This window comes from Callithrix jacchus, chromosome 8 (assembly GCF_049354715.1).
Source record: "Callithrix jacchus isolate 240 chromosome 8, calJac240_pri, whole genome shotgun sequence".
Lineage (NCBI taxonomy): Eukaryota > Metazoa > Chordata > Mammalia > Primates > Cebidae > Callithrix > Callithrix jacchus.
This window is the reverse complement of record NC_133509.1, coordinates 99,349,040-99,569,664: the sequence shown is the minus strand read 5'-3', so window position 1 is coordinate 99,569,664 and position 220,625 is coordinate 99,349,040. Positions and strand designations below refer to the sequence as shown.

At 47.8% G+C, this 220,625-nt stretch overlaps 2 protein-coding genes across 15 annotated transcripts; one reads left to right on the top strand and one right to left on the bottom strand.

Annotated features, from left to right (window-relative positions):
- The first annotated feature begins 17,551 nt into the window (after nt 1-17,551).
- Nucleotides 17,552-154,958, top strand: SPTB (spectrin beta, erythrocytic). 5 transcript variants are annotated; one of them, XM_078335109.1, is made up of 37 exons: nt 17,552-17,779; nt 57,564-57,638; nt 74,560-74,758; nt 94,840-94,991; nt 96,569-96,742; nt 98,038-98,129; nt 98,512-98,592; nt 98,951-99,066; nt 99,469-99,581; nt 100,399-100,586; nt 102,517-102,634; nt 103,927-104,085; nt 105,002-105,304; nt 106,001-106,151; nt 106,748-107,618; nt 108,879-109,016; nt 113,553-114,309; nt 114,779-114,981; nt 115,094-115,184; nt 116,350-116,496; nt 118,396-118,659; nt 120,825-121,031; nt 121,507-121,596; nt 125,809-126,087; nt 126,698-126,828; nt 127,766-127,970; nt 128,232-128,606; nt 130,029-130,273; nt 131,426-131,564; nt 132,035-132,119; nt 133,579-133,775; nt 134,094-134,143; nt 134,600-134,675; nt 148,188-148,444; nt 151,118-151,291; nt 151,578-151,620; nt 151,799-154,958. In XM_078335109.1, exons 3-37 carry the CDS (start codon nt 74,611-74,613, stop codon nt 151,964-151,966), a joined length of 6,987 nt encoding a protein of 2,328 aa, XP_078191235.1. In that variant the 5' UTR covers nt 17,552-17,779; nt 57,564-57,638; nt 74,560-74,610; the 3' UTR covers nt 151,967-154,958. The 5 variants fall into 5 exon arrangements, with proteins under 5 accessions (XP_078191235.1, XP_078191234.1, XP_078191233.1 ...); XM_078335108.1 differs by lacking the exon at nt 57,564-57,638 and adding an exon at nt 49,344-49,475; XM_078335107.1 differs by lacking the exon at nt 57,564-57,638.
- Nucleotides 154,959-157,133: 2,175 nt separating this feature from the next.
- PLEKHG3 (pleckstrin homology and RhoGEF domain containing G3) lies at nt 157,134-199,047 on the bottom strand. 10 transcript variants are annotated; one of them, XM_035260723.3, is made up of 20 exons: nt 198,796-199,047; nt 193,601-193,643; nt 173,921-174,310; nt 172,837-172,934; nt 171,626-171,695; nt 171,252-171,298; nt 170,992-171,142; nt 170,763-170,894; nt 170,411-170,593; nt 170,131-170,223; nt 169,757-169,843; nt 169,473-169,506; nt 169,035-169,133; nt 165,381-165,470; nt 164,860-164,898; nt 164,401-164,420; nt 163,656-164,009; nt 163,029-163,142; nt 159,046-160,465; nt 157,134-158,532 (listed from the first exon to the last, which is right to left on the bottom strand). In XM_035260723.3, exons 3-20 carry the CDS (start codon nt 174,269-174,271, stop codon nt 157,805-157,807), a joined length of 4,110 nt encoding a protein of 1,369 aa, XP_035116614.1. In that variant the 5' UTR covers nt 174,272-174,310; nt 193,601-193,643; nt 198,796-199,047; the 3' UTR covers nt 157,134-157,804. The 10 variants fall into 10 exon arrangements, with proteins under 10 accessions (XP_035116614.1, XP_078191239.1, XP_035116613.1 ...); XM_078335113.1 differs by lacking the exon at nt 165,381-165,470; XM_035260722.3 differs by lacking the exon at nt 193,601-193,643 and having other exon boundaries at nt 198,796-199,024.
- Between the last annotated feature and the right edge of the window lie 21,578 nt (nt 199,048-220,625).

Sequence of the window (220,625 nt, the reverse complement as noted above, 5' to 3'; positions counted from 1 at the left end):
ATGTATTAAAAGGAAAAGGAAGACAAAGGAAAAGAACTAGTTTCAAAACTATTGGAAATGCATAGGAGAGAAATGATGAGTCTTAGCTAAGTAGTGGCAGTGGAAAAGGGATAGGAAGAGAGACTTCAGAGAATTTGCAAAGGCAGGATTGGTAAGAGTTTGGTAACTGGCCAACTATGCAAGGAGAGGGAGCCGTCAAGAATGACTCAAGATTTCCAACGTAACTGAGAAAACGGTGGTATCATTGATGAATGTGCGGAAGTTGAGAAGAGGGAGGACTTAACTGTTTGAGCGGAAAGACAAGCTCTGCTCCAGATATGATGAGTTTCAGACATCCACTTGGAAATATCCAGTAGGAAATATCCAGTAGAATTCCTAAATCCGAATCTCTAGCCAATATCTCCTGAGACAGCAGATCATAGCTAGAGATGTAGATTTAAGAATTCTGTGGAGCATTGAATAATTGAATCAAAAAGTGTTTTCCATCAAGATCATAAGTAGCAGGCAGCTCAAGATGATCACTTGGGTTGCAATTATGTTTGTAGAGTAGATAGGACTATAGCTTGGAAAGAGAACAGAAGAGAGCCCAGAGGTGGAAGGAAAAAAGATGGTGTGTGATACATTGAGATGACCAAAGGAAAAGAAAATTTCAAGCTGGAGAGGTTGTTCTACAGGGCCAAATGCCGGAAAGAGGTCAAGGAAGATGAAAATTGAGAAAATTAATAGTTTTGGTGGTGAGGATGACACTGTGGACTTTAGAGGGTATTATTTTATTGTAACTATGTAGATGTGCTCCATGTTTTAAGGTTTGAGGGATGAATATGTGGCAAGTCAGTAGGTAATGAATGAAGGCTGATTTTGTGAAAAATTTGACAGTAAAAGAAGAGAAAAATGGGATGAAAGTTCAAGAAATGGCCACTATTAAGAAAGAATTTTTTTTTTCTTTTTCCCGAGACTGGGTCTCTCTCTGTCACACAGGCTGGAGTGCAGTGGCACCATCAAAGCTCACTGCAGCCTCAACCTCTTGGGCTCCAGCGATCCTCCCACCTCAGCCTCCCATGTAGCTGGGACTACAGTTATATGCCACCATGCCCAGCTAATTAAAAACATTTTTTTTAGAGACAGAGTCTTGTCATGTTGCTCAGGCTGGTCTTAAACTCCTGGGTTCAAGTGATCCTCCTGCCTCAGCCTTCCAACGTGCTGGGATTTCAGGTGTGAGCCACTACTCTTGGCCAAGGAAGGATTTTAAAAATATATATATATGATAAGGAATTTATGTTATGTGTTGAACTATAGATAGCCCTTTATTTGTTTAGAATAAATTCTGATTTTTCAAATTGCTCACAGTCCTTTTTTCCTCTGAATTCTATGCAAGAAATTTACTACAGCAAGGGAGGAAGAAATACAGATAGGACTAGATCTGATAAAGGATTCAATAGTTACTTATCAAAAGATTAAAATGAACTTAATCTCTTTCGTGTAGCTGGACCCCCTTTCTATTCAGGCAGAAATTTAGGTTAGAAGAAGTTATCTCTAAAATGCTGAAGAGGAATTTTTGCTTGCTTGTTTTGTGTTTCTTTTTAGAGATAGGGTCTTGCTCTATCACCCAGGCTGAGTGCAGCGGTATCATCACAGCTCACTGCAGCCTCAAACTCCTGGCTCAGCGTCCCACAGTGCTGGGATTACAGACATGATGAGCCACTGTACCTGATCTGTTTGTTTTTTCGAGAGTTTTCTAAAGCCCCCAGTGCACTCCCCAGTTAAAAAGCCTTCAGTGGCCTACAGATCCCCCAGTCTGACATCCTCCTGCTTTCCATTTTCCTAGCCAACATCGTTCAGGCCCCAATTACTTCTCCCCTTGATGACTATAATAGCCTGTCTCCTGTCTCTCTTTACTCCAGCCATCCTACATGCTGCTGCTAGCTTAATTTTCCTAAAGCACAGTTCTGATCCTATCTGTGCCTTGCTTAAAAGCCTTCAACGAATTACCATTGTCAACTGAATTAGGTACAGGCTTGTCTCCCTGACTGTTAAAACCAGCTGCAATGTGACTGTGGTTCACCTCTTCTGTCTTAATTTCTATACTTTACATAGATATAAACTGATCTACAGGCATAAAAAATAATGGCTCACCTGGTCATTTTATCTGGAGTGGCCACATGACATTTTCATATTAAAAAACAATAGGCAATTCACACACAAAAGGGGAAAAGGTGTGAGGGTCATTTTTTTTTTTTTTGAGACAGGATCTCTTCTGTCACTCAGGCTACAATGCAGTAGCATGATCATGGCTTACTTGGCTTATTGCAGCCTCAACTTTCCAGGATCAAGTGATCCTCCCACCTCAGCCTCTTGAGTATCTGGGACTACAGGCATGCACCACCATGCCTGGCTAATTTTTTTTTTTTTTTTTTGGTAGAGACAGGGTTTCAATACGTTGTCTCAAACTCCTGGACTCAAGCAATCCTTCTGCCTCAGCCTCCCAAAGTGCTAGGATTACAGGCATGAGCCACCATGCCTGGCCTTCATTTTTCATTTCCTGTTAAATGTGATCTTGCTGTCTGAACCCTCTCCCCAGATATTTTCTTTGTAATTTTTTTATGGCGTTTGCCAAACGCTGCCTTATTTTAGAGTCATTTGTTTGCTTCTCCTGTCTCCACTTCACTAAAGTGAATGCAGCCTGAGGACAAACACCATATGGTCCTCATCTCTGATCCCTGCCCTACGTGGGGGCATTCAATCATTTTTCCAAAATTCCCTGACTATATTGAAAAGAGCCTGTGGGTTGCCCTCAAATTACTCTGCCATTGCTTAGCATGTCTCAAGATATTCTTACCCTTTCCTATCAAGATGTATGCCTTTTTGTTTTTTTAACACATATATGTCCTTTATATGGCTATACAAACATTATGTTGCATTATAGGTAGCTAGAAAACAGGCACTTTCTACTGTTTAATCTAGTTTATGGAATGCTCAATTCAAGATATGCAAATATAAACTCTTACTAAATGTTTCATAATAATAATTTAAATCATAAATCTACTTACAGAAGATTATTTTATAAATCAAAAGTTCTTAAACCAGGATGGAACTATATATAAAATTAAGTATCCATGTATAAATGTCAATTTTTCTCTGGAGAGAGGGTGCGTAGCTTTCATCACATACAGGGGTTTATTACCCAGAAAGAGTAAGAACCATTCTTATGAATCACTACATCTCCAGAAACATTTTTACTTTGTCCCAACTCATTACTTGAAAACAAATTTTTTAAAGTATCAGCAGTTGTTTCATAGACAACAGAACCAGTCATAGAATCATTTAGTATAGTTCCTGACGCTACTTCCAAACCTCTACCTTGTCCCCACTTACGCTACCAGTCTTGCCTTTAGCGTAATTGAAGAACCAAATGATGAGATCACACACATGATATATAAAGACCTCACCATCTGCCACATACCTCTTCATGCCTTCTTTTGGAGGTCACTGCTGTTTTAACAGGAGGTTTTTATCCAGATTCCCACTATCAAAATTCTTAAATGAACCAACCCTTCTTTCTCATGCCAGCACTTCTGGCCAATCCCACAGTTTTAGAGTTTGTTTTAGGAGAAATAAAATCTCTTCTAACAGGGCCAATTTCAGATGCTAGATCCATTAGCTTTTCCTGATAAAACTTTAGAAAAAGGGAGTGGGCAGTAAACTTCTGGCTCACTATTAAAAACATGCTTCTTGGTCAGTTTTCTACAAAAGCTGTCTTTCTTTCTTCCTCTCTCATTGAGTATTAATGATTTTTCTGTATCTTTCTCCTTTCTGTCTTATTCCCTTTGGCATTCACTCTTCCCCAGTGACTTAATTTAGTTAATGTTCTAATTAGTGCAACTTCCACTTCAGCAGATTTCCTAGGCTTTCACATCAGTGTTTTTCCATATGATAAACTCCATTAACAAGTCTCTGAACATTCAAGAAAAAGGAAGCAGTTGTTTAATGCAATAGTCTCTACCTCATTTGCCCCTGTCTACTCGCCCAACTTTCTTGGCTATCCTGGAGCTTCCTCAGCAGGTAATTCCATCAACAGAGAATTAGGACTGAGCTTTTGTAGTAGGTATTGTTCCTGTCATCATTGTAAGTTAAAAAAATATATATATATGTATACGTGTGTGTGTACACACACACACACACACACACACACACACACACACACAAGATAAATACCATCCCTTACAATGGCTTTGTTTTTTTGAGACAAGAGTCTCACTCTGTCACCCAGTCTGGAGTGCAGTGGCGTGATCTTGGCTCACTGCAACCTCCACCTCCCAGGTTCAAGTGATTCTCCTGCCTAAGCTTCCCAAGTAGTTGGGACTACAGGCACATGACACCACACCTGGCTGATTTCTTTTGTACTTTTAGTAGAGACAGAGTTTCACCATGTTGGCCAGGCTGGTCTTGAACTCCTGCCCTGAGATGATCCATCTGCCTTAGCCTCCCAAAATGCTGGGATTACAGACGTGAGCCACCACAGTCAGCTAGAATGCTTTTTAAAATGCTGTGGTTTTTGTTTTTCTTTTCTTTATTTTTAGATGAAGTCTTACTCTGTTGCCCAGGCCGGAGTGCCATGGCATGATATCGGCTCACTGCAACCTCCACCTCCCAGGTTCAAGCAATTCTCCTGCTTCAGCCTCCTGAGTAGACGGGATGACAGGTACATGGTCCCACACCCAGCTAATTTTTGTATTTTTAGTAGAGACGGGATTTCACCATGTTGGCCAGACTGGTCTCGAACTCCTGACGTCTGGTGATCTGCCCACCTTGGCTTCCCAAAGTTCTGGGATTATAGGCACAAACCACCGCCCCCGATATTTGTTCTGATATACTCATCTTTTTCTTCCAATCTCCAAGGAGTCCCCAGATCTGGACTATGAAATCAAATAACTGAGTGAACCACAACAGATTATTCAATAAGATGTTCTGAGCAACCGTTCTTAACTTTAGCTGCACATTGAAATCAACTGGGGAGCTTAAAAAATTAATAATTGGGTCTCATCCCCAGAGATTCTGATTTACTGGTATAGGATGCAGGATAGGCAGTGGGGATTTCTAAAAGCTAATATAGCAGTAGACAAAGTTGAGAATCCACACTCTAACGTAATCAGTACAACGAACACAATCAGTTTCAATCAATGAAACTGAAACAGTGTCATAATACTATTATAAGACAGCAGAGGGCAGAGTTGGCTTACATTTATATAGAGATTAAACCATTTTACATAGGAAATAGCAAGTAGTTAATAATGTAATTTTAACTTTGTACTTTGTGGTTGTCTTTTGCCGTAAAGTTTTCCTTCATTGTTAAAGCAAAATTACTTTTTGTACATTGGAATTTACTGGGAAGCCCCTGAGGGGTGGCTGATCGATAAGGTCATGTAAAATTTATTGTCCAAACCATTACATTTCTGAGACCGCAAGAGAGTCCTATTAATGATTATGCCAGGACAACAGGTGCAAGCCTGTTTTGGGCAAACTGGAATGAACATATGGTCACCATGTCTTATGTGGGATCCAGGAGATGAGCTAGAATCTGTAACATAGCTTTATTCATTAAAGCAACCAGTAGACTATGTACTTATGTTGTGTACTTATGCTTATTAAAATCTTCAGCATTATTTTTGCATATGCCCCATCTATCATTTTTCAGTATTGTACTAGGGCTTATGGGCAATAGAAGAGAACTTTTTAAAGGATCAAGCATCATACGATCTAGTTGGAAAGAGAAGACTGATACAAAACTTTGTTCTGGTAAATAAATCACAAGAACCCCTTCAGAAATCCTTTCAGCAAGCAGAATATGACAAGTAAAATAAATAATGAATTAGTGAGAGATAAACTGTAAATTATGTACATGCTGTTCTTGACCTGTTGTGGCTCCACTTAGAGTTTCTGGTCATGGTTCTTGCATGCCTCTAGCACCTCCAGTAGGCAGAGACTCGCTGACTTCCTGAGCTTCTCTGGGTCTGAACCTTAGAAATTCTCTTCATTGGGCTGGGCATGGTGGCTCATGCCTGTAATCCCTGCACTTTGGGAGGCTGAGGCGGGTGGATCACGAAGTCGAGACTTAGAGACCAGCCTGACCAACATAGTAAAACCCTGTCTCTACTAAAAATAAAAAAATTAGTTGGGCATGGTGGCATGCGCCTATAGTCCCAGCTACTCAGGAGGCTGAGGCAGGAAAATCACTTGAACCCAGGAGGCGGAGGTTGCAATGAGCCAAGACCAAGTCAAGACCATTGCACTCCAGCCTGGTGGACAGAGTGTGACTCTGTCTCAAAACAACAACAGCAAAATAAATTCTCTTCCTTGTGAGCATGGCTTCTCTATTCTCATAGCCATGCATTCTCATATTCTCTATTCTCTGTTCTCATAGCCTCTCGATGCCCTCTCTAGCTCCTTAGATAAACTCTAAGCCATTGATCCCCAAATTGAGTCAAGGAATTTGAGTATAAAAGGTATGATACAATTGGTGGAAAACAAATAATATATAGCACTAATAATCATTTAAGTCAGAAACAGAAAGATCCCTCAAGTAGGAAAGTTTAGACCCTGTTTGGATGTATGGATCTCCCATCCCACATGGAGAGCCCCCACACTTTCTGACTGCTGACAACCACAGTGCTGACCTGGATTTATGATCATCCACCAGATTTTTTTTCCTACCAATTTTCAACTTCAAAATTGTTATTTACCATTTTGCATTTTTTTTTTTTTTTGAGACTGAGTCTTTCTCCTTTGTCCAGGCCGAAGTGCAGTGGCACAGTCTCGGCTCTGTTTAACCTCCGCATCCTGGGTTCGAGTGATTCTCCAGCCTCAGCCAGGATTACAGGTGCACACCACCACGTCTGGCTAATTTTTGTATTTTTAGTAGAGATGGGGTTTCACCATGTTGGACAGTCTGACCTTGAACTCCTGACCTCAAGTGATCCACCTGCCTTGGCCTCCCAAAGTGCTGGGATTACAGGTGTGAGCCACTGCACCTGGACCACCATTTTGCACTTAAGAAGCTTATTCTCAGCTGTGTGCAGTGCCTCACACCTGTAGTCCTAGCTGCTTGGGAGGTTGAGGTGGGAGGATTCCTTGAGCTCAAGAGATTGAGACCAGCCTGGGTAACATAGCAAGACTCTCTCAAGGGGGAAAAAAAAGCTTATTATTTTTCTTTTGCTGACTTATCTTGTATGAATTCCTATTTGATATTTAACCTATTTTATAATTTGTTCCGATTTTTTTCATGTTTATTTGAATAGTATAATTATCAAGGTTAATTGGGCAACCTTAGGAAACTCAAGTAATTAAAGCACAGTAGTAAAGAAAACAAAGTTATAAGATCAGTCCTGTCATAAAATATTCGGGTTTGCTATGGTTTGATTGGTTCCCCAAAGTTCATATGTTGGAGACTTAATTTCCAGTGCTGACAGGTGGGATCTTCCCCTGCCCCCCCCAACCCCAACCAAGACAGAGTCTTACTCTGTTGTCCAAGCAGGAATGCAGTGGTGTGATCTTGGCTCACTGCAGCCTCAGCCTCCTGGGCTCAGGTGATCCTCCCAACTTAGCCTCTTGAGTAGCTGGGACTACAGGCATGTAGCACCATGCCCAGCCAATTTAAAAATTTTTTTTTGTAGAGACTGGGTTTTGCCATTTTCCCTAGGCTGGTTTTGAATTCCTGAGCTCAAATGATCCGTCCAGATAGGTGAGATCTTGAGGCAGTTATTAGGTCATGAGGCTTCTGCTCCCATAAATGCATTCATGTTATTATCTTAAGAGGGCATTCATTATCAGGAGAGTGGGTTTCATAAGATCAGCCCCTCTTGCCCTCACCTTTGTTCACTCTCTTGCTCTTCCACCTTTCTTTCTTTTCCATCATGGGATGATGCAGCAGGAAAGCCTTCGCCATGTGCCAGTGCCATTACCTTGGACTTCCCAGCCTCCAGAACCATGAGCCAAATAAATTCTGTTTATTATAAATTACCCAGTCCATGGTATTCTGTTATAGCAGCGCAAAATAAACTAAAGATTGTTTCTTTCCACAGCCTCAGGTTCCATCCAGGCAGTGTGATGGCTTGACAGGTCTTCCCATTGCTCCTGGGATGGACTGGTAAGGGGCTGAGCATGGGTCAGGCAACTCCTCTCCCACACTGGCAATGGGATCCCTGAATGAGCAAAACAGATCAGCTGTGCCAGTTTTGCATAAAAGGAACAGTTTTTTTTAAACCTTCATGGCATAGTTACTTCATTATCTGAGTTGTTGATAAGAATATTATTCAGACCTTGTTTTCCTTTAGTTCACTTCTGTTTTGTTCTTGCCCTCACCATCCTCTCTATCAAAGCTTGTTCACAGGTAAGGATCTCATATCTGCTATTTACATTTTAGTATATTTCTTTATAACTTTGTTATTTATTGTAAAATATTCTATGCTTACAAAACACCCAAGCCTCATGGAAAAAGAAGAAGGAAGAATTACTCTAAATCCCACCATCTAGAAATCACTTAGATATAAAATGTTTTATTTCTTAATCAAATAGAAATTATTTAGAGCCTACTTAAAAAAATCAACAGTATATCATGATATCTTTCCCTATCAGTAAGTATAAAACCATATCACTTAAATGGCTAAATAGAATTTATGTGTGTGTGTGTGTGTGTGTTCACACCATAAATGGTTTAACCAATCCCATTTTGATGAACATTTAAGTGATTTCCAATTTTTCATTATTATAATGATCATCTACTATGTTCTTAGCATATGTGTAAAATATAGAAAGCTAAAGCTAAAAGAATCCTTAGAGACTAGCTAGTTCAATGCCATCATTTCACAGAAGAGAAACTGAGGCATAGAGAGATTAAGAGGAAGTAGAATCTAGGTCTTTTGCCTTTACATCTTCTGATCTTTCTGGTTTACCCACTACTATCTTTAAAAAAATATTACTTGGCTATTAAAATGTCACTAAGTGGGACTGATTTTTTTTTCTTATGCCAATAGCCAAAAGATATCCTACCTTAAAAGCCAACTCCTCCCAAGGTCTTTGCATTTTAAGATTTTTTTTTTTTTTTTTTTTTTTTTTTGAGATGGAGTTTCGCTCTTGTTACCCAGGCTGGAGTGCAATGGTGCAATCTCGGCTCACCGCAACCTCCGCCTCCTGGGTTCAGGCAATTCTCCTGCCTCAGCCTCCTGAGTAGCTGGGATTACAGGCATGCACCACCACGCCCAGCTAATTTTTTTGTATCTTTAATAGAGACGGGGTTTCACCATGTTGACCAGGATGGTCTCGATCTCTTGACCTTCTGATCCACCCACCTCAGCCTCCCAAAGTGCTGGGATTGCAGGCTTGAGCCACCGCGCCCAGCCAAGTTTTGTTTTTAAGGCTGGGCACGGTGGCTCACACCTGTAATCCCAGCACTTTGGGAGGCTGAGGTGGGCAGATCCTGAGGTCAGGAGTTCGAGACCAGCCTGACCAACATGCTGAAACCCCGTCTCTACTAAAAATACAAAAAAAAATTAGCCGGATGTGGTGGCAGGTGCCTGTAATCCCAGCTACTTGGGCAGCTGAGGCAGGAGAATCACTTGACCCTGGGAGACAGAGGTTGCAGTGAGCCAAGATCCCACCATTGCACTCCAGCCGGGGTAACAAGAGCAAAACTTTGTCTAAAAAAAAAATTGTTTTTAGTTATGAAATAAGTTAGATTCCTGTATAGTCTTTGGAATGAAGGCAAGATAGGGATATGCTGAGTATTTAAAATCATATGGGGCTGGTGCCTACTTGTTTATTTCTGGCAGTATTTAGTAGGGGAGAAGGGTGAGGGTTGAGAAATAGAGTTAGGCAGCAACTGGGGTCAGTGATGAAAAACAAATGCCCACTCACAGTTTGGAACTCCTCCCAGAAGATGGTCTACAACTTTCCTTTGGTTCAGTTTCTGCTATGGAAGGTCAAGAGCTGGGCACCTAAGTATATTTTGATTATTAAGATGGTGATGGAATAGAACAAGCAGCACAGAATTGTTACTTTGTACATGCTCAGCATAATGTGGGGCTAAATTCTTGACTTAATTCATGACTTAAAATATTAGGTTATAGTATGAATCATCTACATTAAATATCATGGAATTTGTTAATTTAAAAATCATGAGATACTGCTCCTTGGATAAACAATGCTTTAATAAGCAAGAGATTTGATTTCTATGTGATATTTGTAAAACTACTTAAACTCGTTCTTAATTTCTTTATATAGTAGTAAGGATAATTATAGCAATTTACTTCATGAAATTGGATAAAAATTGATATAAGGCAGTATGAGAAATACTCTTTTAAAAATAGAATTTTTCATACAAAAAAGAAAATGAGAAAAATTATATTTCTGAGAAGACCCAGTTATATTCTGTATGTATACTGTAAAATACATCATGTTTGAGTTGAATCATAGTTTCCGATAGACCTTAAAGCATTGAAGAAATATCCAAACAGAAATTGAGCAGCTGTAGAAATATCCCATAGAAAAGAAAATGAGATGAATTTGCAGAAGTAATGGAGTCTTTTATTACAATGTCTTTCCAAACTTTATTGGAAATTTCCCAAAGGTCTTGGTTAATATTATGAACAAATATTTGTGAATTTGGAAACTGCTCACTAACAAAAGCAATTAACAAGACCATTTATGCTGGTAATAATTATCATATAAACACAAAATTGTTTAATTAGTTAAACTGTTAGAACTCCAGCTGTCATTCCATATTAAAAAATTTGATTTTTTAAAAAATTATATTTTCTACCCTTGATTTGAGTTCCTGGCTTGATAAATATTAACAAAGAAAGAGAACAAAGTTTTCAGGGTTAGTTACTCTCAATTATCTACTTGCAGACTACCCACTCTGTGAAGTACTCAAGGTAGAGTGTTAATATCAAAACAACATTAACTCACTTCTCATAATGCTTTTGGATTTATCTTCCTACGTTCTCAATCCTGTGTGCCCAAGGCTTTGGCATATTGGAGTATGGGAGTTGAAGCAGGACCATTGCCCAGCGACCAGGTCTGAAAATGATCACTAAGAGGGTGGAGCAGACAGAGACAAAAGCTAACTGAATCATCATTATTGTGTTTGCTATCCCTGGTTATAAAGACACCGGAAGATGGCAGACCCTTGCCTCCATAGATGAGCTCAGTGGTAGCTGTGAGCATAAAACCTATTCAGTTGACTCCATTTCTCACCCATAGACAATAAGTTAGGTATGGATGACTCAGGGTAGCTGAGGTCCTGGTGAATTTTGGGCACAAATATTGCCAGTTATGTTTCAGGTAATGTATGTGAATACATTTAAATAACCTTATTCGAACATAAGGTTCCTTATTCAGGAAAGTGAATCTCCTGAAAAAAATCACAAATATGCATTTTTAAGCCAAATAGAAATGACTTTCTAAATTACCTACTTCTTTGGCTGATCTCCAAGACTGCAACCTCTTTTAATTTCCATTATGTGTTCCTTCATTTATTTACTCATTTGCTCATTGGGCCTTTATTGAGTACCTCTTATGTGTCAGATACTATGCTAAGTGATGGGAATCTGAAAACTATATCCTGAAAGCAATGAGGAGTTACTGGCTGATTTAAAGAAGCAGAGTGACAGAACCAACTTTCCTTTTTAGAAAGTATATTTTGGCTAATATGTGGAAGCAGAATTGAAGGAGAGGGTAATTGGAGAACGGATGAACAGGTAAGAGGCTCCAGAAGCAATTCATTGTGAGAGAAGATGAGGCCTGTGTAATGGACTGAATTGTATCCCCCCAAATTCACATGTTGAAGTCCTAAATCTCAATATCTCATAAAGTGACTGTATTTGGAGATAAGCCTTTACTGAGGTAGTGAAAGTAAAACTGAGGTCATATGGATGGGCCCTAACCAAATATAACTCATGTCCTCATAAGAAAAGGAGATTAGGACGTAGATGCACATATCGTGGAGACTATGTGAAGACAGAGGGAAAAGACAGCCCTCTACAAGCCAAGGAGAGAGGCTTCAGGAGAGATCAACCCTGCCAAAACCTTGATCTTGGACTTTTAGATTCTAGTACTGCAAGAAAATTAATTTCTGTGTTTAAGCCACCCAGTGTGTGGTACTTTGTCATGGGAGCCATAGCAAATGAATACAGCTGTGGAACAAGGCAACTGCTATAGGACATTAGCACCTACAGGCCCCAGTTCATCAGATACACCAGTGTAAGCCTGCCATTACGCCTATTCGAGATCATATGAGGCAACAGAAAACCTAATCCTGTGAGGCAGGGAAAGATCAGGAAGTGCAATACCAGGAAAGATGCTCATTCATTCCCAAGCCTGGTTAATGCTTCCATGGACTAGCAGATGACAGGATGCAGATCTTGCTTTGCTTTTTCCTGTTATTGGTGGAAGGGAATTTGAAATTGGTGTCATCTGCTCTTTCAGAGGGTGGTTCGTCTGATATTTGCAAACTTGCTGCAGATTTTCAGGTTCCTTCTGTAACCATTCTGTGTGAAGCATCTGAAGGGCAAGTTTGGTCCCTAGTCCTCAGCTCCTCCGTATTATAAACGGCAGGCTTTTCCAATTGGTCCTGCTGCTTCTTTGTCTTTGAAAGTTGTGGGGGATGTGATGCCCCTAGATGTTTCCAGAAATGAAATGGAAATTTCACCTTAATTTTATAAAATGCATCTCTTAGCAAAAGGGTAAAGAAGAAGGGAAATAATGATTTTTGAACTATGGGCACTATTCTGGTGATTTCTGTACATTATCTTGAGTCCTTGAATCCTCCATTGTTGTTGGCAGGGATTTGAGTTGAGTGGAACTTCAGGTTTGTTTGGTTTGGTATTTACGTTTTTCAGTAGCTTTCCTACATATATATTCATTTATGAATTGAATTCAAGTGGTTTATTTATTTCACACATATAACTTTGGTTATGTGATTCAGTTATTTATTTATTTATTTTGAGATAGGGTCTTGCTCTGTCGCCCAGGCTGGAGTAAGTGGCATAATCATAGCTTACTGCAGCTTCAAACTCCTAGGCTCAGGGGATCCTCCCACCTCAGTCTCTCAAAGTGCTGGGATTACAGGGATGAGCCATCACACCTAGCTCAAAATATTTTTAGGATCAATTTAATTCAAGGCCAAGCAAGTTAGTCTAGCTTATTATAGTTCTTGGTTTATGACTTATTTTTATTCAATGTCTTGGGTTTTATAAATAAAATCATAAACTTTAAAACTGTTCATAAAACTGTGAACTATATTTAAGAATCATCTGGCTGGCAACTCAGTTGGATTTTATAATCTGAAATTTTATGTTTTTCTTCAACTCTGAGAATTTCTATTCTACTTTCCATTATTAACCTCTTCTACTCTCTTTTCTTTCCTTTTGTAACTTCTATGAAGCAAATACTGGACCTTGGGGGACTTTGCCTACATGGTTTTCAACCTTTTTCACATATTTTCCATCTCCTTTGTCTTTTGCCTGGTGTTTGGGGAAAATTTCTTTGGCTTCTGTTTCCACTTATTTGTTCTTCAAGTGGGTCTGTTCTGCTTCTGAACTAATGAATTTTCAATATCAGAAGTGACTTTTTAAATTTCTAAGATTTCTCACCAATTATTTGTCACAGATGCAATATCCTTTCAAGCCTTTGCTGATTAAAATTAAATTCATTTAACATTTATCTTGTTCCCTTTATTAACTTAGTTTCCTCTGATATTATTTCCTTCTATTAGTTGAGTTTGATGCTTCTCTTTCATGGTATTGGTTCCCTTCTCCTCATAAGATATTTGGTGGTGGTCCCATCCCATCATCTCTTAATGTGGGAGTGGGCTTGCCTTCTCTTTCTGTTTATCATACCTGTCTTCAGGAGCTATGAAGAAGGGTCATGACACGCTATCCCAAGACAGTGAGTGGTTTCTGTCATTTCTTGGGGTCACTAGGTACCTGAGTTCTGCCTCTCGGGTCCAGGATCACCACTAACATTTTTATCCCGCAGAGAAACACCTGATATTTAATGTGAGCAGGACAGCGGAAGCTCCTAAGTGAGTTACTCTGTTTCAGGGCCCCTCCTCTTCTCGTGTCCTCTCTTGCCTGCAACTTCCCTAAACTATTGCTTCTCCTGAATCTGTTTTGATTTCTTCTGATTCTGTTTCTCTGTGAATCAGATCTTGCGTCTTTTCTGTATCTCTGGATTTCTTGAACATTGTTGGAACATTTATCTGCCTTTTCCTTATTTCCCTGTGCTGTTAGATGCCTCTTTCAGACATATCTTTTAATGAAATGTGTGGTAGAAGGGAAGCTAAATGCATGTACTCAATCCACCATCTCCATCCAATCTTTACTTTTTAATTTATTTATCCTCTCTACTTATTATCAAATACAAGCTCATTGTGAAAAACTCAAGACTACAGAAATGGAAAGTAAAAGTTCCCTCTTAGGCTAGGTGACACTAACATGAGTCCCAGCTTGTATCTTCTTGGCTTCACCTGTTGGTTTCAGCTAGAGCTGGGGAGACAGTTCTATGAAGTCTTATCCCCTTGCTTTCCCTCACCCCCACCCCACTCTCTGGCTGTCAACATCTATTCTCAAATGCATACCTTCTCTTCTGGCCTCAGAACTCTTCCAAATCTGCAGATTGCCTGTGTGGAGCTTGCTGGGTAGCTCAGAAGTGTAGATTTTCAACATGGGTGGGAGACCAGTGTGGGCAGTCCCTTATCCCACCAGGATGAAGACCTATCTCCCATCCTTCATGTAGACAATTCTAAGAGGCATTCTGTACTCCTCTGAGGAGGTCCCTTCAAATTTGATCCCTGTTGTCCACAATGATAACCTTGATTTCATTCTCTCTTCTCCTTCTTCTTTTTCTTTTCTTTTCTTTTTCATTTTGAGAATACAGTCTCACTCTATCACCCAGGTGGGAGTGAAGTGGCACGATCTCGGCTCACTGCAGCCTGCGCCTCCCAGGTTTAAGTGATTCTCCTGCCTCAGCCTCCTGAGTAGCTGGGATTACAGGTGCGCACCACTACACCCAGCTAATTTTTGTATTTTTAGTAGAGATGGGGTTTCACCATGTTGGCTTTGCTGATCTTGATCTCCTTGGCCTCCCAAAGTGCTGAGATTACAGGCATGAGCCACCACATTCGATCTTTCTCCCTTCTTTTATTCTCCCAATTTCTCATTCCTGGTCGCAGGGATCTGTCCCCTTTTCCCTCTTATTTGACAATGCCATTTTCCTCACTGTAAGCCTGGGTACTTCTAAATTTCCTCTCTCCCTCAGTTCTGATTTATCATTTCTCTGTAACTCTATTAGCTGTAAAGCATTTGGGGATGCTGTCAGGATAACATGCTCTGTAGCAAATGAGGTTGTATTGAATTATTTAGCTTTCAGCTAAAGTGGAGATAACTAAAGCAGCTGAGCTGGTTTGTAAAATGTTGAGGTAATCTGTCTGCTGATTTGGAGCTTTTATCATATTAATTTTTTCTTATGGTTGAAAATTATAAATTTTAAGGCTACCAAGAAAAATATGTATGCACCTATTCAGCTCAGTGCCACAGACCTATAGCTAAGGAATTATCTGTTTTGTGTAGTATATAATTACGTAGCTGCAGAACCATGATTCTAGAGAACCATGAATTTATCTAATAAGTTTGTTCATACAAGGTTTTTAAAAAAACCATAAACACGTAATTTCCCTCCGTTTTTCTATCAAAAATAGATCAAGGATTTCTGCTTGAGATATATAACAGTCTCAGCTTTTGAAGTTGGCCTGCTTTTCTTGAGCTTTCCTTGTCAAAATTTGACTTTTAAATGTTTTTATTTCACAAAAAAGAACTTTCTGTTTCTAACTCAGTAATAGACAAATGCATTCTTAAATGTTGTCAACCAAGAGGAGGAGGGGGATCACTGTTAATCTATGGATGACCATGTATGTTTTTGTATTTTATTTCCCATATTACTAGTGTCTCTTGGAAAATTGAGCTGTAATAAGGGTCCAGCCAAGTGGAGGGTGGAGTGGAGAATTTTGTGGCTTTGTAATACCTGGGCTATTTGTCCCACTCGGTACATCTCAGTGTCTAAAGGCCCACTCTCAAGAAGTGGCACTGCAGGGCCGGGTGCCGTGGCTCACGCCTGTAATCCTAGCACTTTGGGAGGCCGAGGTGGGTGGATGACCTGAGGTCAGGAGTTCAAGACCAGCCTGGCCATCATGGTGAAACCCCATCTAAAAAAAGAAAAAAGAAAGAAAGAAAAAAAAAAAAGGAAGTGGGACTGCAGCAGGAAGCGAAGTATCTTTGCATATGTTCAATATATAAACTAAACTCGAACATCTGGCAATTAAACACCCCTTTCCTGGGTGAATTCCTGAAAACAGCACAATTATACTCCCAAGCAAATAACTCAGGAGTAATACTGTTCCCTTGTTAAGAACACCAGGCAGCATCAGTAAAAGTTAAAACTTCTTTCTGCATCTATGCGCTTTTAATCTCGATGGTAATTTCCGTAATACCTGAGATTGCCTGTGTTGATAGCTGGTGAGAAATCATCCCAGGCACCGCAGGTGGAGAAAAGAGATGAAAGCTACCACAAGACGTACAGGTAAACCTTACTGAACAATGACCTTGTATCGTTAGAAAGTCAAGAAAATAGACTGCCTTGCAAGCTGCCCATGTTCTGTGAGTCTGTCTCCGGGGGCTCCTCGGAGATGCCTTTTCTCTTTGACACCATCGGTTCTAGTATTTCCTCTGGCCTGCTGCGCTGTACCTCATCCAGGCTTGCAGTGAGGCACCCCCACTCGCCCAGACACCCCGGCCGGCCAGGAGGTGCCAGTGGGCAGGTGTGGCAGCCTGCCTGTTGAGTACAGTCCCTGCAATGTGAGAGCGCCTTGGAACTGCGGGCTGCGCGCCGCCAGCTTTGCCTGGTTCGTCCTAACTACACTAGGTCTGCGGGCAGAAACGGCTACACCGAGCTCGGACTGGGGGTGGGGGCTTAGGGCCAAGTGCCCGCCCCCTGCCCTCCCAGCGTCTGCTCTCACAGCCAGAGGGAAAAAGCCCGCCCGGGAGCGCGCTTTCTAATGCACCAGCCCCCGGGAACAATCTGTTCCTCCCAAACCCGCGACGGCGGGGGAGCAGCGTCCGGATGCCCGCCGCGCCCACCCTACGGCCTAAGAGTGTCTTTTCGTGTATTTAAAAAACCCAACTGTGTGCAGTGGGGATGCAGGGCGGGAAAGGCTGGAGGGCTGGTTTTCGCCACTAGGCTCGCCGCTCGGGGCGCACGAATTAGGCCCGAGCTACGGAGTCCAACCCTTTTCTCGCCGCAGGGGGCTCGGGGAGGCGCGGGGTTAAGGGAGGTGAGCGACGATGGAGGCTCCCCGGGCTCAGCGGCGGGCGGGGAGGCAGAGGCGGGATCCAGGAGTCGGGCTAAGGCCCGGCAGGTGCCCCCCGGCGCGGAGGCTGATTGGCAGGTGCGGGAGTGGGTGGAGAAGGCGGGGGCTGGGCCTGGCGCTGCGGGAGGCTGCGGCCCCGCCTCCCCGCCCCCGCCGCGGGACTATCTGGTCCCGGCAGCAGCGATGTCCCCCAGCAGGAATGTCCCTCCTCAGATAATGTTATTTATATCTCTGGGCGGGTCCGCGGCTCGGCAGCACCAGGCGCCCGGCGGCCGCTGTGCCAGGAGCCCCGCGCTGCCCTCCTCCCCCTGCGCCGCCGCCGCCGCCCCCGGGCTCGAGGTGGCCGCCACTTCAGTCCCAGCGCAGGTGAGTCCTAGGAGGGCCTGGCGACAGAGGGAACTGGGTGCGGGTGCGCAGGGCTGGGACGCGCGGCGTCAGCGCAGAGGAGCGCTGGGCCCGGGGGGCTCGTGTACCAGGCGTGAGGTGGGAGGGGTGCGGGGCCCGGGAGGCCCGGCAGCTGCGGCAAAGATCACCCCGGGACACGGGAACGCGCGCAGGCTTCCGAGGCACTTGGTGCTAGCTTTGGAGAGCCGGATCCCGGAGAGTCCGTCACCCCAGGGCGCAGGGATAGAGTGATGGGGTTCGGGTTCTCGTTCGCCTCCTCCAGGACCCCAGCCTGGGAGCGAAGGGGATTTTGCGCCTCTAGCCTGTCCGACCGCCGCGCTGCTGTCTGCCTTTTTCTGTCTGGCTTTCTCAGCTCTGGGGCCGCTCATATCCCTTTTCTGGGGAACTTGGCTGAGCGCTTCCCAGGCCGCCCAGCGCCCAGGCAGAAGGGACAGGTCAGGGCAGCGGAGGGGGCTGGGCCTCAGGGCGCTGGGAACCACGCGGAGAGTGACCCCGTGTAGACCGAGGGAGGAAAGATCCTAGCCCCAGGCGGTACTTCAAGGACCTCCAGCCTTCCTCTCCTAAAGAGTTAGTTCCTCTCCTCCTCTAAGCTTCTCCAGCCTTCTCTACCTTCACCCTCCTCTCCAGTTTCCCCTCTTCCTCTAACCTGGTCTTGAGAAATAGCAGAAAGTGGGAGAAATAACAGAAGCTGTGAAACAATTCCCAACTCCCACCAACTCATCCATACTTCCCAGGCTGGGAAAGCAGCTGCGGGGCTGGAGTACTGTTTCCCTGACAACGAGCTTCAGGTAGGGCCTTGAGTTATAGCCTATTAATATCCAAACCACTGTTTTCAATGAGCAATTAGAGTTGCCAGGAGTAAGGAAAATGAAAAGAAGCCACTGTTTTTGTAAATTTAAATTTTAGATACATCAGATTGGGGGACGGAGAGAATATAGTGACAGTCTTTTTGTACTGAGAATTTCTATGGGGAGAGACTAGGCTGTCACCTCCAGGTAGGAGGCAGTCATGCAAAACCCCTGCCTGGAGATAGTCACGATCCGATCCGTATTTCAGTTTCTAAGGAAAGAGATTCAGGCGGCTCCCTAATGAGAGGAGTCTGCAAATCAAAGATTTTAGGCACCGCTCAACTGTCCACTGTCCTATCCTTAGCTTCACAGATGGCTCTGAATTTTATTCTAGAATTCCCTCTTCGCCCACCCCTTCCCCCACTATAAACCAAGGCAGGTCATTTCTTATTTCAGCATTCAACTTTTATTCTTTTGCTCTGAGTCCTAGGTTCCAAATGCCATTGAAAACACTTTTTTTTCTAAGTGCAAAATTATCGTTAATGTATGCTGAATGTCCAGCACCTAACACGGCTAGCCTGTGCTTGCCTGGAGGCTTGGTGGCTAGCCAGGAAAGGGAATGTTAAACTTACATTGAAGAAGAGCCCGCCTTGAAACCAACCAACTCCTGGTGGAGTTATTAAAGGTGGATCATTTATAGAGAATTTTATCAAAAACTCTAAAGAACCATTGAAAGACATAAACCCTCATGAAAATGTGGAATTTAGATCCCTTAGCTGTTGCTCTTAGCTTTATCAGTGTCCCAGTGGCAAGGACTGGGGATGAGCCAGTCCTATTAATCTTGAGTTCTGGGAAGACTCAGAGTCCTCTCATGGAATGGTAAGCACCCAAAAACTCCCAGGCATCCAGGATGGGCCTTGTAGCACAGGCATATCAAGTTCTCCTGAGCGGCTTGCCCAGAAGAGAGTTGGGATACCACCTTTGGCTCTGATCAATGCTTCTTCCAAGTGTTCTGAAGGTGTCCTATAGCAGAATACCTGCTAGATGATTAGTTTTGGGGGTGAAGGTATGGCAGGAGCAAGACTCCCACCTGGGATCAATTCGGCAAACTGAAAATGATATCTTAGGCAAGCAAGGTGTGAATGAAAGTTTCGAGCTAAAGTCAAAGTCGGACAGGTCTGCCACAGCTCTGGAAACAGACTGTTTTTGGTCAATGAAAATAATAATAGCTTTTATTTATTCTGTCTTTTATGTTGTTGTACCCAGTACCTGGCTGGTAGTGGACCCTCAGTTATTAATCTTTTTTGAATGAATGAGGAAACCAACAAATGAATGCTCAGCATTTTCTTTATATTATCCAATTTAATTGTCATGGTAACTCTATACGGTAGCTCATAGTATCAGCATTTTACAAGTAAGGAAACAGGTTCAGGAAGATTAAATAAGTTGTAAGATTAAATAAATATTACAGAGCTAATGAGAGATGGGTTCAAGATTCAAACTCAGTTTGTTTGGTTCTACCCTCTTTTTAAGGTTAGACACTCAGCGGGAAATATAGAGTACAAGTTGGAAAGATTTGACTTTAGCATTGTCTTCTAGCTTCACAGTCTTCATTGCCAGGACCTCAGGTAATGGTTCTGCTTATATCAGAGAAGCTAAAAAATATTGAAGACAATTTTGGGCATTTATTTTCTCAGAGGTTTTTAGCCTTGCCCATTATTTTCAGGTTGTTGTTTCAAGGACAAAACTATAATTTTGGCAGGAGTCAAAGCATGGATTTTTTTTTTAAAGAACAGATTTTCCTTTCAGTCCTGGAAGTGGCCAGGAGGGCTTGATGATACATAGGGACAGTGTGATAGGACAGAGGATGACTATAAAAAATTCATAAGGCAAACACTATTGGAAAGGGAAGGGATTTTGGAGGTCACTGAACTCTGCCTTCCATGTACATAGTTACTTGCTTAAAGGTGAGACCTAACTGAATATATCTGATCATTGATGTGTAGCTATGGCACCCATACTTCTTACCACTTGAGCTCATTTCTTTCTTGTCTTGCTTTCCAGGTCAGTATGCTTTATTTCCTGAAGTTCTGCCTAGTCAAACTACTGAGATTTTATTTGCTTTGGAGGAGATTATGAGAGGATGTGTTTTAATATCCAGTGCGTTCATTTTAGTGAAATCTTAAAGAAAAGGTATTGAGGATAAGCAGGAGAGAAGGCATTCTCAAGCATTAAATTCTACATTGTTCTATAATCTTCCCCATTGCTTGTAAGGTATACGAACCTATACGTTTTAAAACAATAGTTATGCACATCACAATCTAGAGACAAGAAATCTTAAGTAATTATGTCCATTTTTGGGGGGCATGGGAAAGGACTTTAGAGAACTACTGAGACTGTCAGATACATGTTTTAACCTAAACCCCATCACCAAATTGCTCTTGAAGAGCAGCGCTTTAAATTTCAAAATCAAACACAAAATTTTACTCTCTGCTCAAGACCTGAAAAGGTAGGAAACATGATCAGTGGGAGATTTAAAGTAGAGATGGGATTTCATCATGTTGGTCAGGCTGGTCTTAAGTGTTCTGGACAACATGGTGATGAAACCCCATCTTTACTAAAAATATAAAAATTAGCCAGGTGTGGTGGCGGGCACCTGTAATCTCAGCTACTTGGGAGGCTGAGGCAGGAGAATCACTTGAACCTGGGAGGCAGAGGTTGTAATGAGCCAAGATCACAACACTGCACTCTAGCCTGAGCAACAAGAGTGAAGCTTTGTCTAAAGTGAGACTCCATCTCAAAAAGAAAAAAAAAAGTGAGATAGAATAGCCAGGTATAGTGGCTTGTGCCTATAATCCCAGCTACTTGGAAGGCTAAGGGAAGAGGATTGCTTGAGCCCAGGAGTTGAAGAGGCTGCAGTGAACTATGATTGTGTCACTGTACTCCATCATGGACAACAGAATGAGACCTTATCTCTAATTCATGAATTAATTAAAAAGTGATTTAAAATACACTTCTTTGTTATGGAATTTTAAAATTACGGAATTAAAAAAAAATAACTTAAGACCTGCAGATTAACATTTATCAACGAACTTGGGAGGATCAAGAGTGAAAATAACTGCTCTGTGGGCTGATGAGAAATTCAATTATATAATGAGGACTGGCAGGGAAGTTCATGGATACTGGGTTCTGAAACCATATGGATATTACAAGCCAAAAATGACTGTAGGAAAAAGAATTTTATCTTTAAAGTAGCTTGTGTTGACTCAGTTGGTTTTAACAGACAGATCGTAAGTTATTCCTTTGTTTTAAATAAGAAATCTGAGGAGGAAGAGTAGATGCAGTGGCCTGTGTGCCAGAATCATGTGGCATTTGCTGGGTTTATCACAGAGATGCTTCCTTCCTCTGACAACCCCAATAGGTGAAGGTCACCTGATTTGGAGATGGGGATGGTGATTGAGGAAGAGCGTAGGAGGCAGTCAGGAGAATTCACTGTCAGATCTGGCTCCACTCACGATTGCCAACTCCCCTTGGCAAATATTTAGAAAATGCCATAGCGTGTTTCCCTTCATTGCTGCACATATTTCTTAATTCACAGCCAAGTGATCCAAATTCTTCCATTTTCAGCCAGCCTCAGTTGAATATCAAACCACCAAGGGATCCCTTGCCTTTACAGCTCACGTAGTCTTAGAGGTGGTCATAGACAGAAAATGCTTCCCTAATGAATTTTCTGGCTAGCTTATCAAATTCCCAAACCACACTTCATTCTTCTCTTTCCTTTTCCTGGTTGCAGGAAATATTACAAAACCATCTTTTTCCTACCTCAGCAAGCCCTTCTCAGGCTTTGCCATGTTTTATGTCTATACCATACCTGTGCAGACCTGGCTGAACGTAGAATTATAAGACCAATTAAAACTCAGACACATATCATGTTAGCAGTGGGGGAAAAAGTGGGCTTCCTTTCTGTCATTTGAATATTATAAACTTAGCAAGTGAAAAGGCACAGGGCTAGAAAAAAATAGGCTTTGCCTTGAACCAGGCTCAGATCATCTGGGATATTTATGAAAAGAATAACAGGGCACCTTGGCAGCTAAAGAACAATAATTGCTTTGAATTATAGTCAGTTTAGGAGTTTCCACCATTGTGAAAAGGAGAAGAAACTTGAATAATTCTGAAAATGAATACGTTGAAAATAATTTCCATTTGTACCAGACTTAAATATGGGCTGTCTCATTTGAGAATTCATAGCAATTCAAATAAAGCACACTTTAAAGGCAAAAATTACAATGACCAGAAAGAAGTCTGTAACCTTATTCTGTCCCTCTTCCAAGTCCCAGCCTGTTTCTAGAAGAACCCTAGGAGTGGTCAATCAGCTTCACCTTCCAGCATATTTCCCCAAGAGTGGAAAAGTAAGAAAAGGCCTTTCATAATACTGACTTCAATTCTTAAGTCAGAGAGAGTTAGCGCTAGAAAGGCCTGAGAAAGAATTGAGATGTATTCAAAAAGAGCAGACATTGGGTGTCTACCATTTGTCTTACACTGTTACGTACTGAAGACACACAAAGAGATCAGATGGAGAATCACTGATCTGGTGTGAAAATGGACTTGCAAACAAGCAGTGATTCGACAGGTTGCCTGAGAGAACACACAGGAGGAAACATCTAATTCAGGTTGAGGAATCCCAGAAGACCTTGGAAAGTGCCTAGGATTTCCCTAATGGAAGAAGGGAGGATGAGGGGGCCTGGGAGTGGAGGTCTAGTCAGTTGCCCAGCACAGATAATAGAGTATGATTAGATTAGGGGATGAAGCATAGTTCCACGTGGTGGGAGTGTGACCAGAAAGGTGGTTGGGGTTCAGTCTGTGAAGAAGTTTGAGCCACTGGAAGTTTTTAAGTCATAAACGGGTGTGATGAAATCTCCGTTGACAAAGCTCACCAGTGGCGATGAAGAGAAAGTGAATTAGAGGCCAGCCAGTGCAAGATGATGATCACAGATGACTATATTCCACTCAATTTTAAGCATGCATTTGTCTACACATCATCTTATTACGTGAAGGGAAGATCTGATTATTCCTGGTTTCCAGTTACGAAACAGGATTCAAAGTGTACATTTATATACTCAAGGTCCCTCTAGTAGCTTATTCCAAAACCTGACTTTGACCCAGTTGCCTAGTTCTGAGGCTGGGGCTGTTTCCAGATCTTCACAGTGGAGTAATCGAATATTCTGGACCTTCTGGTTGAGACTGCATTTGCTTTCTTTCCTCAGCAGAATATTCCACCTATGTTCATTGGTTCTGGAGAGAAGGAGGAAGACACTTGTTAACGGTACTTCCCTTTACCATAGCCACAGAACCTCAAGAATGGCCCTCCAGAGTATGCACAGATGATGTTCCAAAGCATGAATTAATAGATTCTCAGTAGCATGCCATAGATAAATGAAGGGTTCATGTGCCTGTTAATTGATGTTTTGGCTTTTTCATTCCCTTACCCCAAATTTACTGGTCATTATTGTGTTTATGCCTCATTTTGGACTTCAAAATCCAAAATGGATTTTGTCTGGTGATCTTGAGGGCCTTGATTTGTACTTATGTCAGTCTTCAACAAATATTTACTGAGCTCTCATTTAATTTGCCAGACATACTCTAGGATCAGGGGATGTAACAGTGAATGTGGCAAACATGTCTGATGTCATAGAATGCACATTGTAGTTGGGGGAGAGAGGAACTAAATGACAAAGAATAGACAAAAAATAGTAATTTTAGGTGCGAAAAAGAAAAAAGCAACATGAAAGGAAAGAAGGGTGGTTCTACTATTTCAAGTAGGGTGGTTGGGAAAGCACTATCTGATGGGGTTTCGTTTGAGCTAAAACCCAAATGAAGATGAGGGAGGGGCATGGGATGTTTGGGAGAAGAGATTCAGGTTGAGTGATAGTCTGTTCTCACACTGAGACATACCAGAGACTGGGTAATTTATAAAGGAAAGAGGTTTAATTGACTCAGAGTTCAGCATGGCTGGGGATGCCTCACAATCATGGCAGAAGGCAAAGGAGGAGTAAAGGCACGTCTTACAGGGTGGTGGCAGGCAAGAGAGTGTGTGCAGGGGAACTGTCCTTTATAAAACCATCAGATCTTGTGAGATTATTCACCATCACAAGAACAGAACAGGAAAAACCCATCCCCGTGATTCAGTTACCTCCCACTGAGTCCCTCCCATGACATGTGGGGATTATGGGAGCTACAATTCAAGATGAGATTTGGGTTGGGAAGGCCCCAAGGTAGGGACACTGCTGTGTCCAAGCAGTGGCAAAGAGACCAGTGTAGCCTGAGTGCAGGGGGTTAGGGGAAGAGCTGACCACAGTGCTGGAGAGAAAACAGGGTCTTGATGTTGCAGGCCTTGTGGCCATGTAAGGACTTTGGGTTTTAGCCCAACGGTCATAGGAAATCACTGGTAGTTGTAGGCAACAGAGCAACTTGCTCAGATTTGTGTCTCAAGAGGATCTCTCTGGCTGCCCTAAGGAGGATGGTTGTGGGGCACAAGAGTGGAGACAGGGAGTCCTATAAAAGCTACTGCAGTGGTCCAGGGCAGAGAGGACAGATCAGGGTGATGGTGCTGGTGAGATGCAGTTGGGTTCTGAGTATATTTTGAAGGTAGGGATGTTGAGATTTGGATACAGAGGATGAGAGAAAAAGACTAAGATGATTCCATTGTTTTGGCCTGAACAACTGGATAAACAAAAAGGTCATTTACTGAGGTGGTGATGTATTTTATCAAATGTGCTGTGGGCTATTTTATTTCTGTTTTTGTCGAGCTGTTGACTTGGAATAGTCTCTGGCAGACTTTTCATTTAAATACATCAAACAGGAGTTGTTTTTATTTTGGGGTGATTCATGACCTCTGTTTGAAGTGAAGCCTTAGATGTGTGGTGTACTTTGTACTGTTACTTTAAGGTCAGCCCCACAACGTTTATACTATGTGATGGAGATTAAGATATGGGAGAAACAAGATTGAAATATATTTCACTTTATTTTTAGAAATGTTTTGAATTGGCTGGTTAAACCCCAAATATTTTTTTTGACACTTCCTGGTTGTCGTATTTTTAAAACTTTTTAAATCATAAAATAAATTCATGTACATGGTTAAAACATATATCTACATTACACAAGGGTATACAGTGAAGAGTAAAAGTCTGCCTCTATCTCCAGTCCTATTTCTAAGAAGTTACTACTGTCAACAGTTTTGTGTATGCTTTCAGAAAAATTCCATTCATGTACAAGCATTTGGCCTGATATATTTTAAAGTCATAAGCTAGGAGCACCATGTGTTTGGTTTTAGACTTAGTAGGCTTTGTAGTCGCCTTGGTAGCCCTCAGGTTAAGTGGCCTGGAGTCCACCTTCTAGCAACTAAGGTTCTCCCTCTCCAAACCAACCCACACTGAACCACTGTATTCATCATATAACATCCCTTCTCAAAAGCCACCAGGGGTTCTTCTCTGGGTAGAGGTAGAAACCCAAACTCATAAAGTTGGATTTTAAGAGCCATTGTAATCTGGCTCCATTCACTTTTTTCTACTCTTTTACCACTTTCCCTCACAGACCCTCTACTTAAACTAAGTTCGTCTGCTTCTGCTTACTAAGTCCTGAATATTTTTCCCAAATTTGGAGTAGTTTCCTTCAGAATCTAGGTTCAAGGCTGTGAATCCTTCCTGGAACACTCTACTCTCACTTCTTCAAGCTTGTTAAATTAGGGCTAGATACATGTACCCTATTTGAACGTAATCATAAATTCTTTTATTATTATTAACTTTCCTGTATCCATGTATTATTTGCTCAGCTAGACAGTAAGCTCTTAAGGACAAGAACTAATTTATGAATTACAGTCGCAACTCTTACATAAAGCCCTGCTTTCTGCATGTGGAAGTCCCATTAGTAATTTTTGGAATGTGCACATTGACAATCATCCCTCGATGGGATGGTGCTGCTACACAGGGATTATATTAAAAATTGCCAGATTATGGCTGCCAACAAAGCTACCTTTTTAGTGGGTTACAAAAATGTTGACTCCCGGGGAACAGTAACTGGACACCACTCTTTTGGACAAAGAACTTTTGGGAATGCCTGGTCCCATGCTTTCTTCCTTCTTCAGATGGCATTGCATGTAGTTGTCAGAAACAATGTGTTTTCATATGCCAGTAAATTACGAATAGTTATTTAATTGACTTGGCAATAATGCAATTTTTAAAAATTTATTTCTTAAAATTTTGATAAAATATATGCAACATAAAATGTACCATTTTAACCATTTTTACGTGTACATACAGTTCAGTGGCATAAGCACATTCACCATCATCCCTCCCCATCATCATGAAAAAGGTGGACTTTTTTCATCTTCCAAAACTCAAGCACTGTGTCCCTTAAACACTAACTCCCCATTCTCTCTCTCTTCATCTGTCTGTGGACACTTGGATTGCTTCTATCTTGCCTATTGTGAATAATGCTGCTGTGAACACGAGTGGGCAGATATCTCCTTAAGACCTTGCTTTCACTTCTTTTGAACATATACTTAGATGTGAAAATGCTGGATCACATGGTAATTCTATTTGTAATCTTTTAAGGAGCCTGTCCATGCAATTTTAATATTTCTCCTTGGTATTTAACATCTTCAAAGGGAAGGGCAAAAATTTATTAACAACCTCACCTTTGGGGCCAAACTGAACTTGAGAAGTGTTTATTTCAGAACACTGTCTTTGGGTGATAGTTCGTCATCAAAATTCTTGAATTTGTTCATTTATTAGTTTGCCTATTTTTAGATTGTAGACTTTTAGAGGACAGGCAGGAGATGTTTAATTTGCTTTATAGAGATGTAGCCCAAGCTCAGATGGGGAAGGGTATGAATATTATGTAATGTTTTATTTCAGCTAAAAAATCTCCTTGAGCTGGATGACAAGAGTCTGGGTTGCTTCCAGTTCCTTTTCTCTTGCTGTTTGCCCTTGGGCACATAACTTCCTCTTTCTCTGACTTTTTTTTTCTGGGTTTTGTGTGTGTGTGCTGGTATCTTAATATTTATTATTATCCTTAACATTTTCCTTGTGAAGTCCTCTGTAAAGCTTACATATTGCCTCCTCTTCGTAGCATTGCCTGACAGCCGCTCTTCCTTACCAGGTCCTGGGGTAGCACTGATTGCTTTCTCCTTTGTATTTTTACAGCTCCTTTCTCATCCCTTTCTTACAGGTGGATCTTCTTGTTTTGTAATTGTCAACTTGCCTTCTACACTATTAGTTCAAGCTTCTTGCAATGGGGAACTGAGTCTCACTCTTTAAAAAAAAAAAAAAAATCCAGCACCTAGAGACATGCTTTATACACAGAGGGGAGTGGCTCAAAAATATTTGTTGATTAAAAGATTAGACTGGGTATGGTGGCTCACGCCTGTAATCCCAGCACTTAAGGAGGCTGAGGTAGGCGGATTGCTTGAGCCCAGGAATTTGAGACCAGCCTGGGCAACATAGCAAGACTTGTCTTTACAAAAAAATAAAAAAAAATAAGCTGGGCACAGTAGCACATGCCTGTAGTTCCAGCTACTCAGGAGGCTAAGGTGGGAGAATCACCTGAGCCTGGGAAGTTGAGGCTGTAGTGAGCTGTGATTGTGCCACTGCACTCCAGCCTGGGTGACAGAGTGAGACCTTATCTCCAACAAAAAAAATTTTTTTTTAATCTGGCCAGGCACAGTGGGTTCTACCTATAGTCCTAGCTGCTTAGGAGGCTGAGGCTGGAGGGCTGTTTAAGCCCAGGAGTTCAAGGCTGCAGTGAGCTATGATCATGCCACTGAACTCCAGCCTGGGCTACTGAATGAGACCCCATCTAAAAATAAATATATTAATTAAAAATAAAACAAAATTTAAAAATCATGTGGTCAGTTAGCTCAGTTGGTTAGGGTGTGGAGCTCATAAAAAATTAAAGAATGAATGTTTGAAATTGCATGTAACTAAGTTCATATAATTTTAACTTGGATATGAGGCATTATTATGCTAATGAATTTATTATAACAATGAGTCAACATTTATTGAGAAAGTTGTGTGCTAAGCACTATGCTGAGAGTTTTCATGTGTGTTTATGGTTTACAGTCAGACTTGGAGAAGTTAACTTACCCATGAATACCCACTGAGTAAGGTAACAGCTGGACTTGAACCCATGTGTGTTTATTATAGAGTGCTTGCTTTGAACCACTGTTGAGGAGGCCAATACTATGTGACTCTTAATTCTCAGCATTTTTTTTAAATCCTGCAACTTTAATGGTGTGAAATTAGAGAGGTAATTAGTTGTATGCCTTTATATGCTGCTTTATATTTGCAATGATTTAACCTAATAGACTTGAATCCCTTTATTAGCTTTTAATAAATAATTAATGTTCTGAATCCTACTTCCAATGTAGTTATTTGACATCTAAGTATGGAGATGCTAATTAGTACTGCACAATATACCCACTCTCATAAGGCAGCTGTACCAAAATTGCTTTAGAGAAGGTCTGAATTACTGTCTTTTTTGGTTTTTTGTTTTATTTTGAGACAAAGTCTCACTTTGTTGCCCAGGCTGGAGTGCAATGGCTCGATCTTGGCTCACTGCAACCTCTGCCACCCTGGCTCAAGCTATTCTCCTGTCTCAGCCTCCCAAGTAGCTGGAATTATAGGCTCCTGCCACTGTACTCAGCTAGTTTTTGTATTTTTAGTAGAGACCGGGTTTCACCATCTTGGCCAGGCTGGTCTTGAACTCCTGACCTCACATGACCCACCCGCCTCGGCCTCCCAAAGTGCTAGGATTACAGGCATAAGCCACTGTGCCCAGCCAAGAGGTCTGAATTATTGCCAAATGCCATAGCTTCCTTCCAGACCCAAGGTTTCCAACTTCTCCACAACATTTGACCACTCTTCCGTTGAACCTCTGCCCTCTCTGAGCTTTTGTGGCCTGGGCCCTCCTTTTTATCTCCTAGCTTGTTTACCACTGCTTCTGCATTTCTTGTTATTGTTCTTTCCTTTCTGCCAGCTTTTAATTGTTGGGATTGCCGATAGGTCTAAATCCTTATCTCTAGTCTGACCTCCTCCTTAGTCCCAGATCAGCTTCACAGCAGTCTGCTGGCTGTCTTCATTTACTTCTATCAAGATATCTCAAGCTCATCATGTCATCCTGGGACTTCTCAGTTCCCTTCCTCATCCCAACCTTGCTTTTCTGCCTTTTTTAATGACTAGGTTCATGTTGTCACCATCCCCCCCAAGTAAGAACCTCAGCACCATTTTTGGTCTTTTCTTCCCCCAATATTTCCACATCTACTTGACTACTCATTTTTCCTCTAAAATTTTCAAATTAGTTCCTTTCTTTTAATTTCTACTGTCACTATTCTTTTTTTTTGTTTTGTTTTGTTGTTTTTTTTTTTGAGATGGAGTCTTTCCATGTTGCCCAGGTTGGAATGCAATGGGGCAATCTTGGCTTACTGCAACCTCTGCCTCCCAGGTTCAAGTGGTTCTCGTGCCTCAGCCTCCCGAGTAGCTGGGATTATAGGTACCTGCCACCATGCCCAGCTAATTTTTGTATTTTTAGTAGAGATGGGGATTCACCATGTTGGCCAGGCCAATCTCAAACTCCTGACCTCAGCTGATCTGCCAGCCTCAACCTCCCAAAGTGCTAGGATTACAGGCATGAGCCTCTGCACCCAGCACAGCCATGAACTCCTACACATATATGCCTTAAGACCCCCATCAGCTGTAACCCCTCTTTGAAGCTCTCCTGAAACCTCTTTCCTTCTTCTGTGACCCCAGAAGACACACATTCTTTTCTCTTTTGCTGTCCACACTGTAGTCTGGCTGGTCCCGGACAGGCCTGACTCACCTCTAGATTATGAGTTCCTTGAGGAAGAGACAGTGTCTGATGTCCCTGGGGACACTGGTGCCCAATTCAGGTCCTGGCTTATGTGCAGTGCTCAAGAAACAAGTTGAATTGGGTGATGGGGAAGGTTTCAAGAATATTCATCACTGTAAAGAATCCAGAAATTAATGACCTAGAGAAGATTATGAAGAGGGGCTAATGGAAGATGCTATGGATGGGATGGAGGTAAGGAGGGAAGAGGATTGCTTTAGACCTGAGTGGAGGCTGTCTTCCACCTCTGTATTCTCCAACTGCCTCCCATTTATCAGAGGAACAAGTAATGGCTGATTTTAACTTACATCATCAGATATGTCTGTTGCTAGAAAAATTTAGTTATTCATCCAGAATACAGTCACTCCCACCTCATTTTTCAGTGAATGTTTGAAGCTGACCCTCAGAATGCAGCTATGAAAGGCTCTTTGAGTGGGCGTTTCAGATCCATAGACACAAGATTTGTTTTATAACAATAAAGAGTTAAGAAAAACACTTCAAAAAAAAAGAAAAAGACTGTAAATTCCTTTATAGAGGTTTTATTTTTTCTGGGTACAGTTAATCTGTTTATTTGTTTGTTCTTAAAGCATGTCAAAGCAGGAACTACCTTGTAATGCATTACAGTATTTATTGGTTGGTTTGTTCTGCCCTCATTTATGCCTTACCCGGACAAAAAGTGAGCCTCACCAATGGCTGAACTCACCCGAATTCTGCTTGCTCAGGCCTCTGAGCATGTTTTGTTTCTTTCAACAAAACTCTCTGTCATGGATGCACTCCCACTGCAATCCAGCCGCTCTCTTCTCCTGCCTCGTCCTGCACCCAGTCACCGATGGGAGCTGGTATTTAACTTCCAGAGGCGGTGAGTGGAGCTACGAGGCCTCTAAGTATGTGGTGGGGTCTGAGATGAGCTGATAGGCAGAAGGCCCTCATAGGCCTTGGCAAGATGTGTCCAGGACAAAGAAGGGCAGGGGACAAAGTTAGGCCTTGTGAGGGGGGCCTGAGGGCAGTGAGACAGAGGAAGGGACTCGGGCCAAGGCAACCGAAGACCCCATTGAGCTATGAGGGGTATTCTGAGGCCAGCGATACGCAGACAGCAGTCAGCAAACTCCATGGAGAGCTGACAGTGAGGGTGGGATAAACGACTAGCAGTTTCTAGAAGCTCTGGAATGTCAGTGATCATCATCCCATCTCGAGGATTACTAGGCGCCATAGTAAAGGTCACCAGTAGGCTACTAGTTAATGGCCTTGCTGCATGCTCTTCAAGTGAACAGTCTTATTCATTTCGTAGATGTTTTCCTTTGTGGTGTTTTAGCCACGCCATGGTCTCTGCTTTTCTCATTTAATATCCAGGCTGCTGCTTGTAGGGTCAGTAAAGCAGGCTCTGCCCTTCTTTGCAAGGTGAGTGTGTGCATTCTGTAACCACTTTCTGGAACTGTTGGAAAATCTTGATGCCCAAATGTTCAACCTAAAGTTGCCACAGGAGGGTTCTTCACTGTGTGAAGTGATGGGAGGAATGAAGGTGTTAACAGGCATGAAGTAAGATGGTAGATTCAAAGCAGCTGCTCTGGGAGAGGAAGTCAGTACCCTCTGCAAGGCAGAGACCTGTACCTGTTAGGACAAACTGGGTCATTTGCGTTTCAAAGCTGTACGAAGTCACTTTGCCCAGGAGACTGAGAGTACTCCATGGATCCAGGCTAGCCTGGGCTTCTTACCATAGTTGCTGATGAGCCCAGCAGTAGAGCTGGTACTCAGTACGGCGTCCTCAATGTAGCAACTCCATTGGCAGCCTCGGTTGAGCTGCTCTCACTGCATCTGACCCAGAAAACGCTCAAAAAATGACTGCAGTGAAACGCGTCTTCAAGGTGAAGCTTTCAGTCCAGGTGGGGGAGGGATGTGGAGTTGATCCCAAGGGTTCAATACTTCTAAATATGCTGGGAGTGAGCTTTGTTTATACTCTGTCCCAGAGGAAGTCACTTTACATCTCACCCTGCTTCTACCAGCATAGAGTGCCTTCTGCTTGTTTTGCATAAGCTGTGTGCCTCCTCTGCAGAAGAGGCACAGAATGAATTGGGAGCTATAAAACTCCTGGCAGTCATAATTCTTTGCCAACAGCAGAGTCTGGTGAGCAATGTATTTGGTTGGCAAGTGATTGTTACAGTCTATACTTCGTTTCTCTGTCTGTAAGACAGTAGAAATGCTTTCTCACCAAAATGTGAAGGGGGTCAAAGTGAAATCATATATACATTGTCCTTTTTCTGAGACCTGATGCTTAAAGCATCAAGACTCATCAAAGAGAGATGTTTTATGGATAAAATCTACTCCAAGCATCTTGCAGACATCATCTAATGGAAATTGTCCCTGAAGAGCATCTTGTTCAGCTCCCTTATTTTACCAGTAAAGGAGATCCAGAGGGGAGTGACTGGCATGAACTTGCATAGTTAGTGCAGGACTCCTGAGTGAAACCCAGGTGTCCTCATCCATGGCCTAGACCTTCTTCCCTGCCTGTATCTCTTCCTCCTTCTCCTTCTCCATCTTCTGTAACTTTTTAAAAACCAGTTTTTAGAAATTATAACATGAGCATGGTTATTTTTACCCAGGGTAAAAATAATTCAAACAGTACCAAAGAGTCTAAATGGCACTCCTAGACTCATTACTGCAGAAGAGGCACAGGTAACAACTATGAACAATTTCTTGTCTATCCCCTAGAGATTTTCCAGGCACATATAGACATATACATAATAGTTATAGATATGTAAGTGTTTGTGTAGGTATATATGTGTATGTATATATACATATATACATGTGTGTATATATACACATATATATACGTATACATGTATATGTTATGGTCATTTAGTTTTTCATACTACATTGTAACTTGTCCTTTTGACTTAATGATGAAACACCTCACCTTGGACATCTTTCCATATCAGGACATAGAGATTGACTTCTTTCATTTTTCTGTTTTTGAGATGGAGTCTTGCTCTTTGCCCATGCTGAAGAGCAGTGAGGCAATCATAGTTCGCCGCATCCCTGAACTCCTGGGCTCAAGTTTTTCTGCCTCAGCGTCCCATGTAGCTAGGACTACAGGCATGTACTACTGCACCTGGCCTTTTTTTTTTTTTTTTTTTTTTTTTTTTTTTTTTTTTTAAGAGATGAAGTCTCACTATGTTGCCCAGGCTGGTCTTGAACTCCTGGGCTCAAGTGATCCTCCCACCTTGGCCTCCCAAAGTGTTGGGATGACAGGCGTGAGCCACCATGCCTGGCCTGACCTCTTTCATTCTTATCAGCTGTGTAATATCTTATGCTCCTTCTTTCTCTTCATGATGAGTTTCAGAATTATATTTAGTACAGTGGAATTTGAGTCCTGAATTCATGATGCCAAAGTAAGAATTTCTATTTTACATGAGCCTCCAGGAAGGGGAATGACTTCTGACAAGGTCACATGGCCCAGATCATTGAGAAATCTGAGACTCTACTTCTATTTGCTTATGGTGTGTACTTATGGATCCCTGTCATATGCTAGCTGCCATGCTAGGGCTTCGAATACCTTCACTCATGTAATTCTCACAATTGTCTGTTCAGTGTGATATTGTAATTGCCATTTTACTGATGAGGAAGTGAAGACTAGTCAAGCTGAGTTTGCTTGGGTTCACATAGTCAATTAAGTGCCTGACTTCAGACTTGTACCCAGATCTACTTGACCCAAAAGCTGATGCTATTCTCACTGTCTGAAATCCAGGACACTAGGGAGAATGGTTATGGTGAATTTGAAACCAGGAATTTTTTATGGCTTTCAAGTTTGGTTGGTTGAGACCTAGAGTCCTCTATGTGCACAGCAATAACATGGGGGACCATGTAGCAGTGGAGCAGAGACAGAAATGATGCAGCGAGGTGGGGACAAGAAGTGGCTGCTCCTCAGGACATGCTATTGTCTGTTATATGCTAGGCTGTGTGGAAAACACAGAGGTCATTGGCTAAGGCACAATTCTCTGCTCTGGTGAGGGTTGTAGCATGACACAAAGGGGAGCGAGGTAGGTGCTGTTGTGGGGCTGGCTGCAGAATGCCCCAGGGTCTACACAAGCTTGTTCAGTCCACGGCCTGTGGGCTGCATGCAACTCAGGGCAGCTTTGAATGCAGCCCAGCACAAATTTATAAACTTTAAAAAAATATTATGAAAATTTTTTTGCAATTTTTTATTTTAGCTCATCAGCTATCATTAGTGTTAGGTATATTTTATGTGTAGAGCAAGATAATTCTTCCAGTCCGGCCCAGGAAAGCCAAAAGATTGGACATCTCTGGTCTACAGGAAGCCAAGATTTTTTTGGACTGGGGACCCAGATCTTGGGGGACCATCAACACTTTCTAACAGGGAGTGACATACAATCAGCTACATTTTAGGACACCCTGCAGAAATATAACAAAGGACTCAAGAGGGTCTAAACCAAGGCAGTAGGAATGGAAGGGAGGAAGTGAATTCCAAGAGATTCTGAGAAGCCAGAGTATCTGTACTTTCTATGTGAGGTAGGATCCATTGTCAATATTTTCAGGCCCTGCCACATAAAGGACCAAAGATATTTAAATTTACCAATATCTCACATTAAATATCATGGGATTTTTTGTTGTTGTCATTTGTTTTAGGTTTTTGTTTGTTTGTTTGTTTGGTGACAGAGTCCCCCTCCCAGACTTCTCCCAAGTACAGGCATGCCACCATGCCACACTAACTTTTTTTTTTTTTTTTTTGAGATGGAGTTTCACTCTTGTTGCCCAGGCTGGAGTGCAATGGCACAATCTCAGCTAACTGCAACCTCTCCCTCCTGAGTAACTGGGATTACAGGTGCCCACCACCATGCCCAGCTAATTTTTTATATTTTTAGTAGAGGTGGGGTTTCACCATGTTGGCCAGGCTGATCTTGAACTCCTGACCTCAGGAGATCCACCCACCTCAGCTTCCCAAAGTGCTGGGATTACAGGCGTAAGCCACTGGACCTGGCCCTCCTGACTAATTTTTAATTTTTTTTTTTTTTAGAGATGGTGTCTCACTATGTTACCCAGGCTAATAACACATTTTTGTTCTCAGAAATATTTGAAAGAATTTTAGAATTATTCCTAATTTCGATTTTATGGTCTTCATTTTGTACTTATAAGATAGTTTTTTTCAAGTCTGAAAGCATTTTTGCAGGTTCTTAAAAAGCTCATAGGTGTGTAGTGCCCACTGGCACTTAAGGGAAGGGAGAGGGCCGCTGATTGTGGCTGGAGTTTTCTAGCTCAGGTATCTGGGAAGCTGCTGTTGCTAATTTACTGAGATTAAAGTCTTAAAAGAAAGAGGCACTCTGGGAGTAGGGAGGAGGTGCAAAGAAGGAATTCAGTGTTAACTGTGTTCAGTGGGAAGTAGCAGCAGCGTGTTCTGTGGAGCTGCTGTAGCAAGTTGAGCCCAGGAGGGGCCGGGCTGAGGGTGTCAATTTGACAGCTCTCAGCATAGAAAGGGGAGAGGATCACATGAGAGAAGAAGAGAGAGGCCTTAACTTTGAGTAAAGCCTACCTTTAAGGGGTGGGTGGAGGAAGAGAATCTAGGAAACGTGATTGCAACATGACAGCACACTGAGGATGAAGGGCCAGGAGAATCCAAGGCTGTGGAAATCCAGCTTTGAGAAAAGGATGGTTAATCATATCTAACGCAGGGGAGGGATCACATCAGAAAGGAGTGAGCAAAGGCTGTTAGCCTTGGGAGAGGCTCAAGTGACCCTCAAGAAAGCAATTTTCATGGAGGGATGAAACTTGATGATCAGGAAGGAACTGCAGAAGGAAGCCATGGCAAGGAGGAGAAGGCAGTGAATGCAGATTGCTTTGCTGAGAACTTGACGGAAAGAGGATGGTTTGAGAGAGAGGTCAAGGAAAGTTTGTGCAGTGAATAACATGCTTTTAGGCCACGGGGGTGGGGATCCCTTGGGAAGAGGGGATGCTGAGGCAGCTAGGGATAGAGAAAGGGTTAGTAGATGCTGGAAGTCTCTGGGAGGCTGGAAAGCATCAAGTGGGTTGGGGAGCGGCCAGTGCAGCCAAACATGTGCCCTGCCATAGATGCACGGTGTCATTTCGAGAACAGTAGCCGAGCCCTGTCACATTCGAAGAACCATGATAGGTGGCACTGTGACATTCCATACTTATATGAGGCTGGAACTTGGCTGTATGCTCTTAAGAGCAGGGACATTTTTTTTCTCCTTTATTTCTTCTAAAAAAAAGAATAAATAAATAAATAACAGGATACATGCACAAAACATGCAGATTTGTTACATAGGTGTATGTGTGCAATAGTGGTTTGCTGCACCTATTGACCTGTCCTCTAAGTTCCCTTCCCTCACCCCCCACCTCCCAATAGGCCCTAGTGTGTGTTATTTCCCCTCTCTGTCCATGTGTTCTCAATGTTCAATTCCTACTTATGAGTGAGAACATGCAGTGTTTGGTTTTTTGTTCTTGTGTTAGTTTGCTGAGGATGATGGCTTCTAGCTTCATCCATGTTCCTGCAAAGGACATAATCTCATTCTTTTTATAGCTGTATAGTATTCCATGGTATATATGTACCACATTTTCATGGGCATTTGGGTTGGTTTCATGTCTTTACTATTGTAAATAGTGCTGCAATAAACATACATGTGCACGTGTCTTTATAGAAGAATGATTTATATTCCTTTGTGTATATGCTCAGTGACGGCATTGCTGGGTCAAATGGTATTTCTGGTTCTTCTCGATCCTTGAGGAATCTCCATACTGTCTTCCACAATGGTTGAACTAATTTACGTTCCCACCAACATTGTAAAAGCATTCCTGTTTCTTCAGGGCAGGGACTTTTTGTTCATTGCTTGTTATTTGTGGATAGTGCAGTGCCTGGCACAGAGGGCGTGTTTGTCAACAGACCAATGGACTTTTTGAACCTGTCCTACAATGTATTCTACTGTGGGATATATGACATATGGGTGAGAACATAAGTCATACACATATGAGTTTTGAAGTGTAGTTATAAAAAAAACAGTCCTGACTTCCACACCTGTGCGCCTAGGTGGATGCTCCTCTCCTTTTCTCAGGGCCATGCCCTCTCAGGTCCTGTTTCTCTTGGAAATGTGGACGAGTGAGTTTTTACTGGGACTCCTTCTGTGCTTCTCAGTGCCCCATTCTGGGGCACCAGGATGTTCTGTAGAAGCAGGGAAAGAATATATGATGATCCTTTAGGGGAAACAAAGGGGCTCATTCAATGAGTGAGTGAAAGATGAGTCTCCTGGTTGATGGTGATAAGAGGATCTTGTTTCCCGAAAGCTCTCTGGGTGTGAATACACTTTTTTTTTTTGCCTGGTTCATGTCACTGGGGGATGTCCTCTTGCCCAGTGAATAGGAGGACTCTTTGCTAAGAAGTCCAGCTCCTGCCATCCCAAACTATTTTTGGGAAGGTCAGAAATTCAAGGATCAGGCCATATTTGCTTAATTCTCTTAGATTCTAGGGGTATAAAGTATTTCATTCAGTCAGAAACATCTGACTTCAAGTTTTAGGCAATTTTACCTTTTCTCACTGAGATGAGGTGGGACACTTAACTTTTTATTCATAGTCTTTTAAGAAACACTTAAATTTTTTTATTTCTGATCACAAATGTAATATAAAGTTTCACTAATGTAAAATAGTACATAAATACAGACTATAGAAAATGAAAGTTTTCCACCATCCCCCTTGCTTAGCCCTTAGATAATCATTGACCATAATTTGATGCATATTCCTCCATATTCTTTTATACATATACTAATAAAATATGATTGCTATATATATACACACACACACATATGTTTTGAGACAGTCTCTTTCTGTCACCTAGGCTAGAGTGCAGTAGCATGATCATAGCTCACTGCAGCTCAATCTCTTGGGCTCCAGTGATCCACTTACCTCAGCCCCTCAAATAACTAAGATCACAGGTATGTACTACCACACCTGTCTAACTTTTGTATTTGTAGAGATGGGGTTTCTTATGTTGTCCAGGCTGGTCTCAAACTCCTAAGCTCAAGCAAGCTGCTCACCTTGGCCTCCCCAAGTGCTGGCATTACAGGTGTGAGCCATCACAGCTGGCCAATTGCCATTTATTTTTACAGAAAATGTTTTATAGTTTACATGCTATTTAACAGTTTACATTGTTTTACTTAGCAATACATAAAGATCATCTTTTCTCTTATGCATACCTATAGGTTTACCTCATTCAAAATTGTTCCACTGTATTTCATGATATGGAAGAACCATACTTTCTTTAGCCAATTTTATTTTATTTATTCATTTTTTCTTCTGAGATGCAGTCTCACTATCTCGCCCAGGTTAGAGTACAGTGGTGCAGTCTTGGCTCACTGCAACCTCCACCTCCCAGGTTCAAATGATTCTTGTGCCTCAGCCTCCCAAGTAGCTGGGACTATAGGTGTGTGCCACCATGTCTGGCTAAGTTTTTGTATTTTTAGTAGAGACAGGGTTTTGCTGTTGGCCAGGCTGGTCTCGAACTCCTGACCTCAAGTGCTCCCCCAACCCTGACCTCCCAAAGTGCTGGGATTACAGGTGTGAGCCACAGCACCCTGAGTACTTAACCAATTGTAAAATAATGCCCAATTACATTGTTTCTGTTTTTAATTTTGCTTTTGCTCTACCCAGTAATATGGAGCTATTTCTAAACTACTAGAGGTGGTTAGTCTGTTTAAGCTAATGGGGCTCATAAAATCAGGCCATTTTTGCTGGGGAAATGGAAGGCTAAGCCCCAAGAACCCCCTGGTGCTCTTCTGACATTCTCTCCGAACAGGCAGACAGACCTTTCCTGTAGCCCAGGACATCACCTGCCCCTTCTCCCAGGCAGGGTCCAGGCACCAGCCTTTTGTTGGGATGCATACTTAGATCAAATGCCACTGTCATTTGTTTGGCTTTCCCCTCTTCTTTCCTCTTTTCCTGTCTTCCTTCCTTCCTTCCTTCCTTCCCTGCCTCCCTGCTTTCTCTTACTTGGTGTCCAGTTGCAGCTTCTGCTCTCTCCTCTCTTATTCCAGTCACCTGTGGGTGTCCAGGCTCTGCTCACTTCCCTTCCCCGCAGCAAGGCCTCCTAGTGCTCCTGACTGTGATCTCATTTATACCTGCTTGAATTTCCAGTTTTTCTGGATGGTGCCTTTCTTAGTATCTGCTGCCTTCTCCTATCATCTCTGCAAAATATATTAAATCTATTGCTTTCCCAAGTACTTGTCCTGCCCTTTAAAGGATTTCAATAAGAATCAAGCTTAACATGGCTGCTACCACAGCCTCTTTACTATGTCGCCTAGCACTTACCTGCACCCTCTGTTTACTGTACCATAAGTAGTAAATTTCCGTTCCTTGCGAGGTGACTTCATTTGTAGTAGAAACTCCTGCTGTGTGGTGTGGCAGAGAGTATATGCTTTGGCTACGATCTGACCTGGCTTCAAATCCAGGTTCTAACACTCACTAGCTGTGTGGCCACAGCAGGTAATTTAATCTTTCTGATCTTCATTTTCCTCCTTAGTAAAGTAGGGAAGAATAAATAATACCCACCTTGAAGATAGGATTGTACTATGCTGTGGATAAAAATGTGTGTCAGATGCCTGGCACATGATGGGTGAACAAAAATGCTAGCTACTGTTGTCATTATAGCTCAGTTTCTCTAGCAAATCTGTTGTTTAGCAGATCTCTTTATGTGTTATAAGGGATCAAATAATTGATGTATCCAAGGTCCTATTAGAGATGCATTTCATAATGATGTAAAATTTTGAGCATAAACATCTTTGCCAGCAGTTCCCATATTTCTAGCAATAGTAAATAGAGTAATTAATGAAACAACAATTTAGAACAATAACTTGGATATTTCCTTGAAGTCCCTTGTGCTAGAAATAATTTATATTTTTCAGAGAATAGTTGTTCTCATTCATCCCAGATGATTTCCAGAATCAGGATTTTTGTTTTGTTTTTGAGACAGTGTCTTGCTCTGTTGCCCAAGCTGGAGTGCAGTGGCATGATTATGGCTCACGGCAGTCCCAACTTCATGGACTCAAGTGATCCTCCCACTTCAGCCGAGTAGCTGGGACTACAGATGCATACCGCCATGCACGGCTAATTTTTAAACATTTTGTAGGGATCGGGTTTCACCATATTGCCCAGGCTGGTCTCAAACTCCTGGGATCAAGTGATTTTCCAGCCTCAGCCTCCCAAAGTATTGGGATTACAGGTGTGAGCCCCTGTGTCCGGCCCGGGGTTGTTTTTTCTCTCCTAGATCCAGCAGTTGTGTTGGACGATGCTCTTTGTGGTTTCATTATTGCCACAGATATGCACTAAAAACCTTCTAAGCCAAGGCTTGAGTAGTTCATTTGAGGGTTTGCTAGAGATTAATATGGCAGTGGTTCTCTGGTACCCTCACTATCACATCTGTGTACCATGGTTACATGCTGCATTTTGGGGTTTCATGCTCAGCATTCTGGGGTTACTCGGTTTGGAGTCCAGTCTTTCTTCAGTGGTTTCTGTTGCTAATCTCTCAAAGGGTTTCACAGGACCATATGAATACATGGTAAGAAAACTAAAGCATAGACTCAAATTTTCTTTGAGTCTCAGAGGAAAACTAATAACTTTGTTCCCTTCCCACAGAGGCAGTGGACTTGTCCAGGGTCTCACAGCATGTCGGTAGCAGCTGCCACTTGGGTTTTCTCTGGAGCCATCCTTCCCTGTGGCCTCTAACAGCAGCTCTCCCACACTCAGGGCTGAGTTGCCCTCCTCCGAAACGCATCAGGAAACAAATTCTTGAGAACTCCCACCTTTCTCCCTTGAGGGGTTCTGTGCTCCATAAACCTTGGGAACCTTTCATTGCCCCAGGGAGGGTACGTTCTGCCTGGGAGGCGTTAGTGAACAAGGCATTTGATTTGCAAAGTTTGTCTGGCTAATCCATTTGGGGCAGGTTGGGTAGTATCTCTTCCTTTTCATATGGAAAAAGACTTGGTAAGGAAGAGAAATGACTTACTCAGAGCATCCCAAAGTTGTTGATAGGACTGAATTTCCCTTCTAAACCTTGACACTCTTGCTTCCTTGCTGAACTTGTCTAAGCCTCTTTGGGGCATGCTGCTGATGGCTGGGGGCAGGTGAGCTGTGCTGAGAAGTAGGATAGTCTCATTGAAGAAAAGGAACTTGGCAGTGGGCTCCTCTCTCCCCACAGCTGGATGCTCTCTCTTGGGTGGCAGCTGTGAAGAGTCCTGGTGAGGGAGGTTCAGGAAGGACTCTTGGCCTTTATCATGAGTGTTGGGAAGCTCCTTTCTCGGGAGGTGAGCTGCCTTGTAAAACTGAAGTGAGATTCCTGGAGAGACAGCCATCTGGGCCTTATTGTGCTCTGTCTGCTTAAGCCAGCAGGAGCTGCAGAACCCAGCATTAGCGCGTTGCTTTCTTTTCCGAAACCTCCATTTTTTCTTAACGTCGTTTTCTCCCATTTCTTCCCTCCCCTGAACCAGGCAAGGAGGCTTGGGGCCAGCTGGGCTGTGTGTGTCCTTGCCATCTGCCAGGCCTCACTCCTCGGGCTGGAGCCTGGGCTTCGGCCAGTGCTTCCGCAGCTCTGCCCTGCAGCCCAACCCTGCGAGCCTCTCAGTGGCACTGAGCAGGTGTCCTACCAGGGTGCCTGGTGCCATGATGCCAGCCTCCTGCTCCAGCCCTACGGGAAGGGATGGAGGCTCGAGAGAGGCTCCTCTAAGGCAATCTGGAGAAGGAGCAGACCATGTGCCTGGAAGCGCCTCCCCTGCTGGTGCTCTCAGGCACTCTGGCTCCAGCCTTCCAGTTTCTTTCTCTGTTGTATTTTTATTTTTCATGGATTTTATGGTTTCAATAGCAGCAAGAGGAGCTGAATGGAAAATCCAAATCTGGAAGCCACTTAAGAAGAAGATCCACATTCCTCTCAGGCAATTATGTTGTGTTTTTCGGGAGGCCAAGATAGGAGGTTTGCTTCAGCCTAGGGGTTTAAGACCAGCCTGGTCAGTGTAGTGAGCAAGACCCTGTCTTATGAAAATATTTTAAATAATAATTAAAAAATTATGTTGTGTTAGAACACAAGAGATGATGTGTATTTGGTATCTTGTGATGGAAATATTTTATCTAATATGATCTCTCTTTTTTCATTTCCCCAAGCTATAAAGAATAACTTCTTAGAGTGTCATTTTCCTATTTCATTTATAATAGTGTTTAGAGTGCATTCTCTTCTAGGAATGGGTCAGGATCTCTAGGCTGGCGTCCTCTGCTGATCCACCCTGTGGTGAGAGGAATAGTTCCTACTAGACATTTTTTCTTCCCATGGACACCTTGTTGACTGTGTCTCCTTCCCTTTCCTTCTGGTTTTGCTTTTCTAAGCTTTGCTGCTTTTTGTTTTATCTTTCCCTCCTCACTGGTTGGGAGGCCCTTTGCCTGGTGAGTGGTGCATTGGGCACCCTTCTCTTCTAGGGAGCCAAATGGTTCCAGGTGTCTCTGCTGCATTTGACTACAGAGTAGTTGTGAAAGGCACTTGCTTTCTGGCGAGTTGCCGTAAATTAAGGGCAACGGCCCCAGGATGATCTCATTCAGGCGCCACTTCCTGAAAGGGGTGATCATGGAGCCTAGCCCATCAGAGGGGCATCAGCAGCCCTTCCCAGCCAGGCTCTCTGTGCACAGAGAACTCATTTGTAGGAGAGTTTCTGGGGTGAGGTAGCACTACTATTTTGGTCACCAGGAAATAATACCAAGTTTCTCAGTTTTCCCTTCAATGAACGGCAAGGCCTTGGAGGCCTTGGCCTGTTGGCATCCTGGAGGATGGAATGGGGTGTAATCCAAGGAGCTTTCCCCCTACCCTTGTGGTTTTCTGGGCCAGTCTGGCCCAGCAAATGGAAATCCTATACGACCAGCTGAGACATAACTAATATAGGGAGTCCAGAGTTGGACCATCTAGTGGAGAGAGAGCTATCTCCAGTCAAGAGTCCAGAAAACTATTGACTGTTTTTGCCCAGTGATAAGTATTTTTTAAAAATGTTTAATAAATATCTCTTGAGCCATACCAATGATGAGTGTTAAATTTTACTAAGCTCCTGCTATGTATGAGATCCTAGGCCAGTAGACACAAGAAATGTTCCCAAACACTTCAGGGCCTGGCACAGATCATCCGAATCTTCAATCCTTCCCTCTCTTTTGCTATTTCACTCTTGCCTATAGACAAGTTTCGGTTTTTCCCACTGAACAAAACTGTCCCTTGGCCCTGTATGCCTGTCTTCTCACCCTCAAAGACCTATACTCTCTCCCATCAAACATTTTGAAGGAATGGGCTACACTCATTGTTGTACTCTGATTTATTCCACTCCCTGCTGCCATGGGTTCTTGTCACCATGCTCTACTGAAACTTTTCTCCCTGTGGTCACCAGCTGTGAAGAACTGAGGCTCTCTGGGATATGGGACACTGTTGTCTGTTCCTTGCTTCTGGAAATTTCATCCCCCAGGGATTCCTGATATGCTTATTTCCTAACTTGCTTTCTTTGATGACTTCCTGGGCGTATCCTGAGGAAGGGGTTCTCCAGGGTTCACCCTCAGCTCCCATTCTGGACAACCTAAACCCTCTTTGGGGACAATCTTGGCTACTTTTGGTGTTCCTGATACCACCTGTTTGCTGCTGATGACTCTAAATACCTCTGGCTTCCGGCCATTCATTTCCACAGGTTCAGGACTTGGGTACCCAGCCTCAGGTTAGGCATTTCCACCCAGACATCCCATGGGATGTCCAAGACTCCTACTGCTGGCCTTACACGTTTTCTTTCCCCATTCTTTGCCTGTCTCTTATTTGTCCCATAGGTATCCATCTAAAGGCCACTTCCTCGGGGAAGCCTCCCCACATCCCCCAGGCTAGTGGAAACCTCTCTGTTAATACTTGCCTAGTACCTATACGTCTCCTCTGCAGCACTCTGCAATGTGTACATTATAATTATTTGTAACAGTTCACTGGCTGTTTGTCTCCTTGCTAGACTGAAAGCACCACAAGAGCAGAAAGCCTGTCTATTTTGCTTCATTATTGCGTCACAACACCTAACATTATGGCTAGCACAGGGTAAGGGCTTGCTATGTATTTTTGACCCATTGAACTCATCCTTTATCCCTGCTAAACTTTCTTCTTGTCTTGTAATCACTACCTTGGTTGATAGGACCATCATCCACTTGAGAAATCATTCTTGGCTCTTCCCTTTCTGTCCCTTGTTATTTTCACTCACCTACCAGTGTCCTAAATAGTTTTGTAACCTGATCGCTCCTCACCAAAGTCCTGGGTCTTGCCCACACCATCTCCTGTCTCAATTACTGCAGTGACATCCTAATCATTTCAGTGCCTGTAATCTTGTCCCTTCCCCTTTGAATCCATCCCTCCATACACCTGCCAAAGGGATCTTTCTAGAAGGCAAGCTTAGCCATACTGTTCCATTTAGCACCTTTCACTGACTCCTCACTGCTCAGGTTCCCCTTGTCCGGTCCCAGCCTTATCTCTTGCCCCTCTCTGAGCTAGCAGCAGTTTCCCGGGAACTCCAGGCTGTTTGCTCCATCCTTCTATGCCTCCACATATGCCTTCCTCTTACTTGCCTGTGGTGCCTGCCTCCACTTCTCCATCGTCTCCAAGTGTGCCCGAATAACTCCTGTTTCTCCTAAAGACTCAGCTCTGATCCCCACTCATTCTCCACCCTTGCAGAAGGCCTTCTGGGAGTCTACTCTGCTCCCATAGAACCCATAGGTACTTCCCTTTCCTTGTTCTCACCTAGCCTGTTTTTACAACTTTTCAAATACTCAACTGCAAGCTACTGGGGTACTTTTTTTATATTTTAAAAACTTATTTTAAGTTCTGGGGCACATATGCAGGATGTATAGGTTTGTTACATAGGTAAACACCTGCCCTGGTGATTTGCTGCACATATCAATCAACCCATCACCTAGGTATTAAGTCCAGCATGCATTAACTATTTTTCCTGAAGCTCTCCCTCCTGCCAACACCCACAATGGGCCCTAGTGTGTGTTGTTCCCCTCCTTGTGTCCCTGTATTCTCGTTGTTCAGCTCCTACTTACAAGTACTTACAAAACCACACGGTGTTTGGTTTTCTGTTCCTGTGTTAGTTTGCTGAGGATAATGGCTTCCAGCTCCATCTATGTCCCTGCAAGGGACATAATCTCATTCCTTTTTATGGCCACATAGTATTCCATGGTGTATACGTATCACATTTTCTTTATCCAGCAGGTTTGTATCATCTTTGTAACCCTCATGCCTAGCAAAGGGCCTGGCACACAGCTCATTCACTCTTTCTCTTTTAAGGTTCAGGTTCCCTTTTAAGGGAAAGAGTGAATGAGCCCAAATAATAAGATTGAGGGACAAACTTATGCTGCTGCTACTACTACTATTACTACTACTGCTACTGATACTAACTCTTTCTGGGTGCCAGACATTGTTCTGGGTATTTTCCATGCATGAAATCTTTAATACTCACAATTCCATAAAGTAGATAATGTTAGTATCCTTGTTTCATAGTTGAAGAAACCAAGGCACAAAGAGGCTATTTTGTCCAAGATTCCACAGCCACTAAGTGGCAGAGCTGGAATTTCAACCCAGGCAGTCTGCTCATAGCCCTGCCTCTTAATCTTTGTACTGCATTTCCACTAGCAGAAATAACATACATGAACATTTTAAAACTATGCATCTGTTTTTTTCTTTGTGTTGCTCTCTGGGTCTGTAGTGTTCTCTGTCCTTGGCAAGTAAAAAGAATCTAAAAGTGGCTAACAGGGCAAGCAGTGGGTCTCTCTGGACATTTCTATGTCTTCTGGGCTGTTACCTGTGAAGTTGTGTCAGGTGCATAAAGAATGTGACATGTAGGTAGGCAGAAAGAAGACTTGGATTGATGCCAACTTAGTCCTTCTATTTCTCTAATGTCTCAAAGACCGCATATAATGAGCTGGTCCTTCAATTGTCACCCTGTCAAATGAGAATGGGAGCATCTCAAACTCTAGCTATGACTGGTACTTCAGAAGAACAGAGTTTGACAGAATGAAAAGGAAGGGGAAGAGAGAGCAGGAAGCATTGTAGAATCATTGGGAAAGGAGATCACAAAGAAAGGAAGGCTGGAGTCACCATAAATCACACCACTTACTGCACGATTTTCACAATGACAACGCAAATTATGCAAAGGAAATAGGAAGTGTTGGCATTCTACTTATTTCACTTCTCCCAAGAATTGAACTCTTCATTGCTGGGGGACAGGGAGGTAGGGGACTTGTGCCTTAGCCCAGGCCACGATGACAGCACAGGTCTGGGCTCTGAAAGAAGCCAGGGTTTGTGAGGGGATGGAAACTTGAGGATGTTGGCCAATAGGTCTGTATGGATATAATGGGAGGAAAGGAACTATCAGAAAAAGTGAGCTTTTTAAAAAAAACGAGTCTGAGGTTGAATCAACTACAGTGGTTCTGAAATCCTTCTGGAGAGTCCCATGGTGGGGTTCTAAAGAAGCCATCCACAGGTGGGTGTGGACAGGCTCTGGGGAGGCCCTTATCCTGCCACTGTTTTGGAAGGCACTCATTCACCTACCTGATGTCCCCTGTCCTGTGTTCCAGCTGTGATGTGCCAAGTAAGGCATCTGATACTTAGTAGGCATTCAAACAGTCAGTTCTCCTTATCCTCTTCACAGGCAAAAAGGAGGAGTCAGTAAGCTTTGTCTATAAAGGGCTGGGCAGTGACTATTATCAGCTTTGTGGCTGCACCTGGTGGTCTCTGTCACATATTATAGTTTGTTTTACAGTCCTTAAAAATGTAGATTGTAGCCGTGCAGAACATACTGGGGGCTATCCTTTGACCTTTCCTGGTCTAGAGTAATAATCCTGCAGCTTCAGGCTCTGCCACATGTGGCATGAGTGTTCCAAAGACCCCAGGATATTTTGAACTTTGTCTTTGAAGAGTACAGCTCATGTGACATAGATGGGTTAATACTCTAGACCAGGGGTCTGCAGATGAGAGCCCTCAGGTACTCCTTGCTATTGTTTAAGGTGAGTAGAGTGTTAGTAGCCACATAGCCCCTCTTACAGCCTCCTGATTACAGAGATAACAAAGGTGACTTTTGGCAGATTAAAACAAAAAATGTCCTTACTTTACTCTGAGGGTGACTTCATACTAGGAATGGCCCTAATCTCAGTGAGTGAGATAAAAATTCCTGCCATTGGAGTTGGAGAAACGACCTGAAATGAGGAAGATCCTATTCAGGAGGTAAAATGTAAAATTCTGCTCTAAAAGAGGAGATGCGCAAATACTGTTTTGTCTGAGTTGAGTTAGGATCAAGTGTCCAAGTTTTAGTAAAACAGGGCCCTAATATCCAATTATATTGTTGCCATTGTCCCTATTTTTTTTTTCAGAGGGACTAGGTTAATTTAAACATTGCTATGACACATTTGCTACCTATAGTTTTTTAGACACAGTGTTCAGAACTAATAGAGTAACAGGGCTAACCCACCTTTCACCTAGGCCCCCACTCAGTCAATGGGGAAACTTTGGCTTGTGTTGTTTCCCTTTTCATGTCGTTTTCAGGTCCTTGGTTCCTTATTTGAAGCCAGTTGAGTATATGTGTTTTCAAATTCAAAATGTTTTCGATTTGGAAACATTATACAGTGTTTGGGATAGCATCCCATAATCAAACATGTTATTAATTTTGCAGCAAAACTTATGAATATTTACACAAAGGAGGATAAATAAAGGCTGTAACTTAACCTACTTAACCTATTTAGAGCATATTTTACTGCCAAATGAATTATTTAAAAAACCTTTCAGAACTTTTGGAATTTCAGAATTGTTGCCGTTAAGGGATTATGATCCAGATGATATCTCTGAACTTAGACTGGAAGGAAGCTCTGTGAGTGTAGGGGGTGTATCCTCCTCAATGCTTAGCATAGCACATGTACATAGTAGGTGCTCATTGAAAGTCCATTAATTTTTATTAATATAAATATGATTATATAAGTCAAGAGTATTATGTGACTATTAGACAACTAACCCTTATTTATCTTTCCATTGTTCTCATAATGTATTTTTAAAATGTTGGAATTCCCCTATAAGCTATCATTAAACCAAAAGCTACCTCGATGGAGCATAAATTGCAAAGTAGTAAATAAGGTAAAAGCTCTTGGATTTTCTGTGTGTTATTGGGTGAATGAGTGATAAACTAGATAACTTGTGGAGCTATCTTGCAGTTTTGTAATTTAGCAATGTAATGTGCACAATAATTAACTTAACAATATTGATGAAAATTGAATATCAGAGAAGGTTTATTGTACCCCATACCAATTATTTATCTCATCCATGAGCTGAAAATGACTAAGTGACATAATAGCAATATTGAAAATGGTACCATCAATAGGAGGGAAACGATGAGGTCATCCTCTGAGAACATTTGGCCAGCTCTCTACCCAGTCCTGAGTCTCATTTGTGAACTCCTATTAGAGACAAACAAGGGAATTAGGAGTGAGTGTTAATGAGAGCAAAGAAAATTAATGTGATTTTTAAAAATGGGCTCCACAATAAAAAGCAAAAGAGATTTGGATTATGACACTAGAAAGCAAGAAGAGTGGGAGTGTCTTCTCTAAGTGTATGCCTCTAACCAGATTTCTACCATTGTAGAAGGTAAAATGGGGGAAACCATCATGTGGTGGTGTTTCTTAAAAAGTAGATTTAAATGGCAGGAAATGAATGAAAGCAAAACATAAAACTTCTAAATGTGATGATGGTGAGTCGCTAGAAGAGATGATCAAAGTGGGCCATGGACTCCTCTATTCTCAGGAGACACTGAAGAGCAGCTTTATATGTTTGATCAGTATAAATATGAGGATACAGATGAGAAGGATGAAGGCATTCACAGGTGAAGGATGGATGCATGCAATCACCAGGCCATGGATGGTGGAGGAAGCAGAGGTATGTAGCACCTCCCTTTGTCTTACCCTGGAGGGGGTTTGTGGTGGGGGCCCATGGAACATTGAGGAAATAAGGCATGCTTCTTGAGAGCTGGTCTGTGCTGGCTGACACAACAGCAAAGGGTGGCATGCTGTGTTAGGCATGAACTCTGCAATGAGTTTCAAGTGGTTTATTTAGAATCTGGCTGGAAAAGGAAGGGAATATAACAGGTCAGCATTTCCCACCAGCTGGCTGGTGTCTCATGGTAGTCAGTGCTCTCATCTCAGACTTTCTGGAGTCCTGCTTGCTGTTCTGGCTTAGGAGTGTGGTGGTTGCTCCCTGGATTGTTTCTTCTGAGTTGATGTTCTGTAAAGCCAATGTGGCCTGAAAGGAGCTAGCACCAACCTGGGAAGGTACCCGAAGGATAGGTAAATAGGCATTTCCCAGTCATCTACCCTTCCCCCAACTCTCACTGGACACAGGTTGGAAAATTCTTCCCTAGATGCCCACATCAGGATCCTCTTAGCCTGAGACATAATATGCCACTTGGAAGAGGGCTGTCTGCTGATTTGTTCTGCCCATTCTTCTTCATGAGGATGGAGCACATGTTCTCACATGGCCAGGATTTTGGCCTTTGATGTGTTTTAGGAAAGAAAATCATAGCCAAGTTGGGCTCTCTTCACTGGCCTTTGGGGTCACTGTTTCTGTTTTAATTTTCTGGAGCTTTGAGGATTAGGTCCCGGACCAAGAACTGACTGGGCCTGAGGCTTCTAAGCCGGAGAACAACTGGAGAAACCACACCCAAGGTGGTGCTACATATAGACAAGTGGCTTTTATGACTGTTGAGAAACATGATGATGGGCACACTGGGTGGGTGACTGGCTCCTGATAGCTTAGTGGGCTGGCTGTGGACCCTCAAGCTTGATGTGGTGTTGCTGGTGAGTGCCTTCCCTCCCCCCATGAACTGCTCCTCTGCCCTGAGGCTGTGGAAGGAGCTCCTGATGTTCTCTCTCACCTTAACAGCTAAACTGTAGAGCAGATTGGAATCTGATCATTCAGTTGACTTCTTCTGCTGTTAGCTCCAAGAATGCAAAGGATCAGTGGGACAAAGGTCCTTTCCGACATATATTTAGACCCAATTTAAACAAGCCATGAGTGCATATGGTCCAGACAGTACCTGAATATACTCAGTTATGTCATCACCCAATGACCAGTAACTCATTGTTCTTACTATAATGAGACCATGAATTCCTTGAAGGCAGGAGTCACTGTCTTTGCTCACAGTATGCTGCCATGAGTCCTGCAGGTGCTCAATAAATATTAATTGAATTAGTCAGCTGCCACAACAAAGGTGCATACATTTATCCACCTTGTGCTGTCATCCAGGTACAGATACTGATGACCTATGCATTCTGCTGCCCTTTCAGGAGCCTGGGTGCTCTCTCTCTGTATCTGTGCAGGCTTTCTGCAGCTGTGTGCTGTCTTGGCCTCTTTAGCTGAGCACATTCTGCAAAGTGCGAGGCTCTGTTAGCCTTTACATGCAGCCTATATAATATATAACCCAGCTTTGGGGTCTTTACAATCCCCCCGCCCCTCCCACTCCTCCTGATGTTTTCTGACCCTTTCAGAGGGTTTAAGGTGAATGAGTCCACTCCCCTTCTGGGGCAGGGTTTTTAAGTATCGTGTAGTCTTTCTTCTGTTGTTGAGATCGGGCTTCTCTGTGTAGGGAGAAGGGAATTCCAGTCATCCTGATGCATTATAATCAAGTTACTCACTACAAGTCAGGAGTAGCAGTTCTCTGCTTTCATCCTGATCACAGGGGTGATACAGGAACGTAGCATCTAGTGTTTCACTGGGTGCATTAGGCTGCGGTTGCAACAGTGCTTCACACTGGTGGTTTTCAATCTTTTAAGGACTGTGAAGTCATTACAAATTTCATCTGAACTCCACAGTCTACCTACTTTATGCATAAAATGTAGAGTGGGATTTTTTTTTTTTTTTTGAAAATCGGTATTGGCCTGAAATGCCTGACCATGAAATATATTTAATAAATAACTCACACACATTAAAAATTAACATGATGAAATTTTAAAAGAGTAAAAAATAATTTGACTCAATAATGAAGACAGTAGATGAGCCCATGGCAGAGCTCATTTCACAAAGTTGAGGAAACACAGGAAAACTTCTGATCCCTGACAGGATCATTTCCTATTGTCAAAGGCGGGTACAGCTTGGCAGCTCTGTACGTTGAGTGATCCTGCTGTTCCCTAATATTAGTGTCACAACCTTTTGCTTTTTATCTCTAGAGTCCTATAGTTTGGTAAAACTTTAAGTTTGAGACTTCAACCCAGTGCTCAGAAGATATTTGTGGGACGAATTCATCACTCCTACTCCAGTTTGGTTCTCTTTCACTAATTGATAAGGATGAGGAGACTGGCAGGTCTTTTCGTCAAAGAGCTAAGACTATAAGTTATAAATAGGCTTATAGTTTCCAAAGACACACAGCCACTTGCGCTACACAGCCAGTATCTGTTCTGTATTCATGAGCTTTACATCTGTGTTTGTAACGTTTATACCAATGGGCATACACAGAACTATCAATCTTTTGGCGGGCTAAGCAGCTACTTCTGTTCAAAGGAAAAAAACTTGCTAAGTGGCTATTTTCTGATAAGGATATCCACATGCAGTGGGTGTAGCAAACTGTGTGGGGCACAAGAGAGATAATGACGGGGACAGGCTAGTTCTGCCATGCCCAGATAGTGAGGATAGGAGGAGCTGATTCTCTATAGCTGGCCTAGTCTGGTTTGGTTATGGATTAGGTTGAATCTTTCATTTCTCAGTGGTTTGCTTGTTTTTCATGTCTGTCTGTCTCTTTAACAAGGGAGTACTGTATACAGTGAGAGTAACAGCTCAAAGACTTGGGACTCTGGGTCCTATTTCTGGTCGGGTTAATGATATGAAATGCTCAGAGGTTTTAGGAAGATCATCTTCCTCTCCATCTCCAAAGTTTCATTCTGTGGTCACAAAGGGAATGGGGGGCAGACATCTTTCCAAACACCGAGATCAGATGGAATTCCTGGTATGTAATTCGGATGTATTTTGGAAATGTTGGGCTACTTTTAGTAGAAATGGGATAGGGAGTTGGGGAGAATAGTGAATCTGACTTACAAAGAGAGGTGTTTATGGGAAGTCACAGCCTCTTCTTCATGTTACTTTTCAATTAAAGCCCTGCTAAATGTTAATATGAATTGCTGGACTGTTTTACAAGTTGAAATTTATCATTAGAGACAATTAATTCTAGTTCTGCTGTCAGAGCAGCGTCAGGCAGGTGTAGGCCACATTTCACCCTTTGATTCTCACAGTTATGTAACTTTGGCAAGTAACTTAACTTCTGTGAGCTTCAATGTCTTCATTTATAAAATGGAGAAAGTGAGAATCACTCATAGGAGAGGACTGATAATGGAAGGAGGTATGTATGTCAGGCACTTAGTATGGTTCCTCACATGTTCTAGCTACTCACTAAACATGGTTGTCTTTGTTGTTGGGGGTGATGGTATTCTACAAATGTCTGTTGTTAGAGATATAAATTCCTATTGTGTGTTGGGACCTGGTCCCTTCACATATACGTGGATAATTCACAACCGAGGACATGCATTTGCTGGCAGTCAGGGGTAACTATAATAATAAAGACTGGTCCCTTCACATATACATGGATAATTCACAACTGAGGACATGCATTTGCTGGTAGTCAGGGGCAACTATAATAATAAAGACTGGTCCCTTCACATATACATGGATAATTCACAACTGAGGACATGCATTTGCTGGTAGTCAGGGGTAACTATAATAATAAAGACTGGTCCCTTCACATATACATGGATAATTCACAACTGAGGACATGCATTTGCTGGTAGTCAGGGGTAACTATAATAAAGACTGGTCCCTTCACATATACATGGATAATTCACAACTGAGGACATGCATTTGCTGGTAGTCAGGGGTAACTATAATAATAAAGACTAGTCCCTTCACATATACATGGATAATTCACAACCGAGGACATGCATTTGCTGGTAGTCAGGGGCAACTATAATAATAAAGACTGGTCCCTTCACATATACATGGATAATTCACAACTGAGGACATGCATTTGCTGGTAGTCAGGGGTAACTATAATAATAAAGACTGGTCCCTTCACATATACATGGATAATTCACAACTGAGGACATGCATTTGCTGGTAGTCAGGGGTAACTATAATAATAAAGACTGGTCCCTTCACATATACATGGATAATTCACAACTGAGGACATGCATTTGCTGGCAGTCAGGGGTAACTATAATAATAAAGACTGGTCCCTTCACATATACATGGATAATTCACAACTGAGGACATGCATTTGCTGGTAGTCAGGGGTAACTATAATAATAAAGACTGGTCCCTTCACATATACATGGATAATTCACAACTGAGGACATGCATTTGCTGGTAGTCAGGGGTAACTATAATAATAAAGACTGGTCCCTTCACATATACATGGATAATTCACAACCAAGGACATGCATTTGCTGGTAGTCAGGGGTAACTATAATAATAAAGACTGGTCCCTTCACATATACATGGATAATTCACAACTGAGGACATGCATTTGCTGGCAGTCAGGGATAACTATAATAAAGACAGGCTGGGCTTTCTAGCTCATCATTGTTTTTTTCTCCATGACTCCTGCCAAGTACTCTTGGAGATCATGGCCATCACATTCTTCATGAGGATTCTCCACCCAGCCTGGATGTACCATTTTGAGGATGGGTAGGTCCATTCTTGTTGGAGCTCAACTGCAGCCTTTTTTGTTAGGATTTGCTAGAGACCTGGCATATGTCACTTTTATAATTAAAAACAATTTAATAAAACACATTAGGGTAGCTGAAAGGAATGATCCCAATGTAACAATGGTCCTGTCTGAATGGTCCTGGCTAACGCACAGCTCTGTGCTGGGATGGGAGGCTGGTGGTGGTGATGGTGTTAGAGTCTGGTCAGGAGAATGGGTAAATTTTGCATTGAGCACAGAATGGTTCAGGGGAAGGTGTGTAGGCTAATGCTCAGAGCAGGTGGTGACTATTGCTATGCTCTAAGCCTGCTGACTGAGCCTGGTGAGCGGTGCTGCTGAGGTGGGCAGGCAGCATTCCACCTGTGCATACCCACTCTTCTCTCCCAGCCCTGCTCCTCAGGTTGGTTTGACAGCTGATGGCCTTTATCCAAAGAAGGCAGCTACTGGAGCAAGTCTGAAGCCTGTCCTAGCTCTTAACAAAATGTCACATCATGCCTTTTTTCCTAGCACCAGAGATTAAGGGTTATGATGGAAGCAAGGGAGCTGCGACAGGGCTGTGACCAAGTGGAAATGAGAGAGAAAGAGTTTACTGCTTTGCTTATGTGAAGAATGGTGGCAAACATTCAAACATTGGCTAGGGGTTATTTTTTTCCCTCATTGAAGTAAAAACATCTTTTCCCCTTTTTTAGAGGGAAAAGAGGGGGCAACAACATGACAGATCCTTTTTTTTTTTGTTTGAGACAGAGTCTTGCTCTGTCGCTGGAGTACAGTGGCGCAATCTCGGCTCACTGCAACCTTCACCTCCCCAGTTCAAGCAATTCCCCTGCCTCAACCTCCCGAGTAGCTGGGATTACAAGAGTGCTCCAGCACAACTGGCTAATTTTTTTGTATTTTTAGTAGAGACAGGGTTTCACCATGTTGGCCACACTGGTCACGAACACCTGACCTCAGGTAGTTGGCCCGCTTCGGCCTCCCAGAGTGCTGGGATTACAGTAGGTGCCTGGCCTGCTGACAGATCTTGAGTAGTAACTGTGTAACCACTCTGCATCCTGCCCTGAGCTTCTCTTCTGTCCATGTGTCTCAGGCATCACAGTACAAATGTGGCTGCCTCTTCATGTCTTCTCCTGGCCCTGTAAAAACCTTGAGAAGCACAAAATATACACTGTTTGTTTTCATCAATCTGTCATCCAGTATTTACAGAATCTACACAGATGCCCAAAAAGGGTAAGATGGCTAGTACCCATGTAAACTGTGTCTGATGATAAAACATGTCTACTTCTATATGTGTCCCCTACCCTCCCTTTTTTTTTGAGATAGGGTCTTATTCTGTCACTGAGGCTGGAGTGCAGTGGTATGATCACAGCTCACTGCAGCCTCAACCCGAGGCTCAAGTGATCCTCCCACCTCAGCCTCTCAAGCAGCTGGGACTATAGGTGTGTGCCACCATGCCTGGCTATTTTTTTAATTTTTTTATAGAGACAGAGTCTCTCTATGTTGTCCAGGCTGGTCTCAAACTCCTGGGTTCAAGTGATCCTCCTGCCTTGGCCTCCCAAAGTGTTGGTATTACAGACAGAAGCCACCACATCCAAGCTTATATGTCCCCATTTTTAAGTGCCACAAGCAGAGAGGGTTGTAGTTGCTGTTTTATACCTGGAGAAACTAAGGCACAAAGGGGGCTAACAATGTATCCTTTTGGGCTGTGGAAACAACAGCAGCCTTAGAGCAATGTTTGTAGACCACACAGATTCAGAGCATGTACTCCATGCCTGACATTCTATTAAGGACTTTAAATACATTATCTCATTTGATCCAAACAGCAGTGCTGTGAGGTGATGACTATTATTAACTCCATTTTATAGACGAAGAAATAGAGGCTTACAGACTAAGTAAATGGCCTAGGGCCTCCCAGCTACCAAGTGGCTAAGCCCAGAGACATCCCCAGGCATTCTAACTCCAGATGTACCTAACCACTTCGCCGCACTGCCTGGTTCACTTCCCCAGACTGAAGTCACCTTAGTGTACTATTTCTGACATGAAATCCCCTGCCTGCTACCCTCTGGTTCTTTCTGGGAACTGGCTCCAACCCTTGCTGAATGGAGGAGTATTGGTACTATGTACTATGAAATGAGGTGGGGCCAACGTTTTAGAGTTGCTTGCAGACTATTTTAGCAATGACCACTCACTTCTCGGCACCTTTCAAATGACCTGTGCTGGTTTATGTGTCCACCACCATGGCCCCACACCCGCGCCTTCCTAGGAACAGCAGGCACTTGGCAGCCCTCCAGCCCCTTGTTCCAGGCAAGCTGTTTGGAATCAGGCCACTCTAAGAGAGGAATGTGGTGGCAGTTCCTTCGCAAGCAGCTTAGCACGACCATGGGTGAGACACTGATATGCCGTTCAGTGGAACTTCTGAGTAGCCCAATTACAGTGCCCAGAACTGGGGGTGCCCTTGTCCCGGGTACTTCCAGATGATAACATTTGCCGCGCTCTTTAACAGACAGGAGCAGAGTGTTATCTAACTGTGACACCTTCTGCAAGAAACCCTCTTCTAGTACCACACGCTGGAGTTTCCCTTCTGCAAATAGGTAAACGTGTGCTATGTTAAAGAAAGACCCTAAAAAAAGAGAGAGAGAAGTGGGGCTTCAGAGGGCAGTTGGGAGAATTGAATGTAGACGTTTCCCTTTTGACTCTGCCACCGGTCTGTCCTGGGAACGTTACTCACAATGCTTTCGTATCTCCTCTATGTCTGTGTCCATTTGGCGGGGAAAGTACTTGGTGATCCCCACAAGAAATGTGGATCTGACACAGGCTAGAGACCCAGTGCGTTCTGTGTTTTGAAATCTCAGGGCGTGGATTAGCTATGACCCTGAAGAGCATCCTGGGCCTCCAGTGCAGATTGTCTTTCTTTCCTGTTGCCTTTCTTGATGCTCTTGTTGCCGGGTGTTGAGCTGGATGTGGAAGAATTCATCTCAGATGATTTAAAAACTGTTTATAACCTCCCCACTCCTTTGATCTCCACATTCCTCCCTGCAGAGGGCTTGGGTCAGGCTGGGTTGACAAGGCAGTGATCACAGGAGCTAAGGGCAAGGGCTCTGATCCTGACTGCCTGTGTTTGAATCCTGGATCCATCATTTACAGGCTGATGCTCTGGGGCAAGTCCCTGAACCCTCTAAGCCTCAGTTTCCTGACCTATAAAATGGGGATAAGGAGGGTGGCTTGCACTCAGGGTTGTTCTGAGGAGTCAGTGTAATAGGATTTTATAAACCCCATTACATTCATAGGTGGAGAAATTTACTTTCTATTAACGGGGTGAGAAAACTGGAACACAGAGAAAAGCAGTTTTTCCAGCTATGCCGGTAAGGAATGTTTAAATTACCTTCCTGACTGTAAGCTCCTTGAGGATAAGGAACACAGATATAGCATCCCTTCAGGAAATATTTGGTTAATTAAATTGATGTTCATAATGGTACTGTCTTGTATGGCAATAGCAGCAAGTTGTGCAGGCTCTATACATCTCTCTGTACCGCGGTATCCTCCCTAGAGAACGGCTCTGCTCTATTGCTGATCTCGCTTCTGTGTAGCCTGACATGTTGCTCATGTTGACAGACTCCAGAAGTAAGGAGCTCAGTTAAGTGTGTGTCATATGCGAAGGGATGGTGAAGAAAGGGCTCTGTGGGTCACAGCTCAGCCAGGTGAGGTGTGTGAATAGGTGCTCTTCTTCAGGTAGCAGGAGGCTTCTTAGAATAGCCTCACAGTTCTTTTTGGGAACTGGTCCACTGCAGAATGAGTGTAGCTTTAATAATTCACTCCACAAATTCTGAGGTTGCATCTTACATGATTTCGGGTTACGTATATGACCATGCATTTGTGGCAGTCCTTGTAACTTTCAAGACTTTTGCTTTTTTAGTATTTATAAAAGATGCTTTGAGACCTTTAAGCCATGAATCTAAACAAATGTCACAAAACGTCTTTACTCTCTTGGCTTTTGCTTTTTTTTTTTTTTTTTTTTTTTTTTTGAGACAGAGTCTCAGTCATCAGGCTGGAGTACAGTGACACGATCTCAGCTCACTGTAACCTCTGCCTCCTGGGTTCAAGTGATTCTCTTGCCTCAGCCTCCCAAGTAGCTGGGACCATAGGTGTGCACCACCATGCCTGGCTAATTTTTGTATTTTTGGTAGAGACAGGTTTCACCATGTTAGCCAGGCTGGTCTTGAACTCCTGACCTCAGGTGATCCACCTGCCTTGGCCTTTCAAAGTGCTGGGATTACAGGCGTGAGCCCCTGCGCCCTGCCCAACTTTTGCTTTCATAAGCAGAAAAGGCTCAAATAAGGATGTTAGCCTTGTGGGGTATTCTCAGTGGCCAGGAGAGAGGTGAGAAGTAGCTGATTCACTTGGAGGGATCCCAAGGTGGAAATGGACCATTAGCAGTCTGAAAAGGACCATCTTCTGAAAAGGCAGAGCTTTCCTTCTGAATGGGTACATCATGGAGCAGAGCATAACAAACTCTCAGAAGACCTGAGTTCAAGCATTGGCTCTGCCAAGCAGGGAACTTGATCTCTAAGTCTTAGTTTGTTTAACTGAAACTGAAATTAATAGTACCTTTCCCACCTGTCTCAGAGGGTCATAGGAGGATCAAAGAGAAATTGCAGGAGATAACTTTCTGATAGACATTGTTTACATAGGCAATAAAGATCATCATTCCCTGTTTTCATCACCCAACTTAGTCGCCGTCTCTCCCATGAAGGCTTCTTTAATTTCTCTAGCTGAAGTATTCTCTGCCTCTGAAATTCTGTGGTTCTTATTTATGCCTTTCTCTTGACACTTGCATACCTCTACCTTGTTGTATCATTATTTATACCATGTGTTAGGCAACCTGAGGGAAGAATTCATAAACCTCCATTATAGAACCTTGCTCAAGAAAACTCTTGAATTATTTTAAAATAAATTATAATAATTATTCTACATTTTTCTCATTAGAGCAGTTCATGGCAGTGGAACTCCATAAATATTTACTTTTAATCTTTTCATGTATGTTCATTTATATTTTTAGTTTTAATATATTGCTTTTAGGTCTATTGAAGCATAATTTACATACAGTAAGAGTCACGATTTTTAATGTAAATTTCTGTAGGTTTTGACAAATATATGTAGTTATATCACCACCACCAAAATGACCTCCAAAATTCCCTTATGCTCCTTTCTGTCAACCCATTTCCCCAACCCTCCAATCCTAACCCCTGGCAACCAGTGATTTGTTCCCCGTCCCTATAGTTTTGCCTTTTCCAGGATAGCACATAGAGTTATCAGACAGTGAGCAGCCTGTTGAGTCCAGCTTCTTTGGCTTGGCAGAATTCCTTTGTGATACATTCATGTTGTGTGTATATCAGTTCTTTCCTTTTTATCACTGAGTAGTAGTCTGTTTTGTGGAAGCCTCTTTTTTTTTTTTTGAGACGGAGTTTCGCTCTGTCACCCAGGTTGGAGTGCACTGGCACAGTCTCGGCTCACTGCAACCTCCACCTCCCGGGTTCAAGAAATTCTCCTGCCCAAGTCTCCTGAGTGGTTGGGATTACAGGGGCCCACCACCACCACAGGATAATTGTTGTATTTTTAGTAGAGTTGGGGGGGGTTCCACCATTTTGGTCAGGCTGGTCTCAAACTCCTGACCTCAGGTGATCCACCTGCCTCAGCCTCCCAAGTTCTGGGATTACAGATGCGAGTCACCACACCCAACCCTAAATATTTGCATAGAGGCTTTTGTGTGAACATATTTTCATTTCTCTCAGGTAAATACCTAAGAATGGGATTGCTGACTCATATGGTAAATATGGTATGTTTAATTTTATAAGAAACTGCAGAACAGTTTTTTTTAAAAAGCCATTCTAATATATATAGAGCAATGTCTAATTGTGGTTTTAATTTGTATTACCCTAATGACAAATGAATTTGAGCACATTTGCTATTGTATTTCTTTTTTTGGTAAAGCATCTGCACAAATCTTTTGCTCATTTTAAATTGAGATTTTTTTTTTATTGATGAGTTTTGAGTTTTTATATATTCTGAATACAACTACTTTATCAGATACATGATTTGAAAACATTCCTCTTAGTCTGTGGCTTGTATTTTCACTCTCTTAACAATGTCCTCTAAAGAGCAGACATTTCTAATTTTGGTCATCAAATTGATCAAATATTCCTTTTATAATACCTGATCTTTTATGGATCAGGTATTATATTTGGTGTTGTTTCCAAAATATTTTGCTTTACCCAATATCAGAAAGATTTTCTTCTGATTTTTTTCAATAATTTTATGGTTGTAGGTTTTATATTTAGATCAATAATCCATTTTGAATTAATTTGTGTATGTGGTATTAGGTATGGTCAAGGTTTACTTTTTTTGCATGTGGATGTCCAGTTGTTCCAGTGGAATTTGTTAAAAAGACTATCCATTCTCCATCAAGTTGTTTTTGTACCTCTGTTGGAAATTAATTGGCCATATATGTCAATCTACCCTGGACTCTATTCCATTGATATATATGTCTGTCCTTTTGCCATACTTTTCTATCTTGATGACTATAGCTTGTGGTAAGTCTTGAAATCAGGTAATGTAAGCCCTCCAGTTTTGTTCGTCTTTCAAAATGGCTTTGTCTATTCTATTTTCTTTGCCTTTCCATAGAAATTTTAAAAATCAGCTTGTTGATTTCTCAAAAAGAGTTTTCCTGGGATTTTGACTGGCATTGCATTGAATTTATAGACCACTTTAGAGAGAATTGACATCTTAACATTATTGATTTTTCCAATTCCTAGGCATGGTGTATTTCCCAATTTATTTAGATCTTTGGTTTCTTTCTTTGATGTTTTTAGCTTTCAACCTATAGTTCTTGCCAATATTCTCTTATAATTATAGCTAAGTACGTAATAGATTTTCGGGTGCTGTTGTTGAGTAAATATTTGCATTCATGAATAGATAAAAGTGTCAACCTATTTAGAGTGCTTGTCTTCATTCTGTAATTAAATACAAGATGCTAGAATAGGGTTGGAAAATTTGTCACATCTCTTGGTTATGGAGAGGCCAGCAGTGAGGCTAAGAGTTCTGAGCCTCCAGGAGACAGGAAATCTGGGCTTCATTCTGACACCGTCTCCAGTAAATTCTATAACCTGGGTCAGCTGCTTCTCCCTACCAAGGGTCTGCCTCCTAGCACAAGTTGTACACTGAGAAGTCTGCATCTTTCAGGGATTCTCTGGGAAGAGCTCATTTTCTCTGTAGCTGCAATAGACAGTTGACTTTCTTGCATTATTTGAAGGTGCTAAATAGCCTGTCTGACCAGCCGTTTCTCACCTGTTGGCCTGGGTTGGCTTCTAAATTTTCTCTTCCAAAAGACGCTCCTTCTTTGGGTAATGTATTATATTTCCATAGGCCTTTATTCAGATGTGTTCTTGGGAGAGATACCCTGGCCCCTTAGGAAGGTAGATAGTTACATCTGTTCCATCCAATTAACATGTACTAATTGAGTACCTAACATGTGCAAGGTACTTTTAGACCTCCAGGGTGAAAATGACATCCTTCCCTTCAAGGAATTACAACAAAAGAAAATCAGATTGTCAAAGTCAATTTTGTTTTGAAGTGGGATGGCTGCTAGGTCTGAAGGAGTGCTGCTTGGGTCATTCAACTTGGAGGTTAGGAGGGCATGGATGCTTGAGGCAGGGATGAAGGGGAAAGAGGGTCACAGAAGGGGCAATGGGGAAATGACAATAAACTCCACTGACTGTAATCTTTTTTTGTTGTTTTGCCATGACAGCATATTGAGCAAACCCATAAGCTCAATACCAAGAGATACTGTATATTATTTGTAAATAACACCCTGAGGCAATCTGTATACAGTTTATACATTATTTTCATATAACTTCATTTAATCTGTGCAGCCGCTTTATGTGGTAGGTGGTGAGTGTATTAATTAGGGCACCCTAACTGTTCCAATAAAGAGCTCCAAAATGAAATTTTATTTTTTGCTCACATCATAGTTTAGTAAATCAGTATATATCAAGGGGGAGGCTTTGCTCCCCACAGTCATCCAGGAAATTCAGTTCCTTCAGCCTTATGGCTCCATCCTCTAAGTTCTGGAGTTCAGAGCAAAGAGTAAGAATGATGGGGACGATGTTATGGCTAAGACCTTGAAGAGGTGCACATCATTTCTGCTCTTTCGACCTCATGGCCTCACTCAACCACAAGGGCAACTGGAAGGTGTCTCCAAGCTGTGCGTGCAGAAAGCAGAATTTGGATATTTGTAGGCCCCACCAGTCTCTGCTATAGTAGCACAGGATGTTTCCTTCCTTTTACAGGTAGGGAAACTGAGGTACAGAAACTGAGGTTAAGTGAGCTATAGAAGAACCCCGTCTCTATTAAAAATACAGAAATTAGCTGGACAAGGTGGGTAGTGCCAGTAATCCCAACTACTCAGGAGGCTGAGGCAGAATTGTTTGAACCTAGGAGGTGGATGTTGCCGTGAGCCGAGATCATACCACTGCACTCCAGCCTGGGTGACAGAGTGAGACTCTGTCTCAAAAAAAAGAGAAAGGACTCTGCAAGGCCTGAAGAAGCTGGACTTAATTTTGTTCAATACCAAAGCTGCCTCTTGCAGGCACCTTCCCAAATGTTCCCAGAGGACAGCCCCACTGAGTCAGGCTAGGCATGCCGGCCAGGGATGAGAAATCCTCTAGCCAGTACCTGTTCCCTCAGGAGTCCTTGTGGGCCTAAGCAACTTTGAAAAGATGAATTTAAACTTAATTCTTTTGAAAGCTCTAACATGAATGAATAAGTAAATTGGCACCCATAACTTATATATTATTTATAGGTTAGACTTTTAAAATAGCTCTTTTTGTTTGTGAGGCAGAGATGTATGGATGAAAACCATTCTAAGACTGACATTTCTGTGACACAGAAAGAAACTATAAAAGACTTCTCAACTAAGTAAGATAGGGCTTCCCTGTCTAGAAGAGTTCTGAGTGTGAAGCTGCTACTTTTATCACTTTTTTGGGTGAGGAAATTGAGGTGTGGGTTGAGTCAAAGCTGCTATAGGGATTTCAAGATTTGTAGAGATTCAGGCCAGGCACAGTGGCTCATGCCTGTAATCCTAGCACTTTGGGAGGCCAAGGTGGGTGTATTGCTTAAATCAGGAGTTTGAGACCAGCCTGACCAACATGGTGAAACATTGCCTCTACAGAAATTAGCTGAGTATAGTGGCACATACCTGGAGTCCCAGATACTTGGGAGGCTGTGGTGGGATAATTGTTTGAGCCTGGGAGGCTGAGATTGCAGTGAGTGGAGATCATGCTACTGCGTTCCAGCCTGGGCAACAGGATTGAAATCCTATCTCAAAAAAAAAAAAAAAAAAAGATCTGTAGAGTTCCTAGGAACTTTGGCCCTGTTGCCACTGCCCGTCCCTTTTGCCACACAGCCTAGCAGGAAAGGAAGAGGTGATTGATAATGTGTGGTTGAGCTGGGCACAGTGGATCATGCCTATAATCCCAGCACTTTGGGAGGCTGAGGCAGGTGGATCATCTGAGGTCAGGAGTTTGAGACCATGCTGATCAATATAGTGGAACCCCATCTCTACTAAAAAAAAATACAAAAATACAAAATTAACTGGGCATGGTGGTATACAGCTGTAGTCCCAGCTACTTGGAAGGCTGAGACAGCAGAATTGCTTGAACCTGGGAGGCAGAGGTTGCAGTGAGCCGAGATCATGTCACGGCACTCCAGCCTAGATGACAGAGTGAGACTCTGTCTCAAAGGAGAAACAAAAACACACACACACAAAAACAATGTGTGGTTGAGGCAGGAGGAGTGACAGGGACAATGTCAGGGCATTGATGATGATTTCGCAGTGCTACTGTAACGTGCTATGCTTCCAACCTTCTCTCCACCTTGACCTCCAAATAGTTCTCCACCTGGTGTGTCCTCCATGGGAACTGCTTTTATCCTCTTAAGGAGCAGCACTCTGCATTTCTCAGTTCTCATTCATTTATTCAACAAATGGTTTTTAGCTCATTTCATGTACCTGGCATTATGCTGGGCTGTTGGGATAAAAAGAATGAATATGGATGGTCCCTGACCTCAGGTAGCTCACAGTCTGGGAGAGACAGAGAACTAGATTATGATACTACAGTGTGGCAAGTGCATTGATAAAGATAAGCACAAGTGTGATGGGAACACAAAAGAAGGACCCCACCTCTGCCTGCTGCAGGGGATGGTGGTAGAGGTGGGAGGTTACTTTCTTTCTTCCTTTTTTGTTTGTTTTTGAGGTGGAATCTCACTCTGTCACCCAGGCTGGAGTACAATGGTATAATCTCAGCTCACTGCAGCCTCTGCCTCCCAGGTTCAAGCGATTCTTCCACCTCTGCCTTTCCAAGTAGCTGGGACTACAGGCGTACGCCACCATGCCCAGCTAATTTTTGTATTTTTAGTAGAGCCAGCGTTTCACCATGTTGGCCAGCTGGTCTGGAACTCCTGACCTCGGGTGATCCACCTGCCTTAGCCTCCCAAAGTGCTGGGATTAAGGCATGAGCCACCGCACCCAGCAGCAGTGGAAGGTTTCTTGAAGGAAATGGAGGCTGGGCTGAGTTCTGACAGAGAAGAAGTGATTCTGTAAAGGAGGGAGGATTTTTCAGGCTTAAGAAACAGCATGTGCAAGTAACATGTCCAGAGAGATCCAGGTACCTGAATGGAGTTCCTTATGGCTGGATGTAGGATTGGAGAAGTTGGGGGAGGGGAAGGGTTAGATGGAAATAGTGATCAGAGAAGAACTAAATCATGAAGGGCTTTGTCTGTGATTTATTATGAATTTAAAACTCCCTTCTGAGATAGAGAAGAGCTATTAAAGTATCTAAGTGATGTCATCTCTGTAATCTAGTCTGGTCTTTCTGACTAGTGTAGAAAATGGGCTAGTGTGGTAGGCCAAAGAGCAAACATAGATTCACAGACCAGCAGAAACCACTAGACTTGAGATGGCAGTGGCCAGAAGTGTGGGGAGCAGTGGAGATGGAGAAGAACAGAGATCAGAGAGATAGCAAAGGGGCTGGTGTGATGAGAGGGAAGGAGGGCATGGAGCATGATCTGAGGTTTTGGCTTGGGCCACTGGGATGTTGACAGACAGGAAGCATGGCAGGAAAAATGGGGAAAGGATGAGGATAGATTCCACTGGGTGAATGGGTGGAAGACCCAGCAATGGGTAGAAGACCCACTGGTGAGAGGCTTGTGGGTTTTCTAGGTGGATGTTCTGAAGGCAGTTGGATGCGATGGGTTCAGAAGATTTGAAAGTCATTAGCATAAGATGGTAATTCAGGTCATGGAGTGAAGGAGATAGCCTAGGAACAGTGTGTAGATAGAGGAAGAAGTGGAGGGGCCTAGGAGAGAACTCCAAGGAGCATCACTATTTAAGAGGCAGGCCAAGGAGGAAGGGCCAGAAAGTTAAGAAGGAACAAAGAACGTGTCCTGGTATCTGTGACTTTTGGCAATAATAGTTTCATGGAGTGAGGGAGAAAGCCAGATTTCAGTGAGTTGAGGAGTGACTTGAGTATGGGATGAAGAAGGCATCGTGAATATAGATACATACACTGTATCTATTTTTACATTAGGAGTGGAGGGCTGAAGTCATCCTACTTCTCAGTTCATGATCATTTTCTAGGCAAGCCTCTTCTCTATGGTTGGTTGGTTGATTGACTTTCTTTTATTTTCATTTTCCTTTTCCATTCCCTTCACTCCACCTAAAGACAACCATTTTCATGTGTTCAAGAGTTTTCCTTTAGTTTGCAAATGTCCTTGTATGGGTATTGGCTATGTGCACATATTTTTAAATTATGTAAATAATGTTATATATCTCATTTTGTTTCTTATGTATTTTGTTCAGCACTATGTTTCTAAGATCCTCCAGCATTGCCATTTGTCCTCCACGTGTTCATTCACTGCATTTTACCTGTTCCTGCCCCAGTGGTGGGCACAAGTTTGTTTCCACATCCCGCTATCAGTGCCTCAGTAAGCATTCTCCCATATGTCCCCTTCTAGACCTGTTTGAGTAGAGTCACACTTAGCCTGCCTGAGTCCAGAATGGCTGGGCCAGTCCACACTTCCACCAGCAGTGCACAAGGCTGCCCCTGTCCATATCAGCATTACATGCAGTATGCTTCAGCTTGCTAATATTTGCCTGTGGGGTCTCCTTGTTCTAATCTGCATTTCTCAGGCCACTAATGAACTTTAGTATCTCTCTTCTTAGGGTTTTAGCTTTTTAGATTTCCTCTTCTGTGAATTACCCATTCATGTCCTTGGCAACTTTGTCAATAATGTTGGCTCTGAAAGAAAGGAGAGAGAAGATGGCAAGGAGGAGTTTTGTTAAGGATAAGAAAGACTTGTGCATGTTAAAATGAAGGTGGAAAAGAGAAAAAGCTAGCGACTCATGTTTCTCCCAGGATTTGAGGGCAGCAGAAAGGAATACAAAGATCTGGCCTCCCTTGCCAGTGGCAGTAAGGTTGGTGGGGAGGAAGTGAGACTGAAGAGGGGGAGTGGGTGCCTGGGTCACCACCAGCTCTCCCTGAGCCCATCTTTCCTGCTCCATTTACTTGAGGGGGAAAAGAGACAGCAGGGGATCCATGGGGTTGGACAGGAAGGAAAAGGCAACCTCACTCAGATTCTGAGAATGTGCTGAACATGTATTTCTAAATGTTTGAAAATTGTATTTGCTTTAAATTTGAAGAGGATGGGAGAAGTAGCTAAATATCAGTGTATGGGATGCGGCATAAATAAAGTCGTTGAGGCACATGACACCATGGTGGGGACAGGGGACATGTGAACCCTCCTGACTAGAGCAGAGTTTGCATAAAGGAGAGTGTGAGCTCAGCACCAAACAGTGTGGGGCTTTGGATTGGGCTGTTATGCTGAAAGCTTGCAGAGTAGGGGTGTGTCGGCATGAGGGGTTGTGCAGGAGGGATTGTGAAGGGGCTGAGCATGGACAGAGATGGACCATGTGGGAAAGGATGAGGGCCTGAGTGAAGTAGAGCTCTAAAACATAAAGAAATGATGAATGAAAGACCCTTTCAGAGGCTTAATGACTGGCCTTGGTGATGAATAAATATTGAATAAGTTGCTCAATACATGTACATGGGATAACTGAGTGAGTGGGTCAGGGAATATGGTGGAATAGACGGGTTTTAAAAAGGCTCCAGAGTTTGAGATTAGGTCTGTAGCAGGAGGATAATATTTACTACTATGTCCCAGGCCCAGTACTAGGCACTGGAGTACAGTAATTAAAAAGAGAGACATGGCTGTTGCCTATAAGGAGCCTGTATATGGTCTAGGCATTGAGAGGAAAAGAAAAAAAAAGAGGAAACCGACAGATACATTAATAATTACAATTATGATAAGTGCTATAGAGTTAAGCAGAGTGTCAGGGAGACTGAGGCTAACAGAGCGGGGAGCTACATTAGATAGGGTGGCCAGAGAGGACTTCCACAAGGAAGCAATGTCTGAGAAGAGACCTGATGAATGAGAAGGAGCCAGACATGCAGAGATGCTCCAGGAAGTGTCCCGGGTAGAGGGCACAGCATGCACAAGAGCCCTGAGCAGGGTAGGACATTTCAAGTTTGAAGAACTGACAGGTTACCTGCAGCGAGTATAGGGAGATGAGCTTGGAGAAACTGGGAAGGACGTTAGGACCATGGGAAGGGGTTCATTTTATTCTAGGTTCCAGTTGTGCCTAGGGCATATGACTGTATTTTACAAATTTCATTTATTATTAACTGTCAAAATGTTATCAAAGTTTTTATCATATAAAATTTCAGGCATGTGTAAAAGTAGAGAGATTAGAATCATGAACCCCCATAAGTAGATCACTCCAAGTCAATAACCAGCAAGTGGTTTCCCACTTGTTTCATCTGCTTCCTATTTTGCTGATGCACATTTAAGCAAATCCCAGACATCATGTCATGTCCCCCACTGCATTTTTGAACATTGCACAAAAAAAAATACTTTCTTACATAACCATAATGCCATGATCACATCTAACACAATTGACTAATTCCTAGGTACCAATCAATATTGAGTCTATAATTCAGATATCCCTGATTGCCTCAAAAATGTGTTTTGGTACTATTTTTTAAAATTCAAGATCCAAACAAGGTGCATTATATTTGATTATTACATCTCCTGAGTCTCTTTTGATCTATAGCAGTCCTCACTCCCTGCCTCTTTTTTGTCTGTTTTAATGCCTCTGACTTGTTGAAGAAGCTGAGTCAGTTGTCTATAGAATGCCCTACATTCTGGGTTTGTTTCTTTGCTTCCTCATGTTGTTATTTAACTTGATTTCCTATCATTCCTATAAATGGGAAGTTAGCTCTAAAGCCTAATTATTAATAAATTCAGGTTCAACTTTTTTGGCAAGACTGTCAAAGGTTATGATGTCCTTCATGTTGCACTGTGTCAGGAGGCACACGGTGCCTAATTGTCCTGTTCTTGGTGATACTAAGATTCATCAGTGAGTTCAGGTGTTGAAAACTTGATCCCTCCATTGTAAAGTTCACCCATCAACCCATTAACTGATGGGTTTTTAAAATCTTTTCTGAATCAGTTGTTACATTAGAAATATCATTTTGATGATGATGTCAATCTATTCTTGACTATTTCCAATGTTGAGACCTCACTACAACGTTGAGACCTCACTACCTTCTGCAGTTTTTATCGCAGAAGAGAAAATTGCTATAGATATTCTCGAAAAGTCCTCATGGAAGAAGAGAAAATGGGCATCCAACTTTTCAACTCAACTGCCGTAAAATATTGCTTATTCGGGAGAAGAGGCCAGTGGCTATTGTGAAAGAAGTGAGTTGGGAGAGATAAGAGGAGGTAGCACTGGGTCACAATTTTCTGTAAATGTAGATATTGAGCCCAAGAATCCCAATAGAGGATAATGTTTGAAAACTATTAGGTTGTTACAAAAGTAATTGTGGTTTTTACCATTGAAAGTAATTGCAAAAACCACAATTACTTTTGTACCAACCTAATATGCATATAAGAGTATCATCTCTCCCTTCTCCTTTAATGGTTCCCAATAGACATTTGCTTCTGTGCAGGATGTGAAGTGCTGATAGATACTGTTGTTACGATAAGTTTGTTGGGTCAGTCCCTACATCAGAGCTGAGCAGCACCTGTTCCCCAATCAAATCCTGTAAGAACTATCAGAGCCATGATCCCACCTACCCCTACTCCTGTTCCAGCAGCTGCAGCATAACTGGAGCCAGTTCTTGGTAGGAGATTTTTCCATGATGAGGGTGAACAAGTTGTGACACGTAAAGCCCCTATCAGGTGACAGAAACTGGAGTAGAAGTGTCTGGTAAAGGCCTCACCAAATAGCAGTGGACTAGAATGACTAGGATATTGAAGATGCATGGAGATTCCCTGATAGTAAAAACCTTGGGTAGTAATCTTGGGACTTTAAGCACTGCAAACCACAGTTCATCAGTGATAGACTAATAGCTAGCCTTGGTTGGTTGGGATAGGAACTGCAGTGTGAAAAAGTAGAATGTGCTCTGGGGAGGGGAAGTGGCTTGGTCCAGGAACTGCTGGCAGTGTCCATCTGCTGGAAAGGCCACCCATAGGTGGCATGCTTATCTGGTCCACATGGTTACCCCATGGTACTGAAACTCCCTGATTCTGCTCTCCTGGTAGCCCCGTGCTCAGTCTTAGCCATATTGAGACTGAGCTGTAATTTATAGGTGGAGATGTCTGGTAGGCAGATGGAGGTGCCAGACTAGAGCTGGCGAGTAGGGAGGAGGTTCAGGTGCAGGCAGATTTAGAGTAAGTACTCTATACTGAATGTCTTGTTTCTTCTCATTCTAGTGAGTGTGTGCACGTGTGTTTTTGTGTAGTTGACTATTCTTTATGGTGCCTGTGAATATGCAATGTGGTTATGATCAGAGGGAGAGGAGGGATGTTCCTTTTTTGGTGATACATTGGCAGGAAAATTACCAGAGAAGCTTCAGGGTTTAATGTCCTGACCGGGTTGCCACAATACCAAATTATGTTAAAAGCAGGTTTGAGGTGGCATAAGAGGGCAGGACAAACTAGAAAGCAGGTGAGGGAGTCAAACCTTACAGCCAGAGAGAATAACAAGAGAGTGGAAGGAGCAATACTGTTTAAGGAAGACAGTGTCCTTGCTATTGCAATAGGCTGCTCCTCAGCCCTGCATTGCCCTGTATTCCCCCCGTTTCCCACTTTGGAAGTATATCTTTGTGCTTTGTTGCTTCTCATTTTTGTAGGCTCAGGGAAGAGGAGAGGATTCCGTTTGCTTTGTTAGAGGACTAGAGGATGGAGAAAAGAGAAGAGCCGCCTCTTCTGCACTGGCTTTAGGGAGGGCTGACATGGGTCCTAGCTTGGGCTCCATCAGCACACTCCAAGCTGGGAGAGGAGCTGCCACCACTGCTTTCTCAGTTCTTAACCAATCCAGGGAGTAACTGGACATAGCACACGAGGTTGAGGCTCCAAGCCTAGCATCTGACCTCAGAGGTGGATGTGAAGGTTGGAGCTGTGGGTACATCAGTTGTAGCGTGAAATGCATGCGTAAGTACACGTTCTTTGTGTGAGTTGAGTGCTCTGTGTGATCCTATGAGCTTTTCAGTGCTGAGCTGTGGGCAAGTCTGGCGTCACGTCCTACTCAAAATATAGCCTGGGGTCAAGGGGTGGCAGAAGGTAGGTAAGGATGACTCTGGACTCTGCATTTGGAGCTGCTGGACGAGCAGGTGGATGGATGGATGGGGCAAGTGGAGCTCCCTGGGCACATAGTCACACAGTCACACAGATAAGAGAAGGCTCACCTATACTTGATGAGGGTCAGGTGGGTTTAGAGAAGGAATTTTGGGGAACCTGTGGGTAAGTTGGGGAATGAATGGAACAAGGAACTTCTTATGCCTTTTTCCCTGGGTTTACTGATGGACCTGATGTGGAATTTAAGGTCTAATTTTAGCCATGTATTTGCGGTCCTCTGTGACTCATGGAAGGCCACTCTAGATGTGCAGATGACTTATATCTTTGAAAATGAGACCAGATCATCTCATCTCCAAATTCCCCCCAGGTAGCCACTTAAATGTCATTTCCATGGCTCCACATTCGATTAGGTGTCCCCGCCATGAGCCCCATCATAGGCTGCTTTTTTAAGTCATGGTGGTTTCTTTATAGCCAGGCTTTTGAGGGGCCATGGTAACAGTATGGAAAAAGATGTGGTGACACTGAGGATGGGTTGTCTGGTTTTGGACAGACGTATCTTCGTGTCTGTTTTTTGTTAACTATCTGTAGCTTTCCTGCTTTCCTATTTATTTCCTTTCTGCCTCTCACATCTGATTCCCTGAGAGCTTCCAATCTCCATGCAGCGGCCAGTCCCATGACCCGCTTGACTCTGATGGAATGCCATCTGGGAAGGGGCTGGAATGGGCATGTCAGGGGAAGAGGGGCACAAGGAAAGGGGCCTCACTTTCATTTCTGAATCATCTTTCCTTGGTGTTTGTTTTCAAGGACCTGACTCTTTCCAAAACAAAAATAAAAAAACTCCAGCTGTATATTTAGACACACACATACATCTCTTCCCATTCCTGGCAGAGCTGCTGCCCGGCTGCTGCCTTCTCTGAGCCGTGGCTGCAGGAGAGATGGCGTTTTTAAGCAGGATGAATTGCTGTCGAGCTGCCGCTCTCCTGCACACAGGGCCATCAATCTTGTCTTGAACGCTGGGCCTGCTGGTTGGCCTCCTCAGGCTCATCTTTCTGGGGCAGACTTATTTACGGAGCCACTGCAAAGGTAATCTCACTCTCCAGCTCCACGGCCTGGGCCTCTCTCAGCCACTCTTAAAAATAGCCCAGGACGAATGAGGAGAGCCAGGGTCCAGTTACTTCCTGCACTCAGGGTCTGATCTCACCTCACCTCCTGCGTCTGGCAGCTCAGCCCTTCTCAGGGGCTGCTGGACAGGCTTGTGGCCCTACAGGAGGTGGTCAGCCTATCAGTCCTCTGTCTCAGAGACCAAGTCAGTGGTAGTTTCCCTTAAGGGAAGTAGGGAAAGGCGTGGGTCCGGGGGTCCGGGGTCCGGGGGGATCCTTCTCAGCTATGGTTGTCCAGCCAGTTGGGTGTGAAATCTCAGCCATGGAAGCAGCAAGTCCATCTGCAGAAGTGGACAGGCTGTTCAGAGGGACAAGGGTGGCCTTGGGCACAGACCTGGCATATGGTGGGGCATACTATGTTCAGGGCGATGACTGGTTTTTCCCACCTTGCACCTTCCCTTCTCTTGAGTGGCAAACATTTTTGTCAAGCTGTGGTGGCTGGGAAATGCCCTCTGTCCCTATGCATTGTGTCCTTTCCCCACCTGCCTTCCCGAAACCTGTCTGACCGAGGGGGATGAACCAGGCTCCAGTTTGGCCTTTGGTTCCAGCTGCTGCAGCCATTATCTGGATGACCTTGGGGAGGCCTCCTCCTGCAGCAGGCCTTGGTTTTCTCCCAAGGCAATTAGGGCAGGTAATCCTGGCTCCTGTCTCACCTCAAAAGGATGTGGTGGGATTGATTCATCAGGTTGGGGAAAATGCAGTCTGAATTGAGTCTGTATCTGAAAAGTAAGGCTGTAGCCCTGCTGCCATTACGCTTGGGCTGGTGAATGTGCTTCAGTGCTTCCGCAAGTGTGTGCCTGGTGGGTGTATGTGTGTGTGCTGGTGTGTGTCAGCGTGTTGGAGGTGAGCCTGTATGTGTGGTGTGGGTGCACACACCCACAGAGGGAGTGCTCTCCCTCACAGCTCACTGGCTGTCTACACCCATCACAGGTCTGCTTCATAGCCTCCCCACCTCCCACTTCACTCTCTTGGCTGTGAAGGCTCTGGGTCCCCTGTTTTCTTACACAGTTGATCTTGGAGTCCCTTAAGCTCCCCAGAAAGAGGACTGAATGGCAGGTACAGATGAAGAAAGCTACTAGTTTTCCTAAGGCTCAGAACATTGAAGACTGAGCCTGGCCCCCCCAGCTTCCTCCTCACTTTTCTCCCCTGACCCCACCCCTGCCTTCATAAGGTTCCCAAAACTTGCTATGTTCTTTCTTACTTTCAGGACTTTGCACCTGCTTTGGTTGAACTTTCGTCCCTTTGCTTGGACGCTTGTCCCTTCCCACCTTTGGTCCCTCCAACCTTCCTTTAGGAATAAGCTTCGACTCCCACTCCCTGACACCAGCCCCTGCCAAATCCCCACCTTAGCCAGCCATGACACACATCACACCTTCTTGTAGTTGCTTGTTTAATTTTGTGTCTCCACCACCAGAATCCAGGCCCTATGAGGACACGACCTTCCTGTCTTACTTGCCTTTGCCTAGTATAGTGCCTGCCATCTAGTTGGAGCTTAGTACATATTTGAATTAATTGTGAATGAATGAATGCATGAGTGAGCAGGAATGGCGGGTGAGGGAGGACCCAGTGCTCCTGATGCTCTGGTTCATTGCATGGACTTGCAGTGGACGGTTCATTTATCTGTGGGATGCCCCGACTGCCGGTTGCTTGATAGGACAGAAGGTTCCTCTGGGCTGCTTGGCCTGTCCTGGGATTCAACAGGAGACCTCATCTGAGCACCTGGTCACGCTTCAAAAAAGCTCTAAAATGCAAGGTCAGCTTTCTGAATACCAGCAGCTGGGAAGGAACTCAGAGGGCTCTCGGGAAGCCTCTGTGAGGAGCGAAGTCTCCCCAGGGCAGCTATCCCAGTCTGGTGGTGTCAGTGGTGACTTAACTCTCATCCATTTCTCCCCATGGTTCCTATTTGGGTCAGACTCAGCTGACTTCCATCTTCTCCCCTCCCCTGGCCTGTCCCCATCTCCCCCACCAGGTTAGGTCTTGACCCAGTCCGCAGGGTGAGGGTTGCTCTCCCCAGCAAGTGCCCCACAGCCTCTGGCTCATAGGGGAGCTTCCTCTCTCCTGGGGTGCCCCCCGCAGCAGGGTGGCGGGTCTGGAGGAAGTGGCTGGCTGCGACTGACGTCTCCACCTGCTGGCCGTCCTGACCCTTGCTACACGCAGCTCTCTGTCCCCACTGCCGCCGCTGGTACTGTTGCTGCTGCTGCTGCAATATTTTGTGACAAACGACCCAGAGACCCTGGTAGGAAAGCATGCCCAGGCAGATGACACAGTGTGCTGCTCCCGCCAGGATCTACTCACATTGGATGCTCTGAATAAGTTTCCCCTGAGAAAAAGTCCGAGGAGGTAGGGAGCTAACCCTGACTGTGTTGCTGTCCCCCAGGGACCCTTCCATGAAGACTGAGGCAGGCGGAACTGCTGAGAGCCTGCTGACATGACATCGGCCACAGAGTTTGAAAACGTGGGCAACCAGCCACCGTACAGCCGGATCAATGCCCGCTGGGATGCCCCAGACGACGAGCTGGATAATGACAACAGCTCAGCCAGGCTCTTTGAGAGGTCCCGGATCAAGGCCTTGGCAGGTACCGTTTGGGGCTGCAGGGGTTGGAGGGCATTCCCACAATCACAGGCTTCACATCCTCCCTACCTAGTGTGAATCCCCTGTGTGCGTTGGGTGAGCCCTGGCATGGCAGTCATGGAGACGTGTTTGCCGGGCTCAGGGAGGAGGGGTCCCCTTGGGAGGGAGCACAAGCTCAGGCAGCCTCTGCCCCCAAGGGCCTCTGAGAAGCAAGGAGGTGCTGGAGCTGGGACCAGGTGGGGCCTGCCCTCTGCCTCTGTCCTGAGTAACCTGTGGCAAAGTGAGAAGTACAAGAAAGTCTGGGCCGGGCGCGGTGGCTCAAGCCTGTAATCCCAGCACTTTGGGAGGCCGAGGCGGGTGGATCACGAGGTCAAGAGATCGAGACCATCCTGGTCAACATGGTGAAACCCCGTCTCTACTAAAAATTACAAAAAATTAGCTGGGCATGGTGGCGCGGGCCTGTAATCCCAGCTACTCAGGAGGCTGAGGCAGGAGAATTGCCTGAACCCAGGGGGCGGAGGTTGCGGTGAGCCGAGATTGCGCCATTGCATTCCAGCCTGGGTAACAAGAGCGAAACTCCGTCTCAAAAAAAAAAAAAAAAAAGAAAGTCTGGCAAAGCAGTGTCTGAGGGCTGGACAGCTGGGTGCAGGTGCATGGGGCCTCCTGGTGCATCCCGATTTCCTGCCTGGGCCTGGAGAGAGGAACTATCATCGTCCTCTCTGTGGTCCCAAAAGGAGTGATTGGATAGGAAATTGAGAGCAAATAACATCCTCCCCACTGCCTCAGGAAGGATTTTCTTTATGAAACCTTTCATCCTTAAACTGGAATTAGATTTTTGCTTAGCAGGTTCATAATAGATCTCCCCGCTCTCACTCTCTGTCTCTGCCTCCTGTGCGTGTGTGTGTGTGTGTGTGTGTGTGTGTCTCAAGAATCAGACCTCAGCCAGCAGGGGGAGGAGAAGCCATTTCTACTAGAGATTTAAGATATTCTCCACCTTACTCTCTCTCTCTCTTTTGCCGTGTGTGTGTGTGTGTGTGTGTGTGTGTGTGTGTGTGAGAGAGAGAGAGAGACAGAGAGAAAGAGAGAGCATGAGAGAGGGAGGGTGGGGGTGGAGAATATCTTAAATCTCTAGTAGAAATGGTTTCTCCTCCCCCTGCTGGCTGATATCTGATTCTTGGGATTGTTTTTTTCCAACTCCTGTGACTATTGCCTCCCTGAACTTGACCCAGGGTAACTATATTCCAACCCTAAGTCCTTGGCCAGTAAGAGAGTTTGAGTTACATGGGATTGTGTGTATGTGTTGGTGTGGATTCCTTCACTTGACCCACCAGTCAGCAGCCCACACTGGACCTGTTTCCCCATCACTGACTGTTCCCATCTTCCGCCTCCTAACAAGAGCACAACCTTCCCCATAAATACTTTCTGGAGTGATTCTCCCACTGCCCCCATACCTTATGGCCCAAATTGAAGGTCGAAGTAATCCTCTTTCACCCTCCCTCCCTCCCTCTCCTCAGCTTCCAGATCCCACAGTCCCCGGCTGACCTTGAAGCCTGAGTAGGACCCTGGGCCCCTCTGGGACCTTAAAGACCTCTCACCTTGGGAGTGAAAGGGGCTTCTTATCCCAGGAAAGGAATGCTGCATTGTGTCATCTCGCTGGTCATGACAAGGAATCCACTTGGGTCTCAGGCATCACCCCTGGTGTCCTTGATCTTTACAAGAAACTCTTCTTCCCTCATCTCCTTCTTACCCTCCTTGACCCTACAAAATTTTTCCTTGGTTTCCCTTGGGGACAGACTGTAGCAGTGACCCATTGCTTTTGTGTGTGTTAATTTAAGCCCCTTTAAATAATCAAACTTGGAACCATTGGCTTTGTCTGTCTGATTTTACCTTCTTTATATCTTTGTGCTGCCTGAATCTAGCTGCAATGACCCTGGTAATCCAGGTGGAGGGAGAGGGGTACCATATTCTGTAAGATTTGCCAAAGCAAGGTAAGAGTGGGGACTAGCCTTTGTGCAGAGATCCTTTTATCTTTTTTTTTTTAGATGGAGTCTCGCCCTGTTGCCCAGGCTGGAGTGCAATGGCGTGATCTTGGCTCACTGCAACCTCCATCTCCCAGGTTCAAGCGATTCTCTTGCTTTGAGTAGCTGGGATTACAGGCATGTGCCACCATGCCCAGCCAATTTTTTTGTATCTTTAGTAGAGCTGGGGTTTCACCATGTTGGCCAGGCTGGTGTGGAACTCCTGACCTTACGATCTACCCTCCTTGGCCTCCCAAAGTGCTGAGATTACAGGCAAGAGCCACCACGCCCAGCCCTTTTATCTTTTTTCAGAAACCAAGGTAGATTCTCTTTTAACAGTTACTTTTTGTACTCCTACTATGTTTAAAGCTAAACCCCTGGCCAAACATGAAAGGGGAAAGGGGAACCACAGAGATGAATTTAATATAATATCTGTCTCTCAGGAGTTTATAATCTATTAAGGAATAATGAACTATGTTCACAATTAATTAGCATGCATAGAATTAGAGAAGAACTGTAGGAAGGGCACATAAACAGCAATGAGAGAGTCAAAGAAGAGATGCAGGGAGAATCAGGGTACAGTTCATGGAGGAGGCAGTCCTTGAGCTGGGAACTGAAGGGTGTATGTGATTCTGGCAGGCAGAAGGGCCCTGGATTTCTCCAGTTGGCCTGTGTATGTTGCTGCCAGGTCTTATGAGCTGCTTGGGAAGTTGGTGGAGATAGGTTAAAGAGGCAAGCACAAGGCCAGGCACAGTGGCTCATGGCTATAATCCCAGCATTTTGGGATGCTGAGGTGAGTGGATGGCTTGAGGCCGGGAGTTCAAGACCAGCCTGTCCAACATGGCGAAACCCCGTCTCTACTAAAATACAAAAAAATAGCCAGGGGTGGTGGCATGTGCCTGTAATCCCAGCTACTCAAGAGGCTAAGGCATGAGAATCACTTGAACCTGGGAGGCAGAGGTTGCAGTGACTCAAGATTACACCGCTGCACTCCAGCCTGCGTAACAGAGCAAGACTCTGTGCTTAGTGGTCAATCTTGGTAGATCAGGAAAGAGCCTTTGATGACCTTGGCTGTGCCTAGTTGAGCCTACTCCTCACCAGGAGCATGCATCAGACTCACCAGAGAATCTGAGTGCCCCCAGGGAGAGGGAAAGCCACAGCACATAGAGTTGCATGTAGAGTTGCACGCCTGGGCCTTAATGATTCAAAACATCTGGCTAACAAGTAAACATGTTAGTTTGAGGCCCTCTCAAGATTTTCAAAACCAATCTAAGTGGTTTACTGGCTTCCTTCTCTTGAGAAGCCACTCCGAGTGACCTGGGCTTGAGCTAAAGCTTTGGAAAGGTCTAAATCGAGCAGCCAGATGTGCCCATCCTGCTAGGTAGGCAGAATGGAGGAAGGGAATGTGTCAACTTTCCTAGTCTCAATGTCTTGACTTTTTTTTCCCTTCAGTACTGTTGCTGGGACCACCTTAGCAGTTTAGGCAGGGGTCAGCCTTTCAAAAGAGGCATTAGTGAGCAGGAGCTCTCAGCCACTCTCCCATTCACAGGAATATTAAGGCAAGGAGGGCATTCAGCCCTGAGTTGCTTATAAGATAGCAGTGATCTGCTTCATAGGTATATGTGGCAAGGCTGGGGAGATTGGCTTGGCATCCTCTTCTGAAATCGATGGACCTGGGGTAGAGAGGAACATGTCACAAGCTCCAGATTCAAGTACTGATTCCGCCTCTAATGCCACCGCAATGGAGGATCACTGACTCCTTTCCCATTTTTATAAAAATGGGAATGGTAGTACTTTCTCAAGGTTGTTGTGAAGAGCAAATAAGATAGTTTATTAAAGTTTTTATTAATAATAAAATGCTGGGTGAATGTTAGATAATGTTAGTACTAGGAAAATCTCCCATAGGTGTTTTCTGACCTTTCTCTTTTCCCAACTTCAGACATTCAAGATCATGAGCTTGGTCTTTTTCCTTGCCTGATGTACCTTGGCCTGTTCCAGAACTTGTTTCTTTCTTCTTAACCCTCACCCTCCTTTGCCTTGGAAGTCTGAGTTGGAAGAAAAAGCCAACCAATGAAACCAGGCTAATGCTTGTGCTTGAGGCTCTGGGCCTTTCCCCTTCCCCTAGACCTGATGCCCATGAGATGAAGCCCTGTGCCATACAGGTCTCTCTCTCCATAAGGCCACCCAGTCCAGGACCCTTGCTGTGTCTCTGCCATCTGGCTGGGTGACATGTGAGGCCCAAGAAACCAAAGGATGATGAGTCTCATCAAATGCTTTTCCAGATGAGACAGTTTCTCTAGGTCTATCTCCATTTAATGACCTGCGGTTGGAAGACCTGAATTTGGGTGACTGGATGTGATCTTTTCTGCCTCTTAAGTAAACTTTCTCTCAACTCCAAAGGAAATACTCTCTATTCTGCCTTTCATACTACTACCAGGTCTTCCTTCCTGAACCTAAAGAAACAAGCCATCTGGCTATTCTGTCCTAGTACGTAAAAACCTGACCTCTCTCCAGAATGAATGACTTTCTGTATGAAACTGGGAGTCAGCCTAACTGAAATGAAAAGGAAGATGGGTAGGAAAATGTTGCAGAAGTCTCCTTTAAGGGGGTGGATTTGACCTTGGCAATGCCAAGGGGAGGGCTGGGATCCCAGCAGGAATATTTGCCCTATAGATCCCTGAGCAGAATTTAGCATTTTAACATCAGTCTCTAAGCTGGCTGCCTGACACGAGGTTAAGTAGCAGGTAGCCCTGAGGCTTCTTCCTGGACTGGAGACCATGCTTCTCTCTTTTGATGACTGCCTCTGGCACCTCCCTACTTTCTGGACCTGTTTTGAGGGATTACAGAAAGAGTAGCAGCTGAAAAGCCCATGTTCCTATCCTTCCAAATGGTTCCAGCCTTCATGTTTCAATAGGAAGTCTCCCCCCACCGTCTCCTAGAGTCCCCCTAATTGTCCACAAATGTCATTTCTTCTCCTTCCTTTTTCCATACTGGGAGCTTCCAGATGAGCCTTCATGGCCATCTGGATGAAGAATGAAGCACTGCAGGCTGCAGGGAACTTACCAGTCAGAATGCCCACCCTCTGTCTCCCTCTCCTCACCCCAGAGGAGACATTTGCCTGCCTGCACACTCCTCTCCTCCCCTGCACCTAGGTACAGACTCCAGTGACTCTGGTGAGGATGCTGCGTCAGGGCAGACGTGGCCCAGCTGGAAGAGCAGAGAGCGGAGGAACACTGTAGAAAGATGCCCCAAAAGAGAAACCCTGTGCAGCAGCCTCACTCCCCTCTTCTCTCTTCCCTGCCCTCCCTCCCTCCACTCCCCTGCCTTACCCATGCACACAGTTTGGCATCTGGCATGCTGGGTGAATGTTAGATAATGTTAGTACTAGGAAAATCTCCCATAGGTGTTTTCTGACCTTTCTCTTTTCCCAACTTCAGACATTCAAGATCATGAGCTTGGTCTTTTTCCTTGCCTGATGTACCTTGGCCTGTTCCAGAACTTGTTTCTTTCTTCTTAACCCTCACCCTCCTTTGCCTTGGAAGTCTGAGTTGGAAGAAAAAGCCAACCAATGAAACCAGGCTAATGCTTGTGCTTGAGGCTCTGGGCCTTTCCCCTTCCCCTAGACCTGATGCCCATGAGATGAAGCCCTGTGCCATACAGGTCTCTCTCTCCATAAGGCCACCCAGTCCAGGACCCTTGCTGTGTCTCTGCCATCTGGCTGGGTGACATGTGAGGCCCAAGAAACCAAAGGATGATGAGTCTCATCAAATGCTTTTCCAGATGAGACAGTTTCTCTAGGTCTATCTCCATTTAATGACCTGCGGTTGGAAGACCTGAATTTGGGAAGACCCCTGCCCGCTGTGTGATTTACAGCTCCTCGGCTCGCAGAGGCATCTTCCAGTGCAGGGAGCAGTCCAGAGCCTCCTGGAAGGGCCTGGACTTCTCAGGAGGCTCCGGACTGCTCCCTGCACTGAAGAGACAGCTTCATGTTCTTTGGCCTGTTGAGCAATCACCAAGGGATTGACTAAACAGGGCCTCTCATTTTAAAACCAGGTGCACAGAATTGTGTTCCCCTCTCAGGTTTTGCCTTTACATTCAAATCCAAGTGGTGCTACAAGCTGGAAATGACCTTCCTTTCTACATTGTCTCTTTGTAGCTTTCTTCCTGGAAGTGAGATGAGGCTGAGGGGTGAGGTTGATTGAGGACAATTCCGAGCCTGCTGCGGGGCAGCAGGTACACTACAGCCTGCGACCCTGAACTCTGAAGCACAGAGTTGCTGCCACTCAACCTTCACTGTCTTCTGGACCCACTGTGTGCAGGCGCCGAGGTTAAGTTCTGTGGCTGGCAGACGTTCCTCAGGTGCTCCTGTCCCTGCCCACCTCCTTGGCTGCCAGGAACTCCCTGGGTAGGGTGGTACAGGCCTCTTCCTAACTCTGCTGATGAAAGGCCCTGAGAGTGTCCTCAGGACATGTTTGGCCTCTCCCTTGGGCCCCTTTCCCCTCGTGTACAGGAAGATGCTGATCTCAGATGCCCTGGTTGCCTAGGAGGGCTTTGTGTCCAGATGATGAGTGATTTCTCAGGGAGCAGGGCCTCACCCCAGTGGATGGGCATCCATAGCTTCTCTGTTAAGTTGAGAGATTCAGGTGCAGCTGCTGGAGGGCAAGGCACCAGCTGTCCATGGTCCCCATGTCTGTCTCCAGGTACCTGTAACCAGCAAAGATGGTAGTCTCATTAATGGGAGGTTTTTAATGATTTTTCTTCTCAGATTTAAAAACATAAAATGGAGTTTTATTTAGAGACTATATATGGGGACAATATACTATCCACAGAAATATCTATAATTGTCAGCAATCATTTTAATGTCAGAGAGAAAAATATTGGATCAGCAGCTTTCTCTGGAAGGTCAGCCATGGCGAGATTGTCCCCCTGCACCCAGGCAGGACGCTGTGTAGATAAACCTGCCAGTTACCTGTGCAGATAAACCTGCAAGAGATGCCAGCATGCCACCTGCACTGTGTGGCCCAGAACAGGTTTCCCCTGCCCAGGACATGACACTTTCCATTGTCCCTTGCTACTCTTGATAAAAGCTATTCATCCTCTCTCGGAACTCTTTACAGAACCATGCCTGCTTCCCTTCTATGGGTGACTGCTATCTATCATTGTGAAGATGCTTTATCAAATATTAATACATGGAGGTTAATAATAAGACTCTATTCTCTCCCCGGGCAGTGCAGTCTGAGTGAGCCATGTTAATAGCCTCCTCCATCTTTGGGATGGGACATTTCTGTGGGCTTTGTTCCCAAGGGCAGTCTGTGACACCAGGCCTTGACTGTGCTTATGGCTCTCAGGAGCAGCCAGCACCCACTCTCCCTGCCCCACAGGTCCCCCGCCTGCTGCTTGGCTGAGGAGGTGCCAAGGGTGTTGTTTTCAGAGCATCTGTAGCAATTTTCCATTTTCCCTTTATATCATGTCACTGAGAGAAAGTGACAAGGAGGCTAGTAGCAGCCGAGTCTCCAGGAGCATTTTGCCTCCAAACCCTTTGGCCTTCAGACTCGGAAAAGTAGATCAACCAGAGAATCTCATTTTACAGTCTAGTGAGACAGAGGTAGATCAAATAATCCCACACATGTCTGTGTGCATAGACACACGTGCACGGCAAATTATGACAAATGCTATGAAGATTTGCTGGGAATTGTAAAGTTTGTAACATAAGCTGCAGCTCAGCTCAGGGAATAAGCATGTTTGAGTCAGAGCGCAGGGTGGGTGGTAGTGATGCGGGGCAGGCAGGGGCCACCTCACAGGCCCGATAGGCCACTGGTGTTGCCAGGGTCCTGGCAGGAAACAGAATAAAACTCAAAAAGGGCAGCTGTGGAGTTTAATAAGGGAATTCTTTGCAAAACAGTGGTGGGGTTGAAGGGTCCGAGAGAGGGGGCATTAGCTGTGGGCCTCAGGTCAGGAGCTAAGCCTTCAGTAGACGGCGGAGGGCAGGAGTTGCTGCCAGCCCATCTAAGTACTTTCAGCAGGGAAACGACAGGTTTGATTTGGGTTTTTAGGACTACTAAGGATCGCCCTCTGTAGGAAGAACAGGTTGTGGGGAGGCTGTGCAGAAGTCTCATAAAGATAAGACAGTTTGAGCTCATAGTTGAGGAGAAAATGGTCTACCTGGCACTATTATTCTTCTGTCTTCCTGCCACTGTCACTAGGAGACCTTGATCAAGTCACTCTTCTGCTCCTTGGGGCCTTGTTATCCCTACCTGGAATACCAGGGTCTTGAACTAGATGATGCCCAAGTCACTTCCAGCTCTGACACTCTGAGCAGAAGCCACCAATGGAGTGGTGTTGACAATGTGCCTCTTTACCCTGAACCATGTAGCTTTGGTTCCTAGATGGGGAAGGGAACAGATCCTTTTCAGCAATTCAGTGCTTTTCCAGAAACTCTCTCTGTTCACTAAAGACATCACTTAGGCTGAGGCCAAGTCCTGGACCATCTTGAATCTTGCAGCCCATGTTCTCAGTGAGCGGAATCTCTCTGTGCAGCCACCACCTGCATGCAAGACAACAATGCCTGATATTTGTCCAGCTGCTTTGTGTTCTAGGTGCTTTTGTTCAGGTCATTTCCATGACCCTTCACCCACTCTGTGAAATAGGCAGGATATAGCTGTTGTCATCCCCCTAGAGATGAGGAAGGTTGTGGGGAAGCTGTCCAGGAAGTGGCCAAGACAGGACTAGGAGCTCAGGGTTTTAAAGTCATTGTAACGCTGCTTGGGCTGCAGCCCTCGGGCCCTTGTGAATGTTCTTCATTGCTATGTTATGTGCTCCTTCATGCCCTACCAGAAATGACCCTTCCCATTTTTCCTTCCAACACCAGCCTTTTGAGCCTCCTTAATCAAAATCTTGAACTCATGTCTGCTTCTGTCTTACCTCCTCCAAATACTGTCACCTGCCAGGGCCAGCTGATCCCTGGCTGTGGTGTTTTCCAAATCAGCTCCTGTCATTTCATTACCATAGTTAACACGTCAGTGGGGCCACATCCCCTCAAGCAGAGACTTCTGCAGCTGCCCCTGAGCTGCTTTTCCCAGCTCCTGCCTCTCCCCTGTCCAATCCCATTTACACACGGCAGTTAGAATATTTGTCCTTCAGCATACTTTTGGGAGGTGCTGCTTTACTTAGGAACCTCTGGACCATAATGTTCACATTCCCTAAACTGTCCTGCAGCTGCCTTGCTCTGGATAAATTCACTGCTTCCCACCCTGAAACCTGCACACATGTACACACATGCATACACACATACACACTTGCCAGTTTCCACCTGAGGGGCTTTGGATATGACCTACTTTTTCCTCCCTGCCATTCTAAAACCATTATCATCTTCCAACTCCAGATGATAATGGTTTTAGCGTTCTTCAAAAATAAAAAAAAAAACTTTTTGATTTAAACTGATCTATGATAACTCGTTTTCTTTTGCAATAATATATAGAGATCCTATTTTATTTAAAAATGCAATAGAAGGCAGTGCAGTGGCTCATGCCTGTAATCCCTGCACTTTGGAAGGCCAAAGAGGATGGTCAGGAGTTCAAGACCAGCATGGCCAACATGGCAAAACCCTGTCTCTACTAAAAGTACAAAAAATTAGCTGGTGTGGTGGCACAATATCTGTGATCCCAGCTACTTGGGAGGCTGGTGCACAAGATTTGAACCTGGGAGGCAAAGGTTGCCGTGAGCTGAGATCGTGCCACTGTACTTCAGCCTGACAGAGGGAGACTCTGCTTCAAATAAATAAATAAATAAAGTATAAGGTGATTACTTTGATATCTTTTAAACATTTTTATTAACAAGAATATATTTAATATAGAAAAGATGAGAAAAAGAAAACCAGAGATTTTGTTGAAGTCTCATATGGACATTTTAATGTCTATAGATGTATGACTATAGATCTGTGTATGTTTATATATATATATTTTGAGATGGAGTTTCACTCTTGTTGCCCAGGCTGGAGTGCAATGGTGTAATCTCAGCTCACTGCAACCTCCACCTCCCAGGGTTTCAAGCGATTGTCCTGCCTTGGCCTTCCAAGTAGCTGCGATTACAGGCATGCGCCACTATGCCCAGCTAATTTTATAGTTTTAGTAGAGATAGGGTTTCTCCATGTTGGTCATGCTGGTCTCAAACTCCTGACCTCAGGTGACTCACCTGCCTCACCCTCCCAAAGTGCTGGGATTACAGGCGAGCCACCATGCCAGGCCAGGACTGTGTATATATTAAATGTTACCTGTAGTATTATAATCTTAGAACCTCTTTCATGTAACAATATACTGTGAATATCTTTTCGTGTCAGCAAACATGCAAATTATCATTTTAATGGCTATATTGTCTCCCTTTGCATTACTCTACCCCAAGCTCAGCCTCCCAAGTAGCTGGGATTATAGGCGTGCACTACCGCCCCTGGCTTCTGACCACTTTGAAATCATTCTTATGGGCTTTATTTTTATATTTGCATTTTAAGATATATAGTAAGCAGCCTAAATTTCCATCTTAGAATCACCCCTGCTATATCGCAAATCCTTAAGGGTTGGGGCAATAGCTGTTCACAAAACCAGTGTGATGAAATTTGGTTGAAAGGAAAATTCCTCCCCAAACTAGTTAAACAGAAACAGTAGAATTTGTGCCACCATCATTTATGATGTGTCCCTGAGGCTCTGCCCCATGCTAGGCTTTATAATGGATTGGCATCTGTGTCACTGAGGTTTGTCACAAGTTCATGGCTGTTAAAATATGGCTCACTCTGTTCCCTAAGCTCTTGGCTTCCTGGCATGAGAAGGCGAGACATCCCAAATTGTGAACCTGCAATGAAATGACTGTTTTCAGAAGGCTCGTGGTCCATGGGCCTCCCATGGTGCCTTTTCTCCTACTTGTCTTTCTGGCCCCCTAGATTTACCTGTAGCTGAAGGCTGTGAGCGAGGGAAAATGCAGACTTCCTTGAGAAGGAAACGTTTTTTGACTTTTCATCTATTAGTCTTCAGGTTTTATGAACTTTGTATCCTATTTTTCTTTATGACATCTGTTGTTTTGTATTATAAAAGCAATGATACCCATTGTAAATATTTTAGAAAACATAGAGAAGCAAAAAAGAAAAAAGTTATCCACAATTTTACCATCCAGCTATAACAACACCCAGCATTCGCTGTTTTCTATGCATAGAGGTCTCCAAGACTAGGCCCATACTATATAGAAGGTTTGGTAACCTGATTTTTCCCCTACAGTGCATTATTATATCCTTTCCTGTCATTGAAAGTTCTTCAACAAGCTTATTAGTATCCTCATTAATATACCAAAATATTAAATTATGTCTTGTTTTTGATTATTTAGGTTGCTATTTTCTATTTTGAAAGCAAATTTTTTAATAAGAAAAGGACAGAGAGGCACAAAGACCACGAGGAATTTAATAGAAAGGCACGGAAGCAATAAATAGATGGACCCAGAAATGGGAGATGAAGCTTCTAAAGATAAGATACTTCCACCTTACCGTTTGGCTTAAGGAAGCTCCTATTTTTAAAACAGCACAGCTAGGAACTTTTGATGGTGAACTTCCCAGATGCCTGTGACATCAGGAGGTGACACAGGTCCTGAAGTGGGCGGGGCTGGCGGGTAGTGTGCTGCTCACCAGGAAGAGAGGAGGGAGGGGATGGAAGAGCCACGAGGAAGCCTGGAGAAGGAGTAACACAAGAAAGGGACTGAGCCTTAACCCTGTGGGGAGACATTTATGCTCTAAACCCCCTTAGGGAATATTCAGAGGGTAGAACCTCAGACATTAGCCATGTGGGAGTTGGGGAGGCAGATTGTTCCTTGCTCTTTACAGACCTCACTCCCCTTTTGCATCCAGGGTCCAGTGCTCCTGCTACCAGCCTTGCTCTCTCCTTTTCACTTCTCTTTTGGGCTCAGGTGGTTAAAGATGCTTATGATTTTTGCCGGGTGAAAAATCCCTAAGGCAAGAAAGCACACAGGAACTAGGCTATCTTAGAAAAAGGAATAAAAGAAAAGCATGTTAATATTTTCTTTAGGCTGGGCATGGTGGCTCATGCCTGTAACCCCAGCACTTTGGGAGGCCGAGGTGGACAGATCAGGTCAGGAGTTTGAGACCAGCCTGGCCAACATGGTGAAACCCTGTCTCTACTAAAAATACAAAAATTAGCTGGGCATGGTGGCAACCGCCTGTAATCCCGGCTACTCTGGACGCCAAGACAGGAGAATCGCTTGAACCTGGGAGGTGGAGGTTGCAGTGAGCCGAGATGGTGCCATTGCACTCCAGCCTGGGCGACATAGCAAGACTTTGCCTCAAAAAAAAAAAAAAAAAAGAAAAAAGAAAAGGAATGTTTATTTCTGTTTTGAATCAGTAATATATACACCCAGTGAGTAAAACCCAAAAGCTGCAAAAGGGCAAATAACAAGTTTTACTCCCACCTCAGTCCCATCATTTCTTGTGTATCTTTCCAGGAATATTTTATGCATACATAAGCACATGGTCTATATTGTTTTTCAACAGCTATAGTTTCGTTTTTGTTGTTGTTTTTTCTTTTTTTTTTTTTTTTCTGAGACAGAGTCTCACTCTGTTGCCAGACTGGAGTGCAGTGGCACAGTCTCTGCTCACTGCAACCTCCGACTCCCTGGTCCAAGTGATTCTCCTGCCTTGGCCCCCCCAGTAACTAGGACTATAGGCATGTGCCATGACATCCAGCTAATTTTGTTGTTGTGGTTGTTGTTGTTGTATTTTTAGTAGAGACAGGGTTTCACCATGTTAGCCCGGATAGTCTCGATCTCCTGAACTCATGACCTGCCCGCCTTGACCTCCCAAAGTGCTGGGATTATAGGCATGAGCCACCATGCCCAGCCTTGCTTTTTTTTTTTTTTACTATGCTTCTCACCCAATATATCTTGATGATTGTTTTATATTAGTATATAAACAGCCTCCACATATTTTTTACAGTTACATAGTATTTCATTGTATGGACATGTATTTTTAATTTAACCAGTCCCCTGTTGGTGGATATTAGGTTGTTTCCAATCTTTTGCTATTCCAGGCACAGTGGCTTAGGCCTGTAATGACAGCACTTTGAGAGGCCAAGGCTGGAGAATCGCTTGAGCCCAGGAGTTCAAGAGCAGCCTAGTAAGACCTTGCCTCTATTTTTTTTAATTAAAAAAATTTATCAAAATATTAAAAAATTTTTAAATGCAGTACATTTCAAATTTCTTTTTTTGTTTCTTTTCCTACCATTATCTTGATCTTGAGAATTTCAGAATTTCTATGTATTTTTTTACAAGTGTATGAATAGATCTGTAGAATAAATTCTTAGAAGTGGAATTACTGAGTCCAAAAGCATGTGCATTTGTAATTCTTAGGGGTCTTGCCAAATTGCCTTTCACAGAGGTTGAGCCAATTATACCCTCTCCAGCAATATATGAATGCTTTTTTCCCCACGTCCTTGCCAGCACAGGTATTTTATCAAACTGCTTGATCTTTGCCCATCTGATCAGTGAAACATAGTGTGTTGGTGTTCTTTCATTTTACTTTTTGGCTTTTATTATGGAAAATTAAAACTTACAAAAAAGTTGGGATAAAAGTATAATAAGGTCATTACATTATCACCTAAATTTAACAATTGTTGATATTTTGTTATATTTGCTTATCTATTTTGGGGGTTGAAGTATTGTTAAAGTAAATTAAAGATCATCATGATATTTTCCCCCTAATTACTTTAGTGTATGTCTCTGAAAAACATGAACCTTTTCCACCTAACCATGATGCCATTATTGCACGTAATAAAATTAGCAGTAATTCCCTAAAAATGTAATCTAATACACACTTGATATTCAGATTTTCCAAACTGTCTCAAAAATTCCTTTATGATTAGTTTGTTCAAATGAATTAAGGATCATTATCAGATTCTGTGTTTGCGTGTGTGTGTGTGTGTGTGTGTGTGTGTGTACACACATGGGCTTTTAATTTGGAATCTATTATGACTAACTTGTACAATTTTTTATACATTTAAGAGATGGTTATAATTTCTGTTAACTCTTTGTTCACATTATTGGTCTTTTGCCTATGTAAAAAAATACAAAATGTATTTTGTACATGAATGTACAATACGTATATCTTTGTACATATATGTACAAAGAGCACCTACATGTAAGTGCTGTTTGTATATTAAGCATATTTTTTACATATTTTACGTATGTAAAATACATATATCTTTGTACATATGTATACAAATATATGTACATGGGTAGGTGCTCTTTGTATATTAACTAAATTAGCCCTTTGTGATGTATGTTACAAATTCTTTTCCTCATTTGTTTGACTTTGCTTATGATGTTTTATCCACTACAAAAAATTTTTTTTGAGATGGGTCTCAATCTTTCACCCAGGCTGGAATGGGGTGCCACACTCATAGCTCACAGCAGCCTCAAACTGAGCTCTAGTGATCCTTCTGCCTCAGCCTCCTGAATAGCTAGGATTACAGGTGCATGTCACCACACAACTCTAATTTTTAAAATTTTTTGTAGAGATGCAATCTTGCTATATTGCCCAGGCTAGTCTCAAACTCCTGGCCTCAAGTGATCTTCCTACCTTGACCTCCCAAAGCTCTGGGATTACAGGTGTGAGCCACAATGCCTGGTTCAACACAAACATTATTTTAATATAGTTGCTTTCAATTTTTTATTTTATGACTTTTGGATTTTATGTCGTATTTTGAAAGCCCTTCACTACACTAACATTGTAGAAAGCATTTACCGTGATTGATTTTTTGTTGTTGTTGTTTTTCGAGACCGGGTCTTACCCTGTCTCCCAGGCTAGAGCACAATGGCATGATCTCAGCTCACTGCAACCTCCAACTCCCGAGTTAAAGCAATTCTCATGCCTCAGTCTCCCGAGTAGCTGGGATTACAGGTGTGCGCCACCACACCCGGCTAATTTTTGTATTTTTAGTAGAGATGGGATTTCATCATATTGGCCAGGCTGGTCTAAAACTTCTGACCTAAAGTGATCCACCCACTTCAGCCTCCCAAAGTGCTGGAATTACAGGCATGAGCCACCATGCCCAGCCTGATTTAGGTATTTTTATAGTTTCATTTTTTACATTTCAATTTTTGACCCACATGAAATTCATCCTGGAGTATGAGGTATGAATTTAACTATCTTTTCCTGGTTGGCCATTCAGTTTTGCCTATACTCCTTATTGAGTAATTCATTGTTCCCCTTCCTATTAGAAATGCCACCTCTATTAGCCATTAAATGCTTCTACTGGGACTATTTCTGTCCCATTGGTATATCCATCTTTTCATATGCAGTAAACACAGTTTTACCGTAAGTTTACATGATTCTTCAATAGACAAAACATCTGGGAAGACTGGTTGCCCTTTATTACTCTTACTTTTTAGAATATTCCTATTTCTGGTTGCTTATTTTTTCAGTGAAGTTTTAAATCATTTGTCTTTTTTCCTGCAAATTTAAATTGTATAATTTAAATATATTGAAAACACTCTTAAATATCTATTAATTTAGGGTAAATCGATATCTCGATGATGTTGAGTTTTTTATTCAACATAACTCAGCATGCCTTTCCATGTGTCCAGATTTTCTTGTGAGTGCCTTAGGAATCTTTTAAGGTTTTCTTCATATGGATTTTGCATACTTCCTTTGAGATGTAATATGAAACATTTTGTGTCTTTATTAACATTGGAGGCCTCACAAATTCATATTTCAGGAAATGACTCTGCCACACGTTCAGTGCCTCCTTTTGCCTCTGGGATTAAATCTAAACTTCTTAGCCTCACATTCAAAGCTTTCCACATCCTGTTTAAAACCTGCTTTCTCCTATAATCCCAGCACTTTGGGAGGCTGAGGTGGGCAGATCACGAAGTCAAGAGTTTGAGATCACCCTGGCCAATATGGTAAAACCTCATTGTTACTAAAAATACAAAAAATTAGCCAGGTATGGTGGTGCACACCTGTAGTCCCAACTACTTGGGAGGCTGAGGCAGAAGAATTGCTTGAACCCAGGAGACAGAGGTTGCAGTGAGCCAATATCTTGCCTCTTCACTCTAGCCTGCGTGACAAAGCAAGACTCTGTCTCAAAAAAAAAAAAGAAAAAAACAAAAACATTTTTTTCTCTAACATGTAGCTATTCTCTAGTCCCTGAATAAGCTTTGGCCTTGTTTTGTTTTTTTTGGGGGGATTAAGTTTCACTCTTGTTGCCCAGGCTAGAGTGCAATGGCGTGATCTTGGCTTACTGCAACCTCGGCCTCCCAGGTTCAAGCAATTCTCCTGCCTCAGCCTCCTGAGTAGCTGGGATTGCAGAAGCCCACCACCATGCCCTGCTAATTTTTGTATTTTTAGTAGAGACGGGGTTTCACCATGTTAGCCAGGCTGGTCTTGAACTCTTGACCTCAGGTGATCCACTTGCTTTGGTCTCCTAAAGTGCTGGGATTACAGGCATGAGCCACTGTGCCTGGCCTAGCTTTGGCCTTTTATACCTGTCTGCCTGGATTCATTCTGTCTCCCTGGTTCGCCTCCCCTTCTGACAACCCAGAGTGGCTTTCTTCACCAGGTCCTCCCGCCCTGGCCCAGAAATAACCTCTGTCTTCTTAGAACTCTCGAGCATTGACCATATATATGTGTCATGTATCTGATACGGAATTCAGTATTACCTTGTGATGGCTTTTGTTGTGAAAGTGAACTGCCACTTATTTCTTGTATGCTTGCAAAAGTTAATTGTTGGTGGGTTTGAGTTTTGTTTCCTCAACTAGATCTTTAGGCCTTGGGGAGAGTGAACGGCCTAAGCCCCTGCAGCTCCTAGGACAGGGCCTTGCACATAGTAATAGCAGTGTAATAGAGCGATAACAATGAGAGTTCACATGACAGCTAACCTTCTCTGTGCCAGCCCATTCCATGTATGAACTCACTTATTACTGGATAAATACATTTGAGGGTTTTAATGTCATGGGTGGTTTGACCTCAAACTAAACCTTTGAAGGGTTTTAGGTCAGCTAGTCCTGATACTCAGACAATATTTCTGGCTTAGAGCTGATCAGGTAGGAAGATAAGTTTTCTGGGTGAATACATAACACATAACAGGGAATGTGGATGGCCACAGCCTGGGAAGGCAAGGGAAAGAAAAAGGAACAGAGAGGTTTGATGGCAGCAGAGGCTATGAGTGGGTACATGCTGGTAGATTCACCCCCTTTCCTGCACTGGCAACGTTAGGGCTCTGGAAATAAGGTCTGGCTCTTGGCAGGGCTGTGCTGAGGCCTCTTTCCCATGGTGGGTCCCAGCAGGATGGCCTGGGTCCCCTGGGGACAGCAGGCCCAGTGCACAGCCACCTCTCCTCCTGTCTGTACTACCAGGGTTCCCAGCCCAGCTGGCTCCAGGCCACATGCCGCTCCTGCACTTGGAAGGCTCAGGATGAGTGTCTGGGCTGCGCGGGAGTGAATGTGCTGAGCATGCCAATGCCAGGCTGCTGGAGCCAGCCAGCTCATGGAAATTACTCCCACTGTGGGGCCTCTTCTCTCCTTCCAATCATCATTAGCCTCTCGGAATCTTTCCCATGCCTCAACACTGCAAAGCGTTTTGGGGTTCTAGGGATTCTGGGTGATTTCACTCCAGCCTTCAAATAAAAGGCAGGTGGGGGGCCACCTGCTTGTACTCAAAACCTGTGGCTCCCAGGTTTGAGGGTGCAAGGGTATCATTCACGTGGTGCAAACTGGGGAGGTCTAAGGGTGCTTTATGATGCTTCTGTACCAATAAATGCACCAGCCCAGTGGCCTAGAATTAATCCACGCTCCCACCTAGAAGCACTCCCTTACCCTTTGCCAAGCACAAATAAATAGGTCTCAGCACCCATGTAATGAAATTTTTACATTCTTAAAGACAGGAAAAGGAGGAAGGAATACTTTCACTTTGGGGGCACCTACCTCTAAAGGGTCTAAAACTTTCACCCCCTTAGTCAGACGCTCCACACCTGACTTCAAGAGTTAGCTACTTAAAGAACAGATCTGGTTTCTAGGGAAAGAACTGTGAGACTGTGGCTGGCTCTGTTGAATCTATATATGCCCCAGAATAAATGCAATTGCCTTCTGTCCAGTATGGCCTGAAACCCCCTGTAGTTACATCTTGTTGAAGCAGTGCTTGAAATCAGGAAAGCGGTTTAATTTGCTGCTGACAAAAGGGTAAGGGGAGTTTTCTCTCCAAAACTTTGTGCAGAGGCCCAGAATAAATGAATGCCATTTAAATTTTACATGAATTTAGGATCCATGCAGTCAGTAGTAGTAATTTTTCCTCTTCTTGGAAGTCTTATTTAGATGGCTGTCATATAATTCTTCATGTGCAACTCAGCCCCTCACTGTATTTATAATAGAGTCTGTCTGCCTCAAGGATAGGAACCGTTGGTCTTGTCCTTGAGTTCCCCAGCTCCACCCAGGGCCTGGTACCTGACCGTTGAATGGTAAACATTTGCTCAGTGAGTGCACAGATGAATCAAGGGTCTGAGTTCCTAACACCAAAATAGCCATGAAGCAGGAAGGCATCTGATGCGGCAAGCCTCGGAACTGCCAGGATTATACCCTTGAGGCAGAACTGGCTGAGCTCCTCTTTTTGTTGTTGTTGAATCAGATATTTAATAATTTAAAAAGCCAGCCCTTTCACAGTTGGGGCTCAGTCAAGCACAGTTAGTCTGCTTGTGGACATTGCTCCTGGCTGGGCCCCTCCAGGTCCATCCTGGCTGTGATCTGCCCCCTCCCAGGGTTCCTCCTCAGCCCCCTGGGCCCAGCCTCACTGCCAAGTCAGCACCTGCCCTGAATGTTGAAACCTAAGCACCCAGAGGCTGATTGCCACCAACTGTTCATCAATTCAGAGAGGGCTCACTCCTCTCTTCTCACCTTTAATTCTCTCTTATTTATTTTTCTTCTTTTCTGCTACTTTTCTGTTTTTCTCCTTCTCTCCTCTCCTATCCTTTTTTTTTTTTTTTTTTTTTTTTTGCCATCCCAGTCTTCTATCCTCTCTCCAGCATCTTGTCTGAGCTTCCCCAGGTAATGCTGGTGCCTAACTTGGACAGCCCACCAGCATTATTTGTGCAGGGGTGCTAAGAAGCACCCCACCTGAACTGGTACAGCATAGGCCAGGGGCTTAGCTTGGGCTGATGCTGATTTAGGGTGGGGGTGTCATGTCACCTTCCCAGGGGTGAGAAAGATAGCATCGTGCAACAGATAGCCTCTAGCCCAAGGCTTCATTATCCTTACCCCCACACAAATCATACATTCCGCATATCCTTTTCCCTTGCTCATCATTTTCCCCCACCGTACCAGGGACTCCTTGAGGGGAGGAAATTTGTTTTACTTCTGTGTCTCCTCAGGCCTAGCACAGCACTGCCACATAATAAGAACAGAATCAATGTTTGTACAGACAGCCACAATACAGCTGTAGAGTACCGATGGTGTGCCAGGCTCCAGGCCCTGAGGACAGAGAGGTGACCAAGACAGACTTCTGTGGGCTCAAGGAGCATCCAGAAGAGAGAAGGAAATGTAAATGCCGGAACCAGGGCACTTGAGGGGAGATCCACCCCAAGCGCCATTTACACAGGCGCTTAAAGGATGAATGTGTGTTAGGTGAAGGAGGTGGGGTAGAGTGGAGGGGCTGAGAGGGAGCATTCTAGGCAGAGGGAATATTTGATGGGGGGATGTGTAATCCTGGCATTGAAACCTGAATTCAGTGGCACAGCTGTACAGGGTAGTCTGACTGATGCAGGGAAACAGATGCTGAATTAGAGGTGTCCTTACACTGTGCCTAGAATGTGGTGGCAGTGGGCGTGATCTCTTCATTGCCTCTGTTCTAATGGCACGTAGACTGGTATTGCTATGCCTTGATGGCAAATGCTCCCAGGAGGGGAGTGGAATGAATGTATCAACCTCCTCTGCCAAGCTTGGGGGGACCCTGGGCTTAAGGTAAAACCCCTTGGCCCCATGTCACACTGACTCTGCCAACCTCAGACACCTCACCAAGGCTCTTCTCTCCACCTAGATGAACGGGAAGTCGTTCAGAAAAAGACCTTCACAAAATGGGTGAACTCGCACCTGGCTCGAGTGTCCTGCCGCATCACCGACCTCTACAAGGACCTGCGGGATGGGCGCATGCTCATCAAGCTGTTGGAGGTGCTCTCTGGAGAGATGCTGGTAAAGCCCCTCCCATGGGCCCCAGGGCTACTGCCATCAGCCCCTCTTCAGCAAAGGCATGGTTTGGGTCATCTTGAGTACTCATGGTCTTCCCAGTCTTCTCTCTGCTCCTTTAGGAGGCTGTGATAGTTACAATGGGGAGCGTCCACGTGGCTGACTGGGTTCTCTGAATTCTTCCCAGAACTTCTTGACTCCTCTGACCACTCCTGCCCCTTCATACTTCTCCCAGAAGCCATGCAGAGCTCCTGATGTTCAGACTGGGCTCTGGGCATCTGTAGTTGGCCTGCAGTGGCCTGGCCCTCAGTCTCCCCATTGGACTAAGATGCATCCCTCTTGGAACCAAGAGGAAAGTGTGGAAGCCATTTTGCTGTGTGTTTTACCACCTTGCAAGTGGAAATTTATTAGAGGCCATCTCAGTTGTAACCCACAGGCAATACTATTGGCCCCAAAGGAGAAGTAGATGAAGGTTTATGTTTTGCTCAGCACAGAGGAAGCTTTGTGACCTTGGGCCTGTCATGCAGGACACTCTTTTCCTACATTTCCCCCATGTGTAAAATGAGGGCAACGATACCTGTACCTGATGAAGTTTATTCTGAGATCCTCAGAGTTTGAATGAAATTCTAGTGGAATTTTAATGCAGGGTCAGAGGCAGAACTTCAGCCTGGAGTTGAAAAGGCAGCATTTCATTCAAGCCTTTTCATTGAAACTCTGAGGAGCTCAGAATAACTTCATTGGGTACCTTATCCTGCATTGAAATTCTACTAGGGGGGCAGGCGCAGTGGCTTATGCCTATAATCCCCATACTTTGGGAGGCCGAGGTGGGCGGATTGCTGGAGCTCAGGAGTTTGAGACCAGCCTGCACAATACGGTGAAACCCCATCTCTACTAAAATACAAAAATCAGTGGGGCATGGTGGCGTATGCCTGTAGTCTCAGCTACTTGGGAGGCTGAGGCAGGAGGTTTCAGTGAGCCTCACTTGAACCCGGGAGGCAGAGGTTTCAGTGAGCCAAGATCGTGTCACTGCACTCCATCCTGGGCAACAGAGCAAGACTCCATCTCAAAAAAAAGAAAAAAAGAAGAAAAAGTTATACCACTAGAGAGAGTTATCATGAAGAACCCATCAGATGATGCATTTATTATCAGGGGAGAGGAGGAGGTTGGTTGGCAGGGATGAACCCATTATCAATCACCAAGCTAAAAGTCACTCTTATCACTGACTGGCAGTAAACAGTTCTTGGAACTGTGCCTTGCATGTAGTAAGTGATCAATTAACCTTATGTTATGTTATGTTATGTTATCATATGTGAATGCCATTTACCACCCACTCAGAAGGCTTTGTTCAGCCCTGGAAGGGCACCGATGCAGTCTGGTTGCCTATCTCTGGGTGCTTGTTGGATGGAACCTCTGAGCTTTGCTGAAAGGAAAGCATTGAATGGTGTCAAGAAATGACCATGGGACTTGGAGTTTGGTCAAGAGGGTGGAGGGCAGGTGCTTATGACAGGAGCTGGTCCAGGCTGCAACCTCTGGGATGACTGTGCAGTCCCTCCATGCCCACGGGGGCCACTACTGTCCCCCAGCCAAAGCCCACCAAGGGGAAGATGCGCATCCACTGCCTGGAGAACGTGGACAAGGCCCTCCAGTTCCTCAAGGAGCAGCGTGTGCACCTGGAGAACATGGGCTCCCATGATATTGTAGATGGCAACCACCGCCTGGTCCTGGGCCTCATCTGGACCATCATCCTCCGCTTCCAGGTGGGTTCCTGGTGAGCAGAGGAAGTCAAGGGAGCCTCTCAAGGCTGCCTAGGGCCTGGGAATCTTATAAAATGATGAAAGAGTATGGGTGTTAGTGCACATTCTGTGAGGCTGGAAATCTGTCTTATGGGACAATGCTTCTAGGAAGGAGTAACCATCTCTGCGTCACCCCAAATAATTGAAGCTCAGAAAGCCTCTCACTCAGTAGTATGGTCTTTTCAGGGAGAAGATAGAAATTAATTGGTAGCTGGGTTGATATCTGGCTGGAAGATTAGCTTTGTAGCCTCCTCCCCCTAGACATGTAACTTCCTGGTTTTTGAAATAATTCGATTCAGAAGTTGCAAAAATTGTATAGATCTGTGTGTATATTTTCCAGTCAGAAACTTTTCTCTTCTCACCCTGAAATTCAAAGTCCAGATTATTTGTAAGGAAATTTAGAAAGGGGAAGCGGGAGAAAACAGGGCCTTGCACCTGCTGGTTTGGGGACAGAAAGAACCTCACCCAAGGAGGTAAGGCCAGGAGAAAGAAGACAGCCTACAACTCACAGACTAAAGACCTCAACCAAGTGGTCCTGGATGTCTGATCTCACTCCATGGGTGCAGAACATTAAATGACAATAGCAGCAGAGTTGGGGAGAATGGAAAAGCAAGAGGAGCTGCTAGTGAAAGTACAGTACACGGCCGGGCATGGTGGTTCACGCCTGTAATCCCAGCACTTTGGGAGGCCGAGGAAGGGGGATCACAAGGTCAGGAGTTAAAGACCAGCCTGGCCAACATAGTGAAACCCCATCTCTACTAAAAATACAAAAAAAAAAAAAAAAGCTGGGTGTGGTGGCAGGTGCCTGTAATCCCAGCTACTCAGGAGGATGAGGCTGGAGAATCACTTGAACCTGGGAGGCAGAGGTTGCAGTAAGTCAAGATTGCGCCATTGCCCTCTAGGCAGGGTGACAGTGTGAGACTGTCTCAAAGAAAGAAAGAAAGAAAGTACAGTACTCATCAGCATTCTTGTTGTTCCACAGCCTCAAGGGGCATTGCACCTCCAGAGGAGGAATCGGGGCATCACTGATTCTCTGCATTCTGTTAGAGTTATCCAATTACAGCTGTCTCGTCCCTGTACTGTTTTGGCTGACCGAGGCAGGGAAATAGGCTACTGGGGTGCAGGGCCTCAGAGTGTAGTGTTGCTGCGGGGCTGCAGCTACAGCAGAGGTACGAGGGAGAGAGCCTCCAAGGGACAGAAGGAAGGCACAGTTGTAGATGCAAATCCTCTTCAAATCTCTCTTGTTCTGCCGCCCTCAGATTCAGGACATTGTTGTCCAAACTCAGGAAGGTCGTGAAACACGCTCAGCCAAGGATGCGTTGCTGTTGTGGTGTCAGATGAAGACAGCGGGGTATGCCCTGGGAACCAGCCATTAGCACATCTCCCCTTGCTCCCACCAGCACTGCCATCCCCAGAGGGACACTAGTTATCACCCAGAACTACAGCTGCTTCCCTGTAATTGATGCAAAGTCTGTCCAGACCTGATTCTTTGAGGCCTGGAATACAGGGTTCTTTTCCAAAGTTGCCTGCAGGTAGAGTGGGGAGTCCATGTGGTATTCACATCTGATGGGGAAGCCTCTATGTGTGGCTTAGCTGCTGGCCCCTCTTGCTGACCTGGCTCAAGAAGGGACAGTTCCATTTCTCTCCTGGCATATTAGCCCTCAGTTTGTACACTTATTTGGGACTACAAAAAACTCTAATTCTCAGCTCTTAACTGTTTCTCTTGGATGCAGCTACCCTCATGTCAATGTCACCAACTTTACCTCCAGCTGGAAGGATGGCTTGGCCTTTAACGCCCTGATACACAAGCACCGGTAAGATGGTGGGAACAGCCGTGGGGACTGACTGAGACAGCCTTCCTGGGAATATTTGGACACATTGCACTTAACATGGAGTCACAGAAATGTGACCTCTGCTGTTCCTTGTCCTCTCCCCTTCAGCACCCTATAGCACCCCCCTTTCCTTAAATCCCAGCGTGGCTGCTGCCCACTTCCTCATGTGCTGAGGCTCACATCTGCCCCCTCTCCTCTGCTCCTGTCTCCTCTTTTGCTCCTCCTGCCTGACTGCCTCACTGCCTCACTGCCTCTGCACAGCATCTGCTTCATGCTAGGGCTGCCTTGCTGGCGGGGATGCTGTGGCTACTCCCTTTTCACAGTCCAGCTTCATCCCCAGGCCTGACCTGATCGACTTTGATAAGCTGAAGGACTCCAATGCCCGGCACAACCTGGAGCACGCATTCGATGTGGCCGAGCGCCAGCTGGGCATCATCCCACTCCTCGACCCCGAAGGTGAGCCACACTCACCCTTGACAGTCTTTGCTGCAGCGTTGAGGGGCACACTCGCTGTGCTAGAGCTCCTCTAGTGCTAGAGGCTGGCCCTGGTGCTGGGCAAGCTGTGGGCACAGTGAGGGGCAGTGCCTAAGCCACGCTTCACTCTGGGCCTGCTTCTCTGCTCCATGCTGGTTCCCTTGCCTGGCCTGTTTGGAGGTGGACTTTGGTTCCTTATTCTTTTCTTCTTTTGTAATTTGTGGCCCTAAATGGATTTCATCACCCACTTCCATTCTTGCTCTGTTGGTTGTCACTTGGTGCCTGTAGTTGAACTTCGTGTTGGAGGAATGGGGGACAAATTCTCTGAGCCTAACTTTTGTAGCTTCCAGTTTGATGCTAAGAGTACACCTTTTCCCCTAACAGATGTCTTTACAGAAAACCCTGATGAGAAATCTATCATCACCTACGTGGTGGCGTTTTACCACTACTTCTCCAAGATGAAGGTGCTGGCAGTGGAGGGCAAGCGTGTTGGCAAGGTACGAGCTGTTTTGGAATCAGAGTGTCACCCTTCCCCTGTTTGCCAGATGCAGACAGAGTGGCCCCCTTTCCAACCTAAGAAAGGGTGAAGAGTGTGGCTTACTCACCCCCCAACTTCCTCTAAAGCTGATCTTTGCAGCATCTGTGGCTCCTGGGCTGAATTCCAAAGCAGGCTGATGGTCTGTCCTGAAAGGTGCCGCAGCCGGCCGCTCCGTGCCTGGTGTCCACCTGGTCCACCTGAGGCCCATGTCTCATGGACATCCCCACTGGAACTGTCCAGGCTTTTATGTGGTTTGTTTATTGTGACTGCAGACCTCTTAAGCACCCACAGTATACCAGAAACTCACCCATCAGTACAGACCGTCATGCCAGATTCCTTTCCTCTGCTAGATCCTTACCTTCTAGAGCATAGGTACCATTTCCCATTTATATCTGTGCGCCTCCTGTTTAGTAAAGACAATGCCTGGCAGCCCTTAACTCCTCGTGAACCTTTAAAAATAAACACAACCCTGGCCCCCTAGTGGCTGGCATCCTGGCACAGCAAGCTTACCAATCTCTAGCACTGGGAAGGGGAGCTGCTCCCGATCCCTAACAGGCCAGCTCCCTGCTTGGCAAGAGGCGGACTTCACTCACTTCCAGTCCACTCCTTCTGCCCTACCAATAGTCTTGGGCTGAGGGAATAAACCCAGCCTAGAGCACTCCAGGGCTTAAGAGGTGGGAGCCCCATTTCAGGGCACCTTGATTGTGGTTCTCATTGGTATCCTCAGTGGTGGCATTGCCCTTCTGATGAGAATGAGTAAGAAGGTGATTCCTTAGGTTATTGACCACGCCATCGAGACTGAGAAGATGATTGAAAAGTACAGCGGGCTAGCCTCGGACCTGCTCACGTGGATCGAGCAGACCATCACTGTTCTGAACAGCCGCAAGTTTGCCAACTCGCTGACGGGCGTCCAGCAGCAGCTGCAGGCCTTCAGCACCTACCGGACCGTGGAGAAGCCACCCAAGTAAGGGCCCTGGTACATGGGAGGGTCCTTAGTGGCTGGGAAACTGACCACCAAAAAGTAGAGCCAGGCTCTGGGCCTTATGAAGTACATCCACGAGGCACACCCTCAAGATTAGAGTTGTGCATGTGTCACCTGCTTTGTGCCCCTCTTCACCATTCTCCTCCCAAGCCATCAGCTTAGAGGAAACCAGCATTGATGAGAAACCTTGACTCACAATCAAAGACAGTGGCTTCTCCCAGATCCCTGAAGAGGAGGAGGAGGGAAATCATAGGCTTCTGAGACTCTTTGAAGAACCCAGGCTGGAAGGCTCCTCTCTGGTCTGCCACTGAGCTGTGGGCTTGTTTTCTGATGATGACCTCTGAGCTCTCAGCCCCTGAGCTCTCTGCATGGGACCTTATGGATCATCAAGTTCATCCTTCTTTTTCTCTCCCATTTGTCACAGCTCAGCAACAATGCACTTAGCCTGCTTCTCAGGATCTCTACCCCGCCCTAGTGTGTGCAGAGCCTATGTGCATATGCTTACACACATGTGCATACAACCATGCACACACATGCATACCTGCATACACACAACCATGCGTACACACAACTGTGCACCCATGCACATGCATGCACACTCAACCATATACACACATGTGCACACACATACACATACAACTATACATGCATGTACATGCAACCATACATACACAACCATGCACTCATATACATAACTATACATGCACGTGTGTGCACACACTATGCACCCATACACATATATATGCTCACACAACCATATGTGCAAATGCACATACATATATACAATCACACATGTGCACATGCACACACATACAAACATGCACACATACACACAGGGCATTCCAGCTTATCTGCCGTTAGCTTGTCCAGCTCCTCTGAAACAGGCTTCTACCTCATTGGTGGGACCTTCGACTCTGTTCCTCCCACCCATCTCCCACACTCTCCATTCATGACTCTCAAATGGGGAAAGGTGAAATGCTGACTCTAGGATGTACTATAAAAAAGTATCTGGTTTCTGGCCTGACACTAAACCACTTCTGAAGCCCTAAATCCAGTCCAGTTAGCATCCCCTATGAGTCTACCAGTCACTGCACACAGGGGTGTTATCTCTTGGCTGTGTAGACAGTGCTTCGTGTCCACAGTTCTCTTAAGTGCCCGTGAACACTGAGATCCATTAGGCTGGGCTCAGGGTGGGGACCTTGCATATAGCTGATCCTTGACTCCCAGATCAAGAATGCAGAAATGGGTGGACACTTGGGTACATGCAGAAATGTGGAAGTACCTGATACCTGGAGCCTGTACCCCACATGCTAGACATCTATCCTGCTGCCAATTCTTGTCTCCTACACCTACAATCCTCTCAGAGCTCTCAGCCTTTCCTGCCTTCTGGGAAGCATCTGGCCTGTAGGACTTGTCAGGAGATCTGGCTCATTAAGAGCGGGGTGAAAGCTGTTTTAAGTGCAGTGTGCTCTCCCATGGAAAATGCTGCTTCTGGGGTTTTATTGACTCACTCCATAAGAAACTGATCAGAGAGCTAGTCAGAAGCCCTCATCACTTGCAGAACAGAGAAGGGTGTTTTTTTATATTGATCAGTAAAACTTGATATTTACAGGTATTACCAGAATACCCCAGCTTCCCATGTGGAAGCAAATGATCAAGGCTGTGGTGGCCATTGTGTTTTCTCTGGTTTATGTTGTAAAGACCCAAATCCCTACTAGATTTTAGTTGGTGAGAAGGATAGATGTTTTAAACGGTAAGCAGACCTGTAGATTCTCTTTAGTTTTTCTGTTTTTAAGGGAAATATGCTTTGTTATCTAAGCTTCAAGATGCCACAGTTCCATGCTGACTTCAGCCAAAAAAATTTGGCCATGAGATCATAGCACCAATCTTCCTACCTCTGTTTTCTTGACAGGTTTCAGGAGAAGGGGAATCTGGAAGTTCTACTTTTTACCATCCAGTCCCGGATGAGAGCCAACAATCAGAAAGTGTACACACCCCATGATGGGAAACTAGTGTCTGACATCAACAGGGTACAGCAGCATTTTCCATTATGCATTGACAGTGGATTGACTGAATTCCTGATAAGGACACAGTGAATGGTCGTTGGACCAGATTAAACCAAGCCACTTTCTTTGGTGTTTTTAATCCACATGTTGACTAGTTGGGGGAGTTATCTGAATCCAGTTCTGAGGAGTCAGAATCTACTCCCCCACCCTCCTTCACTCCTCCTGTTCAGATGCCTTGAGTCCCTGCGTCTTTTTTTTTTGGAGGCAGGGTCTCACTCTGTTACCCGTGTGGCAGTGCAGTAGCACAATCACAGCTCACTGCAGCCTCATCCTCCTAGGCTCAAGTGTTCCTCCTACCTCAGCCTCAGTAGCCGGGACTACAGGTGTGCACCACCACACCTGGCTAATTTTTATTTTTATTTTTATTTTGAGACGAAGTCTCATTCTGTTGCCCAGGCTACAGTGCAGTGGTGTGACCTCGGCTCACCTCAACCTCTGTCTCCTGGGTTCACACCATTCTCCTGCCTCAGCCTCCCAAGTAGCTGAAATTACAGGCATGCACCACCATGCCTGGCTAATTTTGCTTGTATTTTTAGTAGAGATGGAGTTTTACCATGTTGGCCAGGCTGGTCTCGAACTGTTGACCTTGTGATCTGCCTACCTCAGCCTCCCAAAGTGCTGGGATTACGGGCTGAGCCACTGTGCCCAGCAATTTTTACATTTTTTATAGAGACAGAGTCTGGCGATGTTGCCTAGGCTGGTTTTGAACTGGGCTCAAACAATTCTCCCACCTTGGCCTCCTGAAGTGCTGAGATCACACATGTAAGCTACCACACCTAGCCTCTGAGTTCATTTTTTTGGAGCCAGTTTTGAAGACTATCCTCTGTAGAATCTTGAGTTTGTTTTTGAAGATGGAATATTAACTACTTACAACCAAAGGGAAATGCCTATGACATTTTAGAGGCTTGGAGGCATACCACCACCTGGCAGTTCATATCGAAAGGAGGTAACCATTAGTCAATAAGAACTTACTGAGCATCCAGCGAGGTGAAAAACATTATTTTAGGCCAAGTGTCTGAGGCAGGTTTAGGGGAAGAGGGAAATGAGACTCATGAGCAGTGCTCTCTGAATCTTTGATGGGTCCAGACATGAAAGCCAAAAGGCTTTTATCGATCTTTAATCTGTCACCCCATCACCCAAGAGCATCAGGCTCTACCTCGATTTCAGAAATCACTCTGTGTTGAGTGAAAGAGGTGGAGCCCCCAAACAGATGTTTCTCCTGTGCCCCAAGAATTCTCATTCTACTCTTCGTGCAGGCCTGGGAAAGCCTGGAGGAAGCTGAGTATCGGCGGGAGCTGGCCCTGAGAAATGAGCTCATTCGGCAGGAGAAGCTAGAGCAACTGGCCCGGCGCTTTGACCGGAAAGCCGCGATGAGAGAGACGTGGCTCAATGAAAACCAGCACCTCGTGGCCCAGGTAATGAGGGACATGCATGGGGTGACAGGAGAGGGGACCTTCTTCAGAGCCTCCAGCTCCTGGCTGGGCTGGAGTCCGACTTGGCTTCTCATAGCCTCTCGTCGTGCCTTGCAGCCCAGCTCCTCATGATCCGGTAGATCAAGATTTGTCTCTGGGGAGGAGCTCTCCAGGATTTACGAAATCTCATTTTTAGGAAAGAGCCTTGGAGTCTAGAACTGGCCCCTGAATTTGTCTTCTGTGAGCTTGTAGCGTCAACTACAGCTGGGGTTTGAGTTGGTGTTAAATTGTGGTTCTCTAGGTGTGTGGTGAAATCACAGACTGCCCCTTGTCTGCGTCAGGTGTGCCTTTTGGACTCTGGCCTCTGGTGCTCTGACATAATTCTAGCTAAGAATTGACCCCAGGGCTGATTCTTCATCAGAGCATCTGTTCCTTCCCACTTAAAGCTTGGAATCAAATTAGATTCTGTCCAGAAAGGGGGCAGCGAGTATTCTGAGAGCACTGGAGAGTGTATGAGCACCCCAGATAGCATGTGGATAAACCATCTGTTTGCTGGCACGTGGTGTCTGAGTGAGAAGCAACCTCTTCTTGCCTAGAATCCAACAGGTCCACTCAAAGCAGGGTGGGGAGTGCCAGTGCACCACCAAGGGGCTCCATTGGCAACACACAGGCATCATCTCCTACACGTGTGGCACAGAGAGTAAAATCATGAACTTCTCTTAGAGCCTCTTGTGAAACATTAATTTTTGGAACTTGGGTCTGATAAGACAGGTTGCAAAAGGAAGGCAGAACCAGCTCCTTCTTGGGAATGTGCTTTCCCATCTAGTGCTGGTTCTAAACGGACCAGGCCTTTCCCTGCATTTGGGGATGAGACCCGGGGTGTCTGACTGAGCTGCCTGTTTTTCTCCCTGTGGGGCAGGATAACTTCGGGTATGACCTGGCCGCCGTGGAGGCTGCCAAGAAGAAGCATGAGGCCATCGAGACTGACACAGCTGCCTACGAGGAGCGGGTGAGGGCCCTAGAGGACCTGGCGCAGGAGCTGGAGAAGGAGAACTACCATGACCAGAAGCGCATCACGGCTCGGAAGGACAACATCCTTCGCCTGTGGAGTTACCTGCAGGAGCTGCTGAGGTCCCGGCGCCAGAGGCTCGAGACCACCCTAGTGCTGCAGAAACTCTTCCAGGACATGCTGCACAGCATCAACTGGATGGACGAGATCAAGGTGGGCCCTGGGGCTGCCCTCCCCCCTGCCCTGCAGCACTTGCCTGGGGTCTCAGTGGCCCTGCAGTTAGCATAGGCTTCCTTAGACATCTCCCAGCCAGTCACATCTCTGAGTCAAAAAGAAGAAATGAGGCAGCAGAGTGTCTAGCTGCACCTGCCTCTCTGCCTCTTGGCCCACTCTGCTCCAGCATATGATACCAGCCCAGGTCCCTGGTGTCCTGGTGACTGAGAAATCTTGGGTTTGTGGCAGCACCAGTGCCAACCTGCAGGACCTTGAAGAGACAGACATTAATCAGAAACCTGGAGAATCCGGCTTTTAGTAATTACAACTGGACTCTGGTTAGAATCCAGACCTCCCACCTTAGGGCCATCTCTCCTCTCTGCCACAGTGAATTTCAGCTGAGGACACACATCAGACTGCCCCTGGAGCTTTGTAAAAATACACATGCCCAGGCTCCAACCCTGAGACGGATGCAGCAGATGAGTGTGAGGCTTGAGTGTCTGTAAGATGTTCTATGGGTGATGCTGATGGGCACCCCCAGTAGGCACTCCCCCTCTGTAGCTCCTTCCATCCCCAGCAGCAGCCCTTCTCTGGCTGCATTCGGCTCACCCAGGCACACACTCTTTGCAGGGGTCTCTTCTCCTCATATGTAAGTCTCTTCACTTCTCATTTCCTGTATGCTGTTCTCTTTCCCAGGCTCACCTCTTGTCTGCCGAGTTTGGGAAGCACTTATTGGAGGTTGAAGACCTGCTACAGAAGCACAAGTTGATGGAAGCTGACATCGCCATCCAAGGGGACAAAGTGAAGGCCATCACCGCAGCCACGCTGAAGTTCACTGAGGGGAACGGTGAGGCCAAGGCTGTCTCCCCTGTTGAGGTTTCTGATGCCAGAGCCTCATCCTCTGGCCTAGCACCCCAAGTTGGATAAATCTCCTGGAACCACCTGTAAAGTTCTGCTTCTTTCATCAAGTAATGGGCCCAGAAAGAAGCTTGAGGGACAGCCAGACTCAGGCAACTGCTTCCATAACCTGGTGCCGCCAACAAGGCAGCCTCTGTCCTTCATTCTCCTTGCTAGTTCAAATTCTGGCTGAGACAATCTAGGTTTCCAGATTCTTGTTTTAGCTAAGAGACATCACTGCCTCTTTCAAGAATCACCTTGAATTTTTTTTTTTAAATTATTTTAAAAATAATAACTTTATGTTTTATATTTCTACTAAAAACTAACCCCACTTTTTATCTTCCTTAACCCTGAAGTTCAGTGGGAAATAATTATGAAGAATCTGTCTGCCCTCTGAGCAAATGGGACCCCCCTGCCTCAAACCCCAAAGCTCCAGGGAGATGGCAGCTTCAAGGTTGTGTGGTTCTAACCTGGCAGCTTATCTGAAGCGTGCCCATAAAGGAAGCCCCTCCCTCATTTTGTTCTCCTTCCCCCTGTTCCTTCCAGGATACCAGCCTTGTGACCCCCAGGTCATCCACGACCGCATCAGCCACCTGGAGCAGTGCTTCGGGGAGCTGAGCAACATGGCAGCTGGACGGAAGGCCCAGCTGGAGCAGTCCAAGCGACTCTGGAAGTTCTTCTGGGAGATGGATGAGGCTGAGAGCTGGATCAAAGAGAAGGAGCAGATCTATTCCTCCCTCGACTACGGCAAAGACCTGACCAGCGTGCTCATCTTGCAGCGCAAGCACAAGGCCTTTGAGGATGAACTCCGTGGGCTGGATGCCCACCTGGACCACATCTTCCAGGAGGCTCATGGCATGGTTGTGCGCAAGCAGTTTGGGCACCCACAGATCGAGGCCCGCATGAAGGAGGTGTCGGCCCAGTGGGACCAGCTGAAGGAGCTGGCTGCCTTCCGCAAGAAGAACCTCCAGGATGCTGAGAACTTTTTCCAGTTCCAGGGTGATGCGGACGACCTGAAGGCTTGGCTGCAAGACGCCCACCGGTTGCTGTCTGGTGAAGATGTGGGGCAGGACGAAGGGGCCACGCGGGCCCTGGGGAAAAAGCACAAGGATTTCTTGGAGGAGCTGGAGGAGAGCCGTGGGGTGATGGAGCACCTGGAGCAACAGGCCCAGGGCTTCCCTGAAGAGTTTCGGGATTCTCCAGATGTGACCAATCGGCTGCAGGTTCTGCGGGAGCTCTACCAGCAGGTGTTGGCCCAGGCGGACCTGCGCCGACAGAGGCTGCAGGAAGCCCTGGACCTATACACAGTGTTTGGGGAGACGGATGCCTGTGAGCTGTGGATGGGTGAGAAGGAGAAGTGGCTGGCCCAGATGGAAATGCCAGACACCCTGGAGGACCTGGAGGTTGTGCAGCACAGGTCAGAGTGAACTCATCTTTTCCTCACCTCCATGTACCCAGGCCTGGGCACTGTTTCCCACCTTGTTTGATAATAGTCTAGTTTCTGGCCTGGGCACCGTCTCCCACCTAGTTTGGTAATAGTCTCCGACCTGGGCACCGTCTCCCACCTAGTTTGGCAATAGTCTCTGGCCTGGGCACCGTCTCCCACCTAGTTTGGTAATAGTCTCTGGATCAGCAAAGGTCTTTTCGAGAGACCCTGGGATACCCTTTGTTGCAAAGTCCTGGCATTGGGAGTCATGAGTTCTATTCTGGCTCTGTGGCCTGGGGTGCTTCACCCACTGGGGTCTTCTGTTCCTCAAACAAAGGGAATTTATCTAGTCCAGTTATTCAGTTACTTTTCAGCTATAGCAGTCTTTGCTCAAATCAATTGTGTATGGAACCCCCATGTCACACAGAGGAAAAATGGAGCTGCTCTGGTGAAGAAGGTTGAGAGGCCAGGACCCTGCCAGCTATAGCTTTCTGTGGCAGTCCCTAAGCCAGAGGACTCTGAGGGGCCACAGAGACAGTTTGCAAACCCCCAATCTGCAAGGCCACCCTCACTCCTGGTGTTCTAATTCCGTCAGCAACTGAGATGGTGAGGTGTGCACCAGTCTGCAGCATCTCAGCAGCCAAGGCACAGAATTCAGGGAATCAAGGAGGAGAGGCCACTCTTTGGAGCAGTGCCAAGGTGGTGCTGCACTGATGCTGGAGAGTCCTGGGTTCTTACTCTAGAAGGACCAGCCATCAGAACCACAAATTCCCCCCGAACACCACCCCAGCAGCTTTTCCTTATCTTACCCAGGAATGGAGCACCTGGCTTCAAAGGGTATCTTTTGGATTAAGATGTCAGAGCACTGGACTCAGAGTCCAAAGGCAACAGCCAGAAGAGTGGAGGCCTGGAAGGTGGCCCCTGTGACAATGGAGACCCCCCCACACATACACAGTAACCTCTCTTCAGCCCTCCCTCCTCTTCATATGTCTCTGTTGAGCCAGAAGCCTGTGTAGTAAAGTAACTGGCTCTCTCTGGGCCTGTTCCAGGCCATCCTAACCCATGAAATCAGACCCATGAACCAGGAAAGAGGGCCAGCCTATCTGTCTTCTTCTTCCTGCCTCACCTGGGCAAATGGTTTAGGCAGTGGAAGGAGAAAGCAAGAGCTACATGCTCTGGAGACTGGGTGCCACTGGCAAGGAAGTATCTGCTGCTGCCTCACCCATCCTCATTTTCCTCTGCCCATATCAGGTTTGACATCCTGGACCAGGAGATGAAGACTTTGATGACCCAGATTGATGGTGTGAACCTCGCTGCCAACAGCCTGGTAGAGAGTGGCCACCCACGCAGCGGGGAAGTGAAGCGGTACCAGGACCATCTGAACGCCAGGTGGGGTATGGGTAGGGAAAGGGGTGGGGGACATTGTCTATCGACACCTGACACACTGCTAGGGGCCAGGCCCAAAATTTAGGCCACCTACTACGCACCAACATTTCTGTACCCTCAAGATTCCTTTTTTTGTTGTTTGTATTTTTGAGACTTTAGAATCTCACTCTGTCACCCAGGCTGGAGTACAGTAGCGCAATCTCAGCTCACTGCAACTTCCACCTCTAGGGTTCAAGCTATTCTCATGCCTCAGCCTCCCGAGTAGCTAGGATTACAGGTGTGCGCTACCATGCCAGGCTAATTTTTGTATTTTTAGTAAAGACAGAGTTTCACCATGTTGGCCAGGCTGGTCTCATTCCCGGCCTCAAGCGATCTGCCCACCCTGGCCTCCCAAAGTGCTGGGATTACAGGCATGAGCCACTGCATCTGGCTAACATTCCTGTCTTTCTCAGCCACAGTCCCCTTCCTAGTAGTACTGGAGCTGTAGCAGCAAGGAGCAATGATCGAGGGGGTGAGCAGCCCAGGGAGGGAGAGAGATGTGTCCTCCAAGGCTCAAATGCTGTGCCTGGGGAGGGCGGGTGTGTGTGTGTGTGTGTGTGTGTGTGTGTGTGTGTGTGTGTGATGGAGGGCACATCCCTAGTGTGCCCAAACTTAATCAGGCCATATGCTTCTCATACTATATTTCCCCTGACATTCTTGGGCAGAGAAAATTGCTTTCTGAGAGCTCTTAAATACTGTCCATAAAATAATGCTCTTGCCTGTGCTAAATGCAGTATCGATAACGAGGCTGGCTTGAATGAAGAGGAGAATTAGCAGGGAGCCTTGAGCCAGCTTTGTGGCCAGAACAAAAAACAGGCCCCGAGGAGCCTTTAGAGATGGGTGCTTTCAGTGTGGGGTGTAATTGCCCACGCGTTCCCAGAGGATCTTTGAGGACACAGCAAACGCCTGCATTCCCTGTTTTTACCCTGGGCCCTGCACAGGCAATGCCATGTGTTCACCACCTCTTCATTACTCCGGCCCTTCCCCACACTTGCCCTGCCTGAGGCAATCTGGGAGGTGGACTTAGGGAAGACTCTGTTGTAAAGAAGGGGTCAGCACAGTGGAGACTCCACTGGGAGGGAGGGGGTAAGGGGAGGCAGTGGTGACCAGAATTCTTTAGAGCCACTAGAATGGGGTGATTGACTTAGCTGCCCAGCTGGAGAGTGCAGTTCAGGAGATTCCTTTGTCAATCTGATGTTTTACAAAAAAGAGAATCCCTCTTCCTTCTTCTTTCACTGTAGGCAATGAGTTTGTGTGTCTTGGTGGGCAGGAGGTGGTAGAGATTATGGCAATTACTGCGTAATGGAGGCAACTAGAGCAGGTCTAAACCAGAGAAACTTCCTGAGAGGAAGAACTCATCACCTCAACAATGAACTATAGTCTGAGAATGTTGATCTTTACAGACCCCTAAAACATACCCCATCCCCGGTGAAAAATATCAAGGTAATCCTCCCATCCTTAAGTGAGAAAAACCCTGAGGCACGAGATTAAATTAAATTTGGGACTTGAAAGGGACCTGAGAAGTCACCATCTAGCCAGCGATGGGGAGCTCACTCCCTCACCACGCAGCCTCTGATTTGGGGGCAACTTTTTTTGGTTAAAAAGTTAGCTCTTCCATTGAGTGGAAGTCTGCCTACTTGAAATGTGTACATATTGATTCTGGCCCTGCCCTTGAGAGATATCAAACTTACCCTGACTCTTCTTCCGTATGTAGCTCTTCAACTATTTTTCAGAACAGCAGTCATTCTACTCCTCCACCCCCAGTGTCACCTCGTGCCTCTGTGGTTCTCTCTCCCAGGATGCCTTTTCCCTCCCTCTACATATTCCAAACCCTGTCTCTGCCATGGGCCAGTCCAGGTCACTTGCTTTCCAGTTTTCTGGATGAAAAGCCATCTTTTCCTCCTTTGTACTGGTTTTGAGCTTCACCTCTTACCTTATCTGCTAATTATTTTTGTCCCCCAGACTTTCCTTCTAGACCATGTAAGCAGACCTATATCTATACATGTTTCCCAAAGGCTTTGCACACCAAACACATTTTCGAGACTCCCCCTGTTTGGAATAGTATTTTCCTAGCTATGCCCTTGGATTACCCTTTATTCAGGTCTCAGCTTGCATGTCAGCTTATTGGTGTGGCCCCCAGTCACCATCCCATTGAAAGTAGCACATCCGCCCTCTCACCGACCCCCTTGGCTTCTATATTGTTACCTTCCTTTATGTTCTCTTTGCACTTATCACCACTTGATGGATTATAGACTAGTTTATGTCTCTAACCACTTGAATGAAAGCAAGGATTTTGCATTGTTCTTTATTAATTAATTTATTTATGTTTCATAGAGACAGAATCTCACTCTGTTGCCCAGGCTGAAGTGCAGTGGCACAATTCTGGCTCACTGTAGTCTCAGCTTCCTAGCTCTACTGATTCTCCTACCTCAGCCTCCTGAGTAGCTGATGCTACAGATGCACACTACCATACCCAGCTAATTTTTTGGGTTTTTTTGTAGAGATGAGGTCTCACTATGTTGCCCAGGCTAAACTCCTGGGCTCAAGTGATCCTCCAGCCTCAGCCTCCCAAAGTGCTGTGATTTATAGGCGTGAGCCACCATGCTCAGCCAGCATTGTTCTTTGCCATATCCCTAGCACCTAGGTCAGTGTCTGCCATAAGGCATGTGAGAATTGTTTGATAAATGCTTAGTAAACTGGGACAAAACTAAAATTTTTCTGCCAAGCTTATGTGTGAGTCATTCAAATACTTGATGAATGTGTGATCATCTTTTACCATAGGCATTCCAGTTGAAGAAAAACCTGGCCCAGGACCAAACCTGGACTCTTGATGTTGCCTGACTGGTGCTAACTAGAGTGGCTCTATCAGCCTCCTCCATCTCAAAGACAGTGCAGTGGAGGGACAAGTGTAGGCTTGGGAAGCAGACTAGACCCAAGCCCCAGCGCATCTTCATGTGGCCTCCACCCAGTGGTTGCAATGAGGCCACTCCAGGAAAGGCCTAGAAAAATCACGGAGGCCTCTTGCCTGGGGACACAGCCAGACCCTCTCCCAGGAACACCTCCCTGCCGATTCCAGGGGTTCCAAACAAACTTGGAGAACACTCCTTGATTTCCCAGCCTCAGAGCACCATCTGCATGCTGGACAGGCAAAGAATTCCCAGAACAAAGGGTCTTCATGGTCTAAGATGGGAGCTGAGAAATCTTCCGGTTCTCTCTCTCCTCTCTCATATCCCTGGTCTCTCCCAGCCTGTCTCTCAGATCTCTCTGCAGACCTTTCACATCAGACTGGCTACTGTTGTCACACCTTGGGAATGCCAGTAGTACACTCTGCCCAGTCCATCTGCCTAGTCCCTTAGCCTCCATCCTCTGGGAACAGGGGACAAAGATGAATGAGAGACTTTGTCCCATCCTTTAATTGGTCACTCCAGTGGAGGCCCTAGGGGTGTGTTCACTGACTGTGGCTTTGTGTCCAGTGATAGGTTGTGTGGAGGTCACATGAGCGACTGTCACTCTGTTGCCCCTTCCAGTTCCCTTAGTCCTCCCCTCTGCCTGGTAGGTGCTGTGTACACAAAACTTTATGCTATGTTATTAGCTTGTCTAAATTTTTCTCTAAATCATACATCCCACAGGGCAAGGTCTGGTTATGTTTCTATTCTCCTAAAGGCCAGCAAATGCCTTATACCCTTGTGGGTATTCGAGAAAGATAGGTTCAATTACAGAATGAGCAGTCAGCTTGCATGTTACAGTGATGCAGAATGAGTGAACCTAGGCCCGAGGGCAGTGTCCCTGGTGGTCTGGCCCAGCTGATGGGCAGCTCTTTGAGAAAAACTTATTGTATTCTATAGAATGACCCCCAGGCCTCCAGGCATCCGCTAGACCTTAGCACATTTCTGTGTTTCATAGCCACACTTCACTGGGAGGTTAAGATGATATCACTCATTTAAATTATCATCACAGCTTATTCTTCCTCATTCTCATCTTCCCTCTCCTCTTATCCATCTTCTTTTTCACGGGGAGTCTTTTCTCTTAGATCCAAGGTGATCTTTTTTAGGGCCTAGGATATTTTGAATGTGGTCTTGGGCATTTACATGGTTCCTCTAAGGCAGCTGGGCACCCTATGTTCTGAAGCATTCTTGAAGTTAATGTGAACCTTCTAATTATTTTGATAGTTCATAAACTCTGGGGAAATTGCATATATTTGCCTGAAATCCAACTACATGCATAGCCTTTGCTTTCATGTATCTTTACTTATGGTGGAATTACATCACTAATTGCCCTCTGTGGATCGAAAGATCTGATTGACAGTTACATATGTCTTGAGTAAAATTGGATAAGTGAATTTTGCTCACCACACTTTGTTAGGTGGATAATTTTTTTCTTTTTATCATACAGAGTCGGTGGGGGGAGACTTGTGGGAAATGTGAGGAGGGGTCAGCCTCTCCTATGGGAAGTTAAGGGAGAAGGTGTCTCTCTCCTCCGGGCTGTGTCCCCATCCGGCAGGTGGCAGGCATTCCAGACCCTGGTGTTGAAGCGGCGGGAGGCCGTGGACTCGGCCCTCCGAGTCCACAACTACTGCGTGGATTGTGAGGAGACCAGCAAGTGGATCACCGACAAGACAAAGGTAGTAGAGTCCACAAAAGACCTGGGGCGGGACCTGGCAGGTGTCATCGCCATCCAGCGGAAGTTGTCAGGGCTTGAGCGCGATGTGGCTGCCATCCAGGCCCGTGTGGATGCATTGGAGCGTGAGTCCCAGCAGCTAATGGACTCACACCCTGAGCAGAAGGAGGACATTGGCCAGCGGCAAAAACACTTGGAGGAGCTGTGGCAAGGCCTACAGCAAGCCCTGCAAGGCCAGGAGGCCTCACTGGGGGAAGCCAGCCAGCTGCAGGCCTTCCTGCAGGATCTGGATGACTTCGGGGCCTGGCTCTCCATTGCCCAGAAGGCCGTGGCCTCCGAGGACATGCCCGAATCCCTCCCAGAGGCTGAGCAGCTCCTGCAGCAGCATGCAGCTATCAAGGATGAGATTGACGGGCACCAAGAGAGCTACCAGCGTGTTAAAGAGTCTGGGGAGAAAGTGATCCGAGGCCAGACGGACCCAGAGTATCTGCTTTTGGGCCAGCGGCTGGAGGGCCTGGATACGGGCTGGGATGCCCTGGACAGGATGTGGGAGAGCCGCAGCCGCACCCTCGCTCAGTGCCTCGGCTTCCAGGAGTTCCAGAAAGATGCCAAGCAGGCTGAAGCCATCCTCAGCAACCAGGTAGAGAGGCATTCAGGGCTGGGACAAGCAAGTGTCTCAGGGCAATAGCACTCATGGTGAGTCCACAAATGTGCTATAAGGCTCAAGGCCCACATTACTCTTGTGTTGGACTCTGTGTTCACTCATGGGGGAAATCTTTGTTTCCCATTAGGTGCATTTTCCATCCCTAATGCATTAGGTGCATTTTCCGTCCCAAACTATGCCTTATTCTTGGGTCTTCAGAGGCTAGAGATGTGCATTTTGCCCTGGGTGGTTAGCCTTCCCTGTGGCTTTAGGCACACTGTTTATTGGGTGCCCTGGGGTAGGGGTAGAGTCAAGTCCTAGGGAGTAGCACCTCTTTCTTGTGCTCCTCTAGGGGGCTTGTTCATACCGTGGCCTGTGTGGCTGCATGTGGTGCTCCCACTTGGCAGGTGTGCTCATCACCTCCTCCGTGTGTCTTCATGCCTTGTCTGGAAACTTGCTCCAACAGGAATACACTCTGGCTCATTTGGAGCCCCCAGACTCCCTGGAAGCTGCAGAGGCTGGAATACGGAAGTTTGAGGATTTCTTGGTGTCTATGGAGAACAACCGGGATAAGGTCTTGAGTCCTGTGGACTCTGGAAACAAGCTGGTAGCTGAGGGAAACCTGTACTCAGACAAGATCAAGGAGAAGGTGCAGCTGATTGAGGACAGGTACTCTCGGGCCCCAGGGCCACAAGGCCCCCAGAGCCACACAGGGTAGTGGTGCCACTCGAGGACCCCATACTCGGCACTATTGTGACTGTGTCTTTGGCTTTCTTTCCAGGCACAGGAAGAATGATGAGAAGGCCCAGGAGGCCACTGTCCTACTGAGAGACAATCTGGAGCTACAGAACTTCCTCCAGAACTGCCAGGAGGTGAGGCTCCAGCAAGGAGTGGCTGCTTTCCTGGAGATTCCTTTCTAGAAACAGAGTGCCCTTGAGGCAGGAAGTCCACAGGAATTCTTTCTAGCTCAAGAGCTGTGGGATTCCATGAGCGGGGACCTCTGGGTACTTCATTGGGTCATCCTCTAGAATCTTCGGTTCCACTGTTTTGGTTGGTTTGTTGGTTTGTTTGTTTGTTTGTTTTTTCAAACCTGAAAAATCATCTTTAATCTGTCAAATCTAGGCCAGAGTTTCTTAAGAGTAGTCTAAGGACAGCCTATTTTAGAATCACTTAGGACCCAGTCTGGGCCAGCTTCAAATATGTGTGACCTGTGTTACACCATGTGCTTAGCTTAGAAGGGTCCTGGGCTTGGTTTAATGCTCTACTCTTGCCGTCTTGAAATTCTTTATGCTTTTGAACATTTTGCACTGGGCCTTGCAAATTATGGAGCCAGTCCTGGCCCTAGTTAAAGCAGACCCCTGGATCTCACTCAGGCCAGATGAATCAGAACTTTAAGGGGTGAAACAGAGAAAGAAGCATTTTAAACAAACCTACCAGTTGGAAAACTGCTGGCTCAGAAGGTCCTTGTTCAACCTGGGGCCAGCTATATGAGGAAGGTCTTTAATCCGCCTTCCCAGCTCCCTCCATTGATAGTACTTTCTACATGGAATGGGGTTTTCCCTGACTTCTTTCTTGTCATACCCCTTTTCTCTCAGCCCAGACAACTTTGTTTTCATCAACCTCTATCCTTGGCTTCTTCCTTAAATAAAATTTTTTCCTGTGTTTATCAAGGATCTCTCACCCTACTACCAAAGGATGGATTTATCCATCTATCCAGTAAACACTCGGGTTCCTAGAATATGCTAGGCCCTGTCCTAGGTCCTTGAAATCTGGAGAGAAGAGTAAAGTATCCCTGGTCTCACACCACACACACTCTAGTAGGGAAGATGCACCTGTGTCCACATTTTAGCCCTGGCCTGTCATGGGTAAAGTTGCCTGTGCTGGTGCAGAGGGATCCAGAACTGCAGATGAGTTCTCTTCTGTACTTGCACCTCCTCCCTGTGGCCTTCTCCTTCTGCAGCCAGGGATGGGCAGCAGGTATGGCCCTGCCAAAGAAATACACTCAGGGACAGTGGGGCCCACTCTTTATGCACACAGCTCACTCTCTGGATCAACGACAAGCTGCTGACATCTCAAGATGTATCCTATGATGAAGCACGAAACCTTCACAATAAATGGCTGAAGCACCAGGCGTTTGTGGCAGAGCTGGCTTCCTATGAAGGGTGGCTAGAGAACATCGATGCGGTAAGTAAAGTGAGTGGGGGGGGGGAGCGCTCTGCTCAGATAAGCTTGCCTGGATGGGGTTTCACCCAGGGCATGGACACTGTCCTGAAGCTTGCTGACAGTACAAAATGTGACAGCGAACAACTTCTCTAAATAGTAGTTAAACCTTCAGAGCTCCTGATACAGTCGGTCTTAGTATACCTGGTCAGAATCAGTGCCTCTTCTGGGTGAGAGGCTACCCAAGAGGAGGTCAGTAAGGCAAAGAATCTTCATAGAATGTGAGTAGGGCTCAACTGAAATTGACTCTGAATCCCCAGCCTTAGCATGGGTGTCCAACTTTTTGACTTCCCTGGACCACATTGGAAGAAGAATTGTCTGGGACACACATAAAATGCTAAAATGCATTAACACAGTAGCTGAAGAGCAAAAAAAAAAAAGCTCTCTGCATACATAATTTTCATAATATGCACCACCACAGATAAGGAAGAAGTCCTCCTATTCAAAGGGTTGGACACGGCTGGTAGCGGAAGCAGCACTGGGGGCAATGACGCAGGGAGTCTGCAGCATGGAAGCTATAGACAGGGGTCAGCTGGTGTGAAAAAAAATATTCCATACACATCCAGGTACTGTGAGTTCCTGAGGTTGTGCGCTAACCTTCACTGACCTCCTTCAGTTACTAAAGTTGCCTTGTCTGGCTTTTATCTGCACGGATGTATCATTTTTGGGTGGGTACAGTGTGATATAAATTGGGCTTAGGAATCTATATTACTAATAATAGTTATTTATTTATTTTTTCGAGATGGAGTCTCTCTCTGTTGCCCAGGCTGGAGTGTAGTGGTGTAGTCTTGGCTCACTGCAACTTCTGTCCTCCGGTTGAAGCCCTTTTGTGTCTCAGTCTCCGGAGTAGCTAGGATTACAGGCGCATGCTACCACACCCAGCTAATTTTTGTTTTTTTTAGTAGAGACTGGATTTTGCCATGTTGGCTAGGCTGGTCTCAAACTCCTGACCTCAAGTGATCTGCCTGCCTCAGCCTCCCAAAGTGCTGGGATTACAGGCGTGAGCCACCACGCCTGGCCTAATAGTTAATATTTATTGAGTGTCTCATAATTGCCAAATACCGTGCTGAATGCTTCCTTTGTCTTTAAGAATTTAGTGCTCACAACTCCACTGGGAAGGTCCTATTACAACTCTCATTTCATAGAGGAAGAAACTGAGGCACAGGGAGGTTAAGAAGTCAGTCTGATCCTAGGGCTACTTTTTCATGGACAGCCATGGTAGAGAGGAGCAAAGGTAGTGATTACCAGATATAATTCCAGCCACATTTTGACTTGTCCACGGGGCAAACTCACTACAGAGGGGTCCCTTGGTTTGCCATCTGCAAGGAGTGGAAACATCCACTCCCCAGTGGTTCTGCCCATCCAAATGATGAGGATTAATGGCTCCCCTGGACCACTCTAATCATCTTGCTTATTCCTCCAGCCTTGTGCAGGACAGTGCTGGAACCCTGGTGAGGGCAATGGAAAGCAAACATTAATAACTGCTGTCCTGGCACTGGACACTGAAGCACTAACTAGATGTTCTCAGTGTCCTGGGCTGTCCCCAGATTCAATGGGATCTTCTTCCAATGTGGCCCAGGGAAGTCAAAAAGTTGGACACCCATGCTAAGGCTGGGGATTCAGAGTCAATTTCAGTTGAGCCCTACTCACATTCTATGAAGATTCTTTGCCTTACTGACCTCTTCTTGGGTAGCCTCTCACCCGAAGAGGCACTGATTCTGACCAGGTATACTAAGACTGACTGTATCAGGTATACTAAGACTGACTACCCTCCTCTTGGGTAGCCTCTTGCAACCATCAGGAACAGAGCTACTCCAAGGCCCTGTCAGCCCAGAGTGTGAGCTCTCCTCTCTTGCCCCCCAGGAAGGAAAGCAGCTGATGGAGGAGAAGCCCCAGTTTGCAGCCCTGGTGTCCGAGAGGCTGAAAGCCCTGCACTTGCTCTGGGATGAGCTGCAGGCCACCACAAAGGAGAAGACCCAGCGCCTCTCAGCTGCCAGGAGCTCCGACCTGCGCTTGCAGACCCATGCTGACCTCAACAAGTGGATCAGCGCCATGGAGGACCAGCTTCGGTCAGATGACCCGGGCAAGGACCTAACCAGCGTCAACCGGATGTTGGCTAAGCTGAAGGCACGTGAGCGGGTTGTAGACTCAGAAGGTTAGGATAGAAGGGATCATGGAAGCCAACCTGAACTTTTGTTTTTTAATTTTAGGTTTGGGGGTAAATGTGAATGTTTGTTACATAGATAAACACATGTCATGGGGATTTGTTGCACATGTTATTACATCACCCAGGTTTTAAGCTCAATACCCAATAATTACCTTTTCTGCTCCACTCCCTCCTCCCAGCCTCCCCCATCAAGTACATCCCAGTGTCTGTTGTTTCCTTGTGTTCTTAAGTTCTTTTCATTTAGCTCCCACTTATACATAAGAACATCTCATCTGGTATTTGATTTTCTGTTCCTGTGTGAGTTTGCTAAAAATAATGGCTCCAGCTCCATGTTTCCACAAAAGACATGATCTCATTCTTTTTTATGGCTGCATAATATTCCATGGTGTATATGTACCATATTTTCTTTATCCAGTCTGTCATTGATGGGCATTTAGTTTGAGTCCATGTTTTTGCCGTTGTCAACAGTGCTGCAGTGAACAGTTGTGTGCGTATGTCTTTATGGCAGAATGCTTTACATTCCTCTGGGTATATACCCAGTAATGGGATTACTTGGTCAAATAGTAGTTCTGCTTTTAGCTCTTTGAGGAATTGCCATACTGCTTTCCACAATGGTTGAACTAATTTACACTCCCACCAACAGTGTATAAGTGTTCCCTTTTCTCTGCAACCTCACCAGCATCTGTTATTTTTTGACCTTTTTTTTTTTTTTAAGACAGGGTTTTACCATATTGGTCAGGCTGGTCTCAAACTCCTGACCTCAGGGGATCCACCTGCCTCAGTCTCCCAAAGTGCTGGGATTACAGGCGTGAGCCACTGTGCCCAGCTTGACTTTTTAATAATAGCTATTCTGACTGGTGTGAGATGGTATCTCACTGTGGTTGTGGTTTGCATTTCTCTAATGATCAGTGATGTTGAGCTTTTCTTCATATGTCGTTAGCTGTATGTATGTCTTCTTTTGAGAAGTGTCTGTTCATGTGCTTTGCCCACTTTTTAATGGGATTGTATGTTTTCCTCTTGTAAATTTAAGTTTCTTATAGATGCAGGATATTAGACCTTTGTCAGATGCATAGTTTGCACATATTTTCTCTCATTTTATAGGTTGTCTGTTTATTCTGTTGATAGTTTTGTTTGCTGTGCAGAAATTCTTTAGTTTAATTAGATCCCATTTGTCAATTTTTGCTGTTGTTGAGATTGCTTTTGGTGTCTTTGTCATGAAACTTTGCCTGTTCCTATGTCCAGGATGATATTGCCTAGGTTGTCTTCCAGGCTTTTTATTGTTTTGGGTTTTACATTTAAGTCTTTAATCCATCTAGAGTTTATTTTTGTATATGGTGTAAGGAAGGGGTCCAGCTTCAATCTTCTGCATATGGCTAGCCAGTTCTCTCAGTACCATTTATTGAATAGGGAGTCTTTTCCTCATTGTTTGTTTTTGTCAAAAGCTTTGTCAAAGATCAGATGGTGGTAGGTGTGTGGCTATTTCTGGACTCCCTATTCTGTTCCATTGGTTGATATGACTGGTTTTGTACAATACCATGCTGTCGACTTGTAGTATAATTTGAATTCAGGTGATGTGATTCCTCAAGCTTTGTTCTTTTTGCTTGGGATTGCCTTGGCCACTCGGGCTCTTTTTTGGTTTCATATAAATTTTTAAATGATTTTTCCAGTTCCTTGAAGAATGTCCTTAGTAGTTTGATAGGAATAGCATTGAATCTATAAATTGCTGTAGGCAGTATAGCCATTTTAATGATATTAATTCTTCTTATCCATGAGCATGAGATGCTTTTCCGTTTGTTTGTGTCTTCTCTGATTTCTTTGAATACAATCTGAACCGTTAAAGTAAGCACTCCTGTTCTTCGTCTTAACCCGAATTGCTTTTATCATGCAAAACGTCTTCTGGTTTCTAATCCATCTCTGACACCTTTTGCAGTGGGTAGCACAGAGATCCAAAGGGATGCATGAGAAACAAGACAAGTACTCAGAGGAGGGAAAGATGAGTGGGAGTATCCAGAGAGACTTCTTGGAGGAAGCTGAGCTCAAACTGGGCTTTAAAGGATGGGTGGGAGGCAGATGAATGAAGATGGAGGGGCTGTCCAGGTACTGATACCGTCCCCTTGTGTTTCAGCGAGTGGAGGACCAAGTGAATGTGCGGAAGGAGGAGCTGGGGGAGCTGTTTGCCCAGGTGCCTTCAATGGGAGAGGAGGCAGGAGACACAGACTTGAGCATCGAGAAGCGGTTCCTGGACCTCCTGGAGCCCCTGGGGAGGAGGAAGAAGCAGCTGGAATCATCCAGAGCCAAGCTGCAGATCAGCCGGGACTTAGAGGATGAGACGGTGCGTGGGCTGCAGCTCCTCCCTACCCCCTGAGGCTGAGCCACCAGCTGCCATCAGAGTAGCTGGCTGCCACCCAGAGCAATTCTTGGCAGCAGATGACTGGTCACCTCTCCTTATCTCAGAGGGTTGTTGTGAGGATTACATTAAATGGAAAAGTCAAGCCAGTGCTTTTGTTGGTAAATCACTGTTCACTTGCTGGTATTGCTGATGAAGAGCATGGCCTTTGGGGTCAGACAGACTTGGGTTTGAGATCCAGCTACATTTCCTTCCCACTGTTTGACTAGAAGCAAGTTATCTGGAATCTCAGTTCAAAATTCCCAAATATTCCCATCTATAAATGGGGGCTAAACCTGATGAGGTGCTGGGAGGAACTGGGGAGACACTGTCAGCAAAGCTCTGCCCTGCCCATGGTGAGCACTTGGGAAAGGGTGGCTGTGATTGTCATCAGCTCTCCCCCGCCTTCTGGTCTCTGCAGCTCTGGGTGGAGGAGAGGCTGCCTCTGGCCCAGTCAGCCGACTATGGCACTAATCTGCAAACTGTGCAACTGTTCATGAAGAAGAACCAGGTGAGTCCTGCCTCACCTTGCCAGCCCCACCCCCTCCTCCCCAACCCCACCTGACCCCACAGTGGGTAGGCCCAGCCCTGACCTGCAGAAAGCTAGCAACAGCAGATTATTGTGCTTGTTGGTAGCTTTGGGGTCTCCAAACCATATTGGCAGTCTTATAGCAGAAAGAGCAGATTTTGGTGATTTCAGAGCAAATTCTGGGAGGATCACAGAGGAGGGAGGAGTCCTGGTACTTGGGGATTTGGGGCCATTCAGCCTCCATTAGGCACAGATGAATGTAGGATCTCGGAGGCCCTGGCCTGGGGGTTGATATGCTTCAGGAGCTGTGTATTCAGTGTATTCAGTGGTCTGCCTGAGAATAGGGCAGTAACTCCTGGTCTCTCTCCCACAACACTACCTTGCCCCTCTTCCAGGGCTGAGCTTGGCATGTGTGGTGTCCTTGGGGTAAGTAGGCCCCATTTCTCTGGACATGTGAGGATATTTGTGGGGCTCAAATACCATTAGGAAGCCACTAACTTTGGACTCTGAGCCCTTGGAGCAGATATCCCTTTGCTTTTTGGCACTTGCTTAAACTCCTGTGATTGGGAACTACTGTGGCCCTGGTCAGGATCCTGGGCGTGAGCAGATGCCAAGCACTCCCTCTTGTATCAGGGCTGTGGTGGGAGCCTGAATCATGCAAGGAAGCTGGCTGTGTGGGGTCGCAGCATCCAGGGGATGGCCACAGACCCTTCTTGGACAGTGTCCATCCCTTTGCATGCTCTTTGGGTCAGCAAGGAGAGCCCAAGAACTTAGATCCCAGAGAAGAGCTACATGTCCCAGAGGGCCCTGTCAGTATTGCAACTCCTTAGGGAAGGAAGGTCATGGCAGACAGCACTCCCTTCCCCCAAGACGGTAGCAGCTGACATCTGCTCACAGAACGGTTTGAGCCCAGCAGCTGTGCAGAGGCCTGGATTATATTCAGAGAGGTTTCTTCAAAGCTGCATTAGGTCCTTTGCTTCTGGTTGATACGATCTGGTCACAGAGGGGCCAGCAGCCACATGCAGGGACCCAGGCTAGAAGATGATAGAAATCCAGCCTCAGTTAATGCCACAACCTTCAGCCAAAGGTGGAAGGCTGGTAGTAGACAGTATCCTTGGGACCTTCAGTTTTCTTAATTGTAAAATAAGCCACTCTAGTTTTTCCAACACTAAGCTTTTTGATTCTGTGCAGTCTCAATAAGTGTTATTGTTCAAAGGTTTTTAACTCTCTTGGCTGGCCGTTGCTTTTTCAGGAAAAGGGCAAGACAAGTATGGTTGGGGTTCCCCTAACCAAGAAGGGAAAGACAGCCTCTTGGAAGAGTGTGACTGCCCTAGTGAAACTACTTTAAGCTCACCTGGGTAAAACATAAATCCAGTTTTATCATGTCCTCACTTAAAGCTCTCTACTGCAGTGGTTCTCAAACTCCAGTGTGCAACTCCTGTGACAAGCCCTCTGGGTGAGTTTACACAACTTAACCCAGCGCCATCCCCAGACCCACTGCATCAAGCTCTGGGGATTGAGCCTGATAATCTGCATTTCTAACAAGGTCCCAGGTGATGCTGATGCTGCTGGTTCAGGACTCCACTTTGGAGACCACTGCTCTTGGGGCTATTCATTGCAATTAGAACAAATTCCACAAGGTACTACATGAAGGGTTCTCACCCTTGGCTGTATATTCAAATCACCTAGGGAACTTTTAGACAGATGAATGCCCAGGTCCCATCTCAGATCAGTCAGGATTTCTGAGGGTAGGCCTCTACCTGCATCTATTTCCCTAGATTATTAAATGGGCAATGAGGATTAAGAACCAGTCTTGGCTGGGTGCAGTGGTTCCCACCTATAATCCCAGAACTTTGGGGGGCCGAGGTGGGTAGATCACTTGAGATCAAGAGTTTGAGACCAGCCTGGCCAACATGGTGAAACCTCACTCTACTAAAAATACAAAAATTAGCCAGGTGTGGTGGCGGGTGCCTGTAATCTCAGCTACTTTGGAGGCTGAGGCAGGAGAGTTGCTGGAACCCAGGAGGCAGAGGTTGCAATGAGCCGAGATCACACCATTGCACTCCCGCCCAGGCCAACAACAGTGAGACTCAGTCTTATCTGATCTGGCCCCTGCCTGCCTCTGTCTCTCAGCTCTTCTCATTTGCCCTCCTTCATGGTATTCCAGCTCTTCTGGCCCTCTCCATGGCTCCAGACCGGCCCAGCTCATGTCCAGCTCAGAGCATTTGTACTTGTTCAGTACTCTTGCCAGGAACACTCACCCCAAGATCTCTGTGTGGTTACCTCCCTCCGTCTCAAATGTCTCCACAGAGCGGCCCTCCCTGACTCCCTTAGCTAAAGTGGCTGCCGCCACATCACAGCAGACCTTCTGCATCCTGTTGCTGTTTTTCCTCATAGCACCCACGGAGGAAGGCCCAGCCTATATTTTCATTCATTTGCATGTTTACCTTCTATTTCCTCTACCAGGTTGTAAGCTTTAGAGTGCAGAGATTTTTGTTTCTTTGTTTCTATAGTGTCCCTATTACCTAGACCAGGGTCCAGTACATAAAAAAGAACTTAATACATAGTTGTTGAATGAATGAAAATAGATAAGAAGACATTATACGTAAGATCAGGAAGAAGACATTATGGGTATGCACAGATACTAGAAAGTAACTGCTTAAAAAGAAAGAAATACCTTTTTAGGCCGGGCACAGTGGTTCACACTTGTAATTCCAGCACTTTGGGAGGCTGAGGCGGGTAGATCATCTGAGCCTAGGAGTTCGAGACCAGTCTGGGTAGCATGGCAAAACCCCATACCTACAAAAAATACAAAAAGTTAGCCAGATGTGGTGGTACATGCCTGTAGTCCAAGCTACTTGGGAGGCTGAGGTGGGAGAATCATCTGAGCCTGGGAAGCTGAGGCTGCAGTGAGCTATGATTGTGCCACTGCACTCAAGCCTGGGTGACTGGAGTGAGACCCTATCTAAAAAAAAAAAAGAAAGAAATTACTTTTTAGGGCACCATGCAGGGGTCATAAGATCTCAGAGTAAAGAAGCAAATGAGGCTGGGCGTGGTGGCTCACGCCTTTAATCCTAGCACTTTGGGAGGCCAACGTGGTGGATTGCCTGAGCTCAGGAGTTCAAGACCAGCCTGGGCAACATGGTGAAACCCCGTCTCTAAAAAAAATTTTTTTTTTAAAGAAGCAAATGGAGCTGAAAGCATGGGTTGTTTGAATACAATTGCAGAGACTACAGGAAATTGTAAAAATTGAGAGTCTGAGCCTAAAGTGTAAAAATGCATTTTGGCAGGTTATTTGACTTGTAGTGTGGTTATTTTGTATATATTTAAATGCTGGTCATCACTGTACTGCTCACATGGACTGCTCTTGCCCCTTGCCTTCCAGTGTTAAAGACCACGTGAAAATTACAGAGAGGGAAGAAACAGATAGCGAGGTATGCAGAGCTCAGGAGCCCACACACCAGCCACAGGTAGCCCAGCCTCTAGGACGCAGAAAGCAAGTAGCATGTGTCAGGGCCTCCTGAAGAAAACATGACCCAGCTGCCAGGGTGGGAGGAAGAGGCCATGTTAGTGACCAAAGGCTCAAACAGGGACTAATGCAAGCCTCACAAAAAATTTTACAAATGGAAGTGGGGAAAACAAAACAAAAGCTGAGACTGTAAACAAGGGGCTGCTGTCACCTGTTCTTTTAGAGGGAAGGCGAAAACTGTGCCCACCTGAGCTGCTGGGTTGTATGGATCCTGCATAAATGATCCTGCATAAATCCTGCAAAAGCTTTAGAATAAGATATTTTTTAAAAAGGCCATTTTTCTTTTCCTTCCAACACATACACCTAAGGAATCAAGCTCTGCTGAAGCATAGGAAGATAGGGGACTGTCAAGCGCACAGGCTTCCGGGTCAGGTGGAGCTGTGTTCAAATCTGGCTCTGCCAGCAAGTGACTTCACTGCTGCATGCCAGTTTCCACATGCTTGTCTCAGCAGGCCACCTGAGGGTGCACAAATGATGCAGGTGAAGTGCTTAGCAGCCCACAAGAGGTCCTTGGTAGTTCTTATCACTATCATCTGCTCTGCTCCAGTAGCAGGGGGTGAGAGGGACCAAGAGTGTCAGACCAGTGCTGTCACTGCAGAAGCAACCTCCCCTCCAGCCCCCCACGTTGGGAAGGCCCTGCCCCGAGCCCTTCCTTCTGGCCACAGACGCTGCAGAATGAGATTCTGGGCCATACACCGCGGATTGAGGATGTGCTGCAGAGAGGGCAGCAGCTGGTGGAGGCGGCGGAGATCGACTGCCAGGACCTCGAGGAGCGCCTGGGGCACCTGCAGAGCTCCTGGGACAGGCTGCGGGAGGCAGCGGTCGGAAGGCTGCAGCGCCTGCGGGATGCCAACGAGGCACAGCAGTACTACCTGGATGCGGGTGAGGCCGAGGCCTGGATTGGCGAGCAGGAGCTCTACGTCATCTCCGATGAGACCCCCAAGGTCTGTTCAGGCAGTGGGTACCAGACAGGATACCGAAGCAGGAGGAAGAGGTGGGGTAGGCTGTCAGTGGGAAATCTTGTACGTCCAACTGTGTGAGGGGTGAGACCAGGAGAGGGGCACGAGGAATCCACGGACGCCCTGCCCTCCCTTGGTGCCTCCTCCAGCACAGCCCTGCAGGGCACACACTGCAGCCAGATGCCTCCTGTTTCCCCACTGAGGTTTGCTCTGACCCAATGGTTCTCTACTTTTCTTTACCATGGATTCTGTACTGGTGAACTGCTATGAAAGGGATGGGGTGAGAGGTGACAGGCAGAGGTCTCTCAGAGCTGGAATGTTATAGAATGTTTTCACAGGGACAGGGGTTAGGGTCTGAAGGGAAGGGTAGATGTCAGATATGAATCGGGGGAGTCCGGAGTGGAAGGGAGGGCTCGGGCATTGCTGGGAAATCAGAAAAGCAGGAAGGGAATGTGTGCAGCTCTCTTGAGGGATGTCCCACAAGTCTGCTCCCCTCCTCCCTCCTTCGGGCACCTCCAGGAGCTGGGCCACAACTTGCCAAGGGAGGGAGCATGGCTGGGCTGAGCTCTGGTGCTGATGGTCTGCTGCCTCCTAGGATGAAGAGGGTGCCATCGTGATGCTGAAGCGGCATCTGCGGCAGCAGCGCGCGGTAGAGGACTATGGCCGTAACATCAAGCAGCTGGCCAGCCGGGCCCAGGGCCTGCTGTCTGCAGGCCACCCTGAGGGGTGCGTGTGCCCCCTTGGGAGACTTGGTCAGGAGATGGGCATTGAGCCAGGGGCCCACCGGCCAATGTCCCTTCAGATCTAAGAGGAAAATGGAAACAGTTTTCCCATCAAATATGGCTGGAGAAAGCTGCTGCGGGACTGGTGATTGACCCAATTTCGTTTTATGCCTTGGTTTTGTGTGAGTCACCTCCAGCTGGGCCAATGAGGCCCTGGTTTGCAAAAAGATCAGAGAAGGGGATAGCAAAACTACCCTCTTGGTGACCAGAGAGCACCAATTTTCCGAAGAGTTACAATATGCTAAGGACGCTGCAGACTACTTGAGCTTTTCTTTTTATGGTCCAGAAGGTCTCCAGGACTTCACAGTCCAGGCAGAACCATGATGCTGGAGTGCAGGTGGAAACCTGTGCCCACCCGGACTGTGAGGTTGTGTGGATCCTGCATAAATAGGAGCCCACTGGGCCACAGACCATACACTGCCCCCAGCCATGGCCCTGTCCTTAGCTGCCATTAGGGTGCCTACCACTGTGGGTCCCCAGACATTTCCCTGGGAGCCACAGGGTCTGGGTCCCTAGTATGGCCTGTCCCTCTCTGCAGGGCTGAGCAGAGCTGTTGCTGCAGGAGCCCCACTCCTGCAGCTGTGCCCCCAGCTTCCCTGAAGAACAATGGAGGTGTTCCCATTTTCGCTTTTCCCTATAAGCTTGCTAGAGTGCGGGGCACCACAGGAGGCACCCCTCCAGGACAGAACCCCAAGACACACTGTGTCATCCCCTGAGGCTAGGGTGTGGCCCCTTCTCCCCAGTTCTTCCACTGGCAAAGCCTCTGTCATTTCTTCAGAGCTTCACTCCCTACCTATCCCTGCCAGGGGGCTGGTGAGGCCTAGGTCAGCTCTGGGTTCATGGCTGCCATCTCTGAGGGCTTTCTTGGTTTTGAATTCCAGGGAACAGATCATCAGGCTTCAGGGGCAAGTGGACAAGCACTATGCAGGGCTGAAGGATATGGCGGAAGAACGCAAGCGCAAGCTAGAGAACATGTACCACCTGTTCCAACTCAAGCGCGAGACTGACGATCTAGAGCAGTGGATTTCGGAAAAGGAGCTGGTGGCCTCTTCCCCAGAAATGGGGCAAGACTTTGACCACGTGACTGTGAGTAGCCACAGCTCCTGCTGTCTATGTCTTTCTCTAATGCAGTAGATAGATAGAGCCAGCCCTCACTCTAGACACACAGAAAGCTGCGAAGGATGCGGCCTCCCTGGTGTGACACGGGACCAGCGGGCCTGCCCTGGAGAAGGTGTGAGAGCGCAGCTCCTGGTGCTGAGGTCACTGCCTAGGAAAGTCTGCAGCTAGGCTGGTGACACCCGTAACCCGTGCCCCCCATAACCGCATTTCTGTCTGCCCCACATCCAGCTGCTGCGGGACAAGTTCCGGGACTTCGCCCGGGAGACTGGGGCGATTGGGCAGGAGCGGGTGGACAACGTGAATGCCTTCATCGAGCGACTCATCGATGCGGGCCACAGCGAGGCCGCCACCATTGCCGAGTGGAAGGACGGACTAAACGAGATGTGGGCGGACCTGCTGGAGCTCATCGACACGCGCATGCAGCTGCTGGCCGCCTCCTATGACCTGCACCGCTACTTCTACACAGGCGCCGAGATCCTGGGCCTCATCGACGAGAAGCACCGTGAGCTGCCAGAGGATGTGGGGCTGGACGCCAGCACAGCCGAGTCCTTCCACCGGGTACACACGGCCTTCGAGCGGGAGCTCCATCTGCTGGGCGTCCAGGTACCTCAGTCCCCTGCCGCCCACCCACTACCAACTTCCAGGAGCCCTGGGTGTCGGTCCCCACGTGGCTGTTAGTGGGGAAACCTCTAGGATGGGTGCCAGGAGGTGTTGCCGGCTTTGAGAGCCAGGAGCTCAGGGCAGGGAGCAGTGACTTTCAGATGTTCTTTAGCTTCAGAAGTCATTCTTTAAACTGAATCCTCACAAAAGGCCAGTGCATACAATACTATACGGTACAGTTTCTCCAGTTGTCCAGTATTACTAGTGAACACGTGCACAGCACTTTTCTAGCACCATGTACTGTTCTGAGCAATGTATGTAGCCACTGAACCCTCACGGCCATCCTGTGAGGCAGCTACTAATATTCTCCGTACTTTGTAGATGAGAAGAGTAAGGGGTAGAGGGCCCATATATTTCCCAGGAACATGTGGGTACGCAGTGGAGCCAGGGCTCAGACCCTGGAAGTCTAGCTATAGACCCCACACACTTAGCCACCAGGCACGTCAGCCTTTCCACATGGGAGCTGGAGAGCCCCCAATTTCTATTGCTCAGACCCCTGCCCCATCCCTGGAGTGCCATCTGCAGACCCCTCGAGCCTCCCAGAGCTTGGTGTGATGGAAAGGGCAAATGCAAGGGGGCCCCTGTTGCTGAGGGCTCCCCTAGCTTCCAGTGCAGCAGCAGGAGGTGTGCTGGCTGTACAATCCTAGGCCAGCCCAGCAGGATTTGGGGATGGAACACCAGGGTAGGCTGAGCCCCTAGTTCATCCAAAAGGGGACCTCTTAGGGATGTTTCCTCCAGCTGGAGTGGAGGGCCTGGTGTGTGTGGCTATTGTACTTGGGGATGCCAGGGCCCCTGAGATAGTTGTAGCCCCGCTGAGATCTTCGGAGTGAGGTTTCATTGTTCCCAGGGCCAGCCTCAATCAGGGGATCTGGTGAAGCCCTTTCATTAGAGAGGCAGCACACAGGCTGGTTAAGAATGGGGACTTGGGAGCATGGTGTAGTATGAGGGACCCTGGACCAGTTACTTAGCTTCCCTGTGCTTCAGTTTCCCCATCTCAGAAACAGCAGTAGTAATAGTACCTCCTTCATGGGGTTGTTGGAAAGATGAAGACAGTTCATCAATACAAAGTGTTTAGAATAGTGCCTGGTTCATAGTTCCTCTCATTAGTATACTGTTGAGATCAAAGGGCATGGAGCTCCTCTCACTCCCAAACCTTCACAAAGTTCAAGCAGTATCTTGGGTAAACAGGTGTCAAAGCAAGGGGCCTTCTCCTACAGCACCCCCTGGGTGAAGGCTGAAGATCCTACCTTCCAGCAGTACCCTAGGCATGGAGGCCAGGAGGAGGTCGCTGCCTCTCCAGTCCTAGGCCCACAGCACCTAGGGAGCAATGTCCAGGGAACAATGTCTGGTGTCGCCTGACCACAGGTACAGCAGTTCCAGGATGTGGCCACCCGCCTGCAGACAGCATATGCCGGGGAGAAGGCAGAGGCCATCCAGAACAAGGAGCAGGAGGTGTCTGCTGCATGGCAGGCGCTGCTCGATGCCTGTGCCGGGCGCCGGACCCAGCTAGTGGACACGGCAGATAAATTCCGCTTCTTCAGCATGGCCCGTGACCTCCTCTCCTGGATGGAGAGCATCATCCGGCAGATCGAGACCCAGGAGAGGCCCAGGTGAGGGGAGTCGCCTCAAGGCAGAGGCAGTTCCACTCCAGGGCAGGTGAGCCTGGCCAGTCAGGGTGCTGCACTGGGGCTCCTCCCTGGAGGGACAACCTTGGACTACTGGCCCATGAAAATCCCTGGGGGAGACTTGAGGCCTGAGACTGGACCCAAACAGAAATGGCCTGGCTCAGCTTCTACTGGGAGGACCAATCGTTACAGAGTCAGGAGAGTCCTGAGGGTAGGGAGAGAGACATCTGTCATTCAGGGTCACCAGTGGGCACAGTGACCATGCTTATCAGTGAAATAAGCAACCCACCTGTCTAAAGCTGGGCAGGTCTAAGACTGCACATTCTTCTCCCAGCCCTGGGATGTGAGGGGGGCCTTCCCCCAAAACTCAGGAAGGAGTTCATTGTCCATGAGAGGAGGAGTCGGGCACTTGGCCAGTGAGAGCCCCCACAGAGATCAGACCACTCTGTCCAGTCTGTGTCACTTCATCAGTTATTGCTGATCCGTCTCCATCCTTCTGCCCCTATGGTGTCTGTCCTGATGGTCATACTTTTACTTTTAACATCCTTATGGAAATATAATTCACATACCACACTTCATCCATTTAGGGTGTATCATTCAATGGTTTTTAGTATATTCACTGTTACACAGTGATCCCCACAATCTAAGGTTAGAGGATTTTCATCACTCCATCCCTATTAGCAGTCACTCCCCATTCCCCTGTCTTCCCAGACCCTGGAAACCACTACTTGACTGTCTCTCTAGATTTGCCTATTCTAGATATTTCATGTAAATGGAATCATACAGTATGTGGTCTTTTTTTACTGGCTTCTTTCCCTTAGTACAATGTTTTCAAGATGCATCTACATCATAGCATCAATCAGCACACCATTCCTTTTTATTGCCGAGTAATATTCCCAGGCTTCTTTGGGGTTCCTGTTCTCCCTGCCCATGCTCTGGCCACTGAGCAATGGAAGACATAGGGCATCTGTTCCTGCTGGGACTGGGCTGGTGGAAGACTTCCTGGCTGGCCAGAGAGAGAGAAGGGAACAGGGGCAGACTCCCACAGGCAGGGGGAGGTGGCCCCCCTAGTTGGGACACAGAAGCCGTCCAGAGTGACCCAGAGTTCCCTTCTTCCCTTGTCTTCCTGTCCCCCAGGGATGTCTCCTCTGTGGAATTGCTCATGAAGTATCACCAGGGCATCAACGCAGAGATTGAAACCCGGAGCAAGAACTTCAGTGCCTGCCTGGAGCTTGGCGAGTCTCTGCTGCAGCGGCAGCACCAGGCCTCAGAGGAGGTGAGGGGACTGCAGGGACAGAGGCGAGCCCCTCCCTTTCTATCCCTACTTGGGCCAGCCAGGCAGCCTCCTTAGAGAGAGCTGGGTCTGTGGCTTTTCTGAGGAGCTTGTTTTGCTCTCACTCATGGAGACTGGGGCTACACACAGGCCTGGGGATCGGAGCCCCAGCAAGCACACTCTGTGCCTTAAGGAACTGGTCACTTAGTAAAGGAGAGCAGGCTCTTACCTGCCTAACACCCACAGGTACACACACTTTGGAGTTGGTGACCTCATTTAATAGGAGAGGCGCATGGGCCTCAGAGAGCTTAAGTAATTTGCCCCAGGCTGCACAGCTGGCAAGTAGCTGGGCCAAGACTTGAAGCCAGGACTGTGGGACCAAACCTGGCATTCCTTGCAGGACCCATCTGTGCACTGCCTCAGATGGGGAAGGGTGAGCCAAGACCGAGCTTTTCTCCCTTTCCTCCCCATAGATCCGTGAGAAACTGCAGCAGGTGGTGTCCAGGAGGAAAGAGATGAATGAGAAGTGGGAGGCTCGCTGGGAGCGGCTCCGCATGTGTGAGTACAGCCCCAGAGCCAGGGGCGGGGGGCAGGAGTACCCCTGCTGGAGTTGGGAAATGCGGAGGTGCCACTATGGGTGGATTTTCACTACTGCCTAGAGAGGAGCCCCCCACAGCATCCGCTCTTCAGCAAAGCCCCGGGGCCAGGGGCCCCAGCTGTCCAGGCAGAAGACCCGAGTGGGCACGCTACTGCAAGCCTCACTCTAACCAGCCAGCATGCCCCCACTCCCTGCCCATTCTCTGCCCCACATGCCCCTAGCCTCATGCCCGGGCTGGTGTGTCTGCAGAGGTATGGCCTGGGGGTGGGGTTGGGGTAAGGCTCTCGTACATCCCAGACATTCGTCCTGAGGACTGTCAAGCCCAAAAGGGGCTCTTCCCCCTTCATCTGGGTGCTAAAGAGAGGCAGGGGAAAGCCACCACTCAGGGAGGAGCTGTGAGCCAAGAACCCCCAAGAGGTCCCCTGGCCTCTTCTCTACCATCATGTGAGATAGCCAAGGGTTGGGAAGAAGGCTCAAGGCAGAAGGCTCCTTCTCAGAGACATTGAAACTACATTTTGTTTTCAAAATAGTTCTAATTAGTGAAAAATATAGTTTAAAAAATATAACTATTGGGTCAGACATGGTGGGTGATGTCTATAATCCCAGCACTTTGGGAGGTCGAGACAGGAGAACTGCTTGGGCTCAGGAGTTTGAGACCAGCCTGGGCAACACAGGGAGACCCTGACTCTACGATAACAAAATAATTTAACTGGGCATGGTGGTGCACACCTATAGTCCCAGCCACATGGGAGGCTGAGATGGGAAGACCATTGGATCCCAGAAGGCTGAGGCTGCCATGAGTCATAATTACATCACTGCACTCCACCCTGAGTGACAGATTGAAGCCTTAGCTCTAAAAAATATAACTATTGTGGATCACGCCTATAATCCCAGCACTTTGGGAGGCCAAGGTGGGCGGATCACGAGGTCAGGAGTGCAAGACCAGCCTGGCCAACATGGTGAAATCCTGTCTCTACTAAAAATACAAAAATTGGCTGGGCATGGTGGTGGGTGTCTGTAATCCCAGCTGAGGCAAGAGAATCATTTGAAACTGGGAGGTAGAGGTTGCGGTGAGCCAAGATTGTGCCAGAGGCAAGAGAATCATTTGAAACTGGGAGGTGGAGGTTGCGGTGAGCCGAGATTGCGCCATTGCACTCTAGCCTGGATGACAGGGGTGAGACCCCATCTCAAAAAAAAAAAACCATTGTGAAGAGGGGTTAGGAGCCCAGTGTGGAATGGGATGGCTGTGGGCACCACAGTATCCATGTGGTTTAGGGACACCTATGCAGGCCAGCTGCCTGACCACTGGCTCCTGTGTCTGTCTGCTGAACCTGCCCCAGTCCCTGGCAGGAGTGGATGATTGGGTGCTAACAGGCCCTGGGCCTTTTGGGGGTGGTCTGTGTCCTGTTCCCCCGGCAGTGCTGGAGGTGTGCCAGTTCTCGAGGGATGCGTCTGTGGCTGAGGCGTGGCTGATCGCCCAGGAGCCCTACCTGGCCAGTGGGGACTTTGGACACACAGTGGACAGTGTGGAGAAGCTCATCAAGAGGCATGAGGCTTTTGAGAAGTCCACAGCCAGCTGGGCAGAGCGCTTTGCTGCCCTGGAGAAGCCCACCACGGTGAGCAGGGAACAGTTCCAGGGTGCTCAGAGGGTAAGCAGCCCTGCCCCAGGGGTCTCATGCCAAGAGCTCCAGGCCAGTTGTTAGGTACCTAGAATGGGGTGACAGCCTTGGCCAGCAGGAACAGTGAGAAGGAAAGACAAGTGGCAGGAAGTACTGACCTCCGAATGCAAAAGACAGAAGGGGCTGGCTCCAGAAGGAACAAACACCAGGGCGTGTGGGGATGCAGGGATGCAGGGCTGCGTCCAGAGGGAGGTCATCTGAGAACACAGCTCACCTCTGTGGCTGCTCTGACCCCTGGGCCTTCTCCTCCTCTAGCTTGAGCTGAAAGAACGCCAGATGGCAGAGAGACCCACAGAGGAGACTGGGTGAGTGGCGGCCCCGTGTCCAGGGAGCTGAGTGCTCTGCCAAGCAGGGGTAGGGGTGCCTTTCATCAGAAACGTGACGCTGGGACAAGATGCCTTTGACCTCTCACACTGGGCACCCTTGTCAGGGAGGCCCAGAGTGCCTGAGCACGAGGGCAGAGGAGCTTTTGCTTCCCCAGTCCAGGTAGGCTGAAGGCCTGCTGCGGGAGGAGGGGGCTGGGAGCAATGGCTGCCAGGCCAGGCCTTGGAGCCACCTGAACACAGGGCCCCGCAGGCCGTTGTGCCTGGAACCTGGCTGCCTTCCGAAGAATCTGCCTTGGCTTTTCCGAAGACATCTCTGGGCGGCTCCTTGCCGAGCACCGTCCAGACTGCGGGCGGACTGGTGAGAAGCCAGGCCTTGGAGGAGGCGCTGGCCTCAGGGGGGTGCTTGTTTTTAAAGACAGACTGTGTCTTCCTCAGGCCTCAAGAGGAGGAAGGCGAGACAGCAGGGGAGGCTCCGGTTTCCCACCAAGCGGCCACCGAGAGAACGTCCCCGGTCAGTCTCTGGTCCCGTTTGTCTAGTTCCTGGGAGTCACTGCAGCCAGAGCCCTCTCACCCCTACTAGGCTCGGCCTGGCGAGAGTGGGGGAGAGAGGGAGGCGAGAAGAGCAGGCGCAGCCCCGCCCTCCGTGCCGCCCACACCCCGCAGCCCCGCCCTCAGAGCGGGCCACTTTCCACTCAGGTGTTCTCCATCAGAGTCCCAGCCCTCCCCTATCCCCATCAGCGCAGACGAAATACACAGGCCAGTCCAGTGACATGACTTCATTAGTTGGGTTTTATCTAATCGAATAAATTTTATTGTATAAATATATCAGCACTTACATGGGGAAACACTATCCAGAGATCAGTGCCTTTTTGTACACAATCCTTTTCCCCATTTTCCTTCTAACTCCTTCCTCTAGGCAGTACTCACCCCCTGCACCCACACCTATACACACATGCACACACAAATACACTCACACGAACACACACCACACCCCATACACACACATCCACACACCCCCACACACACGAACACACACCACACCCCATACACACATTCACACACACCCACACACGCACATACACACACACACGAACACACACACCACACCCTATACACACATCCACACACACGCACACACACGAGACACCACCCGCTGTCCACACACGCATACACACCACAACCCCTATACACAGGCACACACACCACATACACCCCCATACACACACACACACACACTCACACACTCACATGAGACACCACTCACTGTCCCCTCCCACTTGCCTCCCTGCAGGCATCTCAGGTGCTCGTCCTGGTAGGTGATTCCTTTCTCCTATGCAGAGCCCTCTCCCCTTCCGACCGACCGGCCTGAGGCCTGTGGGTCAGTGAGTCTGGATATAGAGCTGGTTCTGGGGAAAACACAGACTTGAAGGAAGCCTGCAAAAGTGAGGAGAATCCTAGGGCTTTGAGTAACAGAGGTCAGCCCCCCAACCTGTAGGAAAGGAGATGAGCCAGAGGCCTGGCTGAAGGGACAGGGAGAGGCACAAGACAGCAGCTGCCAGAGGCTGAGGGTATGTGTCTCAGGGCCTTCCCTGGAGCAGGCCCCTTCGACCCATGGGGTCTGTGCAGGGAGGGGAGGGTGGGCCGGGATGCTGTGCCACCCAGTCTTAGGGAACTGCTCTGGGGAGAAGCTGACTGGGAAGAAAGCAAGAATCCACCACATGGCTTGCATGGCTTCCCTCTGCATGTACCCACTGGGGCAGGCTGCACTGGGGGTCAAGGGAGCCACAGGTCCTTCCTGCAGCCCACCTCTCCAGGTGCCGTCAAGCCTGCCTGAACCTGGGGGTGGAGTTAGGAAGACAGGCATTCTAGATGGAAGCTTCTGGTACAGCAGTCATCCCCAGAAATATGTTCAGTGAGTCCTCCCTTTTTCAGCCCTTCTCACGCTCTGAAAGAGAGCGATACCTCCCTACACACACACACACACACACACACACACACACACACACACCTACCTCTTCCAGCCTGACTAGAGGCCTCCCTTTCCTAGCTGCATCAGCCCACTATGCCCAGCAGGGGGCACTGCTGGGCTCCTGCCGAAGGGTCTCTCCCAGAGAAGTTCCCTCCCAAGCTTCCATTGTGGCCTGTGGGGTCTCACCTCCCTGTCTGTGGTGGACTGCGTCCCGGCCCCTTTTCCCCAGCAACAGCCCCTGCCGGAAGGAGAGCCAACTCTGGGGCCTTGGCACAGACTGTGGACACCGGCTAGGGCCGTCCCTGCGCCCTGCCCCTGCCTGCTTCTGCCAAGCGTCCCTGTGTGTCTGCATGCATCGGTGTCCTGGTGTGCCGGCTCCTCTGTGAGCACCAGGGCGTCTCCACCCATTGTCTATGTCATGTGTGTCCGTGCAAATGTAACTACTTGTGCATCAGAGCCGCCTCCAGCCAACTCCTGAATGTCACTGGGTGGAGGGGAATAAAACCTGTTTGGACCTGATGATATCTTTGGGGGAAGGAGGAGTGAGCCACTTTGGAGACCCTTTCCAGAGAGCCAGCCACTCCAGCAGATGGGAAGACCGGCCTGTGCCCAGTACCGGAAAGAAACCAGATGGTGACTCAAATGGACACCAGACCCAAGGCCTCATGCACACATTTCCTGCTGCTCCTCCCTTCTGAGCCCTTTGTTAAGTTCTCACGGGGATCCACAAACCTCAGGAGGGCCCAATACCCCATCTGCCTTCTATGCGACACAGAGGAGAACAGAGCCTGTCAGGACGCCCCACCTGGCTCTACAAGGCTTCTTGAAAGGCCAGCGGCCAGTCCTTGCAGCCTGCCTGGGACTACCCCTTCACAGAACTGCAGGCCTCTCCCAGGGAGGGACGGCCAACGGCTGCGCCTTCCCTCTGGGATAGGCCTGGAGGACGGTGGCTCTCCTGCTAGCCCTCTGTGTGGTCTGGTGTTGGTGCCTTGTAGAATAGATCCATGCGGTGTTGCTTCATGTACCACTCCTCACTGTGCATGTTGGCTTCCTGCTGGGGGGAACTGATGGGAGTGGATAAGGCACCCCTGCCTGAGTCTGGACAGCTGCACACCACAGGGTGCCACACACCCCAGTACTCCCCTTCCCCGAGTGCCCCATACATCAGCCTCTTCCTCGAGCACATGGCTGCACAGTCCCACCACGTTCCCTCACCTCTTGCCTTTTCACATTAGAGCATGCTCTGGTAAAGGCCAATCCGTTCATACAGGTAAGTGCATGGGAGGCCAGGCAGAAGAAATGAGACCTCACTCACAAGAGACAAAACTGCTGGAGGGGAGTCAGGACATCTGGGTTCTAGTCCTCAATCCTGGTGGAAACTTCCTGCATGATTTTAGATAAACCACTGAATCCCCCATCTCTGAGCTCTTAGAAAGCCCTCTCTGGAGAATTCCCGAAAGTTTGGAACATGCCTGGATGTCAGCGATTTAGCAAATTATAATGAGGGGCTGGGAGAGGTGGTTTTCACCACTTTCCTCTTGCCTCGTGCTTCCTGCTGTGGTACCTGGATGGTCTCAGGCGCCCGATGGTGTGAGATGGGAGATGGGAAAGAACAGCTGGGGTGTTTGCCTGTGTCCACGTGCGGGAGTAGAGGTGGGGCTGCACCTCTGCTGCGGGAAGGATAGTGCCTGAAGAAGGCCCAGGGAGCCCTCAGCAGTGGGCAGGCAGCCCTGCCCGAGACTAAGCACCTCCGTTTCACCTGGGGCTGTGGCCCTGGGAAGGACTTGGGGGTCCTGCTGAGCATCCGCCACCTCCCGGGCTCTGCGTGCCTCAGCAACCCCAGTCCACAGCCCCATGCACCTACCTGTCCACTGTGCCTGATTTCAGTTTTGGGAAGTGAATCGGGAACTGCTCTGAGAACTCTCTTAGCAGGGCTGCGGTGACGCCATGCATGACATCCCTAAAAGGGATTGGTGCTCCTAATCGCCTTTGCTGGGGCTCACTGTCTGGGATAAGCATACCTTGCCGGCCTCCAAGCCCCAAGGCTACATCCAGGCTGGAGTGCAGAGGGGACCCTGGGATGCCAGGCCACTCCAGAAAGCAGCTGCTGGGTGCTCCTCCTTATCAGCCTTCTCATCAGGAAATCAGGGAAAGCTCTCTTCCCCAAGGGCACCTCATAGATGCCATTCTTTCGCGTGGCCTTCCAGCACTGCCTGTGCAGCCAGCTGCCCTGGAGAAAGGGACTGAACATCTTCTTAGGGCTAAACATGGGAGCTGAGACTCCTAGTCCCTTGCCTCTCCATTTCCACAGAATTAAAGGTTTATGTGGCTTCAGGGAAGTAACAGCACTCCGAATGTCAGGGCAAGTGCCGAGGGCCTGAGCAGGCACTGGACTTGCAGCCAGGACCACCTCTTGGCCGGTGTCTGGCTGGCTCCAGCTGCTGTTCCCCCTTGGCAACCTGGGCACCTCCCCCAGCAGCAGCCTCCCTGGCAGGCAGCCGGGAGCTTTCATCAGCGGCCAGTGGGCGGGGCTCTGATGTCCTTGGATGGAAGGGATGTGGGTGTGGAGACAGCAGCTGTGTTTCTTCTCGCCTGAACAAGCTCTCCCAGTCTTCCTGCTACTCTTTCAGACATTTTGTGGCGAATGCAAATCCTATGCTTGTTAATGGGCAGACCCAGCTGGAAACAACGTCACTTTTCCCCAAAACCTGGGCGTGTCCCTGTCTACCCTGGATGCCTGAGTCAGCGTGGCAGGGGTGTGTCTGCCTGCACACTGGCACTGCGCCTGGCTCCCTAGAGAAACCTGCTGTAGGCTCTGTCTGGACACCTGCCTGTTGCTGGCCATGTCCCTTTCTCTTTGTTGTGGTCAGATTGAATATTCCTGGCCCCTCTGCTCTGAAGACTCTTTCTGAGTTCTCCCTTTCAAGCTGTGTTTCAGAACATCCTAGACACTGATGGCCTCCAGATGAGACTCAGTTAACATTGGAGGCATCTCAGAAATGGATTTGAAGTGGATGACGTGACCACTGGGTGGCAGATCTGGATGGGGGAGTCAGCATCTTCTAACTCTCTCTATCTAGTCTTTCTAATGCTGAGTGGCTGGCTCAGGGCCACCGAGTGACTAAGCAGCCAGCAGTTCCTCCAGGCCAGGGACCTGAAGAGGCCACAAAGGTGGTGGGCACAGTGAAGACAGCTCCCGAGCAAGCTTCCTTCTCTTCTCATGCCCTGGTGACAGTGGACCAGGTTTCTCCTTTCCGTCCGAGGGGACCCTGCACACTGCCATTCCCCTTCCCTTCCATTCACTTTACCGGGTGGCCTTCTGCCCTGCATCCTTTCCTGTTGTCTTGCCCGCTCCCCTAGTTGCCGTCTCGGACAGACAGCTGGACTCTGGGGTGCAGTGTTGTACTGCACTGCTCCCCTACTCCACTTCTCATAAGAGCCCCTCCCCATCCCTCAGCCTTCAATCCAGGGCACTGCTCACCATGCATTCCCAGCCTCAGCTCCCCGCCCTGCTCTTTCCTCCTGTTCAGCAACAGCCTCTGCTTTCTCCTTTAAGGCATCTGTCTCTGCCTAGCTTAAGTTGCCATCTCTTCATCTCTTTGGCTGCCCTCAGCTCAACAAACTGTTTATTTTTCTTCTCTTGCAAACAACTGTCTTCTGAACAGCCTTTCCAACCTACCCAGTGACAGCCCTTCTCACCAAGAGGACAAGAGCTCAGACATCCGACATCGGGAGAGGGCAACACTTGGCTGCCAGAATGGCCAGCTCCTGGCACCCCACAGTCACCAGCACTCTTTGTTTGCCTGACGCATCCAGTTTTGGGGTCTTGTCTGGTCTCAAGCCCCTCTTCCAGCTCTGACATGATTGTGCTGCCTCTGTCAATCAGCCATGTTTTTCACATAAGCCAGGATCATCTCATTTAGACTAAACTGCATCGGACAGGTGCTTTCCTCTGGAGTGAGGACACAAGTCTCCCCTCTTGCAGCAGGATTTAGTAAGAACACAGAGGCGGGGCATGGTGGCTCACACTTGTAATCCCAGCACTTTGGGAGGGCAGATCACAAGATCACGAGTTCGAGACCAGCCTGTCCAATATGGTGAAACCCCATTTCTACTAAAAAATACAAAAATCAGCCGGGCATGGTGGTTCGTGCCTATGGTGACCCTGTGGTCCCGAGCCAGGTTGTGTTTCTCCCGGGAGCCTGGGGAGTTTGTCGTCTGTGTGCAGTCCCCTGTGCACTTTGGAGGCCAATGCAGGCTGATCGCCTGAGGTCGGGAGTTCCAGACTAGCCTGACCAACATGGAGAAATCCTGTCTCTACTAAAAATACAAAAATTAGCTGGGTGTGGTGGCGCATGCCTGTAGTCCCAGCTACTCAGGAGACTGAAACAGGAGAAATGCTTGAACCCAGGAGGTGGAGGTTGCGGTAAGCCAAGATCACGCCACTGCACTCCAGCCTGGACAGAAGAACGAAACTCCATCTCAAAAAGAAAAAAAAAAGCCAGGCGTGGTGGTGGGCACCTGTAGTCCCAGCTACTCAGGAGACTGAGACAGGAGAATCACTTGAACCCAGGAGGCAGAGGTTGCAGTGGGCTGAGATTGTGCCACTGCACTCCAGCCTGGGCGACAGAGTGAGATTCTGTCTCAAAAAACAAAAAAGCACAGAGTGTGGGGCCAGATGGACTGCATCCTCAACTTTCCTCACTAATGTGTGGCTACGGATGGGTCATTCATTCTCTATGACCCCCAGTTTCCCTCATCTGTAACACAGGGTTAGTAACAGTACCTGCCTTGCAGAGAGGCTGGGAGGATTGAAAGAGACAATGTAGATAGAGCAGCTGGCACCTAGTAGATGATCATTTAAGTCCCTTCTTTTTTTTCCGTCCGCCTCCTCAGTCTTTCATCTTTTAAAAGCAGCATCTTCCATGTGATCTAACACGGCACGACGCATCCCATTGCTGCAGTTTGTCTGTTTCTGGGGTGCATCCTCAGGCCCTGGTTCTCACCAGCGTTACCTTTAGAGAGAAGACCCCGTCGCCTGTGTTCTTTGCTTGTAAATGCATTCGGGTTCGCTGAGCATCTTCAGAACCTCTAAAAGACCCTGTGGTTCCCAGCCAGGTTGTGTTTCGCCTGGGAGCCTGGGGAGTTCGTCGTCTGCAGTCCCCTGCGCCACCTGCTGGCTGAGCCTGGACATACACCTTCACCTCCTTTGGCCCAGATAGGACGCTTACCACTTCCCTCCCCCACCGAAGCCAGTTTCCTAGCAAGGCAGGACCCTAAAAAGTCAAGCTTACACAAACTCCTACTTGACTTTGCAGGACTGCAAAGACCCTGAAACGGCCATCCCCCACCCTTTGGGAGCCTGCGGCCTCTCCCTGTTGATTTGACTACAATCCTGTGAGGCCCTAAAAAGGCTATGCCCTCTTCTCCATTGATCCCTGTCAACCAGCAACCAATGCTGCCTGTCCCCTGCCCTCCTCTGACATCATGATCCCACAGCCAATACACATAGCTCCTCAGACACCTCCCCCTGCCTGTTCCCCAAACCAGACAACTAAAGGCAGCACATTCCCTTATTCAGCCTGCTCCCCAATTCACCCCCACTTATGGTCTAGACTCCCTTGCCACTCCCAGTCGGACACCCAGAATTTCTTCCAGGCAGCAGTACTCTCTTCCTTCAGAGTGTCCCCTGCTCCAGTGAGTGACAGCCCTTGGTGGTTTGGGTGGAATCTGCATCTTCCTGATGACCCCAAGGGCTCCAGCAGCAGCCCCTGCCTTACAGCACAGAGATGGAAGGGAATCTCAGATTAGCTCCTCCTCCATACGCGATGCCTTTGGGCAGAACCTGCGGGTCCCTCACCCACACCTCAGGCACAGGAGTAGCCACATCGTTCCCCTGGCACTCTCTGTCCATAGATCCCGCCTTCTATCGGGCAAGGCAGTCTCCACCTCAGACTATGGCCTGCTTACAGGGGCAGCAGGAGAACCATCACTTCGTCCCCTATTTTTAAATTTTTTTTGAGACAGAGTCTTGCCCTGTCGCCCAGTCTGGAGTGCAATGGCACGGTCTCAGCTCACTGCAACCTCCACCTCCTGGGTTCAAGTGATTCTCCTGCCTCAGCCTCCCTAGTAGGTGGGATTACAGGTGCCTGCCACCAAGCCCGGCTAATCTTTTGTATTTTTAATAGAGGTGGGGTTCCACCATGTTGGCCAGGCTGATCTCGAACTCCTGACCTCATGATCCTCCTGCCTTAGCCTCCCAACGTGCTGGGATTACAGGTGTGAGCCACCGCCCTGGCCAACCTCGTCCCCTCCTATTAGCCCTGGGGCTTGGGGAAGGTGGGTTATCCTCCTAAACCATGCTGCTAGCCTGACCCGGGCCTGCAGTTGGCATGGGTGGATGATTCAGCTGGTCAGCTGGGAGGTCCTTGATGGATCTGGCCTAGAAAGAGGCAGGGCTATTCCGTCAGCACTACAGCCCTCCCACTGCAGGTTTGCAGCCAGGGGGTCATGGGTGGGTCTCTGCGCAGCCACTTGGCTCCTTGCCTTCCCACACCACCTACAGTGCCCTTTCTGGTTGGGAGGATTGTGTGAATAGGGAGGCAGGGCCATGGGTTCTTGCCCCAGCTTTGCTACTAACTTGCTGTGTGCTCTAATTTCAGTCGTCACGGAGCTTTTCTGGAACCCTGTTTTCCTATCTGCGATAGGAGGGGCTGAATCCCATGACCCCAAGGCCTCTTTCCAGCTCTAGAATTCTGAGAATCTCTTTTCTTACATCAGCTTTACCCCATTCCCAGCCTCCCCCACCCCCTTTCCTGATAAGGCCCCCATTGTTGATTCTACCTACATACCCCTCCCAGAGGCATGGATAGAAATAAAAGGCCCCAGGGAAATCTCTTATCTCTTATGAATTACAAAAGATCTTTACGTGCACACTCACATACTTGCAGGGCTTTGTCAGCCTTCCCCCCTCCACCCCACTCCCCCGGGAGCAAAGAGCCTGCAGGCAGCATCTGGCGGTCCCTCCAGCCTGCTCTGATGTTTGTGCACTTTCCCTGGGCAGGTGGGAACCCCAAGCGTATCTTTTTTTTTTTTTTTTTTTAAGAGACGAGTCTCATTCTGTTGCCCAGTCTGGAGTGCAGTGGCGCAATCTTCGCTCACGCAACCTCCGCGTCCTGGGTTCTAGCAATTCCCTGCTTTAACCTCTCAAGTAACTGAGACTACAGGCGCACGCCGCTGCGCTCGGCTAATTTTTTGTATTTTGGTAGAGATCGGATTTCACCGTGTGGCCCAGGCTGGTCTGGAACTCCTGAGCTCAGGAAATCCACCTGCCTCGGCCTCCCAAAGTGCTATGATTACAGGCATGAGCCCCGGCGCCCGGCCCCAAGAGTAACTTTTTAAAAAAATGGTGCTGCTTCAGAAAAGGATTTGACCTCTTGGATATACATATATATCTAGATATAATCTTCCTCGAAGTCTTTTCTTGACAAAGTTGTGAGCTCTCTGTAAAATCCACTTGTGAATTACCAGAGCCTTCCACTAAGCAGCACATCGTTGTCTTTGGCCGGACCTGGAGACCTCTGCCTTTGCCTTCTGGTGCCCCTCCACCGAAGTGCCCGACTCCAAGCATTGAGGAGGGGCCTCAGGCCGCTTCCGCACTGCCCTAAAGGGGAGGGGCCTCAGGCCCTTCTGCACTGCTTACCTGTTCAAACGGTTTCCCCCTTTCTATCTCAAGCCTCGGAATGTTCCAACTGAAAATGGCCGAGAACGGAGGGGCCGAGGCCTTGCCTGCCACTGGCAGTCCTGAACATCTGTTACTCCCGGAGCAAGAGGGTTTTTGAGATCCTCACACTAGCCCCACAGGTCACTGGCCACAATAATTGCTCAGCAAAGCCCAGGGAGGCAGAGGTGGATAGAGGGGTGAAGGATCGTAAGAGAGCCAAAAATTACAGACACGGCATCATTTTAAAAGGCTACAAACCACCTGTGAAGTATGTCATGGGCTCATTCCCACTAACTGAATCAGGAAGGTTCTCTCCCTTCCCCCAAGTGGAATTTCAGGGACTCTCACTCTAGGTCTGTCTAACCCAACACCTGGGAAGGGGTGTGTGTCTTAGGAGGTCCTCTGCTGGTGGTCCCGGATGGGAGAGCAGAAAGAGGGCTGAGGGAAGGGGCCAGCTCTGTCTGAGAGCTCATTGGTGTCTCTGCTCACAGAGCCTTCTAGAAATCCGTCTTCCTCTTTCCCTCACCCCAGCCCCTCTTGGTTCCTCCTCCTTGTTCCACTTCAGGGAGTTGGCCAGCCTCCTGGGAGCTGAGGAGGGGAAGAAAGGATTGTCCCCAAAGCCCCTTCCTTCTCTCCTGCACCGACCTTCATTACACCCCACCTTTCTCACCTGTGTCCACTCCCCGTCCCAGAGAGGAAGGGAAGCCCTGCCAAGGCCCAATTCCTTCACCTCTCACCCTCATTCTTGGCCTTGGCCTTCAGGGTGGAGAGGACAGGATGCATTTTAAATTGTCTCTATTTGAGCAGTCAGGAACGCTGAAGAAATCTTTGCATACATTGGAAAACCCCCATTTTCCAAAGCCAAGCTGTGACCTAGCCAAATGATTTTTGATCACACTGGCATGGCCTCTGAATGCCCCTGCCAAGGAATGTGGGCCAGGCACTCATTAAGAGGAAACAGAAGGAAGGTGGGATTAAGTTGGGAGTCAATCCTGGCAAAATCCATCTCTATATTCAGAGGACAGTTTTCTAAAGTAAGGAAAATGGAATGGAAGTATAGGGGAAAAATGTGGGCACAGAGGTCTCTAGCAAAAACAATCCGGGAGAACAGAAGATGGGTTAGAGAGTCAAACAAGGCTGACAGGGTCTGGCAAGCTTCTCTCCCTGTATCTGCCATGGCTGTTTCTCTGAGACCCAAGGGCAGGGAGAGCTCTGATGGTAGCAGGAGCAGCAGTGCAGCCCATCCCTTCCTCTGGAACCTACCCCACCCCTCTTGGAGGAAGAACAGGCCCTCCCCAGATGTATACCCAAGTCAGAGCATAGGATCCACTGAAGGACCCCAAGCCCAGGCTTCCAGTCCCATCCCTGCTTTTTCTGCCCTTCCTCCCTGCTACAGGGTGATCAAGGCAGGGCTCTGGGGCCTCCAGATCCTTGTGTCCAATGCTGGCTCATTGTAGACACTCTAGGGTACAAAGGCTGCCACATGCATAGAGAGAAGAGTGGTCCGGCCACAGCCCTCAGGGGGCACTAAGGTGGGAAAAGATGAACACCATAAAGGTGGGATAAAAGCTCAGGTGTTCCATTTTGGGAGTGCACGTTCCAAACGGCCTCCTATACCTATTAGCCTTGTTCCCAGGAAGTGTGGACTCCTCAATTCTTAGTCTTACTTGGGAGAATTCAGCCAAGAGACCAAGTAGTAATGTAAGCAAAAGGTTTACTGAAGGAAAATAAAGAGCAGGGAGTTTATTGAAGTCGGCTCCAAGAGAGGAGCCAGTGGGTCTGGCTGGGAAGCAACAGTATCCACAGCAAGAGTGAGGCGGCGGCCGAGGTAGTACACTCTGAAAGATGAGGCAGAGCAGACTGCTCGAAACAGAATGAGTCAGCAGCTCCAGAGCTCTGCCTTGCAGTTTTTATTACTCTTATTACGTCGCACTCTCTTTAAGTTCCTGCCTCTGTCTCAAGTCTCCACCTTTATCTAATTTCTTGCTCTGTCTTAAGTCTCTACCTTCTGCCCCCACTCAGTCCCTGCCCCAGGTTTGTGGGACTCTCCCTTAACTTTCAGGGAATGAATCTGCAGAGGCGGGTGTCGGATACAAGTCCTACCTAATGGTGATGTTGCTAATTACCGCCACTCCAGGAAGGTTGTGTATCGATATTTATTGCACCTGCATATCTCATAGGAATTTCTCCTTTGCCTTCTTTCCCTCCTTATCAGCAGGCAGCTGGCTGCATTCCGACAGGTTAACTGCAGAGTGTGTGATGACAGGGGATCTTAAGGGGCATCTTGGGGCATTCCTTCCTGCATAACATATCTAGGGTGCGTGTTTTGGGTGGTCTCTGGGATGTGACTCTTTCCAGATCTCCCTTTCTCAGGGGCTCCCCCTCCTGCTCATATCCATCTATCTAACAGTGTGAGCTTGGGCAAGTCACTTGACCTCTCTGAGCACTGGTTTTCTCTTATAGATCAAAAGCATTAGACTAGGTCAGTGGTTTCCAAACTTTCCCAGTCACATAACCCCTTCTTTGAAATCTGACTGGAACCCTAATATATAACCTGTTCCCTGAACAGTCCTAATCTGATGAGATACAAACGTGATCAGTTTTACCTTTCTTGCAACCACTGCCTTCCAGCATCTCCATGGAGCCCCCTTCCCATTCCTAAGGCCACCTCAGGTAGACCCTGGTGACTTTCAGTGGATAAAAAGTCTACCCAGTTGTTTCAGTTTAAAGCTTCAATCTGATGTCTGGCACGGGGCCCACATCCTCCCATCCCCCATCCTCTATTTCGGCTTTGCCCCATGCTCTCTCCTGCTCCTTCCCTCTCCTCCGCATCACTCTTCTGGGCATCCACCCTCAGCTGTTAGGGCAGGGAGGAGGGAGCAGAAAAAGGAGCAGTCTCTTGACTGCCTGAGGTGGCTCTGACCTCCTGGGTGAAGATGTCCTTGGTGCTTCAGGCATCCAGCTGCTTGGGGGCCTTCCTACCTCTTGCTGAAAGCTGCCCAGCAGTGAGGCCTTTGGGACTAGGTCCTGGCAAGATGGCTCCAGAGAGGCTGCCTTCCTTGGTGCTCACTTGGCATGGAGAAGACCCACCCATTCTTGCCCCACCTGGCAATGGGAGGCTGCCCTCTGCTGCCCCAATCTGTCCTGCCCTCTCTTTCTTCTGCCCAATAGGCAGAAGGGCAGATCAGCAAGGTCTAGCATAAAGAGAGGTTCAGCCAGGGAATGACAGGTCAGCTTCCCCATCTCGTGGGCCCCTGTGACATCATTGGAGGCCCCTCCCTTAACTTGGGCAGGGGCCAGGGATCCCCAAGTCTCCACAGGAAGGTAAAGACCACAGTAGTTCCCCAAGGCAGTGCCTCCTTACAAGGGGGATTCTCAACTCCTGCTGCATATTAGATCCCATGAAATGCTCAGGAAGAAATACCAATGTGCTGACCCCTGGCCACTTAACTCAGCATCTTCAGGTGGAGCCTGAGAATGTTTCTTTCTTTCTTTCTTTCTTTTTTATTATTATTTTGTATTTTTAGTAGAGACGGGGTTTCTCCACGTTGGTCAGGCTGGTCTCGAAATCCCGACCGTAGGTGATCTGCCTGCCTAGGCCTCCCAAAGTGCTGGGATTACAGGCATGAGCCACTGCACCCGGCTGAGAATGTTTCTTTTAAAAGCACCTGAGATGACAGCAGAAGGCAGCCAGGGTTAGGAACCACTGCCCTGTCCAGCAAGCTCCCAGAAAATGGTGGAGAGAGGCTCCGATAGACCTGCTGATGGCCAGGGAGGGTCTGGGGTCTCCCTTTGTGAGGTGGTGGGGGCAGACTTAGGGCCTGGTACCCTTAGTTTTGGGGCTTGAGGCACAATTTGAAAGTACCTGAAGAGTTCCCATCCAACATTCTACCACGAGTGGTTGTCGAACTTGTCTTAGCAGCAGAACTTCCCTCATGTGAGTGTCTGGCTGAAGCAAGAGGGGCCAGAGCTTTGCCAGCAGCACTGGAACCTGCCCCTGCCCCCGCACCCTTTTAATGAAATAATCACTCAGGCCCTTTGGCTCACTCCGAGAACCTTCGGTTGCTATGTTAGATTGGAGATTCCCCACCCTGCAGCTATCTGAAGGGGGAATGGGGTGGAAATGGAGCCAGAGGCATGGTCAGGGTAGGGAAGTGAGTGGGCACCCACAGCAGGTTGTGGGAGAGCCAGGGTGGGCCAGGACATGGGAGCAGAAAGGAAGTAGGTGTGGGGGTGGTGGAGGGTGGCTGCTGACCTCCCAGCTTTGCTGAGAACAGCCATCTCTAGCCAGAGACCCCAGAAAGGTGTGCTCCTCCCTATGCCCTGAGCAGGGGGAAGAAGAGGGAACGTGGCCTCAGGACCTGCAGCAGCCACCACCACTGGGGCAGCACGAGGACAGGCAGAAATCCGCTGGGGACGAGAGGCCTGCCACAGAGCCCCTCTTTAAGGTCCTAGATACGCCCCTGAGCGAGGGTGATGAGCCTGCAACGCTACTGGCCCCGCGGGACCACGGGCACAGCGTGCAGATGGAAGGCTACCTGGGCCGCAAGCACGACCTGGAGGGACCCAACAAGAAGGCTTCCAACAGGTGAGTGTGGGGAGGCTGCTGGCAGAGGGGAGGTTGGGTGGCTCCCAGGGATCTCTCTGCCAGCAGAGCCTTGGTGATGTGGGCATGTGCTGGGGGAGGGGTGCCCTCTGCCTCTGGCCTGTAAGAGCTCCTGGGCACCCCTCTGGGCCAGCCACGAGGGCTACTTGGCATGATGGGAAAGCCCATCTCCAGTTCTGGTCCTGAGTTCAAATCCTATGTCTTCATGCCAGTTACTCAACCTCTTTAAATCGGTTTCCCCATTTGGAGAGAGAGGATGATGGGAACAGTATGTCTTCACTACAGATACTGTTCCTGGCCCAGAGTAGGCACTTGGTGAACACTAGCTGTTATTATCCTAGTATCCCAGGGCTAGGGATAAGTAGGTAAAGGCTAGGTAGGTCTTGGCACTAACAACATCCTTGTTGGAGCCCCACTTTTTATCAGTCTGGGCCTCAGTGTCCTCAGCTGTAAAATGTGAGTGATAGGGGTGGGTCATGGCCCAGCTGCCTTCTGGAGGTCCTTTCCAGTGCTGTCATTCAGTGACTCTATGACCCTGAGGAACTGACTCAAAGGCTACATCCTTTCCTGACCCTGAAACAGTCATGCCCTTGGATTTGGTCTATCTAGGGCTGTCTCTACCTGGGGCCCTGGGGGCCTCCTCTTTCTAGCAGCAGTCCAGAGTCCCAGGGAAATAGAGCAGCACCAAGAGGTTGAAGCCAGCCGTATTCCCAGCATGAGCATGCAGTGTGTGTCTGGGGGACTCACAAAAGCAATTCCAAATTCCAAAAAGGAACCATTTGGGGACCCAATTGCCCTGAAGAGGTTTATTTCTTGCTTACATGGAGAGTCCATCAGGAAAGGGGAAATTTACATTTACTGAGCATCTACTATGTGCCAGGCATTATGTTAGGACTGATAAAATCTTCACAATAATCCTGTGACATTGATGTTTCCATTTTCTGGGGGGAAAACAGAGTCTCAGAAAGGTTATTTGTTCAAAGCAAGCTCTTTCTCCAAAGACCCAGCTCCTTCTTAGTTACTGCCTTTCTACCAGAGAAAAGATCCCTGAATGTGGAGTCAGAAACGGGGCTTCATAAAATGACTTTGCAGCCAGCTTTGTATGAGTCAGTTTCTCCCTCTGACCTTCCAGAACTTCCTCCCTATGTGCCCTACTAGTTTCTCCACCTTCCCGCCTTCAAAAGTAAGGGAGGAGAAGGGGGAGAGGAGAGGAGGGAGACAGAGGACTGGGATGAAGAGGAGGAGGAGGAAACAGTGTCTGTTACTGTAGAAGTGCCGCAACCTGCTTCCCACGTGTGAGTGAAGGGGCTCGGGGCAGCCCAGCCGTTCAGTTATGAGCTTGGTGCTCTCACCAAACATGCCAGATGACATGAGCCCTATTTGTAAAATTTGTTCCTTTAAAAAGTTAGCTATACTTGGCACATCTGATCAAAACAAAAAACAATCACTGAAACAAAATGCCGTTCAATTCCTTCACAGTTCTGTCATGAGAATCAAATATGGTAATGGATGTAGAAATACTTTAAAAAGTTATTTTTTTACTGTTGGTCTTAAATTGTAATAGTTCTAAATCTAGAACTATATCTCAAGGTAAGATCAGAATTATAGACACAGATTTATGTGTAAGAATGTTCATCATGGCTGGGCTCATGCCTGTAATCCCAGCAGCCTGAGGCAGGCGGATCACGAGGTTAGGAGTTCGAGACCAGCCTGACCAACATGGTGAAACCCTATCTCTACTAAAAATACAAAAATTAGCAAGTGTGGTGGCACGTGCCTGAAACCCCAGCTACTCAGGAGGCTGAGGCAGGAGAATTACTTGAACCTGGGAGGCAGAGTTGCAGTGAGTCAAGACTGCACCACTGCACTCCAGCTTGGACAACAGAGTAAGACTCCGTCTCAAAAAAATTTTTTTTCATCACATTGCTATTTAAATTATGGACAAATTTTCCAGTATTATAAGGTTCATCAATAAAGGGATTGTGATAGGCTTCCACATAGTTATTCAAAATATTTTAAGAAATATTTGAGGATATGGGCTGGGTGCAGTGGCTCATGCCTGTAATCACTTTGGGAGGCTGAGGCGGGCAGATCACCTAAGGTCAGGAGTTTCAGACCACTCTGGCCAACATGGCGAAACCCTGTCTCTACTAAAAATACAAAAATTAGCCAGGCATGGTGGCTTGTGCCTGTAGTCCCAGCTACTTGGGAGGCTAAGGCAAGAGAATTGCTTAAACCCGGGAGGCAGAGCCAAGATGGCACCATTACATTCCAACCTGAGTGACAGAGTAAGGCTCCATCTACCAAAAAAAAAAAAAAAAAAAAAAGGAAGGAAATATTTGAGGATATGGAGAAATACTCATGATTTAGTGTTATGCTTAGAAACAGGATATAAAATTGAATATATACATAATCCAATTTTAGCTATCTGTGAATAGTAAAAAAAAGTGAATATGTGAAGACTTGAAGGAATACATAAAATGTTAATAGCTAATTCTTGGTAATGAAATTACATGCAGATGATTTTTTTTAACAATAAAACATGTTACTATGTATCAGGACAAACATGGTGTCATTTTTTGAATGGTGACACTATAGGAATTGACTAGAGATGCCATATCAGGATGGGTGACTTGCCTCTCTGCATCTTTGCAGGTCGTGGAACAACCTGTACTGTGTGCTGAGGAACAGCGAGCTAACCTTCTACAAGGATGCCAAGAACTTGGCCCTGGGGGTGCCCTACCACGGGGAGGAACCCCTGGCCCTGAGACATGCCATCTGTGAGATTGCTGCCAACTACAAGAAGAAGAAGCACGTCTTTAAGCTGAGGTGAGGCCTTCCTGGCTTTTGAAAGCCCAAGTTGGTGGCTTGATTGGGCATTGGTGGCAGGACAGAGGCCCTCCGTATGGGTCCCATTCCAGGCCTGAGCTGCTCCTCAGCGGGTTTTCAAATCAAAGAGGCTGATGGTGCACACTTTGACCTCTCTCAGAAAGTGCTGGGCAGCCTGGGAGGGTTCTGGGTGTTCGACTCAGGGTATTATGGGATCAGAGCCAGCCCTGTGCCCAGTGCCCCCTCCAGAGGTGTCTCCATGACAGGAAACCCTTTGTCCTCCTAGGCTGAGCAACGGCAGCGAGTGGCTCTTCCATGGCAAGGATGAGGTAAGCGTGGGCAGCCTCGCCCAGATCTGGCTAACAAAGTGGTAGGTGGAGGACCCCAGGCTGCTTGCTTGGGAGGCATCCTCAGAAGGGGCAGTCTCCAGAGCCCCCCATCGTTGCCTGGCACGAGAGGTGGGGGCCTTCGGGCCTCCAGACTCGACCGTGACCCTCCGCCCCACAGGAGGAGATGCTGTCCTGGCTGCAAGGCGTGAGCACCGCCATCAACGAGTCCCAGAGCATCCGTGTCAAGGCGCAGAGCCTGCCCCTGCCTGCCCTCTCCGGCCCCGACGCCAGCCTCGGCAAGAAGGACAAGGAGAAGAGATTCAGCTTCTTCCCCAAAAAGAAGTAGCGGCTGGGGGCCCCCGCGGGTGGAGCTGGCGGGCCTGGCGGGGTCGGGAAGCGCAGGGACCAGGCGTCTCGGCCTCGACCTCGCCCCGGCCGCAGCCTCCTCCATCCGCCACCCGCTTGTCGAGTGGAGTCGCGGGCCGGGCCCTGGGCCCCACGCTGCACTGCAAAAGCTGCCTTCGCCCGCGCGTCCGGGGCCGACGCCCCCTCCATGCCCTCGGCCGAGCCGGCTCTGCTCCAGAGACGAGGTCTCCCATCTCCTCAGGCGCCCTCGGGGCCTCCAGGCCTGGGGGCAGGAAACGGTTCTCTGAGGCACACACCCTCCTCTCCCACCCTCCTCCTGAGCTGAGGGTGCGCAGTCCCCTTACCCTCAACCAAAAAAAAAAAAAAAGAGCTGGAGAAGGCTGATGGGGCTCCTCAAACGCTGTCCTGTCCACTCCTAAAGCAGTTCTTGCTTGGGGTCACCTCCCACCTGGTGGCAGCCAGGGAAAGGGGAAAGAAGAGGGCACTGGAAATGACGGCCAACCCCTGAGGGGCAGGAGGAAGGAGCCACAAAGCCCTAGCTCTGGGCCAGGAGCTGAGGGGGCTGCCAGAACCAGACTGGGTCAGGGCCTTGGGTGCCGCCAGCCTCCTCCCCACTGGGCTTCCACAGAACTGGGACTCTAACCTCAGGGGCCACCCCATCCTTCCACTCTGCTCCTCCCCCCAGATCAAAGGGCACCCTCCACGGTTGGTGGGGCCTGGCTGAGTGCCTCCAGCACCCTTTGTGCCAGCACAGGCAATCCCAGGAGGGGCAGCAAGGTCAGACCATTTATCATTTAAAGCCGTGGCCAGGGCACAGGGCTGTGATCTGAAGGAGTGACAGGTATGTCACAACACTGCCTAATGCTCACCCTCTCAATGCTGGGACCCTCCCCCCACTCCCAGTAGCAGCCAAACCAGCAATATCCGATAGACACAGGCCCCCTGGGGGACAGTGTGGGCACCCAGATAGAAAATGGATATCCCCACACCTGCAGTAAAGCGTCCCAAAACCAAATGCCCCATTGCATCCTGTCTGCCGCTGGGACCGTCAGAGGGTAATCACTGGGCAGATAGCAAAGTGGTATCATCCCGGGGTGGCTGATGTGGCCATGCCTTGGTATTACCACTCATGTGACATAGCTACCCTTGCACAGCTGGGACAAAAAATGTCAGGGCCAGAGTCATTAAGGTGTAGTACCACTTGATCAGCTTCTCCAGAAGGTCCTGGCCCCGGGTCTTGTGGGGGGGGGTCTCATGAGTACAGAGGTCAATATCTCTACCCCCCCTTATCCCTGAGTACCAGAAGGGGCTTTGCAACCTATGTCCCCAGGAATGGCCTTCCCCTTGCTGCCCAGGTCATACTTCCGGAAGGGAGAGGCCACTCATTCCACAGGGATTTCCCAACCACTCTACTCTGAAAGTAACTGGCCCAGTATCTAACTGGGTTTAGGTCCAAGGGAGGAGTCAAATGGGGTGGGGGGCAGTAGGCATTCTCCCCCACGGAAAGCAAAGGTCCCCAGTTTCCATCACCTTCCCCGTGGGAAGGACCTTAGTTGCATGGAGATGAGAAGTGGGTAAGGTTCAGGCATGGGGGCAGACATCCAGAATGAGCCCCCCCAGGAACCCTGAGTGCTGACCAGTGCCAGCAGAAATCACTTCTCCCCTGTGGTCCTGACACATCAGGGTAACACCAACTACAGCAGGCAGGAGCCACAGAAAGGAAGACATCATCTAATGGAGCCTGATATTTGCAGGTCAGATGTTCCCACCCCACCCTGATTGATGGCCATGGTCTTCATTTGGCCTCAGTGCATATGACCCTATACAGGGAATCTAGTGTGTATCACTCACCACCCTCTTTCTGTGTCTGGGGAAACCAAGGCAGTGAAGTGACTTCACTCACCTAGCAATAAAGTAGGCCTTTGGTGCCCTTGAGGGCACGTTCTTCTCTGAGGCAGAGAGCAGTTTCCTTGCCGAATGGCAGATGGTGGCAAGCATCTCCCTCACCTGTTTCCCTGGGCCAGTCTTTAGGGAGCCAAGGGACAAGGGCCCACCCTCCCCCTCCATGTGTGCCAAATCAGCACCTGAAGTGAGGCATTTCCAGCAAGCACCTCCACAGACACAAGAAAGGGCTCCAGCGGAAGAGCTAGCATCTCACCACCCCAGGTCCCCCGGCCTGGTCCAGGGCAGCCAGCTGCATGTGACCATCTGTTTCCAGCTCCCCCGACATCCCTCCTGTCACCCAGGCCCCAAGACATTCGACCAACTGGACTAAAACTGCAGGCACCCAGCTTTGGGAGACCCTGCGCCACATCAGGGCTGAGCTCTCCTAGTGCCCTGGCAGTCTTTTTTTCCTATCCTTATTCTACTTTGCAGTCTTTTCTTTGACAGATTCCCAAACTAGGCTGACACAGCTCCAGTGCACACCAGCATACCAGGCTTCCTCCCCAGGGCAGTTTAGAGGAAGCTCCTTCTGGGCACGGTCAGGCAGTCCTCCTTCCCTCTCCTTCCCCCTCCTTCTCCCTTGTCCTGGCCTCAGCTGACTCTGGCCGTGGAAGGTGTGGAGGGCCCTTGGGCTTCCCTCCCCAACCCGGCCTCCACTAGCGCCACTAACACGAGGCCTGTGGAAGGCTCAGCCTCTCCTCCACACCCCTTCTCCTTCCTGCCGTTCGGAGGCAACCAGGGTCCTCGAGGCTGGCCCTGAATCTCATTCCTCCCTTCATGGGAGGGGGCAGGAATCCAGAGGAGGACGAAGCCAGCGGGACCACATGGCTTGGTGGCTTGGACAAACAAGCTCAGGGAGGAAATGAGGAGGCGGCGGCTGCAGAGGAATGCAACTGTTGGGCACAGACCATGCAATCTGGGGCTGGCCCTGGGGCCCGCTGGGCCCTGCCCTCCACCTGCTCAACCGTGCTTCCACCAACCAGAGGAAACCCAGTTACTAGTTTTTCTAATAAATCAATAATGCTCCATATTTCTCTCAGTTTCTTGTTTGACTAGCCTCCTCTCCCTCTGAACAGGGTCTCAGAGGGCTGGCACCATGGAGACAGAGGGACAGCCAGACTCTTTAGCTTGTCCCTGGGAGCCTTATGGGATGACTGCAAGTACCTGGGTCCCATGCTTCACCGCAAAGCCTGAAAAAAGCTTGCTCATTTTTGCACTTGAAGGCTTGCTGTAGGGCAAAATCATTTCCAAGCGATGATCAGCCCAAGCCCTTCCCCGCAGCGCTCAGGACAGGTCTCAGCACTCGCGGGACCACAGAATCCCCAGAATCTCTAAGGCTGGGATTCGCCTCCAGAGGGCAGCTTCACTTGCTCTAGGGGGATGGAATGTAAGCACTGCCAGTTTCCAAAAGGCTCCCCAGATGATTCCAATGGGCAGCCAGTGAGAACCACTGAACTGGTGCTAGGTTCCCAGACACACCTAGATGGCTATGTAAGGCCTGACTGGGGAAGGGGTTAACTGCAACTTCCTGGGCCCCACGCTCTGAAGAGCCCCAGTTGGAATTTTGGGAAACAGCAAATCATCCATCTTTTTCAATTTACAGGTAAGGAAAAAGCAAGAGCTTAGGAAAAACCCAGCTAGCTAATGGCAAGGCTAGGATAAGACTCTGGGTCTCAACCAGGTGCTGTGGCTCACACCTGTAATCCCAGCACTTTTAGAGGCCAAGGCAGGCAGATCACAATCAGGAGTTCGAGATCAGCCTGGCCAACATGGCGAAACCCCATCTCTACTAATACGAAAATTAGCAGGGCATGGTGATGCATGCCTATAGTCCCAGCTACTCAGGAGGCTGAGGCAGGAGAATTGCTTGAACCCAGGAGGCAGAGGTTACAGTGAGCCAAGATCATGCCATTGCATTCCAGTCTGGGGCAACAGAACAAGACTCCATTTCAGGGGGAGAAAAAAAAGAATCTGGGTCCCCTGAACCTCACACTGTCCAGTGTGCTTGTGGCTACTCAGCATCGTATCCTGAGACCGGCCTGGCAGGAGCCAGTGACTGTGGAAATGACCACAGGAGATTCAGGGCAGTTGGGAGATCTTCCCTTGACCTTGTAAGACTCAAGGGACCCGTCTTCAGGTTGGGTCAGAAGGCCCACAGGAAGGGCTCTGACCCAGCAGCCCTGCGTGAACACTTGTTAGGCAGCTCTACCACCCAGGCCCTGCAGCCTCCATCTCCCAGGCCCCAGCCAGAACAAATCGAGCAAAACAAGGCTGGACCTCTGTGGAGAAAGGGCAGAAAACCCAACTGAAATAGGGAGGCATTCCTAACTCTTCTGAATTAGAGACACTTCTGAGAATGCAATAAAAAGAGAGGAATAAAAATGCATTTGTATTCCTCAACCAACGCTACAGACACCTTTAGGACATTTCTAATCTCCAAGTTTAGAAACCTTGCCTTCGGCCAGGCACGGTGGCTCACACCTGGAATCCCAACACTTTGGGAGGCCGAGGTGGGAGGATCACTTGAAGTCAGGAGTTCGAGACCAGTCTGGTCAACATGGTGAAACCCTGTCTCTACTAAAAATACAAAAAATTAGCCGGGCATGGCGGTACATGCCTGTAATCCCAACTACTCAGGTGGCTGAGGTAGCAGAATCGCTTGAACCCAGGAAGCGGAGGTTGCAATGAGCCAAGATGGCACCATTGCACTCCAGCCTGGGCAACAAGAGTAAAACTCTGTCTCAAAAAAAAAAAAAAAAAATATCCTTCCCTTCTAGGATGTTTCCTGGAAACTGGAGAGAGTTCCATATAGGGTTCCATATATGGCACCCACCAGATACTGGGAATGTCTGGATAGAAAAACAGTCTATCCACCTCACCACCTCCCTTTTTTAAGTCCAACTCTGGCCCTTGGGGAAAAGAGTAAAAGGCTGGCATGTGGGACCCCCTACCTCAGACAGGATAGCAGGCTGCTGCTAAACAGAGAAGCCCATGGGAGTCTAAGTGGCAGAGAGTAAGCTCCCACCCTCACATCCTCCTGTCCCACGTCCCTCACCACTACCAGGGTGCCCCATGTTTCATGAGCCCGGGTGACCAATGAGTGTGGAAGGAACGACTTCCAAGTCTTCATCTCCCTAAGACTTCCCTGGCCCACGAATAGCCTTCCCTACCCCAGCCAGGCCCAGGAAGCAGTTCACACAGAGTGGGTTGGTCAGCAGTGGTTATTGCACCATTGGCGAATAATGAAATGTGTGTAGATCAGCGACAATCACAGGGTCAGCGCAACAACCCTCAAAAGTACCTGAACTGAATCCATTTCATTCTTGGCAGGAGGGGAATAAACAGGGGCCACACACTCACGCACACGCACATCATACCATGGAATGGAAAGCAATAAATTATCGGCTTCATTCCTGCCTGGACCCTAAGAAAAGGTACAGTTACAGAGCAAAGCCTCTCCAGGCCACTGCCCGAGTCTCCCCGGGGGTGGGCTCCTCTGTCTGGCCATGGCTATGGCCAGTCAACGCTGGAGGCCTGAGCATAGCTTGCTCTCTCTGGGAAGAGGTGAGCTTAAACATTTGGCTTCTTACTAGAGAAGAACTATTTACAAGGGAAGTGGCCACACCAGCCTCACAGGTGAGTGGCTCATCTGGGCCTATGGAAGGTTGCCCCGAGCCCCAGGGAGCACCAGTGTGTGGCATAGGCGGGAGAGCCCCTGCACATGGGAGCATCCTTTCCAGAGGGCACAGGGGACAGCCTTTCCACTCGCCCAAGGGTCTTGGGCAGGGGCTCCATGAGCCCAGGCTCAACGGGAAGGATGCCCAGGTTCTTCTTCATCCTCCAACGTGACTCCTCCCTCCCCCAGGAGTCAGCGTCAACCTACAGAGTTCAAGGCCTGGAATTTCTCTCTGAGGTTTCTCACTCTGCCCTGCTGGCTTGGGTCTGCCGGGTCCCTGGGACCTTCTTCTTTCGGCCGACACTCTGCAGACTCTTGGAAGTCCTGGCCCTGCCCTACCAGGGCCACCAGCGAGTTTGGTCCCTGGCTACTGCTCTCCTCCAGCCCCGCAGTGGGGCCAGGAAGAGGTCCCTTCTCCATGACAATCACCCGCCAGTTGTCCTCCAAGGTGAGGTCTGCAGTGACATACAGGGCCTCGTCTCCGTCCAGATTGCTCTGGGGCAGAGGCCCAGGTGACTGTGTGGCCTCTCCGCCTCCCCGGCCCCTCTTGGTACTCAGGCTGCAGCAGCGGCCCACCTTGCCCGACAGAGGCGGCTCCACCATGTTCTCTGGCACTGAGCGGCTCCTATTGACAGGTGGGCCTCGGGGCCGGCCACCCCCTGCTTGGCGTGCCTCATCGTGCGAGGCATACTTGGAGCGGAGCTCGCGTACGTCAGGCCAGCTGAAGGTCTCCGTGTCGAAGGGGCTGAGGGGGCTTCGGGCAGACGGCCGGCCCCCAGGCGAGGTGGTCCTCTGGCTGACGGCAGAGGGGCTGAAGGAGAAACGCCGTGGCGATGTGTCCCCAGCCGAGGAGGGCTTCGGAGGGCTGTGCTCCTGGGCCATCTTCTGCTCACAGTCATGGAGAGAGAGCGCCGGCTTCCTCTTACCTGCAAGGAGAGAGTGAGCTGCCTGAAGCCCAGGGCGGGAGGGCTCTCAGGGCAGGAGGGCCCCCAACCCACTTTCCAGGCAAGGCTGGCTGTTGGGGTTTTGGGTGTGATGGGAGAGAAATCTCATTTACCATCCACAGCCCCTTTCGTGAAGGGCCATGGGAAGAATGAACAAAAGGCAGTGGAAAGGGTTGAGGAGTCAAAGGAAGAGGGGAGAGATTCTGCTCTCATCCTGGTAAGGAGGGCCTGGGCCATGCTTCCTCCAGAAGACTCTGCTGGATGGGAAGGGCCCGAGTAGAGGGCATCAGAAGGGCTCAACCAGAAGAGCAGGCCTGGCTTCAGAGCACTGGACTGGCTACCAGGGCTCACCCTGTGCCCTTGGTGCCCAGGGTCCAGCTTCTCCCTTTGGTAGAAGCTCCTTAGAGGTCACTTTCTCCCAGGGGCCAACTGGCTCCTTCTTGGCTCTTCAGTCCCTAGACCTGGGGAAGGGCCCACCTGCCACTCCAGTCATACCTTTGCCGCCCAGTGGCTCTCCAGCCTCCTCCCGTAGACAGGGCACAGTGGGGCTCTTCCTGTCCCTCTCAGGGGCTGCCTTTTCCCAGAGCAGTGATGGCCTGGCCATCACTGGCTTGTTGCTCTTGATCCGGAGGCTGTACTGGCGGGCCAGCTGGTAGACCTTGTTCTTGACGCGCTCACTCGTGTGGCTGTCCATCACGTGGGAGAGCTGCATGATGCGGGGGTGCAGTGGGGCCACCAGCTCTCCCTGGGCACTGCTGCTCAGTTCCTTCACCAGCTCTTTCAGCTCACGGGCCAGGTGGGCCGGGCTGCGCCCCTCGGTGGGAGAGGCGCTTTCCGGGGAGGCTGTGGCTGACTCCTCCGTGATGGCTCCTAGCTCGTGCTCCTCCAGGATGAAGAGTGGCTCGTGCAGGTCAAAGCCATTGGCCTGGCCCTGGCCCGGTCCCTTCCCAGAGCTCCCCCCAGAAGACTCCATTCCCTCCCAGATCTTAACAATTTCTGAAGATGGACGGAACTCAGAATCTGTGATGGGAGGTGGGTCCCCTGTGCCCACCTGGCTTGGTCCTGGGAGCTCAAACAGGGCCCACGAAGTCGGCCGGGAGCCCACCTGTCTCTTGCGCCCCACTGGAGCTACCGGCTCTGGGTCTGGCCGGGGAAGGCTGTTGAACCTGGAGACTGAGTTTCTCACCAGTCCTTTGGGGATGTAGGAGAGGCTCTCCCGGCGACGGACGCTGAAGCCCGCATCGTGGTGCTCCGCGTTTTCGTAATAGCTCTTAATCTTGTCCAGCAACAGCCGGTCTCGGGTAGAGAGTGCTGATTCCTTCTTCTTGCAGGAAGACCGGTCGGGCTCCATTGGGCAGCCTGGGCTTGGGGACTCCACCCCATTGACAGAAGGGCTGTCCTCTGTGGCCACCCCCACACCGATGTCCACTTCCAGGGAGAGCTGACAGCTGAGGGAGTCTGTGGTGCTGCCATGCCGGGCCAGGCTCTTCTCACTTCCCTCCAGGCTGAGCACGCTGCTGCTCCGGCTGACCAGCCGTGGGCTCCCAAAGCCACTGGACTTGCCGTCCTCCAGCGCCACGCTGCTCCGCCGGGAGAAGCTGCTGACAAACCGCTCTGCAATGACGCTGGCCTGGTCCAGCACAGAGGGTGGCAGGAGGCTCTCAGGCTCCTGGGCGGCACCCCCCATTTCTTCCTCCTCCTCACTGCTCAGGGCCTTAAGGTCCTCAGTGCTCTCAGCTGCCATGAAGTCCACCGTGTCACCCGGTGCATCCATCCCTAGAAGCCCCTGGTGGGAGTCAAGCTGTGTCTCCAGGACTTCTGGAGATTCTGTGTCTGAAGGCATCTCCTCGGCACTGGGCCCTTCCACAGCAGCAAATACCTCCTGCTCGCTCCCAGCCTCAGGGTCTGGCTCAACCTGAAACACAGCAGAAAAGGCTCACATGAATAAAAAGCCTCCTTCATGGGACCTAGGGGACAAGGGGATAGCATGGCCTGCTCAAGGCCCAGTGACAGGGACCTACAGTTTAGGAGACCCAAGGCAATCAGAACAAGCACATCTTAGGAGAAGGGCGATGGGTCCTTAGAGAGAGGAACACGCCTACGTCCTTTAGTCACCCTGCAGCGGGGGTGCTGGGCCCATGTCCTCAAAACCAAGGAAAACACTAAGAATGCAGATGGGGCAGGATGGAGATGCCTGGGTGGCAACCAGCCTGGGAACTACAGGGACAAGATGGGAATACACAAGAATGGGTTGCTCACCACCCCGGGTTCCCAGGGGCTGGTTCTCACAGAGCCATGGAACCAACATGGCTGAGGGTAAGGCAGCTCCCTGAAGCCCCAGTGTCTCCTCTCTTGGAGGTTCTCGGGTTCAAACCCAGACCCATGCAACATGAGAGGCCATTTCTATTTTCCTCAAGGGACAGGCCCTCCTGTGTGGATTAGGGTCTAGAGAGCAACACAGCCACATACCAGAATCCCATCAGAGGTCAAGGACCAGGAATGTGGCTCCTCCCAGCACCTGTGGGCCCAGCACAACTGCATGTGCCCAGGAAATGGGCAAGGAAGAAAGCAAACTTGACAATTCGCTCTTGACCACCCAAAGGTAATTTGAACCACAAAACCGGCTGACACAGGCAGCTTTCCAGAGTGGTCTTTAGGGAGATGACAAGAGCAAACACTAAATTCTGAGATCGGATCTAATTCCATCTGTTCTAGTCCAGAATCTGCAGAGCAACACCCATGCTCTAGACCTGCACTGTCCAACATGGGAGCCACCAGCCACTGTGGCTTTCTGAGCACCTGAAATGGGGTTAGGCCAAATGGAAACCTGCTCTTGGGATAAAATACACATCAGATTGCAAAGACTCCGTATTAAAAAAAGGGATAAAACATGTCAACAACTTTTTATGTTGCTTACATACTAAAATTTAATATTCTATATATATTGGGTTAAATATACTACTAACATTTCATCTGCTTCTTTTAAACTTTTTAATGGGTGGTTCTCATTCTGTTATTATTGGATACCCCATTTGCTGTGGTCTGAATGTCTGTGTATCTCTCTCTCTCTCCTTTTTTTTATGTTTTTCTATTTTTTTTTTTTGTTTCTTTTATCTTTTTATGTCTGTGTATCTCTAAAATTGATATGTGTTGGCCAGGCACGGTGGGTCACGCCTATAATCCCAGCACTTTGGGAGGCCGAGGTAGGCGTATCACCTGAGGTCAGGAGTTCAAGACCAGCCTGGCCAACATGGTGAAACCCCATCTCTACTAAAAATACAAAAACTTAACCGGTTGTGGTGGTGCACGCCTGTAATCCCAGCTACTCAGGAGGCTGAAGCAGGAGAATCGCCTGAACCTGGGAGGCAGAGGTTTCGGTGAGCCAAGATCATGCCATTGCACTCCAGCCCAGGCGACAGTGCAAGACTCCATCTCAAAAAAAAAAAAAACACCCAACAAATAAATAAAATTGATATGTGGAGGCTAACACCCAATGTGATGGTAATGAGGGCCGGGGACTTTGGGAAATTAGATCATGAGGGCTCCATCCTCATGAATGAGGTCAGATCCCTTACCAAAGAGGCTCGAGGGAGCTTCCTTGCCCCTTTGTCATGTGAGGACACAGCAAGAAGCCACCATCTATGAAGCAGAGGGCGAGCCCTCAACAGGGTCTGCTGGCATCTTGACCTTAGAATTTCCAGCCTCCAAAACCGTGAGCAATAACTAAGCTACCCAGGTAGCAGTAAGGGATTTTGTTACAGCAGCTCAAGCTAAGACATCATGCTACATTCCTATCCAGTATCATCCAGGCTTCTCAGTCCTGGCTGTGGGGTCCAACATGGGGTCCAGGCCATAGCTCACGATCTTACCCTTATAACTGGGAAAGTGAAGGACTCTGCTTCCCACAACCCACAGACAGCATAGGGCAGGAGGAGGAGAGTGGGCCTCTGAGTCCAAGCCCCAGGTCTGATCTCGGCCCCGCCCCTTAGAAGCTGCTCAGCATCAGGCACACCATCAACCTCTCGCCATCAACCCCTCGGAGCCCTTTCCTTCTAGAGTTATTGTGGCAGAGAAGGAAGAAATAACACATCACTTACAGAGGAGGTGTCCAATAGATATCAATTCCCTACTCTTTGCCCAGGTGACCACGGGTGTGATTTCAATGTCTGGCAGGCTGGCAGGGACTGGGCCTTGTAACCTATACGAGGTGGCCTAATATCTGGTCCATTTCCACCAGCTGTGTGCCCTTGGCGTGGGACTGGAGGTGCCTTTTTCTAATTCATTGAAAGGGGTGGTCAGCTCACCACACCACATACCCCCAGGCCAAATGGGCTTCCGGCAGCGCTGAGAGAGATGGGGAATCTATGTTGCCATGGGCTCAATGGGAAGAGCCTATGCCTGAAAGCCCTACTTGCAGACTTGGAAATCTGGACTCTAGGCACTTCCTCCTACCCCCATGCCACCTGCTGGTCGCTCACCTCTGGCAGGGAAGAAACGGACTCGAAGCTCATGCGCTTCTCAGCACTGGTTGGAGACCGGCCACTGGGCCTTCTGCTGCTCCTGGAGCCTTCAGACTCCCTGCGCCCCTTTCCCTGCAGAGGCAGAGGTCAGTCATCAACTCCAAGATAACTGGAAGCTGATCCCTTCTGTACCCCAATATGGACAGTGCCTCCCACACCAAGGGGTTGGGCTGAGCTAAGAGCCAGCCTTGGACCCGAGCCATTCCAGAGCCAACCTGAACCGCCAGGCCTGGGGCTGCAGAAAGCCTTGTCAGGCATGCGGCTTCAGAAAAGCCCAACCCACCTTTCTGTCCAAAGTGGACTTGACCATTCCAGCCCCACTGTGAGCTGGCTTCTCCCCACCCCCTTCGCCCCACCCACTTATCATGCTTGTTGGGCGTTATACTGATTAGTGTCCAGTACTAGAACAGAGCATGCCAGGGGCTCACAAGGGTGTGACAGCGAGCAAGGGGATTAAGAAGTGCTGAGGGGAGGAGTAAAACCAGGGCAGGGTAGGGTGTGGAGGGCAGAAGAGGGGGCCCTAGGATGGGCATGCACATGCCAGGAAGCATGCAGGGAGGAAGGGAGCTTGAAGAGACACCTCACCATAGCGCCCCGGGAGAAAAGTAAAGCGTTGGCCCGATAGTGCCAGCAGTGGAGGGCGGCCAGCAGGGAGCTGGCAAAGTCGGCTACCTGCTCCGCCACGGCCAGGCTCTCCTCCTGCTCCTCCTCCTCCTCTGAGCCTGGGGGTTCCGGCCCAGACCCCTTCTCGTTGCCTTCATGCCCTGCCAGGTCCTCCAGAGAGACCTGAAAGGCCTGCTCCTCCTCCTCCTCCTCCTCCTCCTCCTCCACCACCTCCTCCTCTTCCTCCTCCTGAGCAGCCCCTTCAGCCTCCGGCTGCAGGTCCCGAGTACGGGAGGGCTGCCCAAAGTCCAGGAGGGTGCCAGCACTGCCTGCATGCTGTTCAGAGCACAAGAGCCCCTCGTGACCAGCATCTTGGGCAACCTCCCCTCCTCCTGCAGGCAGCTGGGGGTGGGGACGCTTCACACAGAAAGTCACATCTAGATGCCCAACTCAGGTCTCCACTGGGGTCCAGGGAGGAGTGGGCATTATGGTGGAAAGGCTGGGACCTTGTAAAAAAAATTCAGAACCCAAAGAGGCCTGCCTGCCTGTCTACCCTAGAGAGAAGGAAATCTGAGCAGGTTCACACTGGGCAGAGTCTGGTACACAGTAGGTGATTAGTAGGCATTTGTTGAATGAATGAAAACAATGAGGGCTGACGGGGCTAGAAGGATGACCTGGGCAGTCCCACCCGCCTGTTAGCCAGTCCCCTCCTCCCACTGGCCTTTACCTTCATTCCTGTTGCTCGGGCTGCAGACATCGCCACCAGATCCCCAGCACACGGGCGAGGGGCAGGGGAGAGGAAGAGATCAGTAAGCAGCAGACAGACCTCTGTACAGCCCCATGGGGAAGGCCTCCCTGGGGGCTCCTGCTCCTAGAACCCTCACCTAGTCTCTTGGGCTTTCAAAAGAATGATTGACAGAGCAGGAGCCCAGGGGCCGCAGAGCAGTGCAGGTCTGTGCTCGCTGTTTCCCGAGAAAAGGGCAAGAGGCCTGTGCATGGGGGAGAGCTCCAGCCCCTCTCCTCAGACAGTCAGGGGTGAGGCCCTCTTCCAGAGGGAACAGAAGCAGAGTCCCCTCTATACTATTCTGACAATCCCCCCGCCCGCAGGTCACACCCCAGGTTGTCAGCTGCTTCCGCTCCTCCTGCCCTGCTCAGTGAGAATGGCTGGCTACCCTCACACACTCACCTTTCTCGTTGAGTTGCCTGAGCAGGTGTTTGGTTGGTTCTGAGGAGGAAAGCATGGGCAGAGTCAGTGCAGGCCAGGAAGCTGCTGTGCTTCACTGGGTCCCAAGCTCACAGTGCCACCAGCCCATCACCAGCTCAAAGTCCACTCTGCCTTGGCCCCCAGCAGCCATAAGGCCCCAGGAAGACTGCCTTCCACAATGTCATCGAACCCCCTTGCACCTACTGGACAGGGAGATGGGCCCATCCAGCCCCAGGACGCTTGCTGTGACTATGAGCCCTGCAGCGCTGCCCATGATGCAATCAATGCATTATCGCACCTGGCCCAGGGCCCTCAAGCAGGAGCCATAGGGAGGGGACAAAGCTCCATGCTGCCCCCTTCAGACCAACTAGCAACATCTCCGGAGGGAGGTTCCTGGCTCCACCGCAAGCCTCCTGCCTCCCTGCCAATAAGCTATCAGCACATCAGCTACACCCACTGCCAAGCCCCCTCACAGCACCCCAGCCGGAAAGCAGAGGTCGCACCCGACTTTCTACGGCCTGTAAGGCCTGGCATCATGAAGCCTCGCTGCCCGCCGGGGAGAGTTGCCCGAATATACGGAGAGTGACCAGGCTCTGGGGACAGAATACAAAATACATCCGTTAGGCTGACGGTGTCATCACCTTGTACCCCAGCCTTTCTGGGACACACCTGACACTGGAGGGCAGGAATAAGAGGACCTTGTCTTAAGGTCCAGCTCTATAGACCCTTGACCTTCGCTTATTTTTATCCTTGCCCAGCCCGGCTGACGGTAAGTGGGAGGCCCAGGGATGGCCATGATTTGCTACACACTTGGAGTCAGAAGGAAAGTCTACCAAGGAATCTTGCTGTTCCTCAGCAGGAGGGCCTACTGAAGAAATCCTTTTCTGCTAACACACACGCAACATGCATACCCTACCTGTATCAATGTAAGTAAATGCCTCATTATTTTTAAAGTGAGAAGTAGAAAATATTCTTTCATTTCAAAACTTCTCAAGAATATTGGACAAGTGCGATTTAAATTAAATAACAGATCTTAATTATCCATAGAGTATACTTGTTAGCCCATCTCAGCTCTCTAAGTGGGAAGCAGAAGCGGAAAAGACCTCAAGGAAGTCAGAGCGGATGGCTGAGCCCAGGCAGTAGAGTGCCCGCATGTGGCCCAAGCCCTTCCCCCGGGACTTTCCTGGTCTTTTTGTGGTCTACAGTTCCCACAAGTTCAATAGATTGACTCATTGATTTCTTTCTTTCTTTTTCTTTTTTTGAAACAAGGTCTTGTTCTGTCACCCAGTTCGGGTATAGAGGCATGATATCCACTCACTGCAACCTCTGCCTTCCAGGCTCAAGTGATCCTCCCACTTCAACCTCTGGAGTAGCTAGGACTGCAGGTGCATACCATCATGCCTAGCTAATTTTTTAATTTTGTAGAGATAAAGCCTCACTAGGTTGTCCAGGCTGGTCTTGAACTCCTGGCCTCAAGTGATCTTCCCACCTTGGCCTCCCAAGGTGCTAGGATTACAGGAGTGAGCCACCATGCCTGGCCTGAACAATCAATTTCTAATAGACAGGAGGGGAAGAGGGGCTACTACAGACAAACATGCCTAGACTGATGAGAACAAACACGTCAGTGTTACAGAAGAATTGTGAAGAGGGGCATGGCACACCAAATGCAGGCTGTCTCTATGGCAACCCACAGCTTCTGGGGCCCTTCAAGCATCTGGCAGTTCACATGCCCTAAGTGATGCTGTAGCATCGACTCCAGAAAAGGAAAGGTTCAACTGGGGGCATCACCCTCAGTTTAACATGCTTTAGAAAGACATCTATTTCAACCGAGCGTGGTGGCTCATGCCTGTGATCCCGGCACTCTGGGAGGCTGAGATGGGTGGATTACCTGAGGTCAGGAGTTCAAGACCAGCCTGGCCAACGTGGTGAAACCATTTCTATTAAAATAGAAAGAAATTAGCTGGGCGTGGTGGTGTATGCCTGTAATCCCAGTTACTCAGGAGGCTGAGGCAGGAGAATCTCTTGAACCAGGAGGTGGAGGTTGCAGTGAGCAAAGATCGCACCACTGCACTCCAGCGTGGGCAACAGAGCAAGACTCCATGAAAGAAAAGAAGTCTACTTCATAACAGTTAAAACAAAAAAAATTGCCGGGCGCAGTGGTTCACGCCTATAATCCCAGGACTTTGGGAGGCCGAGGCGGGTGGATCACAAGGTCAAGAGATCGAGACCATCCTGGTCAACAAGGTGAAACCCCATCTCTACTAAAAATACAAAAACTAGCTGAGCATGGTGGTGCATGCCTGTAGTCCCAGCTACTTGGGAGGCTGAGGCAGGACAATTGCTTGAACCCAGAAGGCGGAGGCTGCAGTGAGCCGAGATCGTGCCATTGCACTCCAGTCTGGGTAACAATAGCGAAACTCCGTCTCAAAAAAAAAAATTTTTTTTTTAAATCTTTTTTGAAAACTCCAGCTCGTAGTATTTACAGGCTAAAAATCTCAGCCTTGTGGAAACTTCAGCTCTCTAAAATGTCTCATTTCCTGAGTGCCTTGGACACCTAAAGTTTGGGGGTTTTTTTGTAACAGCTTTATTGAGATATAATTCACATACAATTCACTTATTTAGAGTGTATAATTTGATGGCTTTAAGTATATTCAGAGTTGTACATCTGTAGCTAAAGTTTTGACACTGACATTAGGATAGAGCTACTATCACTACCACCAACATTATCAGTTGCTGAACACATTCATGTGATAGAAGCTTCCAATTTTAAGGGACAGCAAGTTAAGGAGGACAAGAAGAGAATTACAGGAGAAAAAAAAGAAACGGAAATAAAGAGGGCTAGAGAGAAGAAGGCAACACCCCCATTTGGGGCTTTTAACCATGAAACTTCTGCAACCATAGCAAGGTGGCCTAGGGCTCAAGATCCATCCAGGGCAATACCAACAACAGAAAACCACAAAAGCTTCCTCTAAGCCACTGCTCCACCTTCCAGAAGGCTAACGCCCACATATCAATCCACACGCACGTTCAGGGGACCCACGGGTCATCACCAATCAAACCCAACATACTCGTGGACCCAAGCCAAGACACTGCTCTCAGTCACTTTAGAATCCTTCTCTCCCAGAGTCTGAAAGACAATTCTCACCCCAACTCCCACCTTGGGGATGTTTGGCAGACACCTGGCTTAAGCCGGACCTGTCCTTGGGCCTCGCCCTAAATAGCAGTGAAAAAACCAATGTAGAAAACATACACACTCATCACCACAGAGCTAAGAATAAAAGCAAGGTTTTCTCCTTTCAAATGGATGATTCATTCCAATAATCCAAGAACATGCTAGCAACTCCAGGAATGGAAGAAAACTCAGGAGAGGAAAATGGAACTTTTTCTTGAGACCCAAAGTAAATATTGCCTGTCTGGGTTTGGTGCCACTGAAGTCTAACTCGTTTTCCCCAGGTCCTGCTTCCGCTGGGTTGTTCCAGGACTGGGATGGGGCCATGCATGATGTCTGAGTGTCACTCCTGAATGACTTGGAGTTGGTATTCCCAAGCGGCAAAGGTGGGAGGGGGTAAGAAGGGGTGCCAAGGCCCAAGGGAACAAGTATTCCTAGGGCCTTGAAAAAAGTGAGCTGGACAGTTGCAGTGGCTCACACCTATAATCCCAGTACTTTGGGAGGCCGAGGCAGGCATATCACCTAAGGCAAGGAGTTAGAAACCAGCCTGGCCAACATATAGTGAAATCCTGTCTCTACTAAAAAATACCAAAATTAGCTGGGTGTGGTGGTGCATGCTTGCAGTCCCAGCTACTTGGGAAGCTGAGGCAGGAGAATTGCTTGAACCCAGGAGATGAAGGTTGCAGTGAGCCGAGATCAAGCCACTGTACTCCAGCCGGTGACAGAGCAAGACTCCGTCTCTCAAAAAAAAAAAAAGGAAAGAAAAGGTTAGCCCAGACCAGTTGGGCAGCAAGGGCCCAGAGGCACCTGGTGTGGGCAGCACTAGCAAAGGGAAAGGATGTGCCCCAGGTGTGTGCCCAGCCTGCCTCTAGCCTTTCCCAGGGTTTCCGCAGAGGTGAGAGCCACCCCTGGACACTGCCGCAGACAGTCCCCAGCCTGGGCAAGGGTGTGAGAGAGAGGCTTCCTGCTTCCACAGCCCTTCTCTTACCAGATTGCCGGCGGCCCTGGCGCACATGGGTGGACACCTCATCCTGGGAGGACCACGCCTTCTTCATCCGCTCTGGGCTGTAGCGGTACCGATTGGGATCTGCACCCAGGAGAGAGACAATCAAGCTTTTGGCTCCCAACTGGACCTGGCCTACTCCCGACCCTGTCCATGCCCAGCAAGACCTCTGCACCCACCCAGCTCCAAGGACAGAAGCCTCCAGAGCGCCTTCCATCTTCCATCTGGCAGCTTCAGGAACTGAGGGTCCCACCGCTCAGCAGGAAAGCATCCTTAATCATGTAGTTAAACCTCGCCCTTAACAGGAGGCCCCCATCCTCCCCCTCTTGGAATAAAATGATCAGGTAAACCTTCCCCAGAATGCAGCCTGACCTAGCAATGTGCACAATTAGGGATAAAACAGGCAGAAAAGGGCACACTTACAGTAGGAGTCCATTTCCAGGATGGCTTCCTTGGCCTGAAGGAGAAGGCAACGTACCTGGTTATTACCTTTCTGTGGGTCGACCTCCCCTGCCCACAGGACCCACCGTTGCTGTACAAGGATGGCCCACAGTGCTGCACCAAGGCCTGGGGCATCTGCTGTACTGACACCCACTGTCCCTTGGAGCCAACGTCTAGAACGTGAGGCCCCAACGGACCCTGCAGAGCTGGCTCAGAGGAGCACATTCTCCCTGCACCCCCTCCACTCAGGAGCTGGAGGAGCTGACCTTCTGGGGAATGGTGGCATGGTGATTCTCTAGGATGAGCCTCTTGATGTGGTGAGTCCAGTTCCGTTTCTCTTCCACTGTCTTGGCCTGGGAGGATCCAAGGGAAAGGAACTCAGGGGTTATCAATACAGGCCTGAAGCTGTCTAGCATGGACAGTGCTTCCACCCAGGAAAAAAAGTGGGGCCATACTGGGGCCTCTGTGAGGTTAGCCTGACTCATCACTTCGACCCTCAGAGGTGCCTGCAAAGATCCCTGCCTTACAGATGGAGACACTGGGGCTTGGGGCAGCTAGGTGAGCAGAGGAGCCAGGAGTCCCACGCAGGTATCCCCTGGGCATCTTGTTTCCTCACTCCTGCACCCCACCTGCCTCTCACCTGGATGCTGTACTGCTGCTTGCTGTGCTTGTAGTGGGTGATGGTGAAGCACAGGGAGTCTCTGGTGCTTTCAATCAGCATCAGGGAGGAGCACTGGGGTCAGAGGGAAAGGAGAGTCAAGCACAAGGTTGGGGGGCCTGTCCCCTCAGGACAGCCTGGGGAAGTAGGGAGGGTGACTCAGAAGGGTGGTGCAGGAGCCCCAAGAAGCAGACAAGAAGGGGAGCCCAGATCCTCTGGAAAAGAGAGAAGATGGCAGAGGAGATGGGCAGGGCCTGGTTACCGGGATGTTGCCCTTGTAGACAAAGTGATCGCCGCGCTTCTTGGTGATAAGCAGCATTTTGTCAAAGAGGAAGAAGGTCCTTTCATTGCGCACGCGATGCACGCGGAACGTGCCCTCCAGGACAAGCTCCCCGTAGGTGGTCAAGTCGGGTCCCTTCCAGTTAATGAGGAGTGACTGAATCTCCTGCAGTAGAGGGGCCCAACCCCTAGTCAGGCCACTGGGGCCCCAGGAGGCTCTGCAAACCCAATGCCACCCCCAGCTCATCCTGGAAGGGTTGACACATGCCCTCTTTCCAGCGGAAGCCCGGCCCATTCAGCCCTGCCCCTCCCCCAGCCTCCCAGCCCCAGAGCACCTGGAGGCGGACTGCGTGCTCATGCCTCCTCTTCATGTCGTTGATGTACCAGGCCACACAGGTCATGGTGTCAATGGCATCCTCCACCACGTCAAAGCCATCCTCTTCTTCATCAAAATGCTTGGCAATTTCCTGCACAGAAGATAGGGGCTTAGGTACCCCTGACTCGAAGGCCTGCCCTCCCCAGGCCCCAGGTGTTTGGGAGGAAGGGGGAGGGGGCGATGGCTACCTGGAGCAGCAGGTGGTACTTGAGGATGCGCTGGACCGGCTTCAGCAGGTAGGAGCCCAGGGGCAGCGAGTGCTGCAGCAGCTCCTGCCGGTCCCGAAAGAACTTGGCCTGCTGCTTGTCCCGCATGCATTCTGTCAGGGCGGCCACGGAGCTGCGAGTGGGAGAAGGGCCTGTCACTGCCTGGGGAAGGCCTGGGTGAGGAGGTGGGGGCTCTGGACTCACCAGATGGCTCTGCCTTCCCTCTCACCCTAGTTACTCACTTGGGGTAGTTGTTGCAATACTGGGTGTAGATATCAAACTCTTGGCTCTAAGAAGAGATCAAAAATAGTGATTTCAGAGAGATTCCCATTTGACTGTAAAGATGTGGTACCCGACGGGTCCCTAGCCCCAGAGCATACTCTGTCCCCTGTTCCCAAGTGCCTACCGAGCCATCTTTATACCTATTTGTCAAGAACATCCCATCCACCCAGCAGCCCTGGCTCCCCCCAGAACACCCTTCTTATTCAAGACAAAGCACCCGGGTCTTTCTGTGGAAAGGGATCCCCAGGACTTAGATGTCCTCTTATGCTGGCAGTTCTTGTCTCTCTGAGCTGTCAACAAGGTAGGACAGGGGCAAGGGCCCAACCCTTCTTACCCTTTCTACAAAGCAGCTGGCCACAGCCACGGGGTCACTATTGCAGCTGTCCAGGTCTCTGAGGAGCTGGCTGGGTGAGGGGAGAGCAGCCACTGTACCCTCTGCAGTCAGAGGACAACGCCCCTCACTGCCCCCTCCCCAGCCTCCCAAGCCCTGAGCCCTGACTGACAGCCAGCCCTGTTGTCATGCTAAGGAGCTGGGGCTTCCAGCCTCCTGGGAGGCAGCCAAGGGCAGAGGGAGCCCTGCCCCATGGAACAACCACAAAGTATCCAACACCACCATGAAGCAGGAATCCAGGGAGACCCATGGGCTTGGCAAGCGGGAGAGGAAGAGAGGACCCCCATACCTACCTTGGGAGGGGACACAGCTCCTCCGTAGGCAGAAGGAGTCAAACATACAAAAGCAGAGGATTAAAGGGCAAAGAAAAGAGAAAGGGGACTAGCAAAGGAGTCAGGGACATGGGGAGAGACAGGTGAGTCCTGGCACCCCTAGAAACACTGCTCCTTGTCTCTTCCCTCTATGCTCCTCCTCTTTTCCCAACCCCTCACCATTGGCCTAAGTGTTCCCTGCACCCCGCGCTCCCAGACCTCTCCAGCTTACACAGCCAGAGCTCCCTCTGCCGATCTTAAGGGGCCTAGGATATGATTCTTCCGGTCTTAGCACCGCTGTTGCCTCAAGCCCTATCCTTCCCAAGCAGCGCACTTTCCCTGGGGAGTCCGTGGTCCCAGGCAGTAGATCCACACCCTTTGCCCTGACACAGGCCCTGGCCAGGCCTTGTTCAGCCTCCCACATCTGTCTTTCGGGGGCTGTGCATTCCACTAATAGGTCAGATCATCTCCAGGGAGCCCTTGAGGTCAGTGGGAAGGAGGATAAGAAATTAGGAGATGTGCAAGTGAAAAATGAAGATGAGAAGGACAGAGAAGCCACCCAGAGGGAAGAGAATCAGTGTGCAGGAAGGAGCCCAGCAGCCCCATGAGGGGCGCCAGCCCAGGCTGGACCCAACACGCATACACCGTCCAATTACCTCCCCATCTGCACTTGACAGAAAGCGCATCAGCCAGGGCACAGAGATGGACCACCCTTCCCTGTCCTCAGAGAACAGGCCCGGGCCCACATGTCACAGCCCGTGAGTCCAGGGCCATCCAGGGTTCCTTTGTAGGCCCTGAAGGGGGCATCGCAGGCACAACATGGTGTCGGGCCCATTCACATACCTGTTGAGTTCGTAGATGTTCTCTATGTTCCCGAAGAGGGCGCTGACCTGTTCTGGCTTCAGCAGCCCCGGTGTGTCGATGATCTTCAAGAGGTAGTCCTGCGTGGGGAGAGGTGGTCAGAACCCGGCTCCCGGCACAACACTGCCCACTACCCACCCTAGCCACACCTCGTTTCGGCACTGCTGTGACACCACTTCATAGGCCTCGTACTGTGCTGGGTGAGACAGTGTCCACCTGGAACCCCAGAATGTGACTTTATTTGGACATAAGGTCTGTGTAGATGCCATTAGTTAATGATCTCAAGATGACTGCAGATAGGATTCAGAGTGGGCCCCAAATCCAGTGGCTGCTGTCCTTATAAGAGGAGAGGACAGGAAAACACAAAGAAAAGGTGTTTTCTGTGAAACACACAGAAAAGAAGACTGCCAGGACCCAGGAAGCTGGATGAGAGGCATGGAACAGCTACTCCCTCAGAGGCTGCAGAGGGATCCCACCCGGCCAACACCAGCCAACACCTTGATTTTGGACTTTGGCCTCCCGAACTGAGAGAGAATATGTCTGCTGTTTTAAGCCACTCAGTGTGTGGTCATTTGTTAAGGCAGCCCTAGGAAACTAATCCACACCCCAAGCCAACGGGCAGAGGGATTCCTCAGTGGTGGCCACACAGCTCCCCTTCCGTGCCCTTTACCTACAGTGGCCCTGCAAGGGAGGTGTGGCTTTTTCTTACAGAGGAGGAACCTGAGGCTCCACACAGCTAGGAAACAACAGGGCAGGGGATGCTGGGGGGCCAGGCCCAGAGCCCGTGTCTTCACCGCATTCAGTCTCTGTGGTACAGGCTCTCTAGAGCCATCTTCCTAAGCAGGCTGGGGCCCCACCCTCCCTATCAACGATGCTTACTCCTGCCAGCCCAAGCTACTGATCTGGCCCAAGGTCCTAGGGAAGCCTGAGGAGTCCACAGCTTCCACAGGGCTGTGGGAGACCCCAGTCCTCCAACTACTCCACGGGAAGCATGTCTTCTGAGAGCTTCCCTCCCGGGTGAAGCAGGCTTCTGCTAGAATACTGCATCTGGGGCCCTAGCACGCACCTCCACGATGCTGCGCAGGTCCTGCACATACATGCGCTCAGTCTCCACGATCTCCCGCACCACTCGGCCCAGGTAGCTGAGCTTGTGATGTGCAGACCCAGCAGCCGCCCGGCTGTTGAATGGGGAGAGGGGCCCCTTCACGTTCAGCCAGCTGCTGGAGTTGTTGTTGCTGTTGGGGAGATGCCGGCCTCTTGGGGAGCCTGCTCCATTCTTGGTGGGAGCCTCGGAGCCGCTAGGCTCCTCCATGGCACTACGACTGTCACGGGAAGAGCCTGACGAGGAGGTAGTAGAGGTCAGGCTCACCGGCCGCTCCTGGCTGCCATCCTGGCGGAGAGAGGTGGATACGGGCATCCTGGCATTGCTGCCTGGGGAGGGCACCCCCAAGAGATTCTGCAACAAGACAGACAGATGAAGGGTCAACTTCAGAATGCCCAGAGAAAGAGAACAGGAGTGGCTGCCAGGGATGGGGGCGAGTGGGGTGGGCATGTTTAGTGGGTCCAGAATTCAGTTTTAGAAGATGAAACGGTTCTGTGGATAGATGGTGATGCCAGTTGCACAATGATATGAATGTACCTACTGTCATTGAACTGTACATTTAAAATGGTGAAGATGGGCCAACTTTATGCTATGTGTATTTACGTTTAACACAATTAACAAAACAAAACTGAATCCCAAGAAAGGCCGTGCCCTCAGACTCTATGAGCACCGATGAGGTGCCCAAGTCCACTTGCCAGCGCAGTGGTCCAGGTACCTGCTGAGGAACTCACAGCCCAACCCCACTGCCAGGGCACAGTACTTAGTCTCTCAGGGCCGCAGCTCCTCACCTGTAAAATGAGGTTGGACACAGCCTACCCCATGGCTATGTCCTCATGGATGAGGCTATCTGCTATTTGTAAAGCTCTGAGCACAATGCCTGGTACACAGTTCGTGCTCCATATGCCATCAATATGGTGATGATAATGGCAGTTGTCAAGAGGCACTTCCCAAGTGTTCACCTGTCTGTGGCCTGTGCTGGGGTCACTGTACAGGGATGGGCAAAGATCTGGTTCTTACAATGTTAAGACAAGACACATACCGGGGTGATATTCTTCCTAGGATTGCAAAACGTTTAGGGGCACCAGTGGCTTCACCACAAACCTGAAACCTTCTGAATATTGACTGGCTGAGCCAGCATTATCCCCCCCACTCCCCAGCCCCACCCCAGCACCTGGTACAGGTTGCCCCTGACTCATCCCAGGCCCCAGGAAATTTCTCAAGGCTGAGCCATCAGTGAGTCTCTGCAAGCTCCTTTTAGCACAGCTGGGTGGGGGCAGCAGAGAAAGTAGTAAACTGCGCCTAGGTGAGGCAGACACAGCCTCAGGTGGACTTTATTCTCTAAGCAGATGATGTGGTTCACAGGTAGGCCCACCTGGAGCAGCCGGGGAAGGAAGGGTGGAGTGGCCAGACTGCTTCCCTTTGGGAAGGACAGGGACACCTATGCAAACCCATGCCCACGCCATAGAAGCAGAGCTCACCAGTGCCACTTTCCAGAGTACACATCTCATTGCTAGTTCACAGAAAAGCAGTAAGTTCCTGGGCATTCCTCTCATCCCTACTGACCCAAGTCTTCTACCCCTAGCTTTAGAGCTCAGAAGCAACTAGACCACAGACATGGCCAAAGGGTAGAGGCTTGAGCTACATGGAGAAGGATCTAGAAGCTGCCATCACTCTGGGAACCCTTGGCACTGGCCCCTGGTTCTCTATGCCTCTGCCTCAACCTAGAAACCCACACCCCTGGGTCTCTGGCTTTTGCAAATGTTCTCTCTACCTCAGCACTGTCTCCTCCCCATCCACCCCATACGGTACCATTCCCCAACCTATGTACATCCAATCTTTAGGTCTCCGATTAGACGGTGCCCCCTCTAGGAACCTTCCAATATCCCCCAAACCTGGGGAACCTTTCTGTGTTTTCTCACCGCCTCCCAGGTTTCTCCCACTGTGGCACTCGACTAGTTTGAGATCCTCTGCCCTACACTATTAGTTACTTAAGAGCAGGAGTTATACAAAAATTAGCCCGGCATGGTGGCGGGCGCTTGGAATCCCAGCTACTCAGGAGGTTGAGGCAGAATTGCTTGAACCTGGGAGGCAGAGGTTGCAGTGAGCCCACCAAGATCAAGCCACTGCACTCCAGCCTGGGAGATAGAGCAACACTCCTTCTCAAAAAGAAAAAAAAAAAAAAAAAAAAAAAAAAAGAGCACAGGTTTTCAGGGCCAACTTGACAATTGAACAATGATGGTGAACAAATTGACGCTTTTACTGAGGTACAGAGTAAGCACCTCAAGACTGACCACTCGCTGCTAACCTAGCCAGGACCCTCTGGAGCACAGCACTTTGTCACTGTGTCTCACTGGAGGGGGTCACCTCCAAGGTGCTCCGTAGGAGCCTCTCGTCTTGCAGATGGGACTCAGTGGCAAGCAAGTGCTTTCCCTCCACAGCACAATGCAAGGAGGGCTAATTAACAAGATCATTTTGGTAAAGCTCTTTGAGCTGATCAGAGGAAAACCCCCTGGGAATTGTAAGGCTGCTGCTTTTTCCTCCCTCCTCAAAAGAGTCTTTACAATTAATCAGCTATGCCTTTTACAGAACCAGCAGGCAGGCCAACACCGTGTCATTCCAGCTCCAACAGACAAAAACCCAAGCTCCACCCCAGCCCTTAACCCCCAGCCCTGTGGCACTTGATGTTCTTCAGAGCGCACAGTCAGGCACTCCCCACCACCACCACCATCACAGCGGGGAACAAAGGGGCAGGGATTTATGGCCTAAGACCTTTCCCAGATCAGATCTGGGGTCAGCTTCTTTGGGGAAGCTAAATGGAAAAGGCCCCAGTCCCAAATGGATTTCACAGGCAGCCAGGTCACAGCCTTAAAGCAAAAGATTACTCACAGCCCAACCCCTATGCCAACACACATACAAATAGGGAGATCTGTCTCTAAAAGGGACTTTCTGAAGGTCCCTATTTGGGGATCCTACTGCAAGAGAGTGACAACAGAAGCATACTTCAAACTCAGAAACTAAAAGGTCTTTTCTACTTGGAAAAGTTTTCTCTCTGATTGATCATAGGCTACCTGTCTGCAAACTAAGCTCATATTTTGAAAACAGTACCCGTGGCCCAAATCCTCCTAGCACTAAAACAAAGCATAACAGCCAACTGCTAAAATGCTCTAAGTGATATATACATATTAAAATGACTAATCCCTTGCAACAACTCCAGTAGGTGGGTTCTCATTTTACACATGCAGGCACTGAGGCCACAGAAGTAGTAGGTGGTAGAGCCTGGACTTGAACTCAGGCACTAAGCCTCCAGAGTTCATGCTCTGCTGCCCACTGCCTCCCTAACGGACTATACACACTAGCCAGGGCTATAAACAAACGCTTGGTCACAGCCCTGGCTGCCATGGCTTTGCTTCAGCATAAGCTGCAGGAGACATGAAGACCTGAAGGATCGGGGCTTACGACATGACACTCCGAAGGACTGAGTCGAGATTCCTTAGGGCGGTTTTTGGACCTGCTACTATGTGATCTTTAGTCATTCACTCTCTGGCAGAACAACACGGTAAAATACAGATCCCCGGTCAAAGGATCGCAGGTCAAGGGTAAGCAGAAAGGAAAACGGAAAAAGCATGAGGTCACCGGATTAGACTATAAAGTTCTTGGATGATGACAGAAGCCCTGGTCACATGACCAGGAGACCCAGGATCACAAGGCTCTCTCTCCTGAGCAGGAGGACTTGCTGGAAAAGAACCAAGAGCCCAAGAAAGGGAGGGCTGAAGAACAAACGAGGCACTGAGTACAAAGCAGGACACCAGTGCAGACTGTCAGGAGGCACTGTTTGATGGTGATGGATAAGAGACATGGCACTCAATCGGAGTGCATTCTGAGTGCATCCCACTCAATCGGAGTGCATTCTGGCCCTAAGAGACCAGATTGGAACCATTACATGTGTGCAGCTCAGACTCCCACAGAGACGGCTAAAGTGCCTCCGCTGGTGCTCCCCGGGCGGGGCCAGCCTTTCCTTCCTACCTGAAGAGCATCACTCCATACTGTAAGATTCTCCCAAGCCAGGATAAGAACTGGGGATGAGTCTTCATACTCACCCTGGAAGACCCCATCTGCTAGGGAAGGAGGAGGCCAGAGAAAGAGGTGATGAGGCAGATAGCAGCCAAACCCTCAAACCAGGTACTCACGCCTACCCCATCCTATCTCACACAGGTCTCCAGTTCTCCTAAGTATGCCCCAACCATGACCTCTTCCATCTTGCAACACCAATCAATCCAGTCAGTCATCAGTGAATCAGTCTTCTAGAAAACTTGCTTTCTCAGCCTGTAATCCCAGCACTTTGAGAGGCAGAGGCGGGAAGATCACTTGAGGTCAGGAGTTCAAGACCATCCAGGCCAAGAGGATAAAACCCTGTCTCTACTAAAAATACAAAAATTAGCTGGGTGTGGTGGCGGGCACCTGTAATCCCAGCTACTTGGGGGGCTGAGGCAGAAGAATCACTTGAACCTGGGAGGTGGAGGTTTCAGTGAGCTGAGATCGCGCCACTGTACTCCAGCCTGGGTGATAGTGCAAGACTGTCTCAAACAGAAAGAAAAAGAAAACTCTCTCAAGTCCTACACTTGTGAAGTCTTCTTTGAGAAGGTCCCCAAAGACTTATCTCTTTTTTTGAGACAGGGTCTCCCTCTGTCACCCAGGCTGGAGTGCAGTGGTACAATCACAGCTCATTGCAGCCTCGACCTCCAGGGCTCAAGCCATCCTCCTGCCTCAGCCTCCGAAAGTGATGGGATTAGCAGGTGTGAGCCACCACACCCAGCCAAGCTTCCTTTTTTGATGGCCTAAGAAGCTCAGACATACACCTTTAAAGATCCATGGGCAGAAGTGGGAGAGAGAGGTTTCTTTTTTTCCTCTAAATTTGAACCTAAACCACACCCTTCCTCCACCCACACCTGTCCTCTGGAGGAGCTTCCCTGAATACTGCAGGTGCCAAGCCAGACAGGCTGCAACAGGCCCTGGATTCCCAGCACAGCAGACTGGGGCCACATCCTTCCCTCCCCACTATGCCTCAGCACCATGCCCCATTCTGACCCAACAGGAAAAAAAGGCCACACCCTCATAACCCACAACAGCCTTGGAGTTCTGCCCTCAGGTCTCCTGTCACTGAGGCAATGGGGCCCTGCTCCTCTCCCATCCCACAGGGGCACTCACGGAGAGCCTTCTGGAACTCTGTGTCTCTGGTCCTAGGGAATGCCCAGGAGTCAGTCCACTCCCACTGGCCCGCCCTCCCTCCCAGGCCAGTGAGCTGAGGACAAGGTAGGAGAGGGGAAAGGACACTTGGGGGTGAACCCTCTGGTGGGCACGTCAGAGACTGCCCAGAAAACATTCTGGTTCAGAGAGGCTGGTGTCATCCTTTCATCCACTGCCCTTCACCCCACACTCAAGCATCAGAAGCCATGCCACACCATAGCTGCTTTGGAGCCAGGCAGAAAAGGAGCGAGGAGGGTTCCCCAGAGGCAGCTGCTCCAAAGGCCCCAGTAGGGGAGGAATCCACATGGCACCTGCACACAGGGAAAGTCCTCACTCAGGGACGGCGATGGTGCAGCCCTCCCGTGTGGCCTTCTTCGTCCCTCAACTACACCATCTGCTAAACATTCCACAGGCTCTCAAAGCCAGGGTGGCCCAGCGGCTTTTGTCCTTCCCCCAAACAATCCCCACAATGGCACTTTTGGAATCTCTTCAGAAAAGGTCCCAGAAGGAAGCAATAGAGAAAAGCTATAACTTTTCCAGGAAAAAACAGGGTGAAAGCAATGTGAACTTCCAGAGAGATGTCAGCTAAGACGGTGAAATCACTCAGCTGTGCTTTTACCCGCAGCTTGTCACCACCCTGGGCCACCCTGCTCCCAAACTGTCCCCAGAGGACCAGCTCTCGCCTGTCTGTTCCCATGGCTCCCCACACGCTAGGGGCTCTCCTAGGGGAGGGGAGGACCCCCTCCTAGAGGGCCCTTGCCTCTTTCCCAGCAGTTTCCTCACTCTGACCCCTCCGAGCCTTCCTGGAGATTCAGCGGCCCTGAGCACCCTAATAAAGCACGAGAGAAGGCTCCCTGGGGAGTGACTCTGTGTTCATGTGAGCAACGTGACTGCCAGCAGAAGCTGTGCCAACAGTGTGACCAAGGTTTCTGGGGCACCCAAACCCAGCCCAGCTGGCTCAAATTCATTTTCCCTCGGGAATACATTTTCCCACCACCTAGGAGCAGCAGGGCCCATGCAGTCTGGCTGGGTCCCTGCAGCAGGACCACAGCTGCCAGGAAGGAAAAGGATTGTGCCTTGCCAGGAGAGCCCTCCCACATGGACTGCAGGAGAAAGTCTGGGCTGACATCTGAAGTCCAGAAAGTTCCCTCAGCCTGGCCTTGGAAGGAAAAGAAAGCTGGGCACCTTGCTCAGAGGGAGAGTCATTCATCCACACCCCGCTGTCCCCACCACCACAACATGTATCCACATTGTCTCTCAAACCTGGAATGGGTCCCCAGACCCTCTGCCTATACAAATTCAGCCAATCACCTCCTTCAGAAAGGCCTCCTTGACCATTTCCCAACATACACGCTAGTGTAGGCTGAATAATGCTCTCACATAAGGAAATCTACAGCCTGACCCTCAACCTATGAATGTCACCTTATATGGCAAAAGGGACACAGAAGGCAGAGGTGAGCAAATCAAGTATCTTGAGATGGGAGATTAGCCTGGATTAGCCAGGTGGGCCTGATGTGATCATAAGGGTCCTCATAAGAGGAATCTGGCAGGAGTCAGGGTCAGACAAGTTTGACAATAAAGACAGAGGGACAGAGAGAAGGGGACTAGAAGATGCTATGCTGCTGGCTTTGAAAAGGAGGAAGGGGCCACAAGCCCAGGAAATGGGTAGCCTGGGAAGCTGGGGAGGGCAAGGAAACAAATTCCGCCCTGGATCTTGCAGAAGAAATGTGGCCCTGCAAACCCAGTCTGACTTCAAATGTGTGTTGATTTAAGCCACTAAGATTGCAGAATTTGTTACAGCAGCACTAGGAAGTAATCTGCTCCTCTGAACTTGAAACACCCTGAGTATCGGTTAAAGCATTGGTCTTGGGGCTTGATATATACAACTGTTTCTTCCGGACAATACAGTAAAACCCAGTGGACTGGGCCTTCTTTCCCATACCTTCCCTTCAGCCTTAGAGAGCAAGGCACATTTGGTGTTCAATGAATGCCTGCTGGAAGGACTGCAGAACAGTGTCTGGATCAGCTCCCATCACTCACACAGTCAAGAGAAAGGTAAACAGTGGGTGAGGTCAAGACCAAAGCCAGTTTCTCCTAGTCTAATGAGTTTCCACATTAGTCACTGCTAGCAAGTTTCCAATCAACCAAGAAGTGCCAGGATTGGTGACTGCTCATTCATCCTGGTAGTCCCATCCTACTTGGCCCCAGATGGGGAACTAGAGCATGGCATAGCTGCCCTGCTGGGCTACCAACTAGGTGACCAGCCACAAGAGACTAGTAGGAAGGGGAAGGTGGCCAAGCTTAGAAAAGGGTCTGTGATGGGTCAGGCATGGTGGCTCACACCTATAATCCCGGCACTTTGGAAGGCTGAGGCAGGCGGATTGCCTGAGGTCAGGAGTTCGAGACCAGCCTGACCAACATGGTGAAACCCCATCTCTACTAAAAATAAAAAAATTCACTGTGTGTCATAATTAGCATGTGATATAATCCCAGCTACTCCAGAGGCTGAGGCAGGAGAATCGCTTAAACCCGGGAGGTGGAAGCTGCAGAAAGCCGAGACCATGCCACTGCACTCCAGCCTGGGTGACAGAGTGAGACTCCATCTCAAAAAAAAAAAAAAGAAAAGAGCCTGTTCTCCCTACAAATGTCCCAGGAAAAGCAGTCTATCAGGAAGTTTCGTGTAATCATAAGCTAAAGCCAAATGAGGGCAATTACTGTTGATTATAAATTGCTCTTGTTCACAGCCAGGGTAGAGGTCACTTGGCTGCCAGCACAACTTGTCACTATGCAGTGTGCCCCAAAAACAGAACAGCCAAAGAAAGCCCTAAAAGGTGTCACTAGAAATTACTCCCTGGAAATCACAGACAGATCCAAAGTTCCCAGAGGCCCCACCTCTCTCATCTTGAGGTCAAAAAGGCTCACAGGACCATTGCTACTTACCAGCAAAATCCAAGGACCCAGCCCTGTAAATCTGCCATCTCCACAGCCTCATCCCCACTTCAGTGGCTGCTTGTTTTGGGGCCTCTAGGCTGGAGGGGGTGGGCGGGTAGGAGGAAGCTGTATTTACTACTGTCTCAGATTCAAAGGGACTGGAGAATCTTGGTGGGAATCAAGTGCGTGTGAAGGGACTCCATTAGGTCCCCCAGCTTTCTCAGCAGAAGAGAACATGCACAGATGCAGTGGGGACCACAGAGGTCAAATGCAGTCAACTCATCCACAGGCTTTGGAATCAGCCAGACCTAGTTTGAATTCCAGGTCCTCCACTTTTCCTGGCTGTATGTGGCCTTGGGCAAGTCACTTCACCTCACCAAGCTTCAAGTTCCTCATCAGGAAAATAGGCACAGTAATAGTGCCAACCTGACTGGGGTGTCTCCAGGGTTGAGATGATACAAGTAAGTAACCCATATCTGACACACAGGACACCCACCGAGAACAGTGCTGGTGAAGATGATGGATAAATCACTTAACTGTTCCGTAGCCATCAAGATAATGAGATTTTTCTGACTTGTACCTAAAATGTTTGACCCACATCTCAAATTAATGGTACAAGTTAAACTTGGTGAACCAGCATGACCTGACCTTCCCCCACCGCCCGTGTGTTTATCCATCTTCTGTGATCTCAACATCAATACAGACCATTATTTTTTTGAGACGGAGTCTCACTCTGTCACCAGGCAAGAGTACAATGGCACAATCTTGGCTCACTGCAACCTCAGCTTCCCGGGTTCAAGTGATTCTTCTGCCTCAGCCTCCTGAGCAGCTGAGACAATAGGTGCGTACCACCACGCCCAGCTAATTTTTGTATTTTTAGTAAAGATGAGGTTTCACCATGTTGGCCAGAAAGTAGACCATGATCTTATAAGGCAGACACATAGCAATTCAGCTGTAAAGGAAAAGTAGTCTGATACCCATACCCAACAGGAGGTCAAACCAAGAAATGAAGTATAAGTGAGTCCGAATCCCACCCCTATAGCAGACAGGGAGCATTCCTCAGGGATCCACATGGAGAGACGGCATGTACTACTGAGAGCTGGAGAGAAACATGACCATGGGGCATGGCAGTCCTGAGCAACAGCAGAAGTGAAGGCAACTTGAGACAGCAAAAGCACAAATAAGTGATTAACAAAAACCATCCTTGACACTGGTCCCTTGGTTGTAAACCCATCTGCAGGGTAGACAACTGGGAGGGCCAGGGCATAAGAGAAAACGGCAAGGTACTGGGAAAGGCTCTAGTGCGGACCGATTCCTAAGTCACGGGGAACATCAAGAAAAGGAAAAGCAGAAGAATGTGTGTGAAAGAGCCCAGGGTCTGCAGCCAGCACGCCTCCAAACCACCTAGCTCTGCCTAGCCACTGCATGATCAGGAGCAAGTCAGTGTGCTCTTTGTGCCTCAATCTCTCTCTGATTTGAAGATGACCCTGGTAATCTTCCTACCCAAGCTGTCTAGAAAGACATCATGGCAGCCCTGCAGTTAGGACAAATCACACACAGACCCCACTCTTCAGAGCTTACATTATATAATGCAAAACAAGGCAAGTGCATCTGTAAGAAAAGGAGGAGAGCATCCAGGCGTGAGCAGTAGGGGAGTTCAAGACTGCCTCCAGTTTGGGAATTCATTCGACACTCCTGAACACGAATGCCAGGCCCTGCGGATATGACATGAATAAGACCTTGTCCCTGTCTTTGAAGAACCTGAACTTCAGAAGGAAAAATGGCCAAATAAACAGAGTATTCACAAAACAATGCCTTGAGTCCTAGTACAAAAGCATGAATAAATAAACTGTGCTAAGGAGGAGTAGCTAGTGCTACCTGGGGGACCAGGAAGCTTTCTAGGAGGAGGTGACATCTTAGCTGAGTCATAAATGAGTAAGCTTTTGCCAGGTGAAGAAGAGATCTGAGTGCATTTGCTGCCAAGGGAGCAGCTGAGTCCTGAGAGGACCCAGACCACCCCAGGCCTGGGGCATCCAGAAACAAAAGGCCAGGCTGCAAGGCAGGCCAAGGACAGACGGAAGGAGTCCATGTGGCTTTGTGGGAAAGGACAGATCCAAGACAGGTCTGGAAGAATTACTACCAAGACACGTGGAAGTGGGGCTCTGTGAGACGAGGTGTAAGAATATGCCCTAAAAAGGTCCAAACCATGATATGGGCTGTGGCTGCAGGTGTCCCTAGAGCCAAGGAGTGTTCAGGAAGAATGCAGAAGCCCAGGAGGGTGCTGGTTGTTCAGAGACAGCTTCAAGGTGGAGGGAGAGAGCAAGAGAATATCGGCTAGAAAGAAGAATGAGACCCATTCCCACCCATGTAAAGGGGGAAGAAATGAGACCCAACATAAACGTGAAGAGATGAAGCTACATATAAACTAACTGCTTCTAGGAGCAGGAAGAGAACATCTACCATAGAAAACTGAGATGCCAGTTCTTAAATGGAAGAAATCTCTCTCATTGGGATTTCAGGTCAGCAGCTCTCAACTGAACTGGGAAGGAGTTTGTGTGCATCCCACCGCCCAGGGGTTTTTTCCTTCCCTCAATTTTCACTTTCCCTTCCTAAGCACATCAGAACAGTGGCTTGGGGGCAAGGCTGCCAGGGCAATTCCCTAAAACACAACTCCCTTCCCAATTCTAAGAATGAGTCCAGATCCAGAAAGTTATGTAAACAACCCCAGCCCTCGCCTCCCTCAAGCCTCTTCCTCGAAGGTGATACAGCAAGAAAAGAGCTCCAACAAAACCCCCTTCTTTGCCATGGGCTCTGACCTTGGGCTTGATGCCTGACCCAGGCAGAGAAGTTAGGAGTGTGGATTTCCAAAGCAGACCTTATGGGGACGGAGACACACACACACACACACACACACACACACACACGTGTAAATTCCCAAAGGTGGCCAGCCCTTCAGCTAGCAGGGCCACACACACTTCCCCTGTCCTACAGAACCCAGGGGGCCCTTCTCCACCCATAGCTCCTTCCCCATCAACCCTGTTCCCCTTCTAAGGGGCCTCACCAGAGAGGCCTAAGAAACTCATCCAACCAGTTCCTGGGTAGAGGAGGGGCGCTTCCTGCCTCAGCTGGAAGGGTACCTGGACCAGAATTCAGACCAGTGGGGCAGTGTCACCCAATCCCAATTCTGGGGTGCACATATGTGGCGACACAGCCCAGGCAGTGTCTACTCCTGGAAAAGTGAGGCCTTGATTTGGGGTCAGTCTGCCCCAATCTCCATGCTCCTGCTGCTCGGAGCTATGGAAATGGTGGGTGTCAGGATCGGGTCCGGGTCTGCTGCCCCCAGGGAGGACATAGGGTAGGGGAATAACCTCCTTTCACCTACTCTACCAGCTGCCATGGTTTGATCCAAAACAACCACCCTCTGTGGATTCTGGGAAAAGGAAACATCAGGAAGAAGTGGAAGGTTAACTCTGCTTTTCCGTGTGTGTGTGTGTGTGTGTGTGTGTGCGCGCGCGCACGCAGGTTCCTACATGACCTTCTCTAACCACCCAACTCCAAATGTTCAAGACGAGAAGTTCCCCTGAAGCCCCCGGCAGAAGCATTTACAGTCACCTCCAAAAGGAACACAGGATTGTCTTGCTGTCACCCAGCCACATGGAGTCCACTAAGAAAAGCAGCTCCCCTACACCTTTATAGTTCTCAGTGTCTAACCCACAAGGGAAGAACCTGCCTTTTGCACTAAAGCCTGTGACTGGCTGGGTTTCCCAGGGGGAGTCCAACAAGACTTAGAGGCCAGGAGTTGAGAAAGCCTCATCCCACCTCATTCCCATCCCCTGGCCTACCCCAGCCAGGTACCTACCGCTTTCCTCAAGAGGGCTCCCATTCGGGCACCATGAGGGTGGCAAGGAGCCGGGCAGCCACATTGTCCCCAGCACCGGCAGCCCAGCAGTTAACAGGCTTGGGGCAAGCAGCGGGCTGCCACCAACAGCCTCGGGAATTAAAGCGCCCGCCGCCTCCTGCAAAACTTCGTCAATAAATGTTCTATTCAGAACCAGTTCCGCGTGTGGGTCATACTTTCTGCATTTCTCTCATTCCTGATTGCTGGGGGGTCCTCGCCCAGGAAATACGACTTCCCAACACAATTCTGCAGGTCCCCACGGGGTGAGGACCCAGGCCACAGCTCTAAGAGGTGAGCGCCACAGGGCTGAGGACCTGCAAGTACCTCCAGCAATGAAGCACAGGGATACTAACTGCAGGAAGTCCAGTACTGAAGACTCCAGAACAAAGCCAGATCATTCACCAGCACAACAATGCTCTGTTTATGCAGCACCTCCCCCACCCCAGGCCCTCCAGGCCAGAGGATAATTAACCCTTCTGCCCTCACAATAGTGGGGGCAGAGAGGAAGGGCAAGTGGCCATCCCTATTTTACAGGTCAGGAAACGGAGGCACAAGGCTCCCCAAATGCCTTGCTGAAATAATCTCAGCCAGCATTTATTAGAGTGTACCAGACCTCAGGCAAAACATATTCTCTACATAATCTCACAACACTCAGGTACCCAGGGCCATGTAGTCAGGGAAGTAGGGGGAGCCAGGGTTTGCTGGAATCCACAACCCCTGTGCCCCTCACCATTCTCTACACGATCGCCCACAGAGGCTGAGAGATGGAGCCAAGAAGGCCATCTCTCTCCCCACCTCATAGGAATGCTCTCAAGCCCTTTTTGCTTTTTAACAAGTAACACTGTGAGCTCACAAGTTCCTAGAGTATGGGGCAACCTCAGAAAGGAGCCAAAATGGAGTCACCTGGGAATTCATAACTCACCTGTAGATGCCTCCAGAAATGGTACATGACCAGCAGTAGGCAACCCCAAGAAGCAGGCCTTCCTTCTCCACCCACACACTCTCGCAGCGGGGGCACCAACCTGCACAGAGCTCAGTGAGTGGCAAGCATCCCACGCTGTTTTTTCTGAGTGTTCTGTTGCCTCAACTCAGTAACAACTTCCTAGAGGTAAGAACCAGGTCTTCCAGCATTTTGTGCTCTTTTTTCCCCCAGGTCCTCTGGTACTCAAATCCCTACTTCTCATTTTGGCCATTGTGCAAAAATGTGCCAGAAGAATGTGGAAACACACAGGATGGATGGTATCTTGGGGGCTGCTGTGCTGGGAGAAAAAGGCAGCCCCAGTGGGAGCACAGACATAAGTTTGGGAAGGGAAGACCAAGCTGTTCACCTCCTCTCTGCTGTCCGGTCATACCCAGCCCAGAGAAGAAAGGTTCAGAGTCATGGCTGGGACAACTTCCTGTGTGAAAAGAAGACTATTCAAATTCACTCACATTTATTGACAGTATAAACCATGTGCCATGTGCTAGGGACACAGCAGTGGGTAAGACAAATCCTTGTTCTCATGGAGCTTACATTCCAATGAGGAAGATGGCCACAAAAAGGTAGACGAATAACTAATACATTTTTGGAGCATGTAAGTGCTATGAAAAAGAGAGAAGGGAAAACAGAGTATGACTGGAGGATGGGAATTTCTGCTAGCTAGGGAGGCCTGGGAAAGCATTAAACAGGTGACTCTAGAGCAGAGACCTGTGTTGTAAGAAGCAGCCAAACGTGACGATCTGGGGATGAGCCTTTCAACAGTCTTTTCCTCCATAGCCATCCACTCACACATCTCATATGCCCTAGACCTCATCATTACCAATAAGTGAACGCTTCCAAAATCTTGCTTTGAAGTATCCCACCCTCTATAACCACTGAAGAGGAACCTGATACAGAAATTTCAAGCCACACAAGGAAACAAACCATCATAAGTCAGAAAATCGAAGAAACTGGCACTCAAAGAACTAGAAATTAAAGAATAGGTCTACAATAGATATTTAAGGATGAATAGTTTAAATGATTGGAAATATAAAAGAGATAAAAATCATAATAAAAGAACATGATAGTATAAGGGGGTAAGGAACAGGCCAATTAGAAAAAGCACTACATGAAAATAAAATATTCAATGTTAAAATTTAAAACTCAATAAATAGAAAATTAAACACAGTTAAAGAGACAATTAGTTAGGTGAAAGATAAACTGAAGAAATCATCCTGGATTTAGATGAAAGAAATAAGATAGGAAATATGAACATTAAAGACTTAGAGGTCCACTGAGGGAAAAAAAGGAAATCGTGGAGATGCAAACTTCAGAGACAAGGTATATGAATTTTCCAGAACTGAGAATAGACATTAGTCCTCAGATGGAAGGCACACACCAAGTTAAATTCCAAATAAGCCCACATTTAGACATATTGTATGTAGTATAAATGCAGAACACCAGAGACAAAAAATATCTTAAAGGATGATAAGGAAACGTCACGAACTATATGCCAATGAATTAGATAACTTTGGTGAAACAGACAAATTTCTGGAAGGGCACAAACCACTGACAGATTTAGAAAGAAAAATTCTAAACAAGAGATTGAATTAGTAATTTTTAAACTTTCAATAAAGAAAAGCCCAGGACTAGATAGCTTTCCTGGTAAAGTCTACAAAATATTTAAAGAATAATTCATATCAATTCCTCACAAACTCTCCCAACTCATTCTATGAGGCCAATATTATCCTGCTATCCAGACCAGACAAGATATCAGAAAAAAGAAACCTACAATCCCACATTCCTTATGATCATAGACACAAAAATCCTCAACAAAATACTAACAAATTGAATCTAGCAACCATAAAAAGGAATATACACTATGACCAAGTGGCATTTATCCCAGAGATGCAAGATTAGGTTAACATCTAAAAATTAATTGATATAATTCAAGTTGATAATAGGATGAAGTATAAAAATCACCTGATCATTTCAATACACCCAGAACAAAAATCTGACAAAATCCAACACTCTTCTATGATAAAAACACTCAACAATCTAGGAAGAGAAGAGAATATCCCCAACTTTACCTAGAGCATCCATGAAAAACCCACAGGTATATCATACTTGAGAAGGACGATGCTTTTTCCCTAAGATTAGGAAGACGACAAGGATATCCAGTCTTGTCACTATATTTTCTCTATTCATAGATAACCTGAACTTGCATATGGAAAATCCTAAGTCATCTACTATAAAACTATTAGAATCAACAAAAGTGTTCAGCAATGTACCAGAGTACAAGATCAATACACAAAAACCTATTTTATTCCTGTACACTAGCAATGAGCAATCATAAAAGGAATTAAGACACTTAGGAATATACTTAAAGAATGAAGTATAAGACTTGTATGCTGAAAACAACAAAACACTGTTGAAAGAAATTAAAGAAGACCTAAAAGACATTCCTTGTTCATGGAATGGAACACTTAACATTATTAAGACTCAACAGATCAATCTAAAGATGCAACATAATCTCTATCAAAATACAGTTGATTTTCTTTTTGCAGATATTGACAAGCTGATCCCAAAATTCATATGGAAAAGCAAGGGACCCAGAATAGCCAAAACAACCTTGAAAAAGAACCAAGCTGGAGGACTCATACTTCCTGATTTCAAAACTTACTACAAAGCCATAGTTATCAAGACTATGTGGTACTGGCATAAGGAAAGACATATAGATCAATGAAAGAGAATAGAGATTATAGAAATAAAACATCACATTTATTGGCAATTGATTTTCAACAAGGTGCCAAGGCAATTCAATAGGGAAAGAATAATCTTTTCAACAAAAGGTGGTAGGACAACTGGATCTTCACATGCAAAAGAATGAATCTGGACACCTATTTCACATGATATACAAAAAAGTCCAAATGTGTCATAGCTCTAAATGTAAGAACTAAAACTATCAAACTCTAAGAAGAAAAGATAGGAGTAAATTTTGATGAACCTGAGTGAGCAACGGTTTCTTAGGTACAACACCAAAAGCACTAGCAACAGAAGAAAAAATAAACTGTACTCCATCATTGACATTTTAAACTTTTGTGTTTCACAGTGCACTACCAAGAAAGTGAAAAGACAAACCACAGAATGGAAAAAAATCTGTAAATTGTATATTTAACAATGAACTTATATCCAGAATATATAAAGAACCCTTACAATTCAATAATAAAAAGACAATTCAATATAAAAAGGGGCAAGGAATCTGAAGACATTTCACCAAAGATGATATACACATGCTCAATAAACACATGAAAAGGTGTTCAACATCATTGACATTAGGGAAATGCCCCTGGAACTATAATCAATACTACTTCATACCAAATCAAAATGATGGACAATAACAAGTGTTGGTGAAGATCTGGAGAAATCAGAACTTGTACATTGCTGGTGGGAATGTAAAATAGTTAAGCCTACTTGGAACACAACCTAGCAGTTCCTCAAAAAGTTAAACATGACTTCATGACCCAGCAATCTAATGCTAGGTATACACCTTGGAGAACTGAAAACATATGTCCGCACAAAACTTGTACGTCAGTGTTCATATTAGCAGTATTCATAGTAGTCAAAGAGTGGAAATAACCCAACAGTACGTCGGCTAAACAAAATGTATGATATCCATTCAAAGGAACATTATTCAGTAGAAAAAAAGAATGAAGTACAGATACATGCTACAAATGAGTGAACTTTGAAAACCTCAGGCTAAATGAAAAAAGACAATCACAGAAGATTACATATTATATGATTCAATTTTTATGAAACATCCAGAATAGACAAGTTTGGAGTCAGAAAGCATATTAATGGTTGCCTATGACCAGGGGAAGGGGAAAATGGGAAATGACTGCTAATGGGCACAGGGTTTCTTTTGGGGGGGTGACAAAACGTTTTAAACTTAGTCTGGTTCTGTGGCACAATGAATAGCGCACTGGACTTCTAAACATGTTTTAAACTTAGATAGTGGTGATGACTGCACAACACTGAATATACTGAGAACCAGTGAAATATACACCTTACATGGGCGAATTTTAAAATACGTGAACTATATCTCAACAAAGCTATAAAATAAAAAACAAATATATAAATAAATAATGAACATCATAAAAAGAAACTGGTCAGTAGGAAATAATATAGACTATTAAATAACCAGTGCCAGAAAAAAAAAAATGGCTATTTCTTTGGAAAAAATAATAAGATCAGTTCCATCTTACAAGGTTGGGTTGTTCTCAACCATGGCTATGCATAGAAGTCACTGGGGACATTTCATAACCATGCCTGGATCCTACCCCCAAAGTATTTTTATTTTATTGATCCAATCTGGGGTGAGACTCAGGTATCAGTATGTTTTTTAAGCTCCTCATGAGGTTTTATATGAACCAGTGTCATATAAAAAAAAAATTCCAGATAAATTTAAAAAGTACGTGTGGGAAGCAGAAGTTAAATTAGAAGGTCAGATGTGGTGGCTCATGCCAGGAATCCCAACACTTTGGGAGGCTGAGGCGGGAGGATCTCTTGAGCCCAGGAGTTCAAGACCAGGCTGAGCAACATAGTGAGCTCCTGTCTCTACCTAAATTTAAAAAAAAAAAAAAAATTAGTTGAGCATGGTGGCAGTGCCTATGGTCCCTGCTACTCAGGAGGCTGAGGTGGGAGGACTGCTTGACGATGGGAGGTTGAGGCTATAGTGACGCATTATTGTGCCACCGTATTCCAGCCTGGTTGACAGAGTGAGACCCTGTCTCAACAAAAAGAAAAAGAAAATCAACACTTGCTAAATGTAGATGGTGGGAATATGGGGTAGGGGCTCCTATGCAGGGATGGGCCCCAGTCACCCTGGAGACCAGTGGGGGCAACAGGCACCTAGGCTGCACAGCACAGCATCCTTCCCCAGTTTCCAGACCCAAACAAAGGAACAAAGCTCCTGCGGAAAGAGCCCTGGGAGGTTTTAAATTGCAAGTCCTCCCTGTCATTTTCTGGCTTCAGAAAGTGCTGTGTGACACCCAGGTAGGTGCTTACGATGTAAATGCATTAAAATCACTCTTGTTTCAACTGAGACAAACACCCTTTGGGATAACTGGCAATCTGCTTGGGTGGAGCTGAATTAAGATTGGACACATCCAGGCTCTACTGTAACACAGCAAAACCTTGGCCAGCGGGAACCCCTGCTGGGAGAGGGCATCCAAAAAGCAGCATTTGCAAGATTGCGCAGTTTCAAAATAGCGCTGGGTAGGGCTAAGAGTGTGCTCCCAAAGTTCAAACCCCATCCCTACCAAGTATTAGCTGAGCGATTCTGAGCAAGTTACCCAACTCGTGGGGACTAGGTTTCCTCATCTGGGGGTGAGGGAAGAAGGTAAACCACCTACTTGGCCTTGTTGAAAGGATTAGTGTTATTATTACCTAAGTAACAACACTTAAAATTTTAGCCAACCTGACTGGGAATCTTTTAAAAATTTGTTATACACTTCCCTGTCTTCCTAAACAGTCAAGAGAACATAATTTAACCTTTTCTCGATTACTCTGGGTCACAATTACCAGCAAAGCCTCACTTATCAAACTGATGATCCCAAGCCACCCACCCCCACCCCCGCAAAAGACCCCCAGCTCTTCTGCTAGCACTTGCTTTTCCTGGAGTTTTTATCTCAGTCAGCTCTCACCACCAACTCTGCACTGTAGTAATCTTTCCCCCTCTATGCTGGTTTCTTTATTCTCTTTCATTTTACATATTTATTTTTAGGCGGAGTTTTGCTCGTCACCCAGGCTGCAGTGCAATGGCGAGAATCTCGGCTCACTGCAACCGCCGCCTCCTGGTTCAAGTGATTCTCCTGCCTCCGCCTCCCAAGTAGCTGGGATTACAGGTGCCCACCACCACGCCTGGCTAATATTTGTATTTTTAGTAGAGATGGGGTTTCACCATATTGGCCAGGCTGGTCTCAAACTCCCAACCTCAGGTGATCCAGTGGCCTCAGCCTCCCAAAGTGCTGGCATTACAGGCATGAGTCACCACACCTGGGCTTTATCCTCTTTCATTTGCTGCTTCTTCCAAACTTGAAAATAGGCTGACACAGCTTATATGTAAGTTAAACAGGATCTGAGGAGGCTGGTATGAAGAAAAATGTAGGAACTTGAGTCCTTGACCTGCTTGGCTACATGCAAATAAGCAAGGCTGCTGGGTAGCTGAGTTCCAAATAAGACTTTAGGGTAGGAGAGGTGTTATTGGATATTATGGAACATATTATGGGAAAAACTATATCCAACACTATAAGTACACCTTGCTGTCCACTTTGGGGCCAACTGCAAGGTAGCAAAATATGTAGCAAGCCTTGGAAGACAGGTTCCAATGACTGTAGGTCTCCTTCCTACATGCTGCAGTAATACAGGGCTTCCTGCCATAGTGTCAGAACAGCTGACTACAGGTTAACTTCTTAGAAACTTATGGACATTCTTTGTCAGGAACAGAACATTTATAAAGAGTGTGAATGTTTCCTTAATTCCTAAGATCTCATCACACAGTAGGCTTTTATTTAACACACAGTAGGCTTTTACTTATTAAACAAATACTTACTGGAATCCTAGTGTACAACAGGCCCTGGGGATGTAGCGATGAGCTGGAAGAATAGAAGCTATATGAGAAGACTGGTTCCTTTTCAATAAATACTTCACACACACACACACACACACACACACACACACACACACACACACACAGTCTCACAGCCTGGGAAGTAAAGGATGTGAGTTTTTAAGAGCTTCCAGCACCTGTAGGACCCATCTCTTCTCTTGGGACCCTGTTCCCAAGGTAAAATAGACTTCACTCCTGCATCTTTCCCTTCCAGTCCCAGCCCAGATTCTGGTGATAATCAGATCAACTTGTAGGACCCTCAAACTGTTTCACAAAAGGCTGCAGGCACAGCTACCACTGTGCCCACAAGAACCCTATTCCAGCTGTGTTCAGCCCAAATCTGCTCAGCATGAAAGAGAGTGCAAGTCCTTGAAACTCCATTCCTTGAGCTTACATAAGGGCTCCCTTCCCGAAGGTCAGCAGAGATAACTGTAGAAAGCCCTATTCTTCCTAGCGCTTGCATTCCCCGATGGCAACAGCCCACCTAGGGCTGAACTCGACCCTACCCCTGCCTTCTTTCCCCTAATCCCATGGGATTACCTAGGGGGAAGATGGCAGTGGTAGGGTCCCATGGATCAAAAGCTGCAACAGATGAGACCATAAGCCCAGATCACTCTCAGGGTGGGACCCCAGCCCAAGCCCATCACATTCTGTTGATCACACTTTGTACCATTCTCAATGCCATCTGGGCACAAAGATGGCCCAGCACCATTCCTGGCCTCAGACAGCAACCCAGTTAGCAAGGCCAACCTTTATCCCCAGGCAGCCGACAGACAGTGGGACTACCAGTGGCTCTAGATGGGCCCCCTTCGGATCAGTTTAGTCCACGCCGCGGTCCACTTTTCTTTCTCCTGACTTCAAGTCACCCAATGCTAACATGCTTCGGGCTGTTCAGGCCCCTCTTTGCAACTTCCTCTGTTATCAGATCATCTAACTTTTACCCATCTCCAGGCACCAACTGGCAGGCCCAGGAAGTTCCTTCATCACAGGGCCTGCCTGGCTGCCCTGAGTGTGCAGTCACACACTTTGGGGGTGGGGCAGGGGGGTAGATCTCGCCATGACCACTTCCCTAGGCCTCACCCTCCACTGCCCATCTCTCACTTCCTGAGCTAGGGCAGGGTCCCCAGGAAGCCACTCACCACAGACTATGACAGCGGTACTTTAGATTACACCCCTCCCTTTGAGGCCATGGTACCAGCAGAGCAGGGCGGAGACTCATCAGATCAGCTGGGTGGAAGCAGCTAGGAGCAAGACTAGGAGCTAGGCAGACCACACCAAGCTCTCATTGTGTCTGTCACTCTGTTACTTTAAATTCTGGTCCATGGCGAACCCTTATTGGAAGTTTTCCTAGCCTTCTCAGAGCCTCCACCAGAATCCTCTAGCTACCTTTTTGGGCTTTCCTAGGACAGCTCCACCTACCATCTGCACCCTCTCCCACTTTCCCTACCCATGGTCCTCTCCCGCCAGCTGGCATCGACCTCCAGGAATAATTTACCTACAGGAGGCTGGGGGAGGGGTAGACAGCTGTGAGGCAGAGTTGGGAGGCCAGGGAGGTGTGATTCACTGGGGCTGGCTGGAAGCAGGGGGAATTCCAGAGCAAGAGGGGGGTGGTCAGGGCTGCCCCAGTCATCCTATCTGTGGGGGCACAGTGGGGGTGGCACATAGCACACAGCTGGAAGTCCCACATCCTCAGCCATCTGCAGTCTAGGGTAGGGCAGGAAAGCTCCCTAACTACAAAGTTTTTGCAAGGTTTTCTATTTTCCCTCCCTCTAATTCCCTACTCCTGCCCAATAACTAAAATGAAAAGCTTTGCACCTACAGTCCTTAGCAATGACATTAACTATCTCACGCTAGCCCTGCAGAATTTGGTTGGAGAAATAATTTATGGAACCTCTCTATCGTCTTTGCTAAGCATTCACCATGTCATCTCACTGTACGTGGTCATGATGCCTCATGTGGTAGGTATGATGACTAATTCCCTGCTATAGGTGAGAAACACAGCTCAGAGGAATTTAGCACCACGTCAAAGCGCACAGGGCCGGTGAGCTGTCAAGCCAGGGATTTGAAACCAAGGTGTGTCCCACTCCAAACCCTGTTCCTCGATGCCACAGTGAGATGAACTGGGCTTCAGGGAAGAGAAGGCAGAGATGAAGGAAAATACCTCCTTCAGGCATCACCTCAAAAGTACCTTCCTCCCAGAAGCCTCCCCAGCCACCCTATCTAAACTGTCACCTCAGCCCTTCCATGACAATTCACACCTACCTTCCCTATCCTATTTTTTATTTCTGATTATCACTAATGCACTCCCTATTTCAACCTTTATTGTCACTCCTGCTGAAGTCAGCTCTATGAGGTCAATAATTATTGTATATTTTCTTCACTGCTGTGTCTTCTGCATTTAGCATTCATACAGAGTAGGTGCTAACTCCTTAACTGTTAAATGAATGGAGTATTTCAAAAGAGAACTAAGAGGCATGAGTATTGGCAAAAAAAGACGAACCATGCATTCAGAGGAAGAAAGGAGAGATGAGAAAAGATGGTGTGGGAATCTGGCCAGAGGTGCGTGGGGGTCCCAGATGATGAGCTTGACAAGAGGAAACAAGGGTCTGCCAGGTCTGCTAGGGGCTCCAGTAGCCCCTTCCTGCTGGCAGTTGTGATTTGCAGTTGCCAGGGCCCCAGCTGGAGGGCTTCTGCTGGGGAGGGAGGGTGGAGTAGGGCGGGCTTGCAGCCATGGAACAAAGGCCTGTGGATATGCAGCTGGCCAGAGAGGCGGGACAGGGCAGTCGCCTGGGCCAGAGGGGTGGCCTGGGGTGGGGGAGGGGTACAGATGAGAAGCTGAAGACAGCCCTGAGTGCAGCTGCAAAAGCAACACCCTCCCAGAGTCCTTGCAACCCCCAATACAACAGAGAGTAGCCAGAGGGCTTCACTTTTAACCCGCCAAGGCCAGGGCGGCCTGGGCCTGTGGCAGCACCCCCAGGCTTACAGTTGGAGCCATCACAAGGTTCTGGGAGCCAGCAGAAGAGAAGGGGCAAGGTATACATCCGCAACACAGGCGCCTTCCCCCTCCACCCCGATCATCCCATAAGCCATGGCCTTTGGCCTCCTCGGGCACAAACAGTGACCCTGGGATAGCAGTGGATTTGGTAAGGCAAATGTTTACTCTGGAGCTGAGCTATTAAGACCAGGGTGTTTTAAACATCCACCAGTGGCTCCTAGTATCTAACATTTCCTTGTGGCACACACATGGGACATAGCCAGAAATTCTAAAACCATTGGGAGACTCCCTTCCCATCCGCTATGAACCCTTTATTTTTAACAGTTTATGGAGCACTTTCCACAAATGCAGCTTTCTTCGATCCTCACCACAGCTCCTATGAGGAAGGGCGGGCAAGTAATCCCACTTTATGCATGTGGAAACTGAGTCAGAAAAGATAAGTGAATTGACCAGATCATGTTGGAAAAAACACAGATCAGACAATGAGGAAATCTGAGCTCTGGTTTCTACATGGCCAATAGGGTCCCAGGCTGAAATCACCTCACCCCTCTGGGCTCTGCCACCTTCACGAGTAAATGGAGTAGGCTAATCGGAGGGGTCTTCCAGCCCAAGTGACTCTCAACCTTCAACTCCAACCATCTTCCATGCTATGAAGAAGAGCCAGGTCTAAAACTCTGGCATAAACCCGTGCAGGACTCCCAGTCCAGTGCTCTTTCCAATTCCCCTGCCATGCCATTTCTAATAAAAGGCAGTAGAAAAGCCCCCCAAAGCAGCTCTTCCACACCTCACTCCTTCAGCAGCTAGGACTTGGCCTCCGGGTACCTCTTTCCCCCAACTCCCTGCCCTATCTCCAGGGCAAGTTACCCAGGGAGCCAATGGGTAGTCCCATCTTCCAGGAAGGGAGTGGGGGAGAGCAGGTGTCGACCCCGTTCCATCCAGGGGGCCAGGCCAGAACCACAGGGGAGAGATGAACAACAGAGAGATAAATGTACACTTTTGGTTCTTCCTAGGATTCCTCCTGGAGAACAATTGAGGTTTAGTCACTCAGGATTCCATCCTTGTCCAACAAAGGAGAGCCTGGAAAGCCTCTTTGCTGAAGGTTAGGCGGCCCGAGGTGCTCAGCGTGGGCCCCTCCCCCGCTCTGGACTGTCATTACCCTCCCTGCTTATTATTTCTTGAGCAAGGGCCATGTGACTGGGCTGCGTGCAGAGGCACGGCTGGGGAGAAACTGGGAACCCGCAGTCCAGGGTTCCCCGTAAGATGAATGCAGTGTGGGTCTGCTGGGGGCCCCAGAGCAGGGTACAGGCACCTACATCTGCCAACAGATTAGCGAGTGACCACGAGGATGAAACTCTTCGGGGGCCTCTAACACCACCCTCCCCAAAGCCACACCTCTCCACCTCCAACCATTCCATTTCCCCCTCCGTTCTTCCTTTTGTGTTCCAAAGTTGCCCCAAAGAGACAAGTAGCTATCTAAACAACGCCTTAAAAACTGACGCTTGCACGCCTTGTCCAGGCTTCCAAACCAAAGGGCTGAGAGAAGGGTGCGAAGAACCAAACGGACTTCAGGAGTGGGCGAGGTCGAGGCGGCCGGCGGCCTCTGTGCTTTCCCCTCCCCACTTCTGGCCCCCACTCCCCTCGCTCCGGGACAGGTAGCCGAGATTCCCAACAACAGCTAGCACCGCGCCGCACCAACCCGGAACAGGCTGCAGGCGTCTCCCGGGCAGGCGGGAGCAGAGCTCGGATCCCTGCGCAGAAGGGTCCGCCCGGCCGGCCCACAGCTCCAGCCAAACACCAGCCCTTGGGAGCGCGCGGCCTCGCGGGCTTCCTGGATTTCGAATTGAGCCTCTCTGCAGCCACCCGGCGCATTTGCCCCTTTTGTTTCCGGAGTGGAGGGGAAAAAAAGAACAGAAAACGCCTCCCCGCACGACCCTCCCGCTCTCGCGCCCTCTGCGGCAGGGTGGTCCGGGCAGGAGCCCACACAGTCCCAGGCCCTCCTCGGTCGCCCAGCTCCTCACCCCGCAGGCGGCTGGCACGGGGGCAGCGCGGGGACAGGAGCCCCGGCGTGACTGCAGGCACCGCCGCTCGGCGACTGCAGGCGGCAGAGTGGAGAAGGGAGAGGGGAGAATGCTGGAATACTCACCGAGCAGTGGCCGCTCCGCGGACTCGGGATACGCACTGGGTGCGGGGCTACCCAGGTGCTGTCGCGACGCGGGCGCAAGTTTGAAAGTCGCTCTCGGAAGGGGCTGAGGCCGCCCGCAGCTCCCGCCCACCGCCAGCCCCTCCGCCCGCCCGGACGCGGCCCCCGGGGACCCCAGCCAGCGCGCGGCTTCCCAGCGCGGGGCAGGAAGTCGGGGAGCGGAGCTGGAGCTGCAGCGGGAGGGCGGGAGGGAATGAGGGAGCGAGGGAGGGGCGGGCCAGGAATTTTTCCTGTGGGTGGAGACTCCGGCCCGCGGCTGCGGTCCAGCAATTGGCGGCTCCGCGGGGGCCGGGGAACCTTCGCTGCGCCGCGAGCCCGAACGGGGGTGAGGCTGCGGCAGCGGCGGGGTCCGGGTGCGGCTAATGATTAACGCCCGCAGGGTGATGAGCGCGCGCCCCGGCAGGGTCGGTCCCGCCGGCCGCCTGCCGCTCCCGGGCAGCCTAGATGCTCTAGGGTTCCAAGACGCACGTGGTGGGGTCACCCTGGTGTCACAGACCTGCTACCACAGCCTCCCGAGAGCTCACGGACGGCTAGAGCGTCCCCCTTGCACGGACAGGGAACACTAGGCCCTGCGAAGGGGGCTGAGGGGTTTCCCAAGTGAGTCACCAGCTGGGATCGGATCTGGGGGTCCTGATCCTACGAGAGCAGGCCGTCTCCGCTTTTCCGAGTCAGAAAGGCATGTCTTGAATTCCTCACCATAACTCCGTCCCTGTGACGCTTTACAGAGGTAAATCCAAACCTCCGAAAAGCTGACGGGGAAGAGATAAGGCAGGTAATTTGAAGGCAGCTCAAGGAACTGTTAAATAGGAAAAATAAGACACAGAAACCTGGATGATAGAGGACCCGGTTTTTTTTAAAACAAAGAACCGTTTGTCTTTATGTCTCTGTATATGACCGTGTGCGCATGGAAAGGTACACACCTGGAAACTGGGGCAAGGGGTGAGGATAATGGACAGGGACGTTCAATACAGGCATGTTGGATTTTGAGCAAGAGCATAAATCTAAAAACCTGGAATAATTCATCAATAAAGATCCCGAAAAAAACGATGCTGTTCCCTACAAGCCGGAGGAGGGAAGCCCAGGCTGGGGCCCGGGAAGAGGAGCAACGCCCACTGGTAAAACGTTGTCACTAGTTCCTTGGGAGGAGGAATGGGACGCTGATATCAGAACCACGGGGTGTATTTGTTATCCAGGTGTAGAGCAAACGATTTCTAGAGGTCTCGTTTAAAATAAAACTAGCGCCCGCCCCAAAATGCTACTCTGGGCCAATGCAAGCTCCAGGAGATCTACTGCGAGGGGAGGGGCGGGGCTGGCGCGGAAGGAAATGGCTTTCAGGTGACTTTGAAACTGGATCCTGGCAGAGGGTGGGGTGAAGGCAGCGTCCAGGCTCCTGACTGCGGAGGAAGCTGTAGGCGCTCGGTCTGGCAGGCCCAGAATGCGGGGCCCAGATTCCTTAGGGAGGGAGGATGTGTTGGAGGCTTGCAGAGCTCCAGACTCGCCGGACCGCAAAGTTGAGAGCAGAGATTCCTCAGAGATAAATCAACTTCCATTAGGGCTCCACTAGACCCCGCCGGCTAGGGGAAAAGTGACGAGTCCCCCTTCTGGTCTTCCAGGATTTGTCCTCACCCTTTCCAACATTAGGCTTTCACCTTTTTTGTTTGTTTGTTTCTGCCTTCTTATCACCCGAATCTTACGAATGCCTTCTGGTCCACTTCAAATTCCAGCTTCCAGAAAAGCCCCCTGACTTAATTAACTAAGCCACTTGTGAGGGACCCTTCACGCCTTAGCCAGGGCACGTCACAGTGTTAGTGACAGTCATAACTGTCCTCCAGTGAATGCTCACCATGCAGAGGGCCTGTGCTACACTCCTCACAAACTGTGTCGCGGGATCTTCACAGCCACCTTGTGAGGTAGGAGGTATCCTAATCCCCATCTTACAGACAGAGCACTGAGGCTTAGAGGCATGGAGCAACTTGGCAAAGATTTTATAACCAGCAAAAGCAGTGTCAGGCAAGTGCCTAGGTGGGTCCACCATGAGACTGCTTACTATGTATTAGCCATTCTTCTAAGTGCTTTACAAAAACAATTGCAGTAACAGAAAAAGAAACTGAGGCAAAGTCAAAGTCACACAGCTAGTGGGGTGGTAGACCTGGAAGTCATAACAGGGAATTCTGCTCTTAATCACCACTGCTTCCGGCTTCTTTCTGACACTTGTTTTACCCAATTCACTCGATTATAATATCTTGTATTGTTTTATTAATAATTGTTTTAGTTTTACTTTATATCACCTACTTCCTAAAAAGATTGTAATCTCCCTTTGGTAGAAGTGATATAGGAAGCACTCAGTAATAACTGCTGAATTCAGCTGAAACAGCCCAAAGAGCTTGTGAGAAATCCCAGTCTCACCTCCAAGAATAAAACCCTGTGTCCAGGGCCAGGGGCTTCAGGCTGCAGCCCCTCCACAGCTCAGAGCCTCTTCCTTCCTACTAGTTCTTGTTGCAATGGCCTCACCCTGCTATTAAATCATTTATTGTTATAATAATACTTTGTGTCTCAGTAATGTCTTTAATTCAAGATCTCAAGGTGTTCTAACAAATACAGTGAATTCACTTTCACAGTATCCCAGTGAGATGGGGAGATGGAGGTATGCACCCCACTGTATGAGTGAGAAGACCAAGACAACAGAGAATTGGGGTGACTCACTATGGAAATCAGTGGCAGCGTTTACTCCCCCATCTCTTTCCCTCCTCCTTCCTAATTCTTGACTGCCAACACTTGCATGAAAATTTCAAATCCCAGAGACAAAAGCCTTTGAGTTTTCACAATAAAGGACATTTCCAGACTGTCATTTCAGCTGTTCTATTGTGACAAACCTCAGGAGAGGGAGGGAATGTAAACCCAGTAAAGGTTCCCTGGGGCTCTATGCTCCTGGCTCAGAGGAGCCATGCCTGGCTGGGATGGAGGAATGAAACTTCAAACTGGAGAAAATTCCCCTCAAAGGTGACCTGAAAAGCCCCACCAAGCTCAAGGCTTCCAGAGTTCCGAGTTGCGTTGAAGAAACGTTTCTCAAAAATGTGAGCCACATGCAACAAAGGAAAAGAATAGTTAAATTGAACTTCATGAAAATTTAAAACTTTTATGCATCAAAGGACATCAAGAAAGTGAAAAGACAACCCAAAGAATGGGGGGAACATTTTGCAATTCACATATCTGATAAGAAACTTAATGGACTACATAAAGAACTCCTACAATTTAATAAAGGCAAATAACCCAGTTTAAAAATGGACAAAGGATCTGAATAGACATTTCTTCAAAAAAAAAACATACAAATGGCCAATAAGCAGGAGAAAAGATGCCCAACAGTGTTCGTTATCAGGAAAATACAAATTAAAAAACATAGTGAAATACCATTTCACACCCCTAGGATGCCGGTAACCAAAGGCAGGTAATAATAAATGTTGGCCGGGATTTGGAGAAACTGAAACCCTCTCACACTCCTGACACAAATGGAAAGATGCAGCTGCTTTGAAAAACAATCTGCAGTTTCTCAAAAGGTATTTTTTGTTTTTTTGAGACAGAGTCTCACTGTGTCACTCAGACTGGAGTGCAGTGGCACAATTCAAAAGGTTAAACATAGATTTACAATTTGACTCCACAGGTTCGCTCCTAGCTACACACCCAAGAGAAATTAAAACACCTGTTCGTATAAAAAGTTGTACACAGCTGTTCATGGCAGCATTAATTCATGGCTAACACACAGTAACCAAAAAGTAAAAACAACCAGGTCAGCAGTGGTGGCTCACACCTGTAATCCCAGCACTTTAGGAAGCCGAGGTGGGAGGATCACTTGAGCCCAGGAGTTTGAGACCAGCCTAGTTAACATAGCAAGACCATCCCCCTCACCTCTACAAAAAAAATTTTTTTAATTAGCTGGGTGTGGTGGTGCCTTCCTGCAGTCCCAGCTGCTTGGGAAGGTGAGGCAGAAGGATCACTTGAGCCAAGGTGAAGGATGCAATGTGCTATAATATGCCACTGCACTCTAGCCTGGGTGACAAAGCAAGACTCTGTCTCCGAAAAAAAGAAAAAGAAACAACCTAAATGTTCATCAACTGATGAATGAATAAGTAAAATGTGGTATATCTGTACAGTGGAATATTAGCCATAAAAAGTAATGAAGTATTGATGCATGGATGAACCCTGAAAATGTTATAGTAAGTGAAAGAAGCCAGTTACGAAGGACCGAATGTTGTATATTTTCATTTATGTGAACTATCCAGAATAGGCAAATCCATACACACAGATAGTAGATTCCTGGTTTCCTGGGGCTGGGGGGCGTATTGAGGAAAGTTGGAAGAATAGAGACTGCTAACAGGTTGGGATTCTTTTTAAGAATGATACAAATTATGTAAAATATTCTGATGGTTGCACTACTCTGAATATACTAAAAAACTTTAAATGGGAGGATTGTATGGTGTGTGAAATATATCTCAATAAAGTGGTTTTTTTTTTTAATGTGAGCCACTACCCCCTGTTCCTGAGTGATGGGCGCTGTCTATAATCACAATCTATTAGAATCTGCTGGAATCTTTGGTGGGCAGGACCCAGCTCTGTGTTTCACCAGAGTACACTGAATGAAGTTTGAGAGTCACTGTAACACAATGTCTCAGAAGACTCAGGGATTCAAAGCCTTAGAGCCCCAGACTCTCTGAAACTAGAGGAAAAAAGAAGGTTTGTAACAAACTATGAAAGAGCCATAGGCCAGGCACAGTGGCTCATGCCTGTAATCCCAGCACTTTGGGAGTCCAACGCAGGTGGATCTTGAGGTCAAAAGATCGAGACCAGCCCGGCCAACATGGTGAAACCCTGTCTCTACTACAAGTACAAAAATAAGCTGGGAGTGGTGGTGCATGCCTGTAGTCCCAGTTACTTGGGAGGCTGAGGCAGGATAATTGCTTGAACCCGGGAGGTGGAGGTTGCATTGAGCCAAGATGATGCCACTGCACTCCAGCATGGTGACAGAGCAAGACTCCACCTAAAAAAAAAAAAAAGACCTGTAAGAGCTGTGGCCTCTGGGGGAAGGGATCCCTTCCAGAGGTTCTATATGAATAGCTTCTTTCCCCTAGTCTGGACTTCTTAGCGTCAGAAAAATCTGACATCAGAAAGGGGAAGAAGCTGTGGGGGAAGGGAAAAGAAGACTTCTCCCCTCCTTCCCTATATTGTTTACAGCCGCTGCAGTGGGGAGCTCTTGAGGAAATGAACTGTTTGTGCTTGGGTCTACAGTAGAAGCATTTGTCAATCTCTTGTGGTTGTTCAAGAACCTGAGAGCCCCACGTGAACCATTTCTGGAGATTGCTTGTGTTCACCTTCGTTATCAGTAAACAGGCAGTAGTCAGCATTTACAACACCAGAGACTAGGGAGTTGGCAGCGGATGTCTGCCTTTGATGATCTGGGGGTTGATTTCTACACAGGGATGCTGTTTCTCCTCTGGCTGCGGGCTATTGGGCTGCTTTTCTATTTGCATCTCCACCTACAGGGAGAAGAGGTATAAGCATGGAACCATCATCTGTTTAATGCTAACGTAAAAGATGTTCTGGGGTAGGTGTAGACACTGTTGGCTGCAGTGGTGTTTGGATTGGTTTGTGTGCTTCGCAGATCAATGTTAATATCCCCAGAAGACTTTCCACCGCTACCTGAGATTTTCAGACCTGGACGTTCGAAAGAATCAGGTGGAAAATTTCTGACTGGGGACCGATGTGGACCCAGGAATCTGCATTCATGATGGGCAGGCAATTCAGATGCAAAAGAGATAATTCCACAATCCAAACTTTGACAAACACTGGTGTGTGTATTCTGTGTGTCTATTCCTCTCTTGGTGCTTTCTCTTCCCCCCACCCCACCCCCAGATACAGAGGACTCGAAAGCCCTGCAATCCCTTCCAGTGCTCCAACTATAAAAGGGCATTGCTTTTAAGACCTCATGATGTTGAAATAAATCAGGCCATTATATTTAATCAAGAGTTCCATCTTGATTCATGTGAAATGCTTCATCTTCAACACCTTGGTGACAAGCAGGGCAGGGCACATCTACCAAGTACTACACTGTAAGCCTCAGAAAACAAACTGAGAGCTTCATTAGCAGGTAATTGTCCAGTTACTTGCAGAAGGAGGCACTTCTTCCTGACTATAATTTTGGTTGTTGATGTTTTCCTTTTAAACAGACCTCTCTAGCTTGTTCAAAGAGGACAGGACAGCTGTGCCCCCCAGATCTACACACCCTTCTTTTGGTTTCTACGCCAGGCCATACAGGAAACATGGGTTGGTTATAACCAGATTAGGGCAACTGGGACCCATTCCATCAGGTTTCCTAAGTCACCAGCAACTCCTCCTGGAAAAATGAGGAACTGGTCCAAGAAGAATAATATAGCCTTCTTTCACTCGAGCAGTGACTGAGCTCACAGATCCCACACAGTCCCATCCTATTCTTGGCCTCCTGGCACTCCCATCGAAACCTCAATTGCCTTCATGGAGGTCATGCTGGTCCACTATTTTTCCCACTTTCCTGCAACAAAGCTGCCATCTTCTCAGTCTTACAGGATTTCCAGGATCTCTTCTAATCCTGCAAGTCTTGGATTCTACCATCTTAAGAAACTTCAAACTGGACTTTCTGCTACAAGATCTCTTTTTCCTTCATCTCCAAGTTTGTCTAGGGATGGTTCCCTAGCTTCATAATCTGGGTCCCTGGCTTTATAACCCCTCCTTCAGATACCCTCATCCCAGACCTGTGGCTGTCTTAGGCTTGCTAAGAGAATTAGGGGATAAAATGGTGACAGGAACAGGGCTAAGTGCTTTGTAAATATTCTCACCCCATCTTCACAACAATCCTTTGAGGCAGGTGATCATTCTCTCCCATTTTACAGATGATAACATTGAGGCTCAGAGAGGTCAAGTCACAGGTCCCAAGTCATGTGGTCCTTAATGGCAGAGTCAGGACATGACACAGGACCCTCTGCAGCCTAAACCTATGCTCTTAGCCAGCATTCTACCATCAAAATACCCAACCCCAGCTCCCAAGGAGCCAGCCACTAGGCCACAGCAGAGAAGCCTGGAGTAACTGAAGCAAAATAAACCCAAAAAAAGAAATGCCCCCACTCTGCTCTGCCCAACCAATCAGGTCTGAAATACCTTAAAGCTCTTCAGGAAGCCTTCTAGACTCATAAGTGAGTTACAAACTCGGTCCAGGGACTGGTACATATGTGACAGAAAGAGAAGAAAGAATGTATTTAGGGTCATAAAGTTGATGAGTAGAGAAAAAAGCAAAAGTCTCTAAATACTTTTGACGTCTCAAACTAGCTGGCTATAAAAGGTTGTGCCTGGCAACCACAGACTTTATGCCCTAATCACAGCTCTGCTGTCTAATAGTCCTGCTGCTAGAACTCAAAGAACATCCTGTCCTACCTTTCTGGGAGCAAAGCTGACCTTTACCAAGTGCTGCTAAGTTGGATGGGGAGTTGACTTCCTACTGGGCTCACAGACTCCTGCAGACCTAAAGAGGCTGGATGCCCCCGAATTGTCTCCAGAAACTTCCTCAGCACCAGCTGCCCTGTGTGCCACTCCTCATAGAGGATCCTGCTGTTTCTATGGCAACGCTCCCTCCTCCCCATCCCCTGTATCCCTGCGGCCCAGTGGAAACGCGCCTTCTCAGGTATGGAGGGCTTTGCTGTCTATTTGGGAGCATGGTGGTTAAGACACCATAGCCATTGATGCTAGCACTGCTTCTTAGAGTAGCCACTTAATCTTGTGCCTCACTCTCCTCTTCTAAAACTGGGGTTAGCAGTAGTACCTATCGTATAGTGTTGTTGTTTGGGAATAAATAAGAAAATATGTTTAAGATACTTAGAAAGAGGTTGCTAATAATCCTATTTTTATTTCTGCTTCTAAGTGTTAGGTTCCAAAGCCCCACCTCAATATCCTAGTTTCCCTAATGGCACATGAAGTCAGCACATCCTCTAGCTGAAAGAAGCCATAGAAGTCACCCTAATATAATCATTTTCTTCCCTATGTGATTTTCACACATACACATCTCTAAGGATGAAATAATAGCAGTAAAGTACTTAGCGTGTGCCTTGGACATAGTAAGTGCTTAATAAACGTTAGGGGGTTTTGCTGTTTGTTTGTCTAGGTAAGTATGCACTCATCCAGTCATCACTTATTGAGCATCCTGGTGGCTGGGAGATTTACACTTAGTATAAGACACGGCATTTCCCCAGGAGAGACATTTATAACCAAGTCAGAAAGAAAAGAGCCAGAAAACAATTAGAGAACAGTTTAGGCCCTGACTGTGCCGTTTTCAGGTGTGACTATTATCATACCTGAAAGGAGGAGAGAGATTCTCTCCCTTTTTAACAGTGACCCAGAATCCATACCTTCAAATACTATTGTTTTCGAAGAATGAGGATATGTGCTTATCTCAAGAGTCTTGTTGTCACTCAAAAGTTCTTTACATTATTTTTAATGGCTTCAATGCTGGCAAATCCTGGACTTCTTAATGTTGGGGCAGGATGTATGGGAAATAGCAGAATGCCATTCAGACCCACGTCTGGTGGAAATGTCATCTCTAGCTGTTTAAACTGGATCCAGAATGAGGAGTGACAGTGGAATGAGGATTCCAGTTTCTCCAGTATGCCCCCTGAGCCAGTTCCTGAGCTCCAAAGAGGAGCTGATTCAGAGTCAATCCCACCCGCCCCCTTCCCCACTCTTGCCCTTCCTCCATCCTCACTCCCTGATATGAAAGAGTTCTTTGGTAAGAGACCAGATAGCTTTAATAGAGGAATGCAACCCACCGTCATCCTGGGTGCTTAAGTTGAGTGCTTATCTCTCAACTAAAAAGAGCTGTGTACACATTGCAATACGTCTCACATGATGACATCCCGGCTGTTTTCTACCTTAAAAACATGTTTTGGCCAGGCGTGGTGGCTCATGCCTGTAATCTCAGGACTTTGGGAAGCAAACGCAGGCAGATCACGATGTCAGGAGATCGAGACCATCTGGCCAGCATGGTGAAATCCCGTCTCTACTAAAGATACAAAAATTAGCTGGGGGTGGTGGCGCAATCCTGTAATCCCAGCTACTCAGGAGGCTGAGGCAGGAGAATCCCTTGAACCCAGAAGATGGAGGTTTCAGTGAGCCGAGATTGCGCCACTGTACTCCAGCCTGGTGACAGAGCAAGACTCCTTTTCAAACAACAAAACAAAACCAAACCCAACAAACAAACAAAAAACATGTTTCCACGAGTTTTCCAACCCCCAAACATTCAACAAGGTCTGTTATATGCCAGACATTATGCTGGCTCCTGCCAGGAACACAAAAGCATCAGACCCTGTCTCTGATGTTGAACTGGTGGGAGAGAGTAGCAAACTGTAAACAGTAAAATCATTAAAGTGCCATGCTACACAATGAAAGCAGACATCTATAAGGCAGTTCACAATTCTCTGATAATCATACTTAGATCATCATAATTGGTAATAGAAGGCAAAGGGTAGAGAGTTAACTGCAGGCTGAGGTGGTCAGAGAAGGCTTTGGAGGGGAAGGAGTCTAACCAGAGAGGATTTGGGGAGCTGAAGAGGAGAAGGAAATATCCCGAGCAGAAGACAGTTTCAGGAAGGCAAACCTGTGAATAAGATTGGCCTTTGGGTCACTTGTAATTTCAGTCTGGCCATAACCTGAACTTGATCTTCAAACAGAGGTGTCCTCCCCACAAATTTTCTGCCCTGGTGGCCCTATTACTTTCGTGGCAAAGAACGGAGACTCAACTCAAACTAACTTAAGCAGAAAGGCATTTATTTTCTTTTATAACTGCAAGTGCAGGCATGGACATCTATCCATTTGCAAAGTATTAAAACCCAGTTGGTGTTAGAAGCCCTGAAAATATTTCAGGGCTCTCTTTTCTCTCCCATTTTCTACTCTACTGAGATCTGCTTCACAGGCTGGCTCTCCTGGTAAGGCAAAGAGGATGGCTGCTGGCAACCCTACACTCATAGTCTCTGAGCTTAGCAACCCAGTAGAAAGAAAATAAGTTTCTCCCTGGCTTCCCCTCATAGCTCCTTCTCAATATCCCGGACAAAGCAGGTGAAATGGATTCCCCAGTGAGGCCTGAAGCTAGCTGTCCTATGGGGAATAATTGGAGCCATGGGGGGGTGGACCCAAAAGACTAAAAGGACAACCTCTGGCTGGTCTGGGGAAGAAAGCAAGGCTGTGATATCAGCACAACCTCCGCCTCCTGGGTTCAAGAGATTCTCCTGCCTCAGCCTCCAGAGTAGCTGGGATTACAGACATGCCGGCTAATTTTGTATTTTTAGCAGAGATGAGGTTTCTCCATGTTGGCCAGGCTGGTCTTGAACTCTCAACCTCAGGTGATCTACCTGCCTCCACCTCCCAAAGTTCAGGGATTCCAGGCATGAGCCACCACGCCTGGCCTAGGTTGTGATATCTTACTCTGGAAAACCTCATCCCTGTTACAGACTCCCCAGAAAGACACAGCTCCCTGCTTCCTCCCAACCCCAGTGGCCAGAATCTTTTCACAGAGTAACAAGAATTGCCAGGAGATCCTGTGTATAGACAGCAGCTGCCTACCACAAGGCACTGCAGTAGGGGTAGCACCAGGATAAACATCCAAGGTCATGTGATGTTTTAGAAAAGGAACCAAGATCAGAAGACCAGGTTAGGCTGACACACCCTCATAGCCCAGAAACTGCCTTAAATGGATTTGATGAGCAGGTAAGCAGAACAAAATCCCTGCTGTAGGCCAGAACTCAAAGGGCTTCAGAGCCTAACGCTGCCCTGGACTGAATATTAAGTGGATACTGGAGACATTTCCACCCTGCTCATTCTCTGCTTTTAAATTCTCAATAGGCAGCGAGTTCTGGGGCCCATAGCCTAATGGAGTAGCAACTTCCAATCCTCCAGGTCACAATCATAGAGGAGAAAAGGGAGCAGATGCTTAAGGCAGCAGTGTCCTCCAGAGCTTTCTGTGATGGTAAAATGTCCCACATCTGCAATGTCCCTTGCCACGTGTGGCTATTGAGCACTTGAAACATGGCTAGTGCAACTGAGGAACTGAATTTTTCATTCTATTTAATTGAAACTGCAATAGCCACATGCAGCTAGTGACACTAAGCCTCAGCAAACATCCTTCCTCCACCTACCTCCAGGGCTTGGAAGGGAAAAAGACAGGATAAATTAGAACGGAACATCCCCATCAGTGATCAAGCCAGGAAAAGCAGATGGTGTAGAATGGGAAGCAGGGGAGACCCCAGTGTCAACCTTCTTCCTAGACACAGACAACAGCTGCCTGATCTCTGGCAAGTGTTACCCAGCTCTGAGAGTCACTACCTCAGAAAAGGACTTGAAAAAAAGGTCATCTGAGGCTACCAGGTGGCCCCAAAACCATGGTCCAGTGAGAAAGGAAATACCTTCCACACCTTCCAATAGCCCCACAGGAAATCTCCCCCATGATTCTGGAGACCCCACATCCCATACTCTGCCTCCTCTATGGAAAGCATCTCACACTGTGCCTGAGGACCCAAGGTCACACATCCATGTCCATCAATGGTCAGGTCCCTCCAGGATTTCAGTTACACGTGTGTTAACTGAGTGCCTCCCAAATCATCAGAGGAAAAGCTGAACTTAAATGATTTCCTGTCCAGGAACAAGCTGTCACTTAACAGTGGGAAACCATCCAAGCTAGATAGTAGGAGTGACACTGGGCTCCACCCAGAGCCTCCAGCCTAGAAAGGGGCCTGTTCAGGCAGGACAGCCAGGGACTAGATGAATGAGTTCTGCTAACCCAAGAGAGACTTAAAATAGTCCTGAAAAGACTAAACCAAACAGTGAATGAACAAGAAAATAAGATGGTTTTTTCCATTAAACTCAGATCCCAGCTGCTCGCAGCCACCAGAAGCCAGACCAGGACACTGGGCTGGTGTAGGCAGGGCTGGGAGAACCCAACTGTGGGCAATACTGCAGAGGCTGATGGACAACAAAAAGGACCATGTGCCAGGCTGATGCCAACTTGGCTCCTTTCTGTGCTCCTTCCCTGTCTCACTTTTCCTCCAGCTTACAGGATCAACCATCCCAGGAGGTAGGACCTTGAGCAACTCCCAGCTGTCAGGAGGGTGAAGGCCCGAACTGAGCTCATGGCCAGGCTTGCCCTGGCCCAGGAGGGACTTACTTACACAAGTTCTGAGCTTTCTCTGATCATAGTTATCACATCTATTTGGGGGTGTCCTTTTTTAAAAATAAATTAAGCTTTCATGCCCATATTCATAGCAGCATTATTCACAACAAACAATAAGGGGGGGAAAACTCGAATGTCCATGGATGGTTAAATGGATAAAGAAAACATGGGCCAGGGGCAGTGGATCATGCCTGTAATCCCAGCACTTTGGGAGGCCGAGGTAGGTGGATTACAAGGTCAGGAGTTTGAGACCAGCCTGGCCAACATGGTGAAACCCAGTCTCTACTAAAAATGCAAAAATTAGCTGGGCAAGGTGGCACACACGTGTAGTCTCAGCTACTCAGGAGGCTGAGGCAGGAGAATCACTTGAAACTGGGAGGTGGAGGTTGCGGTGAGCCGAGATTGTGCCACTACACTCCAGCCTGGGCAACAGAGCAAGACTGTCTCAAAAACAAAATTAAAATTAAAAAACTTTTTAGGCCGGGTATGGTGGCTCACACCTGTAATCTCAGTACTTTAAGAGACTGAGGCAGGTGGATCATGAGGTCAGGAGTTTGAGACCAGCCTGACCAACATGGTGAAACCCTGTCTCTACTAAAAATACAAAAATTAGCTGGGCTTGGTGGCACATGCCTGTAATCCCAGCTACTCTGGAGGCTGAAGCAGGACAATTGCTTGAATCTAGGAGGCAGAGGTTGCAGTGAGCTGAGATGGCACCACTGCACTCCAGCCTGGGAAACAGAATGAGACTCTGTCTCAGAAAAAAAAAATTAAAAAGAAAATATGATATGTACACAATGAAATTTTTTCTGTGACCCAGTCTGGAGTACAATGGCATGATCTCCGCTCACTGCAACCTCTGCTTCCCAGGTTCAAACGATTCTCCTGTCTCAGCCTTCCAGGTAGCTGGGACCATAGGCACATGCCACCACATCCAGCTGATTTTTGTATTTTTAGTAGAGACAGGGTTTCACTATGTATGCCAGGCTGGTCTTGAACTCCTGACCTCAGGTGATCCTCCTGCCTCGGCCTCCCAAAGTGCTGGGATTACAGGTATGAGCCACCAGGCCTGGCCTACAATGAAATATTATTCAGCAATATTATTCGGGAAGAATATTCCTGAAACATTATTCAGGAAGAAAATCCTGTCAATGCTACAGCACGGATAAAACTTGAGGACAATATGTAAGTGAAATAAGCCAGTCACAAAAGACAAATACTGCAGTATTCCATACTTTATGGATAAAGTATGTAAAGTAGTAAAACTCATCGAAACAGAAGGTAGAGTGGTGGTTTCCAGAGGCTGAGGGGAAGTTACTAACAGGCAGTTAGTGTTTAGTGGATACAGAGTTTCAGTTTCACCAGATGAAAAAATTCCAGAAATCTATTACATAACAATGTGCATATGGTCAACACTACTGAACTGGAGACTTGAAAACTGATAAGATGGTAAGTTTTACATTTTATCACAGTTTAAATTTTTTTTAAATAAAAAATCCAGCTTGGACAACAAGGTGCAACCCTGCCTGTACAAAGAATACAAAAATTGGCTGGGTATGGTGGTGCTCACCCATATAGTCCCAGCTACTCGGGAGGCCAAGGTGGGAGAATGGCTTGAGCCAGAGGGGCAGAGGTTGCAGTGAGCCTTGATCGCACCACCGCACTCCAGCCTAGGTGACAGAACGAGACCCTGTCTCAAAAAAAAAAAGAAAGAAAAAGAAAAAAATTCATTAAGCTTTTCATATATTCTCTCTCTCTCTCTTTCTTTTCTTGAGATGGAGTCTTGCTCTGTTAACCAGGCTGGAGTGCAGTGGCACCATCTCAGCTCACTGCAACCTCTGCCTCGCTGGTTCAAGCGATTTTCCTTTCTCAGCCTCCTGAGTAGCTGGGACTACAGGTGCACACCACCATACCCAGCTAATTTTTGTATTTTTTGTAGAAACAGGGTTTCACCATGATGGTCAGTCTGGTCTCAAACTCCTGACCTTGTGATCCACCCACCTCAGCCTCCCGAAGTGCTAGGATTACAGGTGTGAGCCATCTGGCCCAGCCTGCTTTTCATATATTCTCTTATCATATATGCCCATTATGAAAAATGTGGAAAATTGGAAAAGTACTTCTTGCAAGTTTTATGAATATAAAACCTGCCCATAATTTAAACATGATGTAATAAGAATGGGAAACAGTCACAGTTTCCTGCCCTACTCCGGGCTTCCTCTCCAGAGACAATCAGTTCACATTTTTCTACTTGTATATGGTCATCTCCTTAACACAAAGTAACTTGCTACTAAATTTTTATTTGTCAACTTCAGATATCTACAACTCCTGACTAAGAAAGATGAGGGTTTTTAAAATTAATTAATTGTTTGTTTGTTTATTTATTTATTTATTTTGAGACAGGGTCTCACTCTGTCACCCAGGCTAGAGTACAGTGGTGCCATCTCAGCTCACTGCAACCTCTGCCTCCTGGGCTCAAGCAATCCTCCCACCTCAGCCTCTCAAGTAGCTGTGACTGTCGGTACACACTACCACACTCAGCTAATTAAATTTCTTTTTTTTTTGTAAAGACAAGGTCTCACTATATTGCCCAGGCTGGTCTCCAACTCCTTACCTCAAAGCAATACACCCGCCTCAGCCTCTAAAGTGTTGAGATTACAGGCATGTGCCACTGTGCCCAGCCTAAAATGAGGTTTTAGATCACCCACCCAACCCCCACCTCTTGTTTTTAATCATTTACAATTTTCAGTTATTCTATTGGTTATTTTTGTAACATTTAACAACGTACTTAAAGCTTACTTGATTTCTGGTTTGGTCAAATTTCAATAGTCTCCTCTTGTAAAATAAATTAACTTGAACTTTTACCTGTCTTTCTACTAAGACATCCCCTCCTACCCCCAACTTCTGTTAGTTTTACTTCTATATTTATATCATTGTGGTTGATAATATTTATTTGTTTTGTTTTCTGAGACAGAGTTTTGCTCTTGTTGCCCAGGCTAGAGTGCAATGGCATGATCTTGGCTCACTGCAACTTCTGCCTTCCGGATTCAAACGATTCTCCTGCCTCAGCCTCCTGAGTAACTAGGATTACAGGTGTGTGCCACCACATCGAGCTAATTTTTTTTTTTTTTTTTGTAGTAGAGATGGGGTTTCACTGTGTTGGCCAGGCTAGTCTTGAATTCCTGATCTCAGGTGATGCTCCCGCCTTGGCCTCCCAAAGTGCTAGAATTATAGGCATGAGCCACCACTCCCAGCAGGTTGATAACATTTAATTCAATCTTTCTTATTTTACCATAGATTGATTCTAGAGGTTGGAAACCTATACACTATATTTACAAAATTATGACTTTGTCATGTTGTTCACTCAGTGTGACAGCACCGAAGTTCCCTCTCTATGGCTCCACTGTCATAAGGGAGATGACCTTTGATCAGCAGTGGGGAACACTGGGTTGTAAAGGTGTCTGATGAATGTGAGGGCTCAGAATCTTCCACACTTAAGCAAATGTTTAATTTCTACAAATTTCTCGCAGTTAAAACAACAATAATATCAGGGCACAGACTACGAAGAATATCATCCTAAATGAAGTTAGCTGTTGCCAGTATGGGAAGGTCCCCTGTGATCCACTCAAATAAAGTCTTCCCATCTGCCTGACTTGCCTCTGTAATCAGTAATTCACTCCTTTGCAGTCAAGCAAAGCCCTCCACAAATATTCCTGGGAGGGCTGGCACATTAAGCAGCTGAACCTTGGCACAACCCATTTTATCAGATCGCTGCCTTCCTCTACGTCAGGAAGGGTGAGCCAACTCCGATAAGCACAGGATTCCAAGCAGGTGGAGCTGCTGCATGGCCAGAATGGAAAGGCAGCTCTTCCCTGACTTCCCAGTCACCAGCCAGCCCTGGCTGGGAAAGGCAGTGAGTAGCAGCCAAAGCTATCCTCGCTTCCAGCTCCCACTCTCACTGCTGACTAAGGCTTGCTGAGGCTGATGTCAGCAGCACTGCATGAGGCTGAGAAGCAGCTCCAGAAGCGCCAGGGTGGCAGCAGCCACCTCCCCAACCCAACCCTGCCAGCCTCCACCTACCCAGAGCAAGCAAGAAAAACGATGTGAGGAGATCAAAAGAAAACCAGAGCAGGAGACCCTAGGGAAAGAGCCACAGGCTCTAAGGAAAACCTGAAGGAGCTTCAGGAAAGAGAGTTGAGGGGTGCCCTCTTCTGCCTCCAAATGCTGGGGTTGACCTAAGTTGAGGAATGTTCTTTCTCCTCCTGCTTTCCCGTCACAACTCGTATCATCTGTGAATTGTCTGCTCTGTGCCTGTCTCCACCATATGAGGGCAGAACCTGCCCTGTCTTGTCTTCACTGCATCCTCATGCCCAGCACAGCGCCTGGAAGACCACAGGTGACTGAAGAACTGGGCACATGCAGAACTGATATGCTCTTTGGTTTGCAAACGCCCTTCTCCCCAGCAGGTCTGTAACTTCCACATGCAGGCAGCATCAGCTCATTACATGTAGACTAAATCCAACTGAAATGCTCAGAATCAAAGGAAAGGATTGCCTCTTCAGCCAAAGCAAGGGCCTTTTGGGTTGGTTTAAAGAACTGGGACAACTCAGGGCCCTCCAGTGTATGTATTAGGTTGGTGCCAAAAGTAATTGTGATTCCTGTCCTTTGTTTTTTTAAGTAATGGCAAAAACCACAGTGACATTTGCACCAACCTAGCAATGCCCACCAGACTTCTTGCAGCCCAAGGTTGTACAAGTAAGTGCCTACTAAGGAGAAAGAGAAACTCAGACACCAAGAAAAGCAGCTTTTGTGTCCATTTTATATATTTACAATATTAGTGGACGCACTCACATCTGTGAGAAAGTATATCCATCCAGGGGTTTTCACTGCAGCTTTGTTCGAAATAGCAAAATGTTGGAAACACCCTAAATATCTCATTTATTGAAAATTGGGTTAAATAAATGATGGTCCTTCTATACAGTGGAATTCACTGTGGCCATAAAACAATGCAGAAGCCCTTCATGTGCTGATGCAGAAGATTCTCCAAGATGTACAGTGTTGTTGTGCTTTTTTTTTTTTTTAAGATGGAGTCTTGCTCTGTCACCCAGGCTGGAGTGCAGTGGAGTGATCTCAGCCCACTGCAACCTCCACCTTCTGGGTTCAAGTGATTCTCATGCCTCAGCCTCCCCAGTAGCTGGGATTACAGGTGTGTGCCACCATACCCAGTTAATTTTTGTATTTTTTAGTACATACAAGGTTTCACCATGTTGGCCAGGCTGGTCTCGAACTCCTGGCCCCAAATGATCCACCCACCTCAGCCTCCCAAATTGCTGTGATTACAGGTGTGAGCCACCATGCCCAGCCAAGATGTACTGTTAAGTGAGAAAAGTAAGGCACAGACAGTGTGTATGTACATATCATTTGTGAAAAAAACGGAAGAAGAGTACATACATATGTAGTTACTTGTACATGTAAAATTCTCTCCTGATAGGAATAGAGGAATTTGGTAACACTGATTGTGGGGAAGAGAACTACGTGATCTGGAGACACGTAGTAGGGAAACTTCACTCTTCTACTTTTTGTTTTCTTGAACAGGGTCTCGCTCTGCCACCCAGCCTGGAGTGCAGTGTTGCTATCATAGCTCACTGCAGCCTCAGATTCCTGGGCTCAAGCAATCCTCCCACCTCAGCCTCCTGAGTAGCTGGGACTACAGGCATGTGCCACCACGCCTGACCCTGCCTTTTGAATTTTGAATCATGTGACTGTGTTATTTATTTATTTATTTATTTAGAGATGGAGTCTCACTCCATCACCCACGTTAGAGTGGAGTGGCGTGATCTCGGCTCACTGCAACCTCTGCCTCCCAGGTTCAAGCGATTATCTTGTCTCAGCCCCCCAAGTAGCCAGGACTACAGGCACACACCACCACACCTGGCTAATTTTTTTTGTATTTTTAGTAAAGACATGGTTTCACCATATTGGCCAGGCTGGTCTTGAACTCCTGACCTCAGGTGATCTTCCTGGGTCAGCCTCCCAAAGTGCTGGGATTACAGGCATGAGCCACCGCATCCGGCTATATTTTTTAATGCAAATAAAAATGAATTTTGAAATAAATAATAACAAATGCCTCATTTATGCCAGTTAATATCTTCCAAATCACTTACTTAGTTTAGCAACTCTGTGAAATGGGTATGGGAAAATGAATTATCCTCATGTTTCAACTAAGAAAGCAGACTTAGAGAAATAAGGCAAGTACCTAAGTGAATGTGTGCATATGTGTGAGCATGCAAGCCTGTGTGAGGGTGTTTGAACATCCGACTGTGTGACTGTGTAAAGCACGTGTGTGTGAACATGCATTGAGACTGTAGAGCATGTGTGTAAATGAGTGTGTGATTGTAAAGCACACAGATGAGTGTTAACATTGCGTGTATGACTGTGAAGTGGGTGTGGGTGTGTATGAGCATGTATGTGTGGTTGTGTAAGGCACATGTGTATGAATGTGTGTGAACACGTATGTGTGTGACCGTGTGAAATAAAGCATGTGTGGATGTGCCCCTGAGACCTGGGAGGCCTGGCCTAGAAGAAACCAGTCGCAGAGGTGGAGGAGCCCCTGAGGAGACAGAAAGCTCTGGGCCCAAGAGCAGCGGGAGGAGTGGAGGCTGAGGCAGGCCTGGGGTACAGCTGGGGCTGGAGCTTGCAGAGAAGGCCCAAGGGGCTGGTCACTGGAAGAGCACTGCTGCCTGGGGCTGAAATCCTCAGGGCCAGTACCCACAGGCCCAGGGCCTAGAAGCGCATATCTACTCCCGAGGAGGCCTTTCCTGGCCCCACCCACAGCAGAGAGTAACGGCTGGTCCAGTGAGACCCAGCAGGAGCAGTCACTGACCACGGAAGCTGACTCGGTAGAGCTGGTGGTAGAGACAGAGGCATCCGAGTCACGCTTGCAAGCTGCTTCCCTCTGTGCTGATGCTCCGCAAGTCATCACTCCTGCGCCAAATGCTAGAGCTGCAGACACGGCTCCCAGCCTCTGCAATATTTTAAGAGTGGGTTTAGTGAGGTCTTCTGCAAACTGCTGTGCCGCGAGGGCGAGTGTCTACACTGCTGGCAGTTTCCTCTCCATCCTGCTGGAGCACCTGGCACCCTCCAGGCCTCATCTTGGCCAGATGTTCCGCTGTCTCCATGGATCCAGATGTTAATGTGGCAGTTCAGCCTGTGCCCTGAGCATTGATGTCCTTGCCAGGCGGCTGAACCTCTGCGTGTGAGTGCGCGTGAGTGTGTATGTATGTGTGTGTGTGCATACTGTGTGAACAAGTGCAAGGAAAGGGACTTATCACCCTTGGAGCTGAGGGTTGCGCCATTTCCTCTTTTTTATTTTTCTCCAAGACAGAGTCTTGCTCTGTTGCCCAGGCTGGAGTGCAGTGGTGCGATCTCAGCTCACTGCAAGCTCCGCCTCCTGGATTCAAGCGATTCTCTTGCCTCAGCTTCCTGAGTAGCTGGGATTACAGGCATGCACCACCATGCCTGGCTAATTTTTGTATTTTTAGTAGAGAGGGGGTTTCACCATGTTGGCCAGGCTGGTCTCAAAACTCCTGACCTCAGGTGATCTGCCCACCTCGGCCTCCCAAAGTGCTGGGATTACAGGCATGAGCCACTGCGCCCGGCCACGCCACTTCCTCTTAATGCTCCTAAGAAAGCCCAAGTCACAAAAGTACAAAGCATGGAAGGGTTGAATTGTACCCCCAAAAATACTGAAGTCCTAACTCCCTGAACCTGTGAGTGCGACTTTATTTAGAAATAGGGTCTTTGCTGATGGTCAAGTTAAAATGCGGTTGTTAGGGCGGGCCCTGATCCAGTATGATTGATGTCCTAATTACAGGGGGAAATGTCGATTTAGAGAGACAGGCACACGGGGAGGACACCTAGTGAAGAAAAAGGCAGATACGGGGTGAGGCATCTGCAAGCCACAGAGCAGCAAAGATGGCCAACAAGGGCCAAAGCTAAGGCAGAGCATGTATGTGTGGTTGTGTGAGCACATGTGTATGACTGTGTATGAACATGTATGTGTGTGACTATGTGAAGTAAAACATGGGTGAATGTACACCCGTGGCCTGGGTCAGATTCTCCCTCACAGCCCTTAAAAGGAACCAAGCCTGCCAACACCTTTATCTCAGACTTCAAGCCTCCAATACTATGGGACAGTAAATGTTCTAAGCCACACAGTGTTGGTACCTTGTTTGGACATCGCTGGGAAAGTAATGCAGGGATGATAGCACACCAGTCAAGAGCATGGAACTGAGTCTGAATCCAGCTTCACCACCCTGGGCAAGTCACTCAAGTGCTAGGAGCCTCTGTTTCTTCTTCTTCTTTCTTTCTTTTTTTTTTGAGACAAGTCTCACTCTGTCGCCCAGCTGGAGTGCAATGGCGTGATCTCGGCTCACTGCAACCTCTGCCGCCCAGGTTCAACCAATTCTCTGCCTCAGCCTCCGGAGTAGCTGGGATTACAGGTACCTGCCACCATGCCTAGTTAATTTTTGTATTTTTAGTAGAGATGAGGTTTCACCATCTTGGCCAGGCTGTTCTTGAGCTCCTAACCTCGTGATCCACCTGCCTCCACCTCCTAAGGTGCTGGGATTACAGGCATGAGCCACCACACCCTGCCAGAGCCTTTGTTTCTTAAAGTGGGACTGGGAAGAGCATAGCCCTCCCATGGCTGTTTCGAGGATTCCATGGCTTTGGCTGGCTGCCAGGCACATGCTAAGGGCTTAGTAAATGTGGCTGTTATTGTTATTAAGAACACAGCTGTTTTCAGGGTCTCTGTCGAAATTCCTGATGACAAAATCATCTCCAACCTGTACAAAGTCCAAACATGAGAAGCCAGAAGAGGAAAGCAGAAGAGAAAGCCCTGTTGAGGAGGGCACATCGTGCCAGGCATGGTGCTATGTGCTTTCCCAGTGGAAGTTAAATTCTAGGCCAGGCATGGTGGCTCCTACCTGTAATCCCAGCTCTTTGGGAGGCCAAAACAGGAGGATCTATTGAGGTCAGGAGTTCGAGACCAGTTTGGTCAACATGGTGAAACCCCATCTCTACTAAAAATACAAAAATTAGCCGAGCATGGTGGTATATGCCTGTAGTCCCAGCTATTCGGGAGGCTGAGCCACAAGAATGACTTGAACCCAGGAGATGAGGTTGCAGGGAGCCAAGATTATGCTACTGCCCTCCAGCCTGGGTGATAGAGCCAGACCCTGTCATAAATGAATACATAAATAAATTCTAGCACTCAAAAGCCTTAGGAGAGGGAGACCTGGGGCCCCGTGGAAGGACCTACAGTTGGGGATAGAGGGTTAGGGACAGATCTGATATGGGAAGTGAGGCAGGAACCTCCAAGAGAAGGGACACCCAGGCCCTGAGTGCTCCTGTGCTCTCTCCCTGTCCAGCCCGGCCATGCCCACCATCATGGGGAGGTGCCTTGTGGGAGATGTGCAGACCACAAACATCACGGCCAGTGGAGCCAGAGTCACCCGACCCGCAATAATACGCCTTTCTGCCC

Coding starts and splice junctions, on each gene's coding strand:
- SPTB (XM_078335107.1), top strand. CDS start 74,611: ATGACATCGGCCACAGAGTTTGAAAACGTGGGCAACCAGCCACCGTAC. Junction 94,992..96,568: donor TGCTCTCTGGAGAGATGCTG/GTAAAGCCCCTC, acceptor ACTGTCCCCCAG/CCAAAGCCCACCAAGGGGAA. Junction 98,593..98,950: donor GCCCTGATACACAAGCACCG/GTAAGATGGTGG, acceptor CTTCATCCCCAG/GCCTGACCTGATCGACTTTG.
- PLEKHG3 (XM_035260721.3), bottom strand. CDS start 186,014: ATGGGAGCCCTCTTGAGGAAAGCG. Junction 172,935..173,920: donor ACCTGCGCAGCATCGTGGAG/GTGCGTGCTAGG, acceptor CTCCCCACGCAG/GACTACCTCTTGAAGATCAT. Junction 171,696..172,836: donor AACATCTACGAACTCAACAG/GTATGTGAATGG, acceptor CCCCTCACCCAG/CCAGCTCCTCAGAGACCTGG.